At 49.2% G+C, this 287,472-nt stretch overlaps 3 protein-coding genes and 2 long non-coding RNA genes across 6 annotated transcripts; 1 reads left to right on the top strand and 4 right to left on the bottom strand.

Annotated features, from left to right (window-relative positions):
- The first annotated feature begins 68,335 nt into the window (after positions 1-68,335).
- On the top strand, positions 68,336-178,556 carry ANKH (ANKH inorganic pyrophosphate transport regulator). Its single transcript, XM_040977424.1, has 12 exons — positions 68,336-68,747; positions 133,926-134,142; positions 142,885-143,003; positions 144,140-144,223; positions 145,798-145,968; positions 147,551-147,685; positions 149,866-149,958; positions 152,850-152,945; positions 172,943-173,072; positions 175,484-175,607; positions 175,955-176,054; positions 177,183-178,556. The coding sequence occupies exons 1-12, from the start codon at positions 68,652-68,654 to the stop codon at positions 177,294-177,296; spliced, it is 1,479 nt and encodes a 492-aa protein (XP_040833358.1). The 5' UTR covers positions 68,336-68,651; the 3' UTR covers positions 177,297-178,556.
- A 33-nt stretch (positions 178,557-178,589) lies between these two features.
- LOC121154448 lies at positions 178,590-181,914 on the bottom strand. The gene is made up of 3 exons (XR_005883520.1): positions 181,073-181,914; positions 178,780-178,922; positions 178,590-178,690 (listed from the first exon to the last, which is right to left on the bottom strand). It is a non-coding gene; the product is annotated as an uncharacterized LOC121154448 (long non-coding RNA).
- A 350-nt stretch (positions 181,915-182,264) lies between these two features.
- Positions 182,265-220,488, bottom strand: OTULIN (OTU deubiquitinase with linear linkage specificity). 2 transcript variants are annotated; one of them, XM_040977422.1, is made up of 7 exons: positions 220,366-220,488; positions 212,564-212,640; positions 208,811-208,905; positions 205,353-205,496; positions 199,741-199,866; positions 195,702-195,971; positions 182,265-192,038 (listed from the first exon to the last, which is right to left on the bottom strand). In XM_040977422.1, exons 1-7 carry the CDS (start codon positions 220,470-220,472, stop codon positions 191,844-191,846), a joined length of 1,014 nt encoding a protein of 337 aa, XP_040833356.1. In that variant the 5' UTR covers positions 220,473-220,488; the 3' UTR covers positions 182,265-191,843. The 2 variants fall into 2 exon arrangements, with proteins under 2 accessions (XP_040833356.1, XP_040833357.1); XM_040977423.1 differs by lacking the exon at positions 205,353-205,496.
- Positions 220,489-238,489: 18,001 nt separating this feature from the next.
- Positions 238,490-243,061, bottom strand: LOC121154620. The gene is made up of 4 exons (XR_005883568.1): positions 242,121-243,061; positions 239,687-239,880; positions 239,240-239,354; positions 238,490-238,526 (listed from the first exon to the last, which is right to left on the bottom strand). It is a non-coding gene; the product is annotated as an uncharacterized LOC121154620 (long non-coding RNA).
- A 4,496-nt stretch (positions 243,062-247,557) lies between these two features.
- On the bottom strand, positions 247,558-277,925 carry OTULINL (OTU deubiquitinase with linear linkage specificity like). The gene is made up of 8 exons (XM_040977421.1): positions 277,773-277,925; positions 258,010-258,169; positions 257,891-257,922; positions 257,709-257,800; positions 256,840-256,989; positions 254,309-254,437; positions 249,407-249,676; positions 247,558-248,353 (listed from the first exon to the last, which is right to left on the bottom strand). The coding sequence occupies exons 1-8, from the start codon at positions 277,834-277,836 to the stop codon at positions 248,180-248,182; spliced, it is 1,071 nt and encodes a 356-aa protein (XP_040833355.1). The 5' UTR covers positions 277,837-277,925; the 3' UTR covers positions 247,558-248,179.
- Between the last annotated feature and the right edge of the window lie 9,547 nt (positions 277,926-287,472).

Here is a 287,472-nt window from a genome sequence, read left to right as displayed (position 1 = left end):
CTACCAGATATGAAAGTGTCAGAATATAAACTTAACGAATTGTGACCAGAAAGAGACAATACAAGAATAGTGTGCATAAGATAGTATAAGATGGAGGCCCTGGAACAACAGCATAGCGACTAAAAGTCCTCTCCATGAACACACTGGGATCCCATATGGGCACTGGTTCTAATCCCAGCTGCTTCACTTCCCATCCAGCTCCCTGCTTGTGGCCTAGGAAAGCAGTCAAGGTCAGCCCAAAGCCTTGGGACCCTGCACCCAAGTGGGAATCTGGAAGCAATCCCAGTTCCTGGCTTGTGTTCAGCTCAGCTCCAGCCATTACAGACGCTTGGGGAGTGAACCATCAGACAAAAGATCTTCCTCTCTGTCTCTCCTCCTCTCTGTATATCTGTCTTTCCAATAAAAATTAATCTTTTTTTAAAAAATGGTATAAGATTAAATGACATAAGATGGAACAAGATAGTTTACATGGGTTAGGTTAGGATGGATAGAAGAGGAGATAAAAGAATCCACAGGATGGACTGAATGTGTTATAATGGTTGGAAAATACTGATAAGATAGGACAAGACAGCTTAGATAGGATAGGATGTATTGAATGTCTTGGATAGAGTAGAGTGGATATGGGAATAAAACGGATAAGCTAGGACAGGATAGATTGGATAGGATGGAGTGAAAAACATGAGAAGTCGACAGACAGAGGGAAGAGTTGGTCTGTGAGACTTTTAAGTTTGACATACAAATCTGTTTTCACATTTACATTAACACTAACAGCTGTGCTATAGATCACACTATAAGACAGATCTTAGGAGAGGACAAATATCCAGGATTTACAAAGAGCTTCAGAAACTCAATAGCAAAACAAGCAACCCTGTCCCTGTTAAGAAATGGCCTCAAGTAATAAGTAGCCATCTTTTAACAATTCAAATTGCTAATAGATATATGAAAAAATGTGAAGGCCCCCTAGCTACTAGGGAAATGCAAATAAAAACGACATTGAGGTTCCACCTAACTCAGTGAGAATATCCTACATTCAGAAATCTGCTAACAGCATCTGCTGATGCAGGTGCAGGGAAAAAGATACCCTGCCCCAATGTTGGTGGGAGTGTGGACTAGTGCATCCACTCTGTAGAAATTGTTGCATATCTACACCATGGAATACTATATGGGCATTAAAAGGAATGAAATTATATCATTTACAACAAAATGGTTCCAACTGGACACCATCATGCTCAGTGAAATAAGCCAGTCATAAAAGGACAAATACCATATGTCCTTTCTGATATAAGGAAACTTCCATGCAAACTATGAAACAAATAGATATGTAGATGAATAAGTATATACACATATTCTCATAGATGAACCATATGATGGAGACTTGCACATGTGGAAGTGAAGAGATGTTGCAAAAAGCATCTCCATTTCTAAACAAAAAGAGGACTCCTAGTGAGCAGTTAAATACTTACACACTTTGACAATATGATACCAAATTTTCTACCTTTGTCTATACCCTCAATGCCTTAAATGATGCATTTAAGTAGCAAAATAATAAACTTGTTACTGATATTAAAGGACAATACTACTGTGATTAAATGGGGGCAATGTGGAGGCAGAAAGGCAAGGGGAAGGGGGAATCCCTACACTATAAAATTATATCAGCGAAAATAATATCAACACAAATATTGATTAAAAAGACATCTATTTTTAAAACTTTGTAAGGTGATTTGATCATGGGAATGAACCTGCAGCTAATCCCCCAGATGGGCAGTCTTCATCAGGGAAGTTGCTCCTTGTTGGCCCAGCACAGCAGCCCAGTGCTGCTGGTCAGTGTTCATGGAAGGGAGCGTCCCAGCTGAGCTGGGGCTTTGCCAGCTCCTGGAGTCCCTGCCCCAGGGCCTCTCTGGAGTTCTGAGGAGCCAAATACCCCAGAGGCCGGAGACACTGAAACAGACAAGGTATAGACCTAACTTCCAAGACTTCTCAGAAATACTCTGTCTAGACTACCCACTGTCACTTAGCCCACAGAACTACCACCCAGACGTGCCGCCGTGACCCAATTGCCAAAGACCACCCCTGCGCAGGGGAGTGAGCTCCTGGGTTTGCATTTTCAATTTCAAATGACATTTTAAGAAAACACTTAGGTATTACTTTCCAAGAAGATGGTTGCAAGAGGTTCAACACAAACACTCGATTTATGTTTTCCTCCCCAAAGAGATCAAAGGGCTGAGGTAACAGCTCTCTTTCCCACGTGCCTGCTTCCAACCCCGGAGTTCTGCCTGTAGCCACTGGGTGATGGCATGCCTGCCAGCCCACCAGCCTCCCTGCACTTGACAGCTCACTGGAGAAGCACTGGGAAACCTGGGCGAGCTTCTGGTTGGCACAAAACGTGGACAGTGCTCTTTTGTTCAATAAATAAAGTTGATATTTTACTCTTAGAACTCTTTGAAGATAATCTGATTATGAAAATAAAGACAAAAATACTTAAACCTTTCCTTTTCCTCTTCAGGTACAGGGATAGAATTTAGAAGCCTTAAAAAAGAAGTCAATGATCTTACAAAGGACATATGTCCTATTCAGGGGATGCTAAAGCCTCGAGAGGTGTTTAATATGATCATATCACAAAACGTGTGCTATAAAGCCATGTGCTAATGTTTGCAGCCACACAAAGCAAAAGAAGTTCAAAGTAGTTTGCAGTAGACAAATGAGAATTTCTACACTCTCCTCTGACACACCAGAGGAGAGTTTCCTGTGGTCAGTGGTGACAGTCTCACGTGTCAGCAAGGCAAGAGGATAGTACCTTCCTGTTTGATCAACCACCAGTGTGAGTGCCACTAGGAAGGTATTTTATAGCCATGTTTGTTATCTGTAGTCAACTGACTTTGCATGCCATCTTAGCCTAAAGGCTGAGAGCAACACGGTCTGTTGACTGTAAGAAGGGGTTATCCTGGACAGCCTGCTGGGCTCCATGCCACCTGATGAAGGCTAAGAGGAGACCTAAGCAGACTGCAACATTAGCTCTGGCTGGGCGCATTCCACCTCACTCTTCCAGATGGCTCAACCTGTGCCCCTGCGCATACCAGATTTTGCAGCCCAAAAATTATCACTGGTTTCCCTGACCAAACCCTATCTAATTCATCAGTCCACTTGTCACAGATCCTATTAATCTAAAATTATCCAGAAATAAAGGGCCTCATTATACCCAAGCTGCAGTTAATTCCTAACAATGGTCTTATGGACTGTACAACACAGAGCAGCATGTTTTTAAGGATATCTGCTATTACATCCTCAAATTGTTATATAGATGAGTTGGTAAGAATACACATTGTCGTACTATGTGCTGGTCCCAATTCCTACCAAGCATAAAAACACACTTGATGGGTTTTCATTATTGTAAAATGGCTGCCACGTTTCAAGGAGAAAAGGAACATAAATGGAATATGGTTTCTGAAAGTCGACCAAAACCAAGTCATCTAAAATGAGAATGACCTGATGAATGTGTAAATGAAGTTGAAATTGGTTTCAAGCAATTTCCGAAATTACCACCGTCTTTCTGATAATTCCACCTTGCAAACATCCGTGGTTCAGTAATTTCCTGAAGGACTCTGCCATCCCATCTAAGGAATCCTTATCCTAAATTTTTGACACAAACTATCACTGATGAGTCATAATGGCCCTGTCTCCACCAAAGATTACAACTTTTCTTTCTGCCACATTCCTCTTCAGCCAAAATAGACCCCTATGACTGGGCGGTTTTATTTTCTTCTTTTGTAAGAGAGTTTAATACAAGCCTGTCAGGAAAAGAGACAGTAGTGGCAGTTTAATTAAAAGTGGCACCAATTAATGTATTTATAGAGTAGATAGGCAGATGAGGAGGGAGTACTCATACACGAAAAGCTTAAGATCTCACCACGACAGACTGTCGAACGCTGAGTAAGAGAAAATCCCAGAGACCAAACAAGCAGCTGGTGAGGATGTGGCTGCTGCTGTGTAACTCCGCCCTCACCATTCCTACAGCTGAGAGGACACAGCCAAGGTCACGGTCAACAGAACGCCAACTGGCTCGTTCGCTCTCCGTGCTGCTGGTACTGCTGGACTATTGGTCCGTGTAGGCGATAAGGATGGCAGAGCCACTTGGTCCCCCTGGATATTGTAGTAGTGGAAAAGGCAGCTGCTTCTGTCCTGCAGACACTGGCAGGAACGTCATCATGCCTGCATTCGCAGACTGTTAGCTCTCCTTTCTGCCTCTTTCCCTCTATTATAATCTGCACGTCCAGGTGCCTGCCCCTGCCCTGCCACCCATCCTTCCCTACATCAGTGAGGTACCTAGGAAACTTGGAAGAGGTGTTATGGAGCCAAGAAGCTAGTGAAGCATCAGGTAATTTTAAAAGGCTAGGAACATAAAATAGGATTTGAGGCTACAAAGTGGTCATCAGAGGCCGAGGTATCAAAGCAAAGAGAACACCGAGAATTAGTGCAACACTCAGCAGATGTTTCGGAGGTGACAGACAGATTACAAGACTCAGATGGGGACTGGGGTGGAGGGGGGTGGCAGAAGGGAAGTGAGCATTATGGCACAGTGCATTGAGTCATTCTTCGACACCATCATTCCAATCCAAGAGATGATTCAAGCCCCAGCTGCTCTGCTTCTAATCCGAGTCATGCTAACGATCCTGGGAGGGCAGCAGAGGAAGGTCCAGGTCCTTGGCTCCCAGGATGGAGGACAAAGCCAATGGAGGCACTGACCTGGCCTAGCCCTTACTGATTGGGCCATTTTGGGGAATGCACTAGTGTGTGCACGATCCCTCTCTCTCGTTTTCTGCACTCTGCTTTTGTAATAAATATAAACATACACCTTTAAAACACAAATAGAGGTGCCTGGTGCAGGTGCAGCTGCTAGGCGAGGGCTTGGGGGGGGGTGGGTGGAAGCAGCAGGCCAGGCTGGTGCTGGAAGTGCAGGTCGCACCACGCAGGGGCAGCTCCAGGATGAGAAGTATCACAGAGGCTGCCCAGCTCCCTCTCCTTGGTGTGTTCACACGCCCTGGCCACCTCACAAGTAGACCAACACCCAAAGAGGAAAACACCAGCAGAGCCTGATCAACATGAAAACACAAGAGGAAAGTCCAAAAGCACTATGTGATGTGAACATTGAAGATGTGTGCCTAACTGCAGCAGCTCACTGTAGGTGAGAGCTTTGTAAGACCTTCCTGCTTGAGTCACATGATAAACACAACGAATGCACTGAAGAGAATGGAGCTTCACTAACGTCAGAGAAGAAATCGAATAGGAATGAAGTAATTCTGGAATATTTTATGTGTACTAAGGTCTTATGATAATATCTTCTCATCCTGTGTATAGAAAATATGAAATGGCGGGTTGGTGTCATGGCACATCGGGTTAAGCTGCCACCTGCTTTGCCAGTATCTTGCTACAGTAGTATTTATATTCAGTACTTTGTATATGTAGTCATTTACTTAGACATTAAATTGTCAAACATCACTAATACTTCTAAGAACCAATGCATCTTTTGATAGTAAAAAAATCAACATTTCTGATTTTAATTAGCTAAAAAGATAAATTTGACACTGAGTGCAAAGCTATTTCTTTGAATAGTAAATGTCTACAGTGGAATCTGTACTTTGAGAAACATCCGCTGGCTCCTCGGTAAGCATTCTTTTTCACATTGCTTTTGTTTTGATCATCTGAAGTGTTTTTTTCACCTCTTGGTCTTCCACACACCATAGGGAATATGCTACCATCAAAGAGTTATGAGAATTCTCTATGAATAACTGCTTTACAGAGATTGTTGTCTAATTAACATGCATATCCTTATTTCAAAGAAGTAGTAAATTTAAATGCTACAGTGAGGAACCGTTATTTACATCACAAAGGTTTTGTTCACACACACACAAAAAACCCACTAATGTGAATAATGGCCTATGTGAATTTAAGTTTCCCTCAGTTGCGCAAAGCAGTGATTATATCTTGGGATTTAAATATGGGCAAACAAACTACATGACACAAATAGTCAAACAACAAAGGGCACTCCATGGAGTCAAAGTGCTTCAAAGGCTTAGCAGTGTCTTAGAAGTGTTGGGAACAGATTTGTATTATACCAGAAAGAGTCTAGAATGACTGCTTTCATTTCTAAAGTCCAAGGCCTTGGGCCCCTCACCTGCATACACGAGCCAGGAATAATGCCCTGGCTCCCAGCTTTGGATCAGCTCAGCTTCGGCCATTGCAACCATTTGTGGAGTGAACCTGCGGATGGAAGACTTCTTTCTCTGTGTGTCACTCCTTCTCTGTAAAAACATGCCTTCAAACAAAAATAGACTTCTGGTGGGGGGGAAGGAGGAGGAGGATTGGAGATTAAGGGTAGGAGATCCTCTCTAATATGACTCATCAAAATCCTTGCTACAAATGGACTCTGCAGGCCAGTGAGGACAAGGATCAAGAGCAAGGTCCAGGTGAGAAGAGGATTCCGAGGATCCACTTAGCATGAAGTGAGTCTGTCCCAGTTCCATGATTCACACAGAGATATGTCTGCAGAGGCCTTACCTCCTAACTCCTACTAGACAGTGTAAGAATCACACCAAAACATGAAAAGATCACACACACACACACACACAGTGAAACAAAGAAAAACTGCTGTGATGTCTGGGAGCTATGGCACTAACAAGGTCTTGACAGTGCTGGGAGCTGGCCCGGCCTTCACAAGCAAGCCATTTTACAGAATACCAGGCACAGGTAAGATCACCCTGGAACTACCATGTGCTGAGACACACTAGACCTACTCTATCATCACTCTAGAATCAAGTACCTTCTCATGTTGGCTCCTATAGGCAAAGTTTTTATTTACCAATTACAAGTGCAGCCTCACTGCACTCTTTTCTATTCCTATAGATAACATTTATATAGACACAATTATATAATTGTGCCTTCTTCCAGGCAGCAAAGCTCCTTAAACCCTCGCTCTGAAAACAGCAAATCCTATAATAAATCCCCCCTAAGTCCTTCTTAGTGAGCCATTCTGTAGTTCCTATTGTGTACATTCTCCTCATTACAATAAGCAATGAATCCAACTGGTTCAACTTCAAGTGTTTCCTAGTGGCCTTTATAAGTTGCTGACACAGGCCATAGTACTCACTCTACTTTTCCATGTCAAATCCAACATTAACAAACGTAACAGTATTATCAGCACCAAGCTGGAATCATTTCAAGACTAAAACTAAAGATAAGCTTAACATTTCGGGCCAAAATCAAAATACAGCAGGTTAAGTTACATGTGCAACACTACCATCCCATAACAGCACTGGTTTGAGCCCCAGCTGCTACACTTCTGATCAGCTCCCTGCTGATGTGCCTGGGAAGGCAACAGAAGATGGCCCAATTGCTTGGCCCATGCCACATGTAAGAGACCCTGGTAAAGCTGCAGGTTCCAGACTCCAGGCTGGTCAACTCTATCCATTGCGCTCATTTGGGGAATTAATCATAAAATGGAAGATTCATTGTGTGTGTGTGTATGTGTGTGTAAGATTAGCTTAACATTCAAAAATCAATAAGCTGTTATAAGAGTCCAGGACAGCAATCATGGCCCTGCAATAATCAGCACACAATTAAAAAAAATAGTTACGAGGGCTATTTTTGTGATGCCACCTGGTATACCAGCATCCCTTCTAGGTGCCAGTTCAAGTTCTGGCTGCTCTATTTCCAATCCAGTTCCCTGCGAATGTACATAGGAAAGCAGTAGAAGAAAGCCCAACTTCTCAGATGCCTAAACTCATGTGGAAAACTCAAAGCTTTGGCTCCTGGCTTCAGCTTGATCCAGCCCTGGTCATTCAGCAAGTGAACCAGCGAATGCAAAATCTGTCTTGCAAATAAATAAATCTTTTTAAAAAATAGACACATAGGAACCAGGAGACCAACTCTCATAAGATTCCAAATCCCCCAGCACTTTTTTTCTGTTGTTTATAAGGAGAAAAAGATTAAAGTTATCAATATGCTATTTACATAACAAAAATAAGTAAATGCACTATGATCAATAAATGTACAAATTATGTTCTGTAAAACTCAGAACTTACCCCTAATAAAAATGAAGACAAACTTACAACTTCTTTATAAAAAGAAACCTTTCTTTGTTCAAATATTGAGTACCTACAATACCACACAGCAAAATAATGCTAAAACAAAGAGATCTTCCTCCAAGTTGGACAGTAAAACAAGTTTGCCAGTATGATTGCATCTATTCAAACAATAGAAGCTTGAGCCAGTATAGGGGAAGAAGAAAACAATAAACCTGACCAAAAAAAAATCTTAAAAATTCATTGAAAAATTATCTCGTATTCAATGCTATGAAGACATTATTCACAAATATATATCCCAGTAGGGTTTTCTATAAAAATTGTGATCTGATTTATAATTCATGTGGGAATACAGAAACCCAATAATAGTAAAGACAACATAGAAGAATAAAAATTGAGGTTTTTAGATGAGCAGTCATTGAGACTCATGTTAAAGATACAGAAATGAAGAGAGTGGGATGTTCATTCATATATATACCAATAGAACTATGGTACAAAACAGAGCTGCAGAAATTGTCCCTTAAGTTTTGACACAACTGTTCAATGAGGAGAGTATGATCTTTTCAATGAATTGTACTACAGCAACTAGAATCTATATGAACAGAAAAAAAAATTATTAGCTATACTTCATTTCACAGCAGGTGAAGAATTCTTATTTCTAACCTAAATTAAAAGAATATCAGTTCTTTTTTTTTTTTTTTTTTTTTTTGTTACAGACAGAACAGTTTATTTGCCAAGGGACCAGGTGATCAGGGAAGGGAGATGGAAGGGGAAAGCACCTCTGGAGAGAAAGCCGGGAGGTGGGGTGCCTCTCGAAAGAGGGAGAGACACCCAGAATATCGGTTCATTTAGTTAAGCAGCTGTGTGTGACACCAGCACCCCAAGAGCATCAGTTTGAATTCTGGTTGCTCCCCTTACAACCAGATCCCTGCCAAAGTGCCTGGAAGGCAGAAGATGACCCAAGAATTTGGACCTCTGCCACCCATGAAGGAGATTCAGATGGCAGAAGCTGATAGATATTCAAGGCAATAGAAACAAAATGAGCTGGTGTAATCATATAGATTTTAACATAAAAACATTAAAAGAGATGAAGGACTCAGCATTATGATCAAAGGATCCATTTAGCAAGAAGAAATCACCATAATAAATGTATACACACCAAATGCCAGGGCATCTAGCTACACATGAAACAAATATTCTAATACAATGAAAGTGGGAACCTTAACACTCCATTAACATCAACGGACAGACTGACAAGACAGAAGTCCAGCAAGCAAACAGAGCCAATGGATTTAACTGATACCTACAGAATCTTTCATCCTACAGAGAACACACTTTTTTTCATTAGTAAATGGAGCTTTTTCAAGGACTAATAATATTACAGACCCTAATAATCAGGACAAAAATTGGTTTCCTTCCGAGTGGGGAGTTACAGAGTTGGGCTGATGATAATAATCAACTTTTTGGTCTGAATGGCACCCACCACTGGTGTTCACCTTAAAATCTTCTTACATTCCTTCTATTTTTGTTATATTTTAACAATAAGAATATTTAAGCCAAAAGTGTGTATTTACTATTTTATAAAAACAGAAGCCAATATGGAGGAAGCAAAGTTATTCTATCAAAAATATATAGGTGTAGGACTCTGGAAGTAGCTGTTTTTGTCTGGAATTTGAATTGAGAGCCTTGGAAGGCTAAAAGACTATTCAGAAACTCAAATTACTCCCAAGGACATAGACAATGCCCCTGAGCATTGACGTGACCTTTGGTTGATTTATTTCTCACTCAAGTTTTCCCACTCAATTTTCTAAATGCCCTGAAGAAATCTGCATACACAATAAACAAATGGCACTGTTTGTTCCTGGCCCGCTAACGTCCAATGGAGGCCTGGGCAAAGATAATGAAAATCCTAAGCCCAAGGTTCCTTCTCCTCAGTGTATCAGTGCCACCAAAAATACCACAGTGGCCCAGAAATGGAAGCATGCATCCTAACCGTTTTCCTGAGGAGCACCACAAAGACTCATTGTGGTGTTGTGATGAGCAAGGCTGCCAGGGTAAAAATCCCTGAACAGGAAGAAATCGGCCTCACCCTGGATGTTCCAGCACAGTCCAGGCAGATTGCCCTGAAGGAATCGGTTTTTTGCTCATTACTTTTGCATCAATCATGTTCACATGTGGCAGTAAATAAGGAAATAGATCATCCTGATGTGCCTCAGACTAGTTGTTGGTTGTCCATGCTTATCATCCCGCACTGGGTTTGCCCTAAATGTGGGTGTTGGACTGCATGGTCCCTATACCCCTTCATCCTGCAAACAGTCCTGAAACCCTCATGAATCCTTACAGGTGTTTTACATTTTTAGGTTGGATTCGAACTCTATCTTCACTTGATGGGCTCTAAAATGGAACATATCCTGGTGCCTTCCTCCAGGAGGCACATATTAGAGCTTGTCACACATCCCAAAGGACCAGTCAGATGCACTGAAAAGTCGCCACTCTATCCATTCCCTACCAGCAACATCACGTTGTGGGAATCTAAAATTGTGTTCCCTCAGCAAAGCAACTTGCAGCCCATGACTTCTGGTTCTTTGTTTTACTTGTATCACTATCACAGTACACAGAAAAAGAGGGCTTGAATGGAGCACCACACAGCATAACTCTTTCCCTCCATTTCAACAGGAAAAAACTTCTTACTTCTATTTCCTGAATACTTGGACAGGATGTGGTTTCCAATCAGAGGCCTCTGAAACTGTTCTGGACAAAATTCCAAACCTGTATCCAATTAACAGGAAATAGAGACGGAACTCTCCCCATATTCTTCTCCATGTGGGGATGCATTAGCATCCAACCTTAATCCTTCTGAGCATGATATGCCCCAAGTGGTTGGTTGTAAGTTCTCAGTCACTCAGGACCAGGCAATGCCTGCACTCCCATCCCTCACCACACTACCTACCCTTCGCACTTCACAAATCAGTGTTATCAACAACATCTTTGAACTTCTTGAAATAGCCCAAGGATAGACTGCACAGTCATTGGGAGCATAGCTAGTGCCAGACACTGTTCAGAGCACAGGGTATACTCTGGGAAGCAAAAATAGACAACTGTTGACTGCCCAGTAGCGACACTCTCTGACAATCTTGGAAGGTATAGAACAGGCTAAGATCCCTATGACTGAGAATCCTGCATACAATTGCAATACTTTCCAGGGTTTTTTTTAAATCTCATTAATTTGGCATACAGGGGATGGAGAAACAGAACAAATTCCAAGGTTTTTAATAATATCACTTAAGGTTGTTTTTCTATATAGTAATGCCTACCAGATAATATTCAAAAGACACAAATTAAAAGGCTCATTATGTAGCAGAAAAGTAATCCTATGTAAAAAAAAAAAATGAGTGCTCTCAGTTTAACAACTGAGAAAAGCTAATATTTATGAATCTATGTCACCTGCCTAAGTGAGCAAAACATGGGAAATATGGCTGGCGGGAGAAACCTGGGACCTGCAAGAGATTCAAATTTTAAGAAACTAGAGTTCAGACACCAGGCTTGTCAATGAAGAACTCTTCTGGATGCTTGACTTGGGTCAAGCTGTAGGTAAGATTCATTTATTCGCAGGAAGTGCTTTTTCAAAGCTTCTAGGAGAATATAGAGAGAGTGTCGCCTGGCTCCCAGAATCATCAAGAGTCAACTCGAGTGGCAAAGAAAGTCATGGAAGGCTGAAAAAGGCCAGCTGAGGGACACAGGGTTAGGGACAACCAAAGACTAGAACCTTCCCTAGGAAGTGATGACCCATGCCTCTGGGAGGAACTGCACTATCCCAAGAGAATTCCAGAAATGTTTTTAGTCTTTGAACTATAAGGCCCGCTTTGAGGATAAACTCCAAAATCATTAAACTTGTTTAAAGTAAACCCCATGACTTAAGTCATGTATTTCTCCAATAATAAACAGCACAGGATTAAACAGCTTGCAAACAGCCCAAGAACAAATCCTTGTCTTTGATAGGAAGACTTTCTCTGGAGCTGCAAGTCACCTACAGGCCTATGTACCTTGATGTAGTCATTATTTGTATTCACTGGAAATTTTGATTTTTAGAAGAAACAGCTACCTACTCAGACCAAAAAAAAAAATTTTATATTGATATAGATTCAGATACACATTGCATAACATCAAGTAACAGCTATTAGTAAAGGCAGCTTGAGTAGTAAGATACCTAAGTAATTGCCGTTGAGGAAGATTGTTTTGTGATCACTATGTATTTGTTTGTTCATCTGATACATTGCTTTTTATTATAAATTTTATTTTTTAGAATGATTATATAGTGGATCAGGGTGGGAAGGATTAAGGTTTAAGAAAAATCGGGTGTACTCATTGCTTCCAAATTTGCTGTTTTTTCTAGTTGTTTCTGGGGGAAAGGGAGAGACAAAGGGGGAAACCACTCATGACTTTCCACACGTCCCAGTACCCAGGGATGAGGAACTGCCACCTCCTATCAACCCAGAGTCTCCACGCGCACACATTCCGAGGGTTCTGGCCAAGTAGTGTGGATAGTTCTGAAACGTTGTGGATTTCACCGATCTGAGGATGACGCCACCCTCCCAGTGTCCATCGACATCATTCACTGAGATTTTTTGCTGTCATTTGTTTGGGGTAGCAAAGACTGGCCCAGGTGGAAGTCAGAGTGCAAAACCCAACCCAATTCTCTCATATGGCCGGCAGGCCAAGTACTTGGGCCATCACCACTGCCTCCCAGGGTGCTTTGGCAGCAAGCTGCAGGAGGCGGCAGATCCAGGACTTAATCCAAGCACTCCAACATGAGACAGGGATATCCCAGCAGGCAACTTCAGCACTGTGTTGAATACCCACCCTGATTCTAAAATGCAACTTTATATGATTGGCTATAGAACTATAGAGCTTATAAATGCTTGTGTTTGAAATACTGTTTCTCTTCAAGTGTGTCATTTGCACTTGATTAAATACAATGTGTTGTGATTTCCATGAAAAACTGAACACCGACACAGTTCCCTCTCGCATTCACAGGTCAAAGTAGAAACCCCTGAAGACAGTTACCCCTTTCCCGAAATGTGAGCCCCCTCAGTGGTACATACACATAACCAATGTCCAGCTGATCCTGAAATAAACAAAAATGCATTTAAAATTAAACGTCATCATTTTTAACTTAAAGTCTGTTTACTAACGTGGTCTCTTTTTTTTTTTAAGATTTATTTATTTATTGGAAAGTCAGATATACAAGTGAATGCAACAGCCGATGCTATGCCGATCCGAAGCCAGGATCCAGGAACTTCTTCTGGGTCTTCCACCCAGGTGCAGGGTCCCAAGGCTTTGGGCTGTCCCCCACTGCTTTCCCAGGCCACAGGCAGGGAGCTGGATGGGAAGTGGAGCTGCTGGGATTAGAACCAGTGCCCATACGGGATCTCGACGTGTTCAAGGCGAGGACTTTTAGCCGCTAGGCCATGCCGCCGGGCCCAAGTAACATGGTCTTGTCATTCGCTCTCACCTATGGCTTTGTGTCCCGATTTGATGAATGTTCACTGATGAGTAAGGTGAAGAAGCCCTGCTATATTTAACACTACAGATACAAAGAGCTGTCAGGTGGGAGTTTGAAGTCGGGTAATCCTTCAGCTTCTGTCTCTTGGAATTGCTGTTGATCATGCAATTCTCTTGCTCTTGAGACAATGAAGCTATGAGGAAAACTACAAATATAAGAGACATGTCAGACTTTCGGCTTTCCGTTCATCTTATTCACTATTTTTATTAGTTGTGGAAATGTGTTGCATGAAAGTACATCAAATCATCACTCTTTCAAATCCTTCCAAGGTGACCTGCTGAGCCATCATTGAGGCCGAGAAGTAAACCCAGAACAGAAGGTGAGTTGTTCATCTAGATGTGACTTCTTCATTTCTCCAGACACAAAGCATCCAGGTACTGTGTCAGGATATTACACCAGACACTCAGCTTCCCAGTTCCCTCAAGCTTTATACCTTGTGCTCTGTGAGAAATTAATTTTCCACTGATACTAAATATAAAGCTCAATGAAAGAAATATCTTCTACTTTTATCTTCATAATCTCAAAGCATAATGAAAGAATAGCACATAGCAAAGATCTGACTCCTTCATATTAAAAATGAAATTCAACAGCTATCCCCTGAAGTGGAATTTGCAAGAATATTTTTACAGAAGCATGTGACATAGTTGCTGTTCCCACTGGGGAGAAAAGTTAATGACATTAACTACCCTAGTTAGGAGTATTTAGGAGTAATCTCTTGACAAATTCGTATAAACCCAAACTCCTCATTTTGATTTCTCTATAGCACAACGTTCCCAAGGACAGCATTAGAGATCTTTTCAAAAGAACATGTTCCACTCTATAGAAAAAGTTCTTTCCAGGCATTTGGAAGTTAGACTAGAAAGTTCTACAAAAGAAGGAAAGCTATTCAATCTTTCCGGCTAGGAAGCACTGAGCTCGTTTTTCCTATGAATGCCTTCGAGTCATGAGCCTTGGTTCCATTTAGATAACTATTAGTCATGGTTCATGGTTAAATGATTAGCAGATATTTTTCTAGACGGTTTCTGTGCTTTGTCATAGGCATAATGAGTTGCTCTTGCGGCAACATCAAATGTTCATTCAAATATCAAAAAGGACACAAGTCAGTAAGGAGAAAGCCAGAGGCTGAGATGGAGTGACATTTTAAACCAAGCTTAATTATTCAAGGAAACAACTTACAAAAGAGGTAGACTCTTCAAACCAGGAATTCACCAGAAGATGACCTCAGGGAGCAGTGGAAGCCTTGGGTTCCAAACTATTCCCTTCTGAAGACTGAACATACTAGTATGGCTTCAGTCAAAAACACCATCGGCAGCTGCCGGGGCAGGTTGATACAGGAAGACACAAAATGATGTCCTGTTGGCTCCTCCCTCTATGCAAGGACAGACACAGGTGTCTCCTAACCAGTCAGTTGTCCTTCCAAACTGAATGATACTCCCGTCTGGAATAACTACCAACTTCCACAAGTGGCTCCCAGAGTAGAGCCTGTCTATTACCCCGGGGAATTTACCAGAGAAGCTAGTTATTTCCTGTCAAGCTCTTCAGGCTCAGAGTTTTGTGTGGAAGGCATTATCAGGCATAACCAATCCCTGTTTAAATATTTGAGCTGTAACATTCCCCTTGCATGTACAAAAACAACCAACATTTTCCCACATCTTAACTTCCAGTGAAACTCAATCTAACTGAAAAATAGACACCAAGTGCCTGATTTAAATGCATTATGACAATCACTTTGTCTGTACACAGAGAAGATTCAGGCAGTCATTTGAGCTCTGTGTCACTTTCTGCTTCTTACTGTTCCCAAAGAAGCTCTAAGTCTGATGGGGATACAGAACTGATCAAACTCTTACCTCTCTAACCTCTGCCCCGACACTGATGTAACACCAATGTTTCCATCAGGACTTGGCACCCATTGGCAGTTAGTAACAAGAGTGATAGCGATGGAAAGTCATTGAAGTAGAGATTGATTTCCACGTGCTATCTTGAGACTAATGACTTTGATACATTATAGAACATCTTCACAGAAGCTTATTAGATGATACTATCATCTCTATTTCCCCAGCAGAAGCTAAGGCACAAGGAAGCTAAGTGAACCTGCTTCCTCTCACACAGGCTGTGAGAGTGCAGCACTAGGAGGTAAACCTAAGTGGACTAACTCTAGAGTACTCCACTTCGACAGATTTGTTCACTTGAGCAAATCCGCAGGTGAAAAGAAAGAGCAACCGTAGAAAGTTCTTCCTGGAGGTTCCCTAGTTGTGGCCAATATTTTTTACATTAATGAAATCTTGCTCACACTAACACTCAAACATTTTATAGGTGTTATATACATATTTCTGGAAGCTCAAATACAATTCCTTAAAAAAAAAGTCTGCCTTAAAATTTGTACACCAAATTATGGACACATGTCTGTTTGGGGGTGGGTACTCCAGTCAAAATATAGGAATGACTCTCCAGCCTTCCCATGCCTCCCCAGAAAAAATGCATGAAAACAAAGAAACTACGCACTGTGCCAACAGAACAGGAGTTGCAATGTGAGTTTCTTCGTGCTGGTCAAGAGCCTCCTTGGCGACAAGGGTGCCAGGTGGCAGGTGCTTTGCCAGCTCCCTCCAGCAGGCAGCATTGGGAAGTGTGCTCTGCAGTGTCTGAGTGGAGGTTACAGAGCCTCCAGGGGCTCAATTCTGCCTTCCCATCCGCCTTCTTACAGTGGTCTTAATGATGGACTCCCCAGAGAGGCTCTACCTCAAATGGTTAGCCATGGGGACCGCACTTCCCAGAGGACCATGCAATCTCACCCCAGACAAAAGACACTTTGGAAAACTGTCTCTTCCTCCTTTGGATAATAACCTGTGTCTTCCATTCTTGGAATTGTGACCATGAAGTCAATGCATCATCATGAAGATCAAGTAACAATAATAAAGTTCCTGTATGTATATTTATTCTTCAAAAAAAGAGAACTACTTACAATGAGTGAGGGAAACGATCTTTTGTACGTCTAAACATAATTTTAAAAGCTAAAATAATTTTTCCTAAAAGGATTTATCTTATTTTAAAAAGCAAAAGTAAAAGCTCAGTCTGCTTCCTACACGACTGCCAAACTTGCCCTTGCTGCTTTGGCTTCATGTCTGCCCAAGCAGCCGTCGCCTTCACACTCAGATGAAATTGTATAGTCTGTCATTCCTCCTCCTGGGATCTTGCACAAGCATGTGAACTCCACAGGGAAGGATTTTTACCATCTTCATTGACTCATCCCACATTTCCAGAAAAGTCTATGGACAAATGAATATTCATGCAATATTTTAACTTTATAGAGATTATAAAATAATCTTGAAATAATATTTTGCAGTTTCATTCTTAGTATCTTTTTACAAATCTGAGGTTCATAGGCGATTTTCATTACAGAAGTAACTTACCCCAGCCCCACTCACTGGCAGGGGTTACATTTTAAGACCTCACTGCATATCACAAACTCTAGGTCATATCAAACCCCATACATACTACATATGGGGTTTGGTACTACACGATTATGACAAAGTTCACTATGGGTGTTACATTCCCACAATAAAGTTTAATTTAAAAATTAGCCACAGTAAAAGATTAACAACAATAATAATAAAATAGAACAATTATAACTTTATTATGGTATTTTGTTACATGAATGTGTTTTTTTCTCTTTCTTGAAATATCTTATTGTTCTTTCACCTTCTTCTCTTAAAGGAAGCACTTTGCAGCTTCTCCCTGACATATCCAGTCGCCAGCATCACTATTCCTGTGATTAAACAAGTAGAAGGAATGTTTCTTGGACTTAGGCACTGTTTCAGTGTGATTGTCAAATCTGGTAATCCAGACAGCTGCCGACTAGCAGATGAATAACACACACCAACCATGGATACGCTGAACAAAGGGGTGACTGGCATCCCACAGGGCGCCAAGAGGGACAGTGCTAGATTTCGTAGCACTACTCAGGAATTCTTTGTAACTGAAACCACAGAAAGCCAAACAGTAGGTTTTTACTGTTGAGTCAATAGCCGGCTATCCTTATCATTGTTGGCTTTGTGATAGGAATCCCCACACAATCACATATTGTAGTGACCTTTTTACCATGAGGCCCAGCTGAGACCAAGCACGCAACCTTTAAAACATTTACCTGACCTAATTCATGTCTGATTTAAATTATTACCTTCAGCCCTTAGAATAATGAATGATATTTACATGTAATAACTAAATTTTATAATGATCACCAAGAGAATAAAGGTTATCAATGAGATGAAAAGGAGTGAAAGTGTTGCTAACAAGAATTATTCTGCTTGTTCCTGCTAATCCCTGCCAGTGCCTGCCAAATCCTAGCCCCTTCCCTGGCTTTCCAGCCCTGGGAAACAGGGCTGCCTCAAGTGTGGAGTGTGAGGAGGGCACATGAGTGGCCCAGGACACCTGGACCAAGGCCGTCTCCTTGGCCTTGGGTGGACCTCCGTGCACCTGGAAGCTCTCCTGGCCACACGCTAGGTATCCAATTGACACCAAGAGCAGCCATCGCAAGGTGAACCTGACTCATTTCCCTCTTCACCGAAAAGCTGGCTGATAGTTATGAAGAACAAAAATGTATCCTGTTACTATTTTTTTCTAGGACAAAACATCAGCACCAACAATTTAAAAAAAACTCCAAAGGTCCCGATATGTGAGCCACAATGACCAAACAATCAGTTTGTCTAAGACAGGACTCACACCTCCTTTCTTTGCATAATTAATAGTATAGACTTCCTTCCTCAGTCTTTCTAGTTTGGACAATGAGGGACACGATCCCCTAAACTTAAGTGCTGGGGAAGTGACCTGCTGCTTCCTGTGAGCCACTCAGTGTCCTCATGAAGACTCCTGCTGAAGAAAACCATCAACCCATTTATCAAGGATGGGTTACTGGAAGGTGTTATGTCTTTACCCTACCCTATCATCAGAAATGTGCCAAAAGAACTCTCCTTTAAAAGAGTGTTTTATTCATATGACTAATTTCCTTGATATTGGCATGGAATGAGATACAACAGTGCTTTTTAAAAAGTTTTTGTAGAAACAGAATTAAAAGATTGTATTTTTGCAGACTTTAAAAAATCCATCACACCAACAGAAAAGACCAAATCCATGAAATGAAGCCTTTCCCTTCCAAAAGTTTCAAGTCTTTGATATCACTGCTTCTGAAATGTCTTGGATGGTTTACACTAAGCGTCATTTAGTCTCTCATCTAACTCAAGGTCATCATACAAGCCACCTAAGATATCACGCCAAGTAACCGCGTGTGTCCCTAACCCCTTTGCTCTCACCTGCACAGGATGTAGGGCTGCAGCCAGGAGGCCCCAGAGAGGCTGCGAGCAGAGCTAAGAAATGAACTCTTTTTTGCTTTTTTCTGTTATTGGTCACTGTGTGAAGTGATGTAATGATGTCACAGAGGCCAAGGGACACTGAAGAAATGAACATTTAGCTTGCCCATTTACTAAACTCCTTCTCACCGTTTCTACTCCACCATCTCTTGTTGTCCACTATGATTTCTCCAACTGTCAACTGCTGCCATTTCCCTACCCTTGCTCCCAACACTCACACAGTGAATTTGCTATATGTTATAAACTAGAAAGATCCAGAAGTTTCAGGAAAATACCACTCCTACTAAATAAATATATAAGTATACTTATTTACATATTTATATTTGTGTGTATTTTTATTTATGTGAAAATATATTTTACATATTTTACATGTATAAATATATAAATAGATACTAAAGTAACCCTGATTTTAGAAGCAATTCTGCCTGATGAATTCCTGTCAAAAGTAGATCTAGGGAGCAGGTGTTTGTCTAGCATGTAAGCCATGCATTAAGATGCCAGGGCCCCAGCAGGGAGAGCCTGGAGTTGATCCCAGGCTCCGGCTCCTGCTAATAATGTAGACTCTGGGAGGCAGCGATGACAAAGTCAAGGGACTGAGTTCCTGCCACCTATAGGGGTGGTCCTCCTGGTTCCATTGCCACTATAACCCAACCCTGGCTACCGTAGGCAGCCCCGTAGGTATGAGAGAGCTGTCCCTGTCTCTCAACTAAATAAATATTCTAAATATAGGTTTTGTTCACTATTAAACTAAGACACATAGTCTTAAGATAGTATTGTTTTTCTAAGAGGAATAATACAATATTTTCTGTTTTTTATATATATATATATATTTTCTCTACAGCAAGCATGTCCAAAAATCTAACCTCAAAAAAAAAGGAGGGGGGGACATTACTGAGCCACTGGCTTTCTTTGTGACTTGGAATAGACAAAACTTTTCTGCAAAGTTCATTACTTTCAGCAGTGTGGAAGAGCAGTGGTAAAAACAAGCTCCCCCTTCTTTCCGCCGTCTCACCATCGCTATGCAACATTGGACTAGGGTCCCAGGCAGAGCAATCTGGCAAGAGAAAAATGTAAAAGTGTCCAAATTGGAGAGGAAGAAGTAAAACTATATTTATCTGCAGATGGCATGATTCTATATATAGAAAATTCCAAAACCCACCAAAAAAACTACAAAAACTAATAAATTCAATCAAGCTACAAGGTACAAGATGAACACTCAAAAATAAGCTGTGCTTTTATCCATCACCAAAGCACAATCCAGAAAGGAAATGAGAAAGAAAAATTCCACTTAACAATGACATCCCAAAGAATGAGAATTGAGTAATAAAGTTATCTGAGGAGATGAAAGCCTTTGCACTGGAGACTACAAAGCTTTACTGAAATAACTTAAAGATCTAGATAAACAACAAAGTGTTCATTGGAAAGCAGGCTTAACATCATTGCCACAGGCCTGGTGGTGTGGTACAGAGTTAGCAGCTGCCTCTGACGCTAGCTGGCATCCCATATGAATCTGAATCCTAGTTCTCAATCCTCCACTTCCCACCCAGCTCCCTACTAATGTGTCTCAAAGCATTGGAAGACGGCCCAGGAACTTGGTCCCTGCCCCTATGTGAGAAACCTGGATGGAGTATCTGGCTCCTAGCTTCAGCGCTAGCTGTTGCAGCCATTTGGGGAGTGAACTAGCAGATGGAAGATCTGTCTCACCCTCTCTTTGTAACTCTGCCTTTCAAATTAAATCTTCTATAACATTATCATGCCCATATTCTGTAAGGCAGTCTACAGATTAAGTGCTCTTACTGTCAAAATTCCATTTTTGCCTTTTTTGCAAAAATGAAAATCTAGTCCTCAACTCCATTTGGAGTTACAAATGATACATGGGTAACCAAAACAATTTTGGAAGAAAAAAATTAAGTTGGAGAATTTGTACTTTCGGACTTTGAAAAACTATAAAGCTATGGGACTGATATAAAGATACAGATATACACTAATGGAATAAAATTAATAGTGCAGAGGGCCCAGCATGGTGGTGTGGCACACTAATCTTCTACCTGTGGTGACAGCATCAACAGGAGCATTGACTGATGTTCTAACTGCTCCACTTCTGATCCAGTTCCTTGCATGTGGCCTGGGAAAACAATGAAGAGGATGGACCAAAGCTTTTGGGATCCTGTACCCATATGGGGGACCCAAAAGAAGCTCCTAGGTCCCAGCTTTGGTCTGATCCAGCTCTGGCCACAGCAGCCATTTGGGGAATGAGGCAGCAGATGGAAGATCTCCCTCATTCTCTCTCTCCCTCTCTTTCTGGAATTCAGACTTTCAAATAAAATAAATGCATCTTTAAAAAAAATAAGAGGGACCCGCGCAGTGGCCTAGTGCCTAAATCTTTGCTTTGCATGCACCAGAATCCCATATGGGCACCAGTTCATGTCCCGGCTGCTTCACTTCCCATCCAGCTCCCTGCTTGCGGCCTGGGAAAGCAGTCAAGGATGGCCCAAAGCCTTGGGACGCTGCACCTGTGTGGAAGACCTGAAAGAGGCTCCAGGCTACTGACTTTGGATCAGCTCAGTTCTGGCCTTTGAGGCCACCTGGGGAGTGAAATAGTGGATGGAAGATCTTTCTCTCTGACTCTCCTCTCTGTAAATCTTCCTTTCCAATAAAAATAAATAAATCTTTAAAAAAGAGTGTAGAAACAAACTGAAATACCTATAGCACTTGCACTTGGACAAGGATACCAAGAACATCCAATAAGGAAAGATTAGTCTCACAGATCTATGAATTTCTTATAAACAAACATAAAAGAATAAAATTGGGCCCTTATCTCACATGATAGTAAAAATTTAATGCAGGCAAGATAAATGACCTGAATATAAAAGTTAACAATGTTAAACTACTGAAAGAAAATGCAGGAGTGAATCTTTATGACTTCCAATTAGGCAACAGAGACCTGGATTTGACAGCAGAAGCATGAGCAACAAGAGAAAAACAGATACATTGGACTCCACAAACATTTGAAGTTTTTGTGCATCAGAGGATTCTGTTAAGAAAACAGCAGCCCTCAGAATGAAAGAAAGCATTCAAAAGTCATGTATCTGACATGTGATCAGTTTGCAGATTAAAGAAACGAGTGTTCCAACACAACAAAAACGCCAAAAAGCCAGTTTAAAGAGACACAATTTGAATAGAAAATTCCTCCACAGAAGATATTCCAGTGGCCAACAAGTACATAATAGCCATATACTACTTAACACCTACTAAGAGCTATGAGGAAGAGAAGCAAGAGGAAAGAACGGAAGGAACAGAAACAGAGGGAGGGAAGGGAAGGGGAGAAGCAGAGAAGAAAGAGGCAGTGTGAGTAGGATGCTGAAGGAGCAGGAACCCTCCCAGGTAACTATGTGAAGTTAGCATGTTACAGCTACTACGGGAAATGGTTTGAGGTTTTCTCAAAATGCTGAACAGAAAATGTCAATAGGAGCCAGCAATGCTACTCCTCAGGCCGCACCAAGAGGAATAGAAGCTGGGTCCTCAACAAGAACCTGTTCCCCCACGTTCAGAGCAGCGCTACTTGTGATAATCAGAAGGTAGAAATAACTGAATGGATAAACAAACGGCAGTGTTTTCACATAATGAAATACTGTTTAGCCATTAAAAGGGAATGAAGTACTGAGAATCACACAACATAGATGAAGCCTGGAAACATTAGGACTAGAGAAAGAAGCCAGGCACCAAAGGTACATATCATGTAACTGTTTCTATGTGAAATATCAAAATAGGCAGATCTGTAGAGGAAGAAATCAGATAACTTGTTCCCAGGGGATGGAGGAAAAGGACAATGGGGAATGACGATTTCATGGTGCCACTGCACCCACTTGAGGGACCCAGAGCAAGCTCCTGCCCCACGGCTTCAACAGTTCAGCCCCAGCCATTGCAGCCATCTGGGAAGGGAACCAGAGAGTGGAAGATCTCTCCCTCTGCAAATCTACCTTTCAAATAAATAATGTAAATGTTAAAATAACAAAGAGGTAATGATTGTATGGCATTGTGAATGTAATAAATGTCCCTGAATTATGCACTTTAATTCTGACAGTTGGATATCTTATAAATTTCACTTGAGTTTTTACAAAATACATAACTTTGTTGGCAAGTACAACCATATTTCTTAAATCTCAGGGCAATATTTCTAGGCCTCAAACTGTATTAAGTAACAGTCACATCATCCGCCTTTTCAAAAATCCCTTTTGTTGAGGCAGGTTTCGCAGTTCAATGGGCTCATCCACACCCACGTCCCGTACACTGCTGGTCCATCTGAGACACAGCCCAACACACGTGGAAGACCCGGACGGAGTTTCAGGCTGCTGGCCTCCCCCTTGCTCTAGCTCTCAATGTTGCAGGCATTTAGGGAGAGAACTAGCAGGTACAGGCTCGCTCGCTCTCTTTCTCTCCTCTTATTCTTCTCCCTCCCATTCTATAGTTATCATTCTGCCTTTCAAGTAGATGAAAGAAACAAATGTTATTAAAAGGGGAGGAGCATGAATAAGAAGTGTCTATGGGAAAGGGATTTTTTTAAATTTATTTTATGATACTGTTCCAAAAGTGCCGAGATTTCCCAATTTCCCCTATTTTATTACAATATTTTAGTCCTTCCAAAGCAGGCAGAAGTCCATCATTCTGCTAGTTCAGTGTATCCTGACACTGCAAGTATGGAAATCTTAGAAACTCACCTAAACTACAGATTTCTTGTCTTCCTAAAAGCACTCGTTAGCTCAGAGCAGAAGATCCAGCAAAAAGACCTACCTCTACTTCCTAAAGAAGGGCCCCTGCTGGCTTAGCAGGAGCTGATTTGGAAAAAACGCAACTTGTGTAAATGGCCCCCGAGTCCAGAGGACCATTTACTTGAGAACAGATCTCCTGCTGAAGGCTTTGCACACTTGAGTTTTAGAGGACAACTTGGAGCGATTTTCTGCTTGTGTAACAGTAATCAATCATAAAATACTTCTACTTCAATAACTTAAGTGTAAAGTTCAGTGTTATATAAATCCCACACAATGGTGTGCAGCTACTACCACTGTAAGTCTGAGTATTTTGTTGTTTTACATTTTGTACTTGTGTGGAAGCCAGAGTGGCGGAGACGTTCCCAGAGTTTATCATTCCAGAAGCAAACCCACACTCACTAGGAAGCCATGCCTGTGACACCCCCTTCAGCACAGCGCTGCTCACCTGCGGTCCTTCCCTGAAGGCCTCTCTGACTCATCTCCCCTTATCTGCCATTTCCCATCCTGGGGTTTCAGTTACTGAATGCTAAGTGGAAAATTCCAGCAGTAACCAACCCATGAGTTTCACATGGCACTCTGTTCACATGGCAGTGTGATGTGGCCTGTGAATCATTGCTTGTCCAACACAGCCTCCCTGTGTACCCTACCTGCCCGTAAGCAGCTTAACAGCTGCCCGAGTAATCAGGTCCCCTGCCAAGGGACCATCGCAGGGCTTACGAACAGCAGACCTTAATGAACACTGCATTTTTAAAATCCTCCTGTTAGTTATTGTTGTTAATCTCTTACTGTGCCTAATTCATAAGCTAAACTTTATCATAATATGTGCATGTATGGGGAAAAAATATGAGTATTTGGAGGCCTCAAGGCTAGCTGCAGTTGGGGGTTTGACTGGAGTTCTTAGAATAGATTACCCAGACCTGGCTGCATTTTGGACACATCTTAACATCTTACAAATGGAGTCTTTCAACATACCATCTCTGGAGCCTGGCTTTCTTTCCACGAACATTTCCAAGGTTCATGGATGAGGTAGCATGTATCAACACTTCATTCCTTCTTATGACTGAACAGTACACTGTGCAAATGTACCACAACATGTTTCTGCGTTAATCTGCTGGAGAGCATCTGAGCGGTGTGCACCTTTCGGCTGTTGTGACTAGTGCTTGGAACATTTCCTGTACAAGTGCTTGGCTGATGAGCTGTTGACTATTCCCTTGGTTCCACACCTAGGGATGTAGCAATTCTGTGCTTAGCCAACTGAGGAACCGCTGAACTGCTCCCTCAGCACTTACACTGTTTGATATTCCCGCTAGCAATTCGTGAACCTTGCTCTTTTTCTTCTTAAACATTTATTCTATCTTTATTGGAAAGACAAATGTGCAGAGAGGATGAAAGACAGATCTTTTGCCACCGGTTAACTCCCCAAATGGCCACATTGGCTAGAGTTGAGTCACTCCAAATCTAGGAGCCAGGAACTTCTGGATCTTCCACACAGGTACAGAGTCCCAAGACTCTGGGCTGTCCTCTACTGCTTTCCCAGGCCACGAGCAGGGGGCTGGATGGGAAGTGCAGCAGCTGGGACACCAACCAGCACCCATATGGGATCCTGGAGAACGCAGGGTAAAGACTTAAGCCACTAGGTTACCCTGCTGAGACCCCTTATTTTTTTTCCTACTAATTAGACAAGTTGTATACAAGCTACAACATCAAAAAGTGACAACTGTAGGAGATTCTTTGATTCAAGCACCATGTAAAATGGCACAGAATAGCCATTCCAATCTTATTGTGTCCAATTCTCCTCTATCTCAGGTAGATGAATAATGGCTAATTTTACGAAGTCCCAAGTTCATCTGACCAAGAAACACTGGTATCAGCTCATATTGGCACTGGATAATTATTGCCTGCTCCATTTCTGATTCAGCACCCTACTTACTGCCTGGGAAAGCAGCAGAGAAGACCCAAGGCCTTGGGCCCCTACATCCATCCAGAAGAAGCCTCTGCCTCCTGGCTTCAGATGGGTTCAACTCCAGCTGTTGTGACCGTTTGGGGAGTGAACCAGCAAATGGAAGGTCTCTCTACTCTCTACCTCTCCTAACTTTGACTTGCAAGATGCAAGTGAAAAAGTAAAACTTATTTAAAAAATTAAATCATTTGGGTCCATTCAGAATTTGATCTATTTGTAGAGAAATTTAATTCCACCCAAATCCTGATAGAGTTGTCACAATTTGATGAAACCCAGAATTAGAAGTCAATTTTCTTTTCTTGAGGGCCCGCTGGGGGGGGAGGGGGTCATGAAAATGTTGAGAACAGAAGAAGATCAAAGGGGAGCCAGTGTTTCACATGGCTGGAAGTCATCATGACCCAAAGGGGTCAACACAATACTACCAGGAGGGGCTCCCAGGTGGGCAGCGTGAAGCTGGAGACAGCCTGCAACACACAGTCCCCTAAATGGTCTTCAGATGGACAGGATTTCAGGTGGTGAAGGCTGCCAGGAGACACTGGTGACAGGGCAGAGTTCATGCCATGGGCAAATGGACAGCTTCCAGTTTGCCCCTTCCTCCCCTCCAAGTTCTCGGCAGCGCCCCAGCAGAAATCATTGTGATCCCCTGAAACAGCAGCCTCAATTAGAGTCCTCTCTCCTAGTAAGACAGTGTCTGGAAACTTCACCATCAGGTTGACCAAGATGGCACCCACCCCAAAGGACAGGACTGGAATCGGCACTGGCATTCTGAAAGGATGGGTCTCTAAACAAATTTTTAAGTACATCATGGAGTGAGGCTAGTGAAGCAAAAAGGAAACAGCTGGAAGATAGCAGATCGGCAACTACTTGGACCTGACCACAAGACTTTTTCCATCATCAACAAACAAGGGGTTCTGAGGGAAAGGCCGAAAAGTCCTCTTCTCATTCTAGCACTGGGAGTTCCCAAAGGACTGCGTGCCTGCCTACTACTAGGGAGCTTAGTTTGGGGCGGGGGGTGATGGGGAGGAAGGCAGAAGTTCAGAGACAGGGATATGACGAGGTAACAGGCACAGGGTGAGTCAGCCAGCCGGAACACAGCCCACACTCGGCGAGGATGTGTCCGGGGCCGGAGAGCAGTTCTCACACCAAATCTGTCAGCACAACAGCCTGTATGTCACCCTCCTGCCATCCTCAGAGATGACACACAATGAGTAGAAAAACACTGGGAAGGCAAAGCAATGATTAAGCCCTGTAATTACAAAGGGGACTCGACCACTGGCTACAAACCATTAGCTTCACCCGGGCTGCCCTGCCCCCTTGTAAATCAAAACTGTCGACTGTGTGACTGCCATGCTGTGATTTCCACACTGACGCAAAGCGCCAATGCAGCCAAGAGAACCTTGAGCAGACTCTTCGGTGATTCTACTTCTTGCACCAAAGAAAGAAGTTAAAAACATTAAAAAGTCCACCTCATCCATCACACGTTACAAACTATGCCTGTGAATGGAGAGCAGGGTTCCTTGTTAACAGACCTCCGCACCCTCACACCTGCTTTTAAACTTAAGCTTAAGAGTAAAAAATTTTATTAGGTGCTTGCCTTCAATACTCAAATGTTTACCACAGTGGGTGAGTGTTTCATCATTTTTGTTTGCAATGGAAGCCACAGTTAGACATTTAAAGTGAATAGAACAGGCTCCTTCCTGTGGTTAAAATGATAGGAAATGATTTATAAACCGTCATCAGAGCCAGCTTAAACTAAGCAGCATTGACTTTTATTGCATTTGGTTAGCATGCTCTTAAACTCTTGGCAAACTCACATAAAAACTGTAATCTTTATTCATCAAACAATGGGATTCACAACCCCAAAAAGCCAAAACAGTTAAATGAGGATTTTGATATATATAACCTATTTAAAATTTGGACGTAGTTCTGTAACCACGAATTATCTCAGCTAGGTATTGCTGGTTTATAGCTCAAATCCTTTGGGCCTAAGCTAATTGCAAGAGAGACCAAGGAGAGTTTGACAGTGAGAGGCTAATGCTGTTTTACTAACCTTTAAAAATCAAATATGGGCTGCACTTGAATGCAAAATTCTATATGCAATCATCGCAATGAAAGTTTTAATAAAGCCATTATAAAAAAAAACCCTATTGCCTATGAATTTCAAGTCCATTCTTTCCACAATTGATTAATTCAAATAGAAGTCCCTACTTTTTTATCTTGCCCCTTTTAGTACCACCACAGGATCCCATATGGGCGCCGGTTCTAATCCCAGCAGCTCCACTTCCCATCCAGCTCCCTGCCTGTGGCCTGGGAAAGCAGTGGAGGACGGCCCAAAGCCTCGGGACCCTGCACCCACATGGGAGACCCGGAAGAGGCTCCTGGCTTCGGATTGGCTCAGCTCCAGTCGCTGCGGCCGCCTGGGGAGTGAATCATCAGACGGAAGATCTTCCTCTCTGTCTCTCCTCTCTGTATATCCGCCTTTCCAATAAAAATAAAATAAATCTAAAAAATAATAATGATTATGTGGTAAACCAGTAATGAAATTGAATTTGTATCTTACATAATAGAGATATCAAATACTTGTTAATTGTCTCTGTTACTCTACACTACTCACATTAAGCAAGGACTGACGGCCTGAATAGAAAAAGACATGTACAAGTCACTAAAAATAACTGGAGAAAATGTAGATTTATTAGCATGTTAATAGAACATAGTTCCTAAATCTATTTTAAATGTAGAAAATACAAATAAGTTTTCAAATGACTGCAAGAATCAGGAAACAACGAGTTCAAAATTCAAAAATTGATGAATGCATTACGACAACGTGACAGAATACAACAGAACCCTGTTAAAGCATAGGAGTGGAGCCCACAGTGTGGCACACCTGGTTAGCCTTTGTTAGCCTTTGCTCTAATGCCACATCAGAGCACAAGTGCTCCACTTCTGGTACAGCTTCCTGCTAATGTGAGAAGGCAGATGATGGTCCAAGTATGTGGGATCCTGCCACCTACAAGTAAGACCCAGAAAGTTTCTTCAATGTGTTTTTTTTTTTTAACATTTTATTTTTTGAAAGAGTTGCAGAGAAAGAGAAGGATACAACCTTATCTGTCTGCTGGTTCCCTCCCCAAATGACCACAATGGTCAGCTCTATCCCAAGGTCATCTGGGTATGCCATATGAGACCCAAGCACTTGAGCCATCTGTTTTCCCATAGTCTGACTTCCAAAAATAATTTTTAAGGTGAATCACAATGATCATAACTGACTTGGATGATTTGCAGGAGGGGGTTATGAGCACAAAAGAAAATGTGGGGGCAAGCATTTGATGGGGCTCTTAAGACACATCTTAGGACACACCCCTCCCTATCAGAGTACCTGGCTCCAGTCCTAGCTAAACCACTTCCAATCCAACTTCCTGCTAATACACACCACAGGAGGAAGAGAGCAATGAGTGTACTTGGGTCCCTACCACCTGCATGGAGTAACTCAGATGGAGATCAGGGCTCCTGGCTTCAGCTTGGCCCTGTCCTCCCTGGAGGCCCCACCTCCAGACAGATGCCACAGTACCTTGCTGGGTCGTGGAAGTGACAGATGGCTAGAGCAGACACCACTGTCCTGATGTGTCCATAAATCCCTCCTGCAGGTCCCATGTGGGTGGACCCACTCTCCGTGCCCTGAATGTCCACCCTGGACAGAGATAAAGAGGGGAAATACCAGAGTGCTTGCTGGGAACCTACCATCCGCACACCCTGCTGCTGTCTTGCGGTCAGCTGTTGTGGGAACACACTTGGCCTCAGCATTGGGGACACGGGGGCTGTTCATGAGGCACCCCCAGGCCTCTGCCACTACCACCCCAGCACATAAATCCTTTGTTCACTGAGTCACTTTTTCCTGCCTCCCCTCTTCCATCCAGGCACTTATTTCATAAACTTCAGTGACCACCCAACCATTACCACGCTGGGAACTGGAGTTTCACACTGAGGAAACACTGAGGAAGTCATGAATGCCTTTATGCTAGGCGGTACACTGTCGCAGCCCACAGTCTTTCTCATCACAGAGAACCTAGAAATGCTTTCAACACAAGGAGAGTGACACTGGAAGAAAGGCCTCTCTCCATTGGCCTGCATCAAAGCCACGTGTCTGGACTTCACTGTGAGGGTTTGCATCTGGGGTCGTTTTCACCACTGACTCTTGCCCTTGGCACTGGTGAACTCATGTCTTCTTGCCCCAGGCCCAACTGCAGGGGCTCTGGACAATTTCAGGCCAGGCTTGCCCAGCCACCACCTCTGCAGGCTGCTCCTGGCGTGAACGTGCCTTCTTAGGCCCCAAGTCATCTGTGTGTCATCGTTCACTTATAATCACGAGAGCCCTTCTGGCTTACTCTTTTCAGGCCAAAAACCAAGCAAAGAGCTTTGCCTTTTGGGCCGACTTGACTTGCACCGCCGTTCCCCCTTACTGACAGCGTGGTTCCAACAAGCTGAGCTGCATCTCCCAGCCTCTGACCAGTCAGCACCGTCACCAACACCTGTGGCTCACCCAGTGCAAAGCCATTGTTCTCATCTCTGCACGGAAAGGGTTTTCAGAAACTGCAGGGAAAATGCAGATTCTGGAAGAATTGCATAAATTTGAAAAGAAAAATTGTATTTTAAAAAAGTATCTCCCCCCAAAAGCATATTTCACCTATAGAGTTTTCAAAAAAATCCATGGAAATGCAAATTATGAGAAAACTATACATGGTTTTAGAAAAATGTTCACATCAAAATAAACTTCTTTCAACTGCATTTTCCAGAACCTCTTGGATGTCCTCAATCACCTGCCCCAACAGCCCCTTCAGCTGTGCGTGATTATTACTGTTACAAGTAAGGGAACCAGGAGGCAGCCTGTCTCCAGAGCGCCTCTGCCTTGCCGTTGCGTCCACCACAGGCCCCGAGGAAAGCACGGGAGGAGACCTCCAGCGCACCCCGTCCCCCCACCAGCCCAGCTGGAGCCAATTTCCTAGGTCTGAGCCACCCTGCAGAGTGCAGCACGCCCTTGGACATGTACCTGAGGGACACAATGTTGAAGAAGGACTTTATCTTCCACACAAGCACCTGTTGCCACACGTGGGGGCCGTGGAAGATAGAGATTGCCTTTGTGCGTGCCATGTGTAGTCTACTGCTTTGTGGCAGCTCTTCAGGAGTAAGTAAAAATTATCGCTCTCATTATCGGTTTCCCTTCCAGCTCTAAAACCCAATCATTCATTGCCCAGCACCGGCAGGGGACTGCTTGGCTAGAATGTTCCCTACCATTTCCTGTGGTGAAAAGTCCAGTTGCAGGGTGTCACATTGTAGGGACTGCCGGCTATTACCATGAATGATCATCCTGTGGCTAGTGCCAGGGTGTGATGCCCTTGCAGTGGGCAATAACACAACCATGCCTAAATACAAAAATCGGTTTCACCTGGGAAGAATGACAAGGGAACAAGAGCCACCATTGCTGGCTAGAGTTAACCTCACCAAGGTCACTCAGGAAAGCCTAGATGTTTCTCCACAAACCTTGGATGGTGGCTGGTCTCCGCAAAAGCTAGGGACTTTGGAATCTAACAGACCTGGCGTGTTGTGCAGAATCTGCTGCCCATCCCCAGCAGGTGTGTGACCTTGTGCCTATTAACTTTTCTGAGCTCTGCAACAAGAATAATGAAGCCTGCACATGGAAGGAAATGGGGTAAACAAGCTATTACGGTGTCTGGGACGCGGATGGCTTTCCACAAACATTTCTGACTTCAGTTAAAAAGCACAAACCCTTTCACGGGGTCAGTTTCCCAGGCTTCTGTTAATGAACAGATCAGCATTCATGAGACTGTAACAAAGTGTAGAAAGTTCTTCTCTCCGGTACCCTATTAACCAGTCTTTCCACACACCCTCAGTACAATTACAATCATTAGTCATAACCACGACCCCTGAGCCACAGCCGTCGAGTGTGCTCTGAATCATTTGAAACACAGATTGAATTCTGTTTTCCATGGCACTTCTTCAAATGCAGCAAGAGGATTTTTCAAGACACATCTGCCAAACAGATACTCTTTTCTGCTTTTGAAGGCCCAATGAAATATGCCCTTCCCCATTCGCTTTCTTGTTAAGTTCTGATGAGAGTCATTGAGAACCAATATGCCACAAATTAATGCAATTATCTCACTCATGTACCAGCTGAAAAGTGGAAAATACACGAACCTTCAAAGACAGGTGTTTAAAGTTGAGGAGGGGGAAGCCAGGGAGCGCACACACCAGGAGTGTGAGCAAGGGTTGGGTTCCCACTTCACCCAGCTCTACCTGCCAGCCCCCTTCAATGCCTCCCATTGGCTGGGCCTGAAAAGAGAACATAGGACTAAAGGGCTGCTCTCAATGTATCCAGATTTCTGAGGGCAAAACTTGCTGGAAAAGAAAGAATGGAGACAATGGCGGAGACCAGACCCCTCCCAATACCAGGTGACATGGGGGATCGTAAGGGATGGGTAGATCAAGCACAGCAACTGTCCCTGACTTCATGAATTATTCAAATCCCCAACAGATTAAGGCCACAGAGAAATCCTCCACACTAAAATGGTGATGGTTCTTTCAGGAGGAGGTTGCAAGGGCGTCTTACTGAAGGAGCATCCTCTAATGCATGGGGTCCAGGACCTGACATTACGAGTAGGCACCCACACATGCTGTGGCTCAGTTTCTGGGAAAACACAAGCAAACCCTCTTCAGACATTCAGCAGTGGGCCAGGATCTCTCCACTTTCGTGTGTCTGGGTCCTCCATTGAACAAAGGCATCTGTGTTGGGCCCGCAAGCAGGCTCCAGTGACGTACAGCTGGCGGCTCGCCAGAACGTGAACTATCAAAGAAATTTAGGATGAATAAGGCCAAGTTAAGACATTCGTGAGGGGTAGTATATTCCCTCCTCTGCTTTGCAAGCATGTTCTTGAGCTCTTGGTGTCTTCTTTCAACTACACCCTTGCCTTCAGGAGATTTAGCGGGGGGGGGGGGGGGGGGGGGGGGGGCCTTAGATCTGAGCTACCAGGTTGCTTACTCTTACAAGTAACAGTATAAAGTGAAAACTGTCAAATGGCTTTACAAAACATTTATCCCAAAGACTTATTGCCTGTTATAAATGAGACAGGAGTACAGGTTAACAATAAACAAATATAAATGTATCAGTGAGGTAACATTTTGAAAACAGTCTATTAGTAATTTAAATTACATAAACCAAAGAAATCTGTTAACCAGTAATCTTATTGCTTGACAAAGTAAATGAGCTTTTAGCAATGGTTTAAAATCATTTAGATACTTTTACAATCCTATCAGAAAGCTCTGAGACTGGCTGCAGAATCCAGGTACTGCCACAGTGCCAAGGCAACCTGCTTCTGCTGTTGATATGCAAATTATGTGCCCTGTGTTTGCAGCTGAGGATCCAGATACTTGATGAGACAAATGAATAAATTTACTCCATTTAAACTTAACTTACAAAAGCTAGAACATTTTCTGACCAATAAACAGACAGTAACACATGACAATCTTAAACAACTTGTACAAAAAACAAATACTGACACATGTGGGTGCACACGCACACAAATTGGAGACTTAAATTATTCTCAACCAAGTTTGGTAGTAGTAGTGTTCACCAGAAACCAGTAAGTGAAAAGCCGTCAAGTCAACAGTCTTGAACCAAGGCCCTGAGAGAAAAGTCACAGCTAGAAAATCCTGCAAAAATCTGAATTTCAGTCTTCCCAGGAATATAACTATCCTAAGAATACGTAGTGAACAACCAGGTACAACTGTAGAGCTAAATCATTAAAAGCATGCAAACTAAAATTAAAACCTTCACAATTCCATGGACATATACAACATTTCAACACGACAGAATTTCACTCAATTTCGCAATAATCTTAATAGAATCCAATCAACCCTATTTTCTGTCTCCACAACGGGAGATAAATCCATTAGCATTCTTGAGGCCTCGTAAGAATGCCAAAGGAAGCCCTAGAATTTGAAACTTATGAATTCTTGGATGCCTTTTTAGGATGGCTAAAAATATCTGAAACAAGATTTTTTGTTGTTGAAGTTAGCACAACACATTATAGATTAGACTCCGTTATTGACATGAAATTGTCACTCTAATACCTTTAAAACAAATACAAAACCTTTACCAATTCAAAGCAATAAAAAGTTTGATAACTAGCGGAGACAATGAATAGCACATTAACTTAACTTATACCTAGAAATAATTTGATAGTGCATTAGAGTTTAATCCTATGCCAAATTGTTTATGATAAAATTTCACATTCTTTAAAATATCACAAATGAAATTTTAAGAGTTACAAGAGACAAATATCTTCTTTGAATTCTAAATTCCCAAAAGTTGTCATGGATATAGAGATGAAGTCAGCTTGCTAAACATTTGTCACAACAAAAGACCTTCCAAAGTAAAATTTGCAATCCTAGAGAACAAGTTCTGTAAAATCATTCTTTTTCCTTGACTTTTTGTTCTTCATTATTTTATAAAAATGTTTAAAAAGTGGGTGACCAGGCAACAGAAAACTTAGGGTCAGGTAATGGAGGTCTGGAGGAATCAAAAGCGGCCAGCTGACGCCAATAGAAGTCCAGGTTAACAAAATCAGCATCCCAAGAACTGCTATCAGACCAAAGCATTCAGCCCAGCTTCCAACGGGTGGGGTCTCACCTTCCCCCCTTGAAATTCACAATGGGCAGCTTGACACTGCACTTCTAAGACTCTGGAATTCCTATGCCACATACAAGCACACAGCACCCGCGCTAGGAGCTCCACAAAAAGCCAAGCATCCTCTAACACAGAAACCAAACCAAAGCGGAAAAACCTCAAGAGCACAGCCTGGGTCTGCCCGCCTCTGGGCGAAGACTGAACCCGCAAACTGGGGCGAAAAATCTCAGAACCCACCGAGTAGGGTGCAAAATCTCAGCCCACAGCACCATCTTACCTGAGGTCTGGAAGTCCTGAAGTTCTGAAGTGCTGCTGTCCCTGTCGGGGCGCCAGTTCTCATGGTTTTGGCCCTACTACCAGCAGGACCCGAGGTCACCGAGGGTGAGCCGGACGGCGGCCTTGGGCAGCAAAAACCACCCGACACAAGCTGGTGAGGAATGTCCGCTCTATTAACGCACAGGTTACAGGTTTTAAAGGGTAAGCAAGGGGCGGGCAGGAGGGAGCCTTCCGGCAGAAGCCACGCCCACCAGGCGCTGTAATTGGCTGTTTGACGCGCTATCTCCCTAGATCTTCCGGTCACGTCAGAGGTCATGTTCCAGGTGTACTTTGACTTTCTAGCTTTGTTGGAGGTCACGCTCCAGCTGTAGGCCTGAAGGCTGGAGCTCAGGCCATGGGGAAGGTGAGGCTTGAGCCGTGCCCTCCAGGCAGCGCCCTCCAGGCAGAAACCAAACCAAAGAGGTGGGGGGAACCTCAAGAGCCCATTACCCAGTGACGCATCTTCTCCACAAGAGGGGATGTGTGTGTATGTAATTAGTTGCTACCTGAGGGTCTTAAATCCTCCCTGTTGTCAACAGAAATTTTTTTTTAAATCACACTGTGATAAGGATAAGTCACTTTCCATTTACCTAGCACGAATTTTTTAACTTTTTTTCTCCAATCTATTTTTGGGACAGAGAAAGATACAGAGTTTGCTTCTGCGGGTTCACTCTACAAATGACTGCGATGGAGAGTGTTGGGCCAGGACAAAGCCAGGAGCCGGGAACTAAGCCCGGGTCTCCTCGCGGGCTGGCAGGGACCTTGAACTTACTGCCTTCCAAGGTTTGCATTCACAGGAGGCAGTCAGTCACAAGCAGAATCCAAGTCCTGCGGGATGGGATGCGGACAGCTCAAGCATCATTGTAACTGCTTGGCAATTTGCCCAACCCCGGAAAGAATTCTTAAGGCATTTTATTCACTTAACAAGTCATAGCGTGTCTGCTCAAGTACCTGGTCACACCTCACAAAATCATGCATGAAAAATCACTGCCTTGATTAGAAAAGCAGGATGAGACAGGTCAGTGCAAACACTTGTAGCTTGGTCAGCAGAGTCCTCCCCAAAACAGTTATTGGCTCCTGGGGAGAGAACTTGAACAGACCAGATCAGCAGCCAGGCCCGGTGGAGGTTCCCACTGCGCTGTTAAACACGCCCAGAAACAGCAGCCTGACTGTGTTATCCATGCCTCAGTTACCGCAGGGCTGGGGCTGCAGACAGGAGGGGAGCTCAGAACCCATGGGGCCACCACCCTGAAGATGGGCCAGAAGGTAACACAAGCCAACCTCACCCACAGCGTCCTCTCCAAGGGAGGGGAACCCCACGCCCTCATTATAACTCTTAGGACGCAGCCAGGGGCTGCACCTGCTTGCATAGCAGCTGACTTGAAAGTTTTTCCTTTCCTAATCAAGGCTGAAATTCCACTCGCATTATTTATCCTGGCTTCCCTTGCGTATGTGTGTGCGGGTGGAGAGAAGGGGTGAGGAACATCACCTGCGAACCAAAAACTACTTCCGTGTTCTACTGGCATCAGACTCCAGGAAAACAGGGGCTGGAGGCCCAGGCCACAGAGGGTGGGAGATGGAAAGAAAGGCACATATTGCAGCTTGTGTGTGTGACCAAAATGACCACAGCCTGGTCTCTGAGCCCTTGGGGGCCACTAAAGTGACCCCTGCAAGTCAAGGAATGTGAGCCAACAGAGGCAGATGGTCGAATGCTGGCGTTGTCTTGACCACAGTCCTGTGCCTGCTTCCCTGGGCCTGCGTTCAGCTTCCCTCCAGCTGAGTCGCAGACCGGCCCTGCCCTCCCTTCCTAGCAGTTGCTCAGGATCCAGCTGCCTAGCAGGGCTCCTGCAGCTGCCCCTAAACCCTGCCTGTACGCAGTGCATCCACGCGAGGCTGGCAGGAGACCAGGGAGCAGCCAAGTCGCCACCGAGGTGTCTGTCTAGAAAAGGTGCTTTGCTGGGGAGTGGGGGAGGGGTGCTCAGCTGACTCAGAGGGAAGCCTGAGTGGGCCTTATTCACAAGTGTACAAATTGCAGGTGAGCAACTTCAGGTCTAAAAGCCCACGTCACAGCAAAACAGCATCACTGTGAAGCAGCCCACTGCCCTCCACCTGAATGTAGCGTATCCACAGGAGGCATCCTGTAACCCCGCCCACCAGCCTGCAGCAGGGAGCTGATTTCAGGGCTTGCCGCTTGGTATCACTCTTAATTGAAAAGCCTTCAGTGCTTCTCCCAGGCCTCATGTTGGGGAGAAGTCCTGTTGCACAGATCCCCAAGTCCGCGAGAGGCCTCTCCCAGGGCAACCTGAACAAATGGGCTCTTTGTCATCTGCTCCCCTGGACTTTCTGCGACACCCCCGACTCCCGCTGAGTACTAGGGAGCCTGCCTGAGGATGCAACAGGGTCCCCACCCCCTTGGGGTGCTTACTGACTCAGCATGGTGATCACCTCTGAATTCACAAACAAGGTTGCTTTGATGCTAAAGTCAACGACTAGAGTCTGTCCCGTGATTTGCATGTGCTGACTGTAGACATCAGAAAGCCTTACCAAGGCTTGGATTGCTCCATGCCTCTCAGCACTCACACGCTCATCCAATTTTCTGGAATGAAAGGATTAAAGGTGCCTCATCAGCTCCTTGAGTTAAATACATATACTAATCCTGGCTGTCCCACTTCTCCAGTTCTCTGCTTATGGCCTGTGAAGGCAAGAGGATGGCTCTAGTCTTTGGCCCCTGCACCCACACTGGAGACTTGAAAGAAACTCCTAGTTTCTGGCTTCAGATCAGCTCGGCTCCACCTGTTATGGCCATTTGGGGAACCACCAGCAACTGGAACCTCCTCCTAGATCAGGTAATTTTTCTACCTAAAGTAAGTATGGGAATAAGTGTGTCACTTCAATAGAAGCCAAAAGTACAGATTTTTAAATTTTATTTTGAAGGATCATCATCAATAGATAAAATTTTAAAAATAAAAATACATATATGCATTCACATCATAAGCCCATGAATATGCAAGTGGAAAGCCCTAGTGGCTCTGCTGTTTTTCTTGGCTTATGGTTCCCTTGGGTTCTTGTGTCTTACCAGGACAGAACTTCTTGGGGCCTTCGTGTGAACATGTTCTGTGACTCTCTCTCTATAAAGGGATGGCCATGGTCAGTGCCTCTCTCCCAGACTGTTCCTTTTTTTTTTTTTTTCTTACTATTGTGAAGATTAATACTGTGGGTCTACTCAGAAAGGAAATTGGATGAAGTTAGCTTTAAATCCATAAACGTGGGCCAAAGCAGGTTGCCCTTCATACTGTGGAAGGGCCTTGTGCCAGCAGCCTGAACTGGACAGACAAACCAGCCTCCACAAGCACCACGGCATTCTCCAACAGGTGCCCTTGAACTTCAGCAGCACCATCCATTCTCCAGGGTCTTAAACCTGCAGATCTTAGCAGCCTCCTGAACCACACTGCCAGCTACTTTGAATAAATCTCTTTCTACACACACACACACACACACACACACACACACACACACACTGCTCATTCTGTTCCTGTGGAGAGCCCTAATGCAGCCAGGAAAGCTTTTTTTCCTCCATGAAATAACTGCTAATGTTTTATTAGACCCTGGAGCTCTAAAAAGATTAATGGGTTAGGGAAATGATACCAGAAGTCATGGCCTTATAGATCAGTTGCCTGGCAAGTGCAGAGTGTTAGTGTAAAGGGGATGGGAAGCATGGGAAAAGAACAATTATTTATTGCCTTTGGTTGTCAAGCTATCATATTGCTGGATTCAATCATGGGATAATTTTTACATCACAAAACAGTTGCAAGTTTGCGTACCTCCAAGAAAGAAGTCATAGCATGGGTATAAATGGGAGCTTAGTTTTTAAAGAAGTTTTTCCTCCGGCACACCTATAGCCCTCTGCACACACAGGTTTTCTCTGTGTGTTAATTTACCAGAGTGGTGGCCAAAGCTCGTCTGTGACACACTAATGCTGACAGACATTCCATGTGACTCACACTCAAATGCAAACTGAACTCCCATCCCTCTGTGTGCTGAAAGACAAGTTGCAAAAGCATTTCAGCCCACCAGCAACTCTCTAGTCCACAGGTCAAGACCAGTGTCAGTCTTAGCTAAGCTACAACATCAGCACAAATTTCTATGTCCTTTGCTGAAATGCATGCTAGCCTGAGATCTTTTGCAAACACAATTACCAATAACTTCATTCTAACCTTAAGCAAAAACAGCGACCCTTCTTTGCCACAGCTCAGGAGAAAGAGCCCTTTCTTGTTGGGATGGATTATTTCAGGCACTGACATCCGGAGAATAACCAAACAACAAAAATACTTTGAATATCCAGGAAGTTCATCCCATGGGCAGAGGGAGGGAAAATCAAACATTGACTCATCAAATGTTTTTAAGAAAAAAAGATACTGGTTCTGAAAGCTTATTCTACTATGCCAAGCCTTATTCTGACTATACAATTACTAATGTATGTATACCTTATTCTTTCCTCTTAACATACAGCTCTAAAAAAATTCCCTGATACAATTTTATTAAAAGGTGCTAAAATTGTTTTTTTGGTTTATAAATATAAAGGAAGATATACAGAGAGAAGCAGAGACAGAGAAGATCTTCCGTCCGATGATTCACTCCCCAAGAGGCCGCAATGGCCGGAGCTGAGCCAATCTGAAGCCAGGAGAGCTCTTCCAGGTCTCCCACACGAGTGCAGGGTCCCAAGGCTTTGGGCCATCCTTGTCTGCTTTCCCAGGCCACAAGCAGGGAGCTGGATGGGAAGTGGAGCCACCGGGATTAGAACCGGGGCCCATATGGGATGCTGGGTGTTCGAGGCAAGGACTTTAGCCTCTAGGCTATCGCCCCAGGCCCAAGGTGCTAACATTGTACAAGTATTATTTGAACGACAGGAGCAGTGGGGCCAGGCTGGAGAGTATTCAAGCACAAGGTGAAGGCTGTACAAGCTGTCAGGTCACTCTCCCCGGGGGGGACTGCGAGGGACTCAGCAGACTTGTGAGTGGATGAGGTTGAGCCTCTTCAGTCTTGGGATGGAACATTGAGAGGCACTGCTCCCCAGTGAGTATTCCAGGCCTGTCCTGAAGTTAAAAGCTTTCAGACGTGATAGCCCCACAAACCAGTGTGAAGGAGAGCTACCCTGCAAATTACAACAAAGCTTGATCGTCCTTTCTCCAGGTCATGGAACATCACACCATGCCCTCCCAGTGAGGGCGTGCTGCTCCCAGTGCAGTCAGATGCCTCGGTATTTCCAAATCAGCACCAGCCTGGTAAGACTCGGGACACTTTCTTATTACCTCTGTATTATTATCATTATTATTATTATTAATGTTATTGATGGTGCTTACATAGTTGATCAGAGTGGGAAGGACCAGAGGAAAGTGGATGAGACCATTGTTTTCAAAATTTCTTTTTCTTCCTCCTCTACCTGGGAAAAGTGGGGAGACAAGTGGAGAAGCCACACCCAACCTCCCAACCACCACAGCACCCAGAGATGGAGAGCAGCTACCCAATATCAACTCAGGGTCCCCGATGTGAAGCAAGCTCCGAGGGTTCTACTTAAGTGTTTTGGATGGTTCTCAGATGCTGTCCATCTTGCCAATCCACCGATAAGGAAATCCTGCCAAAGTCCATTGGCTGACCTAGTCTGCCTCGGAATCTCATCTGCCCAGATATCGGCTGGCAATGCTTGGCTGGTTTACCTCTGTGTTTTATTAACACAGCAGCAAGGTATGAATATAGTCACTGTAACTCACCAAATAGGAATTTGTCACAATGACAAAATAGTCCTTGACTAGCAGTTTAAAATATTTTTGAAAAATTTTCAGTCTCCAGCTATGAAAGCAACAATATAATGAGAACTATATTATTTCAATTGAGACTCTGATAGGGAAGTAAATGGGTTTGGAAAAGTCCTTAAGGCAAATAACTCTTTTCTGAGCAAAATCACCAGGTCTCAGAGAGAGCTCGGGAGTGGCCTTTCTCATTGAAGAGCTTCTGCTCAGGCAATTGGACAGGTATTCTCCAAAGCATGATGAGAAGTCGCCTGCCTGTTGGTTTCCATTAGCATTTGGTTAACATAATGCAGGACAAATTTAGATTCAAATACCTTGCCCTAAAATCTCACCCTGGAGCAGTTCTAGAATTTGCTATCATCTATGCAGAGGGAAAACCTGCCCATCACCTCTCCAGTGCAGTCCTGGGGAGCTGTCCATGGCTGTCCTGGGGCCAGGTGCACAGTGTAGAGAAGTGATGACGCACATCAAGGCACAATGAGCACTCAGATGATGCTTGTCACTGGAAACGAAGCTGTTTTTGTAGTGCCCAATAAAGCAGGTGGTGATGCAGCCAAGGAGGAAAAGATCAATGATTTTCCGAATAGCCCATGGCAGACAAACATCTTGTTATGTGTCCCTGGCATAGACATCTTAGGTAAAGTATGCACCCAGAAAGGACCACAGCCAAAAGCAACTTAGGGGATGGGTGTCCGTGCAGCAGCTAAGGCACCACTTGGAATGTTCACATCTCCTATCTGTGTGCTGTGCTGGCTGTTCCACTGTTGATCCAGTTTCCTGCTAATGTCCTGGGAAAAGCACTGGGAGGTGGTCCACATTCTTGGGTCCCTGCCACCCACCTGGGAGACCTGGAAGAAGCTCCTGACTCCTGGCCATCTGGGGAGTAGACCAGTGGATGGCAACACTCTCTTCCTCCCTCCTCCCACCCCTCTCCCCTCCTCCCCTTGATTCCCTCTACTCTCTCCCCTTCTCTCTTCCTTTCTCTCTTCCTTTCTCACTCTCTTCCCTTGTACTTCTCTCCCTCTCTCTGTTCCTCTCTGTAATTATGACTCTCAAATACACTAAAAAAAATTTTTTTTAGAAAATACAAGAAATGATTACCTTTAAAAGATCATCTACAATTCATCAGATCCATAAAATGCAACACACACACAAAAAACCCTCAATAGTGTATTGTTTACCAAACAATTTTCCTAGGGCACCCTAAACTCTGTGAATTTCCACTTGACTGATAATAAGGTTCTGTAACACCAATTTGCATGGAAGGTGATAGAGTCAGCTCAGAACTTAATGACAAGGCCGCCCAGGATCCCATACTGTCCCCCAAGGACATGCCACCTGGGGCTCCGTCCACGTCTTCAAGCTGGAGGTAATCCCTCCTTGGCTTGCTGGTCCACGCATGCCAACTCAGCCGGCCCTTCACACAGCCAAGCCCCAGGATTAATATGAAATTGTCCAATGGTTGCAACCCAAGCATCTGATACCTGCATGAATGGTCACACAGCTGAACAGAAAATTAACATCTACACCCCTCCACCTCCCATGAGAGGGGGGAGAAAAGGCCACTGTGCACCCCTGGATTAGTTCAAAACAAGAGCAAGAAATGACAGCTGCCAAGGAAAGACCCCGTTGTTGCATGCTGTTTTCTTCTGTGGATCTCATTTATGTGGCCAGTAATGGCTTCCTTGTCAGCACCTTTTAGCACCTGAGTTTAAACTCTCTAATAAGTTCTTTTTGATGTTTCAGTAAGCAGAAATTTGCTCGAGTGTGTGTGAGCGTGCATGTGGCCTATGTCTATATGAAGGCTAATATGAAGACAAATATAACCGCAGCTCTGAGCTTATGGTCTAGAAGAGGTGCCCACTTCAGGGGTGTCTGCTGTGTTCAAAAATAGGAATGTGGGGTCAAGATGGATAGACACTCCCAGGACATGTGCTAAGGCAGGAGAGAATGAGGAAGATTATTTTAGCAATTAGAGGGGATTTCAGTTTGGGTGAAAGGATGAGATCAGAGAACACTGGGCTTGCGCAGAAGGAAGGCTGGGGAAAGAGAATAGCAACTTCAGAGAAGACTGGACTTAGTTAACGCTCTCCTGTGACAATGAGGATGCCATGCTATGGGCTATCGACCTGGTTTAAGACTTAGCCCCTGTCTGCTGGAGAGCAGACCTGTAACTTCCATGAAAGACTCCAGAAAATAGACTATTCGCCCTGGCTTATTTACATAGAGCTGGATCAAGTCTGGGCGACTGGAGGCCAACAGGGAACCAGTCAGGAGGAATTGCCAGAGAGAAGGAAAAGCAAGGCAGGCCTGGGCCAGGTGGTGGTAGTGGCCCTGGGAACGCCCAGCAGCTGTCTCTCAGGACAAACACACGCCCATGTGATTCCACCAAAATGCAGAAAAGACAGCAGTAACATCCTGACCACAACAGAGGCAGCCAATGTGGGGGCCACCAACCCCAAGCCAGGTCCCCACCCCCAGGGGCTTGGGCCAAATGCCTGGATTGGCCTACACTCTTGGCATGCAGTGTGGGTTCTCTAACATAACACTGAAAGGGCACGACATGCATACACAGAAGAAGACACGAGTTCTTTAGCATCAGCAGGGACCTGGTGTGCGTAGGCCACCAACAAGCTAACCTTTCAGGACCAATGATGGCAGTGAGAGTAACAAGTAAGGATGGCACAGCGGGTGTGTGGCGCAACAGCTCCCGGGCACTTGTCCCTTTCATAGTCGTGATCTCAACCTCTGTGGTTGGAGCTGCCACATTGGGTCTGAGTTCAAGATGTTCTTTTTTTCTTTCCTTTTCTTTTTAGAGACATGTTAATGTGCCTGAGGGTTGGGTGTGTTGCATAACTAATATGTCTATTTACTCTGGGAGCAGTGGTGGAGTTTGGGGGGTTTGTTTCTTTAAGGATGGTTTCTTCTTCATTGAAAAGTTATTCAGTGATGGTGAGGTCAAGGTCAGCAGTCTCAGGCTGGAAGCCTCGTGAAGATATTGTCCTCACTTTCAAATGAGATTGCTGCAAAGCCTCATCAGTAGTAAGTGAAAAAACTCATCCATCTGTCTCACTGCTTCTTCTCTCACAGCAAAAGGAATTTTTTATCCTCTTACAAAGGAGTTGCATGCCAGGACACTTGGCCGCTTCCCTGTCCCAACCAAGCCATCAGCCATATTGTGTGAGCGTGTACATGTTCAGCTTGTTCCTGACAGCGGTAGAAGTCATGCTAAGACTAGAGAGAAAACAGCTGCCCCTTTCCTCATAGAGCTCACAGCCCAGTGGGAGAAGCTCACATCGGACTTGCAGATCAACATGGAGTTACACAGCCTCCCCAGCAAGACCGCAGCTGCTGTGATAATACAAATCAGACCCCTCATTGTCTGGGACTGCAGGGGCAGGCTTTCCTGAAAAAAAAAATGTTTTTAGTTCATCTAAAGAATTCCAGTAAGACTAGGGTGGGATCTGCTGGGCCATGAGTTGCTTCCAGGAGGAAGCCGACTATTCTAGGCAAAGGAAGGGGCACGTGCAAAGGTGCTGAGGCTAGGGGGGGAATGTGCTAAGTTTGGCGCCTAGAAAGGAGGCCTTGAGATGGGGAGAGATTGCATGAAATGAAACAAGACAGCTTGTGGTCCACAGTGAGGATGTGGGGTCTTTGTCCAGAGGGAACTACGACAATTATTATTATTATTATTATTATTATTATTATTATTATTATTATTTTAAAATGTTGGATGTCTAGCAATTTTGTAGCAAGTGGAGTGTGCAAATAAGTCTTGCTTTACATAAGAAAGTTAAAAAGACGTACAGAGGAGTGGGCACTAGGCTAGCCACTGTCTTGCCGTGTCACACATCACAGTGCTTGTGTTGGACTCCCAACTCCAGCTTCCTGCCGATACAATCCCTGGGTTCCTGCCACCTACAGGTGAGACTTGGAATGCATTCCTGGTCCCCAGCTTTGGCTGCAGCCCAGCCCTGGCCATTGAGGAGTAAACTGGCCATGAAGCACACATTCATTTCTTTCTCTCTCTTTTCCCTACCCAAAAAATTTAATAATAATGATTATTCTTAAAAAAAATAATAAATGCATCACTGGGGCTTCATGCCATAGCCTAGTGGCTAAAGTTCTCTTCTTGCATATGTCAGGATCCCATATGGGTGCCAATTCGTGTCGAAGTTGCCCCACTTCTCATCCAGCTCCCTACTTGTGTTCTGGGAAAGCAGTGGAGGACAGCCCAAAGCCTTAGGACCCTGCATCCTTGTGAGAGATCTGGAAGAAGCTTCTTGCTCCTTCCCAGCTTCTGAGTGACTCAACTCTGGCTGATGCAGCCTCTTGGGAAATGAATCAACAGACAGAAGATCTTCCTCTCTGTCTCTCCTCCTCTCTGTATATCTGTCTTTCCAATAAAAATAAATACATCTTTTAAAAATAAATAAATGCAGTATCACAAGATAGAATGCTCTCTCAAAATATTGGGAGTTTATGTATAGAAGCATCCTAGCAATTCATGTGTGGGTTATAATGAATACAAAGGTCTTGCAATAAGTTCCCTGAGAGTGCTTACAAGACAGCGCTGCAGGGGGAATGCTCAGCACAGCTTTTAGACTGTCTGTGAGGCTTGCTTCTTATGGCTTGCTTGGCCTTGAGTCCTGCCTCCACTTCCAGTTCCAGTTTCTTGCTAATGGGCACCCTGAGAGGCAGGGTTCTAGGTCTATGGTACCCATATGGAAGAACATAGATTGAGATCTGAATGCCTGGCTTCAGTCTGACCCAATCCTGGTTGTTGTAGGCATTTGGGGAGTGAGGCAGCGGATAGATCTCTCCATCTCTCTCTGTCTTTCTTAGTTCTAGCTGTACATTTTCTAAGGTTTAAAAAAAAAAGAAGCTAAAATTTTAAAACCTGTTGCTTTTTCATTAGAATAGAGATAGAACATGCAGAAAATTATATATTTATGCATTACCTGAAAGCGTAGTTACAGAGAAAGTGATGCAGACAGAGAGCGAGTTCTTCAGTCCACTGATTCTTTCTGTAAATGGCTGCAACTGGAACTGCAGGAGGACAAAGCCAAGAGCCAGGTCCCCCAGGTGTGGCAAGGACCCCAAGACTTAGGCTGTCCTGTACTGCCTTTCCAGGCACAAGAACAGGAAGCCACGTTGGAGATGGAGTGTCACCTAAACAAGACACCACTATGACAGGGCCTTGCTGCACCCCAACTCTGACCTCTGCAGTCCTCAGTAGGATGAAAATGTGCATTGAACATGAACTTTAGTACATGCTGCATGTGATTTGCTTAGACTATGGTCAGGCCATCGCTTCTCTTGCTGAGCCGTGTTCAGCCTCATCCTTTGTGCCTTCCACGAAATCAGTTTAAGACACTGAAAGTTGTTCCCACTTAGGAAGGATTTTTGCCAGTTAGAGTGTACCCCGAAACTGAATTGCTGCATGCAAGCAGCACAGTTACCTGAGCTGAGTGTGGACAGTCTTGCCCTGTGTGGTCCCTGGCTTCCTGCTACTGTCAGGCAGTGACAACCACAGAACAGCAAGTTGTTCTGCCTCGGTGCAGGAGGAAGGGTGAGCGTGGGGCAGGGAGCCGCAGCGTAGGAGGTGATGTGCAGGAACAAGGCAGGCGTTGAGCCCAGTGCCTGGAAGTGACTGGGGCAGCAGAGGGAGGCGGTTGCTCTGAGCTTCCCACAGGAGCAAATATCAGGGAAATCGCCCACCAAGCCTGTCCTGCCGCCAGAAGCCACTCCCTTCCTGAGGTTTGAACTACCGCTGGGGAAAATCCAAAAGCAAACAGACCCAGAGGAGTAGGAAAAAACAAACTTACAAAAGAGGTGCCTTGAATTTAGGACTTGTAACGTCCAAGGAAAGGACCTTAAAATCGGTGAGTATCCCAGGCACTGTTGATGGGAGAATACGTTGGTTTAGACTTCAGAAAACCAGCTTGACAATGTGCTATAAAATCACCCATACATTGGAAACCTGTAATTCAATTCCTCAAAACGTACTTTTGAAAACAATGAGAAATACACAAAGATCACAGCCTCACTTGTTCCAGTGACCAAAAGTTGAAGAAGGACTTAGAGTAACAATGCAATAAACTTTACTGTGTGCAGAAGATGAACTATTTGACAGCCACTGATAATCCTATCTTTAAAGAACGTTTAACCTCATAAAAAATGAGGTATTAAGTTTTTATAGCATCTTATGTAGCTGCATATACAGCCAAATTTCAATCACACATATGCATACTGTGGCAGACAACGGTGAGAGCAGTTCTATTGGAATGCTACTGACTTGCTTTGGAAAAAATATTTTCTGGATGCACATGCAAATATTTTAATAATGGGGGGAAGTGAAGCCAGCCTAGTGGAACAGTGGATTAAGACAATATCCATCTAAGAGCTAGTCTGCTTCTATTCCAGCATCCAGCTAACGTGCTTGGGAAAAAAGCAAAAGGCAGCCCAAGCACTGGGCCCTTGCCACCCGCCAGAGAGACACACATGATAGTATTCCAGGTTCCAAGTTTAACCTATCCATTCTCTCTCTTTTTTTTTTAATTTTTTGAAAGATTTATTTTATTGGAAAGTCAGATGTACAAAGAGGAGGAGAGACAAAGAGGAAGATCTTCATCCTATGTTTCACTCCCCAAGTGGCCACAACGGCTGGTGCAGAGCCAATCCGAAGCCAAGAGCCAGAAACTTCTTTCTGGGTTTCCCACGTGGGTGCAGGGTCCCAAGGCTTTGGGCCATCCTCAGCTGCTTTCCCAGGCCACAAGCAGGGAGCTGGATGGGAAGTGGAGCTGCTGGATTAGAATTGGCACCCATTTGGGATCCTGGCAATTTCAAGGCAAAGACCTTAACCACTGTGCTATGGCACCCGGGCCCTATCCGTTCTCTCTTACTGATAGCCTCTTAGGTTGCCCCCAGCTATTTTCTCTTAAAATAAAACTACAATGATTTGAGACATTCATAGTGGAGCTGCTGTGGACTAGGTGGGACCTAAAAACATTATTCCAGGCCCTTGCCTCCCACCTATAGAAGTGTTCTAAATACAGATACAAATATGACTTATAAAGTGATAAAATTTAAAAGGTGAAAAAGTCGTATATGGTTCATGCTGAGGAATAAAGTGGAACAGGAAGGGAAAGGTGGTAGAAAGGGAGAAAGGGGAAGGGAGAGAACAGGAGAGACAGAGAGCACTGTGCCAGTACTGTGGGCCGGAGGCAGACGGGGAGCACCCCTCCTCCTCCTGTGGTCCTGCTTCCTAGGGGCTTGGCAAGGGGCATGGCTTCATGGTACCATGCCCAGCCTAGGGGCAGTGCATCCTGCAGAGGGAGTCATTTGACTGACAGATAAATGGATAGGATTGCAAGGGATTGCGTTGATGTTTTCAGCTTCATAAACTTTTTCTCCCTGAATCCTGGTGGTCGCATCCAGCCCGCATGGCCCTCAGCTTGTAGCACAGCTATGCTACCCAGCCCCTCTGTGTGTTCTCCATCTAGTGTCCCACTAGAGGTCAGCAGTCTTGGATTTGGGTCATACCCCACCCCAGCACAATGACCTCATCATTACTTGTTTGTATCTGCAAAGAGCAGATACATCCAAGTTAGGTCATGTTCCCAGAGACTGAGGCTCAGTCTTGAACCTGTCTTCTGGGGAAAGACGATTCAGCCTCACACAGTCTCCATAGATGCAGTGCAATTACTGATATGGCCCCTGGGAAGGGACTCTGTCAATGTAAATCCACGGTGGGAACCTTCTGGATGGCCACCTTCCTTGGTCAGGGCAAATAATGATTGTGGAAGCGAGAAGCCATACTACAACCCTTTGTGTTTTGTGGTGGAGTTAAGCTGCCCATTAGACTGAAGCAAATCAAAATAACTGTGTTAGCGTTGCAATGTGGTCAGGATGTTACTCTTTGTAGTGTTTTGTGAGTGACTTTTGAGTGTGTTATTTACTCCAGAAGGATTTCAGGGTGTGTCTGATTGCTACTCTCCCTCGCTTGCACTGTTGGGCTGTCTCCCTTCCGTCCTGTCTCCACAGTTGCCCATAGGAAGGACTGCGGTCATCTTGTCAAAGCTCCCACAGCCTGAATCCCTCCCACCTTCCAACCCAACACCCACAAGTGACCATCTGTTCTACCAACCCTGAACAATCACATGAAGAAAGCCCTGTGATTTTATTTTAATATTTATTTATTTTTATTGGAATGGCAGATTTACAGAGAGAAGAAGAGACAGAGAAAGAGCTTCTATCTACTGGTTCATTTTTCAAATGATAAGAATGGCCAGAACTGAGCCAACCTGAAGCCAGGAGCCTCTCCTCCAGGTCTCCTATGCAGGTGTAGGGTCCCAAGGACTTGAGCCATCCTCTACTACTTCCCCTACCATAAGCAGCAAGTTGGATGGGAAGTGGAGCAGCCGGAACGCAAACCCATGCCCAAATGGGGTTCCACCACTTGCAGGCAAAGGATTAGCCTGCTGAGCCAAGGCACTGGCCCAGCCCTGTGCTTTTATACTGGGCTGGCTTATTCTCTGCATATCTGTCCTCCCTAATTTTAACTATTGAGATCCTACTTCTGATCGATGACTGTGTCAGTCCTTGCTCTCCCAGCAAGTCAGTAAAAACGTTCATGTAAATGTAGCCTCAGTCCTTGGATCAGTCTTGTACTGAAGATATCTCCCTGGAACAGTCTCCTTTCCAGACAAGAAGCTCTTGTCTCCTTATCATCACTGGAAAATTTATACATGAAAACACCACCAGATGTGATACCTGGCCATTGCTAATTTCACCCATTATCTGGTCCTGGGGAAAGAAAGTCATTATGCAACAGATGTAATAAGCTCTTTCCACAGCTAGCTAGCTCCAGGTGATCTCATTGCATGCAACCTTTCTGATGATGCTAAGGCTTGTTGTCGCGTAAAGGTGGCTTTGTAACTTTTGAGCTACTTAGCAATGAGGGGTGGTTTTATTACCACCACAGTGAATACCCCTGCCTATAAAGTGTGTTGAGAGTTTATTGGGTTCAGTGCTTCATGACTCACCTAAAGGACAATAGACAGGAGGCCAGCCACACACCAAGCCCTTGCTGGGGTCATGGTACATGCTTAACTGTGTGTTTGAGTTTGTGATCTGCCGCCTTTTGCAGGTTTCCCTTTGCAGCTGTGGGTCCCAGCTCCGTTCTGCTGTGTGGGGCTTAGCGTTGTGGGATGTGGGGAGGGAAGGGGTTATAATTTCCTGTATTTCTCATGTCAGTCACTCTGATCACCAGGTAATGATATACACAGTTAGTAAGACTCTGTGTAATGCTGCTGCTCTTCCTGAGTTAGGCAAACTGCAAGAATCCCATCTCATCAGCCACCTCCACCACGTTTCTGGTGGGAGTTTTGGCTTAGTTGCCTTTATTTTGATCGAAGATTTTGCTTTGAAGTAGATCAGCAGTAACTCTCTTGGTCTTTTCGTTCATCACCACTCTTGATGCTCTCATTACTTGAGACTTGCCCTTGGGTGAGCATGATGGTGCCGCCATGCTAAATTCTTTTGTTCCAGAAGCCTAAAATATTGTGCTAGTGGGAAAAACACACACAACACTAGGGTCTTCCTCTCAGCCCTCCCCACCTTATAAGGTACCCATTTGAGAAAAACCGTTTAAAAGGAAAAGCCCTCAACTATTTGCCCCAGTTGAAGAAGTTTTCCTTTTTCCAGCTGTATGGAGTTGCCTTGGCCTGGCAGGAAAGGAATGCTTATGAGCGAGACTTTTTATTGCCATCACCCATAAAGTCATCAGCTAACGGCAGCTGCCAACTTACTCTCAGATATCAGCTCTGCTGCTTGCTATGCTTGTTTTCCAGATAGCAGTCATTTCCAGGCAATGGGATTTCAAAAGGGTCTTTTAAAATGTGGATTCCGACTTGGTATGGTCAGTCTATTTTGCAGAGTAATAATGCTTTAAAAAAATCTATCACCACTCTTTCATTGAAGGATGCAAAGCCCACTTGACTACCAAAACGGAATGGGATGGGCCAGTGTTGTACAACAGGTTAAGCTGCATTTCATATTGGAATTGTTGGTTCAAATCCTGGCTGCTCCACTTGCATTCTAGCATTCTGCTAATGTGACTGTGTAGGTATTTGGGAAGTATCTGGGCCTTTGCCACCAATGTGGGAGGCTCAGATTATGTTCCCAGCTGCTGGCTTCAGCTCAGCCCAGCTCCAACTCCAGCTGTGTGGCATGTGGGAAGAGGACCAGAGGGAGGCAGATCTCTCTCTGTCTCTCCTGTCATTCTGACTTTCAAATGAATAAATAAATCCTTTTAAAAAACAGATACCTAGGACCCAGTGTGGTAGCCTAGTGGCTAAAGTCCTCACCTTGCATCTTCCCAGGATCGCATATGAGCGCCGGTTCATGTCCTACCTGTTCCACTTCCCATCCAGGTCCCTGTCTGTGACATGAGAAAGCAGCAGAAGACAGCCCAAGGTCTTGGGATCGTGCACCCACATGGGAGATCCTGAAGAAGCTCCTGGCTCCTGGCTTCAGATTGGCTCAGCTCTGGCCGTTGCAGCCACATAGACAGTGAATTAGCAAGTGGAAGATTTTTCTGTTTTCCCTTCTCTCTGTAAATCTGCCTTTCCAATTAACATAAATAAATCTTTAAAAACAAAACCCTGAATGGGCATGATCTTACAACTAAGGTAGCCTTTTCATTAAAGCAATTTAATTGTATATTCTTATTTTTCTCATAATAAAGAAATCATGAATGCTTACTCCTCAATCTTTCAATCAAATCTGTGACTTTTGGTCAACATTTTGAAGGCAATAGTCAACATAAATTTCACAATGAGTGTACTTATTCATAGATATTATGTTTTTGTTTTGTTTTGTTTTGTTTTGTTTTAAAGATTTATTTTTATTATTTTTTCATTGGAAAGGCAGATATACAGAGAGGAGAGACAGAGAGGAAGATCTTCCACCCGATGATTCACTCCCCAAGTGAGCGCAACGGGCCGATACTATGCCAATCCGAAGCCAGGAGCCTCTTCCGGGTCTCCCACACGGGTGCAGGTTCCCAAAGCTTTGGGCCGTCCTCAACTGCTTTCCCAGGCCACAGGCAGGGAGCTGGAAGGGAAGCGGGGCTGCCGGGATTAGAACCGGCGCCCATATGGGATCCCGGGGTGCAAGGCGAGGACCTTTAACCACTTGCGCCACCGCTCCGGGCCCTATTCATAGATATTTCAAAGAGAATAGGAAGAGCTCAAAACGGGTGCAGGACACCTGCTCCAAGGCCTCTACTTCCCCACCTGACAAATGGGCAACACTGAGCGAGTCACTTAACCTTGCTGAGCTGCCTTTGCTGTCTACAGAACAAAGAGACAGCAAAACTTGAGATGCTTAGAAGATTCAGTGAGTACTAGCAGAGTCTTTCAACAAATGAGTGACTGATAACTAACACTGTTGCTAGAGCTGGGTTTCTTTGCGATGTTAAGCGGTGTCTGACCCCTAACACAGCACCGAAAGTCTCCATCCACCTCTTCCAAGAGTTCATTCTCTACGTCTTTGATCCACCACCGCCAGACACAGAAAACCAGTGTTAGAACAGGGGCAAATGCTGGAGGCCAAGGTTGATGGTTGTCAGCAGGATTAAGCATCAGGAAAAGAATACAGTGAAAGAGGAGTCAGAACAAAAATCTTAACCAAACAAAATCAATGACTGCCGTTGGTGGAATCATCTCATATTGGGCTTTTTATGCCCAGACCACATTGATTTCCCAGGGACAATCTGTAGTCAGTGTTGACTCCCATTTTGGAAATGCAAAGTCTGTGGCCACTCACAGGGAAATCACCTGGCTTATGCTGCCAGTAACTGGCAGGGCCGATGCCCAGTCAGCTGTGTCTGACCCAGAGCACAGAGTCTTGTCCTGTCCTGGAGGGCTCATACCCCTGCAAGAGGAGGTAGCAAAATAAGCTGACTCTTCATCTCTCCCAGTGTTTCTGTGAATGACTCTGTTGCATTTGTTATGTTTTCTTCAACAGTGGTGTTGGGCACAAAGAGAAAAGCATGAAAGTAGAGTGCAGAGAGAAGACTATACCCTGGGCCTGAGTCCTTAGTGGGAGAAATGTGGGGCTCCCGTGGACAGGTCCTCAGCCCGTGCTTCACAAGTTGTCAGTTGAAACAAAGACATTTGCAGTTATAACTAACAATCTCAAGATCATCCTGGATTCAGGGCCGGCCCTAAAAATGCAATCATTGTGTCTTTCTACAAGAAAGGCTGACAGAGGTTTAGCACAGACACTCCGAGGTGAAGAAGCTCCATGTAGAGGAGGAGGCGGGGCAAGCCTGCAGCTGCCAGGTGCTAGAAGAGATGAGAGGATTATCCCTTGAGGCCATCAGGGAACTTGGCCCTATTCCCATCTGATTCCTCACTTGAGCCTCTAGAATGAAGCCCCAAGGTTCCAAGCCACCCATCGTGGGGAATTTATTATGACAGCCATAGGAAACAATGACATTAAGACACCACCATTTTGTAGCTGTTCACCTATTGGCACCAAACACCTATAAAACTACCCAGCTTTGGATTGGGAAACCCACATTTAAGAATTTTAAGAATATACCCATCAGACACTAAAACAGAAGAGGTCGGTCCCTAGCTACGCTTCCCCCTCAAACAAATAAGAAAGTTAATGCCTTTGCAGTGAATTCGATGTGATTATTTAGGGCTGAGGATTGCTGTTGCTATTTGCACAGTTCCTAATGAGCTGTTCTTCCATGTGCATTCAGCTCACAGGAAGGAAGTGAGGAAGAGCGAGCACAGGGCGCCTGGGTTTCCCCCAGATCCTGCGCTGCCTGAGCTCTCAGAAGCATCACGACCCCTGCTGCATGTCTTGGTATTAACAATTTCATTTTGACTCTTCTCCTCCCCCCTTGCTAAGCAGGGTTTTTTCTTTTTTTTTTTTTTAAATAATCATAAAGTAAAACAAAAGCTAAATAATAAGGCAAGCTTCTCCTGAATCTTCTACAGTAGCCTCCCTCTTGCCTCATTTCCATAATCCCCCAGGAATGGGGCAGGGAGCCTGATGCCTTGGGTTGGACTGCTATTAGCGATGCCTGCACCCCGCACCACCGTGCTGGTTGGGTCCCGGCTACTCTGCCTTCCCTCCAGCTTCCTGCTGATGTGCCCGTGGGGAGGCAACAGGTAATTGTATGGTTACAATATTTACTAGGATTCACACACCAAAGAGATTGAGATGGCTAATAAGCAAGCAGTCTTTATTAGCGGCTCCCCTTGACCCCCACCAAGCGAGGTCCACTGGTCCAAGAAGAGGCAATGGGCCCCTGGGGTTGTGCCCTTTAAGGGTTGTTTGGGGTTGATGTAGGCTCCGGACTGGCAAGTAGGGTGGGGGTGAGGCTTTTGTGAATGAGAAAGTTACTTAAGGTCATAGTGAACTTTGTGGCCGGCTGATTCTGGAAATTGGGAATATTTTCAAATTGCCACACACGAGTGACACCATAGCCTGTCTTTCTGTGCCAGCTACTTTCACATCACATCATTCCCCTGCATTGTTGCAAATAACAGGGTTTCTGTTCTTTTATTTCAGGCTGAATACTATTTAATTGTGCATGTGTGCCATGACCTAGGTGATTCCATCCGGGTCCTGTGTGCTCACATTCCACCTGTCAGCCAGTGACGTCAGAAGCACTGTCTCCAGCTTCCCCTCTGAGCGCCACACAAGTTCATCCACTCAGCTCTCAGAGCTAACAGACCTGATATCTAACAAACATCACAGGGTTGCATGCTCAGCTTTTTCTTTTTTAGGTATTTTTTTTTTGAAAGGTAGATTTCCAGAGAGAAGGAGAGACAAAGAGCTTCCATTTGTTGATTTACTCCCCAAGTGGTCACAATGGCTGGTGCTGAGCCGATCCGAAGCCAGGAGCCAGGACCCTCTTCCAGGTCCCCCACATGAGTGTAGTGTCCCAAACACTTGGGCCATCCTCAACTGCTTTCCCAGGCCACCAGCAGTGAGCTGGATACAGGAAGTAAGACATCCAGGACATGGACTGGTACCCATATGGGATCTGGGCACATGCAAGGCAAGGACTTTAGTCACTAGGCTACTGCACCAGGCCCAGAATGCCCAACCGTCAACTTTCATCCAATCCTGCCCCCACCTTCACGCAGTCAGGAACTGGCCACCCTACTGTGGACTCAAGCCAACAAGTCCAGTGTCATCTGTGATTCCTCTCTTGTCTCTGGCAGCCCGTCTCTGGTGTGCTGAGTTTGGCTGTGCCAGATAACACACACAAGGAGGCTGGTGGGACTAGACAGCCTTCCAGGAGAGCCAAGAAATGCCCTGCATGTGTATTTTGGACAGCTTCAAATCAAATGATGTGTGTTGTGGCTTTCATATATGCCAGACCAAACTTAAACATTTCTGCCTCCAATTACACCATCCAGACTCAGAAAAGTATCCAAATGTTATTTTCCATTCGGAAAACAAACATCAATCTTAATTTTAATGACTACTAAACCTGATTGGAGATTATCCAAATTTAAGATGTGGAATTTTGTGGGGGGAAAGGGTAAACTCTGGGAAATGCAAACCAAATAAACCTGTACTATTTTCATTGGAAACTGAGGCACACGCCTAACATGTCGACAGATTCCATATCTTTTGAACTTTGTGCTAGGTGTTCTGTGTGGACACATCAAGGAGAGGCAAGCACACAAATACATCACTGTAAATTTGCTTTAAAAGCACTTAGGAGGCTGCTTGGGAGCCCTGGCACTTTTCCTCATGTGTTGGCTGTGGCCTCTTGCAGTCAGCGCCCCAGGCCTGACAGGCAGCCAAGGGACCCAAGATAAGGACCCTGCTTGGTAACGTGTGGATGCCTGGTCTGTGCAGACAACCCCGGCAGCAGCCGTTGATGAGGTTAGCATCAAGGTCAAGTGAAATGTTCACCAGTGGCCCCAGAGCCAGGAGGGACAAGGGAAAAAACTAAAGTAGGGATGGAGAGGTCTGGGTCTTCGTCCAGCGCCACCCGAGTCCCCGTCCACCCTGAGGGCACCAGCCTCTTTTGGAGACAAGTTGACTGTGTTCTTAGAGACCGAAGTCACTGACTCAGAGAAACCAGACCCGCTCTGGGGAGAGCGCAGCCCTTCAAAGGCTGTCTGGAACATTATTAGGTGGAGAAGTTCCCCGAAAAAACAAGCCACTGAGCACTTGATCTGCATCCCACGGTAGTCTCCCTGGCAGCAGTGCAGCCACTGCCTCCCGCACAGGTCTGACCACACCTGGGGGCTTTCTGAAGCTCCAGGCTCCACTCAGCCCCAAAGGGCACACCCTGAATTGTCCCGATTCCTGAACCTGTGCTGCTTCTGTCTGCATGCCATCCCACTTCAAGTCAGTCCAGCAATCCCTACCTCAGTCTATTTCAGGGAGTGTACCCCACTCAAACACTGCATCAATATGGTCAAGCCAAAAGAAAAGAGAAGACTCTAGAAGCTAGAAAGACTGACTGTGGAATCGGAGAGAGCCAAATACTGTTTCTATGATCTTTACCTGGGAAGCCAAGCAGTGATGCCTGATGAAAGTCATGGGGAACATCCCTGCATTTCCGTGTGCTGACCGCAAGGCAGTGGGGTCCAGGACTCTGCCCTGCCAGAGCATTCCCTCCCACCCTGCACCCCGCCGCCACACACACACACACACACACACACACACACACACACACACACACACCCCTCAGTGAAAGAGGACACACCTGAATTCAACTTCCCAAGGGACAAAGTGCAATCAGACAGCTGGTCTTTGCCAACATTCCTGTGAATAGCTGGGACATCGGCATAGCACTTCAGATGCCTGAATCCAAGCTGTTTGTTCTCTTGGGCAAAGTCCTCCTTTTCCTGTAAAAGAGAGGATCTGAGTGTAGAATCTTTCTATCAGACACAGTCCCACAGTGTGTGCAAGTGTACCCGGGCTCCAAAGCAACTCCTCATAAGATGAAGAAGGAACAGGTGCACACACACACAGGATTGTCAAGACTCGTACTCAAAAAAGTGACATCTACTTCATTGGCATTTTGATCTTGATTACATGTTCTACAAGTCACATTATATTTACTTAAATGTAAATGTGTTAAAATCAATGTCATATTTTATTTATTTTTTTTTTTTTACTTTCTTTGAGAGGCTGGGAGAGAGCGTTCCCATCTGCTGGTTCTCTACCTAACTGCCTGCAGTGGCCAAGGCTGAGTCAGGTTGAGCCTGGGAGACAGGAACTCAACTGAGGTCTCCCATGTGAGTAGCAGGGACCCAAGTCCTTAAACTTGCTGCCCCCAGGATCAGCCTTAGTGGGATGCTGGGATCAAGAGTTGGCAGTAGGACTCAAAACCAGGCATTATAATACAGATGCAATTGTCCCAAGTGGGAGCCTTAAACATGATGCCAAATGGTTGATCCCACTTTTACCTTCTTAGTAGAGATACTATTTGTAACAGGCTAAATAATTCCATCTAAATATCTATTTCCTAACCCCCCAAATGATCACCTCGTATGGCCAAAGGGTCAATATTATTTATGCAAAAGGAGAAGACTGTCTCTCAACCTTGGTCCAGGACCTCACTGTTGCAAAGAGAGACTGGACATGACCTTGAGTCATCTTCTGTTATGGAAGGAGAGTGCTCATTTGCGGTTGTAGCCGGAATTATTGGGCCTTGATAGGAAGAGGCACCTTTGGAAAATCATACACATGGGGTGATGTGCAAGTGTCACACAGCCAATGATCAGGATGGTATGTGCAAGCTGTTTGTTGAGTTGTCTGCTGAGCTGTCCCTCCCCAGGATTCGCTGCAGACAACATGACCTTCCATCCTCTGACTCATCGGATTGAATCAGGCTGAATGCCTAACCCAAGCTGAGCCACTCAGGGTTCGTTGGTAGAATCGGAGACAGGAGAAGCAAAGAGATGGAATATCTAAGCTCAGCAGCTATGGGATGGATAGCAGAAGGGAGAGAGAAACACACACGCACATACACATACAGAGAGAGAGAGATGCAGACAGAATCCTGATGGTCAGCCTGCTTCCATTTCTTCCTGAAGCTGTTTCTTGGTTTATAAGACATGGCTACAACTTCATGTGTATTGTCATAGTAAATCCCTCTATTGGTTAGCCTCGTCCATTAGTCTATATTATGTTACTATGACAAAATATTTGAGTCTAGGCGACTTATAAAGAAAAGAGATTATTTACTTGGACTCATGATTGTGATCCAAAGTCAAGGACTCACATGAGGCGACAAGCCTTCCTGGCAGGCTGAAGGTGACACGGAACGTCACATGACAAGACACAAGAGAAGCATGCATGTGTCTGCTAGCTTTTTTTTTGTTCACAGAATAAGACATTTAATGTCAATGCAGCTGCATGACAAATCGCAGGCTTAAACAGAGGAGGAGACAGAGGCAAAAGTCAGATGCTGAGATAGATTTCTGGACAAATTAAGCACTTGGAATAGTATGATTGATCGGAAAATCTTTTTGAGATCTAGGACTTTCACTTGACAAGTTTTACCAGCAATTCTTAAAAAAAGAAATGCAACTAGCCTTTCTCCTGTCAAGTTAAGTAAAAAACAAAGCAAGTAAAACAAGATTTCTCTAGCATAAGAGTGTGAGAAAGTTTCTTTTCTATGTATTTTCCCACATATTTTGATGTCTATATTTGAAATTTTAAAATATTATCTTAAGGTTTGACTTTTGCAAATGATGACTCCAATGACTTTTCTTGAATTACAGACCACAATAGCTGCACAAGCAGTCTAAATGAATGTACAGACATAATTTCAGAAGCTCTTGAAAACACATCTCAAGATATAACTTGTGTTATAAAGTTATTTTGAGTTGGTTTATCTTTTTGAATAATGAAGAATACTCGATTTATCTTACACTGAAAGTTTATCCTTTGATAATCCTGGCTCAAATAGATCATAATGTATAAAGCTTCGCAAGTCTTTTCAACAGGCCTTCAATCCAAATAATTTTATGAATACTTATTTTTCACTATATGATTATTAACATGGCAATGTTCTGATCATGAATTATTCCTGCAAAGGGAAATCATCTGTATTAAAAACAAAGTTATAAACATGAATTTTTCAGGACATTCTTGAAAACAGATTTCAACAGCCCTTGTCCCTTCTTCTCTTGTGAGGATATTTTTCCGTGCCTCATAACTGGGCAGGCACTGTCCTGTTGATATTTTCTATTCTGAAAAATAAAAGTAATTTCTTTTCTTTTCTTCTTCTTTTTTTTTTTTTTTTTTGAGATCAAGTTGTGCACTGGCACAGAACCTGTTCAGAATGAGCACCCAGAAAAGTAGAATGCTGGGTCTATTCTTGGTAGCTTCACCCTGTTTTCTTAGTATTTAGCTACTCCCTACCAATCACCACACTGCAAGTGAGGGTTAGTGGGCACTTGGCACTGCAGCTCCAGCCCGACTCTAGGCACTCCAACAGGAAATGCAGAGGTCCTGAACCACCCACTGCCAGGCTGAACGCCCGCCTTTTCCACCTTTTCCATACCCGACAAGTGTTCTATGCCAGCATGAGTTTCAGAGGGCCCAGACCCATTCAAACCACAATGGCTAATGACGTGGATTTCTCTACATTCCACCAAAAGAATTGATTGACACACCTACTCTTAGAGGACTCTTAGCAGTGACTGTAAATGGTGTGACCGGGTGAAAAATGCCATCCTCTGGTGTGGCTGTATGTGCTGTTACTACCAAGCCATGCCCACCCCTGCTGCAGCTGGTGACCTGGATTGCCGCTCCTTGGAGGTGCTGTTGCCCACCATTCCTTCCTTCCGTGTGCCTGTGGCATCAGCCCTGGCTCCCAGCTAGGCCTCGAATTCCCTCTTTTTGAGAGATGACTCACTTGTCTGGGTTTCCTTCGGGAACCTTGTCGGTGCCTCTCCCTTTGTAAGCTGCGGTGTGGGCTACGCCATCTCTATGGCTTTCTGACGTCTTGCTATGTTGTGAGTTCACATCGCTTTCACGATCCACACTTCTCTACTGGTCATTCTCCACGTATTTCCCACTAGATTCATTATGGAATTTCTGAGGTGCAGTCCTCATCTCTAAAACAGCCTTAAGTTTAGTTGCGTGTAAGAAGCATCCCCAGACAGAAGGCAGCTTGGCATAGTGGTTTGGAGCCCAGCTCTCTGTGCCTCAGTTTCTTCTGTAAAATGCAGGCAATGGTGAACAGTCCTCGTGTTGAGTGGTTGTCCCCAGGACTTCAACATAACACATGATGTGCCCAGCTTCCTTCCTGGCACATGGAAAATGTTCAGTGCACCTGGGATAGTGATAACGGCAGCATGGGCTGGGAACAGTTTTACACAACCATCTACCTCTCCCTCCTCCGGTTAGATACTTCATGGGGCTACCTGTGTGCTCAGTGTGCAGCTCCTAGCCCCTTCCCCGCACCTTTCTTAAGGCTCTGAACTCACTCTTCCAGCTTCACATTCTCTCTTAACTCCCCCCCCCCCAGGGTTTTGTATGGTCCCTTCCCTAGAGCGTGGCCGTGGGCCTCACAGAGGGATCAGCCATTTGAAGTGTTACAGCTGATCCTCTGATTACCTGCTCAGCCAAGGATACTACCTGCCTCTCAAGGCTCTTTCAACTTCCCTTTAAATCCACTGTTAAAACCAGAAAACAGTTGCCTTGGGTCCTGTAGAGTGTAGCTTCCACCCCGGGGACCTTATTTTCCCCTGGTCACAGTTACTGTCTGACATGGTGTTTGCTGATTGGATACTGCAGAAGTAGTTCCCCCTCCCCTTGTCTGTGGTTTTGCTTTCTATGGTTTTCCACTTTCCCACAGTCAACCACATTCTGAAAACATGGCACAGCATGATAAAATATCTTGCAAGAACATATTCGCAAACTTTAATTATAGTACATTGTTTTGCTGATTGTATTCTATTGTTAAGTTGTAATTGTCAATCTCTTGCTGCACTTAAATCACAGGTACGCATGCATGTGCTTCTTCATGGGTGTGTATATATGGGAAACAACATGGCATATTCACAGACAGAGTTCATACTGCTGGAGGTTTTAGGAATCTCCTGGGGCACAGCTGCGTGCAGACAGCAATGTGGTCCACACAGTTGGAAGCCCCCCATGTGACCAGAATTGGGATTGTGGAGGCACTTCATGGAGACACAGCTCCCTGGGATCTTCCCCCTGTTCTGTGCCCTCAGTCACAATCCCTGGCCAAAGATGGGCTGCACATGTCAAGCTAGAGTTAAGATGTGCTAGTGTGGAGATGAGTGCAGGTCATGCTTACCTGGGTTAGAACACCAAATTTGTTGCATGTCATTTGTAAGACCTCAGACAATTTGCTTAACCCATGCATTTATGCATCTGTCTATACACACTCACACACAAACACACACACACACACAGAAAGAAATAGTAGCAAATTCACTGGAGTGCTTTGAGAACTATAGGAGTTGATGGCACTGCATCCTAAGGACTTGCTAAATTCATGGGTCATTCTGGTAGCTTTTTTGTAGAATCTTTGGGGTTTCTTATGGAAGTGATCATGTCAATTATGAATAAGAGATCATCTTTTCTTCCCACCAAGTATACCTTTGATTTCATGTATTTGCCTGGCTGCATTGGAGAGGCCCTGTGGCGTGAACAGGTGTGGGGAGAAGGCACATCTTGCGTTATTCCTGGTACAAGAGGGATCAGGTTGTGTTCAATATTGTATTGTATCCAGTACCTTGCGTCATGCCTGGCATAGAGTAGGCAGCCAAAAGAGGTGCTGGATAAGTTATAATCAAGGTCAGCTGATCTCTACAGAGATAAAAATTACATTGCTTTCATGAACACATTGTTTAAACAATGTATTGAATCACAAATGGCATCTAGTAATGAGTAGAGGGATACCACCTTGCAATTAGAAACATTTTCAGGTATAAAAAAGCCTCTACTGGCATACAGGAATTTAGGGATAAGGAATGTATCGATGTGAAGGTGATACTGCATGACTTCTCATCTAATGAGCTGATCCTACTCTAACCTACTTAATAACATTGAAAAAGGAAACCAAACTTGAGTAACAGTAACAGTTCAAGAAATCAGTTTGTCTATCTCTCCTCTGAGATGCAAGCATGAGAAGCAGGACAATTAGATGTCTATATATTGTTAAAACCCTAGAGATACCCAATTGGTATTAACTGTATATATAAACAAAAGTTAATGCACTTGCCACCTCGGAGGTTAGACACAAACACATTTCAAAACATCATTTAGCCCGTGTTGTTGCTTAAGGGTGGAGTTGAAAAGCAAAAGGATACAAAAGAGATATAACTGTAATAGTTCAACCTCGAGGTGTAGCATTGGGGCCAACATTGTAGCCCCACTACTTAAGCTGTAACTTGTAATCCCATATGAGCACTGGCTCCAGTCCTGGCTACTCCACTTTTGATTCAACTCCCTGCCACTGCACCTGCAAAAACAGCAGAAAATGGCCTGGTTACTTGGTCAACTGACGCCCATGTTGGCTCCGGGTTTTGTTGGCGCAGTATTTACAGCCAAATTGGGGATGCACCAACTAATGGAAAACATTTCTATCTCTGTCACTCCGCCTTTCAAAAAATAAAATTTAAAAAGCCCTGAAAAAAGAAACATAACATTTTATCGTAGACAAGATACATACACCAGAAATAGAAATGAATGCACTCCTGTCTCTTCCCAAAGGTAAAAAGGAAAGAGAGGTGATCAGAGGGGGGCTCTGGAACCCTTTACAAAAGGCATTGTGTTTCAAATGAGCTTTTTTTAAAAAAGAACAGACCTTGCACTGGTAGCAAGGGTAGCAATTGAAGTTTTACTGAATATTTTTAATTACAGACATTTTATATTATTCTGCTCACTTAAGTAAAACAGGCAAAGTTCAAGAAAAGAAAAAAGGAGCCTGAGAAACAGCTACAGGCTAACTCGCACCGTGTATTCCTAGACAATTATCAAACCTAAGTTGGCAGAGCCAAGACGAATGACAACTGCAATCACTTACCATTTGTTTTGGACCATAATGAGCCAGATATAAGTCAGAGAATAGCCAACTGCTCAGCTGTGTGCATGACCTTACTTCCAGAATCCTCGAAGTCAACTGTGTGATACAACTTTTTCGTGTGACCATGACTCTAGCCTCAAGTTACGCATGTGTTTTAAGGTTCTCTTTTAACGGCAGGAATGAGTTCACAGAAACACATGCTGTCGTCAGGCCTGGCCTCGGCCTCTCCAAATGTTACATTCCTCGCAGTTATGGAGAGAATTCAATTGGTGAAGATGCAGAAAGCACGCTCCTCTGCTCTGATCGAAGCTGCTTCAAATCTGCTCCTCGGAACAAAGGTGGAAATAAACAAGGGAAAAAAAATCGAACTCGTGTGATATTTGCTTGCCATCCATGATTTTTAAAATGTGTGTCTTTGCTGTGTAGCACATACACGCTTCCCAGGCCAGAGGAGGCAAGGTACATGTCCAGAAGTCTCTCTTCCCCACTCCTGCTCTCTTCCCTGCACAAATAAACATTTCATTGATTTTTGGTGAATCCTGCCAGCATATCTTTTCATAAATATACACAGATCCACATGCACATTCACACCCATATTCATATTTCTCTCCCTTTTTTGTCCCCAAAGTAGCATACCACTTTACAACTTGGTACCCTGCTTTTCTCACTGAAAATAGTCTTCAGTGAGGATGCAGAAAAAATTCTCTTCCTTTTTGCAACGCATTCTGAAGCATCTGTGTGCTGGTCTCTCTGGGACACTTATTAAAGAAGTCATTAAAAGAGAGAGCGATAACTCTTGGCAGAATTTAGCCAGCTAACTCCAGCTCAGCTGCAGAAAATGTCAATTTAGTCATGATGCACTCGCGCCACTCCCCTCCTCCCTCCAACTGCTGGCTTGTGCTGCGAGTACAGACTGGTTTGGATTATTTGCCCAAATGATGACTATGTTTTTGGCCAGGATGACAGAGAGATGGCAAAAATGAAACGTAAAAGGATGGGGGAAGAATGGTCAACTTCTCTTTTTGCTCCCAGGATTGTTAGAAGTCATGACTCCATCAGGAGAACAATGTTTACATGAACACAATTAAAGAGGTGACAATGGTGGCTTCCTCTCATCACACCCCCCCCCCGAGCCATGGGGAACTATTACAGCGGCCTGGACATAGAACTGTAGGAATTGCATTGATATCTAGCCCCCTACTAGTCATGGGGTTCATGACTCTTCTAGAAACTACAAACTAATCTCAGGGACTAAATCTTCCAACAAAACTGTTCTCTAGCTGCTTACACTACATACATGATGCAGAATAACTAAATACAGCCCCTGCAGACTGTGTATGGCATCTTCTTCCAAACGTATTCATGGCTACAGCATCAACCGCCATCATCAGTCCCCTCTAACCAAGGCCAGCGTTCAATGTTCAATGTTCTAGAACAGAAACATCTCAGATCTAATTTTTAAAATTCTAACCTTCTCAGCAAAAGTTCTCTGAGGGTAATTTGTACCTATTTATTTAAGATCAACCCCAGAGGGTCCGCATTCTGGCATAGTGGAATAAGTTGTCACGTGCACTGCTGGCATCCCATATTCCAATTTGTTTCCTGACTGCTCCACTTACCATCTAGCTCCCTGCTAATGCACATAGGAAAGAAGCAAATTATGAACTATGACCCCCGTGTTTGGTCCCTGGCCACACACATGAGATCCCTGAGTGGAGCTCCTGGCTCAGCCTGGCACCGTCCCAACTGCTATGGCTATTTGGGGAGTGAAGCATCCAAAGGAAGTACTCTCTCTCTCATTGTAACTCTGCCTTTCTAAATAAATAAATAAATGAATGGATGAATCTTAGGAAGGCGGGAGTTCAATCCCAGTTTTTTTTATATAGCAGTAAATCAAACATTTTGAAGCTTAAAGTCTATTTTTTTGGATTAACTTATCTTAAAAAAAATTGCTGGTCATTTATAAAATTATTTTGCAAAAAAATAACTTTTCCCATGCCCTAAAATCAATGCTAGCCTATACTCATAACCACATTTTTTATTTTAAATTTATTTTTGTTTAATTGAAAGGCAGAAAGACAGAAATTGAGAGCTCTCTGAGTGAGAGCTTGAGTAAGAAAGAGAGAAATGGATCTCCCTCTGTCGGCGTATACTCAACAGCCGCCACGACCGGGACAGGGCCGAAGCCAGGGGCTAGCTCCCCAGCCGGGTCTGCCACGTGGGTGGCGGGGGCCGCACTCTGTGGGCCAGCCCCGGTTCTTCCCAGAATGCACTACAGCTAGGATGAAGAGCAGGGCCAGGCTCTGTGACATGGCATGCAGGCATCCAATGCTACATGAAATACCTGCCCTTAGGAATATTCTTTAAAACTTTCCTTTTATGCAGTTGTGACAATTGTGTCAAGCAAAAAAAATAAGTTAAAAAAAACGTAATCACCGCGCACATTCCTGCCCACAGGTGTAACTGCTATTACAGGAGAAGCAACTCCTTCTGCGGGTTTGCCCCATACGTATAGGATACACTGCTGAGTATATTTTCAATAAATCTCACAATGACCTTTCACCAAAAACAAAACAGAAAATAAACCTGTATCTCCACAAAGTAACATCATCTGAACTTAATTGCCAAGACTTTGAGGTCTCTCTCTGGCTTTGGGGGTAATTTAGAAAACTTCCTACTTGGTTTCATCACTTGCATTCTGGCTTACCTTTCCAAACCACAGATACTAAGGAGAGAGTGAAAGCTGCCACTTGAGGATGAGTCCTTGACAGAAAAAAAAATAAAATAATTAAATGCCCCATGTTCTTCCATGTTGTCTAGTGTTATTGAAATTCACAGGCCTGCCTGGGACCAGTGTTGGGGTGCAGAAGGTAAGTCCACGTCACTGATGCTGGCATCCTTTGCATCCCAGCTGCTCCATTTCCAATCCAGCTCCCTGCTGTCTGATGCAGGTGGGAAAGCAGTGGGAAAGGACACACGTGCTTGGGCCCATGCCAACTGTGCCAGAGATGGCACGCAATTGCAGGGTCCTGGCCCCAGTTTCAACTCCGAGAATGTGGCCATTTGGGGATGTGAATTAGTGATTGGAAAACGTCCTCCTGTTTCTGTAACTCTTTGAAATCTAAAAGCACTCTTTGATGTAATTAGTGAAAACTCTCCTAAATCACTGAGAGCAAACACATGTTTAGGATAGGACAAGGTTTCATGGATTCAGCAGAATGTGCCCCGGGCTCTTGGAGACCAGGCCATGCATGGGCTTGGGCAGCAGCTGCAGGCAGTGGCCCTTGGCTAGAAGCAGATAAAAGCAATAGGCTGGATGAGGATGGACCTAGAGCGCCATCAACTCCCTATTGGACAAAGGTCAGTGTAATTAGATCATTTTAAGCAAAGAGCCTATGAACACCTGAAATAACAGAACAGATGAGCCACATGGTGATATTTGCTTTGTTTTAGAAAAAAAAAAAAAAACACCTTTCTAACAGACTTGCTTTAAATAATAAAGCTCCCAGCGTGATTGGTTAAACTGCTCCCTGCATCCTATAAGAGAGACAGTTGGGACTCAGCTGCTCTACTTTAACCCAGCTCCCTGCTAATGCCCCTGGAAAAGTTGAAGAAGCTTGCGACCCTGCCACCCACAGGGAAACCTGCACGGAGTTCCGGGCTCTTGGCTCTGGCTCAACTCACTACTGGCTATTGCAGCCATTTAGGGAGTGAACCAGCACACAGAGGATTGTGTGTGTGTGTGTGTGTAACTCTGAATTTCAAATTAACAAATTAAATGAATCCTAAAACAAAAGCAGACTCCCTCTGCAGACTTGAAGCAATGGTCAGCTGTATTGAAACGCATTTCTCAGGAACTAGCTTCCGGGAGTCCCATACCCAAAAACTTCCCGTTTTGCTGGGAAATCTCAAATATTTCTGCTTGATACATGTCACACAATAAATATTTACCAAAATTCCATTTCAATTAGAGTTACGTAAGAGTTGCAAGGTTGGTTAGCTGCCTATCCTAAGACTTTTGCTTCACACGGTTTGGAATATAAAACAGCATTCTAGAAGGGTGTGAGACTTGGAAACTTTTTATACTTCCCAAATAGTTGTGAAACACCTGCACTGGGGCCTCCTGGGGCTCCAGGCCCCTATTAGCTCAAGCTCCATGAAAATGAGGTGAGGAGTTTCTAGGCACAAAGCACTTGACTACTTTTTAAAAAAATGATTTATTTATTGAAAAGGTAGAATTACAGCAAGAGAAGCTTTTCTCCCCCAAGACTGCAGCAGTGTGGCTGAGCTAGGCCCAGGCCAGGAGTCGGGAGCTCCATCAGGATTTCCCACGTGGGCGGCAGGGGGCCAGAACTTGGCCATTTTCTGCTTTTCCAGGCCCGTTAGCCAGGAGCTGGATCACAAAGGGAGCAGCCGGGGCTCCAATCAGCCATCATTGAAACACCAGGACCCAGCTGGCTGTTTCACCAGCTGCACCACACGGCAGGCCCCTAGCACTTCTAGTAATGAATCACTCTCCTTCGTGATATAATCTTTTATTATTATTATTATTAATTACATTGCATTATGTGACCCAGTTTTATAGGTACTGGGATTCCGAAACCCTCCCCAAACCCTCCCCCCATGGTGGATACCTCCACCTTGTTGCATAACCGTAATATAATCTTTTAAGAGCGCATACAATAAGGTAAGATGGGCCATACCAGTTGTCAGGCCCAGCACAAAATATTAACTTAGGGACCCTTGTGTAAACAGAACTCCAAGGGATCAAAACCGAGGTTTTAACCCTAGGAGTCAAACCCCAAGACACCGCGCTGCCCGAGGAGCAGGGGCGAAGGTGTGGGGGGTGCCCAAGCAGCAGGTCTGCAAACCCCCAGCCCGACTCCCTAGTGCGCTGGGTGTGATGGATGCTGACTGTGAAACAGCACCGCTAAGCATTGCCCCCAAGGCACTGGAACACAGTATCAGAACAGAACAGAAAGGGTTTCGCTTTTCTTTATTTAAAAAGATGCGCTTTAGGAGTTTCCTTGCAACACCGGCACGTGGTTAGCAGGGTGCTGGGGCCAGGTCTGAAGGCCGCAGAGGGCTGCCACCCGCGGGGAGCGGCAGGGACCGTCCCGGGCGCCCTCGGCGCTCTCCTGAGGGACGCGGGTCGCCATGGCCCCCTGCAAACCCGGAGCGAGATGCCGCCTCCCGGGAGCAGCTGCGGGCCCTCCGGCCGCCCGGAGCGGCTCCTCCGGCACACCTGGGCCCCCAGCTCTCCACGCAGGCTCCCAGCACGTCCCCGGGCGCCTCCGGGGGCCCGGCCGCCGGCGGAGGGGCCCCCCCAGAGGCCTGGCCAAGCTCCGGGGCCTTCCGCTCCCTGCGCTCGGCGCGCTGACCCAGTCCCCGGGCGCCAGGGCCCGGCCTCGAGGTGGCGCAGCGCCCCAGCCTCCCTCTCCCAGCTCGTGTCCCCGCTGCCCTCGGGCCCCGCGGCCGCGCTTCCCCCGCCGGCCCCAGCCGCCGCCCCTGCCGCGGCGTGGCTCGGCGCGCCGCAGCCCGTGCGCCCCTCGTGGCCGCGCCCCGCGCGCCGGCGCCCCCGCCTCCCGCCCCCCGCGCGCCCGCCCCTGCTTCCCTCCGCGCGGCGGCCGTGGCCGTGGCCGTGGCGGCGGCGGCGGAGGCGCCTCGTGCGCGCGGTTATTTATTTATTTCCGGGCTCCGGAGCGCTTATAATGGAGCCGCTGTCAGCACAGCCTCCTGTCGCTGCCGCCGCCGCCGCCACCGCCGTCCCTCCTCTTTTTTTTCCCGGCAGATCTTTGTTGTGTGGGAGGGCAGCAGGGATGGACTTGAGCTTGCGGATCGCTTGCTAGAGCAGCCGCGCTCGGAGAGGGCGCCTCAGCCGCCAAGAGAGGAGGCCGCCGCCGCCAGCGCCACCGCCGCCGCCCGAGGCCCCCAGCCGGACGCGGCCTCCGCCCGCCCGCGCCCCGCTCGCCCCTCGCCTCCCGCAGAAGTGCCCTCGCGGCGGCAGATGTGTGTGGGGCCAGCCCACGGCGGGGACTATGGTGAAATTCCCGGCGCTCACGCACTACTGGCCCCTGATCCGGTTCCTGGTGCCCCTGGGCATCACCAACATCGCGATCGACTTCGGGGAGCAGGTAAGCTCCGGCCGCGCCCCGCGCCCGCGCCTCCCCGCGCCGGAGAGCCAGAACCCGGCGCGCTCGGCGTGGGCCTGAGACGCCGGGAGCCCCGGGAGCCCCGGGAGCCCCGGGATGGGGCTGAGGGCAGTCACCTGCCCCGAGCGCCTTTTCATCCTGGAGCGGTTGGTGCAGATGGCAGCCTGTCAGGGGTGACTTTCTCCGCACCTCAGCTCCTTTCCAACCCCTTAACACCCCGCATACTTCTCCCTCCTCCTCCCCCTCCCCAGATATCCTCTCTGAGAAATGTTCAAACCCTCGGCTGGTGGGGAAGTTTACCTATAGACGGATTTCAGTGCACGGGAGTATTATGTAATTTATGATTATGTAAACCTCAGGCCCTGAACTCAGAGTTCCCAGTAGCTCAGCTGCTGGGTTTGTCTTTCTCCGGGGTGATGGATGCGTTTGTTATGTTGATAGGGAGCTTCTGCATAATAAAGCCGAGTTAACGTCCTGGGTACTTTTTTTTTTTAATACGTATTTTGCAGCTCGAGGAATTCTTAGGGGTGCACCGCTTATGTCCTGACGAGCCCACCGTCGGTCCTCTCTAGTTTGCGATTTCTTCCTCGCCCCCACACCCGGCCCAGCCCCGGGACCCTGAAGAAGGGGCCGCACGTTTTTTTCCAGGCGTAGCGTTCTTGTCCTTGTTGCCTCTTTCGCGTGTTCTCCGTGTGGCGTCATTGCCAATCCAGCCCTGCAGGCTTTCAGGCGACGGTGGTGGCGCTGGCTGGGGAGGACTGGTACCCTGCGCTTTTGCCTCTGGGGACCTGGCTTGAGGAGGGGGTAAGGCCCCACCCCCCAGCGGGATGCATCTGCGTTTGTAAGGCCCGGGAGAGGATTTGGGGATGGGAAGCTACGTATTTCCTGAAACCCTAAGGCAGATAGATCTACTTTTGCAGATCGGTTCATCTGTTCTGCCCACTACGCGTCCAGGCACTTGGCGTCAAATGCCCTTTTGCATGAGTTTTATGGAGTTGTAGGGCGATGGACACATGCGGGTCCAGGCCACCGTGTGGGCAGGTGCATTCCGCCCCCTGGGAGTGAGTGATGACTCAGGGGTCAGAAATGTCCAGCCCTTAAGGTGGAGAGGAGACCCGAGCGTGCGTCGGCAGACAGCAGCGTCGGCTTCACATGCTTTGGCGATGATTTAGGAGCGCCAAATTAAAAAAGCTACAGCTTTCAAGTCTCTGGCTTATTGAGACCAAAGGGGTAATAAAATCTCTTTGAATATGCCCTAGGAGAGGTTTATTTTGCTAGAACCGTCACAGGTTGTGTGTCCGGGGAAAAGAACTTTTTAAATGGAAATGTAGCTGTAAGCAGGATTCCCCCTGCAAAGCCAGTGGGCTGCACATGTCACACCGTGTAAAGGGATTGCACACGGATGTTCCTGGAGCTGTTAGTGTGTGTGTGTTTGGAGGGGGGTGTTGTTTGGGTGGTAGGAAGTTTTGGTCTACCCACAGCCTCCTGCTGCTCCTAGAATGATGTCTGTTGGGTAGATTTCTCGGTCAGAAAGCCCAGATACCAAGAATTCACTCCAAGAAAGCTTGCGACTCTTAACTGCCACATTTTAGAGCAATCTTGGCGGTGGTAGTCATTGGAGAGGGCGGGATGGAGTTAAACTTTGCACAGGGAGGGGAAAGTGTATGTAGTAGAGCCACTAGCTTTTAGAATGTGAAGGACAGGCGCAGGAGAAAGCAATGGAAATGCACCTGCTACTGTGACAACTAAAATCAGCTGCAGAACCCTGCAGGTTCTCAGAACGCTATCTGCTAACTGTATGTGTGGAATTTACCTGCATTCTTGCACGTGGACTTGGCCTCCATTCACTAAGCGTGGAGTAGGTGCCCAGCGTGGGCTGCATGAAAGGAGAGAAGTAGGGGGTCTGTGGAGCGTGCAGCATTTGCCCAGGGTCACCCCGGTAATAAGATGGCAGAGCCAAGGGAGAGCCCTGGCAGCTTGGGCCTTCACCCGTTCCACTGCCAGCTTCCTCCAGCCGGGCTTGTGTGCTGACATCTGCCAGGAGCTCTCAGACATGTAGACAGAAGCTCTGTTTTTCTGGTTCTCAGCCTGGGTTCAAATTTGCTATTTGCTATCATGTTTTGCATTTTGAAGATGGGGGAGATGTAGGCCTGCCTCGGGAGGAGGGATGCTGGGACCAACAAGTTTCAAGTAAGAGCTGTAGTAGATAACAAAACTAACAGCAGGTCTTATTTTAGCAAATAGAGCTCCTGATGCAGGGGAGAAAAAAATAAGATAAGAAACAGCTGATACCTAAATTATCTGCAACTCTCTTCAGCTTTGTCCTGGCTGCCATACTGACTGCTCAGGAAAGGCTCTGAGGTCGGTTTTCAACAACGTGCTGCAAGTGTCTGCACTGCAAGTGTCTGCACGTGTGGCTGCTTGATAGCCCAAGGCCGACTTGACGGTTGCTCCTGTTTCAAGCTAACTTTGGAAGAAAGGCCCTGATTTCCTTAAGAGCCAAAATTTCCAAAATGTGGGAGAAATGATGAAACTGTTAGCTACTTAAGACTCTGACAGACAAGAAATGCTTTGTGCCCGGTGCCAGCCTGTCCACCCGACCCTTACCCCTTACGAACCTACCCAAGAACAAAGGCAGGAAGGCTAACTGTGGGTGTTCGATGTTCAGTGTGGCAATTCGAAGACCCGAGCTGCTGATCTGAGTGAGGAGGTGTTTCTCTCTAACAGGAGAGTTAAAACATTTCATTAGGAATGTTATAAAGTCTCTAAACCTCCCCATTCCTAATGTTGTAAACCTCTAGTTAGGTTTCCACAGTGTTAGGGAACCAGGGATTAGTAATATCACAAAATGTAAGAAAAAAAAATCCCAGGAAACAAGCTGAGTAAGTGTCCATGTTTACCAAGTGGAGATGCAGAGATGTTGCCTTAGAAGAGGCTGGCCCTGCTGCCTGGCACTGAGAGAACATTCCTTCAGGTCCTTCGCCCGGGCTCGCTGAGCTGGGCACGAGAGCTCCCCGGGCAGAGCTTGCTACCAGCGATCAAAGTGCCCCTGATGTCCCACTTTCCAAGTGCTTAAATATAGAAACGTGAAAGCAGAATTTCCCAGTAAATGTAGGGGAGGCTGCCCCTCCTCCCCACTGCCTGCATACTCCAGTCTATTCTGTATTAATGGAATAAGCTTCCAAAGGATGCTTTTCTACTTCAGAAAGGAATATATGACAATTCGTTAGCATGTGTTTTTAAATAAGTGTCCATGTCAGCACATGTATGCGGTGTGTGTGCATCTAGGAAATGTGCTACAAAACAGGGAAACATTTTTCCCAGATTCCTTAAAATTATTCAAGTGTGATTAGAAACCGTAGCCCTCCATTTGATCAGAGAGCGCACGATGGTTCCTTCTGCCTTGTTAGCCTATTGTTTAAACACTGAAGTTTTTGGTTTGCCTTTTAACATGAAGTTTCCATCGACATCTTTTGTGTCCAAACAGAAGAAGTGCTTTCTCTGACTGCCTCGGGCCTTCTCTCCGGCGTGCTCTGGTGCCCATTTCAGTTGGCCGTTCATGTACAGAAAATGGGTCACGCCTCTCTGCAGTCCATGTTCAGTCAAGGACGCTGTGGCCTCCTTCGTCTAGTTGACACTGCTGTGTCTGGTGGTTCCCCGTCCTGGGTTGCTTAGGTAAGCAGGTTGGGAGCCACAGTGTGTAATCCCGAGGCTGGTTCACTGCTTGTTGGCTTATTAGTGAGGTGGTTTGGTGGCCAGCTTAAACACCACTTGGGCGTAATAGTTCCTTCCAGCATGCATGTCCTTCATCCACCGAGGCAATGACTACATCCTTCCAGTAGCAGAGCAAATTCCTTCCAGGCCATTTTAACATGTATTATGTGATATTGCTCATAGCACATAGCCCTTTTTTTAGTTTTCAGGTTTTCATTTATTTCTTTGAAAGGCAGAATGACAGAAAAGGAGAGAGAGAGAGGAAAGAGTCTTCCAAATGCTGGTTCACTCCCCAAGTGCTCACAACAGCCAGAGCTGGCTCAGGTGGGTGCCAGGAGCCAGGACTTTGACTTGAGCCATCACTGGCTGCCTTCCGGATGCACGGGAGCAGGGAGCTGGACCGGAAGCAGTGGGACTGGATCCTCCAAACTGCGCTGTGGCGTGCCAGTGTCTCAAGCAAGTGGCTTCACCCCAGCGCCTCCCCTTCTAGTTGTACTTTGGTTTCCATGTCTTTTCAGGTTTGAGACGACGAGGTAGGTTATATTGGAGTGAGAAGAGGGTCTGGTTGGAGAATCAGTCCTCTAATAAGCTTGTTAGACCCTGGTATGTGCCTATAGGAAACACATGATGTATCTTGTGCTTTTGAATCTGTCTGATCCTATTATTTCCTGTGAAAACGCACCAGAGAACACACAGCTTTTCTGCAGAATTATCTGGGTCTGAGCTACCCACACAACTGAGTACTTTTGACAGCTGAAGGTTATACCTTTGTAAGAGGGATTTTTTTTAAAAAAAATTATTTGAAAAAGAGTTTTACGCAGAGAGAGGAAGAGAAAGGGAACACATGCATGTTTCCCTTTCCCAAAAGCCTGCACTAGCCAGAGCTGGGCCAGGCTGACGCCAGGAGCCTGGAGCCCCGTCCTGGTCCCCCACGTAGGTGGCCAGGGCCCGAGTGCTTGGACTGCCTGACCCTGCTTTCCCAGGTGCGTTAGCAGGGAGCTGGGTTGGAAATGGAGCATTTAAGATTCAAAGTCTTCCCCACCTAGGACAGTGGTGTTGCAGGCACGTTAGCCCAGCATACCACAGTACCGGCCCCTGAAAATTATTCTTTTTAAATGTAAATCATTGATGTTTCTTCTTTTTCAAACTTTTATTTAATTGAAAAAATTGTAAAGGGTTACTTATTTCTTTGAAAGGCAGAGCTGCTGAAACAGAGATTGATTGCTTCCATTCTCTGGCTCGCTCCTCAAGTGGCCACAAAGGCCAGAGCTGGTACAGACCAAGACCAGGAGCCAACAGCTTCTTCCAGGTGTCCCCTGTCAGTAGCAGGGGCCCAAGGACTTGGGCCATCCTCCACTGGGTTCCCAGGTACATCAGCAGGGGGCCGGACTGGAAGTGGAGCAGCCAGGACTTGAACCGATGCCCATGTGGGATGCTGGTTGTGTTACAACAACAGCTTTTATTCTTTATTAAGTATGGACATGATTGTTGTTGGAAGCCTGACTGGCATCACTTTTTCCTACCTTAATAGTTCATAAACCATCAGTGCAGCATTTTGAGGGGACTTGTGAGTGCTTGCCAGTATGCTGGGCCATCATGTGCCATTCCAGTAGGAACTGACTTATCCTAGTCCTGATTTTTGGTAATGATTTATTTTTATTTTTATTGGAAAGGCAGATTTACAGAGAGAAAGATCTTCCATCCACTGACTCCACCCCAAATGACCACATTGGCAGAAGCTGGGCTGATCCAAAGCCAGTAGTCACGAGCCTCTTCTAGGTCTCCCACATGGGTGCAGGGTCCCAAGGCTTTGGGCTGTCTTCCACTGCTTTCCCAGGCCACAGGAGGGGAACTGGATGGGAAGTGGAACAGCAGGGACAGTAATTGGTGCCCATATAGAATCCCAGTGCTTGTAAGGGGATGATTAGCCAATTGACCCATCATGCCAAGTACCCCCCCATACACTCTCTCTCCCCCCACCCCCAGTCCTGATCTTGCAGAACTACCAGGCATGTGGGCTTCTTGGAACCCATAGCTGCAAGATGGGTTTTAAAAATAATTACCTGTGTGTGTTGCTCTGGCTGCTTGGGACACCCACCTCCCATGCTGACCTGTTGGTTTTGAGTGCCAACATCCTGCTGAGGTGCACCTTGGGATACTGTGGTCATGGCTTAAGTATGTGGGTTCCAACCACCCATCTGGGAGATGTGGACCAGTTACCAATCCTGAACTTGACCTGGTCCAACTGTTGCAGGCAGTTGGGACTCAATCAACAAATGGGACATCTCTGTCTCTCTGCCTCTCAGGTGAAAAGGAATGTGAAAAATTTTTAGGTCACACGTCTGCTTTGATCATTTTTTGCTAACCACTTCCGGCCGCCAGTTTTCTTGGGCAAGGTACCTTCCTAACAAAGTCGGTAATAGGAACACAAATATAACAGAGTCGTTCTACTTTGAGCTTATACTTTCCTACTTTCCGCTTTGAGTCTTCTCTGCACCCCGGAAACTCACCCTCATTAGAATCTAGCAAAAAAGGAGCGCTCACCCTGGAGGCCTCCCCCGGGAGGAGTGGTGTGCTCTGTGGTACTTGTTTCCCTCTGCTGGCTTGTTGATGGCTGGAGAGATCCCAGGGGCAGTGTGGTGAGGCATCCTTGGGAGGAGCAGAGGGAAGCATTGCCCTGTTTGACTCAGCTCTTGCCCTCGAATTGCTTCGATCCTCATTAAGAACACACACGCAACACCTTTGCAATCAGAGCCACACAGCGCAACATCTCCTTGGGCTGCCCCGCGTGAGTGTAAGGAGTGCTGAGGGCTCAGCAGTTGCAGCAGGCGGTGGGAGGGGTGGCCGCACAGGTGGGCCTGAAGCACGTGTCTGGATGTAGTTCTCAGCCGGACACAGTAGCCCCAGCCTCTTGGCAGTGCTCTTTGTCGTCCAAGTGGCGAGGAGGTAGGTAAACCAGCAGGCTCTGTGTCAATCTAGGCTTGTTGATTGGCTAGCCCAGGCTCCCAACTACCACTCCTGGTGCTTACAGTGACAAAGGCAACGCAGGCCACTTGCCCTCACCTGCTGGAAGGCTTGTATGTCACAACCCACTGTTTCTCCTCCAAGAGAGATCTGCAAAACATTTGTGGAAAAATGCAGACTGTGTAAAACCCATGTATGGATTTCAAAAAAATGCATCTACATAATCTTATCTTTGGCTTCCTTTTTTTTTAAAAGATTTATTTTATTTTTATTAGAAAGGCAGATATACAGAGAAGAGAGACAGAGAGGAAGATCTTCCATCCGATGATTCACTCCCCAAGTGAGCACAACGGCCGGTGCTATGCCAATCCGAAGCCAGGAGCCTCTTCCGGGTCTCCCATGTGGGTGCAGGGTCCCAAAGCTTTGGGCCATCCTCCACTGCTTTCCCAGGCCGCAGGCAGGGAGCTGGAAGGGAAGCGGGTCTGCCGGGATTAGAACCGGTGCCCATATGGGATGCTGGGTGTGCAAGGCGAGGACCTTAACCACTGCGCCATCACGCCGGGCCCTGGCTTCCTTTTTTCCAGACTTTTGGAGTACACTGTACAGTTGCCTCTTCATAAACCAAATGCTTGTAAAGTCTGTCCTGGACAGCGAATGTCTTGACACTTCTTTTTTTTTTTTTTTTGTCAGAGCAAAGGAAGTATTTGTTTCTCAGAATAGAATTCTCTAAGCAGCTGCTACCTGGGGTGAACAAATGACACAATGTCGCAGGGACAAACTGGCTTTACTTCAACTTGGAAGAGTACCTTTGACTTTGAGACAGTTGTGGTAACTAGCAAGATTTGTTTGTGTGTACGTATAAAATTTTACCTTCCCCCCACACCTGCCCCATTTTATCCGAAAGGCAGAGAGAGAGAGAGAGATTCTTCCATCCATGAACTCAATTCCCAAATGCTTGCAATAGCCAGGAGCCCAGAATGCAATCTGCATCTCCCGTGCGGGTGTCGTGCATGGACCAATGTGCCTGAGCTGTCACCTGCCACCTCCCTGCCATACTTTAGCACAAAGCCAGATTGGGAGCAGCTGTTGCTTTTAAGCCACCCCTCCAGGATGGCCTGGGTCCTCTGAGGGACTGCAGCACCGCGGTGCCCGCTCACGGGCTGCCTCTTTCGCTTTCTCATGGTATTGCCACAGGGTCAGTTTGGCAAGGGTTTTGGTGACTGGGACGCGATGCCTCTGGGAAGTGAAAATCCTGTTTTTAGTTTAGAGGTCATGGTGGTGAAAGGTTGTTTAGGTTCAGCAAGAGTCGGCAGTCTTCACGCCAGTGTGAGCTGGCATTACTGTTCCCAGGGGTGTGTGTGTGTGTGTGTGTGTGTGTGTGTGTGTATCTGTGTCTGATCCTGCAGCAGGGGAGGCCCTACCCACACACCTTCTGTGTCAGTCTATGCCACGTGCTGAGATACCACTGGCGGTGTGGCCTTGTGATGTGAGGTTGTGAGGAAGTCCCAGGAGCGAGCACCAGTCCGCGGGTCAGACGTGTCGAGTGACTAAGGACATCCAAGTGCACTGAAGTGGCTGGAGAACGGAATGTCTCCGGTGAGTTAGGCTTCTATAGGGGAGCACGCTGAGCCCACAGCAAGGACGGCAGTCACCGGACGATCAGAACCTTCTGAGGCCGACAAGTGGAGATAGTGAATCTCAGAGGCACCAGGGAGGATTTGAGTGTCGAAGCTTGCAGCTTCCGTAGGCCTTGGCTGAGCGCTGTGCTGGGAGAGCTGGGACCCCAGGCTCTTGGCTTCAGCTGTGGTGAGCCCACGGCAGTGTGCCTTTGACAACCCCTGCTCTGCTTCTTGGAGATACACCAATACGTTGGCAAAAGAACTTGAATTCTTAACTGTCATTTTCTAATTTGCCATTGGGCTGTTTTGTGTTTCCTGGACTATTTTTTTTTTCAAGATTGATTTGATTTTTATTTGAATGGGAGAGTTCTACAGAGAGAAGGAGGAAAAGAGATCATCCATCTGCCGGTTCACTCTCCAAATGACCACAGTGGCTGCAGCTGAGCCGATCCGAAGCCAGGAGCCGGGAGTATGCTCCGGATCTCCCATGTGAGTGCAGGGAGCCCAAGGACTTGGGCCATCCTCTGCTGTCTTCCCAGCCACAGTCAGGGAGCTGGATTGGAAATGGAGTAGCCAGGACATGAACCGGTGCCTTTATGGGGTGCCAGTGCTGCAGGCCGAGGATTAGCTGATATGCCACTGTGCCAACACACACATACAGACCATTTTTAAAATAAGAAGTTTGTGTGCCCCAGACAGCTGTTTGCCACATGGTCATGCATTTTAATAGAGAGGAATAGTAGTTATAGAAAAGCCAAAACAGCAGATCAGAAGAAAAAACAAAAATTTTGGTACTTGAGTACTTTCGATTTTGGCAGAGAGTTCGCCATGGCTGGACACAAGACCCACATGATTGGCTCAGCCTAACGTTGTGACAGAGACAGATGTCCACCATGAGAAGACACTTAATCATGGAAGCGGTGGCCTTGACCCCTGCATGGCTCTAGTCAAGGTCAAAGCTGCAGCCTGATGAGGAAGTCTCAGCCTCAGACTTAACATTGCCACCCGACCCCTCCTGGTCTTCCAGAGACCTGCTTTTCTGGGATTCAGGCTTGCGTCACACAAGCAGGCTTCTATTCTGGAATCTGCTGTGCGGCAGGGCGTGCCTCACACCTTGATTCTCCCACGCCGCAGTGTTACACCACCCTGGGCTCACACCTGTTGGGCTGTTTCCTAACGTGGGCAGAGTCTCTGGTGTGGGAGCTGGGTCACTGGCCATGTGTTTACCAGGCCAGTGGACAGGAAAGAGCTTGGGCGTGGTTCCGGGGCCAGGGGAGCTACTCTAGCATCCCTTGTCACACTGCAGAACCCTTTTTGTCTTCCTAAGGTGACTGCTCTGGTGTGCCCCAGACTGCGGGGGCTGGGAAGCCTGTTTCTCTTTCCTTTTCAAAAAGCAAGGTAGGATTTGCTTGTAACAACCTCTACAGGTCTCCAGAGAACAGCGCCCAAGCTTGGACACATGGCCAAGGCACGCCCTCACAGGTGTCCCTCATACCTGTTGGGGAGGGAACGCTCGCTGTCTTCCCAGCCTTTGCCGAAGGCAGCCTCTGTCCCTGTCTACCAGCCTTTATAATTGCACCTGACTCAGTTCAGGTGGTCCTTGAACTGAGTTTGGGACCACTCATAGGTGTTTGGAAAAATTAAAATTGAGAAAGAGCGACAGATAGACAGACTGACATGGGTCTGGGACCCAGATGCTCACCGTCACCTAGCGTCGCAGAAGGGGGCTCGGGAGTCGAGCCAGGCACCGTGTCCTGGCTGCAGGTTTCCCAGGCGTCATCTCAACTGCTGTGCCAAACACCTGACCACCCCTTCGAGTTACAGTGTGGTGTCAGTTATTTCCTGCCGCAAGATATAACTTAAAGTTGAGTGTTTTCTTGGCTTTTAGGCAGATAGGGAGTTCGACTTTCTACATAGAAGAGCTTTTGCCGTGAATCCACGCTATTTGTGGTTTTCAGTTCTTCCAGTACATGTTAAGTTACGTGAACTGCTAATGGTTCTGATGTTCAGGCCTGGTTAAAAATTAGTTTTGTTTAAGAAAGTCATAAAACATGGGATTCATGCATACAACAGACTACTGCTCATCACTCTAAAGAAATGAAATTAGGATGTATGCTACATCACAGCTGAGCCTCGACCACGAAAGGCTAAGTGGAATAAGCCAGAAACAAAAGACAACTTTTTAATGACTCCGTTTATGTGATGTACCTACATGAGTCCAAGCTGTGGCGATGGAGAGTGGACCAGTAGTTACCAGGGGCTGGGCAGAGAGGGGTAGAGCATCGTTGTTCGTCGAGTGTTGTTTCTATTTGGAATGATGATGAAATTCTAGACATGGATAGTGGTGGATGCTTGTACAATAATGTACATTACTTTGTGTCACTGAACAGTACAGTTAAAATTGTTAAATTTATTTTGTCTGGGCTGGTATTAGTTGTGGTCTAGTAGGTTAAGCTTCAGCCTGCATTGCCAGCAGCCCCGTATATATGCTAATCCAAGTCCTGACTGCTTCACTTCTGATCCAGTTTCTTACTGATGTACCTGGGAAAGCAGCAAAAGATGGTCCAAGTGCTGGGGTCCCTCCTGCAACATGGGAGACCCAGAATAAGCCAGCTCTGCCTGTTGCAACCATGTAGGAATTGAATCCGTATACGTGAGCTCTCTGTCCGTCGCGCTCCCACCCCCCTCTCTCTGTAATGCTACCCGTCAAATAAATAAGTCCTAATAATAATTTGTGTTATCCATACTTTATTAAAATCTTAAAAATTAACTTCATTAACTGCTGGGGAATTTTGGGGGAGTTTGAGTCTTTCTTAAAGACTTCATTTATTTGTCTTAGTTATAAATGTAGTTTATTGCATTGTGATAAGAAGGAAAAGTATCAAGAAAAAATAAGGGTGGGCCTTGGCCTGGTGGTTACACTGCCCGGGTTTCGCGTCAGAGTTCTGGGTTTGTTTGTGGCTCAGTCAGTCTCGATTCCAGTGGCTCACCAGTGGAGCCTGCAGAAGTGACAGTGCTGGCTGAAGGAGCAGTTGGGCCCCACCAGCCACATGGGCATTGTCAGTTCTAGACGTTTAGGGACTAAACCAATGGGTGGGCATGTTCTCTGTCTCTCTGTGTCTCCTTGTCTCTTTCTGCTTCTTGAATAAACAAACTTTTAAAAGAAGAAAATAATAATCTACTTTGACTTCTACGTGATGGGCAATTTCCCTGGATTTTAAATATTCATTAAATATGAGCTGATTAATGCTCTTAGCACAGCGTCATGTGAATTTAGTGTCGTTTATTTAATCAGCCCTCTGTGGTTAGATGTTCAGGTTGTTTTTGTCTCGTTGCTATGATGAATATTCTGTGAACGTGTTGCCGCTGAAATCTGCATAGGTACCTGGTCATCCCATTGACTTGATGCTAGAAACCCTGGTTGTGTGTGTTTGATTTTTCAAGGCTTGAGTGCAGAAAGTTGTTGCAGTTTCTGCAGCAGTGACGCAGCCCTCTGCTGTGTCCCTGTCCCCAGCACACAGTTGGGGTTCCCTTCCTTGAGGCTGTGTCCCTGTCCCCAGCACACAGTTGGGGTTCCCTTCCTTGAGGCTGTGTCCCTGTCCCCAGCACACAGTTGGGGTTCCCTTCCTTGAGGCTGTGAGTTCTGCACTGCAGATCTTCATCCTCTCCAGCCACTCTGGGGAGCCCCGGACATGCCTGCGGAGCTCCTTGCCTTGTGGACATTTGGAAAGTTAACCAGTGAGCAGAAGACCTCCGTCTCTCTGGATCTCTCTTGGAAATACATATAAATAACTGAAAAAGGCGGAGGAACTGCTGTGAAGTGTAGGACGGGTGAGGGCAGGTGTAGTGGCCGACGCATAGCGCCTTGTAGGAGAATATCTAGTTTTGACAGCCTTGTAGTGAAATGCAGGCGTAGGGCTATTCAGGAGAAACAGAAGGGGAAATAGTCTTCCCTTTCCTGTTAGGCTGACCCTGCCTTCTCCGTGCCCCATTGGCCATTTATAGTCCTCCGTGGAGAAAAGGGCCTCAAGAGGAGGGAGGGAGGGAAGGGGACAGGGCCTGCTCCTCCAGAGGGACTGAGTTCCCATGGACTGTGCCTTGCTCCTCTGTGGCCGTGGTGCCAGCCAGTCACAGTGTGACACACACAACACCAACTGCTGATGGCCAGGGCCCTGGGTTCGACTCGCATCTCTGCACCTGCTGGTTCTGGGGCTTTGAAACGAGAACCACACGTCTTGGGCTTTGGCTTGCCCAGTGGCCAATGGACTGGAGGGCTGCTGGAGCTGCTTTCAGAGATGTAGACCAAGCAGGCGAATAGAGCGCCTTGAAAGGGTGGAGTAAAAGACGCTGGAACATCGGTACGTGCTGCTCTGCCTGTTCTGTCATCAGGTATTCTCCACCAGCTGCCTTTTCTTGCTTGCTGAATACATGAATATGTGAAACATGAATATGCATGAGTGAATGAATATGCAACACATGCACATTATGGAGATGTCTGGGGCAAGAACCAGCTGGGTTAGGGGCAAGCTGAAGTATGCATGTGCCACACCCTGGAAATGCTTGAGGCTTATGGCTAGTGTGAGCAGGTCAGCCCTCTGGTTTGCTTCTTTCCCATTTTGGACAATGGACATTTAAGATTGTATTTTCTCAGAAGTGATTTCTGGTTTCACTGACTTACTGGGACTTACAAGCTGTGTGCTTTGAAATAAACTATGTTTAATTTTTGTTAATGACAGGCTATTATTTGACGTGGTTTTGTGGAGGCTGTTATAGCTATCCTCAGCTGCTGATCTTTCTCTAATCTGGAGAAACTGTGTGGTTGCTGATACATTGATGGCAAGCTAGAAGTTGTGATTCACTTCCCTGGTGTGTCCATTCCATTGTTCTGGCATCGAAACACACAGGGCTAGAGTCTATTCATGAATTTCTTGATTCAACAAATGTCCATTAGACCCATGAAACGTTTCACAGTACTTGCCACCAAGAGTGCAGATTCCATCCCAGACACAGTGCTTGCCATGGAAGGTGACCATGGCACAAGGACGCATGCAGTTCTTGCCAGGCCAGCAGGCATTTCCCAAGTCCTAGGATCTGGGCTGCGGGAGAGCAGAGTGCTGTTAGCTTAGGGATCTTTTAGGGCCAAGGGAGTTTTCTGTTTCAGCAGACCCCTAATTAGAGAGTGGCATGTCCCTTCTTCAAAGCCAGAGTTCCTGAACGAGGAAGGGAAATGCTTAGCCTAAGTGGAGCAAGGCACAGGAACCAGAGCATAGCAAGCATGTCGCTGTCCTGCAGCGATGGACTTGGTACATGGAGCCGATAATAACATACATGGACTCTGCCTGATGGTCAAAACCCGAAGTTTATTAGTGGCGTCAGAATTTATACACCGAGGGCCATGTGGGATAAGGGAGGAGGTATTGAGCTTATCAACAAAACCCATCAACAGTTTCTATACTTTTGTTTGGAACTCCTTTTGTTTTGTATATTCCACCAAGTGTTCTCATTCACATGCTGTCCACTCAACTGTTCTCATACAAATGATGTCCAATCAGTTGTACAAAAGCTATCCATCCGGTTGTTCTCATACAAATATTATCCCATCAGTTGTAATCCTGTGCATACTGAGGGCAATAATGTCCTTCTACACAGGTAGGAAGTGGCTGGCTGAACAGAGCCCAGACGAGGAAGAGAATCAGGACTGGGCCCTGAGAGCAGTAAGCAGGAGGAGAAAGGGGAGCAGGAGCAGGAGGGGCTTTGTGGGTTCTCAGTAGGGTGCAGCATGCCTGGATTTGCGGATTTGAAAGACCAGTTGGGTTTAAGTGTGACTGGCGAATTAGAAGAAGGAGATTAAGAGCAATTCAGGTAACTAGCAGAGAGAAGGTGGTAGCCTCCACCAGGGTTAGGGTCTGGAGGAGGGCTGAAAGGAAAAAGCTAGAATCACATGGGCTTGGGTGCAGTGGGATGGATGGGTGCCAATGGTGCCCTATGCCTGGAAAGGGCTGGGTGAGCGAAGAGTTCTATGTCAGACAAGTTGATTTGCTGATCGATTTGGGGAAATGTTTTAAGTTGCTTGCCTCTGAGAACACAAAACATGACCAAGCAGGAGGGAGCTGCAAGGAGTGCTTCAGTAGCTGGAGCTGTGTGTGTGTGTACATGTGCACACACACCTACAAATGCGTTCACACCTTCGTGAACGCACACCTTGCGAATGCACACACACCTGCAACGACCTCACTGCATTTTCCATTTGCAGGAGGTTTTCTAGAGTTCATTTCATACCTGAATGCAAAAAGTATGAATATCCAGTTGTTCTCTCACCATAATAAAAATTATTTATTCTAATATAGTCAGCTCTCACCCGTTTGGCGTAATGAAATGGAGAGATGGAAATTTCACAAATGTTTATGAATGCTTGGCAGCGGGACACGTCTAACTCCGGGGGCAGTCCGTTTGCATAGCCATCGCAGCCTGCCGACGGTGGTGCGGTGGGACCAGGTGCCTGGTGACAGCAGAGAGCTGCCATCTGGAATTAATTTGATGAGGCTTCTGGGTTAGCTCGGTCTTTGTGAATATTAAATGTTTGCTGTGTAAACAGCAGCTAGTGGACTAGCCTCACACACTTTCTTTCATGGTCTCATGTTTGATTGTTTTCAGTGTTGTCTGCAGCTTACAGCCTGGTTAGAATTCATAACCGTCATTAGAATGCATTTTTCCCAAGAACTTAATATTATAGATGGTGGTTGGATTCCCAGGCCACCCGCCCATGGTTGTTTCACCATTCATGTTGTTACAATGTTATCTTTTTGCAATCCAGAATAGAAAAAAGCTACAGAGTTAGGACAGCAAGCATTCAGAGGAGCAGGATTACTGGAAATATTCCTTGTCTTGATTCGTGTAGTTTGAAAACCATTGGCTAAGCGAAGGTCTGAGGCTTCAGGAGGGGCTGGGTGCCTGGGGTCTAAGAGATGACATTAGTTAAAACCAGAGTGTTTTCTGCATTCGGTGACTCATCACTCAGGAAATTGATGGATGAAAGCTGTGTGGGAGATGAGCTCCGGGGCAGACTTGGCAAGACTTGGCAGCCAGAAGGAGGGATGCGAAACAGACCCCTGGGTTGGAATTAGGAGTGAGATGGGGAGAGGCTGCATCCACTGCGGGGTGCTGTAGGCCTCCTGTAGCCTGGGCGCCTTGCACCAGCTCCCCGCAGTGGCAGATGGGGTATGGGGTTAAGGGACGGGGACTCTGTCTCCCGGCCTGTACGTAGGGAGCTCCTTTGTGGGGACTGGTGGCCAGGCCTTGATGGAATGCGCTTGCTGCAGGTCTGTGCCGCCAGACCACAGGGAGGGCAGCTCTCAGTGTAGTCGCACCACAAACCATTCTCATTTCTCTCCATTCGAGGATGTTTGTTCTGGTTGTCACTCCCAGTGGCTACCTGCTCTTACCATTCACATTCCCTGCACTGTAATTATTGGGGCCTAATCCATGTTTTATGTGCCTAGCTAATTTCCAGGAGCTTTATCATTTCCATCTCATGTTTCCTATTCCTTAATGAGTCTGTAAGTGACATTCAAATGCTGTTTTTTAAGTGGGCGACTGCTGTGTTTAGATTCTAACCCCAGGAATAAAGTTTTAAAATACCCACCTCTCTCCAGCGATTAGATTTACCTGTATCTCCATCCAGTTAATCTCTTCTTGAGAAATAAGGTACTGAGTGACTGTTTAGCGATGAGATACTGAGATGCTAGGAAACTGGGCATTGAATGAAAATGTAGGCGGTGACAGTATGTTTCTGTAACTGGACCATGTCCATTGTGTGAAGGGGACCTCTAATTAGATGTGTTCTATCTATGCATTATCTGGGAGAACCCATCGTCTTATCTGTGATGTAAGAGAGGTACTTTAGATTAAGGGTTTAGAAAACCCACGCTTGGCCCATTCTTGCTTCTCTTTAGTTTAGCAGAGGTGGGCAGTTTATTCCAGGAGGTAGCAAAACAAACATTGCCCTCCTCCTTGTGTGGCGCCTCCTTCCTGTTTGTAGCACACTTCACAGTTTGAAAACATATTCTCATCCGATGGAGTCACTCCTGTGAAGTCGAAGGACCTTTCAGGGGACCCTACCTAGCACGGAAACGCTGCTGGCCCCGGGGTGCTGTGCTCGGTGCTGGCCATTCGGGGAGCCACGCTTTGCTTCATCGCCAAGAGGCACCTGGAGTGCAGTCCCAGGTCGCAGAGCTGCCATGGGCTCATGGTGCCAGGGGCACGCAGGGCTGCTGGGACAGGATCGCAGCCAGGGGGCCGCCCCCCCCCCCCCCCCCCCCCCCGCTGGCTGTGTCCTCAGCCTCCGCTCCTGCTGTTGTCATAGTGAAGAGGGGGAGTTGTGGGTCCCAGCACAGCCTCAGCAGGCTTCAAGGTCACTTGCAGGCCCTGCTGGAGGTTCTTAGATTGTTGTCTGGCAGCATGCTTGTCCTCCCGTCCACACCCAGAACAGGTGGCTGTGATTTGCTCCTAGCCTGCTCCCAGCTTCCTCCTCCCCCTCCTGTCCCTTCCCTTCCCTCCTGTTCATTGTGCAGATGTCAACCCAGAGGGACTTTCCCCAAATCTAATCTGTAGATGGAAAAAGAGCCCCAGATATGGGCTCCTGAAGCTCCCCTTGGCTGTTCCCATTGCACACTGCGGTGCCCTGCCTGTCAGCACCTCTTCATAAACTGGGGCTTTTTAAAAAGATTTTTTCCCTTCCTAAGACTTTTTAGTTTCAGGTGAAGTTGCTGGGTTTGCCGCCCGAGGGATTGCTTTCTTCTGGGCAGCTGGTTCTGGTGGGGAGAGGGAGTTGTCACCACATTTATCCCAAGCCTGTGAGCGACACCAGGGCTCCCATGTCTCCAGAGCAGGTTCCCGTCTGCCCTCCCTCTTGCTGGGAGCCCTCAGGGCAGTGCTGCCAGTGCCTCCTGGCATCCTTCCGCAGCAGGCAGCAGCAGCAGGAACTTGAGAGGGGCTGGCAGGAGTGAGTGCTTGAAGTGAACAAGTGCAAACCCAGGCCTCGTGCAATACGCCCAAGGTCAGTGCCATACCCCCTGCTGCCATGAGCCAGGGCCTGTTTCCCTCTAACAGGAGGGCTCTAACACCTAGGTGCCCATGGTGTGTGCGGGCATGCAACAGGGAAGCTGGCTGCGCATGTGCGTGCGATCAGAAGGCCTCCCCTTGCGGGCTCTGCTCTGTGCTGAGTCTGGGAGTTGGCAATGGCCTGGACTTGAAGGGTAGGGTTGGCAACTGGTCACATGGATGCCAGTGAGACCAACTACGATGAAAAGCACTGTTCTTACCTTTGCTGAGAAGTCATTTCCTAATGAAAGGAAACCTGTAAGTGTGTGTGTGTGTATATAAAATATATATAATATATGCCATTTATATATAATATGTAATATATAAGTATATATTGTATGTACATATATGTATATGTATTATATATAATATATGTCATTTGTGTGTAATAATTTGACCTGGGGGAACAAAATTGGGGTGACCTCAGTGCAATTGAGGTGATCCTGGGCAGAAGAAAGCTCTGGAAGCTCCCTTGTGGGGAGGCCACTCTTGTGCAGCCCTGGTTGACACCTTCACCCCAGCCCAGAACACCTCGTTGGAAGCCAGCTTCTCTTGAGGATGCCCATCTGTTAGACCAGGAAAGTTGTGACTTCGTGGATGGCAGTATTGTTCGATGGACACATTTGCGTCTCCACCCATGGCAGCGGGACCACCCTGCACATCTGTGGTCAGCGTGGACTAGACCGGAAGTGAACAGCAGCATGTATGCCAGGAGCATTTTGTGCTGTGCTCTGCACCTTGCATCCTGCCAGTGGGCTGTATTTGCAGTGTTTGTGTCATGTGCCTCATGTGTCAGGTGTCATAGCAGGTGGATCCGAGTAGATGCGACTGCAGGAAAATAATCAGCTGGTAGCCAGCCAGCGATACTGGTTATAAGCCGCTCACCCCTAATCTCAAGCAGCATGAGCCACTGTTAAGGCAGCAGCCACTGCACAGAGACAACCTGGAGGGGCAACCCGCATGCAGGTAACATGGCAAAGAGGAAAAGCCCTTTGCCTGAGGGATTCTGACTTTGTTCCACCTCACATGATTCTCCCGAGGGAATGAATAAGGTCAAAAATAGAACACCTCCCTTCCTTCCCACCCAATGGGAAGATGGAAGAGGAGATATATCTGGAGCTGGCCTGCTCTACAAATCCCACCAAGCTAACACCTGATGTCTGATTAGGCCAAGGGAGGAGTCCGGAGACAGAGAGCGAAAGCAAGTGCACTGTGTTATAAACACACAACAATGCTTTGTGATGCTTTGTGATGCTTTGTGAAGGAAAGCCCTCCCTGACTCCCCCGGCCAGGAATCCTGCTGCCTCCTTGTCTGGGATTATTTTCACACGGAGTGTTTCCATGTTGGTGGTTAGATCACTGACTATGTAATCTTGGCAACAGTTTGAGAGTTTTCTGTTGAGCTTTCTGTTAGCATGGTTTGTCCTGTTTGTTAGGCCCTCTTGAAGAACTCAGATCATTCTTCAGATGCGAGGACATTCAGTTTAAAAAAATTTTTAAAAGCAAAACAAAACCCTGAAACCACAAATCATGGGCTCGCCCTAAGACCATCGTGGGCCTTCATGAGCTTCGTACGTGCTGCGGTCCATCTTAATGGCTCGGGCGCCTGAGAGGTCACCGTGCTTGCCTAAGGTCTCCACACGCTGCTGAAGCAGGTGCTGGTGTCCCGTGGTGGGTGGAGGGACCACACACAGCTCCCAGGCCTGAAAGCAGTTTCTTTCCTTTATCTTCCCTCGGGGGTTTTGGTTTTGGTTGAGGTTTTTTTTTTTTTTTTTCTGTCTTTTGTTTTTGCGGGAATGGAGATGGAGGATAAATCAGGATCTTCCAACCGTTTGTCACTTCCTCCTGCATCATCACAGTCCTCTTCCTAATCCTTTCTACGGCTTACTGGAAAGAAAGATAACAATACTAACATGGACGGTGAAAGCTTTTCTTTTTCATAGAGCAGAGATAATGCTTGCTTAAAAATTAAAACTCCTGGGGCAGGTGCTGTGGTATAGCAGATAAAACTACCTGCAATGCCAGCCGCCCATGCCAGTTCACATTCCAGCTGCTCCCTTTCCCATCCAGCTAGTGGCCTGGGAAAGGCAACAGAAGGTGCTCCAGATACTTGGGTCTCTGCCATACCCGTGGGAGACCTAAATGAAACTCCTGGCTCAGCCAGGCAAGGCCTTGGCTACTGTGGCCAGCCGGGGGTTCAACCAGGAGAGCTCTTTCTTCGTCTTCTCCCTTTATGCCTGTGTAACTCTCCCAAATACAGAAATCAATCCGCTTGAAAATATTAAAAATCTTCATTAATATCTATATCACCGTCCTAGTGTCTTAGAATGAGCAGTGGTCATTTGAAAGTATGTCCCCTTCCCCAACGGAGTGGTGGAGGGGAAATCTTAAGGTTAGCAAAGAAACCAGGTTTCTTACATGTGGGCTGAGTAGAGGTAGATTCTGGCTGTGCCTGTCCATGTGCCCTGGCAGCCTGGGCAGCAAGTGGGCTGCTACTCAATTGACACAGCCCTGAGCAGCTGTTAGGGATCTAAAGGCCCTACCAGCAAAGGGCTGGCCCTGCCCGTAGTCAGTTCACAGGAGCATTGAGGACACCTTGACCCAGCAGCCCTCTGGACTGCAAGCCTTTGTTCACCAGCAGCCCTGTGCACTTGTGTCTTGTTTCTGCAGCAGGCAAGTCCTTGAGGAGCATGGGGCAAATCCTGTCTTCCACCATCAGGCATCTCTTGGAGCAGCCAAGGTGACTTTTCTTTCCAAACCAGGAACAGGTGCTGTTAGCCATCTCCATGTTCTCTGTACTGGCCACAGAATCATGTCAGTGTGCCTGCTTTCTCTGCTCCTTTTTCTTGTCTCCGGTGAGGGTGAGTATCTGCCCTTGTCATGCGGCTCTACCTTTCCTGGCGACGGCTGTGCCCTCTCTCTCTCAGAGCGCACACCTGCCATGGATGAAGCGGCCTTCATCATGACACAGTGCAAGGGGAGCCTCTGAGAACCACAGACCTGGGCTGCGTCCCATCCCTGTGTTACACCCCATCTCAAGGTGGTCATATTGGACGGCAGTAAGTCTGTGCTAGGGATAGTGACTGGCTGCTTGGCCATCTGCCATTCAGCTGCCACATATGGACTCATTTAAAAGCAGAGTGTCTAAAAGTCACGTGCATTGATTATTAAACACATCCTGTGGTCTGCTTTTTATCTCTGCTGCATCTTAAGCTGCATCTTGGGAACGCAGTTGTAAATGTGGCTTGTACATCCCCCTCCGTGCGGAGTGGTGGGAATGCTCCTGGCCTGCTTGACTTAGGGACACCTGATCGTCGACGCTGGGGACACAGTCTAAGCTTCTGACATCAGACCTGCTGCCCAGTGCTTAGATGTGCTCCTTGGCAGTGATGTGCCCAAAGCAGCACAGAGGTCAGAGCTTTACCAGCATCTCTTCATTGTGAATAGCCTTCGTAGACATTCTCTGTACCCCTGGCTGCAGGACTGGCCTAGGTATCCAGGAGCCTTCACTCACAGCCAGTTAGCTGCACCCTTGGTCAGCCCTGGCCACTGTGGCAGGACATTAAAGGTAACCCTCAGAGCCCGGTGGGGGAGAGCGAAGGGCAGCCTCTTCTTGGCTCCCTTGGGGGACTAGATGTCAGGGGAACACTGGTCCCATGTTGCTCCTTCAAGGGTGGACCCAGAGTCTCTTGCTAGCAATTCCCTGCCTGGCTGAGTTCTGGTGTAGGCAGCTTGAAAATGCTGTAAGCTTGACAAATATATGGTAAGGGCAAGGGGGTACTTGGATCCCATTAGACCTCCTGTGGTGGCTTGTCCTGGACACACACCCCTAAACACAAGTACACATGCCATGCTGTTTGCCTTAAATGGCCTCCTTGTCTTCTTTCTTATGGACACTGGAAATTCAGAAACAAACAAACCAAACTAGGTTTTCTTCTGCTGAGAGCCAGGCCTTGCAGCATCAGTACAGCGACTTTGGACAAAGGAAGGCGACAGCTCTGGACTCATTTATTCCTCCCAGCTAGACTCTTGCCATACATGCAAATTTAAAAAAGAAGCAAGACAGATGCTTACTTTTTGTCCTTCAGCAAGAGAGGAAAATGGAGGAGTTAATTGGAAAGCACATTTCTGGTAATGCCATTATCTTTCTGGATATTAACTGGTCAGGTAGTTTACTGAAGTCTTCAAAAGTTCCATTGTAGAGATGGGTATGATTTCTTGCTGTTTTCAGGTGTGCTTAGATAGGAACAGCATTGCAGGAAGACGGGGGGGGCGGGGGGGCGGGAAATCTGATAGGTCAGTAAGTCATTTCACCCACCATGGGAAACATTTTTGAGTGAGAAATTGGTACCAACCCTAGAGCTCCGAACTTTCCTGCAGATATTCCAGACTGCTAAGAGATGCTACAATAGTTCTCTGAGACGCAGAGAAACCAAGATCTTGTTTTGTACAAAGCATAAGGAGGGTCTTAGAAGACCCTGAGCAAGCATGAGAAATCCTGAAAGTTTGAGAAAGAATCGCGCCCCAGCCTTGCCAACTGCTTGCCTGCCACTGGCAGAATGTGAGCGAGTGCAGAAGGGTGCATCTTTGAACAGCCACACGTGTCCTGCTGGCCTGGCTTCCACTTACGATTGGAAGTTGTGAAGATTTAAAGCAAGCTGTGAGCCCTGTGACTTCTCCAGATCCTAAGCAGTAAAGTCTAAGTGGCCACAGCTAATGTTTGGTGAAGGGAGAGCAGCTCTGAGGGGCTGGGTGGCTGTGGGTCAGACAAGGGCAGTACCCACCTCTGCTAAGTGCACACCCGATGGCTTCCTCCATCTGGAAGCCACCGAGTCGGGCCAAAGCACGAGACTCCTCCGTGTTGCTAGAAACACCATAGGCCAAAAAGGGTCAGGGAAACTAGGTCGATGGAACCTAAGTGTATTTTCTGAGAGTGAGCCAGCCTCTGTACTCATTGTACAGAGAACAAGTGGACTGTGGGAGCGGTAACATGAGATACCAGCTTTGTGCCAAGACTGCCAGCCCTGGGGGTACTGACAAAGGCTGGGGGAGGGCATTAATGTGATATCTAAGTGTTGTGTCGGGAAGCTAAGGTATGAGGTAGAATGGGGCAGGTCACTGCAGCCCAGCTCGTAACACTGTCCTGCGTTATAGCCAAATTCCTTGTTGGCTCTGTGTCATGAATTTGACTCCAGAGGATACAAGATCTCTCAATTCTTCCCATTGACCCTTTCTTTCTTGCACTTAAGGGAGGAATATGAGCATGTAGTGTCGAATGCAGAAAGGTCTCATTCAGGGTCCTAACATGGCTCGAGCTTAGATTTGCACACCTTCTATACCAGGTGTATGCAAATACCAGTGCCTCAGCTCAGGTAATGTCAAAGTCGGGATGGGTTACTGCAACCCTGACTTTGTCCTTGGTGCTTCCCTTATATAAGGTTTTCTTTAGGGATGGCCCGAAGCCTCCCTCACCTAGATGGAGATCGTAGCAGAAAAACTCACGTTGAACTCGAGGCTCTTCGCTTCTTGCCCGGGCTGTTGGCGTGCTCTGGCCTGTTCACCTCTGCTGCTGCTCCAGGGTGCAATCGTTGCTGCTGCTCAGCCCTGACAGCTGCTCGGAGTCTGGTACGTCCTAGAAAAGGAGAGTCTTACTGGCTCGTTTGTTCGGGAGCTGAATGGCGGAGGAGGGGGGTTGTACTATTGCTGAGCTGTAAGAAATTACCACAGTCAGGAAGCAGTGTCTGGAGATCAGATCAGCCCAGCACGTCTGACTGCACCAGGAGGCCTCTCCTGCCTTGAAGCTCTGACAACAGAACCACAATGGGAACAGAGTATGCCGAGCCCAGGCCATGGTTGGCTACAGCAGGTGTTCTGTCTGGGAACGGTCACACACACTGCCAGGCACTGGTCAGAACATTCCGCTCTGGTGCTCTTGCTGAGAGAAAAGTGGGAGAATGGTAACCATTCTTGGGGGACGCGATTGCTTCTGCCCAGTCCAGGAGCTCTTAACGAATGCAGAAAATGTTTCTGTCTCTGCCTTTCAGACTTAGCCTTGGATAGATCTGTTCCAAATGCAACTCAAGAAATTTAGCTGGGTATTTTTTCAAGATTCTGCACACTGGAGTCATGGGCTTGCCACAGTCCCGGACAGTGAGTTCATTTTAGCTCCCCTGATGTCTTAGGCAGATGAAAACATAGCTGGTTCTTGGAGAAGGCCCTAGAAGAGGTTTTATGTCTCATAGGTCAAACCATACTAGCCCAAACTGAACAACAGGGTCACCCTGGCACTCCATAAAACATTGTCCTCCTGGCTTGAGCTTCCAGGCCAGTCTTGCTGAGTAATGCTAATCAGTCCTGCTCGCTGCCCTTGTCCTTTACATCTGCCATTGAGCCTAGTCTTTGATGTGACTTGCTGCTGCCAGAAACACATCAGTAGCATTTAGGCCCAGCAGGTGCAGAAATGATTGGCAGGGCACAGAGCCAAGTGAGAAACCACACGCTCACCATCCTGCTGCTTTCAGGCGAAGCCAGTGTTGCAGAGAGGACCTTGATGGCTGTTCCCCGTCTCTACCTTGAAGCCAGCCGAGGCGGGGTTTTATGACTTCATAGCTAACCATAGCCGCTACTATATGAGGGCACTTTTAAAAAATAGAAATCAACGGCGAGTTTATTTTAGTGCAGAAAACCTTGAAATCCATCCATGGCTTTATCATTGTGTGTACTTCTCGTTAATTTTGAGAAGATTTTTCCATTGTTTTTCCTTGTGCATTTTAGCTAAACTTTGTAAGATAATTCTTCATCCTTTCCTGTTTTGTATGACCAACTCTATCTAATAATCGTAGAATCTTGGCCGTGCAGTAGCCACAGTTGAAATTCTCAGGCTAGTATCAGATGCAAACTGAAAGATGAAGGACGAAACATCATGTGCATGTTAGCTTGTTACAAAGTGGAGCCACTGTGAATTCTTTCTCTGACGCCACACTTGGAAATCCTACTTTCTCCTTTTCAGCTTTTTTTTCTGAAATACTCTTCATTTATTAGGGAGAGAGTGTGTAGGTGTGTGCTAATGCAAGCTCACACTCATTGTTTCAGCCCCTCACTGCCTGCAGTGACTGAGGCTGGGCCAGAGCTGCAGCTAGGAAATAGTGATACAGTCCTAGGCTCCTCTGAGGTGATGGGAGACTAGTGGCTGGTGCTGGCCATCACTGATGTCCACCAAGGTTCACCCTGGCTGGAGTCAGAGTTGGCAGTGGACACAGGTACCCCTGATGTGGGATGCGCACATCTTAATCACCAGGCTAAACACCCACTCCCTTCGCTTTCCCTTTTCGCCTTCTAGGATCACATCACATGTCTTTAGGTATCCGTGCGTTCTCATTTATTGTTGTGTGTTATGTGTGTATGTGATTGGCAGAGAGACAGAAGTTTTCCATCTGCTGGCTCAGTCTCAAATGACCTTGGTGATTGGGCTGGGCCAGGCTTAAGCCAAATGCAGGAACTTGAAGGTCCCAAGGGCCTAGGCCATCTTCTGCTGCCTCCTAGGCATACTAGCAAGTGCTGGCTACAAAGCAGAGAAGCTGGAACCCAAACTGTGGCCTCTATGGGACGCTTCAGCCTGGTCCCAAACTGGCTACCGTGGCCAGTGGGTAATGAATGAGCCAGTGCAGTATATCTCTGTGTGTCTCTTGTCTGCCTCTGTGTTTAAATAAATAATTAAATCAATCTTTAGCAAAAGGAAGGCAGGCGGGCAGACCAGAAGATACTTCCCTTCACTTGCTGACCATGAGGGAGCGTGGCAGTCCCTGCCTGAGGAGTCCAGATGTGAAATGGATGAAGGCTGGGCTGTGCCTCAACATTGACAAGGCAAGCGCCCTCCTTTCACAGCCTGAAGCTTCTTGGCTTGGCTTGTTTGTTCTTAGAAGAGTCTGTGCTTCAATCACAAAAGGTCAGATGTTGGTATAGTAGTTTTCTGTCTTTGGGTAGATGGGGCTTTGCCAGTTGTGGTATTTTCCCCTCTCTTGGGAACGTTCCTGTGTTTACATTGCTTCCCAGGTCAAAATAAGTAAGTCCAAGGGCCCGCGTACCTGCAGGCATGTGCAGGGCTTCCAACCTAGGGTACAGTATTCCAGTTTTGAGAAGGAAAACTGAAGCACTGAGTGAGTGTTATTAGGACTTGCATTCTGTCTTCTAGTGTGCCTTAGTTTCTTCTAGGAAAAAGAAATCTAGAACTTGGCGTTCTGTCATCTTGGTTTCTGCCTGAAGATAATATGAGTTGGAAGTCTGAACGAAATCCACCCGGCCTTGGAGGGGGCAGGGGAAAGAGAGAAACAGAAAACCCTTTTTTTGTACTTGAGGGAATGAAAGAGCCTCTGAGGGTTTTGTTAGCCTGATAACACCAGATGGCTCCTGCTTGGCCCCGGCGGAGCAGCGGGAAGGCAGGCGCCATTCTTGAAGAAAGCCAAGGAAGGCAGTCGACCAGAATCAAGGGTAGGAGGGGCTTCAGGGTGTAACTTTTTTTTTTTCTTAATTTATTTATTTGAGAGGTACTCAGAGAGAGAGCTCTCCCATCCACTGACTCACTTCCCAAGTGTCCACACTGGTTCAGGTTGGGCTGGGTCGAAGCCAAGTGCCCGAGTCTCAGCTGCTTAACCGTCGCTTGCTGTCTCCCGAGGTCTGCGTGAACGAACAGCTGGACTCGGGAGCCGGAGGTGTGTGTCAGATGAAGGCACTCTGATGTCAGCTCCCCGTGCCTTCAGCACTCGGCCACATGCCGTCACCCCCGAAGGACAAGCTTTAACCTGTTCATATTGTCTTGTCCACTCTCAGATGTTCAGGATTAGAATGAAAGAACATTTCACTTTCCTCTCTAGAAATGAAAACCCCGTTTAATTCTTTTTTGATCTAGCCCTTTGCTTTAAGCCTAGGGACTCGGAGCCAGTGGAGTGTGCCCTGGCCCCACCCCCATGTCTCTCCTTGTCTGTCCTATTCATCATTTTCAGGGTGTTTGCTTGGGTCATTGCTCACACAGCTTGCAGTTCTTTGTGAACGCCTGGGTCCCGAGTGCTCCAGCCCTGGGTGTCCTCTGACCAGGTGCATGGCAGGAGTGATTCCGCTCCTTGACCAACATGTACACAGCGTAGTGGCCAGGAGTGGCCTGGCTGGGTTTTTGTCTAGGCACACCTGCAGTTTGTATGTACTGGCAGAAAAATCCACACTATAGAGCGCCTTTGTCCCGATCATTAACGGATTTACCGAAAAGCTCAACCATTTCTCCACTTTCGTCTGTCAGAAAGCATGCAAGGAGTCATCTTGTTGAAGAAAAAAATCCCTTTGGAACTGAGCAGCATGCTTCCTGGGGTCGGGCTGTTTGCATTGCAGCCGGAACGCCCCTTCAACTCCCTGGTCGCCTGAGCCAGGGCACGGCCCGCAGCAGCTGAGGCTCACGCCCGCGCAGCTGGGCTAATTTCAGCCATCCATCTAGGAAGAGCCAGGTTTGGCAGTCAGACACCTGCAGTTTTCTGGAGTGGGAGCAGACCACCCAAGAGCCCGATTCTCTCAGGAGAGGAAGAGGGGATTGGTGAAGTAGAAAAGCAAACAGGAAAAGTAGCTCGTGGCCAGCAAGAGCATGAACCAGGACCTCACGCACCAGCGCCACACAGTATCACACAGCATCACCCGCCAGCGTGACACGGCGTGACACGGCGTTACATGGCATCAGCTTCTCAACAGGAGAGAGCCCAAGATGCACAGCTGTAAAAATGGTGAACAGTCACTAGTGTCAGACTGGCCCTGGGCACTGCCTGGCAGGCTTTCCCAAGGGTTCTTTTGACACAAGCCAGGTTATTTTAATGATTAACCAGAGGTGCTGGTGCAAAATCCATCTTTTGTAGCACCACTAACCTCTTCTAAGTCTCAGCAGAATTCACAGGATGTATAGAAGCACTTTAACAAGCTTTGTGCAAATCCAGAACTTAAAAACAGAAAACCTGATGAAGATTGTACTGCTATCAAGATTAATATGGACTGTGCCGGTGTCAGAGGTGGTGATGGGTCTGGCTGCAGCCAGTCGTGTTCATGAAGTGAAATGGTGTTTTTCGCTCCTGCTTTGGCAGTGCTGTCTGAGGTCAGAGCATCCGTTTGTCATGAGTAGGGCTGTCTCCCTGAGGGTGCTGACTGCTCGGAGCACTTTGTCTGCTGTGACCTGTGACCTGTGAATCTTCTGGGTAGCCCTGGGAAGGGCTTTCTGTGCCTCTGGCCACGTCCTCCAAATAAGGACATCAAGATGCCAGGGGAGAAGCTCCAGTGTCCCAGATCACATGACAGACCCTTCTGTTTTTAAAGACTCTGGCAATCCTCAGATGAGTCCCCAGTGCACTGGGGCTTTCTGCCTGGTATAGCAGGGTCCCTTTCTCTCTGGAGCCCTGCTCCTTGTTTGCCTTTACTGTCAGCAGCCGTAGTGCACGCTGGGTAGCCCTCATCCTTTCTGGAGGAGGTGAAGCCCCACCCAGTTGGAGGACTGTCAGGCCTGTGGGATCATTTAGTCTGGCCCTGCCCAGACAACCACAGTTGGGACTTGAACGACAATAAATGCAGAGCAGGTGATTTTTTTAAGTTGAGTATCTTGCATGGCCTGTGAATGATGTTGTAAATATCCACCTGACCCTTGGGAGAAAAGTGGTTTCCACACCTGCTCTAGACCATTCATAATCGCCATTTTTAAGATTTTCAATTGACACATGATAATTCTGTAATTTCTAGGAAGGCTCAGCCCTTTGTGGATGCAGGGCCTGCTAGCTGCGTTTTACAGATTGGAAAACTAGCCTTAAAGACATGAGAAATCGCCCAGCATAAAGCAGGGTGAGGCCCGTGTTCTTCACCATTTTGTTAGTTCTGCTTTCCTTGTGAGCGTAGATTTCATATGAAATCATTGTAGTTGACCTCATGTGCCAGGGAGACCAGGGCCTTGCACATGAACACACTGCATGTCCTGTGGAAGCTCTACAGGACTTGTGTTTGGCTTCTGAATTTCTTTGTGCTGCCACCTTGCTGAACAAAGACTTACTATGAGAGAGGGTGGAGGGAGAGCATGGATGGAAGACTGCAGAGCCATGGCAGTTCCTTGGTGTCTCAGTATTCATGTGGTCTGAATAAAGGACTGCTCTGTGCAGGGATGTCGTTAGGCAGCAGGTAGCTTTCTGTTCTGCATGGTGAAGGAAGCTGAGCCAGTCCTACAGGTCCACCCTGCTCCCCCTCAGGCCCAGCAAGGCAGTTGGTTCCCAGGAGGTAGTGTCTTGCTGCTTTGGAAGCCACTGGCAAATGTCAGCATGACCCTGTGAGGCTGTGCAGGCACCTGCTCGATCCTGAATGCTCAGCCTGGTCCTCGGCCCGTGGACTGCAGCCGTGCCACTGGATCCTCTATCTCATGAGTGACCCCAGGTGGGGACAAAGCAGGCAGGAATCTTGTTTTGACCTCTGTTAAAAAGATTGGTGTTTCTGATAGCACAGCAAGACCTCGGGAGCACATGAGGGCTTTCACTCCTCCACTGCCGAGGGCCCCGAGGAGCTCACTGTGGCGTGTGTGACGGAGACCCTTTCCAGCCTGAGCTGGACAGAGCAGCAGTGCCACTGAGTCGCTGTCACTGCACGAGTTGTGCCTGCGCCTCCATTCGGTCTTCAGTCTCTGGTGGAACTTGCGCTATGTGTGTCCGTGCTGTGATTTAAGAGTGGGAAGTGTCCACCATCTGTGGGGACACCTGAAGGTCTTCGCACGAGCGGGAGGGCATTGGGTACCGCCTGAGGAATCCACCTGAGATGGAAGGAGAATAGTCCATGTTGCTGTAGCTTCCCTAGGGGGCAGTTTGGCCAGCAAAACAGCTCTGGGATTGCATCAGGAAGTGAAAAACATTCCAAGCAACAGAAAGCAGCACTCATGCAGTTGAGGCTTGCTGTGTTTTGTCACTGGAAGGAGAAGTGGAAAATGAGTTTTGTGAACTAGACTTCACCTCTGAAGGAAGATTAGCGGGTTCATATCAGTTTCTCAATATCTCCAAAGCCACATTCTTTCCAAAGTTTCCGTGACTTTTGCAGTGCAAGAGTTATTTTTATCTTGTCCTTTGCTTCAGATGTCATTAAGTTTTGTATTCCTGGTAATAGATAAAAGCCTGAGAAGTAGGAAATTGAAGCATAAATAGGAATGAAGGTTAGTTAACCTTTGCTGAAGATGACCAACCCCAGCTACTTCTCAGCACTTTAGAAGAGATCGTTTAGTGCTTGTTTTTAGTGAAGATTGTCTGCTTTAGAAATGTTTGTGTATTCATTTACAAGAGTGGCATCCCTTGGTTCACTGCCCAAATGCCCACAGCAAGCAGGGCTGTGCCAGGCGGGAGGGCAGGAACCAGGACCTCCATCCAGGGCTTCCTTAGGGTGACAGCACTCAGGTATTTGGGCCATCACCTGCTGCCTCCCACGCTGTGATCTGGAAAGAAGCCAGATGGAAAATGGAGCACCAGAACTTGAGCTGCTCTCTGGCATGGAATGCTGGCATTGCAAGTGGTGCGTTGTTCCAGTGTGCCACAACACTGGCCCCAACGTCTGATTTCTTAGTATAATTTTCAGGCTAGAAAAAATTTTTAAAAACTGTATGTGGAAGTTACTGAGCTAAAAATTGCTTGGAAAGGGGCTGTCTGGATGTTTCCCTAAGTAGAGCGGAGGCATTGGTAACATAAATTGTTGAGAAATACCAAAATGAATTGGATATTTCACTGATCAAGGATTTCTGCCCCAAGCCTCACCGTCCACCCCGTCTCCCAGATGTTTTTCATGAGATGTTAGTCTGTCCCTTTTCCTGATCTTTAATAGTTTGGTCAAGAAGAAGATTCCTGCGTGGGAAGTGGTCTGTGGCTTAGTCTGTGCTTTTCCTCTCTTGGCAAGTTCAGTGTGTCATTGGAGGAAAAGACTTGTTTTTAATTTTGAGAAGATCTTACTTGGGCAAATTTCCTCAAGTATGTTCTGGAATATAAAGAAATCAGAGTGGAAATTAGTCCGTGTGATCAAACAGCTTTGGGCAATGCAACTTTGACCAAAGTTAAGATGGATTCCCACTGTGAGGTTTCTTGGGGCCCAGTGGTACTCGGGGCTCTCCTTGGGTCCTTGACTGTGAGCTCACCATGGCATCAATTCCTGTAAACACCTGCCCCGAGAAGGGGGTTTCTGGATACATGGTTGATACAGCCTCACAAAGGTCACAGTTAAGGCACCAACAGACTCAATTGCAGCAAGGGACAGAGATGTGAAGGTCATGGGCAGGTTGGTTTTGTTCAGTGTTTATGGACTTCAGGGAGGCAGTCACAATAATGGCAAACAGTGATGTTTGGCAACTCTTCACTGAAGCAGACCCTGGACAAGCATGAATGCTCGAATTGTTGTTGAAACTTTGGGAGCTAGGAGGATTGGCTATCCTTCCTTTTAGGGTTCTCTTTGTTCTTGGGATGTGGGACTTCCAGGGTCAAAGCCCGACAAGTCCCAGGTAAACCTGCCCTTCATTTGTGGGAGTTTGTGCCAACCTAAACACTGACCTCTGTTGGCCTTCATTGGTTCCTCCATCTGTCTTAGAGGTAAAGACAGGTGGCTCTTTCCTGAAAACTGCGAAGCCGAGATCAGAAGCCACTTGTTGATGATTCTCTGATGTCTGTAGTGTGGGTCACTTGCTGCTGTTGAAAGTCACAGATTCCTGGGTAAACTGATTATTCTGATAGGAGCTAATGACCCAGCCTGAGGCCTGCCTGGGCAGGACAGCTTCCATTCACCCTGAGCATAGCAAGGCCAACTTACAAGGGACTTCCCAAAGTTTATAGAAACAGGGACTTTGAAGATAAGTCTATTTTTGTGCAAAAAAATTTTTAAATCATAAATATGAGGGGTCTTTTAAAGGCTTACAGATGAATATTGTTTCAAAAACAATTGTCTCTGCATCAAAATAAGCTTTTTACTTAGCTCCGTTTTCCTGTGGCTCCTTTGAAGTATCCTTGTATTGTCTCCGGTCCCATCCTAAATCAGAGTGGCACATGTGATGTGCAGTGGGTGTCAGCGCCAGGCCTGGCAGAGGGAGTTCTCCCCATGACGTCAGGGAGCCCTGCAGAGCTGTGCACGGGAGCAGGCGGTTTGCCAAATAGATCCCTTACAAGCATTTGGTGGCTTATTTATAAAGTACTGGGACTTGACACTTTTCTCTTTTAGATCCCAGGGCCTGTATTATTTGTAGAACCTTGACATTTTGCAGCAGAAATGGAATCCTAACCGGGCAGCATGTTCAGCTTTTGATGGTTGTGTTAGAGTCACGTATCCTTCAGTGACGATGGGAGTACGTTGTGAGCACTGCGTCACTAGGGGTCTGGTCCTTGTGCACCCCTGTCACATGAGGATGCTTCAGAAAGCTTAGGGAAGGAGCAGGAGTTTGACTTGGTGGTTAATATACCTGCATTCTGCATCAAAATACTTGGCCTAGTTCCCGATTCCAGCTTCCTACCCATGGGGCTCAAGCACCTGGGAAATGGAGCTGATGGCTCAAGTGGTTGGATCGTACAGTTTGTTCATCAGGTGCATTTTCCGCAAACTTCTTGAAGACTACTTATGGATATGGATCTCAAAATCCATGTTTTGTAGTCAAAGAAAATTATCTTGCAATTTGGTTTCTCCATGAGCGTTTTGAAGTGCACTTACCCAAACTCAGATGTCTGCGGTGTCACTAGGGGACAGTATCTTACGGGACCCCCGCTGTGTGTCCGCTGTGTAACTGATGAAACCTCTCACATGCAGTGCGTGGCTTGGTTTCTGAAAATCTGACCACAGTGAAAGAAGAAAAAGAAACAGACCCCAGACATTCGTGTGTCTGCTTATGCACCCGAGCACTGTATGGAAGCAGTTACAAAGGAAGTAGGCTGAGTTCATGTCCCAGGGTTTTTGGTGTTTTTTTTTTTTTTAAGATTTATTTATTTTTATTGCAGCCAAATATACAGCGAAGGAGAGATAGGGAGGAAAATCTTCCATCCGATGATACATTCCCCAAGCTGCCACAATTATGGGAGCTGAGCCAATCTGAAGCCAGGAGCCCGGAGCCTCTTCTGCATCTCCCACAGGGTAACAAGGCTTTGGGCCATCCCCGACTGCTTTCCCAGGCCACAAGCAGGGAGCTGGATAGGAAGTGGGGCTGCCAGGATTAGCACCAGTGCCCATATGGGATTCCAGCACATTCAAGGCGAGGACTTTAGCTGCTAGACCACAACACTGGGCCCTCACATCCCAGTTTTACCAACTGCTGACCAGGTAGCCTGGTGACTTTTCCCCACCTTCTTTCTCCTCTGTGAAGTGATGCTAAAAAGGTCAACTTCTGACCAGATATGGCAACAGGAGTGTTCGTCCAGTATTAAATAAGTCCACGGAATCTGGTTTTCCCCTCATTGGACTGCAGTTGCAGTCCAGTTCAAAATTGTGCCCCCTGATGACTGGTATGAGGAAGTCATACCTTCAAGGTGTGTATGTTTGACTTGGCCAAGTCCCCTGAGGCTTAACCTTGTACCCCTAATTGCCATTTGCTGCAGAGGGATGCTCTTTAATGTGATAGGCTAGGATTTTCCAAGCCCTAGTCCAAGCCATGAGTTCCATTTACCAGGATTGTTGCTGGAAGGCTTGTGGCTGATGCATTGTTTTGTTTATTTGAAAGTTACAGAGAGAAGAAGAAGACAGAGAGAGCAGTCTTCTATCTGCTGGTTCAGGACTTAAATGTGCACAGCAACTGGGGCTGGGCCAGGCTGAGCCAGGATCCAGGAACTCCATCCTGGTCCCCCCATAGGTGGCAGGGGCCCATATGCTTGGGTCATCTTCCAGGTACTTTAACAGGAAGCCAAGAATCAAATGAACACTCCAGTACAGAATGTTGGTGCTGCAAGCAGTGGTTTAATACCACAGCATGATACCATTGGTCCTACCAAGCTTGTTTTTAGTGTTACACTTCCTTGGGTTATAGCCACACTAATCAGTCATGTCCTGCTTCATCTCTAATTGTGTGACAAAGTTACCACAATTGCTTTTTCTACATAGTAGTGCTTATAGCAGACAATGGCAGCAACAGCCTAGAAACGAGGCAGTATGTTTCACAGTTTGTCTATAATTCATGTGCTTTACCCTGTGCTGGAATAGCTGCCCAGTTAGTATAATCAAGAGTATGCCAACAGCTCTGTTGTCAAACAGATGTATGTCCTACCCTGCCTGGCTTTGTTAGGGGCTACCAAAATTGAATGACCATTTCCAGGGGTAATGTTGTCTCCTGCAGGTCCAGGTTGAAACGAAAGATCATCTGAGAGCAGGAGGACCTTGCTGGAATGTATCACATTGCTGGGCTATCAGCTTTTGGTGAGCTGGTCCCAGTCCTCTGTGGCAGGAAAGAGCAGCTGCGATGGAAGGAGAGATACATAGATGGTCCAGAGAGGGGCTGCTGAGTGCAGGGGCTCCTGAGGTCAGGAGCCAAGGGATGTGATGAGACCCCTGATTCCTTGCTAGCTGCTAAGACCCTGGTCAGCCAAGGAAATAGGGTGTGTTGAAAAAGCTGCTTTGGGAATCCCTTCTTGACACTCAGCCTGGGACTGGTTGCACAGGGTCGTGGTGTCCATGTGCACTTATCTTGAGAAGTCAGTCTGGGCTGGGGGTGGGGCTGTGGTCTGCACCCACACATGGTCCAGCTGACTTTGGCTGTGTTGCTTAGGCAAATTCCTTCCACTCTCTTTCCTGGCTCCCAGGAAAATAAAGGATTAAAAGTGCTAAGATATATGAAAGTGCTTTGAGCAGTGTTTGGCGTGTGGTATATAAGATGTTAGAGTTCTGCCCAAGGAAAGGAAAAAGAAAGGAAGTTGGGTGACTTCGGGAGCATACAGTACTGACTTCTCAGCTACTCAACATGGCAAAAAGTTCTTTCTTTTCTTTATGCAGCAATTCGAGTCACTGAGCTGACCCCTTGGGTGCATCCAGGATCTAGCCGCCTTGTTCAGCCATACTGCATGGCCTCTAAAATCTGTAGATTTTCAGCCTCCCCTGGCAGGTGGAGAAGAGAAGATTTGCACTGGAGTTTTTGAAGGCCAGACTGCTCCCATTTTCCCACATCTCCATAGTACACTGGTTCCACCCTGCCTCATTGCCTCTCCCTACGGCCAGAACTGATCACATGGTTCCACACATAAAGGACAGTGGGAAATGTAGTTTAGCTGTGTGCCCAGGAAGCAGAGAGGACTGTAAATAACCCATAGATAATTGGCTTATGGTGTCACTTAGACGTAAGGATTTTTTTAAATTAACTTTTAAAAATTACTATGAAAATCTCTCTTATTTGGTATACACCTCTCAAATGTCCTTGCAGAAGTTCTGTTGCGTTGTTATTGTTGAACACAATAATAGAAACCAATGTCTACAGAGTTTTGGCTTTGCACCAAAGTGCCAAGCGTGTGATGTGCTTGACTGATCATGCTGGATAAGGTCAGAGTGCTTAATTCCCTCCGCTGCTCACGTGAGGATCTGCCCTGTTTGAAGAACGATGGGCCTGAATTAGAGATGTGGTGCGTGCAAGCAACAGGAGTCACACACACTGGATTACCAAAGTCCCCAGCTCTTTTTCCCCACTCTTCTAGTCCATAACCAGTCCATAACCAGCCACAGTCCAGTCACTCACTCTGTTTTTCATTTCGGGAGATGAAATCCAGACAGGCTGCTGCAGACGCCTAATCCAGCGAGAGGGTTTACACTATCCGATACAGCACCATTAATTTTTTCTGAGTTGGGTGCTTTGTCAAGGAAACCTGCAGTTGAGGTACATGGAAGAACACGCGTCAGTGTGTACACTGTCATTCGGTGTGATTTATCAGCTGTGTTTATTATCAGGTTAGCCGGAATGATGGCTTTAATGAACTGAATGACAATGCCTGTTTTGTTATTCCTTGAAAAAAAATCAATTAGCTCCCTTGCTTGGATAGACAGGTAGCATTTTAATCAGAGGTTATAGCATCATAAAAAAAAGAAATGCAAACACCAATTCCCCACGCACCTGTAGATGGGCAGTAATGAGAGTGGTCCTTGAATTAGGCATTGAGTCTCTTCAGAGATTTGTGTGATCAGTTAAAATGAGGCAGTTCATAAACTGTCTTTACCAGTCCCATGGACTACAGGTCCCTCTGAGCAAGTAAGAAATGTTTGCAAGAGCACGGGAAGTAGAGATTTAAACACAAGTTGGATGGAAGCCGCTGCAGGTGTGGGATGGTCCAGAGCGCACAGATGGGCCATGGTAGTTAGAAGCTCTGGGTGCAGCGGCTGTACTCAAACCCTTTCCACCAAACCACATGGTGCTTGTGTGGTTTGCCCAGTGGCTCACGGCCTCATCTGCCTTTTGAAAATCTCAACCACAGCAACTCAGTGAAGAGTGGGCCGATGACTCCACATCTCCCCCGCAGCTGTGTGTGGTTTGGTTTCCACATTACTTTATGTTGGTGTTGTAAAACCATAAGGAACAATTAGGCAGATCAGCCCTCCTGTCCTTGACTAGCAGCTCATGATCTCACGCCTTGTTCACCTTTAAATCTCAAAGCATTTTCCATAGTGCATTTATGGTGTCTTATCACATCTGTTCATCAGGGTTGTTTCCATTGAGTTGAGAGATAACTGCTCACCTTGTAGGGTGTGTGACTCAAGCCGGGGGCTGCGACCTTTCACAGGCAGGAAATAGAAATATCTGGGGCCTACTCCACGGGCTGTACCAGTGGTCATTTAGGAAGGACCTTGCACTTGGGACCTCGTGCTTGTCAGTTAAGGAGCCTTTTATCTGAGGCATGGCGGCCCCTCAGGTCAGCTGAGTCAGGGCCCTCAAAGCAGGGCTTTCCTTTTTTTTTTTTTCTATTTAAAGACATTATTTCTCGTTTTCTCATCTGAATTTGCTTTTTAAGTATTTTTTTTCATCTTCTTGAAAGGCAGGACAAGGGGAAGGGATCTTTCTTTCATCTGTAGGCTCACATCCCAAATGCCCCCAAAGGCCAACAACAGCCAGGGCTGGGCCAGGCTCACGTGGGAGTCTAGAACTCCATTTGGGTATGCTCTGTGGGCGGCAGGGTCCCAGGCCCCCATTGTTTGCTGCCTTCCAGGATACATCAGCAGGAAGCTGGGACAGGTGCAGAGAGGGAAGGCCTGGAAGCAGCAGGTGGATTGGATCTACGAGTCTCCCAAGTGGCAGGTTTAACTCAGGGACCACATCCCCTGCCACTGCGGCTCGTCTCATCCTGTTTAGTAACTTACCCTGTTTTGGAAATGGTTGTTTGCCTTGATCATGATTAAGTAACACAGCTATTCTCGTGCTTAGTACCATGGTCATAGATCCGCATGCCATTCCTAATTCAAATGCAGCATCATTTTAATATCTAAAATAGCTGTTCTTGTGGGAGGGAAATGCCATGTTGTTATCGCCCTTTTGGCCTCTGGTCCATTTGTGGGAGGTTTTTCTGTGTTTTATGATTTTTAACTTAAAGAAAGAAACAGACTTATTTACTTGAAATACAGAGTTGCAGAAAGAGAAACAGAGAGACCTCTGCTAGCTCCCTGCCCAGAGGGCTGCGGTGGCCAGGGTTAGATCAGGTGGAAGCCAGGAGCCCCATCCAGGTCGCCTACGTGAGTTCAGATGCGCAAATCCTTGGACCATCCTCCACTGCTTTTCTAGGCACATTACAGGGAGCTGGACCTACAGTGAAACAGCTGGAATTTGCTGCCCATATGTGATGCCGGCACTACAGGTGGCAGCTTAACCTATTGTGCCCAAATGCCAGCCTCCAACTGTGGTTTTGATTTCCAAACAAGAGTAAGTTGTATGCAGCCAGTAGGTCATTTCTAGGCAAGATATGCTAGACTTTTTGTTTATTTTTGACAGTCAGATATACGGAAAGAAATCCAGCTTCATCACTTTAAAATTCTTCCTTGTTCACATTTTATCAGAACCAACTTTTTTTCTCTCTTCCAAGAAAGGATGGTCCTGCTGGAAACAGATGGTTGCAGGCTATGTGTCTGTGGAGGCGACACATGGCAGAGATGCTTAGGGTCTGTGGGCCAGGTGTCTGCGGCTTGGGCAGGCTCTTGCTCAGGGTGAGGTATTCTTGCGCACCGCCCACTTGTTCCGTGGGTTCTGTCTGCTCTCTGTTTATCTGGTCAGCAGCGCCGCAGGAAGTCAGGAATGTCTAAATGTGGGGCTGGCTCCATAGGCGGCAGCGGCCGTGACCCTGAGAGTCGCTGGTGAGTTCTGATTGCCGCTCTGCTAGAAAACGCCCACGCCTCCTCGCAGTCCTCCAATGACCCCATTGTTGGAGGCTCGCCCACTCAAAGTCCATGCCACGATGCATTCTCACCATAAACATGGAAGTTGTTCATTTTCTTAGCTAATCTTTCCTGAGATAAACAGGACACCTCATCTTTCAAAATTACTTTCGTTTTTTCTTTGTTAAAAAAAAAAAGATTTTATTTTTTGGAAGGGCAGAATTACAAAGTGGATGACAGAGAGAGAGCTTCCACCTGCTAACTCACTTCCCAGATGACCATAATAGAGAGGGCCATACCATCCTGGAACTTCATCTGAGTCTCCCTCGCGTGTGGCAGGGTCCCAAGCACCTGAACCATCTTCCATTGCTCTCCCAGGGACATCAGTGGAGTGCTGGATTGAACGTAGAACAGCTGAGGCTCGAACTTGTGCTGATGTGGGATGCTGGAGGTGCAGGTGGTAGTTTAACCTGGAATACCACAGCACTTGGCCGCACTTTTGCTTTTTAATTTTTGTTCTTTCCAGTGTTCTAGCAGCTTGAGACGTTGTCACTCAAATGAACCATACTTCAAGGCATTTACGAACCATAAAGTAAATGGATAAGATGATTTTCTTATAATATAGGCCAAAAACAAAATATTGTAGCTCCTGCTTGCTGACACCCCAGGCAGCTGTGACCAGTCATCCCTTAGTCTGTACTTTGCCTTTGCAATGAATCTGGTCAATGTCAAGTGAGCTACTGAATGTCAGGTTTTACTTGGTATTGTGAAATTAGCTAATAATGTGCTTGATATCACCCAACCCAGATAATCTCAGGTTAATTACAACATGGCATTTCATAGTAGGTACTTAGGGTACAAGAAAAGGACAAAAGTGATTTTCATGTATTTGTTGGATCTAAAGATTTGTGGTCATGAAATTCTCATTAGAAAAAATTTTATTTTTTATATTATTTACTACTTCACCAGGTTGCATGCCCAAAAGGGACCACTGATTAGGTGGGGAGGGTCGAGGCATGGGATGAAGATGGGTAAGACAAATGCTTCCAATTTTCCTTTTCTTTTTTCTCCTGTATTGGGCGGTGGGGTAGGAGGGAGGGGAGGCTGCTCCCAGCTGCCCAGCTTCTGCATAGTTCTTGCTATCGCGGCCAGGATTGCTGAGGGATGTGTGCTGTCACAAAAGGCAGCTACCTTTTACTCTCAGTAAAAAGACGATACCCAGAGCTGACGCCATATCCAAGCAGATGGACCCACGGCAGGTCACTGTGAGTTTGCTGGGTGCTATTTCTGAAGTGTGAAATATTCATTCTGTTCAGATGGCTTGGAAAAACAGCTTCTTCCAAGGAAGCAAGTCACGGAGTCCTATCCAACAGCAATTCAACTGGAGCCACGTGCATCATCCTAAGCATTCCAGGCACCCATTAAAAAGTAAAAATAAGCAGGGAAAATTAGATAGAGCGCTCTATTTTACTTAGCTCAGTATATCAAAAACACCATCGTTTTGACATGTAATCAAAGTAAAGTGATTGCAGAAATACTTTTCTTTTTAGCGTGTAAAAGGTCTGGACGATCTCACTTGTGTTTATGCTGACGGCACATGTTGGGTCAGTTAAGGCACTTTGCAAGTGCTTGATAGCCGAGCGTGGCCAGGGGTTGCTGTGCTGGCCAGTACAGGTTTGCTGTCTTCGTGAAGTCAGTCCCCTGATGGTTTGCAGCTTCAGGTAGGTCCAGAAGGAGCACGCCGACTGTTCAATCACAGAAGACCACGGGTTGGCTCTTGAAAAGAGAACTATTGACACCAACTTTCTGGAAAAACTTAACTTTATATTTCTGTTTGCACAGGCCAAGTGCTGTTCCATAGCAGGCTGATGATTATTTTCATAGTGAAAAAAAAAAAAACACACAGTGATTTAATGTTAGTCATTTCCTAAAGGAAATGAAACATCCACACCAAAGACCTTTAATGTAAAGGATTTGTTTGTTTCCACTCATTTATCCAGGTCTACTATTGCCATAGCCGCAGGGATGGGACACAGAAGAAATTAAAGACCCAGTTAGAATTGCATTGCTTTCTTTAGTTGCTGGATTGCTTTTCAGCTCAAGCCTGCTATTATTGCATTGGGCATTTCCTCCTGAAACGATGTAAGTGTTGCTTGGTGAATGTGCTCGGGTTTGGTTTGGTTTGGTTTGGCTTGGGGAAAGATGGCACATTGATGCCATTACAGATGCTTGGAAAGTCCTTGTGGAGAGTATAAACCAGAATGACCCAGCACTGGTCAGTGTGAACTCATAACACGACAGGTCATGGAATCGCCATCTACTCTGATTTTCCTCCCTCAGTGCCTTTCTGGGATATGGGCAGTTTGATGTCATTGCATTTTCCAAGTAAGTGCTGGAACTGTAATTCTAAGTGGGGTGATCGCATAGTCCGTTCCCTGGCTGGTTGGAAGGGTTGTTACCCACCGGATGGCCCTCTTTGTGAAGAAGCGATGGCCTGTGAGTTTATTACCGTCGCTGAGGAAGATTTTCCTAGATGATTGCGCTCAAGGGGTTAGGAATAGCAGTGTGCACTCAGAATTAACTGGAATGTATCTACTGAAGCACAAATCGATCCCCTGTGAGACTTTAGGGCCCTCCTAAAACCTTCAAGTGCCTTTGAAGCTTCATAGCTTAGATTTTTTTTATAGGTGGAAATTGACAAAGATTCTCTCCTCCAGGAAAGTTTTAGTTTAACCCTTCTGAGCCCTTTGCTTGACCATTGCTTTCCATATCGGTGCGCCGCTGGCTGGCCCTAGCAAACATCCTGCTTAATGTGTTCAGTGAGACTGTCCCCCAACCTCAGTATCTGATCACTATGTGATCGCATTGTCTGTCCCCCCCACTGGGATGCTAGGCCTTGGACTGCCTCCTCCAAGCTTCCCAGTTCCTCTTGGAGTTTTCCATCCACGATTCCTTCCAGCTGCAAGTATCAGAGTAGCTTCTCCCTTCCAAGATTCAACTGCATAGAAAGCTCAAGCATTTAAACTTTAGGATTTTATGGTAGAATGATCCATGGCAAGTTCTTAAGTCATGTGTTTTAGTTTCTTGAATGGGATGACTTAAGAACTTGGAAGGGAGAAGCTACTCTGATACTTGCAAAAATGGTAAGACTTCATGGAGACTTGCAGTGGGGACAAGGCTGACTGCAAGATTAGAATGAGAACAAGCACGACTCTGAGCATGGGGCAAGTAGGGATTCACTGCCAATGAGCAGCTGGAAGGAATCGTGGTTAGAAGGTTATGGAAATCTGAATGCAGAGAGCAGAAGTGCTATGAGACAGCCTACAAACTGCACCTAGCTATGGCTGCTGGAAATACTGCTCCTTGAGCACTCGTGTTTGCATTTTAATAATCAATTAATAGCAAATTAGAAAAAACAACACAGAGCATCTCCAACCCTCTGCGTTTCCCTCCACATGATTGTAGCATGCAGGTCTGAAGCCAGAGGCCAGAAACACCATTTTGGTCTCCCACATGGACAACAGCATGCCGAGTGCTTGAGCCGTCTTCCTCCTGCCTTTCTAGGCGCATTAGGAGGAAGCGTGGGCCATGTGACTGGTTTATTGCCCAGAACCCTTGATCTTTATGCTGAGAGAGGCTGGCTCCAGCCAGGCAAAATTCAGAATTGTGTCTGAAGCATGCACAGCTTCTTCCTTGTCTTTATTCTTTCTCCAATACGGTAACAGCTGTTTATGGGACTTCAGCATGGCGAGGAATCTACAGACAAGTGCAGCTACAAGATGTCCACAGATTCTGGACAGATACTGCACCCTTTGACCCACAGCACATGAGCATCCCTGGGCTTGGGGTCTGGGAGGCCTTGGGACCAATCAGAGGGATGGATGGCTGTATTTGATGCCCATTATCTGCTAGCACTTCTGGGTCCTGGGCACTGTGATCACTCTGTGTGTCCTTCCTCTTGTGGTCCCATCTCTGGAGGAACTTTACATTCTTTATGGTTGTCTGGAATATTCTTGACCTTAGTTATTGTAGGTAAAGAATGCTCCTCAGGAGAGGTTGTTGACCTGTGTGTCATCTGTGAGAACTAGCCTGGGCATGAGAGGCAAAGGCCTGGCACAGTACCAGCTGTAAGGGTCCCCCCCCGGGGATGCTTGCCCACATCGCTATCTTTGTGCTTTTATGTTGATCAGTGGGAGAAAGTCAATGATGAAATAGCTGAGACTGTGAATGATGCACAGTTTGCAGGCAGTAGCTGGGTTCTTGTAGCCACACGCATGTTATGTGTACAGAATACACATGCCCTCACACAGGCGAGCTTCAGCATGGGCGCCTGCTCATTGGTGGATTTATGCAGAAGGAAACACTGCCTTCCATCCCAGCAGCATGGGTGTTCATTTTTCGCACACCAGAGAACAGTTCAGCCTAGGAGTCTTAGAGTGTCTCAAAGGCGTCAGCCCCGAGCCTGCGACAGCCCAGGAGATGAGCTTAGAGGGGAAGATGCTGCAAGTGTGAAACAGCCTTCCCTTACCCTCCTAGGAAGCCACAGACCTGGGAGGTGGTGTGCATGGTTTTGGTAGAATCACAAGAGTTCTGCGGAGGGCCTCAGAAGGACATGGTGAGATGCGGTGTGGAAGCGTGCCCTGCGGAAGGCAGAGCGCCTCACCTGAGAAGGGCCAGCACTCTGCTATCCGCTCCCGGTATGGTGCTTAGCCTGGGGAAGGCAGAATAGTCTTGTTTACAGAACACTAGTGCTCTCAGTTTAGGGTCCCCTGCAGCCTGGTGGAGAGTAAAGGAGTAAGTTTGTATTTAAAGAGCTGAAGGTAGGAGTAAAAACTGGATTAGGCAACTGACTAAGTGACCTCACTAACCTTAGGAGATATTGCAGGCTCAGAGTATGTAACAGGCAGATGGATTAATCATTAAACGGTTCAAGCCAAGGTGCATCCTTAAGATCAAGTCAAGGAAAGCCATTGATGGCAACTGTTGAGCTATGACACCCGTAGCAATAAAAATAAAAGAGTCTGTCCTAATCAGTGCACCCTGAAGTCCATTCACTTATGTTGTTTAGATATTGATATTGGCTAGAAGCTAAGCAGGTACTTGATTGTTAGCACAACACACACACACACACCTGGTAGATTTCCAGTGAAGAATGCAAACTGAAATGACTCACTTTAAAGCCACATGATAGAAGCAAAGGTCGTGATGTCCCCAAGAGACTGAACACAGTCTCTGTAAACAGCCTTGGGAAAGGCATGCTTGATTCCACTGAGCCAGCGGAAGGCTGCCTCAGGGCCCTTGGCCTTCAGGCAGGTGGAAAGTGAGAGGAACTGGTCCTGACCAGGAGAATAGAAGCAGCCAGTGGGCTATGCAGGGCTGGCAAGAAGAGATTGCCACGAGACTGGGCAGGCAAGTGTGGCAAGGAGCTGGGGGCATGTGGCGCTAATCACCCGAGGGTGGGAGGTTTACATGGTAGGCAGTGGGAGTCTCACATAGGTATTGGAAAGAAAAGTGGCTCAGTAGTGGTCGTGTTTTAAGTCGGTGAGACAGTGTAAAGAAACCACTGGGGAGCAAAGACATTAGAACTAGAGGGGATATGTTAGAATCGAAGAGTCGGAATGCCAGCTGCCATGAGAAATGGCCGGGTTAGGGGCCCACAGAGAATCCGAGCAGGACAGCCACCATGCTGCACAACAGCACCCGGCTTCTCCCCTTTCACCTGGGCCAGTTCCAGAATGACATGCAACATTGTGATCAGATTCAGATGACAAAGCCAAGGACACTTTTCATGCATATTTTAAAATATTTATTTCTTCATTTGAAAGATGAGGAGACAAAGAATGAGGTCTTCCATCCACTGGTTCGCGTCGCATATAGCCGTTACAGCCAGGGCTGGGCCATGCAAAAGCCAGGAGCCAGAAGCTCCTCCTGGGCTCCCATGTGGGTGAAGGGCCCTACGGTTTCAAGCCATCCTTGGCTGCTTTCCCAGGCCATTATCAGGGAGCTGGATCAGAAGTAGAGTGGCTGGGACTTGAACTGGTACCCATATGGGATGCCAAGGCTACAGGCATTGGCTTGAGCCACTACACCACAATGCCAGGCCCCTGTTCACACATTTTAATTCTGTTTTTTAGTGACTCTTCTGGACATTCTGGCCCCAAATAACTCTTTAGGAGGTACCCGACTGCAACATTTCCCCAGGAAACCCAGGTGACGGTTTCTGTCATAAACCTACATTGTGTTTTTGCAGAAATCTGTGCTGTTACCTGTGGATCTTTTTTTGACACTGTTATCATCCACTGTATAAACTTACATGCTCTGAAAAATGGGTTATGCTAATCTGTTCCTATTCAGTCCCATAAAAACAGGAGCTGAGAGATCACACTGCAGCAAAATACAACACTCCTCTTGTTCTGTGACTGCAGGCGTCACTTCTTTCAGACTGTCTGTAATTTATTGCATGTCTGTGTCTAGAGAGTGCTCATCCCTTAAAGGAAGTGACTGTACCTTACTCAACATTTGTCCCTAATGTTAAAGAGAAAATGACCTGGCACTTATTAAATATGTAAGTAAATATATATTAAATTTATAAATAGGGACAAAATCACTCCTTTTTTCCCTATTTACACAGACACTTGCCTTTCGGATTGGAGGGCCTGGGTTCTATGCCCAGCTCCACCCCTGACCGCAGCTTCCTGTTAATGCCGACCCCAGGAGGCAACGGGGATGACTTAAGGGCTCAGGTGCCTGCCATTCATGCAGGCATTTGGGGAGTGGACCAGGGTACAGGAGCTCTCTCTGTGTTCATCTCTGCCTCTCAAATGTACAACATAATAATAAAAGCAAGTTTCAATGGTAAGGAAGATTTTATTCAAGAATGTGCCTTGTCAAGATTATCTCAATAGCTGGGAAAGAAGAGAAAGAATGGGCTCAATTCCGAGCCGGGGGAATAGGGATTTACAACAGCAGGCTGGGTGAGCCACTCTGTAGTGACGGGCGTGGCCAGGGCAGGGGATTCTTGCTAAACCAACCTAGCAGGATTACTGTAGCTGCAGGGCTCAGGCATGAGGGCTGGGGATAAGGTCCTGGGGCAGCTATCAAGGTGGAAGAATTCTTGCTACAACTGGACTAAGCAGGTTGCAGGCAGGGGCCAGGGTCAACAGGGCAGAGAGAACCCTGATGAGAGATTGGCCAAGGAGAAGCTCTGTCCTCCACAGGCCCCAGAACCGTGTGTTTGGTTGCACACAGCGGGGAAGCTGTGGGGAGCCGGGTTCCTGGGTAAGCGTGCTCTTGGAGGCCCACCCGTGGTCAGTCCAGAGCAAGGGGGGCCGGCAGTCACAGGGGGTCTGCAGTCACAGACAAGGGGCCCTCGGTGAACCAGGCGGCCAGAACCTCAGCAGGAAGAGCGTCCCGTCAGAAACTGGCCCCAGTTTGACCATTGGGTTTGTTTATTTTTTGGTTTTTAGAATGTAAATTCAGGGTTTTGGTTTTTGGATATATTTTTTATTTTATTATTTTTGAAAGGTGAAGAAGCAGAGAGAGAGCGAGAGCCTGCCATTTACTGGTTCACTCCCCCCTTCCCCCAATATTCGTAATAGAAGCAACAGCCTCAGGTTTAAAGAATTGAAAGCATCCCAGAGAAAGCACGAGAATATCATGGAGTGAGCCAGGAAGAGGTGCTCTTTGCTCGACTCCGACTTGAAAACGGGCTGGTGGCGAGCCGCGGCACTACCATTGATTGGTCTGAAGGCCTTCTGATCCTGAAGGATAAAGAGGAGAAGAAATTGAATTAGGATAGATCATATTGAGTGTAGGCTCTTTAGGAAAAAGTCAATGAGCTACCCCCACCCCGGGGCCAGGCCACCATGGCGGACTTGGTTGTTTGGCTTGGAAAAGGATTAATAGCACTGAGGAATTTGTTTCGCAGAAAACAGGAACTCAAAAGAAGATGATAAAATTTCCCCGTGAGTCAGCCTCTAGGGATTCCGACCTGAGATTTCATCTGGCACAGAAGTGGGTTAGAGTGTGAGGCAGCTAACAGCTCAGTGGATTGAACATGGACATTGCAGCACTCTTTCTGTGGCTGTTTCATCACACAGGGTTAATTGTTTGCGTGCATTCGGGACAGTGTGTAACGCAATGAGAATGCCCTGCAGCTCACACCCACCAGGCTGCTGAAGAGGAGCCATAGCAAACGGGGGCTTTTATGATCTGGAGCCAGCCGGCCAGCCTCCCATGGCCAGCGTGCAGTTGTACGCAGAGTGCAATTGCACGCAGAGCCTTCATCTGGAAGTTAGCAGCCAGTGACAGCACCATAGAGGCATGTCCCAGTGCCCACTGGGGCTGTGTGGCTCCCTTCTTTGTCAGCTTCCCTGTCTCCAGTGCTATCAGCCCCGAGTTTGTTTTTACCTAGATAAAAGTGGCTGGGCTTGTTGCACCAGCAGAACCAAGGGTTTGGAAAGCCTAGTGACTGTTCTGTTAGCAGATGCGGCAAGGGTGTGGAGCGCACACAGCGTGAGCTCACTGGGGCCACGGGCCTCTTATTTTCGAAGTTAATCATTCTCAGGCCTTCATGATTGCAATTGCATCTTGTCTCCTCCTGCCTTTAGACAGATTCAGAAGCCAGTGGTGGCCCCCGGCACCCAGGCAGCCAGCTTGCCGGGCACTCACACAAACCGAGAGTGCATACCAGGCCCCCATCTGCGGCTTGAATCCAGCCAGCATCCAGAAATGGACTTGCTGCATAGACTCCTTTGTGAGCCTAATCTCGGTTTCAGATCTTAATCCGCAGTTTTGGCCCCGGGAACTCGGCACCACCTCCAGGTCACACAGGGACCAGGCTGACTCAGAGGAAGAATCCCAGCTACTGCGTCATCAGCCCACTGCCCAGGCAGCCACGCTTGCCTGGGGAGATTTTCGTTCAGGGGGTCCCTGAATGTGGCCTGGAAGATCTGCGCCATGCAGAGAGATATGGATTGGACCTTTGTGGTCACACTCCCTCACGCATTTCTTGCTTCTAGAGAGGTGCCATTACATCCCAGGAACGGTCTGTGTCAAGAGGAAATTGAGAATGAGGGGCGGGGGGACAGCAGAGTTTCCTGCTGTGATGGTCATTCATAGCTCATGGAAGCCCTCAGACACCTCCCCGTGCAGGTGCCACTCTCCTGGGGTGGGGAGCAGGTGTGGGACACAGGACTGGCTTCCTACAGACCTGTGCTCTGTAAAAGATAACCCTGGAACGGGTGCACATGAAGACTTGCATACACAAGCAGAGTGGGTTTGAATAGGTCTCCTTTGCTCAGGACCAGTTCAGGATGGACGCCCGAGATAGCGGTGCTCATGGATTCCTGTGTCCCTTAAGCTCTCATGATTTGTTGCGTGACCCAACAGCATGATGACAAATCACATGGGACAGCTGCACACCTGTCACCCAGTGGCTGTGGCCCTTGCTGGTAGCTGGCTTAATGGCTGGTTAGGAAGAAGACGCAAGAAGCATTTATCACATGAAATTTAAAAAAAAAATCATAAAAGGCTTAATGAGATTATTTTTTTTTTTTTAAAGATTTATTTTTATTATTTTTTATTGGAAAGGCGGATATACAGAGAGGAGAGACAGAGAGGAAGATCTTCCGTCCGATGATTCACTCCCCAAGTGAGCGCAACGGCCCGATGCTATGCCGGTCCGAAGCCAGGAGCCTCTTCCGGGTCTCCCACGCGGGTGCAGGGTCCCAAAGCTTTGGGCCGTCCTCGACTGCTTTCCCAGGCCACAGGCAGGGAGCTGGAAGGGAAGCGGGGCTGCCGGGATTAGAACCGGCGCCCATATGGGATCCCGGGCGTGCTAGGCGAGGACTTAACCACTTGCGCCACCGCGCCGGGCCCGAGATTATTTTTTAAGTCACAGCTATCTTATCTGAATGTGTGATGTGCAACATTGCTCCAGATATAGGGCGTTGATGGGGTTTCTAAACTAGAAGGTGTTCCTCACGTGGAGGGGTCTCCAGCGGAAAGGCTCCGTGCACAGTGCTGCCTCCCGCAGGTCCCTTTACCAGGTGTCACTTCAGGCACTCGCCAGGTCTGGGCACGAGGTCACAGGAGGACAGTTGGAGCTGCTGGTGTCTCAGGATACGTCCTATCTTGACGCCCGTCGGCAGGGCCTCCAGCAGCAGCACACGGGCCCTCGTGTGTGCCCTAGGAGCAGGGTTCTGTGTGGGAGCCTCTGGTGCTGCTAACCTCGTGGAGATTCATGCAGACACTGTAGTGTGAAAGCTGGAGACAGCGTGAGTTATCTCAGTGTCTAATGCTTTCCTTAAAAAAAATTAATTGTACTTGAAAGATTGATGTTCTGTGCATTGATTTCCCCTAGTTCCCACAGCAGCCAGGCAAAGCCTGGGCATGAAACACAACCCCCATCTCCCAAACAGATGCGGGGGTCAGAACCAGGACTTGATTCAACACCTGGTGTCTGTCGGGGAGGGCTGGGGTGCCAGGATGGAAGGCGGAGTGTGGACCAGGACTCCAACCCGGGCACTCCGGCATTACCGCTGCACCAAACGCCTGCCTTTAAAGCTTTTTAAAAATGTACATAGCACTTGTCAATATCTGCAAGCAACAGTGTTCCTTGGAGCAAACCTTTGTAAAAACAGCATTAGATTGTCCATTACCAAACCTGGAGTATTTCAGGATAAACACTGCTCATCACCAGATCAGGCGTTAGGCGGGACTTGGAAGCAGGGGGGTTTGTTTTCAAGGAGTTAATAGACAATGTGAGGACTTCAAGGTCGGAAGGCATCCAGTAGGATTCTATGTAAAGATGAGAGAAAAATGAAATGATTTGGTAAGTGAGTTGCTAGCCCTGTAATTCTGTCAGATATTCTGAGATGCATACATCAAATTATACTCACAAAGCACAGATATAAATTTCTCTGTAAAAATATTACTTCAAAATCACAGCATTTTTTTCCAGCTGACCATCCAGAAAGAAAATGTATCCAAAATAATTGTAGCTATAAATGGCATTCCATAATAAGGCATCTCATTGCAAAGGAATAATTAGCCATCCCACTCTCTGGGTTCCTCGCAGGATATTTGCTGTTTTACATTTGGGGCCGTGCAATCCTTTTGTGACTGATCTGTGTCATTCTTTTTTGAAAAGCATGGTTAGCTTCAATTAACCAGCATTTTCCTTTTTTTTTTTTTTCAAATTCTGCTGATCAATTTCAAAGCTAGAATTTATTTTCCCTTAAAATGAGCTCAAGAACTCCCATCAACAATTACAGGAATTTCTCCAGTTTAAGGAAAAAAACTGCATCTGTTTGTTTTTCAAATGCAGAAAATACTGCTAAACAGTGTGAACAACAATGTCCAGCGGGCCACAGCTCAGTCTTCTACCGTTGCTGAAAGGAGTGTGTTCTTCTGTGCTCTTGTTGCCGGCGATGGTTTCAGGTTAGGGCTGAAGCTCCAAGTCAGCCACCACAGTTTGCTTTGCTGTTAGCATGGCACAGAGCAAATGGGCTGGGTTTCTGTGCCCTGCCAGCTCCAGGAAAGAGCAGCTGCTTGCCCCCGTGTGTCCTGGGTGAGACGTGGAGGATCAGAGCACACTGAATCAGACTTGGGCAGGCACGGCCCTTTCAGGCCGGTGGCACACGCTGCTTGTGCGTTCCACCTGCACGTTGCATCGCTTCCAAAAGGCCAGCGGAAGAAGATAGGGGAGTATACCTGCCCAAGCACTAAGGAAATTCTGTCCATTTCTGGTACTTGTGTGGAAACAAAGGCTGTGTGCATTTCTTGGAAGTCCTAGAACAGGACAACCCTATATGTAACTCACACAGAATTCCAAGAAAAGAAAACCAGTCACTTCCAAGCCTCAGCTTGCAAACTTAGTCTGCCAGAAAGCAAGTTGATTATATAGTAACCAGAGTCATAACCTCTCATTTGCTTATTTTGCCTGTCACCTTCATGGGAAATAGATTTGTAGCGTAGCACTGATCTTAGGAGACCAGCTTTCAGTTACAGCACATTTCCAAATTTAGAGCAGTTAGTAAACTGGGGACATTTGTCTTTAGACTGTGACCTAACAGGGAGCGGAAGCACTGTCCATGAAAGAAGATTGTTAAGTCATTCGGGTGAGAAAGAAGATGAGGGAGAGAATGGGCCTTCATGATTCAGAGTCTCCCAAAGCCACCTGAGTCTGCAGGTGTTTGGAGTTGACGTTCACGGTCATGACTGCTCTGCAAGCCCTGTTCCTGCTTTCTGTGTGTTCCGGGGCAACTGTACCCTGATCTAGCTGCAGGATACCATTGCAACTTGAGCAAATCAGCTTTTTCCAGCACTCTGTCATGGCCAAAATAAGTGTGCTTTGAATATAGCTTCTGCAGCGGCAGGACAGCTGACCTTCCCAGCACGCCACAAGGCTTTCCTTCCGGAGCTGGCAGGACTTCCTGCCATCTGCACACCGGGTGTCTGCTCCCGAGGGCACAGGACCGTGCAGTCGCCCTCACTCTGTCTACATCACACGAGAGTTGGTTCTCCCCAGTATAAACAGATCCTAGTGATATTTCTGTTTGTCCCCACAGAAGTTTGCATCAGATAAGTGTTGGCTGAGCAAACACATTTGCTTTGCAGGCCAGAATGGATCACTGACTAGCATTACTTCTCCTACTTAGAGGCAACATTTTTGCCCCTGTGGGCGGTCAACCCATTCATTGTCCAACAGTCAGGAACACAGAAGTGCAATGATAGCAGATGCAGAGGGAGAGGGTATCTGCTGCAGAGAACAAGTGGGCAGGACCTGCTCCTTCCAAGGCCAGCCTGCTGGACGGGACACCACACGCAGTGTTGCCCTGAGTGCAGGCAAACTGCAAAAGCAAACACTTGGGGTGGGCCGTCTCCAGGACTGGAGAAGCTGAGGCGAAGGCGGGGCCGCAGTCCTGGGAAGTGGAGCAGCCGTTCTGGTCTCCGGCTGCTGGGGCCCTGCTGCCTACTGTGCCACCTCATCATATGTGTGTCTGGTTATCCACCTCTTACCACTTACCCCATTGCACCTCTGGGGAACTGTCCTGCTAGGAGACTGAAGGTTCCCCTGCAGTTCCTAACCTGCTGCCATTCTGCTTGGGCACAACCCCTGTAAATTAGGAGTTGCCATCCCTGGGCAAAGCCCCCAGGGGCACGGAAGTCAGGGCTTTGGTGGCGCACAACATAAAAGGCCCCTGTGGCACTGGTGTGGGCTCAGTGACAGCGGTGCCTGCTGGTCTGGTTTGCAGCATCTCACTCTAACGCCCAGCTCTCTAGTGCCTTGTTCACTGCAGCCCAACACCTCACATGGACCCCAAACTCCCCTGCCTGGTACCCCAGAACCCTCCTCTGGAAACCTGACTTAAGCTCCCTCTATTCTGCAGTGTTGCCCTGAATGCAGGCCAGGCTACACTGAGTCCCCCTGCAGCCCACTCAAGCCCCCGCCCTCATGTGAGGTGAGAGGAACTGTTTCCTGGGCCTTCACTGCTCCCTCCCAGGGCCTGGGTTAGCAAGCAGCTGCGGTCAGGAACTGAATCGGGAGTCAAACACAGGCACTCCGCTGGGAGATGTACGCATGCTAACTGCTAGGTCAACCACCTGCCCAGAAAGTGCTCCTTGGCTGCAGGCAGGGCCCAGTGCGGCACAGAGGGGCTAGGCCTCCCAGTGCCAGGAGGAGCTGGGAGGGCCCGTGGCAGAGGGGTTCCAATCTGGTGAGGTGTCTGGGAGAGCTGCATTTGGATATGGAAAACCAGTGTTTTGCATTGCCTTCCAGAACTGTCAGACGGATAATAAATGTCGGGTTTGCCTGGCTTCTAATTGGGTGACTGAATTGATTCAAAACCAATTTCATTCTTTTTTAAAAGCAAAGGAGCCATGTTTATTTAAAAAAAGGAAAATTAGGAAAATTGAGTCTACATGTTTACAGTTTGTGTGTATGTGGAAACCACACATGAGGGACCCAAGTTCCCCCATTGCCGTCCCCCTCCTTCTTACTGTCAGCAGCTGGGGTCAACGTGGTGACTTCTATCTAGAAGGTTCTGCTCAGGCATTTGTCCCTGGGTAAGGGACCTGCACATCCCCTCTAGGCACCCTAAGAGGCTCTGTTGATTGTGACCCAAATGATCCAGGGAGGACATTTTTGGCCGGACTGTCCACATACAAGGACTAGTTTAAAAAGGAAGTAAATACCAGAAGATTTTCGGATTTGCCAGAGGCTCTTGGAGCTAATACCCCATCTGGCCTGAACTAAAACCCCACCCTGAAGGCCCACGGCAGCCCTGGCATCATTGGTTTCCGGTTTAGGGCTCACAGCTCCAAACTGTTACATCTCCCCTGCTCTTACTTGGGACGGTGGGTAGGGGGCAGTAGAAAGTTGGAGTTTTGCCTTTGTTGGTGTATCATCTCAAATACCCCTAAAACAGTCCCCCGGGACAAGGACTGGGGTATGGGTCCCTGTTTCACTGCCGGCACTGAAGTTCAAGTCGATAGCGTTGCGTGTCCCAGATCGCACTGCCAGCAAGTGGGGAACTCAGATATGAACTTGATGACTGGACACTTTCCAGCTGACGCAGCTGGACTTACAAGCGATAGTCCCATTTGTGCCATCAAAGTATCTTTAAGACGTTGGACCGACTGTTCTTCCCTGTGAAATCCCATCTCCCTGTCGTTTACAAGAGCTGAGAGTCGCTGCCTCGCTTGGCTTTGTAGGAGGATGAGCTGCAGCGTGGTCACACGTGAGGCCATGGCCAGCACAGACCTGAGCACATACAGGTCCGTGCGCAGCCCTTCCGTCCCTCTGGGATGAGCAGGGAGCTGACCTTCACTTCCACGCTTCCCTCAAAACATCTTTTGCGGAAAGTTAAGACCCAAACCAGTGACTAAGTAATGTGAGCGTCATTCCAGATCTATTTTAAGGTTCCATCCCTTTTCAAAATTTACAGCCAAAGTCAACACATAACTTTGTTTGTCTAATCTTTGTGTGGTTTGCATTGCAGGTAGATTATTTTTCAAAGTTAGGGCTTCCTGTTTTTTCCCTGGTCGATGTTTTCTTCTTTGAATTTTACATCAGCCAAATAGCTGTGCAACGTGGTCATGTGGGACTGGCCGTCAGTCCCAGGAATGATTGAGAGAATTAAAACCTAGATGGGTGATAGAGGACTGACCCCGGCCTCGAGGTCAAGGTGCTGGTTAAGATGGGTTCAGGTGCCAGCTCTGTTCCCAATTCCAGCTTCCTATTGTACGCCCTGATGCATAGCAGGTGCTCGCTCCTTGCCACTCCCATGGGAGACCCAGATTGAGTTCCTGTCTCCATGCTTCAGCTCCCCCAGCTTTCACCATTGAGGATGTCTAGGGAGTGAACCAGCCAACCAGGATGTGTGTTGGCTCTCTCTCCCTCCCTTCTTCTCTCTGCCTCTCAAATAATTGCTTAGAAATATTAGGTGATAAAACAGCTTGCCATAGTTTCTCTATTTTTCTCTCCACATGTAATAAAGTAACTATCAAGCTGTAGTTTCAGAAAGACAAGGGTTAGGGTGTTAACACAATGTAACATGAGAAATATCCTATTGCATGTTGGTGAATTGTAAGGTTCAGGAAATCTTTATTTCAAGCAGGCCCAACTAGATTGCCCATCATAGATTTCACATAGTGAGAAAATCTACATACAACTCAAAGTCCAGAATTATCATGTATTTATCCCCAGAGTGTAACTTTAAAATTGTGAAATTTAACAGAACACCCCAGGAGCAAAATTGGAAGACATGCTTATGGCTGTGGTGTGTTGCTCGGAGAGACTGCCGAGTCAGAGCCCCCAGACATCTTGGCAGGGGTTGAGATGGACTCGGCCCCCTCACTGCCGCTGCTGGGGAAACACAGCGAGGCTTCAGGGGGCCGAACCGGAGCTACACATGCTCCAGTGGTGCTGCATTTGCTTTCAAAGACATTCAGTTCAGCCAGAGACCAAGATCTGATAAGACAAATCCAGCACTGATGTTGGAACAGTTCTTGCATCCGTAAGCAGATACAGTGGTACACAATACCGAATGTAGTCCAGGAGAGCTGCGCCTGGGGCGTCCCGACACACCAGCGTTACAGCTCTTTGCACACTCCATGCACCTTTGCTTTGAAGCTCCCTTTTCCACTCCCTCTCTCTTTTTAAAATTTATTTATTTGTAAGATAGAGTTACAAAGAAAGAGGGAGAAACAGACAGAGAGAGGTCTTCTGACTGCCGGTTCATTTCCAAAGGGCCACAATGACCAGGGTTTGGTCAAACCAGAACCAGGAAGCCACGGTGGCAGGGCCAGAGTGCTTGTTCAGTTCCTCTGCTTTCCCAAGCACATTAGCAGAGAGCTGGATCAGAAGTGGCGCATCCAGGATTCGAACCAGCAGCGTTCAGAAGGAAGGCTTATGTCGCAGGTGGCAGCTTAACTCTCATACCAGGACACTGGCCTCTTCCCACTCATTTTTTTTAATGTGCCTTTAATTATCATAGAACGAGTGAGAGAATCTTCTATCCACTTGTTTACTGCCCACATGCCCGCATCAGCCAGGGCTGGGCCTGGCCAAAGCCAGGAGCCAAGAACCCAGTTGAGGTCCTATATGGGTAGTAGCAGGGGCCCGGCTACTTGAGCCATTGCTGCTGCCGCCCCAGCAGCCATTGCTGCTGGAGTTCAGGGTCAGAACTGGGAATTGAACCTGGTACTCCCATAAGGGGGCTAGCTGTCCTCACTGCTCAGCCAGATGTCTACCCATCCGCTCTCTTTGCTCAGAATTATCCCATGCGACTTCCTCAGCCTTCCTTCTGTCTTCTCACCCCCTTTTTGCCATCCTCAGCTGCTTGCATCCCATACTACTCATTGTTAAGCAAAAGTAGCTGGTCCTTACCCAATTAATAAGGCGGTAAATATTGAGTAGAAGGCCTCCATCCTTTTTCAGGTGAATGATATATGTAAGGACCTGCACCCTGGCCAGTTACAATCAGCCTGCTTGGCAACATGCTGTCACCCACCCACCTATCTGAGGCAGTCACAGCATGAGCTCCCATCCTGTGCACTGTCAGGACAAAACACAGCACCAATCACTCCACGTTCCCCAGTGTGTCTGAAGGCATGAAGGAGTTCTCAGAAGACAAAATGAGGTCGGGGGGCTTAGCCTGGGCAGAGGCTGCATCCTGAAATGAGCAGCTTGCTTTTGGTCCCAGAGGGAGAGAAGAAGGTAGGGGAAGGTGTGCCTCAGCTGGATTAGGACACAACTCAGCCGGGGGTTCCAGGGGCAGCGGGCTCACTGGACTGCCAACTTGGTAGGATGCCCTGTGCCCTACTCAGGCTGCATTCAAATTGTCTCATTTAATTATAGACAAATCCCAATTTAGATGCCCAAGTCGCAAAACAGCTGAAACCAGCAGCAGTAGCAAGAAGGCAAGTTGAACACAGGGAAGATTCCTTTTACCCCAGACCCCAGAGGTCTGGGTCCTCGCTGGGACAGTGCACATGTCTTCTGGTCTTGTGTTCAAGACTGTCAGACACCGCAGAAGGGCAGGAAGGGCTCTGCTGGGAGATGGGTGCACCTGCATGTTGGTGGCCTCTGACCTCTGCTGTATGCGAGTGATGGGGTGGGAGGAATCATTGAGCCTTGTACCCCAGCACGTTAAGCATCTCCTGTATTCTTTGTGCCTGTTCATCTTTAATTTTTGAACTAATAAAAGTAAGATCTACTCCTTGGAATCAGTAAAACAAGACGAGTGTCTGTGAAATTAACAATTTTTCTCTTCTGGCCCCCGGTAATCCGACCTCAGCTTGAATAATCGACGGTGATTGCCATTCAAACCTCACTCTCCAGCTGGCTCAAGAGAGCTGCTGGTCTTCCTTTCTTACTTTCTCAGAGTTAGAGCACGTGTTATGTGTGAAAGTGCAGTTGCCTAAGTGTAACGTTTTCGGAGGAGCTTCTCTCCAGCCTAGCGCCTGGAGCTCTGTCTCGTGCCTGCAGTGGTAGTGTTCTCCCTTGTACACGGCCTGTAGGACTACATCTCTCTTGTGTTGGTGGATCCATGCATTGGTGCCAGCTGTCTGCCACTACCAAGCTTTCAGTTAACATCATTTAAAAAAAAAGATTTATTTATTTTTTTATTGGAAAGTCAGAGAGGAGAAGAGACAGAGAGGAAGATCTTCCATCCACTGATTTCACTCCCCAAGTGACCACAATGGCTGGTACTGTGCCGATCTTAGGCCAGGAGTCTGGAGTCTCTTCTGGGTCTCCCACAGATGCAGGGTCCCAAGGCTTTGGGCCGTCCTCCACTGCTTTCCCAGGCCACAAGCAGGGAGCTGGATGAGAAGTGGGGCCGGCAGGATACAAACCGGCGTCCATACGGAATTCTGGTGCATGCAAGGTGATGACCTTAGCCGCTAATCAATCATGCCAGGCCCCAGTGAGCATCTTTGTAACAGCTGTATTTCTTAGGGTGATTGTTGGTTGAGGATGCTGGGAGGGGTGAAGACCTCAGAACAGTGTCTGCCTCAGTGATGGCGGCCGCAGAGACACTGAGTCAGTGCCATCGCTCCATGCTCACGACATACCAGGAGGCCCAAACACGAGATAACATCGCTTTGTATATACAAGCATTCAGAAACGTGCCTGGCAGCCACCAGGTGACAGCCAGTGTGGCCGTTGAGTCAGAAAGAGGAGTAGGAATTCTAAGCTGCTGAGACATGCACAGCCAAGGCCAAGGTGCTAGAGGAGTCCAGAACAAAGTCATCACCATGAAGGAGGGCTCAAGTGTGGAGGGGGTCGTGGAGTTAGGCGTTGCTTCCAGATTGGTTGTGGAGTTGGGTTTCAGTATAAAGGCATGATGAGTTCAGTATGAAAGTGAACATCATCTTGAAGTACTAACTTCAGATACCATTTGAGAACCATGAATCTTTCTAAATATTACAGAAAATACAGGCGTTTTGTGAGAGTAAAGATGTAAGCCCAGGGTAGGGAGTGTGTGAGGGTTTGGAAATGTCATGGGAATCTTTAGATTATAAAGGACTTTAGAATGTTTATGGTAACACAAGGATGCTCCTGAAAGTTTGTAGAAAATGAAATGAATGAAAACATAGGTCTATTTCAAACCCCAAAATTTTAAATCCATGCCCATGAGGACTCTTGAAAAAATCTGTAGAAGGCATATGTTATGGAAAGGTTATGTGTGGATCTCAAACATTTTTACACCAAAATAAGCATGGTATTTCCATTCTTTCATGAAGGTACTTCTGGAAGTACCTTTGTGCTTTCCTTGTCAATCCTTCTATCCACACGGGGTGAAGCCAAGTGCTAACGGGCTGTTCAAATGAAGGAGTGGGAGGATTTGGGAGGTCTCGGACCCTGAATACCATCCATTAGCGATGCGACATTTTCCAAGGAGAAGGTGCTCCATGCGTGAGTCTGCAGAAACCAGCAGGAGTGAACAGACTCCACCACACCCTGCTCGCAATCCGTCTCCATCTACAGAAACTTGTGCAGGTGTGGGAAGGGACAGCAGCGCCTTGCCATGTCTCGGCTTGCCCAGGGTTGCCTCTGGGCTCTCAGGAAACACTAAATATGGACAATGCCACTCTGGGGAGACGCTCCAGCTTGCCCAGAGCCCCACCTTCACCTCCTAGCCGCTCACCCTAAACCACAGCTTCATGTGTGGGTGTCCAGTTCTCTGCCACAAGTTCAGCTAAACAGAGCGAGGCTGTCTCACCAAGGGCAGTATAGATCCCCAAGAAAATAAAATACAGCTGGAAAACAACCGGAAAGACAAATGATCTCACTCCACCCAAACCACTTCTTAAAATCCAGACAAACGGAACAGTAGCAGTGGAAAATTACAGGAACCCAGACAGTTTGGGAGGATTGAAATACAAAATGGCTGGCTGGTCCTCCCCCACCCCCCCAGGTAGCTGTGGCCAGGTGTGCACTTCCAAGGGTCGCACCCTTCTGAAAATGGGCATATTCTGAAGATGTGGAGGCGCAGCAAGATGCTGCCAGGTGTGGATCACTTGCTGCGAGGGTTGGTGGACCTCTTGTTGTAATTGCCGTCAGAGCACCATTGAAGAGGAATTGTCGTTTAGCCAAAGGAGCAGGTAACAGTTTGAGCTGTTTCCTAGCAAAACAAAATTGACACCTACCCTTAGGTCTGCGTGGCTCTAATCCGGGCTGAGGTCAGTGAAGGAAGTAGCCGTCTTACTCAAAGTGGAAAGAATGGGAGGAGGGGCTGCATATTTCTTGTGATGTTCTCTTGCAATTTTAAGGGATGATACACATTTCCAGCTCAGTTCTTTTCTGTAGAATGTTAAAAGCCACTTCCAGGATCATTTCTCACTGTGTGATTAGGAATGTCAATGTCAAGATCAGGGCCCCTCGGCACTTCGCCAGGTGTGCCACCTGCCTCCCTGGGCTGCCTGGTTGCCCGACAAGCACCTGCCGTCTAGCATCTGGAGATGCCTGCCCTATGGCCATCCCAGGCACACTCAGCTCTTGGCAGGGTTCTTTCAGCTCCACCAGGATCTAATCAGAGGGTATTCCTCTCCTTTGTATGGAACCTTCTGATTTTCTTCTTACCACAGCAACTTCTGTTCCAGGATTTGACTCCAAGAAAGAACAGAGGAAATGAAAAAAAGAGTTAGTAAAAGAAAATTCTTCGATTAGGTTTTACACTTAAGACACTAATCGCATGGCCCCAAAACATTCTTTTGTATCTGCATCCACAGCAAAGCAGCTAGTTGGGTGCCCGCTGTGACCAGCACCAGTACCAACAGCAGGGAAAGGCCCTGCCTGTTAATTGAGAAAATGTCAGGATTACCAAGGGCTCTACAGTGCCACTGTCACCATGCTGCCTATCTCAACTACACAGCTTCTGCCAAGAATTGGGCTTTTCATTCAGAAAACTAAATTTACAGTTGGAGAGGTTTGTTTGCGAAGAATATAACTTACTTATCTCCATGAACGCAGCTGCCCTTGTATTGAGTTTCAAGCTTGGTGCCAAGTAGATAATGGGGAGACTGATGACAAAAGGACCCAGCCCTGCCCCCAGTGAATTAGCAGACTCTGAGGGGTGGCCAAATAAACAGGCAGCTTCCCACGTGTGGCCTAGTGCATGATTCCAGAGAGCCAGGTCCTTGCTAGGTGCTGCAAAATGCAGACTGGGGAGTTGAGAGAGAGCTGTGATGGGAATAGGAAACCGGAAGTGGGTTCCTTCGAAAATGGAGGACTTGGGAAGGTGCAGGTGGTGAGAGGAAGGCCCTGGTCAGACTGCAGACATCAGACAGGAGGGCAAGGGAGCTGACTTGGATGGGGATCCCGCAAAGACAGAAGGGGGCCAGCCCAGGACTGGCCCTGACCAGGAAGGCTGCCCCACTGCAGCAGGAGAGAGGAGCTGAGGCAGGTAGAAACTGAGCTTTGCTGTCTCAGCGAGGCAAGTAACCAGAAATCTCATTTTTGCTTCATGGATGGTCTTCCATGCGAGGTAAGGAGAAGTTGCCTGCTCAGAAGGAACAGGCATCTAGGAAACTGAGCATAAGCACTGGGAAAGACTGGGCAGCCCTGAGCCCTGCTGGGGTCACAGAGCAGGAGGCGGGGGGCAGCCGGCTGTGGTGCTGTGGAATCAGTTCAAGCAGCTCCCAGAGCCAAGGGAAGCATCTACATCGTTGAGCTGAGTGTTGGGGAGGGCGTGGTTACTGTGATGACGTTGAGCTGTAGGCTAGACTCAGGAGGAAGGGAAGACAAGGCCTGGAGAGCAGAAGCTGAGAAGCATCAGAGAGAGAACAGTGCAGAGCTGGTGAGACAGGAGATGGTCGGGGTGGAATTCCATGGCCATTCAGCAGGTGGCATCTGGGCAGTGGAAGCAGCCAGAGCTCAGGCCATTGCCGGGGAAGGCATCAAAAAACAGCTTGTCGGTGCTGACTTGGAGCTATCCCAGCTCCCCCAGATCCCAAGAGGTGCGATGGGAGATTCTGAACCACATGGCCGCATGTCCAGTGAAAGACCAGTGGACCAGAAGGGACTTAACTTTTATCAGGAATTCCAAGTAGCGTCTTGAGGAGCAAACGAGGTTAGAGGGGAATATGGGTAGGTGGAGTGAGTGTCAGACAAGGGCGCATTCACAATAGAACATGGCTGGAGCAGCTGGATGGGTGGGCTGGAACACCTGGCACAGAGGGCCCTGCCAACATCCAGCCTTGCTTGGGCTCGGCCTGCTCTGCAGACCCCTGCGGCAGCTGCCTGCAGAGACGGACAGGAGCAGCCACCTGTGGAGGTTGGAGGACAGTGGAGGCACCGGGTGTTGCCATTGAGCAGCATCTCTAGCCTCCTTCCTACAGCCTTAGCTCTGTGGGCAAGCCATAGGGAGGAGGGGTGGCATCCTTATCCAGCAGGAGCCCTGGAGGAGCCAGCCTGCCTTGTCGCTCTGTCCCTGGGCTGCTCCTTGGTTTAGTTTCTATGCTGAGTGCTCCAGATGATCTGCCTATCTGTGCCTTTTTAGGTCTCCCTCCCTCCCCCGTTAGAGGAAAGAACACTGCCTGGGCTTGGGCCCAAGGACTATGCCTCCTCCTCGATGGGCAGGCAATGGTTGATCTTGTGAGCACCAAGCATTCGGCAGGGCTCGGGGTGAGTTGGTGCCCGGGGCCTTGCTGAGTCGCCACAGAGTTTGGTCTCTGGGTCCCACTGAGGACCTGTGGGTTCCTGAGCTGCTGCTTAATCCTCAGGAGGCCCAGGCATACCTGTGGGATTAGATAACCACTTCCCTGGAGGCTGTCCTTTCCATACCCTGTGGTTTTGAGATTTTAGTATAAGGGGGGGAATCAAGTATAAGAATCACGAGCCTGGCCAATACCGACAGACACAGCACGTGTGTGCTCCCTCGTGGCTTGCTGAAGACACAGTTATTTGTGTTTATTATGTTATTATTTGATAAGAGTGTGCTCCCATCCCACCCCTCAGTGCCTGAGCTGGGAACTCCATCTGGGTCTGCATGCACCTGAGCCATCACCTTCTGTCTGCCCCAAGGCCCACACTAGCAGGAAGCTGGAGTCTGAATCCAGACCTAGAGGCAGGACCGGAGCCCATGCACTCCTCTGTGGCATGCAGGCACCCCAAGTGGGATGCGTGCTCCTAAGAACTGCCTACAGATCCATGTTGAGCTCAGCTGCCCTGCATGGCTGTGCTCAACCTAAGAAGGCTAATGGAGATATGGTGCTAAGCAAAGCAGGCAGAAACCCCTGCCGAAAGGGCCTTCCTTGGTGCCTGGATGCTACCTGCCTACATCCCTGCCCAGAGCAAACCATTGAGTTATTTCAGGGAGAATAAGTACCTTGGCCAAGGCCTCTCAGCACTTAAGTGATAGTAACAGATTCCAGCTCAAACTTGCAAGCCTCTGAATCCAGCGCTCTCCACTCAAATGACCATAATTGTCAGGCTAAATGAGACTTTCTCACTCCATCTCGCTGACAGAGCTGTCATTACCTGTATCCTCCTTCCTTCCCACCTGCTGCTGCCCGGGAGTTAGGACTCACATCCAGCAACGGAGCTGGAAGATGGAACGCTTAGCCAGGGCTGATGTCTTTCTAACACACGTACATGTCTGTGATATTATCATAATGTATATAAAGCTTTCCCAAGGAAATACACAAACAACCTCGTCCTGTATTATTCAGTCCTGCACGAGCTTTTGAATCAGACATTCAGCAATGTATATCATTTCATCTTTAATGCACACTTCCACAATAGAAGCCAGTATAAACTTCATCCTTAATGGATTTGAGGAGGGTTGGAAAGAAAAAACAAGCCATACATGTCTGTGTCGGCATGGAGATTAGGGGCTGACCTCAGTTAAACTCTAGAAGAAAAACTGTGTGTGGATCTTTGTGTGTTGTCATTTAATGAGCAAGGGTTTTCCAGCACAGTCAGCGAGTTTTGGGATATGGCCTAAGGGCCAGCTCCCCTGGAGACTACTGCCCACTGCCAGGCACTGCTACCACAAAGATCTCTGGATAATGAGTGGTACACAAATGGATGCAGGGAGCTCCTAGCAGCTGGGGACGCTGCACTGCCCGCTCTTGGGGACCTAAATGGGTCATCAGCCATGTCCACTTCCAAAGTCCACAGTGAGTTTGGCACATGATCAAAGGCTAGGTTGTTTTTTTTTTTTTTAAGATTTATTTTTATTATTTTTTCATTGGAAAGGCGGATATACAGAGAGGAGAGACAGAGAGGAAGATCTTCCGTCCGATGATTCACTCCCCAAGTGAGCGCAACGGGCCGATACTATGCCGATCCGAAGCCAGGAGCCTCTTCCGGGTCTCCCACGTGGGTGCAGGTTCCCAAAGCTTTGGGCTGTCCTCGACTGCTTTCCCAGGCCACAGGCAGGGAGCTGGAAGGGAAGCGGGGCTGCCGGGATTAGAACCGGTGCCCATATGGGATCCCGGGCGTGCAAGGCGAGGCAAAAGCTAGGTTTTGATAAATAGCAAGAGACAGACCTCTGAGCACAGGATTTGTCATCAGGAGCTTCTCGGTTTTTCTTTCATTTAAGAGCATAATAGAGGTGCAGCACGGTAGCCTTGCATGCAGCGGGATCCATATGGGTGGCAGTTCTAATCCTGGCTGCTCTACTTCCCATCCAGCTCCCTGCCTGTGGCCTGGGAAGGCAGTGGAGGGTGGCCCAAAACCTTAGGACCCTGCAGCCACATGTGAGACCCAGAAAAGGCTCCTGGTTCCTGGCTTTGGACTGGCTCAGCTCTGGCCGTTCACTTGGGAAGTGAGCCAGTGGACAGAAGATCTTTGTATCTCCTCCTCTCTATATCTCTGCCTTTCAATAAAAATAAATAAACCCTACTAAAAAAAAAAAAAAAAAGAAGGTGTAATAGATGTTCCATCGAGGCGTCATGGCAGGCGTGCTCTGCAGAAGCTAAGATTTTAGGGAAAATTTCAAGTTATTGGGAAAAAGAAGGGAGGAAGAGAAATACAAGATTGGAAATATCAGAAATTAGCTTCTATTATAGCAGCTCAGAATAATGATAATGAATTCCTACAGATCTTAAACATTTTATTTTAAATTTTTCTTTAAAAAAAATGAACTTTGCTTATTCAAAAGACAGAGAGCAAGAGATGAATCGTCCATCAGCTGGTTCTCCCCCAAATAGCATGGAGACCCAAGCCAGGAGCCCAGAACTCCGTGCTGGTCTCCTGTGTGGCTGGCAGGTTCCCACGCTGTGCAAGCATCTTCTGCAGGCTTTCTAGGGGCATCTCTAGGGAGCCAAATTTGAAGCAAAGCAGTTGGTAGTCACTCTGGAGCTCTGGTGTGGGATGCTGGCCTCAACACTAGCCCCTCTTAAGTCACTTGTACACACTGATGTTTTCTTGTAAACATTTCCCCCTAATTCTTCCTGGCAAAGAATTTTCAATTCTCTAAGCTTCCATTCTGTCATCTTTGGCTTCCTTGAAGACCTTGGGTTTTACTAAGCAGTTCTGCCTGTACTTATGCAGACTCTTATTTTTACAATCCAAAGCTTAGATGGGTCTCTAAACAAAGGATCACCTCAAGACATAAAGTATAAAAGTCCTTCCTTCATAAATCTTGTGGCACTCCCTTCCTCCTGCCCCCTGCATTTCAGCATCTCTGCGATCAGATGCACTTTGCCATCAATGGCATCCAATTATAGTTGGAAATTTCTTTTTCTGAATTAGTGACATATAAATTAAAAATGTGCCTTACACTTGATAGAAGTCTTAGACTCAAGGAAATACAATAGATTGGGTTTGTCGTTTGTCGTGTAGCATGGGCCTTATGTGTTGTTTGTGAGTGTGTGAAGGTTAGTTCTTGAATTTGTTCATTGTCGTCAGCCTTTCTTTTGAGCACCTGTTGTCTCACTTTGTGTTGCACATCTTAGCGTCTTACAGCCTGGTACCCAGGCTGTGACTGTAATCCTGCATGTGTCAACAAAATTATCCACAGCTATTTGATTGACAGAAATAGGAATTAGGAAAAAAAAATTTATGTTAAATGTAGATTTTATATAGAAAGAAAGAGAGAGAGAGATCTTCCATTTACTACATTCCCCAACATGTCCACAATGGCCAAAACTGAAATGATCCGAAGCCGGGAGCCAGTTTTTTCCAGGTCCCCCTCGTAGGTGTGCAATCCTAAGAACTTGGTCCATCCTCTGCTGCTTTCCAATCCCATTAATGAGCTGGACTGGAAGTGGAACAGCCGGGACATGAGCCACGTGGGGTGCTGGCACTGCAGAGTGGAGAATTAGCTCACTGTGCCACCACGCCTTCCTTGTTTCTTTGAGTTGAAGTGGCAGATTGAGTCTCTGGGATTTATGAATGGGCGTCTGTCTCCCTTAGGTGAGTGACACATGACAATGACTTGGCATATTTTTGTGAAATATGACTACAGTGTGGATTCATGTCATCCTACATTTGTCAAAACCTGCAGAATATACAACAGTGAGAGGCAGCCCTAATGAAAAGCGTGGGCTTGGGCTGGAGTGAGTGTTCTGTGTCCGTGTGGTTCTTGGGTTGCAGTGAATTGGCCTGTCTGGCGTGGGATGTTGACAGTGGCTGTGGCTGGATGTGGGGGGCAGACGCCTCCCATCATTTCGTCTCCGTTTTACTGTGAAGCTACAACTGCTCTAACGAAGTCTGTGTTCACTGTGTATCTCCATGGAAAGCCGACTTGCCCACTCAGCTGCCCGAGTCTCAGGGTGCAGGAGATGTTCTAGAGAGTTCTGAACATGTACCCCTGCTCTGTGTGCTGTAACTTGCCTCTTTGGTGAGAGAGTGTGGAGATGTTATCCTGCCAGGGTCTCTGATGGATGGTGTTGAAAGCAGGCAGAATGTTCTGGAAATGCATCTTCCTGAGCATGCACTGTGCAGAAGCTCTGTGTTTAACCTGATGGTGTCAGAAATGTATGTCAAGTTACTTACCCATTGATGCAATAATAAAGTCCTTCCATGTCATCTTTCATAGCTTATAACTCACTCTGTGCAGGAGAGATTATACCAAACCAGGCACAGTATTTAAGGTTATACACACACACACACAAAGAGAGTCATCACCCACCCCAAGATAAAGTGGATGACTCATTTCTAGGATAACTGTTGCATCCTAGAACATTAGATTCAGTGTGCAAACTAAATATTATGTGTGTGTTATTAAATCAATTAACTTTAAACCAAAACCTCTTAGGTTTGTTTTTGATATTAACAGAAAATGCTTGCTGTGTTGTTTTCTGTCATTCTGACCTCAATGAACAGGTGTCTCCCCTCCCCACCCCAACGTTACTCCAGGGGAAGCTCACACTTGTGCCTTGCTCAGGAACCAGGGCTGCGGAGTTGCCTCCGGGAGCCTGACTGCCAGGGCGGAGGGGCCATTTCTGACGGGTGCGTCATCTTCTCCCCTTGCAGGCTTTGAACCGTGGCATCGCCGCCGTCAAAGAGGATGCTGTGGAGATGCTGGCCAGCTACGGGCTGGCCTATTCCCTGATGAAGTTCTTCACGGGGCCCATGAGTGACTTCAAAAACGTGGGCCTGGTGTTTGTGAACAGCAAGCGGGACCGGACCAAGGCAGTCCTGTGCATGGTGGTGGCGGGCGCCATTGCCGCCGTGTTCCACACGCTGATAGGTAAGGCCGCACTCAATGCCTGTTCCATTCCACTGACGGAAATACTGCTGGGTTCTTGGGGGAGGTTTGTGCAAAGTGGAATTGAAAGGTTAAGTTTACTTCAGGGCAAGCGTGCTTTTGAAATCCATGTTTAGGAAAAGTCTTAAGATAAAATAGATAATGTAGCTTGGAAAAACTAAGTGTCCTTTGCAGAAATGTGCACCAAAATTAATCCATGATCTTTGAAATCCTTGAAATATCCTCGGGTTTACTGGAATAGAGGACTTGTCCAAGAGTTATCAAATACCACTCAGGAAAATTTCATCAGGGGTAGAAGGAATGCAATTTCTGTGCCCAGCTCAAGAACATAAAATGCAGGGTTTTTCTGGAAGGCTGCAGTTTCATGTCTCCCAGGCCCAAGAGCAGAAAGGTGTTGCTTTTATTCAGAATCAGTGATACCGCTGCTCTCCTTCAGGTCAGCGAAACATCATGTGCTTTTGCTAGAGACACACGTACATTATTTATTGCACAATCTTATGCACTGCTTTTTAAACATTTATTTACTTGCAACAGAGAGACAAACTTCCTATCCACAGGTTTACTCCACAGACACCTGCAACAGCCTGCCCAAAGGGGAAGCTTGCAGCGAGAAACTCAGTGCAGGCCTTCATGTAGGTGATAGGAACTTTTCCGCCTACACCATCACCTGTGACCCCTCAGGGTGTGCGTTAACCAGAGCTGCAATCAGGAGCAGCTAAGTACTCCCACAGGAGAGGCAAGTGCATTCATCTGTAAGTGGAATGCCCACCTCTTAAATCTTAAGATCAAGGGGCTGGCTTTGTGGTGTAGGAGCCATGTGGGAGCCGTTTTGTGTCCCAGCTGTTCCACTTTCCAACCCAACAACCTGCTGATGGCCTAGGAATAGCAGTGGGTGATAAACACAGTGTGGGCTCCTGCCACACACGGGAGACCTGGCTGAAGCCCCAGGTCCTGGCTTTAGCCATAGTCTGGCCGTGGTAGTCCTCTGTGGAGTGATCCAGTGGTTGGGAGGCCTCTCTCTCTGTCTCGGACTTTCAAATACATCTTTTAAAAGATAAAATAGGATAATTATCATTTAGAAGTAATGCTTATCAGCAGCAAGAACCAGTGGTGTGATTTTGTTCGTGAAAGTTAATTTGTGCTAGGCCTTCATCATGCCAACTTACTCAAAAAACTGGAACCGCCTTGGCCTCCCCTGTTCGCTTGCAGCCAGCAAGCTGTGTCCTTATAGGAAGAGGCCTGCAGCTGAACCAAGACCCAGAAAAGCACATTCCATCCAGGCTGAGCCTCAATCTACCTCTGCTGTCCCCCAGGCCCTGGGTTTCCAAACCTCTAGCTTGAAAACAACTTTGCTTACCTGGCATTAACAATTGAGTGGCACATCCATTGAAGCCTGTTGCATAACACACTCTGAATGACCCTGAATCAAGCCCATTGTATACCTTACAACTGTTGCCAGTGGGGAATAAAGCAGGCAGAAGATGAACAGAAATCATGCACGACGCTCCCTGTGGCAGCCAGTGTTTGCTCACTTAATTGTCTATCTGCAAGCAAATAGGATGAGGCCTTTGTGGTTTCCCTCTGCTTGCTGCAGACAATTCTGTGCTAAGAACAACCTGGAAGGGAGCAGGACCACACAGGCAGCTGCAGTGTTGGCGTGAGCTGCCTGAGTGATGCAGCATCAGGTGGCCATGTCCCGAACGCCCATTCTGGCCCATCTGGGCCATTTCCAAAGATGGTGGAGTGATTGAGAATTCCATACTTCTTTTTTTTTTTTTTCATAGTTAAATTCATTCCCTGTTGCAATTACTCTTTTGACATGAACTACCAAACAAATCTAACATTCTCTATTTTGGCCACAGCTGAATGAAGTTTTGGGGCTAATAGACTTCTAGAGTCCATGCCCGTGGGAGAGAAGGGCAAGGCTTCCTGTGCTGTGCAACTCCGGGTGGGGGAACCATGCGGTCACTGAAGGGAATCCAGCCTCCGCTCCTGAATTCCATCTCTCCTTTGCAGTCTTAAAGTAGAATCACAATCCAAGACCTAGATCCAAAAAGATCCCACATCCAGATCCATTAATAACTGCCTTGATAGCAGTAGGTATGTTTATGGCCTCCAGTTCTTAATTCTTGCATTAAACACATGTTTTCTTCTGATGCCAAGAAAAAAACTTACCAGTTTCTATATTCTTTTATTCAGGCAAAACTAATTTCCTTAAACATTTTCCTGTGCTTCAGTTCTATCAATTCTGTCACAGTAGACATGATTTTTTATTTATTTATTCCAAAGGCAGAAAGGGAGGGAGGGAGAGGCAAAGAAAAAGAGTTGAGAGATTTTCCATCTGCCGATTCAACTCCTCAAATAGCTGCAGCAGCCAGGTCTGGGCCAGGCTGAAGCCAGGAGCCAGGAACTCCATCCTGGTCTCTGACATGGGTGGCAAAGGCCCAAACATTGGCCATTTTCTTCTGCCTTCCCAGGAACATTAGTAGGAAGCTTGATCGGTAGCAGAGGATAAGGGGCTCAAAGCAGGTACTCATCTATGAGGTTCAAGCATCCCAAATAGCGTCCTCATTGCTGTGCCAATCGCCTGCCCTGGTTCATTCTTGATGAAAGGTCAAGAACAGAGGGGAGGTAGGTACTGAAGGCTCAGTGGCTCCTTAAGTAGGCGGGACTGACTGGTACCCAGGGCAGTTGTTGGGAGAAGGCTGGCAGAAGCTATTCTCAGCCCATGAGAGGTTGTGAGAGATGGCGCAGGTTAGCCAAGGTCAGCGTACACAGAAGGAGAGAGCAGAGAGAGAGCCAGAAGGAGGGAGGGGAGTCAGGAGAGTGAGCAGTGGTGCAGGGTGAGTCCTAGCACAGCCGGGGTCCCCTGGAGATGCTTGGACACAAGCGGGCCTTGCTTGTGACACCTCAAGGACAGCCCAGTTGATTCAGGCAGATGTATTGCATGTATGGTTCACATAGCTTTAACTGGGGATGTTCCACAGATTCTGCTTATTTGCTTCTTGAGAACTTCATGGTGTCTTAAAAAATTGTTTCCTACTTAGGAACGTTGTCTGTGCTTTATAACTGCATTGTCTGCTTGGCTGTGACTGATGGGTGCCTTTAGTGTCGCATGAGGCTTCCAGGCACTAGTGCAATCCTGGTCCCTGGAGTATTCTATTCCCCCTTTAGGTTTGTCCCCAGACTGAACCTCAGCACCACATACTTTACAGTATTTACAATCTACTGATCCCTGGACAGTTGTCCCTGAAAAGCAATCTCAGATATGACCATCTCCAGCTGTGAAAAATCAACTTGCAGACAGAGCTCCTTCCGCCTACACTATGCCCTCACTGTACACCTGCCAGCAGGTCGCAGCAAGACATGGAAGCAGGCTCAGGTCAGCAGCATCTGCTGTGATGAGTTACCAGGAGAGCCTTCTCCCTGCATTGGCTGTAGCCAATACATTCCTTTTTCTTGTATTTCTTTTCTGCTGTTTTCTGCACCCTGGTGGTAAGTGAGGCATTCTCCCCTCCTTGAGACTTTAAGACCTGGGCTTGGATTTCCAAGGACAGGCTGCCATGGACTCCACAGGCACTCCCCAAGGAATGTAGGGAAAGATGCTTCCAGAAAATGCACTGCAGCGTCCCCATCCTCCCAAACCTCTTGCCATGTGTTGGATTGACAGTTTGAAGGCTGGAAGAAACAGAGACTGGCACCTCCATCATTGCCCCTTACGTGCACACCCGTAGGTGCCTCTAGACCCCAGAATCACAGGAGCCAGAGGAGTCTTCCTTGGCACTGATTGAGCAGCTACCAGTAGGTGTCCCTTTCAAGCTTACTTTCAGCCATGACTTCTGAACTCATCCACAAGATCCACAAAAACCTGAGAACATACAGTTTTGCCAGCCTGTAGGCCTCACAGAGCAGGTGTTCTTTTATACCTGGCTTTTGCTTTTGCCCTTTCTTTCTTCTTTGCTTCCTCGCTTCCTTCCTTCCAATGGAGTCTGTGAAAGGGAAAAACTTGCTGGCCTTGCATTTGGGTCTTCGCCCTTCTGGAAGTTGGCATCACCCGCCCCCGCTGGTTCACAGAGACACAGCCAGTGTTGCTGTGGCTTTGGGCTTTATGGACATGTTGATCTTCAGCAGGGATTGTGAGTCCGCGCTCACGTTCTGGAGAAGCCCACAAAGGTGGCGGGACTCAGGGCACACAACATTGGCAGCTGCCTCTGCTGCTCCAGTCGTTTTGACATTGTGTCCATGTGCCAGTCTTTTAAAAGTTTTCCGTTATTCATGTGTTGTGAAAGAGCTCAGTAAAGGGTGAGTGGATGCAACTTGACATAATTTATCCCAACAAGGGTGGTGGGAATGAATAGCCGTTTCAGGATGGTTTCACAATATCTTATGTAAAATAAAAACCACAGTGGTACTTAGTGGCTCAAAACATAAGCATTTAACTTGGTTCACCAGATTGTGGGTCAGTGGGGTGGTTCTTTGGGATTTGGCGATGTTTGTGGTTCTGTGGTCAGTTGAGGGTCAGAGCCTGCTGGCCAAGGATGGCCTGTGTGTGAATGGGGGGCTTCCCATGCTGACGGCAGGCCGGCCCCACAGCCTCTGCCGGGCAGCTTAGATCCCCAGATAGTCTCTTGTTTGACCGGGCTCCAAGAGAGAGGTAGAGAAGACACGTCAACCTTTTGAGGCCAAGAACCATTCATTTGGTGGCGCATCCACTTGATGGACATGGACCACTGATGGTTGTTTATGCCACTGTGGTGCGCCCATCTCCTAAAACCCAGCGTAGAATTTTCCACTCTTGCCATCCTGTTGGTGCTCAGAAAGTTTGGATCTTGTTACATTCTGGATTTTGAGTTTGTAAACTAGGGATGCTGCACCTGTACATGGTACACCCAAGGCTAAATGCTGAAATTCAGCCATGACTGAAACAGGTGCCTGGCAACAGTGAGACACAGCTCAGGGCTCTGTGTTTGGATGTGCGGAGAAGGGACAAGGCCGTGACCTCCCATTTCCGTCACTCAGGTTACCCATGGCTGTATGACTTCTCTCCCAGGCCTCATCAATGCCTGCACCTTGCACTCCCATGCCATGTACACCAGCATTGCCCCATCTCGTGTAGGCAGCAGTCCCCATCACAGCTGACCTCACTGGCCCGGGTGCCTGATACCCACAGCACACACAGCATATGTTTGCTGGCATGATTTACCCATGGGCTGCCTGGCATGCAAGACACAAGCTCTCTTGTGAGAGAATGCATCAGAAAAGCAGAGAAAATGGATAGCCTAACTACCTTTTCTGAGACACTGCTGCGCTGAGGGAGTTTGAATTTGCCTCTTAGAAACTCAAGTCCCGTTCCTGAGACGAGGTGGGGAGGGCTCTTCCTTGTCCTCATGGGAGCTGTGACTAACGGTCTTCTCTGGTTTTACAGCCAGCTTGAGTACCAGCTGCATGAACAGGTTTGAGAGCCACTGGCCCACAAGGCGCTCTTCAGCCTGGCTGGCCGAGGCCGACGAGCCACAGGTTATGACGGCCTTTGCTGCCACACGTTGTTTGGGCAGGATCACAGCTGTGTCCCTGGACACTTGTCATGTCCATGTCCTTGTGCTGTCCCAGCAGCATCAAACCTGTGTGCGTTGCACCTGTTCAGTCTCATTAACTTCTATGTGATAAGAGTTCTGCTCTCCAGGAGGAATAAAGCCATTTCAGAACAGTATTCCTAAAGCAGTTTCTGTAAGTTGAAGAAGTTGAAGGTTACTACGTGTTGCCAAGGCAGCTAGCCTGGTAATTACAGACTGCGTGCAAAAGACATCAAACAAATTGCCCCCAGCCAACAGCTCTGGCTGGAAACAGCTCAGGGCCACTGGAGGAGGGAGTTAGGGAGCAGGGAGAGATTGAGTGAGAGCAGTGGCTGCAAGTTTTCCTACACAGCTTCAAGTGGAAAACAACATTGGCACTTGATAATCTGGCTTCTCTACCAGGTGGGGCAGGAGTCAAAGAAGTAGGAAGATTGGGGAAAAGCACATCTTTGCTTGGCTCGCACATCTTTCCTGTAGTTGCTGCAAGAGAAGAGAAAAATGAATAGAAGGGAAAGGAAATGTATCTCACCTTCTCATTAATCATTTCTTCACGGTGACAACTCTCCAAATCCCTTCTCCAATTGTGAAATGTACAATATGTTTTTGTTAACTGCTGTCCCCTGTGGTGCGAGAGAACCAGATCTTACTTCTCTTACCTATCGCACTGTATGCAAAACATCACCTTGCACCCCACAGGTATGTACAATTATTACATCAATTTAAAAAAAGAAAAAAGCTCACCACACATAGCATACCACAAACAAGGGTCTCTGCCACACCCCTGCCCCTTGGCTGTCAGAGCAAGTGGGAGCCCTCAGCAATGCTGCTGGCCCTTGGGGGACAACAGGGGTTTCTGTGGAAGCCTTGGTTCTGGCACTCTGGTTAGAATCTCCTGCTCAGCAGGTGACCTTCCAGGGAGGGGCAGCCGACTCCTCCAGGTCCCTAAATTCCCGAGCAACAGGTGCAAACCGCACACCCTGCTGGCATCGCCCAAATGCACGCATCAGGCCACTCCTCCCCGCCAGGCCAGACTCTATCAAGGGGCTGATTCCAGCTGCCTGTGTTAGAAGCCGTTCTCGGGTCACCTAGCAGCACGACAGCCCTCCAAGACGGACACAGGAGACGATTGCCTGGTTGTGCGGACATCACAGAACACACTCGATGAGCTAAGGACACAGTTTATAACTGTCCCATAACCTGGACATTTTCAACAGCGGAAATGCGGCTCCTCGGGCCACACACGGAGCTGTCAGCAGGCTGGCTTTCTGCTGAGGCTGTGAGGGAGGGTCTTCCCAGACCCCTCCTGTCATTGCTACAGCTTTGTACTCCCCAGCTTGGAGAGGCTTTGCCAGGATGTTTGCCACCTTCTTGCCTGGTCTCCCTGGGTAAAGTGCCCTTTAAAGAAGGACGCCAGGCATTGGCATTGGAGCTAACCTGCTCCTCTGTGACCTCAGCTTATCTAATAATATCTGCGCTGATTCTGCCAGGGAAGGTCCCGCCCTGAGGCCCGGGGTTAGGCTGTCAGTGTCTGGAGTGTAACAGGACATAGTTCGGCCCATAGCACTGCTGTTCAGGGTCCCCCGTCTCTCGGCAGTTCTGTGGTCCCCCGGGTTTGACCCTGTCACCGAGGCCACTCATCCTGGCCAGGGTGTTCCAGCATGTGAGCTATTCATAGCCAGCCCCATGCTCTCACACTTGGCCTCATGTTGCATGTTCACCCAGCCTTCACCCGCCCTGGCCACCCTTCCCAAGGACTGTGGCCTCTGCACGGCCAAGCCACCCCTGGCAGGTCTCTGCACAGTGAGCGTTGGGTGACTGGATGAAAACAAACACGCAGATCCACAGCAGCAAGGCTCAGCCCTGCCCGTGGGCACGATCAGGTGGCATCTCATTCAGCTTCGTGTGTGTCCCGGCGCTTGTCTTTGCTGCAAACCCAGCTGGCACATTTCTGCCCAGGCTTTTCCCACGTGGGAGATGGAGTTCCAGGTTCCTGACTTTGGCCCACACTAGCCAGTCTCTCTCTCTCTCTCTCTCTTCCTTTCTCTCTCTTTCTCTTTCTCTCCCTCTGTTTCTATATCTGTGCCTTTCAAAGTAACACAAATCTTAAAAAGCCAAACAAATAGCCGCCTACATGCCATGCCTTGACAGAGCTATACCTGAAGTTGCCATTGCAGGACCAGCAAGAGTGGAAAGGCACTTCAGTGAAAAGGTGTAGTAATATTGTAGCATTTTCTTTTAATAAATGCTTAAGAAAATGTGTACACTTCTAGCTTCAGGTCTACCCACCAAGCATTCTTCTCTTCTATCAAAATAAAACAAAACAATGGAAACCACCCAAATACACAATATAGGAAATTGAATAAGTTGATTTTTTTTAAAGATTTATTTATTTAGTACAAAGTCAGATATACAGAGAGGAGAGACAGAGAGGAAGATCTTCTGTCCGATGGTTCACTCCCCAGGCAGCCGCAACGGCTGGAGCTGAGCCAATCTGAAGCCAGGAGCCTCTTCCGGGTCTCCCACGCAGGTGCAGGGTCCCAAAGCTTTGGGCCATCCTCGACTGCTTTCCCGGGCCACAAGCAGGGAGCTGGATGGGAAGTGGGGCTGCCGGGATTAGAACCAGTGCCCATATGGGATCCCGGGTGTGCAAGGCAAGGACCTTATCCACTGCATCATCGCGCTGGGCTTGAATAAGTTGATATTAAGTTGCCAGAGGAATTCAGTTCACTGAAGAGAATTAAGTGAATGCAAATGCAGAAGCGTGTCATGGGAAGAGTCTGATATTCAAGGGTATTTCAACAATTATATGAAAAATGGAATTAAAGATTTATTTCATTGTAAAAATCCATGCACGGTTTCTCCCTTTCCTTCATTTTGCATGAATTTGTTCAAGATCTCTTCTGTAAAATAATCTCATTTTCTTGTGAAAATATCTGCATGAAACAGCCAGGTTCTTGGAAGCCTCGGCGTCAGCCCAGCTCTCCTCTAGGGAAAGGGGAAGATTTTGCATGCATCTTCCTTTAATTGCATTGCCACATTTTCCAGTCTTTGTTTGATAAACAGATATTACACTTTTAATTGACCTCAAATTTTTGAGGTTAAAAGAACGTCTTTTTCTAAAAACTGCCCTGCATGTGTTTGACCCTCCCAGCTTACAGCGACCTGGGCTACTACATCATCAACAAGCTACACCATGTGGACGAGTCCGTGGGGAGCAAGACGAGGAGGGCCTTCCTGTACCTCGCCGCCTTCCCCTTCATGGATGCCATGGTGAGTGTGGGCGGATGGGTGTCCTTGCCAGCTGTGGGCAGGTGCATGTCACACCGTGTACCATCTAATCCCTGTCACATGGCCAAGTGAGTGATACCAAGAGCGTTGACTTCCTTGGCTCACTGATCTTGGGGACTCTTTATCTGGCAAAGCTGAAACTCTGTTCTCATTAAACAGGAACTTCGGGAGACCCCTCCCCAGCCTCAGAAAGCCACCATTCTACTCTAACTCTCAGTCTATTTTAGATACCATCTGTGGAAAGCTGGACTCCCTAACATTGCCGGTCCCAGGGATTCTGGATAGGGCTCGTTTACCTGCCCCCTCCCCGCCCAGAAGATCCCAGTAAACAAGGAGCAAGTATAAGGAGCAAGTTGCATGTACCCACTCCCACCTGCTCCCTCCCCCCCCCCCACATACAGAGTAACTGAAGGCCGTGCAGCTCTCATCCAGATGGCTCGCAGACAACAAAACCCACGAGGCACTATAACAAATGCTAACTATTGCACTCTGCATCTCTCATACCCGTGGAACCAATGAGGGGGGCCAGGCAGCTGCTGTGTCATCTTGACATGGGCCTGGGGATCAGATCGAGCTTGTCTGAGCTCAGATAAAATACAGTATCTGTGTCAACCCAGCCACATTAAAGACACCATCAGATGTTCCATGCACCTGCTGCCCCTGGGTTCTTCATCACCAACTGTCATAAGAGCATCCATCTCTTCACTGCCCTCGTGGACCCAAAGCCTCAGAAGGGATGCTACCCCAGCATGAAGACAGGAAGTGGTAGAGCTGTCACTGGCCCATGCAGCCCTGCTGAGACTCAGTGACCCTGCCCCAGCAGGAGCCCTGGCTGCGCCTTTGTGGCCAAAATTGCTGCTTCTAGCCGTCCACACAGTTCCAAGACAAGGAGGCTGTCACCTGAGGTCCGTCCCACGTGCCAGGCACACTACCCGTCTGCAGGTGCCTGCAGTCACTCACTGCACTTTCAGCTCCTGCCTGGATCTGGTCTACAGTTAGAGTCATTACCCACCAGTGCTGCCAAGGCTGCGGTGGTGATTCTGCCCCCAGGGCCGCCCAGTGCAGCCTACCAAGGGGTAACTAGCCCATCTCATGCCTGATCCTTTCCTCTCTGGCAGGCATGGACTCATGCTGGCATTCTCCTCAAACACAAATACAGCTTCCTGGTGGGATGTGCCTCAATCTCTGACGTCATAGCTCAGGTGAGTTGATCGGCATGTCATTCGGAGCTGGGTGGCTGGGTACACAGCGCCCCCATGGGACAGACCCCACCGTGCCTCATTTGCATGGAGCAGCACCCTCGGTGTGCCACCTGCCTGCAGCACTGTTACACCAACTGCTGCCTTCGCAAAGACTTGCTGCCTGAATGTGAAATGCAAGCGGCCTGCGGCCAAAGCCGTGTCATCTTTCTAGGCACCAACAGTGCTTTCAGCTCCGAGTGTGGGCCTCTTTTTGAAGTGTGTGCAATACATGTGAAATGACCACACGGTCATGGCTGGACCATTCTGGGATAATTGTAGGGTCGCTGTGTGCTCGGTGATGCCCTCCATGTGTCTGACAGCGCGTGTACTCTGCCCCTTGCTGCCGGGGCACACTGGGAGTGTTGGAGGATGCCCACGGTAGCCACTGTCGGGGTGGCTCAGGTAGCCCCCACACAGATCTTCTCCCACGCTGGAGATGACCCTGGCAATCAGCTGGCCTGTCTTCTGTGGTCTGATTGGAAGGCCTGCATCCCCCAGTCTGCGGTTCAGTTTGCTGATGTCTGGCCCCAGTTTTCTGTACCTTACTCTTTCAAGGGAGCCACACGAAACACTCATTGTAATCTAGGAATCAGACTGTGTTCTACAATAGGAGACTAGAGAAAATGCCTGCTTGGAGGAGCGGCTGGCAGGGATCTAGAAGCTTCCTTCCACAGTTGCAGTTCTGTCCCATGAGCGATTCCATGCATGCCCCACGCCTAAGGACACATAACCCTTTCAGAATGCTCCCTTCGTGAAACAACTTCCTGTTGAGGTGTTAGTGCTTTCCTAATGACAAGAATGAAACCCCTGTGGCAGGCACTGGACACAGCTGGCAGGACACCCGCAACCCATCTGGGAGCTCATGGGTTCAAGTCCCAGCTTGGTTACAGACCCGATCTTCCTGCCACCACACAGCCTCAAGGGCAACAGGTGGTGGCACAAGCATGAGTCCCTGCCACCTGCCTGGGGAGCCTGCCTTACATCCCAGCCTGCTGCCTTAGCCCAACCCAGCCCTGGCTGCTGAGGGCATGCAGGGGTACACCAAAGAAGAGAGATGCCACATTCTCCCCCGCTCTCTCTTTCTGCCTTTAAAATGACAAAGGAGTTTTACGAAGTTTCTGAAAATGAACCAAATAAATTACATTTACTGCATGGATCCCTGTTAAGGGTCATTTAAATTAATTCCTCTCTGTGCCCATGAACACCAGCTGACAGAATTCTCCGGTGTTTTTGTTAGTCTTCGTGTGCTATTATTAGAGTTTTCTAACTTTGAGAATCCTCTGAGAGATGAACCCAACTGCCCCACTCATTCTAATCACTCAATTTGAAATCAAGGAAACACCTCTTGACTCAAGCCTCGGCTCCAGCAACTCGCTGAGCATTTGTCGATGCGTGTGTTACTGGAAAAGGAAAAATAAATATATTTAAAAAATCTTTAACTGCCCAAGATAAATATAGTGGGCATCTCAACGGAGAAGACAACTTGCCCGCCATTGCCTCTTCCCTCTGACCGCTCCTGCTTTGCCACCCACCAGGTTGTTTTTGTGGCCATTCTGCTGCACAGCCACCTGGAGTGCCGGGAGCCGCTGCTCATCCCCATCCTCTCCTTGTACATGGGCGCGCTGGTGCGCTGTACCACCCTGTGCCTCGGCTACTACCGGAACATCCACGACATCATCCCAGACAGGAGCGGACCAGAGCTCGGGGTATGTCCTCGCCGCGCGACGGCTGTCTGTGTGCATCTCTGCATAGAAGGACTTTGCCTTCCTCCTTGAAATAAGCCCGTAGGGGAAGGCTGAGCTCCGTGGTGTCAGGTCCAGAGGGCAGGGTCCCCAGGGAAAGGCTGCCGTAGGGGAGCAGTGTCACGGCAGGCCAGGGAGCAGCTGAGACGTCCACGGCCCCTCTTGCTCCATATTCTGCCTTATTCTCAGCAGAGGCGTGAGCAGCCGTGGTGCCTTTGCATTCCCATCTTCTAATTGTCCTCTTCACAGCCAGACCAAGGCTTCATGGTGTCTTCACTGGCCCGACACAGCGGCTTACTCAGATTCCTTCTGGACACATTAGGGGCCACAGGGCAGCGTGAAAGGTTGTGGGCTGTGCCCTCGCGAGCCTGGCATCCCGTTTGACAGAGAAGCCTGGTAGGCACAGAAGCAGCAGTTAGATGTGAACCCAAGGTGGGCTCGCGCTGCCGTGGGAAGCGAGAGGAGGGGTGCAGCATGGTTTCCGGGCGCCTCCGTGGAGGGCCAGGGTTTGCCCTGTGCTTTGAGTGTTGAGTGAGCGGGAAGCATTGGGCGCTTTGCCTTGCAGCCCTGTGAGCATCCTAAGTGCACACAGCACCTGGCTCACCTGCTTGCTGATCTGCCAGCCTGCCAGATGGGAGGCAGACCTGAGTCATCCTTCCTCGCCTTCGTGTCTCCATGTCCTCAGCTCCATCCCCCGGCCCCTGCCCCTCTGACCGCACAGTACTTTGGTCACATCAAGCTTGATGACTCCTGTCCTTCACTGAAGGTCAGACCACCTAGTTATTTCCACCGCTAGGCGACCATGTTAAATGGGTCTTGACAATAACACCCTGGCTGTTACTGTTCAGCCACAGCGAAGGGAACAGATCGCAGTGGCTGAGACAGTCCCATGATGTAACCTCTTCTCTCGGATACTCTTGCTGGCAAAGCCACAGTGAGCGGAGAGAGCCGGGCTTGCAGGACGTCACCCACGTTAGCTGCAGAACCTCAGGAAGCTGCTTCTCCTTGCCCATGCTTTCATTTCATACAAGCTTCAGGACGGTTTATGTGGCATCAGTAAGAGCTTTTCAAGAACCTTATACAGGGCTGAATAATTAGGTCCACTTATGGGAGCTGACTGATTCCAAAATAACTTATAGTAATTTTTCCATTATTATTTCTAAGAGGTGCCTCCTTCTGACATGGCTTCTAGCCAGTCCATTTGATGAATACACAAAGACTAGCTTCAAACCAGTCTCCCAGGCCACCGAGTCTGGCTTTACCTCGGTTGGTGGTTTCCTGTGTGGGAAATCGTGGCGGGATCTGTCAGGCTCCCCCGTGTGTTTTGGTTTTCCTGCAGTTTGCCGACCATCTGAGTTCATTTCTAATAAGCCTGTACATTTCATTTGGATTGCACCTGGCTTTTTTCTTTGGAGACGTTTCCTTCCATCACTGCTGAGTGAGTTAACTCATGAGTGACATACCAACGGAAAGCCTTGGTTCCGAACTGCGTTTCCCGTTTTCCCTCTGTGGCTTCATCAACTCATGCCTCCATTCCTCAATGCAGGGGGATGCGACGATCAGAAAGATGCTGAGCTTCTGGTGGCCCTTGGCCTTGATTCTGGCCACCCAGAGGATTAGCAGGCCTATCGTCAACCTCTTCGTCTCGCGGGATCTCGGGGGCAGTTCTGCAGCCACGGAGGTAGGGACCTGCGAGGCTTGAGGTGCCTTGGTGGGGAGGGGACGGGGCAGGGATCAGATTCATCCCCAGTTCAGCTCGCCGTGAAGCCGTGGAAACCTCTCGGGAGCCTGGAGTCAGGGGGCAGCTCCTCCTGTGATGGTGGGGGGAACACCTAGCTGCTGCCTCTTACTCACTGTGTGAAGAATAAGGCACAGCAAAGGTAAAGACCCAGCAGCGGCTGGGAGCGGGGCTGGGTGGGATCCAGGCTTCCTCCCTTCCACCAGCGGCCAGTCCATTTCCCATGAAGCCAGAGCACGATCCCGTCCCTGTAGTTGCAGGGGAGTAGGAGACGGGCCTTGTGGTGGCAGAAGTGACAGTGCCCGGGGAGGGGGACAGGCCGATGACGCTGTTTTGCCCGTCTTCCCCCTCCCGATCGTCATCCCCCCCGCATGTCCCCTCTAGCCCAGTGCCACTGTCTGTGCCCTGCCATGGCCCACCCTGTTCCTGCAGTCACTTGCACCCCACGGCCTCCAGCCAGCCGACAGCTGACACTGGCTGGCTCAGCTGTTCCCTTGCTTGAGTCAGAGCAAATCGATGACTTCAGCTGGGTCCCATCCCACTGCCTACTGGGGAAGTCATTCAGTCCCTGGCACTGTGGATCCCCCCTGCGTCCTGGGGGCCACTCGTTTGGGCCTCCTGGTGATGTTGTTTTTGCAAAGGAGCCACCTGGAGCCCAGGGCTGTGCTGACAGGCGTCTTCTGCCAGGCCCTTCTTGCCAAGTTCCAGGCCCTGAGAAGCAGCGCAGAAGAGCCGGGAAGGAAAAGCCACACACCACAGCAGACTGCCTTCCTTGCTTCCATGGGCCTGGACTTGTGGAGTTTTGTTTTTAAGATTTCTTTTTATTTGTAAGGCAGATATATAGAGAGGAGGGGGGACAGAGAAAAAAGATCTTTTATCTGCTGGTTCGCTCCCCAAATGGCTGCAATGGCTGGAGCTGAGCTGTTCTGAAGCCAGTGGGTCTGCACTTGGAGTCTCCCTTGAGGGGGCAGGGTCCCAAGGCTTTGGGCCGTCCTCTACTGCTTTCCCAGGCCACAAGCAGGGAGCTGGATGGGAAGTGGAGCAGCTGGGATATGAACCAGCAACCATATAGGATCCCAGCACTTGCAGGGAGAAGATTAGCCAACTGAGCTAATACACTGGGCCCTGAACTTGATTTTGAGTCATGAATGCCATTTTGAGTGGCTTCTATGGCACAGTGGCTTTTTCACTTGAATGAAGTCCCCTCGTCTAAGTTACTCAGTGCAAGAACTCCATTTTGCATTGAAAAAAATTGAGAACAAATGATATTAGCCTTTTCTCGATTGCCCACTGAGGAATGAAGGGAGAGTCGTGGGGGGCAGAGCTGACCCCTGCTGAGGGTATACTCATAGGCCAGCACTCCTGGACAGTTTTCTGATGCCCCAATGTGATCACTGTCACAGTCACACTGGGGCATCCAAAATGCAGGTCCCGAGAGGGCCACACCTGCTTCATGACAAGGTGAGAGTTTGGATCCAGATCCGTCTCCTCCAGTGCCCTGCCAGGCCGTGCCACACCGCAATTCCTTCATGCATCTGGGGACTTAACCCACGTTCCTGCCATCTGGGCATTGCTGCTGTGTCCATTGAAATGCGGAAAGCCCTCCCTTGTTCACCAGCTGCTTGGTGTCAACCCATGCCTGGTGTGGATGTTTGCATTCATTTTTCTTCCTTTGCATTCATGATAGAAACTTCTTAGCACAGAAACACGCCAGCAGAGGAGGCAGAGCAGCAGGTGGCTTCCCAGCATGGACACTCGGGAGGCAGGGGGTACACGCTGGGGGCCAAAGGGGAAAAGACTCCTGGTCCCACGGTGAGACTAGAGGGTTACATCTGGCTGCATGAAAAGAATGATGGTTCTGGGATCTGGCAGTGTGGGGTGCAGCCTTGGTCTCCCCAGCTAGTGCCCCAGTCCTGTTTCTGGTTGAGTCCACATGCTCTAGGTCTTGTAGCCACTCTCCAGGCTCGCTTGATCCACTCTTGGGGTGTCCAGCTAGCTGCTGTCCTGCAGCTAGCCGGTGCTTGTCACCTGTTGTGGCAGGATCTGCCCCGTGACAGGTGCTTGGCAGGGACTGATGACCTTGTTGAAGCCCACAGTGACCCTGCTGGCCCTTCCTCTTGCAGGCGGTGGCGATTTTGACAGCCACATACCCTGTGGGGCACATGCCGTACGGCTGGCTGACGGAGATCCGCGCTGTCTACCCAGCTTTCGACAAGGTGAGGCCCGCGCACGCGACGTTGCATGCCCACTTTTGCCATGTGATGGACAGAGGGCTCCGAGTAGGGTGGGTTTGATGTTTCTGCATCCTGCTCCCCTCTAACACGGCTAACATGGCCATGGCTGGCGGGAGGAGGGTTGTAACTGCGGAACGTTTTCCTCCCAAAACAGCAGAGGCAGATCTCGGCTGCCTTTGCTCTGCCGCCGTCATGCTTTGAGCGTTGAGGTTTCCATGGTCACTTGTAGCTGATGCCTGTGGAGACACTACTTGCTGGCAAAAGGGGAAATAAATTCTTAGGACGGATGAACATGTCAGGTTTTGTTTCTGCTGTAAATAGGCAGATCAGAAAGGCTAGAAGGGGCTCTGAGCCTCCCTAGTGCTGGACTTCCTGCGGCCCCCAAACTAGCTCCCTGGGGGTGCAGGCAGCTACACACGTGAGGCCAAACCACAGGCTGCCAGCCCTCCCTGCATTGCACGGTCACGTGCTTTGGAGAGTCCTCTGTTGATGGGCTTCGGGGAGGAGGTCAGGCCCCCAGAGGGTGAGGGTACAGAGCCTGTTGATGGGCTTCAGGGAGGAGGTCAGGTCCCAGAGGGTGAGGGTACAGAGGAAGCTTCTTACCCTCCACCTCGACCTTGTACTTGACCCAGGGGATCCCCCACCTCCCGCTGACAAATCTTTGGGACAAGCTGCTGATGGGAGAGCACCCGCTCCATAGACCTCTCTCCACACTAGTGCCTGCTTATACAAAACGTGCACATTCGCACACACACATGCACACACCTGCCCACCCTGGAGGTCCTCCCCGTGCTCAGCCGCTAGGCTCCTCTCCAGATCCCCTCCGCCTGCCTCTTCAGTGACCCGCACACTCGCCCAGGAGGTGTAGCTCAGCTTTGCACACACAACCTCATGTGAGGTGGGCTGGCCCACCTGTCTCAGAACTGTGCAGGTGGACTCGTGCACCCTCCAGCAGACACAGGGGAAGCAGAACTTCTCCCAAAGCATGCCCCAGACCCCTGGCACACCAGCCTCTGGCACAGACACATGTCCCTTGTAGGGGACTTGACCCCACGGGCACACGTCCCTCGCAGGAGAAGTAGACGCTTTGCGTTTGAGTGAGCCCAGCTCAGTCTGTGGGTAGAAGTCTCTGTCTTCATTTCAAGGAACACACATGTCCTCACCGATCCTAGAAAACCAGAGGGCATTGGGACCTCCTGGTTGCACAGCTGTTCTGCGAGAGTTTCTGACAAAGCTAGATTGGAGGAGCAGGTGCTGAAGGGTCAGACCGACCCAGCTGAGACAGTCCCAGGTGAACTTGCTTTGGGCCAGTAATAAAGCTTAACAATACAGCGTGTATTGGTTTCAGCAGGAGCCGCCAAGAAAAGCGTGGTTTCATTTCTAATCTCAGAGAACAGGAGCCGTGCAAAACGTTCCTTTAGCAAGCCCACCTCTAGATACTCAAAACCCTACTGAAAGCCCACCCACTGTTTGCAGACACCCCAGGGGGCCGTCGCAAGCACTGTGTGTGCAGCTTGCTCCCGGTATCGCAGCCGCAGCTGGCTGCGTCAGCCATTGATGTCCTCAGCCCTTTAGGGTGTTCTGGGGCTGAGAGACTGAAAGGCTCCCTCGCGCTTTCGGGGGCTTCAGCTGCCCACAGGGAGAGTGGTTCCACACGTGCGGCTTCTCCACTGCCGGGCTGCCTGCAGGGGCGTGTTTGTGAGCAAGCGAGCAGTGACGTGTCATGCTGATCCAAGCCTCGAGGGCCTGTGCAGCTGCACGTGGCATTTTACAGACGACACTGGCGCTGCTGCCGTTCCTTGGGACATTGAGGCAAGGTCGCCTGACTCCTTCCAGCCCCATCCTGCCCGTCCCCTCCCAGCAGGGCCCCACCGTCACAGCACGGGGACAGTGTGGGAGGAGTTCTTGCGTGGGCACTGTGGCTGATGCTTGGCCGCAATGGCAGGGGCTTTTCAGAAAAGCAGCTAAGTTCTAGAGGTGAGAATTTATGAAGGGCCTGGGCCAGGGGCAGCCACCAGGGGAAGGGCTTTGCAAGGTCGCATTGGCCCCCAGCTCCAGGCAGGGCCCACACCCATCCCAGGTGGGGCCTGGCGGGAGCTGCAGTGGTACCAGCTGTGGAGGATTTGTTTGTGATCCTTTTGCCTGAGGTTCAGGGTCTGGTTCTCTGCTGGTGGTTAAGGAGGAGGAGGAGTCGGGAGAGGTGAGATGCATTCTCGGGGGTGGGGCTAGGGTGGGGGATGAGCCAGCCCCCTGCAGCATCTGGGTCTGCTCCATGAGGCTGGCAAACCAAGCCAGGGCACGGCCTCCCAGGGAGCGTGCGTCACAGGACACAGCACCTGTCGCATGGGAACCGTGGGAAAGAAGGCGGGGACCAGTGACAGCCTGGCGGGCAAAGGTCGGGAGGCTGTGGGATGGGGGAGGAACAGGGGCTGTGATTAGGGCGGAACAAAGCACAGGTGTGAGGGGCAGGGCAGGAGGCCCGGGGCGGACGGGATACAGACACAGCAAGGCAGGAAGAGGCGTGTGGGCTCAGGTAGGCCTCGAATCCCCTGTGGGGTGGAAGCCCTTCTGGTAGGGAGGTGAGCTGGGAGGTCACCCAGCAGAGCCCTGCATTTCAGGAGAGGCATCGGCTGGCTGGGCACAGTGTGCACTAGGGCCAGGTCTGGGAGAGGTGGCTGGCCCAGCGCCACATGGAGAGGGCAGCCTCAGTCCCCACTGCTCCCTGGGGAACATTCAAGTGCTGGAACCCAGCAGCTCTCTGAGCGAGACTCGGACTAAACAGGCTGCCCTGTGCCATCCCCGGGGTGTGGGCGGTTTGGCCCAGGACCAGCCAGAGCCCAGCCGTCCTCACCACTCTGCTCTACTTTCCCCAGAACAACCCGAGCAACAAGCTCGCCAACACGAGCACCACGGTCACCGCCAGCCACATCAAGAAGTTCACGTTCGTGTGCATGGCCTTATCGCTGACGGTAAGCAGGGCGCCACTGGCTTCCGCGCTCCCCTCGCTCGCCGTCTGTAAACGCGGACATCCCCACATTCCAGGGAGAAATCTGGCTTCCAGCATGTGGGGTCCGGTTAGTTAGCCACCTCTTCAAAATGCCTTCTTCCCGACCTGGAAGTGCGTGTTACCAAGGAGGCCGCGGGCTCTCAGAACGCAAGGTGGGCGTCTGGCATTCCTGGGGCCTCGTGAAATGCCACACTGGGCCTTCAATTGACATAGCATTCTTGTCTCACTAGAAAATGTCCAGTCTCCCCACTCCCCTTTTTCTGAAAAACCATTTATTTATTTTCTTTGAAAAGTCAGATATACAGAGAGGAGGAGAGGCAGAGGGGAAGATCTTCTGTCTGCTGACTCACTCCCCGACTGGCCACAACGGCCAGAGAGCTGAGCCAGTCTGAAGCCAGGAGCTTCTTCCGGGTCTCCCACATGGGTGCAGGGTCCCAAGGCTCTGGGCCTTCCCTGACTGCACCCCCAACCCCTGCATGCCAGAAGCAGGGAGCTGGATGGGAAGCAGGCCCTGTTTGGGATCCCGATGCATACAAGGTGAGGACCTCAGCCACTTGGCTACTACCGTGCCCAGCCCCTTTTTTAAACCCCCAGGATCAATTTTGTAACCCTGTCCTTTCCCTAAGTGTTATTGGTGTTATTTCCATTTCTTTGGTTTAAAAAAAAAATGCTTTCTACTTATATTAGGCTGATAGGGCCTGCTCCCTGTGCACCTGCAATACCTACTTAAGGAGTCCCTCTCAGTCCCAGGCCCTGTGTGTCCCCAGAGGACAGTGTCAACAGCAGGGATCTCACTGTGCCATGGGCAGGGCCGTCAGTGTCCATGGGTACAGCCTCCTGCCTTTGTCAGACTCGGCGGGAATCCATGTGTACATGTGCTTGCTCTAGAACCCGGAGGATGTGGTGTGCAGTACGGAGTTCTTCAGAACATTCCTTGGCAGTGGCAGGAGCTGGGGGTGAGGGCTGGGTACGGAAGAGCGGGGCTGCCGGTCTCAGCCCAGTGCTCCTTGCCAGTTGTCATGGCTGCTGTTTCCAGGGAGTGGCGTTGAACCCTTGCACGAAGAGGTGCTCTGTTATATCCAGAATGGCCTGGGTGTGTGTGAAGGTCTGCATCCCTAACTCTTAAGGCATTGAGTCATGCTGATATTAGGAACATGGTAACCATTGTCCTTCTGGTCGTCATCCCAAGAGCCATTAGCTTGATGTGTCCTGTTAGTGTACCTGAAGTGACATGGATTGAACGTTGTTGTTGTTCAAAACAAGTAGCTTCCTGGCTGACCCATTGCTCCACACTGGAGCAGAGTGTAACACAGGCAACAGGGAAATAAACAGGTGTCCCCAGCATTGCCGCCCAGTCCCCACCCACACCACCCCTCCTGCGGGTCACTCCCTCGGGAGCCAGGGAGGAATTGCTGCCAGTGCAGGCTGCTCACCCCAGAGGACCCCACACCCCTGTCAGCAAGAACTTGACTCTCCAGTGTGTCCCATTTTTTTCCATAGTTCCCTAAAATATTAGCAAAACACAAAATATTAGCAACACACCCAGAGGAGTGTGTTAGGAAAAAAAGCAGAGAGGTTTCCATTCCGGGCACAGACTTCAGCTTCTGGAGCCTGGGCGAGGGCACTGAAAGTTGCCAGTGGAGCGAGCTGGGCGCCAGGCGCTGTGACCAAGGCCTACGCGCACGGATGACAGCTCCCGGTGCCCCCTGATCCTGGAACTCCCTGCTCCTGGTGCCCCATGCTCCCAGCACTCCCTGCCCCTGGCACCCCGTGCTCTGGTGCTCTGTGCTCCCAGCACTCCATGCTCCCAGTGCTCCCTGCTGCTGGCACTCCACGCTCTGGTGCTCCCTGTTCCTGGCTGGGCCAGCCCAAGCTAAGCCGCCTCTGGCTTTGTGTGCTGTGTAAACTTTTCCGCACCCAGCTCCAGTCGCATTTCACCAGCCTAGGTACAAGGGCCTTGCCTCTGTCTGCTTTCTCACGAAAGATCACCTGTGCCTCGAACAATGTTGTGCAGCAAGTTTATTGGGATCTGGAGAAATGCTGACATGTGAGCTGTTGAGTTTTGAGGTTTCCTGTGGTGTTGTTTGAGGATTAGAGCAGCCGTGCACCGCTGTGGGTATCTCAGGGCAGACTCACACCTGAGCACAGGCACCTGGCGAAGAGGTGGCCAAAGCCTACTGATTCTCAGAGAAAACTCAGGCGGCCGGTTCAAGCACCACTAACAGCAAGTGGGCTTCAGGCATTGAAATTGAAAGATAGTGTTTATTTGGATAAAAAAAAAAAAAAAAAACATTTGGAAAGCCATGCACAGGAGTCTCCTTAGGAACTTCATGGAAAAATGAAGACGACTCCATGTGGATTTTAGAATCTGATGGGTTTGTTTCGCACCCAAACTTGACTTGTCACTGTAGTGAGCTGCCATGCCCACCTGGGACAAGCTAGAGCCCAGCCTCCAGGGTGACTCTCCAGGTCTGGCCTCCAAAAGGTGTCGGCCCTGGACTGGGCTGGAAGCTGACAGTGGCTCCTTACCAGGAAAAGCCTTTGTCATTGAATTTGCCACTCTTTGAGTACACCACATGCTCTGCCCCTTTGCTAGAGGAAGTGTCATTCAGAGACACGTGGCAAAGCGAGGTTTTGCTGGATTGAATTTCAAACATCATTAGAATGGGCACACACTTCCTGACGTCACTTGTCCTCCATCCTGTTCAGCCATTGCTGAACATCTCCAACCAGGGTCTGCGCAGTAGCTGTCGGTCATCGCCGGGACCCAGTGTCCTGCCAGGCGCAGAGAAGGAAACAGGGAATGGGTGCCATCTGCTCGTAACTGGTAACTGAAGGTGAGGGCAGCAGCGCCCTGGGGAACAACTGCTTTCTTGTGTTCCACTGGCCCCAGTTTGAGAGCTCCTCGCAGGTGCTTTGTGCTCAGGGTGGTCGCAGACCCTGCCGGGCACAGGCCATGTGCATTCTGGCAGGTGGTTCCGTGTACTGCGCAAGTGCTCTGGGTGACCTGGCCGCTTCCTGGCACCTTTCCTGGTGCTTGGCTCTTCCTGGGAAGCTGGCTGTCGCCGGAGCCTGCTCCGCGAGCCAGTGATGCTCACTTACATGGGAAGTTTGGACTGGCCAGGATGAAACTCCATCTCCGCCAGCACAATGCGCCCATTCTTCAAGGACCTGGCGTTGTGGGTTCGGCGTCTGCCTTTGCATGTGAAAAATGGAAGTGTCACTTTGGGTGGTTACTAAGAGCCAAGTGTCATCCACGTGCTGCAATGACCTGCTTCTCTATTCCCTAGGAAAGAGTTTTTCACTTAAATTTAGAGTCTGTATTTCACTCCAAAAGTTGGTTCTGCTCTCATACTATTAAAAGGTATTTGAAGAGGAGACTGAGCAAATACACGCATTTCCATCTGCTCATCCATGCTACAGCAGCAGGGCTGGGTCAGGCCAAGGGCAGGAGCCCAGCTAGCCATCGGGGGACCCCATCTAGCCATTGGGGGACCCCAGCCCTTGGACCATCTGCTGCTGCTTCTCCAGGCCATTAGCAAGGAGCTGGATCAGAGAAGGAGCAGCTGGGCCGTGAACCTGTGCTCAAATGGGATGTCAGCATTGAAGACTGCGTCTTAACCCACAGCGCCACAGTGCCAGCCCCTGCTCTCCTCCTCTGACCCAAACGTTTTTAGAACAGTCACTCTTTCAAGGGCAACAGCCAGTGCCTGCCAGCTCAGCTCTACTGGCAGAGTTAAGCCAGGAGCGCAGGGCGGAGGGTGGGGGGGAGGGACTTTTTCTGTCCCTGGGAGCATCGGCAGCTGCTCATTATCTCCTTATCTTCTCATGCGAGTTCAGGGCGGGCTGGGGTGTTGCAGGCTGAGGAGGCCTGGCCTTCATTGATCCAGAAGATGAACTTCAAAATGGGAGAACTGTTGTGTTGAAAGTCGTCAGGCGGCAGCACGGGTCTGGGGCGCAGGGTTAGCAAGGTGGCTGGAGAAAGAGAAATGGAGCCTGCGGGAAGCTGTGTGGACAGCAGAGTCGGCGGGCGCACTCGTGCGTGGGGCCATGCTGGCATGACTACACAGCTGGCACCAAGTGGCAGCACAGTGAGGGAGCCAGTGCTTGGGAGCAGGCAGTCCCCGCAAGCGGCCACATGGCACTGCGTCTCCCCCGGTGCTGTGGCCGCTGAGGCTGGCAGGTGTGGCTGGGAGGGCGGTCCTGGCTACTCTCTCTTCTGGTGGACCTTCTGGGCCAGTGAGTTCAGTTGCAGCAGGTGCAGGCAGCGCTGAAGCCTACAGAAACAGCCACATGTAAATACCACTGTAGGCCTGTGTTGTGTGTGACCTGTTGGCCTGGCCTGTGGGTTTGTGGGAAGCAAGAAGCACTCACTAGGCCCCTGCATGTCTTCCTCCAGGTGGGGAAGGTGTGTCCGTAAAGGGTGGCATGTCCCTCCAACTCCCACCCCAGTCCTGGGTACCATGGGATTCAGTGACAGCCAGCACATCTAGCAGGTGAATTTATCAAATTTGCTGATTGATCCAAAATAAATGTTTTTTTAAAAAAAAGCTCATTGTGAAGTGCCTAGCAGATCACGTGATGAGGCAGGGGCATCCTCAGAGCGGAGTTCACCTTCCTGGGCTCCCCGCCGCCTGAGCCTAGGGGCATTGGTGCCAAGAGGCGGGCGGGGAAGGATCCAGGCAGGGCCCAGGCTTAGCTGCAGCCGAGACCTTGCCAGGCCTCCGTGTTCGACAGGCAGCCGTCCGGGCAGAGCTCTGCCAAGCGGAGCCAGCAGGGTCACTTGTCTTCCTCCCGCACCACTTGCCCACACCGAACCGTCCTCCGCAGCCCCCGCTGCCTGCGCCCTGCAGAGGCGGAGGAGGCACGAGGCCTGCATGTCAGGGAGATGGACAAGATGAAGGTCACCGGGCCGGTGGTCAGGATCATGCTGAGAGAGAGGAGGTTTAAGAAGGGGCCAAAAGGCAGCAGGGGAAGTGCAGAGGCTGAGTGTGGCCCCGCGGGGCAGCCCTCTCGCCTCTCTCCTCCCAGCGCGGACTGCTGCAGCGGCAAGCGCTTGCATTACAGCCTGGTTTTTGTTGTTGCTCTTTTGTTTTTGTCCATTTTATTTATTTTTAGAGATTTATTTATTTATTGGAAAGTCAGATATACAGAGAGGAGGAGAGACAGAGAGGATGATCTTCCGTCCATTGATTCACTCCCCAAGTGAGTGCAACAGCGGATGCTAGGATCCAGGAACTTCTTCCGGGTCTCCCACATGGGTGCAGGGTCCCAAGGCTTTGGGCCGTCCTCGACTGCCTTCCCAGGCCACAAGCAGGGAGCTGGATGGGAAGTGAAGCTGCCGGGATTAGAACCAGCGCCCGTATGGGATCCCGGCGCATTCAAGGCGAGGACTTTAGCCGCTAGGCCACGCTGCCGGGCCCTGTTTTTGTCCATTTTAAAGTTTCTTTTGTTGTTGTTTTTTAACTTCACCTCCCATCCACTGGTTTCTTGCCACTACACGCCTACAATAGCAGGCTGAACTGGGATGGAGCCCAGAGCTCAACAGGCCTATATCCCACGTGGGCTGGCACTTGAGCCAGCTGTCTCCCAGGGATGTGTTAACAGGAAGCTGGAAGTGGAGGCAGAGCTGGGATTCGAACCCAGGCACTCCAGGGTGGGGGTCCCCAAGCAGCATCCTCTGTGTCTGGGACCTGCCCCCGAGGCCTTAAGAATTCAGTAAATTCCACAGATTGTTGGTCGGCCCAGTCAGCTACTCCACGGTTGAATTTTGGTGAACTGGGCATTTTAAAGACCCTCCCCTTTCTTTGCACACTCACATCCAGATTGTTCCAAGCCACCCCACAGCTGATCCCCACCTGTCACCTCAGGCTGACCACCCTAGCTTCACCAACTGAAGGCTGCTTGGTGTGATGGTGGCGGGGGTGGGGAGGATGGGCCGTGAGTCACTCGCAGAACATGCCGCCTGCCGGGGCACCATCCAATTCCACTGCCCATTGCAGTAAGAGGCGCCTGAGGTCAGTGGTCTTGGCATTGTTCAACTCTGGTGCTTAAAAAAAAAGAGAGCAGGAGTCTTTTTTAAAAATGTCTTAATTTTTATTTAAAGAGCAGATTTACAGAGAGAGAAAGAGAGGCAGATCTTCCATCTGCTAGTACACTCCCCAAGTGGCCACAGTGACCAAAACTGAGCTGATCCGAAGCCAGGCCTGCAGCTTCTTCCAGGTCGGCTACTTGGGTGTAGGGTCCCAAGGCCTTGGGCCATACTGTACTGCTTTCCCAGGCCACACGCAGGGAGCTGAATGGGAAGTGGAACAGCCAAGACATGAACTGGTGTCCATATGGGATGCTTGCACGACATGCAGAGCCTTAGCGTGCTACACAACCACACCAGACCCTAACAAGTTTGAGTCCGACTCCTGAGCCTTGCTTTTTAAAGTCGGTGGATGGGATCCAGCACAGTAGCCTAGCGGCTAAAGTCTCTGCCTTGCATACATCAAGATCCCATATGGGTACCAGTTCTAATACCAGCAACCCTGTTTCCCATCCAGCTCCCTGCTTGTGGCCTGGGAAAGCAGTCAAGGACAACCCAAAGCCTTGACATGCTGTACCTACATGGGAAACCCAAAGAGGCTCCTGGTTCCTGGCTTCAGATTGCCTCAGCTCCAGCTGTTGCAGTCACTTCAGGAGTGAATCAATGGACACAAGATCTTCCTCTCTGTCTCTCCTCCTCTATGAATATCTGACTTTCCAATAAAGCCCAGTGGATGGGAAAGGGAGGCCATGAACAATCCAGAAGCTTCTACTAGCATTTAAGGGTTGAGTTGTGTCCACCAGAAAATGCCTGAGTTGACGCTCTGACCTCCAGAGTGTTGACACATGCGGAGAGGGTTGAGACAAGGTCAGGAGGGTGAGTGAGGTGCCCAGTGTTATCAGAGGGCAGACCTTCCGCCGGGGAGATCATGCTGTGACATCTCACTTCTGTCCCCATGGCCCCTCCCTGCTGCCCACCGCAGCCACAACCCTGGGTCTCGGGGACACAGTGGCTTGCTGTGGTCCCCACAGGCTAGTGTGTGGAGCTGGGTGTCAGCTGCCCCCGCAGTCAGACACGAGGAAGTTGATCAGCACTTTAGGCCCATGGCTTGGTTTCCCTGACATTTGGCCGAGTCCTCCGTCCATGCAAGCAGGGCGTTTGCTTGGAGCTCCCTCCGTGTCCGTAAGTGCATCTTGGCCGCTGGAGTTTTGGGAGGCGTAGAGGCTGTGGGCTCGTGGCTGTTGATAGGACACGTGCAGGTGACTGCTGCTTGCTGTTACTCTGCAGTCCCAGGGCCTCTCGGCTGACTCCTGGCCGCACCCAGGACTAGCCCATGCCCCTGTTGGGCCTGCAAAGCTGAAATCGTCCTGCAGTACTCGGGGAGGCATGGCAGCTGCTGGCGTTCCACCCAGTGGCATCTGTTCCCCACTACTCACACACCAGTTGTCCCAAAACTTTTTTCTGTCTCCCTATTTTTCCCCACTTGCAAGTTCTAGTTCACTTTTAGCTGCCAACCTCACAGCACCACAGACTGGGTGAGTTTTAACAGGAAGATGTTTGCTTTGGCACATGGGCCACATCTGGCAATGCCTGCTTGCCAGCACTGACCCAGGGCAGTGGCTGGCATGACAGGGTGAGAGGCAGGGTATACATGTGTGTGTCCTCTGGACTCCCCTGGTTTATTCACCTTATTTGAAAGGCATTTACTTGGAGAGAAGAGACCAAGATCCACTGGCTCACTCCCCAAAATGGTCATAACCTCTAGAGCTGGACATGTCCAAAGCCAGGAACCAGGAGCTTCTTTTGGGTCTCCCATGGGTGCAGGGGCCCAAGGCCTTGGGACAGTCTTTGTTTTTCCAGGCCACTAGTAGGGAGCCGGCTCAGAAGTGGTGCAACTGGAACTCCAACTGGCACCCACACGAAATGCCAGTGCTTACAGGCAGAGGTTTAACTGGCTATGCCACTGCGCCAGGCCCCATCCCTCTTCTTTCAGAACCACAGGGATGCAGTCACAGAGCTCCAGTCTGCTGACCCTGTCTGATTCGCCTAAGCCCTGCACAGCACTTCGACAAGGACCTTTCCGGAGTACAGGTGGAGGAAAGGGCCGTGTGTCGTGCTGTGGTGCCCTTGGCTGTCCCCTCTGTGTCTGTCGCAAGGCCAGGGACAGACGCAGAGGAATTTTCCTGAAATTGAAGACAGGACTCCAGAGTGTGTCAGTGTGGACCCTGGGGTTATAGAGTCAAGGTTCAGATCCCGGCTGCATGGCTCCCCTCGGTGGGTGGCTTTGAGACTGTCACTTATAAATGGGAGCTTCATGGGCTGGCACTGTGGTCTAGCAGGTTGAGTTCCCACCTGGGGAGCCACCATTCCACATGGGTACCAGCTCACGTCCCGGCTGCTCCACTTCCAGTCCAGCTCCCCTGGGGGAGCAGCAGAGGATCGCCCAGGTGCTTGGGCCCCTGCTCCCTCATGGGAGACTGGATGAAGCTCCTGGCTTCAGCCTGGCCTAGTGCTGCCCGTTGAGGCTATTTGGGGGAGTGAACCAAAAGCTAGGAGAGCTTTCATGCTCTCCCCCACTCTCACTTTGGCTGTGGCTGAGCTCCATCTCCCTAACTCTATCTTTTAAATAAACAGATGCATCTTTTGTTAAAAAAAAAAAAAAAAACTTGTGGGCCTGTTTCCCCATGTGGAGACGAGAGGACGTGCCCACCTTGTAAGAGCTGTGGAAGTTGCACTTGGCGAGTGCTAGCTGTGGGCACTAGTGCTAGCTGTGGGCAGTGCACGGGGGTCAGCCGAGAGCCGTGGCTCTGTGTGTTGAAGCAAATGGCTGTTGGTGTATTTGACGCCAAAGAATATCGGGAACTAGAAAGGCAGTTCATGGAAGTAGATGTAAAAGGCAAATGTATTTACTATAAAAAAAAGCCGCCTGGAGCACAAGCACCAGTTTTTTCCATACTGCACGTTTTCTGTGAGGTTTTTGAAGGCTCCTTTGTAACTTTCTCAATCTCTGTGCGTGTTTTTCCTTTTGCTCTTTGGAGACAGTCCATCCTGTGACGGGCAGATGCTGTCAGACTCCTCGTTCACAAACAGGAGGCACGCCCATCACTCTTGCCCATTTGGAGCCACCCAGCTCCAAGCACGGACCGCACTTGAGACCTCTCACTGAGGACGGTGCCAGACACCCCACTCCCGCACCTGCCGTGGGCACAGAGAGTGGAGAGTTGGCATGCGTGCATCCCTGCTGGGGCTGAGCCTCCCACAGAACACTGGGATGTGCTGGTGAGGCCAGGGTAGGGCTGGCTGCTGGGTCTGTGTGTGTGCAATCATCAGAGCGGAAGGAACACCACATGTAGCTGGACCCTGGTGCCACGTTAGGGCCGCCTCAGGACCCCTGCCTCGCCCCTGTCCCTGCGAACTCACGACCTGGGCTCCCAGGGGCCCGCACCTGTCCCGCACCAGTACAGACTCGGGTCTTGTCCCGCTGGTCTGTGGGATGGAGAAGCCCTGGCAGGGACCAGCTGGCAATGCCTGGGGGTTCTGTGCTTATGGCCACCGTTGGGAGGAACCACGTGTAGTGTGCAGCTAGTGTGTGAGCCCCGTTGCGTGCCAGGCACCTAGCCAGCTGTGGGAAGATCACGTGGCCTCTTCCTGAAGTGGAGATCAGGCAGCACAGCCTGGGAAATGTGTTGCAACTCACAGCAGAATTACCACGTTGGTTCCCCAAACCCTGGCCCTAATTTGCATCGCGTGCAGCCTTCTGTGCAGCGTCAGCAGTGATGCAGAGCTCACGCGAAGCTTGGGGGAGGATGTGTTTGGGTCTTAAGTGAGGCGCTGGTGCATCTGGGGAGCTTGGTGGCTAAGGGCTTCCTTGAGCCCATCCCCTGTGGATGCTGTGGTCAGGGAGGGAAGGTGTGGGTGGCCCTTGCACGGCCTACTGTTGTGGCAACAGGTGTTTTAGGGAGCTGCTACTTTGAACAGGACATTCCAGGGGACTGTTAGTGGGGACCTGATCAGCATGGAGCCAGCTGCCCTGCACTGCCCATGCAGGGCCAGACCCCACTCCCAACACCCCCTACCCCAGGACTGTTTGTCAAGCATGCAAACATAGCACCTGCTGGCCAGGGGTCCCCAGGTGAAAGCAGGGTTTGATGATCTCTGGAGCCAAGAGGCTGGAGGAAGGCTGTGGTGTTCCCACCCTGTCATCTGTGACAAGCCATTGCTTCTTTGTCCTTTGGCATTGCGTCTGCTCACAGAACCTAGAGCACAAACTCCGAGCGAGTCCGAGGGAATTTGGCTGCATCTTGCTGCACCGGGATTGCCCGGCTCCGACGTGCAGCTAAGGGCTATGTGGGCTTGGTAGTTAGCCATGAGGCACAGCAAGCAGGTCACGGGAAGCCCAGGGACACCCAGTCGCCCGGGTGTGTGGGGCAGCCAAGGACTGGCCTCCTCTGCCATCGGATCTTGGCTGCCGGCTGGCCTCTGGGCTCCTGGCGTGCCCCCAGCATCCTTCTCCTTCAGTGGCAGCCAGGAGCACCCTCAGCTCGTGTTGCATCCACTCTCCCGCTAAAAGAGAATGTTACATAGACCAGTGACAGTCACAGCAAGCTCTAATTACAGTAAGAGGCAAGGCAACCGACAGTCCGGGACCGACACCGCTTACCAGAGGGCAGCCCCGAACAGCACATTACAGAGTTTTGATGGGGCGGTTGACAATGGCTTGCGTAGTGTGGCAGTAGTGGAGGCGCTGCGAGCTCCCTGCCTGTCTCAGCTGGGCAGCCTATGCCCATCCTCCCTCCAGTCCAGCAGTCCAGACAACCAGACTCAGGCCTTGGCAACATCTATGAGATAACCGGACTTGAACCTGAATCCCTGGGAACTGGGCACCGTTCATGCTGAAGGTCACAGAGGCTCGGCTGCGAGCCTGCAGTCTCATACAGTTCCTTAGCCACGCAGGCAAAGCAGGAGTTAGAAAAGTGAGAAGTATTAGTTAGCAATGAGCCGTGTTTGCTCCATTTTGATTTCAATTCTACACTGGGATGTCAGTGGTCATTGGTGGGGTCGGGGGGGTGCTGCCCCCTGCCTTCCAGCTCACCCTACTCCTCCTTTGTAGAGGCGTCAGGATCAAGGGGCACAATGTGGGGTGTATCCCAGTCTGGCGGTTCCCTGTGCCATCTCTCCTAACGGGGAGCTTCGGCACTTGCTCCCTGCAGTGTGCAGGCTCTGGCTCCCTCCTCCTCCTCTTTCCCAGGCGTGGTGCCCAGGCCTTGGTTCACCCTGCCTGTGGGCAGCCAGCCTGATCCATGATCCACCGAGAAATGACAGAAGCCTTCAACGGATGAGCCCCTTGTCCAGCCCCTTCACCCAGAGCACCCTTCCAGCCTGGCCTGTAGCACTGGCCACGCACCCAGCCATCCTGAGCCCTGCACACGCACACCCAGCAGCCTCCCGGGCCCATAGTTGCCCCAACCCTTCTCTGTGCTCTGCCCTCGGCTGCTGCTGCTGCCCCCGGGATGTATTCCACGTGGCAGTGCCTCCCAGCACCAGGTCTGTGAGCTGCTTTAGCACCTGCCTGTCAGGCTCCAGCGGAGTGGCAGCCCTTGCCTGCCAGGAACTCTGCTAGAAAGGGCAGAGGGGGCCAGGGCGCTCTGCTGAGTCATCGCACCCCCTCGGCCCTGGGGAACCATGGCGCCCTCTGACGCCCAGGCGGCCCAGCTGCTGGCCTCTCCTGGCTCTGTTTGTTCTGGAGAGCTCTCCAGCTGTCTGGACGAAGCTCTGAAGGGCAGGCTTCCCTGTTTCACAATTTCTGCCGTCTATCAGAGAGGTTACGGCCGCCTGGGCTGCTCTGTGTCAGGGTCAGGCCCCCAGGGAGCCAGGCTGCGCCTGCCTGGGCCAGCTACAGAGTAGAGACTCACTCCCCGTCTGCACAGGGCCCACCTCAGTCCCAGAGGCCCTGCGTGGACTGCCTCTGGCCAGAGACCAGCGGTGGGAAGCAGGCCCACTGAGGAGCACGCTCCTCCCCCAACCCCTTCCCATAAGACATAAGGTGAAGACACTGGGTGTGCGCCACCTCTTGGTCACAGGCATCAAAACCTCACGCCGCAGAGAGACCAGCCCAGAAGGGAAGGACCCAGAAAATCCCTGTGCTGGGACCTTGTCTGGGACACTGTGGGTCTGCCCTGCCAGGGGCAGCTAGCCTTGAGATGGGGAGACAGACCCCTCCTGTGGCCCTGCCCTGAGTCTGTGTTTGCACACACAGGCTCAAGGTCCCTAACGATGTATTTATAGCTCTCCTAATCCCTCTCCAGCCCCGGCCACCTGCTCCAGCCCTGACTTCTGATCAGTTCGCCCAGGCCCTGCTGGAAGACAGGGAGAGGCCGAGTCTGCCCTCCACCCCACTTCCCCCTGAGGCCGGCGTCCCCAGCAAGGATACTTTTAGGTACTGCAAAGGCCAGGCTCTGGCCAGTGCAGGCCCACCTGAGCCCCGAGTCACTTAGAGGTGTCTCTGCAAGCAGCCAAAGCCCAGCCCATTGAATCAAAACCAGTTGGCACCCTTGCTTCACTTTCCAAGTTCAAGTTCAGTGCGTGAGCATGACCCCACCTCACCTTCCTGTTGCCCGGCTTACCCACAAGCCCGTGCCATCCTGGGCAGCTGCTTAAGGCCTTGTTGCAGCCGTGGCAGCACACTGCCACCACGTCCTGCACAAAAGGCAGACTGTTGGGCCTGTTTCTGCCAGGGGCGGTGGGCCGGGCACCAGGAGGTGGAGACTGTTGCTCATTGTCCCATTATCTAGCAGAAGAAAATGACTCTCTTGTGCACAGGGCACAGCTGGAGGAGGAAAAGGTAAACCGTGCCGAGTTCTCGGCTGCCGCTTGGCCGGAACAGGCCAGCACTTGAGACGCCCTGGAGTTAAGGCGAGAGCAAGGCTGGTGGGTCGGCAGTGCCCTCAGCCAGCGAGTGACCTGGGGGGAGTCGCACAGTTCCTGTGAGGCCCTGTCAGCAGAGTAGGCAGTCTCCGAAGGGGACACTGTGGGCAGCTCAGGGCATCTGAGAGACAGCGTGGCAGGCTGCGCTCCGTTCCCTGAGCACCTGCCTTCCCTCTCCTCTCCAGAAGCATCCGGGAGCCCGCGTTTGCTCTCTTGACTTAGCCTCCATTGCAGATTTGGGGGGCTGATGGGGTTTTGTGGAGGAGAGGGTTGGTGGGTGGGGCAGGGGGGTGCAGGAGAGAGGACACCAGTGAACAGGTCCTCCCAACTCTAGCTAAGCCTCCTTCGTAAGATGCCAGTGCATTGGTTCACACGAGTGACCTGCAGACCCTTGGCAAGTGGGCAGCGGCTGTGCTGCTGGGAGCAGGTTCCAGGGATGGTTGAGCATCTTAACTGTCCATCGTGCACAGATAGGGGGGCTCCCACAGTCGTGCTGCCATCCCACCATCCATCCACAGAGCGTGTCATCCTGCACTGAGGCTGTGCACCCTTCCCCCTCACCCCTGGACCCCTCTCTGTGGCCACTGGCAGGCTGCAGGCTGAGTGTTAGCAGACAAGGGAAAGACTGAGCAGGAGCTGGGCTGTGGACTTTCTGAACGCTTTTGGCTGACAACAGCAAAGAAACTGCAGATACAAGGCAAGACTGGACTTGGACCCACAGCGCCCTCTGCAGGCTCTGTGCCCGGCACCCGTGCTGTAGGAAGTCCCTGCTGTCTCTTGGAGACCACATGGTATGCCTTAAATAATTTGAGTTAAAGCAGCAGGCAGGGCTTTCCTGAAGTCTGTGTGAATTTGAACATTTCATTAAACCTTGGTGACAGCAGGGCCAAGTTGGCTTTTATATTCTTTGTAAAAAATCTAATTACAGAGCTACCTCTGAAAATACTTTTCTTTAACCATCAGTATATAAGTTGCACTGACCCCATATAGAAGTATTTAAAACAGATCTAGCAGGATGCCTTTTAAAAAAAGTTTTTGGAAAAGTACAATGAGAAGATGTTATTTCTGGTACAAAAAAATATTTTTAGGATTAATTCAAAAGGCAGAGCAACAGATTTCCCATCTGCTGGTTTGCTCTGCAGGAGCTCACGGCTGCCGGGGCTGGGCCAAGCCACAGCCAGGGTCCCAAGAGGCAGCCACGCACGGTGACAGCCACTTCCTGCCGGCGCCCCCACAGGCTTGCTCCCTGCCATGCCACCCAGTGCTAATCCCCAGACACTGGGCTCCGTGGCTGCTGTCCGCATCATGTCTGCTTCAGGCCTTTCCACCCTTGCAAAAGGACAGATTTCTTTCTATTCCAAGTTTGGAATCCTCCCGATTCCAAGAGTCAGGAGTGATGGCATGCAGTCATCCCACTGGGGGGTGATGACTCCTCATGCCCTGGTGTCACATCTGACCTCTGGCACCCAGCCCTTGTGACAGCTGGCAAGGACACGAGAAGCTGTGGTGAGGGGAGGCTGGCTATACACCACTGCCTGTCCCCTGCTCCTCTCCTGCAGGCTGCCCTGGGACCCTCGTGTACCCCTGCCCTGGGTATCACCTGCATCATTCCTGTTCCCTGACTCAGCGTACACACAGGCGCACAGTCAAGACCCACAGGGGTCTGCTGCCCCCAACCCTGCACCTGCTGAGGCTCCAGGAACTGGTGCCCTCCCTGCCTGTGTACAGCCAACAGGACTGGACACTAACCTTCAGAAGCTTGGGGCTGCAACAGGCGCTGCCACAAAGGCACACGTGTCTCTGTGCTCCCTGCCGCCCTCCTGGCTTTGCCCCTCTGCCACCACAGGTGTGCCAAATCAGTGTGCCACCTCCACATGGAGGGACATGGGACACAGCTCCCCAAGGCACTGCCTGTCAGCTGCCTCCAAAAGCTGTACATTTTCTGTGAAGACATCCCCAGAGGCCTTTGTAGTCAAAACTGTTTTCCTAATTTCACACACACAAAAAATACATTTTTAAGTGGAAACCATGAAGCAAATCAAAGGCAAAAGAGTGAACTCCTGCTCCCAGCCCCCGCACGTGGCTCCCCGGTAACATTGAACTTCAGCCTCTGGCCACCCTGCACAGGAGTCCCTGCAGACACTGGTGGGTGCCCAGCACTGTGCCTGGCACAGAGCCCTTGGCGGGATGTGCCCCTCACAGCAGCCCTAGTGTCATGCTATGAAAGCAGAAGCCAGTGGCTGAAACAGCTGGCCTGCCAGCCCTCCTGCTGAATTCAGTATTGTTGAAGGTTAACCATGGCTTGCCCTAGGGGTACTTGGACCCAATTAAGCATCTAATGAGCCCTTCTAAGTAAAAGGTCCAAATTAAAGCAATGTACGGGGACAGTGGTTTTAATTGAAAACAGCCACATGTGGTTTATTTTTGACTCTAAGCATACAGGATAACCGTCTCACTGGCTGCTAAGCGGAGTGTTTGGGTAACGGGGACTGGTTCTGTGAGACTCCCCAAGCAGGGGCATCCTCTTATGGGAACAAAATGAGAACCAGAGAGCAGAGGGAGTGAGCTGGGATCTATGGCAGAGGCAGACATCGGCTTCTTCAAATGCCAGTGTCAGGCCTGTGGGAACAAGACGTGAACTGTCCCGGGAGCAGCTCAGGGTCCACTGTGCCCCTGGGGAAGCAGCCCTTCCGTGCTTCTCATCACCACTGACCTGGTCTGGGCCATCGTTGCCCCTGGGCAGTGTCTGCTCTGTCGCTGCCCTTCCTTATTTTTTGGCACTGCCGATGCTCCAGGCTCCTCATCACCTCATTTCCCCTTGGGAACCTGTGTGCTGAAACTCTGTCATAGCCTAGTTCATTGCTAGTCAAATGGAGGAACAGACGACAGTGTCCCGAGGGTAGAACCATCAAAAACAGGTAAAGCCTGGTTGGTGGGGGAGAGGCGGGGCAGATATGAACTCACTTGTTGATTCACCTAACCAAGGAACTCTGATCTGGGCGCATGCGCAGCCAGGACACTGCATCTTAAGGCTATGGATTAGGAAGGCACGGCCTGATGGTGGGTGGTTTCTAAAGGCAGGCTAATACAACTCTAGAAAACAGGAGCACGAGGGCAGAATGAAGGACCGAGAGTGTGTGCCTGCCACAAGCAGATGCTGGAGTACAAATAAGCATCTCCAGGGTCAGAAGTGGGTATTTCATGGACATCAGAGGACCATGACATGTCAATGAGGGTCCAGGGGGTCTCCTCTCTCCTTCGCAATAAAGCAAGAGTGAGCTTCAGATGTACAGAGGACAGAGGTGGCACAGAGAGCCCCTGTGTGTGTCGCCAGCGCTCGCCCTCACCTTGCTTAACCATGGGACATTTGTCATGCTTGGGGAGCCCACACTGGGGCCTGACCATGAACCAGCTCCGCCGTTTATTTGGGTTTTGCTGGTGTTTTTCCGCAGGGCCCTTTTCAGTTCCAGGCTCCTGTCCAGGAGACCGCACTGTGTTTAGTCATCGTGTTTGCTTGGCAGCCTCTGGGCCGGGGCAGCCTCGCAGGCAGCCCTTGTTTGGGGAGTGAGGGGGGCCCTGGTTGGTACAGCTATGCTTGCAGCTTGCCTCTTGGGGGAGACTGGGCTTGTGGATTCTGTGGGGGAGGACCACAGGTGGGCAGTGCTGTTCCCATGTTAGGTGTGGGAGCTGTAGATGTGACAGTGCTGCTGGCCTTGACCCTGGCCGCCTGGCCAAGGTAGTGTGTGGTGGGGTTCTCCACGCTGTTGCTTTTCTTGTTTCTGTACTATTCTCTTGACAGGGAGGCGACAGTGATCAGCCCAGGCTGGAGCACAAGATGGGGCCCTCCCACCTCAACAGGGGGTGTCTAACTAGTTACTCGGCATTGTCCCCAGCAGGGGTGGGGACTGGCCAGCCCACAGATCATATAAAGCCCATGAAATCATGTGGTCTGGCCCTGCCAAGGCAACCACAGGCGGAACTCCAAATTCAGTTAATCTATGAAAAGCTAATTTCTAAGTTGCTAATTTCATAAAGCCCATGGGTAATGTAAATATCCAAGTGGGGATCCATGTTGTGGCACAACAAGTTAAGCTGTGCCAACACTGCTGATTTCAAGCCCAGCTGTTCCACTTGCAATTCCACTCTTAGAAAGGCAGCAGATGGCCCCAGGGCTAGCCCCCCAGGTACCCACATGGGAGACCTGGAATCAGCACCTGGATGTGGCCCTGCCCAGTCCCAGCTGTTGTGGCCATTTGGGGAGTGAACCCTTTCTCTTGAACTCTTCCTTTCAAATAAATAAATTTTAAAATAATGTTTCCGAGTGGCCCTTGGCAGAAACAAGGTTGCCCAGCCCTGTTCTGCTGGCCATTTGTCCCTTCTCCCCTATTGTTCGTTAAGCCAGTGTGGACTCGTGGATGGTCTTAAATGTGGGTTAGCGTGAAGACCAAGTGACTGATCTCAAACTGCCCCAACCTTGGGACCCTTCTGCTGGGCTCTTGTGCCTCTTGGGCACGACCCAGCATGGGAGGGGGGCTGTTTGTTTTGTTCTGTGTACTTCTTTGGCACTCCCAGTACCCAAAGCTGGTTTCTTAGGAGTTAGAATGAGCTGTCTCTCCAAGGCTCCATGTTCCTGGGGAGAATAAATGCAACAGTAGCCACGCGAGCTCCCGTGGGTCACTCTGCCTGGAAGGCCACTTCCTTAAGGGGATGGCCCGGCAGCACACTCGGTCGCGGGAACTAGGCGCCGCAGCCTCTTGGGAACATGTATTCCTTGTCAGTAGTTCAACAGGTTTATGTTCAGGCTTGGAAAAGTCAATGTTATTAGACTCTGCAAGTATTTGTCATGGACACCTGGGAGGGCATGCTCCCGGACAAAACTGCTGCGGATGACCTCGGCAGGACACCCTTCCAGAAATGTTCCTTGTTGGACTGGCTTGCAGAGCGTCCTGTTGGCCAAAACAGTAACTGCGGTCTCGCACCCGGGCCAGGCCTCGGTGCCGTGTGGAGAGGAAGCCGAGCTGCAGGGATGGCTTGGAACCAGCGCCATCCCTGCCTCACAGTTTGTGTTCCCCTTTCTGGATGATACAAGACGTGGTCTTTGGAGAGCTTGCTGGAAGGCAGCATTAGCATACTGGAAGCAGATATGTTAGGGAAGCAAGAGGGAGGCGGCTTCTGTAGGCCCAGCGTTCCCTCCTCCAGCCCTCGTCCATACCTAGCACATGCACTTACAGGGTCTCTAGAAGACACATCTAGACACATCTAGTGGTGTTGGGCAGAAAATTCTGGAACCTTCCCAGCATGAGTGGCCCAGTGGAGGGACACATAGGATGTGCCTGGCAGGGAAATGAAAACAGGGCAGTAACTGCTCCATCATACCCTGGATGTTTCCAAGTGGAATTGGAGATGCACTCCCGTTAAGCTCCTGTTAAAGACCCACCAAACCTGACATTGTGGCTGTACTCCAGGTCCCCAGAGCGCGTGCTGGCCAGATGAGCTGTGGTGCTGTGACACACTCTGATGCTGTTGGCTAACTGCACTCCCTCCTCTAGGGTTAGCTGATCACAGCCCACAGGGCAGTGCAGTGACCTGCAGGTGAACGCAACCCACTCAGAGAGGCCACAGGGAGGCTGTGCCAAGCACCCGAGCCATCACCACTGCCTCCTAGAGTGTACTGGCAAGAAGCTGGCTCAAAGTGGGCAGGCAGATCACACCGGTACTCTGAGATGCAGGCATGTGTGCCAACAGCAGCTTAACCTACACCACTCTAGGTGCCTTCCTGGGGTCTCCCTGGGGTCCCCCTTCCCTTTTTTTCTAGTACTTTCCTGTTTGTTCCCCTATGACTCCCTTGCTTTCACAGCACACTCCCAATGCTATCATCAAGAAGGGTGTATAACAGGTGAATTGTCTGAGACTGTATGGAAAATGTGTTTCCTAACAACACTGTTGCCTGCTGGTAGGGTTGGAATTCTGGATGGAAGGTGTTTGCCTGCAGGCTCGCCACGCCATGTCTGCCAGCTCTCGGCTGCGGAGGGGCTGCAGCTGGAAGCACTTGTCATTTGTAGCCCTGGCACTGCCCAGAGGATGGCGTGCCTGGGGGCTCCTGCCCCGCCCACCGTGCCACTTGCACAAGCCTGACCTCCCAGGCCTGAAACACCTGCCATTCACCTCTGGGAACTGCCAGTCTCTTCTTGCAGAGTCCTACAGTTTAGGCGTCTGATAACTTAAGATCCATCTTCTTGGACTTCATTCACCTTCCTGCTCTGCCTCTGAGGTGGCCCTGCCTGGCTTTAGCTTACCTGTAAGCTCCTGACTTTGCCACTTCCGTCACTATCTTTCTAATCACAGGGAGTTGCTCCTTGTGGCCAGAGGCGGGTCAGTGATTTGAGGTCTCCCCTCCTGGGTTCACCAGACTCCCCAGAGAACACGCATGGCTCGACAGCCCACTCGGCTGCCCTCCTGTATTCTGGGAGCCTGACAGCCTTCCCTTCATGCCCATCAGCTGGAGTGTAACTGCCCAGTTGGCGCCTGTACCCTCACTGACCTGTCATGTGGGGAGACAGCCTCCTCCAGCCCTTGCCGTTACCCTGCTCCCTGAGTGGTAGGGGGGCAGGCAAAGGGCCCACAGTCCCATCAGCCTTGGTTTGGTGGCTGGTATATCAGTTGGTTTTGTACTTGCCTAACCGCTTTTCCAATTCCCAGTTGCATTGCTGCTGCTGTCTTCACCTTACGAAGTTTACAGGCTAATGCACCATGACACTGCCAGTGCTTGCGGTGCTTACGACACTCCCATCCCAGGCACCTGTTCAGCTGTCACCCACTGTTGCGAGTGCCACATTTGCCCTACTTTAGTCCCTGTGAGGCAGATGTGGCAAACAGACCCGAGCCTCTGCCAGGGGCAACCGGCCTACTAGGCAAGCCCACTGCCTCCCGTCCCTCCACAGCCACAGGTCAGGCTCCTTTGTGCCGTGGTCTGACTACTGGCCTCGCTGTCTTCTCTCCCCCAGCTCTGTTTTGTGATGTTCTGGACGCCCAATGTGTCCGAGAAGATCCTGATAGACATCATCGGGGTGGACTTCGCCTTCGCTGAGCTCTGTGTGGTTCCCCTGCGGATCTTCTCCTTTTTCCCCGTTCCAGGTGAGCACCCCCAGGGACCCTTAGGCCCCAGGCCACAGTGAAGCCGCCAAGGCTAACATAAAATCGCAGGGACATTCATTAGACAATAGGTGGAAAGTTCAAGGAATGAATCAAACTAGCATAACTTTTAAAAAGAGAGAGATCCTCTGTGTGCCAGTTAACTTCTCAGATGGTTGCAACAGCCAGGCCTAGACCAGGAAGGAGCCGGGGGCCCAAACACTACAGCCGTTGTCGGCTGCTTTCCCAAGCTATTAGCAAGAAGCTGGCTCGGAAACGGAGCAGCTCAGAGTTGAACCAGTGTTCACATGATGCTGGTGGCACGATGCTTGCCCCGTGATCTGGTTTTTAAAAGGGCAGTGCTTGTAAACCCAGTAAAAAAGCAGACCCTCTTGATTGTGGAGGCATCAGAAGTGTCCACCGAAAAGCCAAGTGTGTAGTATGTTAACATGAGAGACAGAGCCTGGACAGCTGGTCTGGGCCCGAGGCCAGAGCTGGAGCATCTATGCAGGTGTCTTCTGGGGTGGCAGAAACCCAGTCCCTGAGCCATCGTGGCTGGCTCCCAAGGTCTGCATTAGAATGAAGCTAGAGAAGAGGCAGACATCTTAACTGAAATATATCCAGGGCTGTGCATCCTGGGTAGCATGTTACTTCTAAAGAAAAATTTAAAAATAGCTACCATCCAAATCTTTAAAAAAGAAAACTAGCTGACCCAGTATAGGGTTGTCTTCATCTTTTTGTTGTTACTACAAAGATACCTGAGGTGGGGCTAGTGCAGTGGTGTAGCACCCTAATTTTCCACCTGTCGTGCCAGCATCCCATGTGGATGCCGGTTCTGGTACCACCTGCCTGCTTGTGGCCTGGGAAAGCAGTGGAGGACGCTCCAGTGCGTGGGCCCCTGCACCCACCTAGGAGATCTGGAAGAAGCTTCCAGCTTTCACCTAACTCAGCTCTGGCCTTTGTGGCCATATGGGGAGTAAGCCAGTGAATGGAAGATCTGACTTTTACTTTATAAAGAAAAGCCACGGGTATTTTTAGACTTTAAAAAGCTGGTTTGATTTAGTTCATGGTCTGGTCTGAAATTGAAAGCCCCCACCTAGCAGGCTCCCTGCTGGCTGAGTCCCCACACAGAATGAGCAAGAGCCAAGAAAGGGCATCCGAGTGTGTCCCCTGGTCGTGCTGCTGTGCAGCCACCAGGATTCTACCATGGGGTATCCACTCCCCCCAAAGCCCAGTCTCTAACCACCTAGCAAATGAAGCTGCCACAGATTTTAAGAAAGCATTTTAATTGAGATAATAAGCCCCATCCAGTTCTCACCCTACTGCTGTAATGGTCAGGTCTGAGCCAAGCTAGGGGCAGGGGACTCTTCGGGAGTGGCAGGAAGCCAGTGACTGGGGTCTTCACAATACTTTCCAGGAGAGCCAGGTGCTTCACTGGTGTCAACTTTCAACTTAACAGAACTGCAGGTTGCACTGTAATTAACCATATCAGAGTATGCAAGAATGAGGTAGTTCTGGATTACATGAAAAAGGTGTGAACAGTTCATTAGTACATGACCATAGGGCGTATGTGTGTATGTATATTCTATAACATGTGCTTCTGCCACTGTTTCCTGACGCTTCAAGTGACTTGCCAAGCTGGGAACCAGGGCTGTGCACACTCTCCTTTCTGCACCTCAAGCCTTAACTGGGAAGATGGACCCCACAAAAGCCTCAGGGGTTGGCAAATCGGCCGTGGAGCGCACAGCACATTCCTGGAGACCAGCTGGGGGCATTGCCACCTGCATGCAGAGGCCATAGTGCTGGGCAGGGGCTGGGTGAGGCGAGGCCATCTGCCAGAGTGACCAGAGGAGGGGCTGAAGCTGGGAGTGCGGGTCATCCGCATGCCCTCAGCTCCGTCTGTCCTTTGCTGCAAGGAGGGGTAGAGCAGATCAGCATACTCCGGCAAGCCACACTCTGTCCTATGGCCACAACCAACAGGGTGTCACTGCGCTTAGAAGGAAGTGAGCCTCAGAAAAATGCCACTTCCACCCACGAGGTGAGTTTCCAATCCCGGCCTAGGAACGTGCTGCCCCACTGGAGCAGCATGCACACCTCTTCCCGGCCGGGCTGAGCCCTGCCCCTCCTGCAGCTCCCTCAGCTGGACAGGGAAGGGTGGGGAGAGAAACCCAGTTGATATGCGTGCAGCAGGGTCCAACAGGGAGTGGAGGACCATCGCAGCCCCATCGTTTCCTTCAACCTGGGGAAGACAGCTTCCAGTCCCAGCTTTTCTGTTACCAGTGTGGCTGCTATTCCCTGCAGCCTGTCTTGAAAGGACAGATAATCAAAGTTTGGGAACTGTCTATGCCACGAGTGGCCACACCTGCCTGCGGTCTGGGCCAAGGGACAGGCTGACACATGTGCTCCCCCCGCAGTCACCGTGAGGGCCCATCTCACCGGCTGGCTCATGACCCTGAAGAAAACCTTCGTGCTGGCCCCCAGCTCCGTGCTGCGGATCATCGTGCTCATCACCAGCCTCGTGGTCCTGCCCTACTTAGGGTAAGCAGGCGCTGTGGGCCAAGGCCCACCACACAAGCAGGTGTCTGCCTGCCTGCCTCCCACTGGGGGGCAGACCTGCTCCGCGAAGCACAGCGAGGCTGGAGACAAAAGAGGGCGGAGGACTGTTCAGCCCAGTCTCCCGGAGGAGAGTGGACATGCTGGGAGTCCCACTGAACGAGGCGGGGGAGGAGCTGCCCCTGTGCGGGTGCCAGAGTCCAGGTCTCCCCAGCCCATGCAGAGGGATGGCTGGCCAAGGCAGGCGGCAAGTGCCCCATGCCTCAGGTCTGGATTGGAGCAGCATCGCTGAGCTTTAACGCTCATGTTACCTTCATGCTGTCCTCCCCCAGGGTACATGGAGCCACCCTGGGCGTGGGCTCCCTGCTGGCAGGATTCGTGGGAGAATCTACCATGGTGGCCATCGCAGCATGCTACGTCTATCGGAAGCAGGTGAGGACTCCCAAGCCCGGCAGTCAGCACAGAGCTGGGCTGCCTTCCATAACCAGCATGGGCCCCCTGGTTGGTTATCATGTGGCCGCTCCTTACACTGGCTTGGTTTCGGAAGGCAGTGCCTCAGGACAGACGAGCAAGGACACATCCAGTTACACGTCCTGGTGGGAGCTATAGGAAGGTAACTTAGCAACTGTAGTTTTGAGCCGGTAGCAAAGCTCTGGAAAAGTGATCTACCCACCCCACCCTGGCAACCGAATTCCTCCCCAAAGAAGCATACTAGAGAATGACCTGGCTGGAAAAGGAGCAATCCTGCCCCATGCTGGCCAACTCAGCACCCAGTTTGACCTCAGCTGTGAGCATGCAGTTAGCGCATGACCCACAGGTGTCACTTTTCTACACTATATGGCAGCAGGAACCCTGTGGTGTTTCATTCATTCAGCAGAAAAAGAACAAGAGTGAATGCAGACAGAGGTGGAGGGAGCTCCAGGACCCAGCCTGAGGAGTTGGGCACCCCAGGAGACAGGATCTGGAGGACGGCAAGGGGGCATAGGGGCGAGAGTGGGGCCAGCACACTGGTGGCAAGTCAAAAGCAGCAGGCGGAGAGACAGCCCTTTGGCCCTAAAGGAGAGGGGCGTGCGTGTCGACTTCAGAAAACCAGTTAAGATAGGTGGACTTCACATGACTGTGTGCTTGGGAAACAGACACCAGACAGCAACACGAGTGAGGCCACACTCATGGGAGCTCGTGGAAGCAGGAAGCCAGGGACAGAGCTGAGGACGGCCCGAACTTGGTGCTGAAGACCAGCTCTGGGGCGAGCCCTGCAGCGGCTGAGAGGCACTGGCTACAAGGTCAGACACCATGCAGGGACACACCCAGGAACTTCAGGAGGGAACGACGGTGAGACTGGGGCTCCTCCAGAGGGAAACAGGGCAAGAAAAAGGTTTAGTGGCCTCCGATTCCAAGCTGAGCGTCCCCTGTGCCAGGTACACAGCAGGTACATGAATAACCAGACTGAAGGGAAGGTGCAAAACCAAGGTGAACTGAGATATGAGCCTGTGGTGGGGCTCCCCCAACACACACCCCGACTCACGGCTTCTCCCCTCAATGCTGTGTCCTCTGATCTAGAAAAAGAAGATGGAGAATGAGTCGGCCGCTGAAGGTGAAGACTCCGCCATGACAGACATGCCACCAACGGAGGAGGTGACAGACGTGGTAGAGATGAGAGAGGAGAACGAATAAGGCCTAGGGTGTGCTGGGCTACGGCAGGGACAGCTGGGTGACACTTCCGTGTCCTCTCCCCCACAGCGGACCTCGGGCTTTGCTTTGTTCTGGACGTAATGGAAAAGGCCTTGAGCTAAAGGTCTCACCGTCCATTCTCTAGCATACTGGGTATGTTGCCATTGACGCGAGGACCTAAGGAATGGTCTCCAGTGTCACGCCACCAAGGCCGTGGATGCCACGCCTCTGCTTCACACAAACCCAAGAGTCACAGCTGCCTCTTGGCTCAAGCTGTCTCCTCCTGGCTCGGACAATCTCCACTTGGAACCAAAGGACCATGGCTGTGCCATCGCCTGCTGGGCATTGCTGCCTAGCAGGCCAGACTCTTGTCCCTCTTCGCCCCTCTGAAGAATCAGCAAGTTCCAATTCGGCTTCCTTGCCTTGCTTCCCAGCCACATGGTCGCACAGAGTTGCACCCTGGGGTCATGCACGGTCTACTGCACACTTGCACGACCCAGGCAGGTGGGCTGCCTGCAGCCACCACTCGCACCGAGGGACAGACTGACCTTGTATGCCCACATGTGGCGTCACTTTCTGCAGCAAAGTAAGATGCCACTGGAACGGCGGCCTGACAGCACGTCCGTACCCCCTTGGCAGCGTCCTGGCTCCGAGCGGGCTGCCAGCACTCACGCTGTGCCACGCCGTGTAGGTAGGCAAGCTAACCTTCTAGAACTGTCTGACGCGCATCTCTGAGTTGCGGCATCCTCCCGCATGACTTCCCTGCCTTCCTCAAGTGAGGGGGGAGCCTTCCCACTTCATGTGTGTTTTTACAGTGACCATGAAGCTTTAAAGTCATAATCTAGCATTCTAATGCCAGGCTGCTGTATTGTTAACTGCTGACGTAGGCGCACGACCAGGCTCTGCCGGTCAGAGTCCCGAGGGTGCGGGCCAGGCCATTCCTCGCGCACCCCACGGGAAAGCAAGACATTTTCTAAACGCTCGACTGTCACTATGTGATACTCCCTCAAACGACGCATTTGAAATCCATTTAGTGCAGTCTATTTTTCTAAGTTTTGGAAAGCGGGTTTTTTTTTTTCCTTTGAAAAGAAATTATGGACACAGTTCACTAAAATTCTTGATTTAGTCAAAATTCCTAGACTGAAAGAACCTACACAAAAATATTTTAAAGATATAAATATATGCTGTATATGTTATGTAATTTATTTTAGGCTATAATACATTTCCTATTTTCGCATTTTCAATAAAATGTCTCTAATACAATCCGGGGACTTCTTCCGTCCTCGCCGTACCTGCAGCTGAGGCGCTGTGCGTCAGTGAGCACCGCAGGGTGACTTGGGCCAGGGTCACGAGTGTCCGGGCTGGGAGATGACCAATCGTTCTCATTCATGGTAAACCTGGAAAGAAATGGGTCCGCGAGTATAGACAGACTGGGCAGGAGGGCCAGAGGGAAAGCCAGCGTGCCGTGTGTGCAGTGCTGACTCACCACAGTCTCCCAGGAAGGATGAACGCAGGCCGTGGCTGTCAGAGGGTCCTGGCTCCGTGCGCCCCTCAGGGACAGGTCCTCCTGTGCCTCCTCAGGCTCTGCCTTCAGCTGTGTGAGTGCTCCACATTAGGATGCACGGTTCTCTAAGATGCAGGCAGGAGACAGTTACAATGTGTCAGCCTTTTTAAAGTACAGGACTAGAGAAGTCAACAGCCTGAACTGGGCCTACCTGTGCCAAAGGCGGTCATCCCCTTGCATCCCTGGCTTCCCCAGCATGAGCTGGGGGCTTGGCAAGGAGTCACCCATGGAAGGCTGCTTCCCTGACACGCTGAGCTACTCCATATTGCTTTACAATACGGTGGGTGGGCCCAGTGAGCCTCCAGTGCCACAGCTCTTGACACCTCTCTCTGCACACCTTCCCATGACAACCTTGGGAGGGACGGAGGCCCAGGAGGGAGGCAGGCCCCAGGGGTTCCTGACAGGGGTGGCGGGGCAGTGCAGGTGGACACTGCTCGCAGCCTTTTCTGGACCTCAGGATGGACCCATGCAAGTCTCCCCTCCACTGTCTTCGAGGAAGTAGTGAAGAAAGCAGTCCCCCACCTCTAGCTGCTTCCCATCTGGGGATGGAAGGCTTGGAGGAAGTAATCTTTGCACCTTTGGTTTCTAAAAACGTCAAAGACATAGCAGCTCTCTGGAATTTTCTTCTCCCTCCTCCTAACCAAAGTGGGAGGGTTCATGTATCAAAACAGGAAGCATTTATGCTGTTATATCACCCAGTGAACTCTTCCATTTAAAAATCTTGCTACCACAGAGCACCTCTAGGCGGACTCCTCCATGGTGAGGATGGAGTCTTCCTCACTGTGGGCAGCCCAGCCCAGGGGGAGAGGTCCTCCACGTCCAAGTCCTGCCCTCTCTTGTTGGGTAACCCACAGTACCATACAGCACGTGGGAGGGCTGTGGAGCGCAGCTGCCACACCCCTGCGCCTCGATCAGTGCCTAAGCTGCTGCTGCAGCCCACGCTGCACAGCCTGTTTTTATAAAAAGCACCTGAACCGTAGAAAAACTGGTTTTTGAGCAATGTGTTTGGTAAACACTGGAGAGACTCCTCCACGCTGTGTTTATTTTCAATATCTATTTCTGTCGTTTGGAGCAGCAAAACATCACGTGCTCTGTCAGCTGGCCTAACCACACATACAGCAGGATGTGGCGGGAACCCGAGGAAGCAGTGAGAGCAGCCCCGCCACCTGGCCTTTGAAAGGTTGGGTGTCCGACAGAGGAAGGTGTTAACAGGTGGCCTGCTCACTGTCCTCAGAAGGGAAAAGCAGGGACCAGACAGCCCCTGTCAGGAGTTTGGGACAGGGGGCCACTGAGCAACCGCAGCCCCTAGCAGCATCCACGCCAAGCCTCCGGAGCCCTTGAGAGCCAAGGCCCAGGATCAGGCCAAGATCTTCAAGATCAAGGCCTTAGAGCCACGATCTTCACATAGTTTGGTGATCTCTTTTCTTTCTTTTGCAAGCAACCAGGGTCCCTAAACAACCGCAAAACATACATGCACTTCCACAGACAGCTGTCCGCTACACATGCAGTCAAGCAAGCATCTTTCATATGGTGTGGAAATGTGTTTTTAAGTTAGCGTGCCTAACTCCAAGTGCACTTTGCTAATTAGGCTTTGTATCAGCTTCCTCCACAGGCCGATTCAAACCAAAGTTCACAAGGAGCAGGGAACCCCACCCCAATCTCTCCAGAAGTATACACAGGTTTCCTCACATTAAAGGAGGGGGAGAGGGGACCCATTCCACATGGCTGCACCCATTCACTAGCCGAAATCCCAAGACATGGTGTTCATTATGACCCAAAGACTTAGAGGCCTGCGGCCCCCACGCTCTAAGCAGGGGCAGGGACTGCTGGCTCAGGGTCTAGGAAACAGCCAAGTGGGCTCTGGGTTCCTGCTTCATGGGACCATGAACTTGCAGGGCCAGGCCTGAATGAGCCAGTCCCTGAAGGCACATGATGTACATCACGAGCCATCCCTCACAGCATGGGCCACACACCCAGGGCAGTGTGGGGTCACCAGGCCCATTCCCACTCCTAGACAGGATCGCCTGTCCATTCACTGAGTGGCACAGGGCAGGGCCACTGCCTCACGCTGCTCTGATCAAGGAGCCCAACCATCCTAGAGCCTTAGAAACCGGAGAGCAGCACCCACCCCACGGCAGCCTGCTCCTTCAGGAAGAGCTCCCACACTGCACCCCAAGTCCCACCCCACGGCAGCCTAACCCTTCCCAACTCACACCTTCAGCCTGCCTTGCTCTTCTTCGGTCCAGTGAGAGGCTTATACCATCCTTGCTATGGCTCTGTCCTGATCGAACATTCTATGTATGATCCAGGCTGCAGAGCACACAGGAGCCTGTGAAGGAAAAATAAAATTACCTCATTCTTTGTTTCAAATCTGTACCTCAGTGTGGTATGTATTTTTTTTTAAACCAACTTAGTCTCCTGGGAGTCACTCTCCCACCTGTGTTGTGGCTGTCAGCTACAGGATTTATAATTCCACATCACAAGCTGTGGGTGTCATTGAAACTGTCAAAACCAATCCCACTGAAATACCTGTCACTTTCAATGAAGACTGACAGCAGAGGTCGGTACAAAATCTATGCTGTATTTTAAACCAGAGCGATCTTGTGTATTTACTAGCTGTAAGCTTTGTGTTGTTCAGAGCATTTACATATGCTTTTGTTTTGGGGGCATCTGGGCGGGACTTGTACTCAAACACTGTCACACGGGTTCAATACTCTAACTTCACTTCAAGTACAGCTGATGGGCAGCTGGTGCACAGTTCGATCACTGCAGTTCCTTGATTTTCTTACTCTAACCACTAGTCTGTTTCCTGGCCAGTCACTTGCTGTCCAAATCCTCAGTACAGTTTCCGTTTTTCTCCCAGAGTCACTGGGATATTACACGTTGTCCCCTGCCGTGGAAGATGAAACCCCCGCGTGCCAGGATACTTCCCTATACCTCCTGCCTCCTTATCTAACACCCCGCTTCTTCAGGGCATTCTGTGTGCTCCGACTTCTCATCACCCCAGTAACCCTACAAGCACTGCCCGGAGCTCCTCCACCTTCCTTCTGAACCAGCAAGCGTCAGGAGGCCCAAGGAGAGCTGAGCCTGTGTCCACCAGCCCATGCCACACAGCCTCCATCTGCACCCGTCTTTGGGGACAATGCCTTGCTGTTTCCTCACAGGGAGAAGGCTGAAGAAAAGATCACAGGCCCGAAGTCTATGCAGTCTTTTACCAGGCACCCCTCGTGGGGCAAATGCGACACATCCTGCTGGCTTTGTCTGGGATGCCCATCTCCTTCCTGCCTGCCTCGGGTCTGTCCTGGAGTTGAAGGCCCACTCTGGGTCAGTGTCCGTCCCGCTCACTGCCTCGGATTCTGAGAAGTTGACATATGGCCTGTAGTATCAGTCCCTTTTCCATTACTGTACCAAAAAGCTGAAGCTGCATACTCTGCACTACAGTTAAATCCAAGAGGTGTAGTTAGCTCACAGCTTGGAGTTGCTTCAGCCTATGGTAAGGCCCCCTGCCCTTGGGCTGTGGCACAGCATGGTGGATGGCATCAAGAGAACACCTGGTGAGATGGGACTTCAGGGAGTGGGCAGGGGCACGCCTCACACCTCTCCCCCATCTAGAACTCAATCACTCCACAGGACTGACATTAACACCTCAGCTTCCCCTGCCAAAGGCGCCACCACACTGAGCACCAAGCCGCCACAGCACAAACCTTCACAGGAGACACTCCGATCCTAACCAGCCCACAGTGCCCATCTCCCTCCAAGCTGCAACGTGACGACGGCCAGCTGCAAAGCCCCGAGCCTCATGCGCTGACCCGTGGCAGGAAGGGCGTGACACCGCCACGAGGGACACTCAGCACCCCTCCCACATTGTCCCTCAAAGAATCTCTCCAGGGAACCAACTGTTGGCACCCCCATGCCAGTGGGGTCCAGTTCAGCCTGGTCATGCCACTTTGTGCTGTCTCCCCTCCATGCCCTCCGCAGCCCCTCAGACCATCATGGAGAGCTTCTGCAGCAGGAACATCACGCCCTCTATGTGTCCCTTCTGGATACTGCTGAAGGCCAGGCCAGAATAAAAGGCAGGCTGCCATCAATGTGGAGTTCTAACTCTGTCCCCCAAGAAGCCCTGGGTTTCTGACTAGACAACACAGGCTGGTGAACGCCATGCTGGTTTTACAGGCCAATGATACTCTCAATGCTCAGCAGTGATGCGCTGGGAGCGATGGGCCCTGGCTCTGCCCGCTGGGGCCGCCAGGCCAGCCTCCTACCCTGAGGAGCAGGATGTCTCTGCTAACGCCTGCAGCAGCAAGATGTACAGAAAGGGCTCAGGGGCAGCTCAAGAAGACAGAGGGGCCAAGTCGCCCTGGAAGCACTCTGACCTGTCCTCCTAAGAGAGAAAAAGGACAAGCGCTTATATGAAACAAAAGGCTGACCTTAGCTTGGGTTCAGAAGCCTTTGAATCCAAAGACTGAAATAGAACTAACAAATGTAATCCTTATGTGCAGAGTCTGCACTATACCCTAGGCCCAGCCCCCTCCCACCTGCTCTCATCCTCAAGGCCTGCCAAGGGCCCAGGGTTAAAATGTGCTTCCTCCCCCATTTGTCCTGCCCTGGCCCCCATCTGACAGCCTTTCTGCAGGATACCACAGCCTTCCCCTTCCCTGCCATCACTCCGCTGTGCTCTTCAAAGCCACCCCCTCTGAAAGGGCATCTAAAAGGTCCTCAGGTCCAGCCCCTTTCACCTTGGTTGGGAATCTAGTTCTACCTGCTCCCCGTTTCCTGTTCAAGTACATGTACTGACTCGTTAGTCTGGCTTCATAGCAGCATGTCCTCCGTAACTCCTCAGAGTTCTCGCAGGAGCTGTGGCCTGGAGCCCACACACTCTGCACACTTCCTCCCCCAGCTGGCCTCACTCCTGCACCCTTTAGCCCCCGCAGCACAGCTCCTCACTGATTACCCCAGGTCTGGATGCTGCCCAAGCTCCCAGGCCCCAAGGATCCCTGCGAGCATAATCTTCACCTGTGCTCGGCAGCCTGGTCAGCCCCCTGGCATGTGCAGCAGAGAGATGGGTCCAGAACAGCCTGATGGGCCTTCCTCTCTGGGCACTGGCTAGCTGCAAGGCCGGTCCAGCACACCCACAGCTGTGCACTAGGCTATGTCTGAGCCACGCACGCCACACAAGAGCCTGGCCAACAAGAAGCAGCAATGTAAAACTGACTCAGGCTGTGCCCTGCCACCAGTTCCAGAGGTCACAGCTTCTTGATCACCCAATAACAAGGGCCAACGGTAGACATTTCAAGGGTAGAAAACTCCACCAAGTCCCACTCGGGGGAAGGGATCGGTATGTGCATGGATGTGTCACTGGTGGGAGATGGGCAGGTCCTCTGACAATGGCCACCTGAGAGCACTCCTCAGTAGACACCCGGAAAGCCTGAAAGGGACCTGGGCTGACTCACCTCCTAAGTCAGACTGAAGGACAGGATGCTGCAGCGGCTGGTACTTCCTGGCCTGACCCAGCAGGGGGCGCGTGATCTTTCCACGAGCTGGCCTGGGGCTGTCTTCAGCATGTGCAGCACAACGAAGGGAGTGAACAGGGCTTGGCAGAAAGCAGCCAGAGGGAGCACTGCTAAGGTGGTGGGTCCGAGTGTGACAGCCCATCGGGGGCACTGAGGAGAGCCCCTGAATGGGGGATAAGAGGTGTGGGCCCCCCAAAAGGTTCCCTGAAAGAATCTATGGGTGAAGACCAGAACTGAGCCACAGCCAGACCCAGGAAGGGGGAGCTCCCTGTTCCCTCCTCCGACTCCACCCATGGAGGGACGGCCAGCAGTTAGCAATGAGTGGAATTTGCCAGCTTCTGAACTAGAAGGGCCTGTGGCAGTGAGGATGAGCACAAGTTCTAGTGCCGCAGAGTGGCTCGGTCAAGTGCCCAAGGGTAGAGGAGTTGCCTGGACACAGTTCCTTGTGGCTGCCTCCCTGGAGTTGGGCTTTGCAGTTGACTGGTCACAGATGCACAATGACTCTGTAACAGTCATCTGGAAGGACAGCAGCTGAGCCCCAGCCAGTGTGGCTTCACGTCCCCAGGAGGGGACGCACGCCTGGCCCGGAGCCAGCAAGCTGGTCCCTCCCTGCTCTCCTGACCATGCTCCAGTCCTCAGACGCCTGCACACCAGCAGCGCCCTCAGCCCTCGTGTCCTCAGCAGCCGCCTCACCACTGAACGTGGCCAAGCCCTCTGAGAACTGAACTAAGCCAGGCCAGCTCTCGTTATCTGGATCCAACGGGCACCCGTGTGACACTGTAGCACCACGATGCTGCCAGTTGGGCCCAGAAGGCTGCAGTGCCGTCACTGGAGAGCAGCTGGAGGCCTGAGGCTTCCCTCCGAGGCACACACGTAGGAGTGCTGTCAAAGCAGCTACTGCGCCCCTGGCTGAATCCAACACCTAGGACTGCTCCTGTCTGCGACCTGCTGCAGGACCTCTGCCATCACATGTCCCCTCGCTCTGGAACCCCATGTGTGGCAGCCCTAATAAAGCTCTTTTGCTTTCTAGAAGAATCCTTCTCCAGTCTCTCGAGTCCTCAACTTTGGGATCATACCTACTCGGCCAACATTCAGAGTGCCCAGCAGATGCCCAAGTGCTCCTTGGTCTGTGAGCCCTTCCTGAGCTCCTACCCTGTCAGAATACCTTCTTCAAAATATACAACCAAAGACAGTGAGAAGATGCAACTGACAAACAAATGGCTCCCAGAAAGCGAGCCACCTACAAATCATTAGTACTAATGAAAACATGCTTAAATTTAGTCAAGGAAACACACACACACACACACACACACACACACAGCCTGATGCTGGCAAAGGCCTAAGGAAATCGCACTCACACCCTGCAGTGGGAATGCACAACAGTGGCATTACTGTAGAGGGCAATTTGGCAACATGTTTCAAGTACACACTCAATTGAGGGAGGAAGACACAGCCCAAAGGCATGTGCAGGAAGGGCAACTCAGAGGAACAACATGGAAGAGGCCCAGGTTTACAGCAAGACGGCTGAGAACATTAAGTATCCTCTCAGACAGGCAATGTAGCTGGCGTTCTCCACAATCTGGTGGTTATTAACATCTTCCTAAGGAGTTCCAGAACACCCCAACCTGCAACTGTTTTCTTCTCTACTTCCCAGGGTTGCAGGAGGATGAAACACCATCCTGAGTTGATCAGAACTCTGAGAAACAAGTGGGAGGAAATGGGTATTTGTACTTAACACCAAAAAGACAGCGAAGGCAGGCTGCTGCAGCTTGCCCTGGGGTGGCTGTTCTGCTTGCCCAGTGCCAACCCAGCAGCATGCTCTGCTGACTGCCCCTCCGTGGCTGGCTCACACTCCTATCTCCAAGACACCTCTGGAATGCCTATCCTCTCCATCTTTAACTTCTCCACCTGACCGATGCACAACCCATGTGAAGTGGTTCTTAGGACAGGCAGTCTAAAGTTCTTAAAGAACTCAGTCTGCACACAAGACTGAGGGGGATGGCACCTGCAGTCCCAGGGCATCATCCCTCTAAGTGTGTGCCGGGCTGGCACCTCACCTGGTCTGCTCCATCTCTAGCGCCAGACTAAGCAGGGTGGAGATGAAGACACTGTGACACATTCACCCTGTTAGCAGACAGTGGCACCACTGCTGAACCCAGACCCAAGAAAAATCGGGCGCTACTTCTGCTGGAGCACTGTCCTCAGGCTGGATACATGTGTCACTTCATCTCTAGTTCTTCAAATCCCTCTGACATCTCCCAAATCCCTCACTTACTTCTCCACTTTCAGGGGCAAGGGTGACATCGTGGGCCTGTCTCAGGGTACGGGAAATTGAAAGCCTGACTCTTCAAAGTCAGGCCTTTAACCACAGCAACACAGGCAAGCCTCTGGATTTTATCTGCTGAGTTTATTTTTTAGATATTTTCACATCTCAGTCTCTGACAGTGAAGATTAGAGTCAATGAGTGACAGAGAAAATTCCTCCCCAAGACCCAAGCCTCTGGTCACGTTTGCAAGTGGAATCCCAGGCCCCAAGCGGCCCTGGGGCTCGGGGCCATGTTTTCCAGAGCCGGTGACATTCTGACATCCTTCTCCACAACCTAACAGTGTAAAGAGAAGAGACAGCACTGAACAAGCCAACGGGAGCCCTGCCAGGATCCCTGCCAGCCACCCGGTCACCTCCCTCCGTGGCAGATGTCCCTGGCAGGAAAAATACCACTGTTACATCAAGAGCACAGGTCCAAAAATCGGGCTGTTCTCTTCTCCGAATTCACAATCCAGCAAGTTTGCAGCTGCTAAAATGCAGGTAGCAATATCAAAATACTTTGTGTAAACATCTTTGAACACGAGAACATTCGTTTTGGCTTTGTTCCCCACTGAAACACTCAGAGCTAACATCACCATGCACGACTGTGTTTCCTCCAGGGGGCACAATATTTTTAGCACCATTTACATGAACTCAGATCAAGGCATTTTTCAATACATAAATGAAAACTATTAAGTATTAAAAAGCTCAGAATTGAGCTCAAGTATTGTGGTTACTGAGAAAACATCTGCCAAGACTATGGCTACCTCAAGATCTGTGTCTCCTTCCTTGTAATTGACCTATGGTTTGACAAGTCCATTCCTTACCCAAACTTACAGCCAAGAGCCGACTAGAATAAACTTCAGTCAGTACCCTCCTCTGTTAATGCTACGGAACGCTCTTCATGCACATTCAAGATGCTTTAGTCTACGGGATTTTCAGACAAGCAGCAGACTTACATCATACATGGACTTAAAACAGTGGGCATGTTCCCAAACTGAGTGGCTGCTTATGCATTTGAATTATATAAACCAACCCATTCCACCAAATCCGCAATAGTAATTTTTCATTTACTATGAAAGTAAATATAATTGCATGGATCAGCTCACCTCCACCACTGCAGAGCATGTAAAGCCAGATATACTCAAGACTGTAAACCACACATACTCACATACACTCTTTCCAGCCTTGCTGCTGAGGGCCAGGAAGATCCAGGCTGGCAGGCACATCTGAACCAGCTCAGCTCTGGGCCAGCCACAGCTCTTGGGTGTCACACTGAAGTTCAAGGACAGAGACCAACTCACAGCCAAGCACCAGCCACCTGGTCCCCTCTTCCTCCTCAGGAGAGATCGCAAGCCATGTTTTCCAGAACGGTTCCTCATTAAGCATTTCACTTCTGTTAAGCAGAAAAATGTATTAAGTCTCAGCAAACAGGAATTTGCAGGGTATACCTACTTAGGTTTTTATTCTTTTATAACTGAAGCATGAGAGATCTAGGAGGTATAAATGGTACTTGATAAACTTGTATCTGAAATCAGTTCTTCATCTTTCAGTTTACTACCTTCTTACAGTCCCTTAGACCCTTTTCACTGCACCTGACGTGGCTGGAAGGGCTGAGGAGTGAGCCTTCGACCTTGCTTTAGAAAAATTACTTGACACTAGGGCCTATTTTTGCTAAAATATTTGAGGAATCCATTCATTTCATTTTCCAGATTTACTTAACATGCTGAAGACTTTAAATGTTTTTCCGCAGTCACATATCTTAAAGGTATTTATTTTTATGCATACCTATAATTAAGATTACCTGATGGGTTTGTTTATTCCTCTTTAAAAAAAAAAGCAAGCTTTTGGCTTTCAACAGGATATACCTGCAAAGTATTGCTTAAGAAAAAGAGGTAAGAAAACCAACAGTACCTTGTCCTGTGAAGACACAGGAGGTGAGGGTAGGTACCATGCACCTGTACGCTGGGATGCTAGCAGTGCTGGATCACCAAGCAACACCACAGCCTAGTCACTACCTGTAAGACCTTAAATAAACCATGACTAGTCTTAGGGTAAAAGTCCTGGGGCGCAGGGAGAGCACACGAGAAGCACAGGACCAGGCAATCACACCTACACTGTTTCTCCTAACAGAGAAACTGTCAACACAAGAGACCCCACCTCACAGCTAAAATCGGGGGGTACCGAAGGCCATGTCCATCTTCTTGCTCAAAGAAAAGTCTCATCATACACGGACTTAGTACAAAAGGGCACCTTGAAAAGATTATGGAAAAACTAAATCAAAATGTTTATACTGCCAGTTTTTTCCATTTTATGTATTTTGCATCAACTTTTTTTTTGAAGACCCCTTATTTACAGCATAATAAAAGTGTCTGTTACTTTTTTTAATGAATAATCCTGTTCTGTGCATATAGAACATTTTCACAGTGCTGTGTCTGAAGAGGAAGTGCAAACACTTGAGATCTGGTAAGCTGGGCATCGTATGTTGGCTTCTGGTCCTAATGGCATCACGAGCATCTGTGTACACGGTGGAAACCAACCGATGCCAGGGACGGACAGCAACTCAGGAGGCAAGGAGCAGAACCTGAAGAAGCAATGTTAACTCTATGCAACATGACCCAGGCCGTTGTTCCAGTGTAACTGTACTTGGCATGAGAGCAAAGGCAGAAAAAGTCATGCCGTTTAAGGCCAACAGGATTTTTCGGCTAAACTCACAGAGTCCAGAACCTCTGCTCTCTTGCCATGGGCTCCGCGATGGGAAGCAAACACAGTGCAGTTCCTTCAGCAGTCCCTTCACCCCAACACAGGCACGGAACCTCTGGCTGGCCTGCGGGTCATATCAGGCCTGCCAAACCTTGGTCTGGCCCCACCAAGGCAACTGAAGAGGAGACTACAATCCAGTAATCTACAGATTACTTTTTAACCTGATAATATACATGGTCTGTGAATCATGTTATAAATATTCAAATGGCCCTTGGCAGGAAAAAGGTTCCCCTGTGCTGTTCTAGAAAACTGTAGTTGAGAGCTCTCTCCAAGTGGATTAGCCTCCTGACCAAAAGCTGCTCACGTCTGAGAGTGAGAAATGGAGCTAACACTCGGGGTAACTGCAACTGTAGGTTGCCATGAAAAGCCTTTCTCAAGAGAGCCCATCACCTCCACTTCCTCTAGTGCTGCACCTTGGGACGCTCTGCTTCTCATGCTACGACCCCACCAAACCTGAACCACTGTCTGACAGCAGCAGCTGGCAAGACCTTGGCAGAGAAAGCAACATAAAACAGACACATTCTTGTGGACTTTTATCAAGATGGTATTGAAAACCACATTTCTGCACACAAACAGCTGTATCAATCAGGCAAAAAAAATAAATTGCCCAGAAATCCAGTTCAAATTCTCTTAGAACAGTTAAAATGCATAGTGACAGATGTTCACTGCAATGCAGTAGCCAATATGAACCAACAGATTGCAGGGACCCAGAAAGCACAGAGTTCTAGGGTCCAGAGCCAAAGCGTTCAAGGTGTGTGTCAACAACGCTCAGGTATGAGCGGTAAGCATCCCCTGATGCGCAGCTCCCAACACTAGAGAGATACACAGAAGCCAAAAAGGAATCCTCGCCACTTGAATGTGGCTTCCTGGCACCTCCTTGCCTAGGCACTGCCCATCTCCCTGTGGAAGACACTTACAGGTCATCACACACAGAGTCAGAGTGGAGTCCAGCCTTCCCTTCAACAAACATCTGGCAAAATGCGGTCAACACCATCGATGAGGTCATGGAAAAAACACTGAAGTAACAGTCTAGACAGTCTTGTGCATCTAAAGTTTTCTTAACTATGACTTAATTTTCAATTACAAATAAAACAAATTTTTTCAAAGGCTTGTTCCTCTCACAATAGATTAGAGAGCTTATAAATTAACTTAAACCAAATAAAGATTTTAATTGTAAAGTAACTGTGGTACTCCAGGAAAATACTACTTGACAAACGTAAACCAATGCAGGTGCTGCTGAGCCGTGCGAGCAATCCTTCCGGTTCCTGTGAACAACCGCCATGGTGCAGGCCTCTAGGGGACCATGTGGGCCCCAAAGCAGAGCCTGTTGAGCAGGCCTCTGCCCTCACCAGCCAGTCGCCGCCCAGGCGGCCCCTGGCCCGTGGCCTCCCTCAGCTTTTCCAAGTCAAGCCAAGTGCAGATGGAGCCGGGCCTTGCCTTCACACTCAGGTTTACCAGCTGCTGCTGCTCAAACTTTGTCAAGGAAAAAAAATCTCAAGATGGGTTACTGTCAGGCATCCCCTGCTGCCAGATCAGCTGAGATTAACAATAAATGCACCTGAAACACACAAAGTTGGCACAGGGAGCCCCACCTGTACACTTTGTTCAGGGACGGAAGCCACTTGGCCTTGGTATTGCCTCTGAACCCACAGGAGGTGAAAATCCCCATCCTCCTCAGAAAAGCACCAAGTCTACAGAGAACAGCTGGCCCCGTGAGCACAGCACTGCTGCAAGCAGCGCACATCCACACCGACAGGCACTACCTACCGCTCACTCTCAGGTGCACGGGGGACAGACACCTGTCACACTGACCCGCTGTGCCAAGTTCCACGTTCCATCACCACACGCTCCCACGCTCTTCCAGCCCTCACGTGACTCCCTTGTGCACATAATCCTCAATCTTCACAATCTGTTTAAAGTGACCTTAAAATGTAAACTCAAGCAACTCCTCTTTCAAAAACGGGACTTTCAGAGAATGTTATGACTGTGTCCCTAACAGATCCACCAGAATTGTACCACTTAAGCTGACTGTACAGCTGTGGAACTAGACACCCATGACCACCAAAACATAAAACAAAGTATGTCTTTAAAAAGAAAATTAAAAGCATTTCACTATTACAGTTTTGATTTGAGACATAAGAAATTTGTTCCTCTCCAAAGTGAGTCTCCTCTGATATAAAGGTACTTGCCCCATTAGGAAGATGCTGTTTGCACCTTCCAGCAGGTGTGTGCGGACAGACCCACCCTGACCCCAAAACATACTGCATCCCACACAAGGGCAAAGTCTGCAGAGGAGCCCGGCCGGCACAGCCACCAAGGGCCCAGTGTCCCCAGCCTGTCCCTGAGGTCCCAGCAGGGGACTGCGTGGACAGCTCCGCCAGTCCAGGCAGTGCAGGTGCAGGGCAGCGGTCACAGACTCGTCTCCTCACACACTCGGACGGGGACATTGTAGTGCCGATCATCCTCGGTCAGGAGGGTCACCGCCGGCCAATCCGGAGGCGGGTCCGTGGGATAGACGGTGATGAACTCCTCCGTGTTGTACTTGGAGAGCCGGTACACCTGGATGGTGTGCTGAACAGCATAGGCAAGAAGGAACATCTCCACCTGGGAAGACAAGAGAAGCCAGCTTAGGACCAGGCCCTCTAGCCAGTGTCCCTCACACAGCACATACCAAGAACCAAGCCCTAACCTTTTACTCTGCTCGGGGATGCTCCCACCCTCTGCCACCAAGAAGGAATGCCATGCCTGTAAAGGGACTTTACCCTACCTAAGGGTGTGGAGAAATTTAATTCAAAGGTCAGTTTATGCCTGGCACGATAGTGCAATGGTTAAAGTCCTCGTCTTAAACGCTCTGGGATCCCATATAGGCGCCGGTTCTAATCCCGGTAGCCCTGCTTCCCATCCAGCTCCCTGCCTGTGGCCTGTGAAAGCAGTCGAGGACAGCCCAAAGCTTTGGGACCCTGCACCCACGTGGGAGACCCGGAAGAAGCTCCTGGCTCCTTGCTTTGGACTGGTTCAGCTCCAGCCATTCTGGTCACTTAGGGAGCGAACCATTGGACAGATCTTCCTCTCTGTCTCTCCTCCTCTCTGTATATTTGTCTTTCAAATAAAAATAAACCTTTAAAAAAAGTTAATGGAAAACATGTCTTAGGAATAAACTTAAAGAAATTAAAAAAAAAATTTTTTTTGCAACAAACCAAACCTCTTTTAATTCTATTTTTTCATGAAATTTCTGAAGTAACCTCCTGTGTCGAGATATAAAGAACTCCTACAACTCAATAACAAAAATCCACCAGTTGAGGCTGGCATGTTGACTTAACAGGCTGATCCTCCACCTTGCAGTGCCAGCATCCGTACGGGCACATGTTCTAGTACCGACTGCTCCACTCCCAATCCAGCTCCCTGCTCACGGCCTGGGAAAGAACTGGAGGACAGCTTAAGTCCTTGGGATTTTGTATCCATGTAAGAGATGCAGGAAGAAGCTCCTCGCTCCCAGCTTCATACAAGAATACTTCTGACAACTGTCGTCAATTGGAGAGTGAACCAGCAGACAGAAGCTCTGTCTCTCCTCCTCTCTGTAGATTTCTCTTTCAAATAAAAATAAATCAATCTTGGGGAAAAAAAATAACCAGTTAAAAAAAATTTGGCCAAATTATTTGAAAAGGCATTTCTTCAGAGAAGATATGCAATGTGCAAGTAAGCATGTGAGTGGAAATCCAAAACATCAGGCTCCATAGAAAAATAAGAGACGGGGCGCTTCTGCAGAGCAAAGGCTAAGCCGTGAGTCAGAGTGAGCACATCCCACGATCCCGGGAGCGCCAGCCCTGCCAACGCACCTGGGAGAGCATCGCAAGGTGTCTCGAGTGCCTTCGACCTCTGCCACCCACCTCGCTTCTGGTTTCGGCGTGGTCGAGCCACAGCTGAGCCATTTAGGGAATGAACCAGTAGACAGAGGATCTCTGTCTCTCCCTCTGCCTTTCAAGTTAGTCTTTAAAAAAAAATGTATTTATTTTTATTGCAAAGTCAGATATACAGAGAGGAGAGACAGAGGATGATCTGTCTGTTGGTTCAGTCCCCACGTGTCCACAATGGCTGGAGCTGCACTGATCTGAAGCCAGGAGCCAGGAACTTCCTCCAGGTCTCCCACGCAGGTGCAGGATCCTAGGGCTTTGGGCTGTCCTCGACTGCTTTCCCAGGCTGCAAGAAGGAAGCTGGATGTAATTGAGGCTACTGGGATTAGAACTGGCACTTATATGGGCCCTGTCATGTTCAAGGTGAGAACTTTAGCCGCTAGGCCACAGCACCGAGCCCTCAAGTCAGTCTTTAAAAAAAAAAAAAACAACTCCACAGGGAAGCTACCAATTCAGACCTGCGAGAGCGGTTACAAAAACTGATGGGTGACAATGATGAGTGGTCGCTTAACAGGCACAGGGCTTTCTTTCTAGGATGCTGAAAATGATCTGGGACTTCATGCCAGCAGTGCTCACACAACACTACGAACATGCTAAATGCCAATCAGTTGTACATATCAGTTTTTTTTTCCAATGTGAACTTCAACTCAATTAAAATAAAAGTTGTTACGCAGTGCTTGTGTAGAAGGGGAGAAATGGACTTGGACCTTGGGCTCCCCAGTGGGAGGCATTAAGGTGGTGTAACTGCTGTGAAAGGGACTGACAGCTCCTCCAAATGCTAACAAACCACCGGAGGCCCAGCAGGCCCACTCCTGGGCAGACGCAGGTAACTGAAAATGACGTGCACCCTGAACAATGGTACATAAATCCTCACAGCGTAGCTATTCATGAGAATTAAGATGGGAAAACAAGCTAAACATCCAAATTGAAGAGTGGGTGAATCAAATGCTGCCTATAAATGCAATGGTATTTCGTCAATAAAAAGGAATGAAGTACCGATCTATGGCTCAATAGGGGTTTATACTGAATGGGAGAAGCCAGGAAAAAGGACTACAGGATAAGGGCTGCACCTCTAAGAAACCAGAATAGACCACTCTAGAGAGACAACAGGTGATGACTGCTTCCGGCTGGGGAGGAAGTGGGAATGAGAAAAGGTTTCTTCTGTGTATGGTACAGCGGTCTAACATCACACTGGAGGGACAGTCTAAAGGGCGAACAGCATGGTACACAAGTTGTAATTGAAAAAGCTGCATGTTATCTTTGTGGGGTTTCCTTAGATTTAACTATGCACCTGAAAGTCAGAGACAGAGAAAGAGGAGGAAAGATCTTTCAGCCGATGGTTCACTCCCCAGGTGGCTGTGACAGCCAAGACTGACTAAGCCAGGCAGAAATCAAAGGCTCATCTAAGTCTCCTAACTGGGTGGCAGTGGCTCAAGGATTTGGACTACCTTCTGCTGCCTTTCTAAGCCAAAGCAAGGAGCTGGATCAGAGTACAGCACAGGATCAGCAAGGAGCTGGATCAGAGACTGCACCAGGATCACCAAGCAGCTGGATCAGAGTACAGCACAGGATCACCAAGGAGCTGGATCAGAGTACAGCATGGGATCACCAGGGAGCTGGATCAGAGACTGCACCAGGATCACCAAGGAGCTAGATCAGAGTACAGCACAGGATCACCAAGGAGCTGGATCAGAGTACAGCACCAGGATCACCAAGGAGCTGGATCAGAGTACAGCACGGGATCACCAAGGAGCTGGATCAGAGTACAGCACGGGCTCACCAAGGAGCTGGATCAGAGTACAGCACGGGATCACCAAGGAGCTAGATCAGAGTACAGCACAGGATCAGCAAGGAGCTGGAACAGAGTACAGCACAGGATCACCAAGGAGCTGGATCAGAGTACAGCACGGGATCACCAAGGAGCTGGATCAGAGTACAGCACGGGATCACCAAGGAGCTGGATCAGAGTACAGCGCCAGGCTCGCCAAGCTGAAAGAGCTGATGGCATTCACCAGCCTGCAAAAGCAAGCCCCGGCTGATGGCAGTGGTGCTTATAAAACACACACACAATTCTTTGGCATCCCCTACTTGAAATGGTGAAAATTTAATCCCCTCCCCTAGAAAATGGAATGGATAACTTGACTCACAAAATGTGATCTACGTCACAGCATCTGCCTAGATCAGGTCATAAAATGCATTGTGGTCTCCCCTGCTCTCTGCTTAGCTTACTCTGATGACTCCAACCTCACAAAACCCAGAACCACAGCTACTCAATTCAGTGGCTCCAGAACTACTTCCCTACAATAGTGAAGTCATGACTGAAGGCTAAAGCTCTTTCCCCACAGACTTCACTCACCTGTTCAAGGCCACCAGTGTGTCCCACCTGGTTCAGGTGGTTCCTCAGCAGTTGTCCAGGGTCATTTGATGTGTCCCGGGCAAACAGAAGCACAGAGAAAAATGGTACCTCTTTTCCCCTCTCTTTGTCATCGTACAGTTCAATGGCTCTGTTTAGCATCAGGAATTTGACAGCTTCATACAGGCTGTACTCCTCCTCCTCATTTGTGAACAGCTCATCACATGCTTTCTGCCTTGCTTCACAAGTTCTCATTTCAGCCAAGCCTGCCCACTGCAATAAAAAAAATTACACAACAGTTAAAATGCTTACTCTCAACCTCCCTGGTATCTTCCACAGTATGAGCACAATTATTTTCTTTTTTTTTTTTTTAAGATTTATTTTTATTTTTATTAGAAAGGCAGATATACAGAGAGGAGAGACAGAGAGGAAGATCTTCCGTCCGATGATTCACTCCCCAAGTGAGCGCAACGGCCGATGCTATGGTGATCCGAAGCCAGGAGCCTCTTCCGGGTCTCCCACGTGGGTGCAGGGCCCCAAAGCTTTGGGCCGTCCTCGACTGCTTTCCCGGGCCACAGGCAGGGAGCTGGAAGGGAAGCGGGGCTGCCGGGATAAGAACCGGCACCCATATGGGATCCTGGGCGTGCAAGGCGAGGACCTTAACCACTACGCCATCGCGCTGGGCCCCACAATTATTTTCAAAAGGAGGCTCCCAGGTACTGGTGTGCAGCAGAGCAGGTCAGCACCAGCATCGTATTACCGCTCCCTGCAAATACACCAGGGAAAGCAGCAAAGATGGCCCCAGTACTTGGGCCCCTGTCACCATGTGGGAGACATGGATGGAGTTCTTGGCTCTTGGCTCCAGCCTACTCTGGACCTGGATGTTGCTGCCTTTTAAGGAGTGAACGAGAGAACAGAAGATCTCTGTTGCTTTGCCTTCAAATAAATAAGGCTGAAAAGAAAGTAGGCGACCAAGGGTCACAATGCTCACAGCATCCAAGTTTCCAGCTCAAACAATGGTACTTTTCAGATCCCAGGAACTCCTCACTCAGCTTTTCCCCCCAACTACTGTGACACAGAAGTACAGAGCAATAAGGCAAAGCACTGAGGCTATGCAATGGAAATGTCAACTGCCAGGGTTTCCAGGCAAGGCAGACGCCAACGATCAGAGATGCTCGTCATGATGTGAGGCCTGTGTGAGGGTGTATACAGGGCCAGGAGGAATGCACCTGACCCACTTTTCAAGGGCTTATCAGAGCAGCTTCCACTCACACAAAGCCACACCTCCACCGCAGAAGACAATGATGGCAGATGATGTGTCTCCTGTCAGTCTACCAAGTTTTCCCCCTCTAACCTTTTAAAAATACACAGTAAGCATCAAAAGAACAATTCTATTCAGGAAACTATGACTCCTGATTTAAGAATGAAGTCGATGTGTGTCAGGCCTGCAGCTGACATAAAATCCTCTCAGTGAGGAAACCCTGTAAAACAGACGTGTTCTAAGCCACAGTGGACTAGAACCAGAGGTGCTAGCACTAACACCAACCCTTGTGAACAACCAACACACTAAGCCTCTTAAAACAGCAGGTTTTAAATTCAGGAGTAAATTCTAATGGCAATGAGTTAAGAGAACTCTGTCCAACATTTGGGCTAAAATCTGGAATACGCTCTATCTTCCCAGCAGACAGCTGGCTGTCAAGAGCAAGACTACAGACATAGGCAGGTTAGACGGCCTTGGGCCTCACCACGGAGCACAGGGGCTCCCCAAGGCTCAGGCAGCTCACATGCAGCTCGGCCGTAGCTTCCTCAACCGTAAGATGGGGATGAGAGCAGCAACACTTGTAGTCGTGTGAGTAAAACAACTTTTAGGGGAGCCTGGCATAAAACAACTATTATTAATCCTGGCTCAGAATATCAAAAACTAATTTTGAGGCCTGCAAGTTAAGCTGCAGACCAGCATGCCATCCGGGCACTTGTTTGAATCCTGGCTTGTCCACTTCCAGGAAAGCAGTGGAAGACGGGCTGAGTGCATGGGCCCAGGTTGTTGCAGCCATTTGAGCAGTAAACCCAGGGAATGGAAGATTTCAACTCTTTCAAATGAACAAATCTACTTAAAAATAATAATTTTAATGTAATTGTGAACCGGCATCACTTACGCTATTTTTTTCCCCAAAAAATGAGAGTCTATTTGTGGTAGAGATGCCTAGTAGTGCAAAAGTGACAATTCCATAGGCCTCCAAAAAGATGGCAAGGAAGCCATGACCTGGGGCAAAGCTGAAGGGCTCTCCTTCAACCCCTTGCCAGCTTGCACTGTCTACACCTGAGCCTCCAGGTCTCAAGTGCCATGTTCCACTCAAAAGTTACTTAATCTGAATGGAAACAGAATTTTCCTTCCTTCTCTCTCTCCTCCATTTCTTCATAATGGAAGACAATTTTTCTTCTTAACTACTGGACTTTTACAGTGTACTTCACAGTAACCATTTCTTAGCTTTTTAAGTAGAAACTAGGTTCCAGGATGTCAGGGACCCCAGTTCATCCTTGTCCACGTGCCTGTTACATGACAGGCACTGGCTGCAAAGGACAGTCTTTCACAAAGTCTAAGGTTCCAGAGGAGCTACATAGGGCACACCCCGACATGGAGCACACCCCAGAGCAGTCCAGCACCTGGAGGGAGCACATGCTGGGAAGGGCCTTCCTTGCACACCTCCCTCTTGCACTGACGAAGCCTGGAACCATGGACAGGCCCTCAACGTGGGGTTCCTCACTAAAGAGGGTGCCAGGCTGCTCAGAGCAAGGAAGCCAGAGGTCAGTGTAGACCAGCGTAAAAGGAAGACATCTGATCCAAAGCAAAAGTGGAAAGCCACAGAAAGGTAGAATGTCAACATCAAATTGAGAGGAATGTACACATCAAGTTCTCCCTGCAAATCTGTCAAGGAGACTCATACAACAGCTTTCAGAACACAAGTTACTGAATCTTCTCATTGGAAAATCATCAGGAAAGAAAATAAGCCCATCTAACAGTTTTAAATTTTAAGAAAATGTTTTGAGAATTTAGCAAATTAGTGGCACTCATAATACTAATCTGAAGAAACATTGGGGTGGACATTTGCATAGTTATTAAGTCACAGCTTGGGACGCCCCTCGTCTGCAGCAGAGTGCCCTGATTCAATTCCTGGCTACTGCACTCCTGGCTCCAGCTCTGTGCTAATGCGCACCCTGGGGGTGGGCAGCAAGTGATAGCTCATGTACCAGTATTCCTACTGACTGCATCTGGAGCGCTGGGAGCTTGGCTTCGACATGAACCAGCCCTGGCTACTGCAGTCATCTGAGGGATGAACCAGCAGGTACAAGAACTGGCTGTTTGTTTCTCTGCCTTTCAAATAAGACAAAGAAAAATAAAATTTTTGAATGCACTTTTATTCCTGAAGCTTATGACTTGGAAAAAGGCTACATTTAGCAAGGCTAAACATTTCACTGGCTGATAAAATACTTCACAGCCTCAACTCAGAGTACAAAATACTAATACTGGGCCCGGCGCGGTGGCGCAGTGGTTAAGGTCCTCGCCTTGCACGCCCGGGATCCCATATGGGCGCCGGTTCTAATCCCGGCAGCCCCGCTTCCCTTCCAGCTCCCTGCTTGTGGCCTGGGAAAGCAGTCGAGGACGGCCCAAGGCTTTGGGACCCTGCACCCACGTGGGAGACCCGGAAGAGGCTCCTGGCTTCGGATCACCATAGCATCGGCCCGTTGCGCTCACTTGGGGAGTGAATCATCGGATGGAAGATCTTCCTCTCTGTCTCTCCTCTCTGTATATCTGCCTTTCCAATGAAAAAATAATAAAAATAAATCTTTAAAAAAAAAAAAAAAATACTAATACTTCTCCATCCAAGACCTCACCAGAACAGCTTATGTCCATTTAAAATTATTTCGTCTAAAAATGAACCCAAAGCACTTGACAACGAGTTGTGTCAAGACAGAAGTGGATGCTGAGGCCGCCAGTGGCAGCAGCCTCACCCTCCTTGGACAGGGAGCCCCGGGTCCGCACCTTCTTCCTCAGCAAAGCGAGAGACGCTGTGATTCTGCCAGCCAGGTCCTCGCTGTTCCCATCAAACTGCAGTCCAAGTTTCCACTGCTTGATCCAGCTGTATTTACTTATGAGTTTTTCTGGTAACTAGGACATCAAGAAACAGACAAAGAGGTGTTAACATTGTAAGAAATCCATGTCACACAAACCAAGCTGCAAATAGGAAGCAGATAAAGCCCGATTTGGTTCCCAGAATAAATTGCTGCAAATCTGGCATGTGGGTTCAGGATGGAGGTCCCAAATCTAGAACTAAGAAGGGCTACTCTGCAATGGGCTGCCAGAGGGGAACAGGGCTTGTGGTTCCCACAGGCACAGGCTAGCCTGCAGAAAGCCAACCACAGCCAAGGAGGTCCCACACAACTCAGGAAAGGCTAGGGCAGTGTCCCCACCTTCACACACGCCACCCGCCAGCTACGGGCTCGCTGGCCCCCAGCCCACGCCCTTCCTAGTGTGCTTCCAGGCATCGAAGACAATTCTGAGTGAGGTGTAACTACACAAAAGGACTTTGTCAAAGAATACTAACATATACTCTGTTTTTTGGTCCAAGTTAGTTGCCTAATAAATACAGTAAAACTTTACAGAATTACAGCTGAACTACACTATAGGACCAAGCTCTGCCTGCTTCACCCAGCTGAACTCTAGGCTCCTGGTTCCCTTCCCTGCCCATCGCCTGCTGTCCCTCTAATGATTAGGATTATCTGGAGTGTGAAAGGCAAGCTGAAACATAGCTGATGGATGACAGCACTCAGGTTAAGACTGTCCAACAGTCCTGGGTGTTTCCAGAGGAAAATCATGCAATTATAGGCATGTCACTTCATTGCCATTACATTCAGCAAGGAAATTCACCTCCAAGTGAAATGATCATTAAAGAATAATTAACTGAGCATGGTAGGGAGAACTTGAACCTAACAGTTATAACATAGCTTCCAATGAAGCTATTTGGAAACTAAGTCTCAAAAGACCCTTTCACATATGGTCAGTCTGGTTGCACCTTCATAATCTATAGCAATCCTGTGAAATTCAGGTGGTTTCATCTCCACAAAAACAGAACCACAGTAGGGATAGAACTTTCTCTTCAGCGCTCCCACTGAGTGAGGGGACCCACACCAGTCAGGGGGAGGTTGGGTCTCTGCCTCTTGTCAGGACAGCTGCACCAGCTCAGCTCTGTGCCCGCAGCACCTATGTTTTGGCAACATGTGGGCAGCTCTGCTGCAAGACTCTTACTGCACTCTCTGATTATCACCAGAACCCAGCATGCCCCCCGGTGGCGGCCAGCTGGCATTACAACTGGGCACAAAAGCACAAGGGAACAGAAGACAGCTATGCAGAAGTAGGCCTGGAGAGGAGGAAGAGGGAAGCCCAGGAGGCAGGCCAAGCACCGCATGACACACACAGTATCTCAAACACAGGCTCAGCCAGCTCAGCGACCCAGGCTCTCCCACAGCTCTGACTGCACAGCAGGAAGCAATGCACGTCCACTTGCTGGCCCTGCTCATGCCAACCACTGCTGGGGTTCATGACTGAGCTCAGGGCTGCTTGCTTCTGGCAGACAGGGAGAACCAGGAGAAACGCCTCAGAAGCAGGCGTAAGAACAACCATCAGGAAACAACACTCATCCCCCCAAATGAGCAGGACTCTAAATGCTTCCAGGGCGTCAGAATGCATGTGAATGGCCACTCTTGTCAACTAAATTCAGGCACTGGACTTCTGTTAGGATAAAGGAAATTTAAGAAGCAATGGTTGCAAACATTTAGGAATACAGTAACTAGCTTAAGTATCGTTTCCTTTGTGACTCAACTAAAACAACCTGTTTTCTAGCACCCGCCTGTAACTGCTGACATCAGAAAAGCAGGTCATGGCCTCACTCACTCAGAAGGCTTGGGCCCGCCATCTCATGCTGCCTACACCGTCAGAGGCCGTGGGCACAGAGACACTCTGGGGAACGCACAAAGTATTAGATCCCTGCTCCACAGGTCAGCTCCCAAGAACTGAGGTGAGGCCAGGAGCAGGCACTTTGACTGCTGGGGCCTGGCATGGTACCCTAGCAGTTAAAGTCCTCACCTTACAAGTGATAGGATCCCATATGGACACTGGTTCTAATCCCAGCCAGCCCACTTCCCATCCAGCTCCTTGCCTGTGGCCTGGAAAAGCAGTCAAGGACAGCCCAAAGCCTTGGGACCCTGCACCTGCATGAGAGATCCAGAAGAGGCTCTGGGCTCCTGGCTTCAGATCGGTGCAGCTCCAGCCATTGTAGTCACTTGGTATGTAAAGCAATGGATGGAAGATCTTCCTCTCTGTCTCACCTCTTCTCTGTGTATCTGACTTTCCAATAAAAATTTTAAAATCTTAAAACAAAAACCACTGCTATCAAGTCCATGTGTCACACTGGAGCACCTGGGCCCAGCACCAGACTCCACTTGCACTAATAGATCCTGGAGGTAGCACAGGGCCTGTCTAAGCTCAGCTCGTGCACCCCCTCAGAGGCCTGGCTTCTGTGCCTGGCCCCCAGCTTCAGCCCAGGCCAAAGGTAGCCATCATGGTCATCTAGGAGCAAGCCAGAGGGTCAAAGCCTTCTCAGTACTCTATCTTAACATCCAGCACAGAGACTGGAACCTGTACAGGAACAGAAACAACACCCGAAACCAAGGCAGGATGACAGGTGAGGGGAGAGGCTGGAGCGCCGTAAGCCACAGAAAGGCAGAGAGCGAGGACAGGCCAGCGGACAGGACCACGTCCAGCATCTCTGACTAGCCCTCCTGCTTCCTGTCAGTGCCCTCACACAAGATGACATGTTAGGACGAAGATGGCAAAACACCAAAGAGCAACTAGCTGCAGATGGAAAAAGTTCCAGGTCAAAGTTCCACGCTGACGTCTGGCAGTGCACACTGCAACACACACTTGCTCACTTGAAGGTCCCTTGTCAGAGGGGACTTTGTAAGGCAATCGCTGGAGGAGGGTTCTCTGAGTAAGACAGGAATAGCAAGGCGTCTACAGAGAGCCCAAGGGACAACTGCAACGAAGTTAAAAACAGTGAAGGACTGGAGTTGGGATATAGCGAGTTAAGCTGCCAATTCTCATGCCCACATCCCCTATCCAAGTACCAGCTTGAATCCCAGCTCCTCCACTTCTGATCCAGCTTCCTGCCGATGCACCTGAGGAGGTAGTGGACATGAACCAAATACCTTGGCCGTGCCGACCACGTGGGAGAGCAATGGGCTCCCTGCTCCTGGCTTTGACCTGGCCTAGCCCGGACTAGTGTGGTCATCTGGGGAGTAAATCAACAGATGGAAAACCTTCCTCTCCCTCTCCTTCCAATTCTGCGTTTAGTAAGAAAATTTGAATGACCATCTAGTTAAGCACAGACTCACTGCGAACCCTCTGCTTCCTCCACTGGCACTTCAACACTACAAAGCTGATGGTCAACCGGTCACCTGTCATGGCACCGAAGCCAAACAGCACAACAAACTGTCAAACGTTCACACTGCTACACTGCTAGGAGCTGGAGCATCAAAAGACCGAGCAAAGAACAAAGTCACCTCTTCAGCTAACATCAAGCAGACCCTCAGTGCTAACGGGAAAGGTAAATCCTAACTCCGGACAGGTTCAGTGTTCTCCGTGACGCAGGCCTCCTGCCATGCAGTAACTGTTCAATGAGAAACAGCACTCTGACCAACTAGTCTGTGCTCCTAAGACACAAACGCAATGGCCCATGGAAAAGGGAAGAAATCAGAAAGGCAGACACTAGAGCATTTCAGTTCTATTTTCACATCACCCAAATTAGGTCAGGAAAACCACCTGACAGGTCCCTCAGTCCCACATACAGCACTGACTGAGCTGACCCTAAGACCCAGCACAACCACTGAGCTCCAGCCGCTTTTAATACAATCCCAAGAGGAGGCAGTCTCACTGTCTTCAGTGTGAATTGTGTATGCTTAACGAACAACATATATACATATCTGCATTTCCTATAAATAATGCAAAGTCAAATTCAACATCAAGTAAATCCAGATATCTAAATAGCCCCTTAAAGTTAAGGTCTCAAAGAAAACAGCCCAAAATTCTCACAGAATTTATGTCCCACCTATGACCTACGCTGTGGTGTCAGAGCCTTCACTGCCACTTTCGCTAGCAGCCTTTCACAGGTGCGCCTTGGCCGCTGAGCAACAGTGCTGCAAACTGTCTCGCCGAGTGATGTCTCCTCTCAGAGCAGCACGGTAACACTGAAAACTGTGGAGAGGACATACATCTTTGCTTCCAAGAGAAAGCTTCTTCCCATGACACTCAGCTGACGGTGTATACAGGTGATCTGCACTGCTTGATAAGTGGTCGTGGGACAGGCACAAACCTTCACCTGCCACTCATGGCTTTATCCTGTGCCGCCAGGTGGCCCTTTATGCGCTAACAGATGTCTAACTAGCTTAACCAGCAACAACTTTCCTCCAAGTCTCTATTCTGGCCAAACAGCCCAGCTCCTTTCACCGCCCCCAGAAAGAAACCAGCCCCGCAGCCATCTGCCTCTGGTACCAGCGGGCCCAGCTGCAGGTGGGCAGTCATTAGGTGACTCCAGCAAGTTTGCCTTTTAAACACAGCAGGTCTTCACTAACACTTCAACGCTCACAGCTGCTTGCAAGCAATTAGACTCCAACTTCTTCCCCCCTTTAGAGACTGCTGCTAGGCAGCTCTTCTACAGCTAGCATTCCTGGGTTTGTTCGGAGCAAATAATTTTAAATTCTTTCTTTTTCTCTTTTTAAAAAATATTTGTTTGAAAGGTAAAGTTACAGAGAGAAGGGTAGAGAGATTTCCCATCCAGTGATTCACTCAAATGGCCAAACCCGCCAGGGCTGGGTGAGGTGGAAGGCAGGAGCTTCACCTAGGACTCCGACCATCTTCCACATCTTCGTTAGCAGGGAGCTGGATCCGAAGTGGAATGGCCACGACATGAACTGACACCTCTAGGGGATGCCTGTGTCCCACCCAGTGTACCACAAGGCCCACTGCAGGACTTGAGATTTCCTTCCAGCTCGTGTCACACTGTCTGTTCTAAGCCATCACTCCTGCCCACCCACATCCTTCAGAATGTGCTTCAGCCAACCTGGCAAGTGACATTATCTATGTCCGTACAAGAACACGTGACTTTCTTGTCCATCTCTACCATGTGGTATATATGCAAAAGCAGAGGACTGGGCCTGGACACAATCCCTGGCCCTCGCCTCTCCAGGAAGACTCCACATGCCATCAATCCTCTCTTGCTGGTCAGTGTGTAACAGTTCTATGGATTGCAGCTAGAACCAAAAGTATGTAAAATGCTACGATTCAATTCTCAAATAGTAAAACAGCCCACAGCAAGCATCAGAACTGAAGCCGAACTGTTCTTAAGTGCTTTCTACAAAAGCTCAGTATGTGTTAATACAGCTGAATTTTTCAAGTTAGTTTCATCATCCTGTCCTTGAAGACACACTGTCACTTCTGGTCATTTTCCCATGTGCATCATCCCCCCATGCTGGCACAAAGGGGCAGTCCTCTCACAAACACGAGTTGAGGCCGTGTGGACCCCAACCTGCGCAGCAGCGTACCAGTGTGAGCTCGGGGTCCTGCAGCCAGCGGGGCAGCTCCACCAGCTGGCTCATTGCCTGGAACAGCGTGGCCCTCAGAGCGCAGTAGTTATCTCCACGGACTCTCCGGATGGAGGTGAATTTCTGAGAAACCTCCTCGTAGCCCTGGGAAAAAGTACCAAAGAATGAAATGTTTGTGGCAGACAGCAGGGACCATTCTTTCTAGGACAGGGTGGCCCCAGATTGCTGGAAAGACGGAAGCAAGACGGGCTGAACTATTTCCCCTGTTCTGAAGTAAACGAAGTTAAATTTAGTATTGTACAGTCCAAGTACTTATTCACCTGACACACAAGATCATAGCAAATTTTAAAGAACTAGAATTTTAACGCATAAAACCTGGAGTCTCCAAAGTCCTGGAGCCTTGAAGTGTTTCATCTGTTTAAACTAATACTAAATTTTTAAATAGACAGGAAAAACAGATGTTTTAACTTTTATCTTTAAAAATAAAAATTATGTTTTCAAGGGTATCTATAAAAAAGTCTGCAGGATGTAAGATGTCTGGGTAACCACGGAGAAGCAAACGAGGGCAGAGCTCTGCACTTCTCCCATCCACTGGTTTCCTCCCCAGAGACCCCCGAACAGCCACAGCAGGGCCCCACTGGCTGGGAGCACCATCCAGGCCTCCCTCAAGCTACTGCCACTGCCTCCCAGGAATCATGCTGGCAGGAACCAAGACCAGCACTGAGAGAGCACGCAGGCACCTTCACCTAGTGCAGCACCCACTCCTGTCAGACTTTTTTTTTTAAGTAGACTGAAGGGTCCGGCATGAGAGCCTAGCGGCTAAAGTCCTTACCTTGCACATGCCGGAATCCCATATGGGTGCCAGTTTTAATCCCAGCGGCACTGCTTCTCTCCCAGCTCCCTGCTTCTGGCCTAGGAAAGCGGTTAAGGATGGCACAGGGACTTGGGACCCTGTACCCATGTGGGAGACCCAGAAGCAGCTTAACTCTGGCCATTGTTGCCACTTGGGGAATGAATCAATGGACAGATCTTCCTTTCTGTCACTCCTCCTCTTTGTTTATTTTTCAATAAAAATAAATAAATCTTTTTAAAAAGTAGACTGAGGCATCAATCGTGCAATCTAGAAATAAAACAAGGAAAATGCCCAGTGATACATCTAGTCATTCAGAAATAGCCATTCAAATGGACCAGTTTGAGGTACACCCTAAAAGGGACACCATTCAATTGTGGTGACTTGGTCTACAGGCATGTGTGATGGACAAGCCCCCAGTCCATTCAGCCCTGTCATGTGCTCCTAAAACATACTTTCTGTGTTGTACAAAACAGTAATTTTTTCATGCAGTGGGCCTAACACACACCACCTCATCCTGTCTAAGTATTAATTAATGATGCGCAAGGTTCACGTCACAGGATAACACCCTCAGTGAATATGAAAGCACCTCTCTCTGTGGTCAGTGTTGTGGCACAGCGGGTAAAGCAGCGACTTGTGAAGTCAGCACCCGTGTGGATGTCAATTCAAGTCCCTGCTCTACACTTCTAACCCAGCTCCTTGCTTAGGGTCTGGGAAAAACAACAGAAGATGCCTCAAGTGTTTGGGCCTCTGTCAGCAGGTGGGAGAGATGACTCCAGGCTGGCCCAGCCCTCGTCACTGTGACCATGTGGGGAGAGAACAAGCAGAAGGAAGGGCTCTCACATACACACACTTTTTTAAAAAGTAAAAAGCATGTACTTCTTTCCAATAGAAGTTTAGGCGATGATTGCTTACACAGTAGTATAACCACCACAACAAGTAAGGATCCATCCAGCAGCCTCTTCCTGTCCATGGACCCTAAACATACAAGAAACGCTCATAATGGCAATCCATCACTCACTCATGCTATTCCAAAGATGAATCAACCCATCTAACATTGAGTTCAAATTGAAGCACACCTAAAGAGTATTCAAAACAAAAACAGAAAACCAGGTGAATAAGGACCCCGCAGAAGAGGACTGCTGTCCCAGGCGTGTGCTACACTCCTGCCAGATGCTGAGACCTCCTTACACCATCAGCAGAACTGGCCTCTTCATGGAACTAAAACTCACAAAGGAGTTATTTTCACCAAAAAGGAATGACTGGATAACTCTGACATATTCAACCATAATCTTTAAAACATCAGTTACTAGAAGAGACTCTTTGAAGAGACTGAGGTCATTAAGCTGTAAGTGACAACGAATTTCTGCGGAGGATGAGGTGATACAGTTTAACCATCCAGCTTTCTGGCTCATTAGCTGGCCGCAGGGCCGCAAGTCCAAAGCTTACGAGGCGTCGATAGCACATTAAGCAGACAGCCTCACAAGCACTGTTCACCTCTGCAGGAACTGAGCGCCAGGTGCCTGCGTACTCTACCAAAGGCCGCGACCAGAGTCAACATGCCAGCCCTACAAAGGACGGGGTCCACACTCGCTCTCAGACAACTGCATCTGGGTTAGGTCAGCTCAAGAGCACCTGGAGTGGGCCTGGGGGAGCACGAGGACGGCCCAGAGCCTCAGGATCCTGCTCCTGCATGGGTGACTGGGAGCAGGCGCCCGGCTTCTCTCTACATTTAAAAGTTGAAAGAAAAAAAATCCAAGTATTTGAGAATTTAAAATCCTAAATAAGAAAAACTCCAGCAATTTTTTCTATCAAAATTTTTTTTGCTTTCAAATTTATAATATAAATAATCCAAAAAAGAAAGAAGAGTGAAAGATACAACCCAGATGTAACGAAACAGTGAACATTTTAGATAGAAACCGCCATTTTTGTAGCTTAAAAACCAACAGTAGCAATTCCACATGGCACAGCTATTAGCAGGAAGAGCCCAGAGCATCTACTGCCAGAGAGCAGGCCCAGCAGACCGCAGCATCTGAGCCGAGCACTCTATGGGCCCACACAGTGACGCCACGTCACGGGAGGTCCCAACGTCTCCTGGCCACCCACACAAGGGACTGGGAGGCCACAGCTCCTGGGTACAGGCGAAGTGACGGAGCCAATGTGAGACCCCTGGGCCCTGGCACACCAGAGGGCTCTACGCCCCGGCACTGGAGAACACGTACCCAAACCTGGGTGGCCAGGAGGGCAGAGGGAGGGAATTAAGCAGCACCACCCCTGAGGGTCCACACCACCAGACCAGGAAAGCTTTCTCAAATGACCACAAAAGGATGACTAGTGGCTGGTCCAACGATGAACAGCACAGTTATTTATGGATTCACACACAAAAAAATACCAAATAACTGATGCTGATTCTATATTAATATTGTGACTCTAAAGAAGTACCTTATCTTCAGGGTCTGTTTCCTCATCTCTAAAATTAGAGCACCAGTATTGACACAGGCTGCTAGTAGTTGTAAGCAATGTCTAAAAATACAAAGTGGCATATTTCACAACTGACGACAGACACTTGAAGGACCTGGAGAACTGTATGTACGCCTTTATGTTATACCTTTCTCATACACGTCGCTTTCTGCGTATGTCCCCGCCATTCTTTTTTGCAATAGTCCATGATATCCATTTCAGGAGCCACACTTAATCTGGGTTCTGTTAACAAAACAAAAACAAAATTATCAACAAAGCACAACCAGTTAACAATACTGTTCCACTCACAGGTCACTCTTGACTCTTCACTGTCTCACCTTATTTCAAATGATCCAGATTGCACACGGCCTCCTGGATTAGAACAGCACCTCCCCAGCAGACAACCACATGGGCTCTCCCTGCATCCCTCCCACGGAAGCCAGCAAGGGAGCTCCACCTAAAAGAGACAGCCATCACTCTGGGCCTGGAGCGCGCCAGGGGCTCTCCGCTGCACTTGGCATTACATCCGCGTTCTTACTACCTGCAGGCCTGGGACTGTGCCTGCCCCTTCTGCCTCACTGCCTACCACTGCCTGTACTGCCTGCTCCTGCCCTCAGCCCCCCCGCACACCCAGCAGGGCCGCCCCCTCCCTGCACACAGGCCTCTGCTGCAGGGCTGCCTAGTGGCTCTGTACCCTAAACTCACTCACTCTCTCTCTCTCTCTCTCTCCTAGTGCTGAGCAGCACTCAGCATCCCTCCTTTTCCCAGGTGAGCTCCCCTGAGGGCAGGTTTGTTTCTTATCTGTGTCCTCAGCACCGGGAGCTGCACTTACAAGAGCCGGTGAATATTTATCTAACCTTAATAAAGGTGGACAAAGCCTGGGGCTGACACTATGGCACACCAAATAAAATCAGAAGCAGCAATGCCAGTATCCCGGTTACTTCACTTCCAATCCAGTTCCCTGCTGGATGTCTGGGAAAGCAGCAGCAGAGGACCCAAGTGCCTGGGTCCTGCCACCCACATGGGGAACCCAGAAGCAACTCCAGCCTTCTGCAGACATTTGGGGAGTAAACCAGTGACTGAAGACCTCTATGTCTCTCCCTCTCTATAAAGTTGCCCTTCAAATAAACCTTAAAACAAACAAAAAAGAATGCAAAAGTCTGAACTATGAGCAAATACCTCTCAATCTATACTTTTACATAATTACACAAAGAAAATAAAACCTGTCACAACAAAAAATTACATTAAATGGTCAGAATTTATATCCTGCCCCAATTCCAAAATATTCCAGATTGTCAATAATAAACTAGAAACAGTTCTCCAATTTTTTGATCCATCTGGCTCCAACAACGCATCCCTAAGACTAAAAATGCAGTTCAATGCCAAATGAATGTTAGAATTTTTAAAAATAACTTTTAGATTTTCTTGTGTAAAGTGCAAGCTTGGGGTTTCACTTGGTGCTAGATGTGCTTGCATGGACATGCCTGTTAGGGTGTATGTTTCAGGAAGATGATGAGGCAGGCCTTCACGCCCATCCGGACTTCTTTAAATTACTGAAGACACAGATGTCAGCAATGATTTTAAGATATAAATACAGAAGTGCCTTATAATACATTTACTCCTGTGGAAGTTGCACATTAAACACAATTGTTCTACTCAACAAATATTCACTGAGTGTGCAGGTGGTGTCAGGCATTGAGTGGGGCTCTGGCACGTGGAGAAGGGACTGTGTCCTGAAGGAGCTCCGAGACCACAGAGAAGGAAAGATGACAGGCACGCGGATCAGCGGCAAGAAGCTGCTCAAAGAGAGGAGGCCACAAACACTTCCTAGAGTCTATAAAAATCCAATTGTTCTTTACGTAAACCACAGGACCTGCTTTTTAAAAATCTCATGCTCAATCTTTTTATTTAAAAAAATCAACTTTTAAATAAAAGGGAAAATACCACACATCCAGATAAGACACAGTTGCCCCGGAAGATCAAGGCAGGAGGTGCGTACACCAGTGGCCCACGGCCAATCAGCACAGCAACTTCCTCTCAAGTCCCAGGACATCTCCTCACTGCTCCTCAGAGGGATGTCCTTTCCACTCCGTTCCCCAAAGCCGGAAGACTCACAGATCAACACAGCCAACACACACTGGCCCCATGTGCCCAGCAGGCAGTGTGAAGGGACTGCCTGGAGAGCACACTTCCACTCGGGAAGGACTCTCCAGAAGGAAAGTCCCCGCTCCTCTCTCCCGGAGCACTTACACATGCCAAACAAACCCTGACCTTCTGTGGGCACGATAGGCCCACGACCACAGAAGTGGGCTGGGGAGCCCAGGGCCTCCGAGAGGCCGAGCCTGGGTCCCGGCCAGGTGCTGAAGCAGACATCTCCGCAGGGCAGTGAGGGCTGGGAAGACCCCTGCACAGCACATCAAACCCCCCATCCACTGGAGTTCAAAGGGCAACAACAGCTGCAACAGGCCCCACCCTCGGATCCGGCCAAGAGCTACAGGCTCAGGACAAGGCACTGCCTGACCTCAAGCAGCCCAGGACAGTCCCTGTCACTGCAAACTATCAAGATCAAAGAACATTCCCCAAACAAGAAAAACTGAAAGCCAGAAGGAACCAGGAGCGGAAATGATCCAGATGTTGGCTCCTAACACAGATAACAGAGACACATCCGATCCTCGGAAGGTGGGCAGAAAGCCCCTCGGAAGCTGGCCTGTTGGGCAAAGAGTACACTGGCACAAAGAACCCAGACGCTTCTGTGAGAGGGCAGATGGGAAAGTGGCCTTCGAGCCACAGGTTGTCAGAATCGTTCAAGTTCACCATGCATAGGCACTATGTAAGTTAACACAATCCAATGAAAGGAAGCAGGTCAACAGGGCTGAGGAGCCACAGTGCGCTGATCCCTGGGCTTGGCGCAGAGTGAGAAAAAGTCCCTCGGCAGTAAAACAAAACAAACAAACAAAAAGAAAACCACCAGCTGACTCCACACTTTCTCCTTATGAAAATGTCAAGTAGCCATGGCAGGAGTCCTGGGACATCCGCTGAGGTTTTCAAGCAGCCTGAAAGAGCATGGCCCAAGCACAGGAGGCCCAGACACAGGGAAAGGTGCAGCATCTCCTCCAGAAGACTCAGCAGGACCACTAAAAGCACCACTGCGTACCAGTTAATTCTGATGACAGCCATGGTAATACTTCTGTTGATTATGAAAGAAGAATTCAAGTCTCAGAAAACAGCTGGCAGAACATACGCAGCACTGAGAATGACAGAAAATGACATCGATGGTATACCCCAACTGGAGGATCCCCACTGGCCTGTACAGGAGGCATGCCAGGAGGAAGGACACGGCTCCAGAGCAGCCGGCGCTCCCTGGCCTTGAGGTCCATAGAGATATGGCCACAAGTCACGCCTCAACAGCAGTGGGACCCGGCTGCAGGGAGAAGCCTGGACGTGACATCACAGTTGACAAGGATAGGGGCGAGGCCTCCTGTGCTCATCCTTTCTTGGTGGTCCAGCAGGTTCACTTGGCCATCTGCACACCATGACATCCAAACCAGCTGTTAGGCATCTTGATCTGAAGTGAAAAATGCACTCCAAATCTGAACTCTTCCTTTAAGATTACAGGAGAACCAAGGAACAACAGAGGGCGATTTTTAAGAGATTCAACAGTCCTCATGGTGCAGAAATGTGAATGTGAAGAATGAAGGATACCCACATCAAAACCCACAAAGCTCAGGAAACCATCTTCACTAAACACACGTAAGCAAATCATCAACGTGCATGAGAAATACATGTGAAAATATTCCCTAGGAAGTGTACGTTGGTATTTTATGAAAACAGATGTAACAATTTAACTGCATTTTCTACTATAAACGTAAGAACTCTATAAATAAAACAGTTCCAAACATACCTGATGCCCCTTTTTCATGTATAAGCAATTCTCTCTCCTTTTCTATTTCATCTGCGGCACGGTACATGTCCTCCTCGCTGAAATCACACCAAAGCAGACATTTTCAAACACTCATTACACTGACATTTTCTGTCACATCACAATATGCAACTGCCCACAAAATGTGTAAGACAGTTTAACCCTTTTCACACCACATGATGACCACCTGACACAACATGGGTCGTGTATATTGAATGCAGTTTCTCTCACGCACTCCCTTCCAGTTCAGAAAGTTCTGCTTTAAAGAGACAATATACATTTGTGGGCCTGCTACCTGGCTCCAGGTATCTAGAGTTAGCACACATCTTATCAGTGAAGCTTCCAAAATGATTATCAATGTTCAAGATCAGAGTGCAAACAAAAATACTGATATTGCAAAGTAAGCCAACTGCCAGCCTTTGTCATAAGTCAATCTGACAACAGGTGCTCTAAAACCAAGGACACAGCATCCCCAAGCTAAAACCTCAAGGTCCATCCTGCTCCCTGAGCCCCCCCAGTCTATCAGCCCACCGCATTCTGGCACGCACTGCCACTGTACCACATACCCTGTTTTTACTATTGACTTGCCACTTCTGGAAGTCTGACAGTTCCTGAAATCGTTCCCAGTTTCGTCAGTCAACTATTAAGAGCCTAATATGCACTAGAAATGAAAGGAAATCCCATTAAGAGTAAGGCAAAGAGGAAGAACTGGAGTCCTGGTTTGAGTATGCCTCTTTTCCTCTCAAAATTCACCCCAAAATGACAATGAAAGAAAGCAATTGCTCAAGCTTGGTTACAAAAGTCCAAATGGAAAGCAAACAAAATTATAAACACTGCAGGGTAATTACCAACAGCACACCAGGCAAGCCAGCAAAATCCCAGAGTGGCTCAGGCACGGGGAGCCCCAAGTCCTTCAGAGGACCCAGCACACGCCAAGCTGCAAGCAAGCAGACCGGCTCCCTCAAGGAGAAATCCGGCCCCCCACACCCACACTAAGACTCAAGGCTCCAGACACAAAGGAACAGCTCCTCTTGCCGGCGCCAGATTTTTAAAAAATAGGAATTAAGTGACTGAGATATTCCCACCCACTTCGCTTAGCACCCTCAGCTCTTAGCACATGGTATAGCCAAGTTGCAGAGGAAGGGCTCAGAGAAGTCAGTGGGGTATCCAGCCTGCTTCCTCTGAATCCTTCAATGGTTCCTAAAGCCAAGGGGACTCAAGGTCAACTCTGGCCCCACCAGCTCTCCATCCTGGACTCAGTCACTCCCCTGCACACCTACTTCGTCTGCTCAAACACCTGATCAGATCATCCTGTGCTTTGATTCAGGCACTGCCTTGTCTTGAACGACTCTCGGGCTGTCCCCTGCCTCAACACATCCCACGCAAGCGCAGGGGAGCCTACGGCAGGTTGCGGGGGTCACAGTGGAAATGCAGCAGCGGGGCTGTCATCAGGGCCTCCCCACATTATCCTCCTTGGGAACTACAGACAGTCATTATCAGGGGCATGATGTGTCTTGGTGTATCAATTTAATAACCTATTTTAAAAACACAGTAAGCACTCATCGCAAAGGACTACTGTTGGAAATAGACACATGTAAAGTAGTTAGCACTCAAAAACTATTAATCCTCATTCTGTACAAAGTGGTGCCAAATGTTAATAAAAAAAAAAAAATTCCCAGGGATCTTTCTTATTCCTTTTGCCCTTTTAAAATAGAGGATAGTTGAAATGGCTCACACAAAATGGCAATAGCAGGTAAGCTGGGGCCAGTGCTTGCCCAGCAGCTAAGCTGCTCCTGAGGTGGCTGCACGCTGGCTCTGCTCTGGTTAGAACATTCTGGTAATGCACACCCCGGGTGGGCAGCAGGTGTAGCAAATGGCCATGTCACCACGGGAGAGCCAGACTCACCTCCCAGGCAGATTCACCTCCCAGGCCCAGCAGCTGCAGGCCACTGGAGAGCTGAACCACAAAATAGGAGTTGTCTCTGCCTCTAAAATGTTTAAAATTTTTAAAGCAAAATTTATGTTGGTGCAAAAATATTTTGAAGTGTATTCATGCAACAGGTCTTAAAGGTTCAGGAAAAGCACATTAGGAAAAACTTAACGACTTCACAACGCTCCTGCACTAAAGCCAATGATCTAACGCCGCCTCCATTAACTCTTTGAAGTGTACCCGTATACTCAAACACCTGCATGAGAGCAAGACCGAGTGTATGCGCACTCACAGGAGATCGTGTTAACGCTGTGGAGATAGGGAGAAGGTACTTTCCATGGCTCTGACTCCACGAAGATCTCAAGCACAAGGCGTGACGTCACCCATGGAAACATGCCAGAATTAAAAGCAGACAAACTTGATTCGCTATAATGAAACGCCAAAGACTCAAAATAAAAAGTGACCAAATAGGATCAATCTTCTGCTAACAGATGTCCTCTTCGGGGACGCTTCCTACCTCATCAAAGCACACATTCTAATCCATGGAAGTCATTGAGCAAGTCACTCTCAAAATACCCCCTTGGACGAGCCACTTCCCCAATCTTGGCTTCAATTTTCTCTTCTTCAGAGCACCACAGGCCAAGAACTCTGATCTGCATAGTTGGTCTGTAGGTTCTTCTTTCTAACAGCATACAAATACACTGGTTATTGACACCTGCACCTTGGGGCAGGCTGGGATTGATCAGGTCACCCAAGCCCCACACCCAGCAACCAGGATCTCACAGTAGACCTTGGAAACCTGCAGGCACCCCGGGGTGCAAATGCACTCATTGCTTTCTGGGTTTCCTTTTTCTCTCCCTCCTCTCCCTTCCAGTTTTTTGAAAGGGGCTTCAAGCAGTGGCTAGCCTTCATACCCTTTTGGCTCCACTTGCATACTCTTCTTGATCCAATAACCAAAGGGTAATCACGACACCAAGGCTGAGGAAACTGAAAAATGATCAGGAGAGGTACACAGATCACACAGGTCAACAGGATGGGAGCAAGAAGCAACAAACAGGAGAAAACAGAATGAAACACCAAGCGAACCCAGAAGCAGAAAGACTATCAGAAATAAACAGCAGTGATTGGGGGTACAGCAACGCAGCCAAGCAGAAGCGGGGAAGCAGCCCAGAATCAAACCAGCTGAATCACAACTCAACTGCACCAAAACCCCACTGAAGAACAGTGTGCTAACTTTCACGGCCACACAGCTCACGGATATGACCCCAAACCCGCCCCACTCAGAGAGCAGTTAAGCTGCGCAGTGAAGCAAGCTCCATCAGCCAGAGAGGAAGAGCGGTAACAGGTGAGTGACAGCCACCATTCCATATGAAAGGACTTCATGGAAAATGGAACTTCAAGCACAGTTTGGTGCAAAAGATTTTTGTAATCTATGAACGGTTTTTCCACAATCCACATTTTTTATGTCTTATAAAAAAAAATTCACCAAAACACTTTTAGGCACCAAAATAAACTCATACTTTTTAAATTTCATTTTTCCAAGCATTTTTTAAAGTGTCCTGCTATTGCTATAATCAAGTAGAGAAGGAAAAAAGCGCTTCACTCAATAAACTTTGGCTTTCAATTTTACTACTAGGCTGAGAATATTAATAAATTATCCTTAAAGCTGGCTATAAGAAATAGGGATAAATTCTCTGAACTTTTGTAATGGGAAGACACAGAAGCCACTAAGGAAAAGGGATGTACCAGGGTAACGCCACCACTGTGTGACAGTGCAGACCCAGCCCCTCGGGGGCGCTGGACAGGGCGGAGGGGACAGTGTAGACAGAGGGGACAGTGCAGACCCAGCCCCTCGGCGGTGCTGGACAGGGCGGAGGGCACAGTGCAGAGAGGGGACAGGCGAGCTGGGGCGGGAGGTGTCCACAGCAAGAGATCTTCTAGAACACAGCTAAACAGTGCTAAAGAGAAGTGGAGTCTTGAATAACTTCATTTCCTCTTAATTACACTGTTTAGTTAAACTTTAACACCCAAATGCTAATCAGTTCCTAGTTAGAGAAGCCTTAGTTTGGCCCCAGGACACTGTTTTTCAGTGTGTAGTTTCAAGTTCCCATTCCATAGTGTTTATCTGGTTTCGCTTAAGCAAGATATGCAACCGCATCATCTTCAAATTAAGGCAATACACCCAATTGAGCAAACTCTATGACCCTGCATACTGAGACATGACCAACTTACTGCGTTCAAAGACCTGCACACCACCTTCAAAAATTTATTTTTACAATGTCCTATATCAAAATAAGATTATGCTATTCCTCATAGCAAGTTATGTTGAAAACTGAATTTAGTGCAGTGTAAGACTTTTTGGTTAGGCTAATTTCTGACTGTTCATTCAGGTAAATCTGAGGGGGGCAGGGGTTAACTCTCATCTTGAAAGTTAACAAGATGTCACTGAATCATTCTGCACCCAGTTCTCCAACTCAGCATCCAGCCCTCTACACTGGAGCTCCAGTCACGCCTGCCTGGCCCATCCTAGGAGACCAAGGGCCCAGGTAGTGCTAGGGACACCACCACAACACAGCAAGGGCAGAGACCCCCTCACCTCAACGATCTCCCCCATTGCTCAGCAGCCACAGAGGAGGGTGAACACATGAAATGCAGGAAAGTACCTGCACCCCAGCCAGCAGTCCACTCCTCTTTCCCCAGTGACTCCCTGCCAGAGACAGTTGGGGAATAGGCAGTCACCCTCAAGCCTGAAGGCCTGAGTCTTACCACACCCAAACTCTGGACCCTGAGGCCAGCACTTATCAAGGTCAGGATCAAGGCAGGAGATGCTTCCGTTTCCCCCATGGACACACCTCATCCCTTACCCATGCCCAGAAGCTTCTGAAGGAGGCACAGGGCAGAAAACATGCAATACGGAAGTAGACCTAGCAAAACCCACAAGTAGCAGTTTAGTACATTTTTGCTGTTTCTGGCCCACTGAAGAATGCAGAGCTCTTACCAGAACCCTGCCAAAAAACATAAACACACATAAGGTTTGCTTTCAATATCAGAGTGGTTTAGACAGTCCCTCCCTACACACAGCCAGCCCAGAGACCCCAGGCACAAACTGTGCATCTCCAGGCAAAGCCATCACGGCCAGCGGGTCGCCTCTCCTCTCCATCCCTACACATTCCTGGCCTGGCCACGAGCACTTCCCAGGACCACCTCAGTCCCCCAAGAGGACAAGGCACAGACAAGAGCCCAGCGCTGGGGGCGGGATACGCAGGAGACAGAACAAGAAAGCTCCAGAAAGGTAACCAATCTGTCTGATGGGAGATGTGTCCGGACTGGGGCCAAGCTGTCTTTGGACTTATCCTTCAAGTGTGCCTGGCTGTCAAACGAGCTGACTGAAGGGGCGGGGAGGGGAGACCACAGCGAGGTTAGCAAGTGGCTTCTCCACGCCACTTGTTTTCCCACGTCTCTCCCTGGTGAAATGGCAGAGGAATCAGAACAGCCGATTCTGCTACATTAGACACCTGAGTATTTCAGAATCCCATCCCAAACTGCTAATTCAGCTGCAAAAGTTATGGTTTGTATTCATAAGTATTGCCTGCTGAGGGGGAAAAAAGACCCTAGGATATCACAAAATATTCAGTTTTTTTTTTTTTTTTTTTTTTTTTGTTTCATGCTTCTAGCTGCAAACACTACTCAATTAAAACTGGGTAGAAAGACCTTGGTTCCAGGGACCTATCCGCTCCTCCCCCGCACAAAAAAAAAAAGAAAAATCTAAAGGGAGCATATTATCACGCTGTAGGAACTGACATGCATACACCATATTACTACATCGCAAACTAAGCAATGTCTATATGATACATGCAATATTGTTTCTCTAACCGTGAGAAAACATCACAAACAGCCCCGGAACTCATACTTTCTGCTGATTCAGGAAGAAGGAAGTGGGCCAGGATGCCCCCATTGAAGACCCGACGTGCAACGCTGACATCTGAGCATGCTTCTCCCCTTCCGCGGCCCATCTAAGACTCAGCAGACAGGGAAGGAGCACGCAGGGAGGACAGCCCTCAAGCTTGCTCTCACCAGCGACGCCCGCGCCCTGGCCCAAGCGGTCCCAGGAAGGAGGGAACCCCTGCAGCCCCGGGGAACCTAGATCCAGCACTCCCTTCCTCCCCACGTCAGCAGGGGACTCAGGGCGGCCCAAATAGGATCTTAAAAAGGCACTTTTCAACACAAACTGGATGGAATTTGACATTCCTTTTTCTCACTGAATTTTTTTCACTCCCCCTTCCCAGAATTCTATTTAATGCAATATATATTCATATTGAAACTTACCACGGAAAAGTACTGGAAAATCTTATTACAACTATTAGTAAAAATGTATCCAAATAAGCTAAATTATATTGGATAATCTTTAAAAATCACCTTAAGAATGCTATATATACTTTAGACATAGGATTTACTTCAATTCTCCTATTGTGGAGTTTTACCGATGTTAACTACTAAGAAATATTGCTCTCAGACAGAAATGGGGTTTGTTACATGACAAACTCTCTGAACTGCATTCCTTGTCCTAAGTATCGGGAGAAGTCTCTCATTAACGTTACTTTTAGGTTATCCGCTAATAAGTCTCAGTTCTCCAAAGTGCTGAACGCAAAAACAAAGAAAGCACCTCAGCTGCAGAGGACTGGAGACCCTTCCCACAGTGACCCCTCTCCCTTCTTTAGAGCCGGGCATCTCTTCCGCCAGGCTCTCCTCAGGTGCTAGCCCGGAACCACCTGCTCCGCTGTAGGTGAGTGGCCACCGCCATGCAGGGCACCTCCCCGGGGACACACACAGCACTGGCCCCTAACTCGTGCTTCTGGCCGGAGGGTTCCTCTCACTGGGGCACAGCAGGTGGGGGCGGTCCCCGCCAGGGAAGGCAAAGGAAGCTACGCAGCAGCCCCACTTCACCTTCTCCCGAGCCAAGAGGTGCGTGGACAGCACGCCGGGTCCAGGCAGCTCACACCTGGGCTGCTTCCGGGCGTTCAAACGAACAAGATCAATCAGGTGCCACTACTCAAAAACCAGGCTGCTTCATGCAAAAGCCAGATGCTTTCTGCTACAGAAGATCCGCCAACTCTAAGCTGGAGCTCAGGGGACGCTGGCCGTTAAGAAACACACCACCTCCTCAGGTCTCCCTGGGCTCCACCTGGCCAGCGTCACTCCTTAGGTGACCTGCCCTGGCTCTGCGTGGCAGGAACGTGAAACACCCCACACCAAAATCCACCCAAATCTCCGGGGGCGGGGCGGGCGCGGAGGCTGTCACCCCTTCAGTGAGTAACGCCAAAGCCGGCTACAGAGCAGCACGCAAACGCGTTATCCAAACGCCAGAGCTACACAAGACTCCTTTACGGGAAAACCAAGGGGGCGGGCGCTAAGTTTTAGGATGCATTTAAACACGTTTTACAGTTTAACTTCCCAGTCCACGAAGCTCCGCTGTCAAACGGGTCGTGAACTGAATTCTAGAATCCCACAGGCACTGGGGCGCGCCCGTTCCTCCTCGCCGGTTCACCTGCGCCCCCCTTCACCGCACAAGGCCGGGCCGGGACCGGGGCTCGGGGTCCCTGGCCGCTCCGCCGTCCCCCGCGCCGGGCCGGAGAAGGGGAAGGAGCCAGGCGGGAAGGGAGGCGGCGACGAGCCCCCGTTAGTCCGGCAGGCTCCGCCGGGGTCTGGAGACACACCGACGGCCAGCAGAGAGGGGGGCACTCGGCACGGGGCGCACAGTCTCCTCCCACGGTCCCTCCTCGGCGAGCCGGGCACCGAGCCGAAGCCCAGCCCCGGACCGGGCCCGCGCCCGCCGCCCCCGGTCCCGCACACTCACTGCTCGGCCGGGCACCGCGCCGCCGCCTTCCCGCCCTCCCGCGCCGCGCTCTCGGCGCAGCTAGCGCCCGGCCACGCGCCGGGCTGCGGCATGCCGTCCCGACTCATGCGGCCCGCCGAGCCCAGGCCCCCGCAGTCCCGGAGCTCGCAGTGCCCGTCGCCGTCCGGCTGCCCCGACGGCCTCGGAGGGCCCGCAGGACGCTTCCGCACGCGTCACGGCGCCCCGCCCCGCGGCCTTTGAACCGTCCCGAGGGGGCGGGGAAGCCCGCGACGCGGCGCGTGCGCGGAGGAGAGCCGAGCGGCCCGGGTCGGGAAAAAGGTCCCGCGGGACGGCGACTGCGCATGCCCCATCGCCGGACTGCGCGGACGGCGGTGGATGGAGGCCACGGGCGGCACCTGGCGGCGGAGGGCCGGCCTTCGGTGTGAAGGGCGCTGACGCCCCACCCCGGCCTTCCCCAGGTGAAAGTTCTGACCCGCCCGCCCCGGCCGGCTGCCTTTCGCCGCAGCTGCGGTGTGAGGCTCGGCGCCTCAGGGCCGCCCCAGCCCGGAGCGCGGGACCCGAGTTTGCACGAATGCAGTACCAGCCTGCATCGTGGACGCAGAAGCAGGAGTGGTGTTGAAACCACATCATGAAAACCAGGTTGAGCTGACCCAGGGAGCAAGTGCTTCATTCTCACTTTTCCAAAGATATTTACGTATTTGCAAGACATAGAGATACACCTTCCATCTGTAGGTTCACTTTCAAAATGTCCCTTAATAGCTCGACCTGGGCCATGCTGAAACCAGGAGCCAGGAACCCCAGGCTGGTCTCCTACCTGAGTGGCAAAGACCCAAGGACTTGAACCATCTTCAGCTTCTTTGCCAGGCGCGTTGGCAAGCTGCTGGACGGAAAGTGGAACAGCAGCGATTCAAATCAGTATGGGACCACAGCAGACAAGCAGGGGCTTAGCCCCGCTGTCCCACAGCGCTGGCCCCAAAGACATCATCTTAAAACAGAGAAGGCAAGGCAAGGAGAACAGATTGTGAGGGTGTAACGGAAAAGCTGACTCAGGAGTGTTTGTGGGGCCCTGGCCGTGATGGCTCAATTCTTGGCTAAGTCCTCGCCTTGCATGCGCCAGGATCCCATATGGACACTAGTTCATATCCCAACTGCTCTGCTTCCCATCCAGCTCCCTGCTTGTGGCCTGGGAAAGCAGCGGAGGATGGGCCAAAGCCTTGGGACTCCGCCTGTGTGGGAGACCCAGAAGAGACTCCTGGCTCCTGGTCTTGGACCTGCTCAGCTCCAGCCATTGCAGCCACTTGAGGAGTGAACCAGCGGGTGGAAGATCTTTGTCTCTTCTCTCTATAGTTTTCCTTTCCAATAAAAAAATAATTTTTTTTAAATCTCCTTGCTAAAAAATGCAGAGCCTGTGTGATAGTCTGTTTCATATCAGTGAGATTCTGGTCAATCGAATAGTGCCCCCCCCCCCAGTTCATACTCATCTGGCCTGCCCTCCCCCATATTGCCTTATTTGGAAACAGGGCCTTTGCAAATATCAGGATGGGATCAATGGTGTGGCACAGTGCACTAAGCTGTGATTTGCCAGGCCAGCATCCCCTGCCAAGTGCTGGTTCAAGTCCTGGCTGCTCTACTTCTCAGCCAGCTCCTTGCTAATGTGTCTAAGAAGGCAGCAGATGGCCCTAACACACGGCCCTGCCGCCCACACAGGAGCCCAGGAGCAGTTCCTGGCTTCCAGCTTCGACCTTGGCCTGTTGCAGGCATCCGGGCACAGAACTAGCATACATCTCTCCCTCTGCCTTCCAAATGTGTAATATCTTTTAGTCTGATGACTGGTGTCCATATAGGGACACACTGATTAAGGACAGAAAGGGGACGGGCTTGGTGTGAGCACAAGAGGAGACCGGGCTGGTGTCGCTGCAGCACGGGGAACACTGAAAGCCACAGAGAGCCCAGGATCAGCAAGGACTGCTCCAGTCATCAGCAAACCGGCTCGGCCAGCACTCGGAGCCGTCAGGGCGTGACAGATACGGCTAAGCTGTCCACCCGGTTTGTTGAAGTATCCAGAGACTTGGGGAGCCTGCATATTACGGCAGATGCGTCACACGACACCTGCTGTCCCAGGTGGTCCCCACGTTGGCGGAGATGAGGAGGTGGAAGCTTCAAGATGCTAGGTCACCACGGTGCTGACCTCTGACGGGATTAATGTAGTTCTCCCCAGTCGCTGACTGGTCCTCAGAGTTTGTCCTGCTTAGCAGGTGGTTACCATGCGACCTCTCCCTCCTGCCTATCACCTTTGCATCATGCCAGCTGCCTCACTGCAGTCCAATCAACGCTTTATTCTGTGCTCCCAATCTCCAGAGCTAAGGGCTCTAAAGCCTCTTTGTGAAGGACCCAGCCTCCGGGTTTTGTGATAGCAGTAGAAAATGGACTACTACACCTCTCAGTAGATCCACCAGATCTTCAACGTATTCTGTGGTTCCTTCCTCCTTTCCAGAAGAAATAATTAAAACTCATGTTCAACAGATGGCAAAATCCCTACGCGGACTCCCTGACCTTAGTGAACATTAGCATGGTAGAAGAGGCAAAGTAGGCCTCTAGAACTGCTTCCACCTTTACAATCATCAGCAAAAGCTACTTGCCACGCCCTTCGAGGGCCTGCAAAGGCGAGTGCTCCTGTCGAAGCACCTGGAAGTTGCAGCTGACAGCATTCACACCACCCATCTCAAAGAGGGACAGAGTGAACTTCCACCCACTTGCTCACACCACAAATGGCCACAACCGCCAGGAGCCAGGAATGCCCTCCAGGCCTTCCACAGGACTGCAGGGTTCCACCATCCATGCCTTCCCAGATGTATTAGCTGGATCAGAAGCCGAGCAGCCAGGATGTGCGGCAGCACTGTTACAGGATGCTGGTGTTGTGATTGGGGCTTAACCCCCTGCACCACAACGCCAGCTGCCCCTCCCCCATCCCTGCTCAACTCACCCGCTCAGGCACTGAACACAGTGGAGTCTCCTAAATATGTGCTGATAACTGATGGTGGCTCCTTTGCTTGAGAAAATCAACACATCCATACCAGATATGGAGCCATTGATCTGGCAAATGCTTTTCCACTCCACCTACCGAGGGAAAGACCCACCAGAAGGAATTTACTGTCTACTGGCATGACTGGCAGTACCCCCTCTTGTCCTGCCACAGGGAGACTTTAGTTTTTTAGCCTCACTCCCCTTTCCCTTCCACAGAATCTGCAGAATTCCACTGTGCTACATTGATGCTAATGTGCTGATGAAGCACTTTCAGCAGGCGGTAGGAATACCTAGACACACTGATATTTGCGTGTCACAGACCATAAAATCTGACCACACTTAACAGGTCTTCCGCCTTGGTGAATTTTCTAGGTGTGTTGTGGTGTAAGACATAGAAAAGTATTACTTCTTTTTTTAAAAAAGGTTACTTTATTTGTAAGGCAGAGTTACAGCTCTTCCATCTGCTGGCTCCATCTGCAGTAGCTGGGCTGGACAAGGCCCAAGCCAGGAGCTTCACACAGGTCTTCAGTGCGCGTGCAGGGGCCCAAACACGGGCCATCTGCCACTGCTCTTCCAGATGCGTTAGCAGGGCGCTGAATCAGAACTGGAGCAGCTTAGTCTCAAATAGGTACCAGCAGACAGCAATTTAACCTTACTTCTGAGCTGAAAAGTTAGCTGTTCTCTGGTCCCTCAAAACAAGCAAAAAAGGGGGTGGAGGCATCGTGTAATACCTCGTGGGAGAAGCAAAGGCTTTATGACCAGCTCAGACTGTTGTACAACGTGTTCTGGCATGTAGGCCAGGCAGTCTGGCATAGTGAGCAGCACCTGATGTAGCCATGGCCGTGGCTGTGGCTGTGGCTGACTCAGAGGCTGTTTCACCTTTAGCAGGCACCTTTCCAGTACAGCTGAATCACAGTACAACCCCGAGGGTCACAGAGCGAAGTCCTGGCATCGCTATGTGTAACCAATCTCCTTTTCCAGAAAGAGCCCTTGCAGTACCCCTGGACCACCAACAGCAGAGACTCAACAAGTGATCGTGGGCCACCATATGACCATGCAGCCTGAGCTTAACAGTGTGTCAGGTTATAATGTATTCCTGATATGCTGTGATAAACATGGCACTGCACCTCTGCAGCCTCCCTCCCAGGGGCACAAACCTGATCTCTTTGGACAAACCAGCAGGTAGCTCCATCAAATGGGGCATCTTGACCAACACTCCTCAGTGGTCCAGCTCAACAGCAATGCACTATCTGAAACCACTCGAGCTCCGAGGGACCCAAAGGGACCAGAAGGCAAATATAATTGTGGTCATCTGGACAGAATTCTAGAATGGAAAAAGCACAGTGGGTTAAACACAAGAAATCTGAGTAATACAGCAATGTGGGCCCATCGGTGTTACAGTGTGCTGCACGGACACACAGCGGTAGAGGCTCAGAGCAGGGGCGGCCTACACACAAACTTTGCACTGTCTTCTCATTTTCCTGTGACTCTAAAACCATCTGAAAAAATAAAGTGTATTCTTTCAAAAATCAAAAATCTAACTTGGGTCACATTTCATAGGTGTTAAAAAGCAAGACACTGCAAAGCTATGAAGAATGGCTACTCATATGTTGTTCTTTATTTTACACTTTATATTTTTAAAACTGCATTTAAATGTTAATGTTTCATCCTTTTAAATGACCCTTGTGTGTGTTTTCTATTGTATATGTAACACACACAGAGCAATTGAAACTGCATTGTGAGTTCTTAAGATCTGCTTAGTGGAGATAAACCAAATGTGTTATTACTGACGTTACAAAACTAAGTTATCAGAGAGCTGTGTTAAATGGGCAAATCAAAAATAGAGTTTTCTTGGAGGCAGTCATGAGAAGAAAGCCCATGGACTGTGACATGATTAAAGCAATTTATTGGTATTTTGTTAGGAAGAATAAATAATGACACTTGAGACTATAAGCTTAGGGGACACTATGTGATGCAGTGGCTAACAGCCCGCTGGGATACCTGCCTACCACACAGAGTGCCCAGGCTGAGTCCTGGTGCCGCTCCCCATGCCAGCTTCCCTGCTAATGGCCGCCCTGGGAAAGAAGGCCTAATGGTGCATGTCCTTGGGCCCTTGTCCGAGGCCGGAATTCCCAGCTTCAGTCCTAACCCAATGCCTACTGGAGCACCAGCATGTAGGAGGTATCTCTCCCCGTCCCTGCCTCAAGTTAATACATCTTTTTCAAAACAAAGATGAGCTTAGATAAAACCCATTATAATAACATGGCTAAAACAATTCAGTTTCCAATTTCCTCCTAGAATCAAATATTGGATATCATTAAATAACTGAAGGTGGGTGATACAATGTCACAATAATTTGTACCTTCTTGGTAACTTACACTTGGAATCAAAGCATCTGTTTCGGTGGTCTTGCCCAAAACAATTACCTGATAAAAGATTCAAGTTCCTTCATGTTGAACACTTCAGCCCTTACTGTAGAAACAGTGCTGAGCTGGATACAACAGCGTTTTAATTCTCTTTAAGGAACTCAGGACATGTCAAACATGTTGTCTTGCGTTCCCAACACCACACACCTAGGTTATAGCTCAGTCAAAATACTCTATATTTTTATCCCATGGAACTCCCCCATGCCACAACAATGAAAAAATATATTTCAAATGTATTCTGTAAATCAATTTCTAAAGTATTCTCAGGAAAGGTACTTTTTCATTTATTAATTCTACTTTCACAAGTTCGTGAAGTGTGCCCAAGCTTAGAAGGAAGTGTTGGTTTCACTTAGTAACTAACTGTTCTAGGAATACCCGAGTGTGAATTCATGAATTCAAGAGACTCCTGTGCCTCTGATCAGGGAACACCCGTTATTTAAAAACAGAACAACTCAGGCCGGCTGGGCAAGGGAGGCTGGGGATGGATCACCATGTTTTTGTAGTTGCCTTTGAAGTCCTGAGACTGAAAGAAATGTATAGGGGAAAGATTTATTACCTAATGGAAAAAATATCTTAATAGTAGTATCAGTTTACCTTGGAAACCCCCTAAAACTTTCCCCTCAAGAGTTTTTATTGGGAGATGTATGGGTCATAATGAAATTTATTTTATTATGAAAATGAAACCATCCTGTACATAATGAGAGAGAATGATGCTATTATAATTCACAAATTCAGAGTGCTGGAAGATATTAGCTAAACAGAATTTCATCCTAAAAGCATTGTCTAGGCAGATGATAATTTATTTTGGGTGCTTGTACAATGGAATTTTAAGCTATTCGTGCCTTAGTATCTGCCAACTCTCCAAATTCATGGGGACTGAATTTGAACATAGAGGGACATTATCAAGGTCAAACAAGGTCATAGTGTGGTCCTAACACAACGCAAATGTCTGACTAGAAACTGAAACATCATCTGCTAACTTACCATCACCTAACTGAGACAATGCATGTGGTTGACGGCGTAGGCGCTTTTTCTGTGGCAGCCTACCCCTCAGTGCTCTGTTAGGGCAACCCCAGTGGATTAAGACACGATCACCCAGGACTTCTGACAATTTCCTTTCAAGGCAAGCACGCGAGCTCCTTTGGAAAGCAGGCCCACCACTCCTACTGCAAACTGAGTCTTAGAAGGAACTAGGAAGGCGAATTGTAGATGCTTCCTAAGAAAAGAAAGGGAAGGAAGAGAGCCTAGTCACTAAATCAGCTACCTCATCGGGGGCTTGAGGTTCTGTGGATGCTTCCCACACAATCCAGTCTCCATTGCAGAGGGAAGGGTGGCACGCTACGAGTACCAAGCCCTGCCTGCCAGCTGAGCCACATCCCCACTTTTCCTCTCGGGCATCCAGAGTGTACCTGCAGGATCCAACGCAAACGCCACTAGTTGTATGTGTCTGTGGACGTTTGAAACGTAGCTCGTCAGAATTCAGATTTGCTGTTTGTGTGAAATACATGCAAGATTTCGAGGTCTTGGTGCCAAAGAAAAGTATTTCCTTCAATTTCTGTCCTCAACAGCGGCTGTTTGGAATATTCTGAGCAGCATGTCGAGAGGGATGTACTGCACGGTGAGCACCCACACGCTAACCAAGCCCGGAGCACTCGGTTCATCTCTCACTGGCTTTCCCCAGGCCAGCAGCAAGGAGCAGATCTGAGCAGTCAGGACACAAACTGGCCCCAATATGGGATGTTGGCTTCACAGGCTGTGGCTTTAATCACTTTGCCACAATGCCAGATCCCCGTGTCAACTTTTGAATGCAAAAACAGCTTCACAGTATTTTGGAGCTCTGGGAGATGAGAAGATGAACAAAGATATTCAGATGACTGCTTCAGACGGCAGCTGCTCACAGGGCTTGGTGTATCAGGTGTGGCACCAACGGGGCACAACACAAGGCCACATTCAGTCACTGGCTCTGCCATGCCACTGCAGCCCCTATGCCAGAGAAGGCAGCCCAAGAGTCTGTGGGCAAGTCCGTGTCATCAGTGCAGAGTGACATGTAGGTAAGAGGTCATCTCCATGAGACACATCGGGGTTAGAGCTGCTGTCTGCTACCCTGCCACTCTTGCCCCCACACGAGTGCTTGCTAACTCAGCCACTGAGGAGTAGGCTGTGCTTGCTTTGCATGTCTGCCTCAGCAAGGCGGAGCTAACTAGTGAGCAGGCCGGCTGGAAGCCCCTCGGCAGAGCAGGTATCATCGTCTTGGTCAGCTCGGGCTGCCTGAGCACCACATTCTTAACTGGATGGCTTCAAGAACAGCAACACATTTATTTTCTTTCTTAAAAAAAATATTTTGCGGCCTGGCGTGGTGGCCCAGCGGCTAAAGACCTCACCCTGCACCCACCGGGATCCCATATGGGTGCTGGTTCTAATCCCAGTGGCCCCACTTCCCATCCAGCTCCCTGCCTGTGGCCTGGGAAAGCAATCCAGGACAGCCCAAAGCCTTGGGACCCTGCACCCACGTGGAAGACCTGGAGGAAGTTCCTGGTTCCTGGCTTCGGATCGGCTCAGCACTAGCTGTTGTGGTCACTTGGGGAAGATCTTCGGATGGAAGATCTTCCTCTCTGTCTCTCCTCCTCTCTGTATATCTGCCTTTCCAATAAAAAAAAATTAAAATAAATCTTTAAAAACTATTTTCTTTTTAATATTGCTTACACAGATGAATGGGATGCCAGCCCATGTGGACCTCTGATTAAGGTGAAGAGGGTTGAGGTGGTGGGACAAATGTCTTAGGGTTTTATTTTTCTCCTGTGTCTGCAGGGGAGGAGGGGGAAGAGGCTGCTTCTTGCTGTCAAACTGCATCAGGACCCAGAACTGGGGGACGGCCATCAGAAGAGACCTTGGAGACCCTGATGTGGGGAAGAGTGTTCCAAGGGTGCATCTGGGCATACTGTCTACTCCACAGGCACAAGCCACTGGGGAGGCCCCGTCCTGATACATGCAGTCCAAGGGCAGAGCATATCTCTCGTGGTTGTTTTTTTTTCCTGTGGCTGGGGCTACAGTCCAATGGTCTACTTGGGGAGTCCCCCAAGAAATCCCTCCTAGGGTGACCTCAGACTTGACTCTTGCGTGCACCAGCCAGTGCAGGGTCAGGTTTGTTCTGTCACCTGCACTAGCCAACGCACATACCGGCAGATGCAGCTGCCTGGTCAGTTCCCCACCAGCCCCATCTTTCACACAAATGGGTGCTGGGCTTCGTCCAGCCAATCCACCCAAGTCCAGCCCTCATACACACCGGTAGATGCTGTGGCCTAGTTGGAGTGACCCAAATAACCTCCATCAGGCCCATGCCCAGCCTGTCTTTCACATGCCAGCATTTGCTGGGCCCTAGTCTGGTCAAGCCCACATCTCATTTGGCTCTCACACATACCCATGGGTGCTGCTGCTTAGCTCAGCCCAACCCATCCCCAGTTCTGGCCTACACGTATGCCAATGGGTTCTGCTGCTTTGTCCAGCCTGGCCCACCCCCAGCCCTGGTTTTTGTGCTCACCAGGGGGAGCTTCAGCCTAGCAAGGGAGCGCTCACAGTTCCTCTACCAGACCTATACCCCGCCCCAATCTTGCACTTGCCAGGTGGTACTGTGGTCCAGCTTGACATGACTTAGGACCTAGTCCCAACATTCATCAGAGGGTGCTGCAACCTAGTCTAGCTAGCCTATACCCATTTTGGCTCCTACATGCTCCAGCAGGAATGGCAGCCTAGCCCAGCCTGGCCTGTCCCCAGGCCCAACCCACATGCCAGCTGATGGGTGCTGTAGCCTTGCCCAGCCCAGTCCACCCCCAGCCCTAACACTCACCAATGGAAGCTGCCGCCTAGAAGGGGAGCCCTAGGATTCCCCTACCATACCCACTGTCAGCCCTGGATCTTGCCCCTGCCCACAAGCACTTCAAGCCTGCCCCCAGTCTTGGTACTTGCCAGCAGATGCTGCAGCCTTGCCCAGCGAGGTCCACCCCGAGCCCTGGCTCTCGCACTCACCAGTGGGAGCTACAGCCTATCACAGGAGTCAACACATTCATCTTCACAGTTGTTGAAGATGGGAGTCCAGGATGAGGGTTCCAACACACTCGGGCCCTGCCAAGGACTCTGAGCTTGCAGATGTCACATCTTCACTGTGTGACCATGTGGCCTTCGTCTGACCTCTCCTTCATGCAAGAAGGCGTGGTAAAAATGAGCCCCCGAGTCTCCTCTAAGAACAGTAATTCTACTGGATCCAACCTTACTTTTTTTTTAAGGTTTTTTTTTTGTTTTGTTTTCAGAAAGTCAGATATGTAGAAAGGAGAGACAGAGAGGAAAATTTTCCATTCACTGATTCACTCCCCAAGTGGCTGCAATGGCTGGAACTGCACCAATCCGAAGTCAGGAGCCCAGAGCTTCTTCCAAGTCTCCCACACGGGTGCAGGGTCCCAAGGCTTTGGGCTGTCCTGGATTTCCCAGGCCACAAGCAGGGAGCTGGATGGGAAGCAGGACTGCCGGGATTAGAACCAGTGGCCATACAAGATCCCAGTGCGTGCAAGGTGAGGACTTTAGCCGCTAGTCTATCACACCAGGCCCCCACCCCTACTCTTATGACCTCGTTCAACCTTAATTAATTTCCCACAGAGGTCTTGTCTCCAAATACATTCACATTGAGGATTAGGGATTCAGCATATACATTTTGGGGAGGGGAACACAAATACTCATAACATTTGTTAATCTTGATGTATGGATTCCTAGCCAGTTGGGTAGTACAGTGTTCCTTAATAAATTTTTGTTGAATGTTTATTGTAGATTCCTTGTTGGTATTAAAACAGGCACGTGGTATAGCAGCAGCAGACCAGCTGTGTGACCCTGGGCTGAGCCTGAACATTGTCAGATGTAAAGTGTGCACAGTAAATCCCAGCTTCCAGGTCTGTTGTCAGCACCAGCATGTTGAGGCCCATGTGGCTCCCTGGTTCATTTGATGTCATATGTCAATGTGTTAAGACAGTAGAAAAGGCAAACCCACTGCATGAAGGTGGGGCATTTGGGACGTGATGGCGTTGGAGCCCATGCTGGCCAGCAGGAGAAGCCAATGGGTAAGCCTGCTCCCAGCCTCACTCCTCTTCCAGGCTCACCAACCACGTGATCCTTCCTCGGCACGCACTCCGCCATCCACCACCAGAAGCAGGCATCAGAGCCGCAGTGCCACACGCTGTCGGACTGAACCCCCGAGACAGAGTTCCCCTCGCTGGGTGCTTCTGTGTGACTCATAGGAAGGACGTGAGTCAAGGTTCTGGAACAGTGCTTGGGGACTGAAGGCATCTTTCACACACCGCCGCAGTCAGTTCACACCCCAGTTCCTCAGACACACCTGCCACCAACCTGCGCTCTTCTTACTCTACAAGGTGATCCGAGGCCTTACGGCGAGCATGAATCCTTACTTCACTAGGTCATTAGTTATGCTTTTCCTAACAAAGAAACTCATCAAATTGGTCTGATCCACAGAGTAGTCAAGAGACCAGGCTAATAAATACACTTCCTCGGGACTGGTGAGGTGGCCTAGTGGTTAAGGTGCTTGCCTTACACACAACAGGATCCCATATGGGCACCTGTTCACGTCCCAGAGGCTCCACTTCCCATCCAGCACCCTGCTTGTGGCCTGGGAAAGCAGTGAGGACGGCCCAAAGCCTTGGGACCCTGCACCTGCGTGGCAGACCTGGAAGAGGCTCAAGGCTCTTGGCTTCGGGTCAGCTCAGCTCCGGCTGTTGCAGCTGCTTGGGGAGTGAATCACAGAGGATGTTCCTCTCTGTCTCTCCTCCTCTCGTATATCTGCCTTTCCAATAAAGATAAATAAATTTTAAAAAGATATATAGCTCCTTGGATAAGATATTAAATATTGGGTGTTTCATAGCTATTCTGTATGCCTATTCAACTACTCAACTGCCTTAAATAATTTCTCAGCTTTGTGAACAAGTCTCATCATGGGCACTAGGTGCCGGGGCCAGTGCTGGCTTAGCTCAGTAGGTCTTTAACTCCACATTTGCAGACCGAACATTTTTGGCAGAGCGTGAGGTGCAGAAAACTTGAGGGGCCATCATTTCCTCTGCAGGAAGGGTGTTCTGGGAGCTTTCTGCAGGATTGACCTCCTACTGAGCATGCAGGACAGGGCTCTCGGGGTCACCTGCAGTTCCCACGGTGCAGTCGGGAGGCAAGTTAGGCCCAGTGCTGCCTCTTACAGCTGGCATTCTTGGGGGGAGAACATTGCCTGCATCACGTGTGTCCACTAGATTGCTGGGAGGGGCAAATGAATCTGTGTACGTCTTTAAAAAAAAAAAAAAAAAAACCTCAGGGTTCGTTCTTCCTCTTGCATGGCCAAGCTGTGGCCTTCCTGCTGCCCTCCAGGGGGCACTCTCACTCCTCCCAGTCACTACATTCACTACAGCGTTCACCCGACGAGGTGAAATAGTCCCAAGTGGCCTGCACACCCGCAGTTTCAGCCTCTCTCTCCGACTCAGTGCAACAACCATGCACCCTAGACCCCATCATCACAGCCTAGATCCCGTCATCACAGCCTAGACCCCATCATCACAGCCTAGACCCCGCCATCACACCACAGACCCCGCCATCACAGCCCAGATCAGCAGCAGTAGCAACAGCAGGGGAGCCAGCCCCTGAATGTCAACTCCACGCCCCACTCCCTGTCAGGTCATCTCTCCCACGTGCTCACACACAGCATTATGACTTCTGGCTCCTTCTCTCTTTCTCAATCCCCTTTCCACACACAGCCCTCTCCTTCTCTGCTGCTTGCAATAACCAGCTATTGTCTCATCAAGCCCTACCTCTCCTGTAGCCCCAGCACCACGGCTGCCTTGGTCCCACCCTGGGCACTAGAGGGGATGAAGGGCAGTGAGGTACAAAGCACGGGCAGAGAATCCAATGGCTGCTGTGCCCACAGACAGTTCTGCCTTCTGTACAGGCTATTAGCCGTACTGAGCTCCAGCCTTGGGAACACAGTGGGGTTAGAATGTCTATTCACAGGAGAATTAAGAGAGGGAACAAGTAAGACATCTTTTTTAAAAATTCATTTACTTACTTGAAAGGCAGGGATGGAGAGGAGGGAGGGAGAAAAAGAGAGACACATTCTTTACTGCTGGTTCACTCAGCAAATGCCTGCAACAGCCTGGATCGGGCAGGCAAAGCCAGGAACCAGGTTCCATCCTGGTGCCTCACATGGGCAGAAAGGGCCCAAGCACTTGACTGTCCTTCAGGGCCCTCCAAGGGCAATAGGAGGAAGCTGCATGGGAAGCAAAGCAGCCAGGATTCCAGCTGGCATTCCATCCATTAGCCCTGAAGTGGTAGCTCAACACGCTGTGCCACAACACTGTCCCAGTGAAAAGACCTTTCTATGTTTATTCTTTCCATCATCCACAAATGTGAGCTGTTCCCCAGGGACCCAGAGGTGTAGCCAGATGAATAGTGAGAATGCTAATAGTTTCTGAGTGTACTCTGCTTATAAAATAGGGAACTAGGACTCAGGATTATTGCAATGACAGTTAGGAAAGAAAGTAGGGGACAAGCAGGTGTCCCTACCCTGACATGACCACCACAGTGCAAGAAGATGGTGAGGGCCAGGAAGGGGAGGCTGGGCTGGCCACATCTTTAAGAAAATGGGCAGGCAGAGCAGTAGAACTGAGTGCATTCCACTCAAGAGTCTAGGCAGCCATATAAGCCGAGGGAACCAACATGGAACCCTTGGGCATCCGTTAGCAGGGACATGGATGGAAATGCCAGTGTTGTAAGTCACTGGCTCCCCCACACAGCTGCACAGCACAACTCCTCCACAAGACCCTTCTCCACTCTGTTACACTGACGGGAAAGTGGGGACTTGAAGCAGGCCAGTGGGCTTCAGCGGCCATGCTCTTACCATTCCCCACTCCCTTCCCTCCAAACTCCCAGTTAGAGAAGCTAGGCTTCCCTGCAGTTCCTCGTATTGCTGTTCGAGTGTAAATTCAGCTGGCCTTCACCTTCCGTGGGTCTGCTCTCGGTGCACTCCCTCCCCCAGCTCCTGCACTGTGTATGGGGACTTTGTCACCCACTGTCCCCCTCCGGTGTAACTGGGAGCTTGCTGTGACCCAGAGGCTCCGTACCCTTCAGGTGCAAACTCCCGGCTTCTCTCCCCCCGATCCCATGGCCTTCAAGGTCACCCACCCTCCTTCCACCCACATTCTGGGGTTTCATATCACCCCCCTTTTTCCCCTTCCCACCCTCCAGGCTTTTCAAGTCCTTCAATCTATAAATCACACCTCTTCTGCCATCAGCTTCTAGCTATCATCCTCCTACGACAGAAATTTCCAAGCAACAGTGTCTCAACTCTTCCCTAGGTAATGATGAAATTTTATTAATTTGTGGGTAAACGGGGAAACAAATGAGAATAGCATGGAGAGATATTCATTAAACTAAAATAATTTGCTGTTTTTCTTTGTTCAGTCATGCAGCCTTATAAAAATGTTTAAATATTTCTCAAGTTGCATTTCACAAGTATGAAGACTTTGCATGAGAATCAAAGAACCTTTCAGGACCAACACTGTGGTGCAGTGTGTTAAGCTGCCACCAGCTGTGCCAGCACATCCCCCTTGGCAATGGTTCAAATCTGGGATGCTTCCACTTGCAATCCAGCCCGCTGTGTGTGCCTGGGGCTGTCCTGGGGCCTCTCTCCCCCAGGCATGGTGCAGACAGATTGCAAAGCACCTGGCTTCAGCCCGGCCCAGCCCTGGCTCTTGTGGTCACTCAGGAGAGTGAATCAGTGCATGGAAGATCTTATTCTCTCTCCTGCTCTATGACTGTCTGTTTTGTTTGTTAAAAAAAAAATACTACCCTTTCATTATGTTTAGTCCAGAAGAGCCAGGGCGCATCACCGTGCATTCTGACATATTTTGGTCTCAAGAACATTTCTTGTTTGTACCCCTAGAAACTACTGAGGGCCTGTAGCACCTCTCCCTTCCGGATCCCGATGCTCTGGCGTGCGTCTGGGGCTCTAACCCACACACACTGTCCGCCGCAGACTGGCCGGGCCCTCCCAGTGACCACAGAGCTCCCTGACAGCAAGCACACAGGCCACACACAGCCCATCCGAGCCTCCTCCGCCCCCCTGCTCCTTCTGTGGCCTCTCACAGAACCCTTCGGGCCCCAAGACAACAGGCTCTTGCCCTAATCAAAACCAGGGACCAGCCAATGCTGGGACAACTCGAACCTCCTGCAATTACTCAAACCAGCAACCCTACACTCTGGCTCACCTATCAACTCCCACCCACCTTTCCCAGGACTTCTTCCCTCCTGGCCAGCCCTTGTGCTGCCCTGGGTCCCTGCAGGGCAAAGGAGGCCTCTCAGTCCTCTGGGAACCGTCAGGAGCAAGGCCTCCTTCCAGCATAGTCAAGTCCTGACTCTGGCGAGACTCCAGGGAGCTCTTGTCATTGTAGTCCCGAGTATTGATATTTAGTGCACTGAGTAATTTTTTAAAAAAGAAATTGAAAGGCCATATGCAGGGTACTTTAAAAAAATCATAAACCCATTGGCATAAATGAAAACTTAAAAAACAATAATAGTAGCACTGTCTCCAATTTTGCAAACCTTACCAATTGGCTTAATTGAATGACAATGGGTTCTCCTGCCAGCTTTGGTTTTCACACAGCAACAGCGCCACCCTCTGGAAACAACACAGCTGAGTGTGAAAAAGGTGAACACATCTACCAGTAGGTTCTGACCCCACACATCCACTGAAAGGTCCCCATGTCCTGAGAAAGCGAACTGGACTATCTTGGATAAGCTTTTCAGCTCCTGAAATCTGCACCCTAATTTGCACCCTTGTTTATGTCCTTGAATTACAAATGTGCACTCTCTTTTAAGGCCTTCAGCTAGGGTAGGTCCTCTACAAAACAGTGAGTTTTATTTGCTCTGTGAATTGGAAAGCCAGGACAATGAGGCAAGAAGAGAGATGAAGCAAAATGATGCCATGTGCTGCTAGGCAACAAAGAACGGCAGGTCATGGAGCCAGAGGTGTGGCTGTTACATGAGCTTTTCCATAACGGGTGCAAGAGGTAATAGTTCTCAGACTATTCCATGGGGATCCCAGCTCCTATTTCATACTGGTCAGAGGTCACCCCACAGTGCACTAATTCCCCTCCCTTTCTGGATGGTGTCAGCAACGCCTGCAGGCGGGGGCTGTGGAGGCCACAGCATGGCCTCTCACCCAGGGCTCCAATGGAGGCGTGATGTCAGCCTTCCGCCAGAATGCCCAGCTCTGCCAGGGAGGACTGTCTGGGCATCTGGGGGTGTGATTCCTTGGGAAGGAAGGAAGCAGTCAGAGAGTGTCTGACGCAGGAATTTTGCACATCAGTACAAGAACCAGAACTACTTTTACTCCACCTCAGTCCAGAGGTAGCTCTCCTACTGAGGCAAGATCTCCTGTGAAAAACAAAACCTAGGGAGGAAGGTATATTTTAATAATCATAAACTCAATAAATGTATTTTAATTTTGGTTCAGCAGCATATAATTACTGAAGGACATAATACATCCAACTTGAACTCTAATAATTTAATCCTGGCCTACAACAACTACTATGCTTGACACTTGCTGGGTTCCATCCCCGGCTCTGGCTCCCGACTCCAGCCTCCTGGTCACGGACTGACCAGAGAGCAGCAGGGATGGCCTTAGGAACTGGACCGCTGGCACACACAGGGAGAGCCTGGCCTGAGCCCCGGCTGCTCGCTCTAGCCGGGCTCAGCCCTCACTCCCACTGTAGGCCTCTGGCAGACAGGGAAGCTCTCTGCCTCTCAGGAAAGCAAGTGAATAACATTTTCAGGAAATGAAATTCAGATCTTAATTTGTATTAGGTATCTGTTTTTAAAAAAATAAATCTACATAGAACTACTTGTATAGGTTATTCATAAACTCTATTATTATGACTTTAAAATAAACTAAAGCAAAGGACATATAAGACTATAAATTTAGTTGAAGTTTGTTATTTTTAACTTTCTTTTTAATACAGTTTACATAGAGAGGAATGCCAGCCCATGAGGACCTCTGATTAAGGTGGAGAGGGTTGAGGTATGGAGAAAGGGGTGGGACAAATGTCTCAGGTTTTGTTTTATTTTCCTGTGTCTGCAGGGGAGGAAAGGGAAGGGACTGCTTCCTGCTGTCAAACTGCATCAGGACCCAGAACTGGGGGACGGCCATCAGAAGACGCCCTGGAGACCCTGATGTGAGGAAGAGTGTTCCGAGGGTGTTACCCGAGGGGCTTTGATAGTTCTGAGACACTGTCAGGTACAGTGGTTCCACTTGACCTGGTCTGCCCTCAGTCCTGGCCTTTGCATGCACTGGCAGGTGATACACCTGGCCTAGTCTGGCCTTCTTCTAGCTCCAGTTCCTGCAAGTTCCACGGTCCAGCCTGGCTTGGCCCATCACCACCATAGTTCTCCATGTAAAACAATGGATATTGCAGTCCCACAGAAGCAAGCCCACAATTCCCCCCACAGAATCTGCCCCAGATCCAGTTCTCTCACGTTCTGGTGGGTGCTGCAGCCACCATGACGTGGCCTCCCCGCTGTTCCAACACTAGCAGACAGGTACTATGGCCTGGCCCAGTCAGGCAGGCACTCCAGTCCCAGCTTTTGCATACACCAATGGGCAGCAGGCAATGCTATTTAGTCCGTTCCAGGTCTCCTATGTGGGCAGGTTCCTTGACCTGACCCAGCCATGCTCTACAGTTCCCCCTCTAACCCACTCTTAGCTCCCTCACCTACCTGTGAGTCCAATGGTCCAGTCTGTGGAAGACCCCAGAAGTCATTCTTCCCCTACCAAACATGCCCTCAGCCACTCCCACTCAAGATTTATTTATTTTTATTGGAAAGCTAGATATATAGAGGAGGAGAGACAGAGACAAAGATTTCCATCCATTGATTCACTCCCCAAGTGACCGCACTGGCAAGAGCTGAGCCAATCCAAAGCTAGGAGCCAGGAGCTGTTCAGGGTCTCCCACATGGGTGCAGGGACCCAAGGCTTTGGGCCATCCTCAACTGCTTTCCCAGGCCACAAGCAGGGGGCTGATGGGAAGCAGGGCTGCTGGGACTAGAACCAGTGCCAATATGGGATCCCAGAGCATGCAAGGCGAGGACTTTAACCACTACGCTATCGTGCCGGGCCCATCCACTCCCACTCAAATATGTCCCTAGACACCCTTCCTCAAGCCATCTGCAGCCCCCAAGGCTGGAGGCTGGGTGGCATGTCCCAGCCTGGCATTACCAGGCTTCCTCGCATATCTTTAAAAAATAAAAACAGGACAGGTAACTACGCTGGCACACTGGTATAGTTAATGCAAATCTGACATTAACCAGGCCCAGCGTGCCTGTCAGCTCTTGGCTGCTTTTCTTCCAGCGATGTAACACTTGCCTAGGCAGCCCAGGCAGTTGTCCACAGCAAATCTCAAATGTAATCCAAAACAATGAACATTGTAACACTTGTACTTCTGTACAAAACTTCACTAGAGTCCACTGTTATGTGCTTTTAAAAGGATTTAATGGTATGAATTTAACGGTATAAATTATGAATTTATGAGAAATGCATGTTATGAAATACTATGTTTCATTTTTCTTATCAAAGTAAGTTCACTTACCTTCTAATTCCATTTTCCACGAACTGTTGAGGTATTCCTATAATTACATAAAGCTGTTATGTTGAAAATAAAATACTTCAAATTCTTTAAAAATTAATATTTGAAAAAATAATTTTATATTGTTAGCTTTGTCACTGGCAATCGAAGTGCAGGAGGGACAGCCATGCTCTGACTTAACTGCGGCAGGTCTGGTTCAGCACCGCGGACAGATCCCCGGAGCCTGCATTCCTTTCAGGAAAGCAAGTCCCCAGATCTGCCAGATCCGCAAGTTACCCAGGAGTGACTTTTCTATCACATTTTTACTTCATTTGTACTTCGTATAAGCATCTTCAAAGATCTATCGCAGCAGGTGATTAGCCCATCCATTTAGCAAATTATGTGGAAAAATTCTCAGAAAAACTCACTTGCCTCTGTTAGTGTCATTTCTTTATCTAAAACTTGTGATTACCTATGGGTGACAAACTGAGACCAAATTTGTGAAAACACTTGCATTCGTGAAAGTTGTGTTTATTACTGAATTCTTGATCAAGTCATCCCACTGTGCCATTGAGAAATTTATTCTGGAAATGCAGACTATTCTGTGACACTAAAAGTCTACGCAAGTGTGCTGAATAACCTGGGCTTAAGAGTACCTCAGTTAGAAGCCATCATGGAAATGAAGTATGTGTGCATTCTGACTGGGGAGCAGAGCGAGGTGGGCAAGATGCTCTACAAAGCCTAGCTGAACAGGTGCACCCCCATTTCACTGACCTCCATCATCAGATGGTTCGTACACAGCGACCGGGACCAAACTTGGCTTCAACCTTAGAGTGACTAGCACAGGATGCTTCCCTCTGGTGCTTTCCCAAAAACCAGATGCTGCCTCCTGAGGAAAAACAAACCATAAAAACAGTTCATCTGATTTAAAGGGAATAGTATGACAGGCATGAGTTTGACCCCCGATTTCATTATTGCCTTTTCTCTGGCTTCAGAATGTTGGGAAATTGCTCAGGATGTGCTTCCATGACAGCAATAAATGGCGGCATCCAGAACTTTTCTCCTGGAGGAGAGAAGCTACAGAGAGGAGCTGCCACCACTGGGAAGCCAGGAGAAGGAGCCCAAGGCCAGGCATTGCCAAAGTCCAAGGGTTTCCATCCCCACCCCACAACACCACCCTGCCCATTCCTTCAGGAATGATTATTTCCACTCCCAGCCTACCTGACCGGGAGCCATTCTTCTGCAGTGCTTAGAATGTCAGCAGTCTACTTGGGGTCTGGAATGACTTCCCAATCTTGGTGACAAAGTCTGGCTTACCCTTCAGCTCATGTTACATCATTAACATTTATTGCCTGTTCAACAGCTCTTTTCCAGTTTCCTATTTATGCATTTTATTTCTCATTGGTTTGAGGGTCCTATCAGGAAATAATTAACACACATTATGAAAACTTGAAATTTGTAAAATTCATCTAGCACTCAAAAATATTCCATCAACAAAACACCACTACGTCAACTCCCCTCAGACTTTTTTTTTAAGTTTTGTTTGGGTTGGTGTTGTGGCATTGTGGGCCATGCCTCTACCTAGAGCATTGGTGTCCCACATGGGCGCCAGTTTGTGTTCCGGTTGTTCCATTTCCATTCCAGCTTCTTGCCTGTGGTCTAGGAGGGCAGTGGAGGTTGGCTCAGGGTCTTGGAAGACCTGGAGGAGGCTCCTGGATCCTAGCTTTGGATCATCTCAGCTTCAGCCATTGCTGTCATTTGAAGAGTGAACTAATGAATGGAGGATCTCTAGCTCTGTTAAAAATAATTCTGCCTTCCAAGTAGAAATAAATAAACCTTAAAAACCATTTTTTTTGTTTGAATGGCTGATTGACAGTGAAAGGAGAAACTGGGGCAGCGCCAGACTGCAGCTTCTTTGGGGTCTCCCATGTGTGCAGAGGCCCAAGGATGTGGACCGTACTCTGCTGCTTTCTCAGGAACAACACTAGAGAGGTGATCAGGAGTGGGGCAGTCAAGACACAGCAGCCAGGAGGCCAGCACTACCAGCCTGGGCTGAACCTGCGGTCCACAACCCCACCCCATCACACCCTAAGCTCTCAAACGTAAATGATAACATGTCTATGATGTTGTGGACTTGGGACCATAAATTCAGTTGCCACACAGTTATCACATTCCCGCCCCCATGGTCAAGGGAGTGCTCCCTCCCATGGAAGCTTAGCAGCCTTGACAATCTGGGGTTGAGCAGAACCCACATACTTCATGGCATTTCTTTCTTTCTTTTTTTTTTTAAGATTCATTTATTTTTATTACAAAGTCAGATATACAGAGAGGAGGAGAGAGGAAGATCTTCTGTTCGATGATTCACTCCCCAAGTGACCGCAATAGCCAGTGCTGCGCCAATCCGAAGCCGGGAACCAGGAACCTCTTCCTCTAAGTCTCCCCATGCGGGTGCAGGGTCCCAAGGCTTTCCCAGGCCACAAGCAGGGAGCTGGATGGAAGTGGAGCTACCAGGATTAGAACCGGCACCCATATGGGATCCCGGCGCGTTCAAGGCGAGGACTTTAGCCACTAGACCACGCCGCTGGGCCCACTTCATGGAATTTCTAACAAGACTGACCTAGACTCAGGCAACATTTCCTTCCCATCATTAACACCAAAGCTCAAGCTCATCAGCATCTGTCGCTCACAACACAGACACAGGACTGGAATTCAAGTGTTTGGTCAAAGCTCTTCTAAGTGCAGAGAGAGACAGAGAACCTCCATCCACTGGCTCACTCCCCAGACGCAACAGCCAGGGCCAGGCCAGGCTGAAGCTCAGGGGTCAAGAGCTTCCTGCCTTGCACTGGTACACCAGTGTTACCTGCAGTGGCTTACCCTCCCAGGTCCCCAGCAAAAAGTTGTACAACCCATCAAAATGAAAATGAAATACTTCAACCAAGCTCTTTTTTTGTTTGTTTAATTCTCTTGACTGAACTTCCCAAGAAGCATCACAAATAAGCCAGTAACCTTCGCTGCTGGCGCCAAATGATTTCAGAAGTGATCCGACACCAGAGCTCTGACTAGGGGAGCCAGGAGACTTCTGTCCACAAATGTGATTTTCAGACATACAGGTGCTCTCCCAGGATGCCAGCACCAGGGACACCTGACCTCGACACGTGACAACCACTCACCCAGCACCTGTGCTCACTGGCTCTGAGCTGCTCTTCCCATGGGGCTTGGGGCTCCTCAGACAATCCCAGCAGCCCCAAGGGCCGAGCTGCAGCCCACCCGAGTGTTCGCTGGCATCAAAATGGAATCTGAAGGAAGTGAATGGCTGCATTACTTGTCAATTGAGTAAAAATATACTTTTAAAACCCCCCAAGTGAATAACTATAAAGTATACCAAAATGCAAACAATAGCGTTTATAAGGTAAACAATATTCAACTATGATAAGCAACCCTATAGACAGTTAAAATGTTAGGATCCTGAAAATATGCATTTATCTTACTTATGTTACACTAACTAGTCTTGATAAGCAGTGTGAAACACATTTTAATAAAAATAATTATACCATATTAAGAACTTGTCAGGAGAAAACCTGATGCTTTCTAGATGCCCTTTTATTCATATTCCGATGGATTTCCACACATTAATTATCAATTAAAGACCACTTACCTTCTTCGATGTGGACGTCCCACCATTTTAGAATATTTTAAATGGTTAGGTTCTTTTTTCTTCCCGACCCAGCTTGGATGGTATTGTTTCTTTTATCTCACTAAAAAGAAAATGAACTGCGAACACTCACACACACTTCCATTTGAAGTCCATTTGCAGGAGTACTGGGAAAACGAGCACAAACAATCCTTGATCCGGACGGCCAGCCCACACTGACCGGCGCCACTCGCCAGCAGTTGTCCCAGCCTATAAGGGATTTTGACTGCCCCGTGGGCGGAGGCATCTTTGCTTCAAGACCATGAAGATTTGCACGCAAGAAATATGGATTACCAGGATGGCTCTGACTTAACGGTTTCTTGGAACTTTTCAGACGAGTGACTAGAAGTCACGAGGCACCCATATCATGCCCCACTCAAGCGATGGGGTAAAACAGGAGTTGCTGGCTCTGTCGGATCACCTAGGCCTCCTTTCACATAGAACTTGACTTCCAAGCAAAGAGCAATACTCATATTCAAAGGGTGTGAAATCAACGCAGATAGGCAGCTAGCTCCAATGAAACCAGTCTTGGAGAAGTTCTGAGGATGGGTGGTGGTAATGACTGCACAGTATCAGTGAGAGGATGCTGAACTGTACACTTACCCAGGGTTAAAATGATAATCTGTATTAGGTGTGTCATAATAATAAAAACATCAGTCTTGTACTAACAGTCACACACCCCCTCAGTATGAACGCATCTGGTCAAAATGTGAGACATGCAATCTACAATCAGAGGGTGAGGGGATTAGGACTTCCTTTTTGCTCTATCCCTTTGAGATCTACTAGATATTTAGCCTTTCCAATAAATATAGATTTTTGGAAATGCAGGCTTACATTCTATTAAGCACCCCATACTGATTTAGCACACCTTCTCAGCTTACTGCTCATGCACCGGCAAGGCAGCAGCAGAGGACCCGAATGAGAGCCCAAGGTGGAGCTGCTGGCCCCAGCCTTGCTCTGACCCCCAGCCTTGCTCTGACCCCCAGCCTTGCTCTGACCCCCAGCCTTGCTCTGACCCCCAGCCTTGCTCTGACCCCAGCCTTGCTATTACCCTCAGCCTTGCTCTGGCCCCAGCCTTGCTCTCGCCCCCAGCCTTGCTCTCGCCCAGACTTGGTGACTGCAACCATTGGGTGGGTGAGCCAGAAGACAGATCCCCTCTGCTTTTCAAATAAACATTTTTTAAAAAAATATACTTCCACGTCAATATCTCCAAACTACTGCTGGCATTTAAATTTACTAATTTGTATGATTTTCTCCTGACTTCTGAGTCATGTTCATTACACAATTACATAAAGTAAAAACAAGCCCTCCCAGTAACTTCTCCCTCGACCCCCTGTCCAGACGCCTCCCCAAACATAAAGCTATTTCAACGTCCCTTTGGTTGGTTGGTTGGTTGGTTAATATACTGTAATGTTTTTAGAACTTGGTCTTAATTTTTTAAAGATCTCTGGCAATCAGCTCATGTCTACCAGTGAGTGACTGCATAAATGTGGTATGTATCAAGCAAAAAAAGAATGAATTTCTGTCTTTTACAACAAACTAGAAACCATTCTGCATGGTGATATAAGCCAGTCCTAAAAAGGACAAATATGGTTACCCTGCTCTGTTATAACTAATACAAAGTGTCATAAATAGCAGCTAAATTAACATTTTGAGACTTGACTATTTACAGTCTTCAACCAAAATCTTGAGGAACAGTAAATTTTTTTGTACTTGCTATCTGTTAATCTCTTTATCTAACAGAATGGCAAGTCTATGATGGTAAAGTGAATTGAAAGTATGCCAATGGTCCCGGCACGATAGCATAATGGTTAAAGTCCTCGCCTTGAACGCACCAGGATCCCATATGGGCGTCAGTTCTAATCTCAGCAGCCCCGCTTCCCATCCAGCTCCCTGCTTGTGGCCTGGGAAAGCAGTCCAGGACGGTTCAAAGCCTTGGGACCCTGCACCCACATGGGAGACTGGGAAAGAAGTTCCTGGTTCCCAGCTTCAGATCGGCGCAGCACTGGCCGTTGCAGCCACTTGAGGAGTGAATCACTGGATGGAAGATCTTCCTCTCTGTCTCTCCTCCTCCCTGTATATCTGCCTTTCCAATAAAATAAATCTTTAAACATATAATATATATATATAAAAATAAAATAAAGTATGCCATTGTAAGATTTTTTAATAAAGGAAGAAAGAGAAGGGGGGGACATGGGCAGGCTGGGAAGATTCACTGTGCTAAACCCGCATTGTGAAACATGGAATCTATATACCTTCTACAAACAAAATAATTCTTCAAACAGATTTCCTGTTCCACACCTCCCTCTCCTCCACCACACAAGATAAACACACAGGGCAGACTGATGTAACAAGCCAGCCAGGCCTGATGACAAAGTTTTTCTTTCACTCCTGGCTTGATACGGAAATAATTACATTGAGTAAAGGGATCCAGGTAATTAGGTAAACACACGAACAGCCCAACAACTGGAGCCAAAGTCCAGAGAGCAAGTCTGAACTCCAGTCGCTGCAGCGTGGGGCCGAGCAGGCAAGGGCAGCAGCAACGCACAACTCCAGCTGAACTCACCCGGAGCAGCTGCAGAGGCGTTACAACATCCCTGGATCTGAGGTCAGTGGGCACTCCCGGACACGTGGCACCGGCAACGACCATCAGCACTGCAAGCTCCGGCCTTCCGCCTGAGCCCTGGCCATTACAGCCATGCGTCACGTGAGCCAGTAGGTGGAGGCATGCTCCTTCAAATAAATCTTTAAACATTTTTAAACTGCATATACCAAAGCATTTCAAACATTTTTAAGTCATGCATTTGAATGGCCAGAGCAGCACAGTTCTGGGCCAGGCCAAAGCCAGAGACTTCCTCACGGTCTCCCTTGTGGGTGTAGGAACCCAAGCACGTGCGATCTTCTGCTGCTTTCCCAGGTGTACTGGCAGGGAGCTGGACTGCAAATGTAGGACACGAACCTGCCTTCCGTACTGCCATCAGATGGTGGCATTGCCCACAATGCCACAATAGGGCCCCTCACACTTTTACTTGTTGTAGGCCCAATATAAACTTGTAGAAAAATGAAACACCTTGTTAACTAAGTATTCCTTATTTTTATCATTCCTATTTTAACATTTTTTAAATTTTATTTTCAATATTATTTGCATGGTTGAGAGGGGTACGTACCCATGTAGGCCCAAGTATTCCTTTAAAAAGCAAAAAGTTCTATTTATTTGGAAAGCTGAATTACAGAGACACAGAGGGACAGAGATCTCCATCTGCTGGCTCACTCCCCAGTCGGCCTCAGTGCTGGGGCTGGGCCAGGCCGAAGCCAGCAGCCAGCAGCCAGAGCTTCCTCCAGGTCTCATACATGTGCACTGGAAGCCAAGCAGCTGGACCCTCCTCGACTTCCTTCCCAGATGCAGGGAGCTGGATGGGAAGTGGAGCAGCTAAGACTTGAACCAGAGCCCTAGGAGACACTGCCACTGCAAGCAGCAGCTTAACTCACTATTCCAACAAACCAGCCCCAGGAAATCACCCCTTAGAAAGGATGTATTGGACCAAAGTCATGGGCAGCAGGCTGGGTTAAGAACAAAGATGCTGGCATTCCAGGTTGGAGCACTTGTTCAGGTCGCAGCTCACCACCTGCAATTCAGGTTATTAATAACGTATCTGAGAAGGAAGTAGACACCTCAGGTACTTGTGCCCAGTCCCCTGCGTGGGACAAGGACGGAGCTCCTGGCTCCTGCTTGATCCAAACCAGGCTACTGTGGCCATGTAGGGGAGTGAATCAGCTGATGGAAGGCTCTCTCTAGCCCCACCCCTCCGCCCCGTCACTCCACCTTTGAAATAGATACTTTTCAAATAAAAGGATTGTGACCCTAAAGTGGCACGTGATTAAAAAATTTTTTAAATTTTACTTACTGAAATTCAAAATGCTAGCAAAGCAAATCTCTAAAATACAGATTGCCGGTGTCAACTAGAAAAGTATTTCCAAAACAGAGGTGAAAACCGAGTCAGCCTGAGACTGTTTCCCATTGCTGCTGAAGTACGTGATACAAACTCGGCAACTTCAGCACAGCCACGTGACCTCAGGCTCCCAGGAGCCCACATCGGAGTGCGGCCGAGCTGTGCCCCTCTGGGGGGCAAGTGGCCGCCAAGCGATTCCTCTGCCTGTTTTAGCTGCTGCTTCCTTCACGATTTGAGAAGGAGAGAATCTTCCATCTGCTGGCTCACCACACGGCCACTACAGCCAGAGCTGGGCCGGTCTCATGATGGGGGCCTTGAGTCCTCATCTGCTGCTTTCCCAGGTCACCAGCAAGGAGCTGGATGGGAAGTGGAGCAGCTGGGACACAAACTGGTGCCCACACGGGATGCCAGCATCGCAGGTAGATTAGCGTGCTATGCTGCTGCCATCGCCCCTCTTCTAGCTTTATAACATGTCATCCCTTGTTCTGTCCTGAAAGCCAGAAATGGTGCTTTTCCCTCTGACTGTTCTGTATTTCACACTTCCCTCTTTTTTATTTAAAAAAAGAAATATTGGGCCCGGCGCGGTGACGCCTTGCACGCCCGGGATCCCATATGGGCGCCAGTTCTATCCCGGCAGCCCTGCTTCCCTTCCAGCTCCCTGCCTGTGGCCCGGGAAAACAGCAGAGGACGGCCCAAGGCCTTGGGACCCTGCACCCGCGTGGGAGACCCGGAAGAGTCTCCTGGCTTCAGATCAGCATGGTATCGGCCGTTGCGCTCACTTGGGGAGTGAATCATCGGATGGAAGATCTTCCTCTCTGTATATCCAGCCTTTCCAATAAAAAAAAATAAAAAAATAAATCTTTAAAAAATAAAAAAGAAATATTTATTTTTATTGGAAAATCAGATGAACAGAGAGAAGGAGATACAGAGAGAAAGCTTGTCCATCCACCAGTTCACTCCCCAGGTGGCCACAACAGCTGGAGCTGAGTCAGTCTGAAGCCAGGAGCTTCTTTCGGATCTCCCACATGGGTGCAGGGTCCCAGGCTTTGGGCCATCCTGGACTAATTTCCTAGGCAGGGAGCCAGATGGGAAGTAGGGCAGCTAGGATATGAACCGGCACCCATATGGGATCCTGGTTCATGCAAAGTGAGGATTTAGCCACTAGGCTACCACACCAGGCCCCTGACCTTTTGGTCGTCACACCTGATGACAGTGGGACCTCCTTCCAAGAATGCAGAAGCAGCTTCCGCTTCAAGGTTTGACCTGCAGCCTGAATTGTCCTTGCAATTTCATCCAACACAGTAGCCAGGTCTGAACTAGGATGTAGACATCTAGCTGAGGGACATTCTGGCTACTTCAATGAAATTCCACATATTACACGCACAAATAAAAACATGACAATTTAACATTTTTTTGACAGTTCGTAACTGTCATTCGCTTGCCTTGGTCTATAAAATTTATTTATCAAAATAGAACATATTAAGCTCATCAGATAAAACAGCAACACTACTGTAGAAATCAAACTATACAGCGTCGGGAAGTAATGACTACTTGTGTGCCTAGGTGAATGTATGCAGACGAACCTCCGCACGTGGGCATGTGTGCCTACGTAAACACGTATTCTTAAGTATACAAACATATACACAGCTTGACCAAGTGATTCTAGATATTAATATATAACAAATATCCTGGGAAAGTAATGCTCATGAAATAAAGTCATATTTATGATCACTCAAGGTCAGCTCGAGATTTCTTCATACACAACAGAAAGGTTCAAGACACTCCTCCTTTCAAGGCGAGCGGCTATTCTTCACTTGCTTTCTTTTGCCTTCTTTAATCCTGTCCTTATCCATCCTGAACTCCCGTGTGCCCTCAAAGGCTTGCCTTCGGGGGAAACGACCAACCCCAAGGTCAAACCACAAACCACACGTGTCGGGGATGGCTGCTGGACAAAGCCACACGAGCTGCGACCCCAGGGGGAGTCCGGGACGCCTGCAGCCGCTGCAACACCAGCTGAGGTTTCTGGGCGACACGCCCCTTGCCAGCGGGCCCTCTGTCACGGCCGAGGCTGACTTAGAAGACAGGAATGTCATAGTGATGGTCGTTCTCAGTGAGCAGGGCCATCTCGGGCCACTCCCGGCGAGACTCCTCTGGGTAGCAGACTGTGAAGTCTCTGGAGTTGAACTTGAACAGTCTGAATACTTTTATCTTGACTTCAAGGGCGTATGCAAGTATAAACATGTCGATCTGGGGATGAGACAAGAGGAGGTCACAGGCTGACACGCTTACATTCCTGGCTCGCACAGCGGGGGCGGGGCTCGTTCTTTCACTGCTGATTAAATAATCCACCTGTTCACATACCACCCCCCAGAGGGCACTGAGTGGGCAGCTGGGAAAAAATGTCCATTATGTGCCAGGCAGGGACGAGCGTAGGAACACCTCCTCAGACTAAAGCCAAAAATGTCCAGGAAAAGGCAATTTGGAAAAAACTGAAAATGACAGAGGAAGGAATGCTGACAATCCATGCCACACAGCTTCCGCCCAGGGTCTGTCATCTTCAATGATTCTATAAAAACGTCAGATCCTCGTGTCCTTCCACACAAGCAAACCCAAACACAACTGCGCTCCTCCAGGAGGCTCGGGGGTCTCGGCACTTCCGCAATGCTGTCCACAACCGAGACCTGGATGCTTTCCCATTTTCAAACTGGAGTTTTTCCTGGCTAATCTCTTACCAGGAAAACCTGTTCCCGTTTGCAAAGCAGCCTGAGTGTCAGATGGACTCCAGGGTCGGTGTACTCCAGCCACAAGTTGGAGCAGAGGGGCTGCCCGCTTGCCTTCCGTTCAGGGCAACTAAGGCCAGAACTTCCTCAGGGTAGCTGGGGTTTTTTTTTTTCACATTTTTTTTCCTTTTAAAAACTGGTTTATTATTATCATTATTTATTAATTTGAGAGGCAAAGAGAGGTAGCTCCTACTGGTTCACTCCTCAAGTGCCCAAAAAGACCCTGAGGTAAGTAAAGGCCAAAGCCAAGAGCTGGGAACCCAGCCCAGGCCTCCCGTACCGTCCCCAGCTGCACGCGCTGTCACCACAACCTGCCAGGGTTGAGCTAAGCAACAAGCTCAAACCAGGAACAAGCCAGGCTTGGAACCCGGGTCCTCCCACAGGGGATACAGTCTCTTCATCAGACACCTGCCCCTGCACCTGCAGCTGGTTTTGTCGCTACCGCAGGAAGCACCCTATGAGTTCCAGTGCTGCTGCGTCATCCTTAGTCAAGAGTGCAAGGTTCTTCCACCCCATTTACCTGCTCTAGTCCGCACGTGTCACCGACAGAATTGAGGTGATTCATCATGAAGCTCAAGGGGTCAGCGGACGTCTCCCTGGAGAAGAGCAGCCCGAAGAGGCCAGGGACAGCGTTGCCAGCCTTCATCTGCTCATACACCTCAGTGACTTGGTACAGCATGATGAACTTGACGGCTTCGTACAGCCTGTACTCCAGGATGGCATCAGAGAAAAGGACATTGCACATACTTCCTCGCTTGTGAAAATCTTTAATTCCACTAAATTCAGTCCACTGAAAGCAGATGCAGAAAGGAAATGAAGGTGGATACAGGTAAAAACACACATTATTGGGCCCGGCGCGGTGGCACAGTGGTTAAAATCCTCGCCTTGCATGCCTGGGATCCCATATGGGCACCGGTTCTAATCCCAGCAGCCCTGCTTCCCTTCCAGCTCCCTGCCTGTGGCCCAGGAAAGCAGCAGAAGACGGCCCAAAGCCTTGGGACCCTGCACCCGCATGGGAGACCCGGAAGAAGTTCCTGGCTTTGGATTGGCATAGCTTCGGCCCGTTGCGCTCACTTGGGGAGTGACTCATCGGACAGAAGATCTTCCTCTCTGTCTCTCCTCTCTGTATATCTGGCCTTTCCAATACAAAAATAATAAAAATAAATCTTTAAAAAAAAAACACACATTATTTCACAACATTTAAAAGATTTGTGGATTAAGCCAAGGATGAGTAAAGGAGAGAATTTAAACTCTTCTCATTATATCAGTTAGTACTGACTTTTTAAAAATCACAAGTATGGGAGCAGAGGGGCCTGGCTAGCTCCAGCTCTGAGCTCCCAGGCAGTAGGGCTCAGGCCAGGTGGCCCATGGACTTCACCCAGCACCTTTTGTACCGTGGCCACCGGTTTTGGGAGCTAGAGGAATGAATGCATGGACTTTTGGGTTTAGACTGAGATAGCAGCCCTAGAGGGATAGCAGAGCTGGGATAGTTAGTTTTGACCAATGCTGAATACCACTCTCTGGGGCACACCAAAGCTAGGGCTGGGGGCCTACCTGGCAGGGCTAGATCACAGTGCTCACCAACAAGAGTCGAAACTGGGGACAGGTAATGCTAGGCTGGCCCATGGCACTAAGCAGTACTCAAGAGAACCATGTCTTGGGGCAGTCTGTGGGGATGTGTGGGTCCATCCCTTGATCTGCAATTTCTACTGGTTTGCTTGGAGCTGGGAGTGATCACGGGCTGAGCTAGGTGTGACCATGAGGCCACCAACACTTATGGGTACTGGGGGTTGGGTCCAGGCTGGCTTAGTCCAGGCTGCAGCACTCACAGACACACCCAAGAACATAGTGTGGAGAGGGCTGGGCCACAACATCCACTACTCATACATATGCAGGACGGAGAGGGTTGCCTATGACCAGTAAGGGCCTAGCACCCGCAGGCATGGGTGAGCTATGGGTCTGGGAGGGGTCTGTGGGGGAACTAGGGCCACTGCTCCTGCTTGTGAGCATGTGACTCAGGCCTGGGTATTGGTCAGACCAGGTAGGGTAGTTCTACATGTCTGCGTGTTATGTGTGCCGTGGTTTTGGAAGGGAGCTGACCGGGCAGGCCCAAGCCAACCTTAGCTCACCAGTAAGTGCAAGAGCCAGGTTGCAATGTGGGGCATGCCTGCTAGGCTTTCACACCTGCTGGTTTCCACGAGTCATGGGTGAGAGCGAACTGGGCATGGCCAGGTTACAGCACTCATCAGCGAGAACTGGGATTGGGCACAGGCCAGACCAGGCCAGACTGCAGCATCTGATAGCAAAGGTCAAGATGGGATGGGCTATGCAAAACTGGGTCACAGCAACCACCGGCATGCACAGTAGCTGGGGCCGAGAATAGGCTGGATGGGGAACTGAGGGAACGCCCCAGCTAGGTTGTTGTTCCCACTGGTGAACGCAAAAGCACAGTGGAGGTGGTGGTCTGGCCTGGACATGCTGTAGTCTCCCTCGGCATGGGTGTGGATGGGCTCTGGGGCGTGCCAGACTGGGCTAGACTCCAGCATCCACTGGTGCTCTTGAGAGCCAGAGTGGATGTAGGACAGGTTGGACTAGGTTTCCACTCCCACTAGGCCACATGAGAGCTGCATCAGGGCATGGACTGGGTGTGGCTGGGATGGGCTGTAGCACCCAAGAGTAAGAACTGGATTAGGTAGGGGTCAGTTGGGCAAGGCTACTGTTCCTGCCAGGACAGGAGGTGGACTAAGTCAGCCCAGACCAAGGACCCATTGGTGCGCATAAGATCTGCCACTGAGAGAAGACCCAATAGAAGAGCTTAGGGAACTCCTTTGTCAGGACACAGTCCCTGCAGGCGAGCACAAGAACCAAAGCAAGGCACAGCCCAGAGCAGACCAGGTTACAGTACCTGCCGGCAAATGTGTGGCTCAGGTATGGGAGCAGGCTAGGCTGGACTAATTCATAACACCTGCTGGCAGATCTGAGAATCGGGATGTGGTACAGGATGAGCTGGGTCTGGCCACATCACCAGCCAGTTCACATTAGGACTGGGACTACGAGCTAACTGCACCAGGTTGGGCAGCAGCTCCAACCAAGGCAAGCTGGAATGGGGGCAGCCCGGGCCAGGCCAGGATATAGCACCCACTGGTAAATGTCAAGGTCAGACACGCTACACCAAGACTGAGCCACAGCACCCACCGGCACATGTGAGACTAAGATAGGAGTGTTGAGCCTGGTAGGGGAGCAGTAGGGACTCGGATGCTGGGTCACCACTCGTGCTGGTGAGCGTAACAACTGGAACTGAGATCAGGCTGGGTAGGGCTACAACACCTGTTGGCCTACAAGTGAACTAGGTTAGGGTGAGAGCCAGGCTAGGGTAGCTGATTGTACCCACTGGTATAGGCATGAGCCAGAATAAGGACAGGCGTGGTTTCTCCTGCTTTGCCGCAGAATCAGCTGACAAGTGCTGGGACTGGGAGCAAGGCCTGTGAAGCTAGACCGCAAAACCACCCAGAGAATGAGAGGTTTGGGGCAGAGAGTGGGTCTAGTGGAGGGGCTGTAGGCTCCTCTCCGATGGGCTGCAACTCTCACTGACACACATGAGAACCAAGACTGAGGGTGGGCCTGGCTGGAGGGGTGGTAGCACCCGCTGGCATGAGTGTGTGCTGGAGAGTGGAAGCGGCTGGGTGGAGTTAGGCGTCAATGCCCAATGATGTACACAAGATCTCAATGGGATGTGGGGAAGGCCAGACCAATCCACTGCACATGCTGGCAGGCACAGGAACCAGAGCTGGGGGTCACTCTGACTGGGCTGCAGCTTCCCCTGTAATATGTGAGGACTGAGCGTGTGCTGAGCAGGGCTGTGCCACAGAATCCATTGGTGTGTTGAGAATGAAGGGGAGAACAAACTGATCAACTACCCCAGTGAAGCTTGACAGCAAGAATTTGGATTAATGAAGACTCGGAGGTGGACTATGACAGCCAATTGAACTTGGAAGAATTCCCTCATCCGTTAAGCAGTGATATCAGCAGCATCTCAAGAGCTACTGAAACCACATGAGCGGAACCCTCAGAACGCTCCACAATGGGGAACTTGGGATGACATCAGGTGGCGGTTCCCCAACCCCCAGGGTGATGTGGCAGCTGGGAGACTAGGTGTGGCTTCTCTTCTTGTATTCTCCCTCTCCCCCATATACAGGAAGAAGAGAATGTATAAATAAGGTTCTCACCCACACCCCCTGATCCTCGACCCTTCCCACCCTGATCATCAATAATGAAAAATTTAAAAAATAAAAATAAAATTACAAGTATGTAGCAACTCTTCAAATGTTTGTGTCCTTTCCCCCTAAAATTATTGGGCTGAAACCCCAATCCCAAAGTGATGGCGTTAGGAATGAGGGGTCTTGGAGAAGTAATGAGGTCCTGACGGTGGAGCCCTTTTCAGTGTCACTGTTGCCCTTATAAAGTGGAGCCTAGAGAGGTGGCTGGCTCTTCCTGCCATGTAAAGACACAGAAAGAAGGCAGCTGTCTGGAAACTGGGAAGATGGCCTCACTGAAATCCCTGCCAGGGCACTGTGAGACTGGCAACCTCATAGCCAGGAAAGATAAACTACCGCTCAAGTTGCCCAGCTCATATTATTACAGTAGCCTGAGCTACCCAGCATTATATATTAACTTTTAGACTAACAGACCAGTTTAAATAAAATACCTTTTTTTAAAAAGCACAACAAACTAGATAAAGCATTAAGCAAATTCTATTTCTAAAATGGCTTAGGACATTTGGGTTTTGCAAGAGCTAGTCCAATAAACAGTGCTGGCGTTCTTCAATACCCACTACACACAGGCAGAGCTGAGAGCATTCTCTATATGTAAACTCACAAAGGCACTCAGGAACTGTACAGAACACATCCTTTTCACCCTTCTCTTTTACATGTGAAACACCCACAGCTCAGCAAAAGCAAGAGGTGCCCAGGAAACCCCGGCAGTGGAGGGTGGGCTCGGGGCCCTTCCAGTCACCAAAGCCGTGTCACCATTAACAGGCCACAAGAGCCCTCAAGTTAATCATCCCACCTGTGCCAACCTCAAGTGATCAACAGGACAGGCTACATTCCACAAGGGCATTTCTGAGAGCTGTCTGTGACTTACACGACAGTTTTCTGGGGTAAACAATGATACCTTGACTGCTGGGGTTTCCTGACCAGTCCGTGGAAATTTCCAGATGCTGCAAAGGGCTGAACGACCATGCAGAGCAACAAGTGCGCATTCGTTATTGCAAGGACAAGGACAAGGAAACTGGCAGCTGCAGAAGCAGCACTTCTGCTTATGCTTCTCTGAACAGCCACAGGCCGGACATCAGACGAAACTGGCGAGAGCTGGCATGAACGCTTTTATTCCTAGTCTTGTCTTTTTTCACCTGTAGACTCACCTGAGTTTTCAGTAACTCCACACATTTGCGTAATTTCCCAAACACATTTGAACCTGTATATTTCTCAGGACCAAAACTGTACTGCTGAATCCAATTGCAACCTTGTGAAAACAGCAGTTTTTCAGGAAGCTTAAAGAGGAAATAGATACCAAATGATCAGTATCTCAACATTTATTGCATTCAACTTGAAATGTGTCACAGTACCAAATCTTATCTCACTTAAGAAGACTGTAATAACAAGTTAAAAAGCATATACTCATTTTCTAAATTTGTGAACTAAATTAAGTGATAAAATCTCAATACAGGATTATGTTCATAAAAACATTCTTTTTGGTTAAAATACCTACCCAACTCCCTACATGCATTCTTTTAGAATTTTTTAAAGCAGTGTCAACGGTGTCCATTACTTGAGCGTTCACTCGGCAGCCCCAGCCCAGCCATCACTCACCAACTGGACAGATGTCCCCCCAGTACTGCTGCTGTGCCGTCTTACTTCGCCTTCAGTGCACACTAACCACAATGCTGTCCACTTTACAGGGTCTTTGTTAGGATTAAGTAAGACAAGAGTGGATGGATGGATGCAGGAACAGAATGTATTCCATGGTGTACAATCCACTTTCATACCCTATTTAGCTTATTGAATCCAGAGCCTCCCTTGTAAGCCTGTCCACAAAACTGACAGGATGTGTCTGCAGATCCCACACCTCATACAGTTCTTGCATCCAGAACACACCATGAGCACTCCACTCTCGTAACAGGACAATAAACAATTTTCTAAATGAGCAAAGATTTGAACAGCAGCTTCTTCTAGAGGATAAACTGCACAATAAACAAACATGTGAAAGTATGTTCAGCATCATCACTCACTAGGGCAGTGTACACCCAACACAAACAAGTGGAAAAGCCTGACTGCGGAGCAAGTGCAGCCTGCGCACCTTGCTGGGGAGCACACGGAGTGGCTGAACCACCTCGGCCAATGGTTTGGCAGTTTCTTACAAACATACACCTGCCAGGCCTAGCCTTATGGCCTAGTAGGTAAGGTTGTCACCTGCAACACTGGCATCCCATATGGACATTGTTCAAGAACTGGCTGCCTCACTTCCAATCAGCTCTCTGTTAACCTGCCTGAACGAGCGGTGGAAAATAGCCTGAGTGTTTCAGTGTTTGGATCCTTGCACCCACACGGGGGATCTGAAAGAACCTTCAGACCCTGGCTTTGACCTGGTCCAGCTCCAGCCGCTGAGGCCATTGGGGAGTGAACCAGCAACTGGATGATATAGTCCTCTGCCTCTTCCTCTCGCTGTGTAAAATTCTTTCAAGTAAATAAACACAGCTTTAAAAATGAGTGAATAAAAACACACACCTGCCACACAACCAGGCATTCTCCCCATTGGTATTTACCTGACAGAAATGAAAATGAATGTTCATACAAAATTCTACACAAGATTTATAACAGCTTCATTCAGAGTTAGCAAATCACTCAACAACAACAAACATGGATAAGCTACCAATGCATGGACAGCATGGGGGAACTGGAAATGCTTTATGTTAAGTGAAAGAGGCCAGGCTCCCAAGGCCACAGGGATGGATATTTAGCGGAGTGGTTACGTTTCTGCTTAGGAAGCCTGCATTCCATATCAAGGTGTCTGCTTTGACTTCCTGGCTTCTAGTTCAGGTTCCTATAGAGGCACACTCTGGGAGTCAACAGGAGGTGGTTCAGTTACTTGGGTCCCCACCAACTCATGTGGAAACACCAGACTGAGTTCCAGATTCCTGGTGCCTAATGCAGGCATCTGGGAAGTGAACTAGCAGATGGGAGATTTCTCTCCAACTGGTTCTCTGCCTCCATTTCTATTTTTCAAATAAAATGAAAATGAAAATCTTATTGGAGGCTTGGAGAAGGAGTATAGGCATTATAAACTCATATCAGAGGCTTTCTATGGCAGTGGTTACACATCATACGCATTTGTTAAAATTCCTGTAACTGCTGAATTGAGATTTGGGGCAAGTATTTCGTGCAGTGATTCCAATGCCTGCATCCCATATTGGAGTGCCTGGCTTCAATGCCTGGCTCCTGACTCCAGCTTCCTGCTAATGCACAGTCTGGAAGGCAACAGAGATGATCCAACTGACATTCACTCGGCAAATATGAACTGAGTGCCTGGCCCCTGGCTTCAGGCCGAGCCGGTGGCCACTGCAAGCATTTAGGGAGTGGACCAAGGGGTGGGAATGCTTGCATGCTCGCTCACCCACTCTCTCTGCCTCTCAAATAAAAATGTTTTTAAAAAGCTGAACTTCACCAGACCACTTTACATTCAAAAGCTAGATAACCCTCATGAAGAGATGAGCGTACTACAAACAGCACAGGCCTATCTTCCTCACTTCTCTTGCAAAATGACCTGAGGGAGAGAAGACTGAGTGAAATGGCGTCAATCTCAGGAGCCCAGTACAAAGCTGCCCAGCGGAGATCAGGAGCTTCGGAGCCCCGAAGGTCCCGGCACGACAGCCCCCTCTCTGGGGCGAAGACATACCTTAATGATGTCTTTCTCTTTCATCCAGGATGGCAAGGACAGGCCCTGGCTGAATATCTGGAACAGCACTGACCTCAGAGCGCTGTAGTTATCCCTCTTCACTTGTCTCACACATTTAATATGATGCCTCCAAAGGAGCTCCTCATAGGCCTGCGAGCACAGAAAGACAAGCTGCTGGTGAACTCGACCAGACGAGAGAAGAAAGGAGGTTCAGCAGACACCTCGGAAATGTGCCTGTGGTCAGCCATTCCTCCCAACTAAAGTAGACAACCGAAACAAAGCAACTTGTGACCACGACTGCAGGTGATTTTGAAGTGACTCTCTCACACACAGGGGCTGTCACACTCTGTTAGATGTGAACTCCTGGACAGCCCGGGCCAGGGCCGACCACTGGGGGCTAATGAGCAATACGAGCTCAGCACAGTGAAAACACTACACGCTGTCAAGACCTGCTAAGGAGAACGTTAAGCAGAGTCCTCCCTTCTTATTGGCCTTTACAAGGAACAAGACCTGACAGCACTGCTGGGAATATTTATCAAGGCCGGTTCAATGCAAAATTTCTCAAAATCTTCAAACTGTTTACACCAGGGTGCCCAATCTCATCCAAGAACCATCTCCAATGCGCTCACAGGTGTGTGAAGGGCCTGGCAGGTGGGAACCAGGTTTCCTGACTCAGACCCTGGAGGCCCACTCCCCGGGAGAGAGGCCCAAGTCAGCGCCAGCAGCATCAGCATAGGAACTGAAAGTCACAATGTTGCTGCTCACGTTCCATTTGGTCCCGGCTGATGTCTGGACTCAGAGACGTGGAGTGGAATATTCCCCGATTTTGACAGAGAATTCCGTATACTCCATAACCTCTACAGACACACCTTCCTCATCAGCTTGGCACGGGGCGTCTCTCCTTTCCATTCTCTTGCACAATAACTGAGCAAGTCAACTTCAGCCTCCACGCTGAGGTTTCCTGAACCAAATACAAAATTAGCAGGCAGTTAACGTTGAACCCTCTCTGCACCTTACAAAAATACAGAAACAAAAGGCTGAAAATATTTACTTTTGAATTTTCTCTGCAGATATCCAATCCACCTGAAGGACAAAGGGAACAATACTGTCAAAGCTCTGCCTTAAGCAGCGAGGGCATTTTGGAAATCTAAACACTGCACAATGACTCACCACTTGAGCCGGTACCCTAGGTGCAAATGGAGCCTCCGGAAATAGCACAGCGTCGCCGCCAGAAAGGACACGGCCAGGGTCACAGAGCCCCTCGCTATCCTCCACGCAACATGCAAGGCTTGGTTTGTAACTAGTGTCCACAGATGAACTTGATCACTGCCTACAAAAATGGAAAAAAAAAAATCACAGTTACATCAAGTCTGCTTTAAGGGGCAACAACAAATAAACATGGTAAGTTTGTCTGCGAAGTGGCTATTACTGACTTACATATTTTTTTAAGTATTCAAAGATTCCATCCAAACATTAAACATAAATATCTACTTCTTCCATGACTGTTGCCATATCTTGGTTCTACAAAATCAAAGCAGGGCAATGAACATAAAGATTATGAGTTGGAAAGCTGCGTCTACAATTTTACCGGACTGCGTGCTTGCGGCACTCTGCTTCCCAGAACCCTGAATTTTCTTGCTGTAAAGTCAGCATAAAAATCTTGACCTGCTACAGAACAACAAAATACAACATTTCAGCACGAGCACAGTGCCTGGAGCACACTGGCTTCTGGCTGAGTGTCGGTCAGGTCCACAGGCAGCAGCCCTGTGTACTCCACAGGCGTCCAGCCAGGTGGCAGGTGGATGGAGACGGCTTCCAGCACGGACTGCAGGCTGCTGCCGTGTATCTGTCTCAAGGCCACGAGATACAGCAGGACTTTGGTAACAGAATGAATGAGTCAAACAGCAGTCACACAGACGTCATTTCCAGCAAGTGGACCACTTAGAAGAAGTCATGAGAAGGACCTAGCCCTGCTGTGTGTAACACACATGTTGCTGGTTGACAAGCTCACACACTGCGCCTGCATTCCTGCTCTGTGCTTGGTAGATTCCCAATACTACACTTGAGCATGCTAAAATACTGACGTACAAATGAGCAAGAAGACTTCTGAACAAGGGCCAAGCCTCCTGGGGTTCGTTGCAAAATAATTTCCTTCACGGAGCAGGATCCAGTAAAATTCCAGTGATTAGCTATAGGAAAAATCTCATCAATGTGGAACCTACCACGTTAGCGACTTTGATGATCTGTGTTTGTGAAATACATCCGCACCCTCAATAAAGAACTTTCCAGAAAATAAAGAAAAACTTATTAGTAAATGAAATAAATTTACAATTACACAAAGGAACATTTCTAAAAACACATGCTTATCTATTCAGAACAAATTATTACCTACGCAAATCATGATATATTTTCTCCCACAAAGAAATTTTGTAGGAACTTTTTTAAAATGCAAACCTTTGCTGCCTTACCTCTATAATTCAGATCTTTATTAAACCAGATTTACTTCACAGATTTGAAAGTGATGATACGCAGATACTTTGAGTAAATACTTAAATTCATACTAAAAGAATGTTGCAACATAATTTTCTTTATTGTAAGTACAAAATATTACTTTAACAATTGAATATTAGACATGATTTTGCAATTTTTGCTATAGAAAAGCTAGATATCGCTCCATATCAGTATATAATGATGCTATTCTTTTCTATGAAAGCTTAATACGTCAGTTCATACCATGTCACACGATGTCTTGGCCCTACATATAGAAAAACAAATCCAACTACTGCCCACTGCTCACTTTAACAAGTGGTGTCGGGGATTATGGAGTCAGGGTAGCTTTTTTAAAGGATGTTCCAACATGAAATCCTGAATCAAAATATTTCCAGACGTGACAGGTGTTACCAAAATGCTTCCCAAAACAACTGCCAACTCACACCACCGCCACACCTACGAGCGCACCACCTCCCTGCTAGGCCCACAGCCAGCTAGGATTCTCGCTTTCGGTAGCCTTGCCTTGGCTGCCCGGCTCAGCAGCCTGACTCTCCTGTCTGAACTAGCTGGCCACTGTCCTGCCTCCTGGAAGGGTCTTCGGAGAGCACCTGCTGTTTCTCACCTGTTTCTGGCTGTGGAGGGATGGCTGGGGGGGGGGATGGCTGGAGGGGGATGGCTGTGGAGGGATGGCTGGAGGGGGATGGCTGGAGGGGGTGGCTGTGGAGGGTTGGCTGGGGGAGGGGACACGCACTCATCTGTCACAGACTCCAGGGAGATCCCTGCACCAGAGCCAGCACTACCAAGCATAAGGAGTGCCAGTCCCTCCCTAAAGCCCCACTGCTGAGAGAGAGAGAGCTCTCAATACACAATCTCCCGCCAACACACACACACACACACAATCCCTAAGATCAAACTCCACCTACAGTCCAAGAAACAGTGATATAATCAACCCAGAGGAAAAACCCTAGCATACAAGCCAGCATTCCTGCCCTCCCTCTTATCCAACACACCCACATATTTTGGTTCAATAATTCACTCCAAGAAGGGCCAGGCAAGCCGGCATTGTGGCACAGTAGGTTCAGCTGCTGCCTGCAATACAGATTCCAAGTCGGGGCACCTGCGTGAGCCCTAGTTGCTCTGCTTCCTAATTTTCCCCTTGCTCACGTGCTGGGAAGGCAGCAGCAGATGACCAAGTACACGGGCCCATCTCATGCAGGAGATCAGGTTGGAGCGCTTGGCTTCCGGTTTCGGCTTTGTTCACTCCCAATCAGCATGGTCACTTGGGGAGTGAACCAGCAGATGGGACATCTTTGTAACTCAGCCTTTCAAATAAATAGAGCAAGATGAAGAAGAAGCTGAAGCTGATGACAACGACGACAAAGAGGAAGATGAAGGTCTACGGAGCATAATCGCGGGGTATCAGTGGGAGGGGACTTGGTGGGACTCATGACGTCATGTACAAGGTGGCCCGGACCATGCACGAGTGATGAGATCCCTACAGGCTGCTCCCCAGTAACACCATCAGACACAGGCTGCCGAGCCAAACGAGAGGCACAGTGGTTTCTAGGGCTTCACTGATTTCAGGCATCACTACAACATGAGCTTCTGCTCTGTGTCAGCCCAGTGCCAAGGGCTTTACTCCAGGCGCCAGACCTCGCAGCATGCAGCCAGGCCCCCAGGTGAAGTGACTTCACCTTCCGAAACTTCCCTACGACAGCGTGTGACACTGTGGTGTGCAGCAGGTGCCTAATGCATGCTGCTGCCCATCATCATCACACGGCGAACAGGAGGCATGGCAGCACCCACCTCTCTGAGTTCTCCTGAGGCCTGCAGCAACTGTGGGGAGAGCACTGAGCAGGGTCTGACACACCCCAAGCCAACAATTCACACTCCAATCACCACCTGACTTTGCAGAGTAGAAACCTATGATGGGGAAAGGGATTAAAAAAATCACTCAATGGGACTTGCTAAGTAGCAGAGTTCGAGTTAAGAGACACGAGGCAGGTGCAGCTGGAAGTCACCTACCTGACCTCTTGGCCACCCTGGCTCTCAATCATGGAGCCAAGCAAACCTTCAAGTAACTGTTATTAGAGCAACAGAACATCTTTACAAACACATTTTAAAGCAGTTTTTCTCCTACCTAGGCCAATAACTGGATTACAGCTCAAAATTGACAGAGAAGAAAACACAGCAACGAGGCATCTTACAGAAGAGTATCACAATGAGAGGTCTGACAACCTGCTAAACCAGAGCAGGAACAGGGCACGCCAGGTTCACAGCCCTGGGCACCACTGCCAAGGAGGTCAGCCATCTCCGTCTCCTGGGCCCAGGAGAGGCACCTGCATTAGGGGAGCCTGGTGCTGGCGGGTCGGGACTTGGAGGAAGAGAGCTGCAGTTGTTCCTTGCAATTTTAAAAAAAGGAGAGTGTGAGTGGGGGCAAACTCCAGCAAAAAAAAAAAAAAAAAAAAGTACCGCTGGGGAATGACAGATTTGATCTTATCTTGCCAGCCAAGACACAAAAAGTAAAATTATCTTCCTTTATTTATTTTGTAAAGACTTACTTATTTTTACTGGAAAAGTACGTTTACAGAGAGGCGAGACAGATCTTCCATCTGCTGCTTCATTCCCCAAGTGGCTGCAACAGTTGAAGCTGACCTGATCTGAAGCCAGGAGTCAGGAGCCAACTGCTTCTTTGGAGTCTTCCATGCAGGTGCGGGGTCCCAAGGCTTTGGGTCATCCTTTACTGCCTGCTCAGGCCACAAGTAGGGAGCTGAAAGGGAAGTGGAGCAGCCGAGACAAATCGGTGCCCATATAGGATCCCACTGCATGCAAGGTGAGGATTTAGCCATTAGGCTACTGCACCATGCCCAATTCTCTTCCTTTAAAAAAAAATATTTTCAGAGCTGGCCTAATTGCACAGCACACTAATCCTCAGCCTTTGGCACCAGCATCCCATTTGGGCGCCGGTTAATGCCCCAGCTGCTCCACTGACGATCCAGATTTCTGCTTATAGCTTGGGTAAAGCAGAGGATGGCCCAAGTTCTTGGGCCTCTGCCACCACATGGGAGACCCAGAAGCTCCTGGCTCCTGGCTTCAGATCAGCTCTGCTCTGGCAGTTGTGGCCGTTTGAAGAGTGAACCAGTGGATGGAAGACCTCTATCTTTTGTTCTCTCTGAAATCTGACTTTCAAATAAAAATCAATCTTTAAAAATATATACTTTATTTTATATGAAGAGAAGAAACAGAATGCACTTGCATCCATCTGCTGGTTCCCTCTCCAAGTGGCTGCAACAGCCGGGGTGAGGCCAGGCTTCGCAAAGACATCCAGGCACTGCAGCCCGCGTCTGCTGCCTCCCAGGTGCACTGGCCAGAGGCTAGATCAGAGCGGAGCAGCTAGGACTGGAAACAGGCACTCTAACACAAGGCCATCTCTAACAGTGGTGGGCACCACTGAGCCACATGGCCTCCCCTTGAATGCTTTAATCCTCTAGACTGAACCAGTAGGCAGAGCTGAAACAGGACTACAACACGACCCACTTCTATCTCACTGGAAAGTGCATTGTTTGGACTAGGCTTCTTCATTCATGCCCCCAACCATCAAAATCACAGCAGGCTGAGACTCCCACCAACATAAGCAGAAGTCACGCCGTGGTAATTAGCACGTCCTTGAGGTCTTAAGAGGCTTAGCATCTCATAAAAGCAAAGGCTTGACTATTTGAACGTAACAGCCAATCAGTGAGCACTCAAAATACACGTACGGCAAACCACACCACCAAGCAAAACGACAAAAAAAAACGTGGAGGGCACTAGTTTTTTTGGTTTTGTTTTTGGTTTTTTTCTGTAGTACAAATCTACCTAGCTTTTCTTTTTCCATTCTCTACAATACACACAAGCTGAAAAAAAATTCAAACACTGAAACAGGAAACCAGAAAAAGGAAAAAAACCAAAAGCTTGAAAACAAAACAAAAAGGGAATGAAAGAATCAGAAACAAGGTGGTGCTGGCAGCAGCTCTAGCCCAGCACATGAGGCTTCCAGCAGCCTGGGCAGCCCTGGCCTCCGGAAGACGGCAGCGTCTGCTCTGTGCCATCACCTGCATGCTGTGCCAGGCCTCAGGATGGCGAACTCTCCACCTTGCTTCCTCATAAGCTTGCGACACAGCTGCAGCTCCATCCACTGGGTCTCCCAGGCCCAGCCAGTATCAGGGCACCTTTCTTCTGCACACGCGAGTGCTTTCAGCTGCATGTGGCAGAGAGGGGCTAATCAAGGGCTACAGGGAGGGCTTATCTCCAACCTGGGCTGGAGAGATAGAAAAGGCAATTTTATCGACATGTTTAAGGTAGCAGAGCAAATGAATAGCAAAGTCACCTTGTTAGAAATAACAGCACTACCTTTCATAAACAGCAGGTATTTCCAGCTATCACGATTAGAAAAATATGCTAGATCTCTGAAACAGCGAGGTCAAAGACTTGCACTTTGGGCATCAATTCTGCTCAAATGAGAAACGAAGGTCCACTTAGTGAAGCACTATCGCATCTACAAGATCACTGTCAATGAGGAAGAGAAGCCCCAGTGGCCGAGTGTTCATCTAGTGGGTTGTGACCAGCAAGACATCCAAGTGCAGCCTGTCATGCAACTCCCCAGCTGGGAGCACAGACAGCAGGGTTGGGCACGCTCACCCCAAGCTGGGAGCACAGACAGCAGGGTTGGACACGCTCACCCCAAGCTGGGAGCACAGACAGCAGGGTTGGACACGTTCACCCCAAGCTCCCGCTAAACTGAAAGCACCCATACCACAGGAAACTGGCAGACACAGAGGACCGTGTGTGTGCGGTTTTAAAAACATCACAGGTCACAGCTTGCTTTCATTTTACTGGGTACACCTCACAGGAGCATTAAACAAAAACTACCATTTTAAATTTTCTAATTGCATGTGAGGTGGTTTTTTTTAAGGAATTATTTTATTTGAAAGCAGAATTACAGGGAGAGAGGGAGAGTCGGATCTTCCGCCCACTGGTTCACTTCACAGACGGTTCTAGCAACCAGGGATAGGTCTGGCTGAAGCCAGGAGCCTGGAGCTCCACACAGACACCCCATGTGGGAGAGAGAGGCCCAAACACTTGGCCATCTTCTGCTGTCTTCCCCAGGAACATTAGCAGGGATATGGATCAGAACAGGAGCAGACAGCACACAAACTGGTGCTCCAAAAGGATGCCAGCACCACAGGCAGCAGTCTAACCCAAAACACTGGCCTCATTTGCGAGACTTTTAAGAAAAAATTCATTAGGCTGCCAAAGCACAAGGCTGGAGGTGGGAAAGACGACTCCAAAAGAGCAAGCTATGACTCCTCTGTAGCATCTCAGAATGCCAGGTTGTCAAATCCACCCTGAAGCCCCGCTGACCCGGTGGGTACAACAAGCAAAGGCCTGGCTTCACTCTGCCATTGTCTAGATGCAGAACCTTGCACACATCACTTAGCCTGGCTGATCCCAAGATGAGAACTCAAGGGTCAACACGTGGGGTCACACAGAGCTGGAGCAAAATGAAGGGAGAAAGCCCTCCCCCTCCCCCAACACGGACCACCTAGCTCTGTCCTTGAGAGGCCTCGCCCCACTGCACCCTGTCTCTCACTCAACTAGTGCTGCCCTTCCTTCTGACTGGGAGCTGCCTCACCCCTCTGGAGTCGTCTCCTCTTCTACAGTGTTTCCGGGTACACACACACACACATCACGGTTCTATGAACACAGCTTATGCTGCCCCCGTGGGCCAGGCCCTGGGCATAAGCTGATGCCACCCTTTGGAAGGCAGCAGGCTGAGTTCTCTTGGCAAGGACTCACACATGTCTTGTTTGTGGGAATGGAACACCATGGAGTCCACACGCCAGGGGCAAAGCAGATGGCTCAACCAGAGAGATGCAAGGTGGGCCTGCAACCGAGAGCAGGCTGGGGAGCCTTCCTCAGGCATGAGGCTGAGCTCAAGCAGGGGAGGGCCCACAGCTCTGAGGCAGGGCACAGGAGGGGAGCCCAGAAAGCTGGCCTAGAGGCTGTGTCAGCCAGGCCTGGGGGTCCAGAGGGAGATGCTGATGTTCCCCTGAAGGGCAGGCAGAGGCCCTGCTGGGTTTTCGGGAAAAGGTGGCTGACACAATCAGGTCTCTGATGGCAGCTTGAACTGTTCTTGCTGGGGGTCATGAAGCTCCACAGGAGAACCTTCCAGCTCCTCCAGCCTCGGCCAGGCTCTGAGCCACAGCCTGTTCTCTGGCCCAAAGCCAACAGTCCCAGGTGGAACAGACCCTTCCTGGGCTTGCTCTTGACCCTGTTCACGCTGCGTCCATGTGTTTTTGTCTCTTCTCTCCACAAGCTTGCACACACCTTGATGCTGAATGTGGCATCTCAATTCTCCACGAATCTGGTCATGTGTTGAGCTGGCAGACATGCTTTATGTCTGAGCTGAATAAACTAAGGCTCAGAGAAAACAAGAAGTCACTGGAACTTGAACACTATGCTTTGACTTAGGTGAGAGCCTGCAGATCCAACATAATGGCCTTTCCTCACTCTCCCGAGAAGGCAATCAGCCACTGCAGACTTTGCAGTTCTATCACCTTCTAGGTTAGTCACACCCCCCCGTTTCCTCCGCCACTCCCCACGTGACACGGATGGGGGACTCTGAGCATTCTGCCCAGCCTTCTCTGAGCTCACTCGCATTTCGAGTGAGGCCCCGGATGGGAACACAGCACCGTGATTGTGCCACCACCAGGACAGAAGTCAATGAGGTGACTATCTTCTTTTGTTCTCAATCAGGAGTCACAAGTTTTCTGTAAAGACTCAGGAAGTCTCAGCCAGCCACGTGATCTGTCTTCAGCGATTCCACTCCACCCTCACAGAGGAACAGTCAGCACCAGCGATTCACGACAGGCTGTGGCCCATTGCGGACACTGAAATCCGAGTTGCATCCAATTTTCGCACACTGGGAAACAGTATTTTTCTCGTGATTTTTCCCCCAACCACTTAAAAACTTATTCAGGTCACAGTCATATAAAAATCAACAGCAGGGGGTGGGCATGGGAACAGCAGTTCAAGCACTGCTTGGGACACCTCCATCTGGACTGAAGTGCATCAGATCCACACGGCAGTTACTCAGCTTGGGATCCAGCTTCCTGCCAAAGCGCACCCGGGAAAGGCCCAAAACAATGGCTGGGGTGCTTGGGTCATGGACACCCAGCAGGATGACCCAGATGGAGGTGATTCAGGCTCTCGGCTTCACACTAGTCCAGCCCTGGTGAGTGCAGGCATGTGGGGTGTAAGCCAAGGAATGGAAGATCTGTCACTCTGCCTCTCAGATAAATGCCACCAGTTATGACCCGGGGGCTGTGGTTTGCCAAGCCCTATTCCACATGACACACTGAAATCAATGCAGCCTGGGACTGTATTAGCATTACACAACTGCAAACAAATGGAAGCCAAGAAGACACGGGCTCCATTCACCTCCTGTCAACTTCAAGCCCTGTGGGTCCGTTTGGGGCAAGCACCTCACTCCCAGAGGAGACAGGGAGCCGGAGCTCCTAGCCCACTGTCCCCAAGGATCCAGGGAGAGGGGCTTTCCTGCCAGTCAGCCCTTCCCATGCTGTTGCTTCTGCCTTATTCCTGAGGGTGAGTCCCACACGGTTGCTGGCAAGTCTAGAGGCAGGACCCAGGCCTGCTGGCTGACCTCCTTCCCTCCTTGTCTTTCTTTGGGACAGAGGCCTGGTATTGGAGCGGTGAGTTCAGTTCGGGTAAAAGCTAGGCAAGCCCATCTGGCCACGCAACTTAGGAAGATTTTCTCAGTCACTGATGTTTGACAGGTTTCCTGGACCTCTTACTCCCTGCTAGGCCTACTTTATCAGTTCAGCACAGGAGAAGGGTAGAGCAGATGACATGGGCAGGGCCTGGCCTTCAGCCTGTGGGACATGAGGACCCTGCTGTGGCTGCTGTGCCATGGGGGCTCACTCAACGCTCGGCCCTCTAATGGGAGGCCGTCTCCATGTGAACACAGATCATGCATGAATGGCATCGTGCAAGATGCCTACCAGCCACACCTCCACTTTTGTTCTGTGGCAATTTTCCCACTAATCAGAATCACTTGGGTGCTGTTACTGACGAGTCCTAAACCTTCTCATTGGTTTGCCTTCTCCAATTTCTGCTTTCTACTTGGGGGCTGGGGTGAGGGAAACGAGCTGTGTTTAAAAATGCACACATCAATTCCCACTTAAAACATTTTTCACAGCTTTTCTTGTCAGAAAAATCCACACCTTGGCAACAACTGATGTGAGCAAGTATGAGAAAGCTATGAAGGATGTGCCCTCCTGGCCAGAAGCCCAGGAGCAGGTGCTTCTGCAGCCACGACTGCCTGCAGTGCCAGTCAGCACCCAAGACATGCTGACTGCAAACTGCCCAGCTGCACCCCGAGGCCAAGGGGACACACATGGACACCTGGCCTCTTTCATAGAGGACACAGCTACCTTCACACAGACCAGCAGATATGTTCTTCCAAGAAACCAACGACTTCCACAACAAACTTGCCAACCACCACAGCGTGCAGGCAGCAGCAGCAACATCCATACCACACAGATTCCCAGGCCGCCCCGTGCTGTCTGCACATGGATGTCGCCAAGGCACTGCTTGGGCCACAGAACCTTCTTGGCCTCACCAACGGAATGTCTCATGGGCTGGGGCCCAGGCCAGGTGTCTGCCTTTAAGTTCCTAGGTGATTCCAAGTTAAGATACACAACTACGTAGGAAGGGCTTCCCCCATCTCTGCCCTTCCTGGGATCTCAACTGTCTCACCAGATGTCGGCTCATTTCCCAAGTTACCTATCATGAGGAGAAGTCATGCCAGGCCATCTCGCTGGCTAGAGGACGGGCTACTTCTGCTCGCAGCTGCTGCATGTCCAGGACTGGGAGCTAATTAAGCAGCCTTTCTGAAATGGCCTCTGGGGAGGGTGGCCCCTCGTTCTGGTTTGCCTGAGACTCTCCTAGTTTCAGCACTGAAAACGTTGTACCTGGGCTACCCTGACATGGGAGCAGCCAGATGGGCCTCTCGTGCCCCACTCCTCTTGTGACCTGACCCAACACCTCCTCCTTCCCTCCTCTTGTTCCAAGATGACTGCCAGCTAACTCCTCCAAAAGCCCACTCCTGTTGTCTGTTATTCCTTCAGTCTAGAACATTCCCCTCTCTCATGGCCTAGTTCGTGTCACTTATTTTCCAATTCTCTGCTTAAATGTCACTTCTCTGAAGGGTTCCCATCCCAAATTCCCCTCTCGAGATTGAGCAAGTCCCAGGATTTTCATACTCGTCTTGCACGGCACATGGTGTCCTCTCGCCAGCACTTGTCACAGTTTACATAATCATGTTTGGGTCTGATTAGTGTGTCTCCCTAGGTAGACAGTAAACAGCTGAAGGGCTGCCTCTGTTTTCTCTCTGTTCCCTCGAAGCCTACGCTCACAGGAGATGGCCAAGGAACATCTAACTGAATGCATGCAGGCAAGATCCAGACCATGCGCCTCGATGGCAGAGCCTGCAGACTCCACTGAAGGTTTGTTCTCTCCTCCTTCCAGAGGCGGACACCTGCCCTGTAGCTAGACACATGCTCCTTAGATGAAGGGCTGCTCCACACTCTCCCAGGGCAGGAGGCAGATATGTGTGTACAAATCTTGGCCAAGAAAGGGAAGTGCAACCTTCAGAAAGATCCATCAAGAGAGGTGAATCCGGGCCTTTGCGCCTCCCTACCAGCTAGAATGTAAGCGTGACCAATCCTCCAGCAGTCATTTTGGGCCAAAATGTCTCTGTGGTTACGGAAAAGCACAGTGGAGGAGCAACAGGGAAGGCTGGGCCCAGATCCATGGAGCCCTGTCCAGCCCAGCTTTGCAGAGGATCCCTCAGAGCTTTGAGTTTAAGAACACAAACATATTCACTTGGGGACTGTTGTATTATTTCATGGTGCAGCCTTAACTCAAGCAGCAGCCAGCCTATTGGGCGCCCCTTCTTAAGAACCAGGTTCCTGGGCCCAGCGCGGTGGCGCAAGTGGTTAAGGTCCTCGCCTTGCACACTCGGGATCCCATGTGGGCGCCGGTTCTAATCCCGGCAGCCCCGCTTCCCTTCCAGCTCCCTGCCTGTGGCCAGGGAAAGCAGTCGAGGACGGCCCAAAGCTTTGGGACCCTGCACCCGCGCTTTGGGACCCTGCACCCGCGCTTTGGGACCCTGCACCCGCGCTTTGGGACCCTGCACCCGCGTAGGAGACCCGGAAGAGGCTCCTGGCTTCGGATCGGCATAGCGGCCGTTGCGCTCACTTGGGGAGTGAATCATTGGACGGAAGATCTTCCTCTCTGTCTCTCCTCTCTGTATATCCTCCTTTCCAATAAAAAAAATAATAAAAAAATAAATCTTAAAAAAAAAAAGAACCAGGTTCCTATGTTGGAACTCCCCTCTGATTTTTAACACACACATTAGAAACACTGAAGCATCCATGTATTTTCTCTTCCCTTAACTACATCACGCAATTACAAAGCAGGAAGCGAGACTACAAGGTGGTCACTTCACAGGATGGCTTCAAGGTGGTGGCACAGGATGGAAACTCAGGGACCTGGTTGTACACAGCCAAGCTGCTCTGGGCCTCAGCTTCCTGCCCGACACAGGGAGAGGCCAGGCCGCAGACTACCACTTCCCCCTTCTCCACGGCCTCCTAACAGCAATTCTGGACACAAAGTCACCAGGAGACACAAAGCATACAATTCAAAAAAAGAAAAAAACAGATTTCAGGATTTTGGGTCAGATTTATTTATTTTTATTGGAAGTCAGATTTACAGAGTAGAAGAGACAGAAAGATCTTCTGTCTGCTGAATGCAACAACTGGAGCTGAACTGATCTGAAGCCAGGAGCCCAGAGCTTCTTCTGAGTCTCCCATGTGGGTGCAGGGTCCCAGAAAGCTTTGTGTTGTCCTCCACTGCTTTTCCAGGCCATAAGCAGGGAGCTGATGGGAAGTGGAGCAACTGGAATGTGCACTAATGTCCATATGGGATCCTGGCACATGCAAGGTTGAGGATTTAATTGCTAGGCTACTCTCACTGGATCCAAATTTCAGGCAGTTCTGAAATCACTGAGGTTCAACTAAACTCAAAACATCACACAAAGCCTGCCGCCCAGGAAAGATGCCCTAAGCTTGCGGAGAAGTCACGCAAGATCCTGACAAATACCAGCAGACCTCCTGGTCCTCGCGGTGCAGTGAACCAAGCCACCTGAAAGCACCCGTGTCCCCATGAAGCGACCAGCTTCTCTGTAAAACAGAGCAAGAGCAAAGGTGAAAGGAAGGAGAGGGGAGGAGGGCAAGGGAGGAAGGGATGGGAGGACTGGGGGAGGGTCAGGGAGGACTGGGGGAGGGTCAGGGAGGAAGGTAAAGGAGGAGGGGGAGGGGAGGAAAGGAAGGGAGGAGGGGAAGAGGGCAGGGAGGAAGAGAGGAAAGGAAGGTAAAGGAGGAGGGCAGGGGAGGAGGACTAGGGAGAAGGGATGGGAGGAGGACTGGGGGAGGGGATGGGAGGAGGACTGGGGGAGGGGATGGGAGGAGGACTGGGAGAGGGGTTGGGAGGAGGACTGGGGGAGGGGATGGGAGGAGGACTGGGAGAGGGGTTGGGAGGAGGACTGGGGGAGGGGATGGGAGGAGGACTGGGGGAGGGGATGGGAGAAGGACTAGGAGGAAGGGAATGGGAGGAAGACTGGGGGAGGGGTTGGGAGGAGGACTGGGGGAGGGGATGGGAGGAGGACTGGGGGAGGGGATGGGAGAAGGACTAGGAGGAAGGGAATGGGAGGAAGACTGGGGGAGGGGATGGGAGGAGGACTAGGGGAGCGGATGGGAGGAGGACTAGGGAGGGAGGGGATGGGAGGAGGACTGGGGGAGGGGATGGGAGAAGGACTAGGAGGAAGGGAATGGGAGGAAGACTGGGGGAGGGGATGGGAGGAGGACTGGGGGAGCGGATGGGAGGAGGACTAGGGAGGGAGGGGATGGGAGGAGGACTGGGGGAGGGGATGGGAGGAGGACTGGCAGAGGGGTTGGGAGGAGGACTGGGGGAGGGGATGGGAGGAGGACTGGGGGAGGGGTTGGGAGGAGGACTGGGGGAGGGGATGGGAGGAGGACTAGGGGAGGGGATGGGAGGAGGACTGGGGGAGGGGATGGGAGGAGGACTGGGGGAGGGGATGGGAGGAGGACTAGGAGGAAGGGAATGGGAGGAAGACTGGGGGAGGGGATGGGAGGAGGACTGGGGAAGGGGATGGGAGGAGGACTGGGGGAGGGGATGGGAGGAGGACTGGGGGAGGGGATGGGAGGAGGACTGGGGGAGGGGTTGGGAGGAGGACTGGGGGAGGGGATGGGAGGAGGACTGGGGGAGGGGTTGGGAGGAGGACTGGGGGAGGGGTTGGGAGGAGGACTAGGAGGGAGGGGAAGAGGGAAAACTGTATCTTCACATTTCAGAATGAGAATGAATCAATGACATGAGCGTTGAAGACACTGAAATATTATGACAATCAGCTAATTACCAAAAACCAAGTTTAGCAATTATTTCAAGAGCAAATCAGGCGAACACAACTGATTCAGTTAAGGCCTAGTTCCCACGATTTTCCTTTCCAGATTGCAGAGGAAGGTTTATCAGGTTTGCAGGTTTATCAGCCATCAGACTGAAGGATTCTGCATGTCAACTAGCCACCTGCTGGCCATGTTTCAAGTTGAGAAGCCAACCTAATCCTCAACTACAAACTGTACACTTCGGTTCATTTGTAAATGCGAAGTAACATGACAAGCAGCTGATCTTATCACTGCACTGCACATCTAGACGCTGGCTGATGCCACGGAGCCTCCCCACTGACACCGGCTCGCCATTCCTCCCACTTCCCCTTTCCTGCCAGTTATGCTGCCCACCCCCAACTCCTACTTCTCAGCCTGTCCAAGTGGCATATTTAGAAGTCACAGAATTCTGAGATTTTTACAGAGTTCCTAGGCAAGGCGAGGCCCTCCTGGCACAGGTCTGAAGAGACACCCCAGAGGTGGCAGATGAGCCCTAGGGAGGGATGATCTGACAACCAGGCCAGAAGGGATTCACTTTTCTCTCTCCCCTTTGGAGGTGGAATGAATTGGAGTATTCTATGCCTGGGCTTACAGGGCAGACACCAGGTGTTCAAGGCACCACCTCCAATGAGCGCCCCCGTCAGCTCCACTGCCCACCCCAGCCTTCCAGGAACTGATCTGCAGTTACAGATAGTGTAGGAAGTACCTCTTTTCTTGTGAGTTAACTCTTGACATTTAGTGAGATTCCATCTCTCTTTGAACGGGGGGGAGGACTCTTGAGAAAGGCACTACCAATCACTTGATTACTTCCTCTGCTAGAAGACTCACCCTAACAGTCCTTAACTATCAGGAGGAGAAAAAGCTAACAAAGTAAGATACCACAGGATTCGCCATCTAACAATTCCACAGACTCAACCTCATAACTACAGAGTCAAACCAAAGGAAAGGATCCACTATTCGATTCTCAGCTCAGAGACTCACCAAGCACAGCATTTTATGTACTGCAGTCTCTGGGACTTCTGTTTCCTACCCAGGAATACCAGCAATAGTGCTGACAACAGTCCTTTGTCTCCCAGAAACGAACATCCACATATCATCTCTATATTTAAGTGGGATGCCACCTAGTCATTCTGGCTCCAACTAAATGTGTCTTGAACAATAGGTAATTGGAAAAATGAGAATACATGCAAATCTTTCCTCTTGATTTACCACGAATCTTCTGTTAAGTACAAATCAGTTTGTCTACAGCCTCAATGTCTTGCTAAGTGACTGAACCTTTATCAGAGAACTCTCATGGACAAGAGAGAAAGGAAAGATTTCCTAGCCAGACACACTGCTCCAGTAACATCTCCAAAGCTGGGAAGCCTTTGTCAGGCACACAGGGAGCCACAACTGCATGAAGTCCCAGTTCAGCACTGCCAAGCTCTTCAAGGCCTCTGCTCTGCACCCCAGATGTGGGCAGCAGTTAGCTTCAGCCACAGCAACAATAAAAAAAATGATAAACCAACTTTATATTACTTAGCTGTGATAAGGTGAAATAAAGGGTGTGCGCTCAGGTCAAAGCTAGAAACTGTTTCCAGATGGACTAACAGATAGATGGTTATGAGTTGAGCCCATACTAGCCTGGGAATCCTGGTCACCAATTACTTAAAACCTTGAGCAGATTCCGTAACTACTGTGAGCCCGATGGAGCAACGGCTGCAAAGGTCATCCAAGGCCAGGGTCAGTGTATGTCCAGTCCCCACAAGGGAACATCAGTGTCTGCATTTATACCCCCAGAAAGGCATCATCCCCCTTAAATGGCCCAGGAAGCGCCTGCCAGAGGAAGTCACGTCCATGCTGGGACGAGAGCCACATCAAAGATTATTCTCAAGATAAGAGTTGTACAAGAAGGATTTTCCACTTAAAGGCAGCCATTTAGTACACTGCTTAAGACGGCGGCATAGAACACCTGCATCCCAGTCAGTGTCTAGAGGTGAGTTCTGGCTTTACTTTCGATTTCAGCTTCAAGTTCCAGGCTCTTTGCCCCGCCCTGGCTGTTCTGGGATTTGGGGAGTGAATCAGCAGATGGAAGACTCTCTCTGTCTCTCTTCCAAAATAAGCAAAGTGATTTTTTTTTCTATATAGAGAAAGGACTTTTGGTACTTGATCATCTTACAGAAATTAAGCCTAGCAGAACAGTGGGGCCCAACTGGTGGCCAAATCATATAAATTACAGACCACCTGGGTTTTGCATGCCATTGTGTATTAATTGCAGTGAGTTTCCCCCCTTAAACCCTTATTTGTTTTAAAATCAGGAAAACAGTTCTTTCTGAGGTTACAGCGAGCACACAGATACCCTCAGCTACTCACTGCGGTTCCCTCTGGCACACACAGCCCCATCAGGGTCCCCTCTATGCTTGCCCGGTTCCCTTCAGCACACACCACCCACTGTCAAGGCCCCCTCTATGCTCGCCCGGTTCCCTTCAGCACACACAGCCCCATCAGAGTCCCCTCTATGCTCGCCCGGTTCCCTCTGGCACACACTGCCCCATCAGGGTCCCCTCTATGCTCGCCCGGTTCCCTCTGGTACACACAGCCCCATCAGGGTCCCCTCTATGCTCGCCCGATTCCCTTTGGCACACACAGCCCCATCAGGGTCCCCTCTATGCTCACCCGGTTCCCTCTGGCACACATGGCCCCATCAGGGTCCCCTCTATGCTCGCCCGGTTCCCTCTGGCACACACTGCCCACTGTAAGGGTCCCCTCTAGTCGTTTCAGCTCTTCAGGAGCAAGAAACCCTGAGGCAAATGTTCTAGAATAAGCTCACAATTCCCAGAACAACTCTGAGCAGGCCACGTTGAAGAGGATGCGCATGGGTCTAACCCATTGCTTCTCATGTCCAACCAACCTCCCAGTCCTCATTCCTTCCCATTTGCTTACTCCTTCTGAGAATGCCTAAATGCTCACCACGTAAATCCATGTGCCTGCCTAATGATTACCTCTGACCAGTCAATGTGAACAAACAAGAAACTGCTTATGGAGTATCAGAAACATCTGTATCAAACATAAAATCAGTCCCTTTGAATGGCTTTGGAATAAGCCATTCATGATATAGAGAAACATATATCATTAAGTTTATCTGTTCTTGTCTACTTGAACAACAGCATGAAAAACAGAGAGACCTTCTACCTGCTGGTTCATTCCCCAAATGCCCACAACAGACTATGACTGGGCCAAGTTGTAGCTGGGAGCCAAGAACTCAAGTCCAGTGTCCCAGAGGGTGACAGGGCCCTAGTGCCTGAGCCAAGCACTGTCCATCTTCCAGAGCTGGCATGAACAGGGGGCTGGAGAGGATGCGGACGTGAAACTCAACCCCAGCTGCACCTTCGTCGGCTGTACCGTGTCTGCCCCCAGAATACATCATTCCATTAACAGAAAAGACTGCATGGAGGTGGGACACATTGTGCAGGATGATTCAGTTCTTTAAAACAGGAAAAATGACCTCAGACTACAAGGCCAGAAAGCAGCCGTGAGGAGCGGGCCTTCAGGGCAGCAGGGAAGACCAGGCACCCAGCGTAGGACCTGGGCTGGACGCCGGGCTGTGGTCCCGACTCCAGCTTTCCACCAGGCAGCTCACAGGGCAGTGGCCAAGCTGGATTTCCAGCCCTGATTGGTCACCTTCCCAGCTCTGCTCACTGCAGGTGTTCATGGATTCTCTCTCTCTCCCCCTCCCTCCCTCTCAAATAAATAAATACTAGCTATTCCTACTAAAATTTTCACTTAGTATTAGGCTCTCCCTTGGCCACCTCCACCTTGCCTACAAACACCCAATCTTACTTAGTATAAAACAAAATCTTAGTAGTATAAAACAAAGTCGAGGTATGCCAAGATTAGCTAGAACAGGGGCCCTAGTCCACACTGCGCATGCCTGTCTTCTAACACAACCCTTTCGGAACATTCAGGAATCCTGTAGCTCAGTTGGAAACTGAGCTTACTGTAATTGCCAGAAACGCGTCTCTTCACCATGGGTAAATGTTACCACTCAGCAAAGCCAGATGGAGGTGCTGGCAAGAGCTGCAGCCTGGCCGGAGCTGAGTGGGACCACTCGTGACCCTGACACTGGCCCAAGGCAAGGGGATCCAGAACAAGTGTGCAACACAGACACAGCCCTCAAATACAGAGGTTCACCCAAACTGTGACAACTGTGGGCTTATCCAACAGGCGGAGTAAGGGACAGTGTCGGCTCTGGGCTTGGGGACCCAACTCTTCCCCATGCGGCATTCGGTTCTAAGAGTTTCTCCTCAGTAATACCATGCATAGTCATTCAAATATTCTCAGCATCCAACCATAAAAATGACTCCCAACACTCTTCTCCTGCCTGTTCTGCGAGTTTTCTTCTGTTGTCTCTCTTATTATTCAGTTAAGAGGTATGTATTTCTGTTATCTCGAAAGTTAATCTTGGTCTCTCTTACCAAAACAGTGATATACTCAAAAAAATCCCATCCTCATGTGGGCAACCGACTTTAAACATGCTTTTTATTGTGTGTTTGTTTGCCAAACTAACTGGCAAGGAAGAGAGAGGAGGCCGCAAGTCCTGCATAAAGTTTTCCACCATCTGATTCTTGAGTCGCATTCTTCCCTGGCTGCACGCCCACTGCAGACCCCACATGCAAGAATTCCCTGTGTGGGCTTCCACACGGGCACACCCCGAACTTGGTGCAGAGGAAGGAAAAACTCCTGACTACCAGGTGACGCTCAGAGTAGGCACTTTCGTGCCTCCCAAACCAGTTTTCTCCAGCTGTGCCCCAGCGTTTACTTCCAACTTTCTCTACCAAAGGCAAGCAGGGAGAAGGGCAGAAAATAACATAATGTCCAAATGAATACACCCACGGGAAACATTTGGCTCATTCTACAAGAAACCAACCGGAGGGGAAGTTTTTTGTTTGTTTTTTGTTTTGTTTTTCTTCTTTTAAAAAAAGTTTATCCTCCCAACTTCTGACAGTGGGAGGCAGGGAAATCTCAGCGCTGTAGCCTGGGAGGACCCCCAGTTTACTGATGGAGAACCCAGTCCCGAGTAGCTGCGACTCGCACCTCCACACTCTGGGGTAGGATGACTAGGTCTCCATCCTGACTGCCAGAACCAGGCTCTGACACCCAAGTTCTGCCCTTGTGAATTAAAAGCTCCTGGTGAGAGCCCCAACAACAATTAGCGTGCAAGCACTGCACCTGCCAACTACCATCAGCGCTGTAGTACCTGAAACCCAAAGAGAGAGAGACAGTGAGTGAGTGAGTGAGTGAGTGAGTGAGTGAGTGAGTGTGTGTGTGTGTGTGTGTGTGTGTGTGTACACAGCAAATCCCCAAAACCTGCTGGTGGGCTCAGGCCAGAGGAGCGGTGGTCCTCCAGCCGCCTTCTTTGCAGCTGGGACTCCAGGGCACAGGTGAAGGGTGCGGAGGAAGCCAGCCTTCACCAGGTGCGGGGGGAGGGAGCAAGCCAGGGTGCGAAGACACCGCACAGCCACCTGATGCCACGCCACTGCGCTGCTTTGTCGTCAGCCAACTCGGTGGGGGTTACTTTCCCCCACCCCCAAACCAGAAGTCTCTTCGTAATTCAGCAACAAAGGTGTGGGCCACATCCTCCCGCCGGCAGAGCGCCACACGCGGCAAGTTCCCTCCGACGATCGCCTTCTCCCAAGGGCCCAGCACCGGCGGGTCCACGCGCCGCCCAGGGCCACCCCGTGCGGCTCCGAAATGACCCCCGCGCCCACTCAGCACCCCTCTTCGCGACGGCGCCCCTCGTCCAGCAGGGCCGCTCAGAACCCGCGCCCACGCCCGCCCCGGTGCCCGAGGCCGCCCGCGCCCCCCGGCCCGCCCGGCGCCCACCTGCGGCAGGCGAGCGGGGCCGCTCCGGCTCCCGCGCCCGCAGGGAACTCCTCGGCCCCGTCATGCCTGCGGCGCGCTGCGGACGGGCGCCCAGCCTCGGCCCCGGCTCTGTCCGACGGCGGCGCTTGCCCGCCGGCTGTGCCCGCCGGCGCCCGGCTCGCTTCCCCACAGCCGGCGGGCGTGCGGCCGGGCGGGGCGCGAGGGCCGGGGGCGGGCTCGGGCGCAGACGGACGCGCCGGGCAGCCAATCGGCGCCCACGGCGGGGCCGGGCCGAAGGGGCGGGCGGAGCCTTGCGTGCCGTCGGGGTCGCCGCCGCGGGCGGGCTGGGTGGCGCGTGGGCGTCGAGGGCTCGGGCGGAAGCTGCTGGTGGGCGGGTGGGCGTGCGGGCGAGGGCTCCTGAGGAAACATCCTGCGAATGCCTCCTGGGCGGGCCTGCGGTCTCTTTGGTGGACGTCTGATGAAGTGCGACTCCTGAGGGTGCGCTGACGGGGCGGAGGCCCGCGGCTCTTCCTCCTGGGCGTGATGCCCTGTCCCCTCCTCACCCTCCGCCTGGGGCCCCGGCGCTGAGGGGGCAGCAGTCGACCCCCGGGCCGGGTCCTCTAGGTTGGACACAGTTTCTGATCTTTTCCCTGCGTCAGCTTACTCAGAAGTGGCAGTGTACCTTAGGAATGTGTGCATGATTGACATAACTAATCCTCGCTCTAAAAAAATGATTTGGCAAAAGGAAAAGTAGAGGGGTGCAAAGCAGTAAGACCTTAAGCAGCTCAGGCGAAGCAGAGGTTCGCAGTAAGATGTTCCCCCCCCCCACCCCCCCGCATCCTCGGTCCGGAGGACATTTTTCTTCAGACAAAAACTGATGAACACTTCCTCTCTCTCCCGATGTACACGTTCCCAAAGACAGAACAGGCTCGCGTGTGAAATGTCCTGGCACCTTTTGAAAGCGAAACTTCCTTAACGAGAGAAAGATGTGGAGAACAGCCTGGAATGTTCGGAGGCTGCGGTTTGCCGCGAAGCAGTGTCTGCAAGAAACGGAATCGCTTCTCTCCCTTTTCTGAGCAGGACAGAGGGTTTAGGGGATCGTGGTCTCTGGCGACTCGCAGGAGAGCCCAGCGTGAGGGCCACAGCGGCCAAGGAAGGGGCCTGGCACCGTGGGCCGTGCCTGGCATGCCTGCTGCAGGTTTGAGTTCAGGGACTGTTGTCCTGCCCAGCTGGCTGACCAGGCAAGTCAGTTCTAGGACAAAGTTTGAACCTAGGGCTGACCTCTCAGCCGCTCTCCTTCTATAACCCGTGATTCACAGAAGATAATAAAAATGTTTCCAAACTCCACTGCATGTTTTGGGAAAAAAAATCCCCTTCGTCCAAATCAGATATTTCACACGGAGGGGTTGTGTTCTGCGGCCGTAAACCCCGCTTGCGTGTATGGAGCCGTGGTACTCAAGCCTCAAATGACGGTGCCTGATCAAACTTAAGTTTATGAGCAGTGACCAGTACAGACTGTCTATTCTAGAAACCGAAAATTCCAGGATTCATTTATTGCACTATAATAAAATTAAGTCCTTGAACCACAAAACAAATCAGGCAGTTCCTGCCCCCTCCTCCCACAGCATATTTATGCACACAGCTGTTAGAACTTGGCCTTAAACCCTTTCAATTAATCCACACTTAAGATCCTATGCTTAGCTGTAATGTTCATTGTTACTCCAAGCCTAAGTAAGCTGCTGCTTAGTGTGGAACTTTAAAAGACCCAAGCCTGCAACTGGGACTTGCTGCTCATCTGCATTCTGGCCCCCATGGCCTTGCACACGTTTTTTACACCTTTCTCCATATGCCTCAGTTTCGTCGCCCATAAAATGGGGCTTATAAGAGGCTCTAACCTCATGGTAAACTGGGGGGAGGGCTTATTGGGAATTAAATGATTAAAGATGTGCAAACCTTAAAATACTGTTTGGTATGTAATATATAAATGTTGGTCAAATAAAGGGCATGCATGTGAGTAGAGACTTCCCGTTGGCTTTCCGGACCTCGTGTGTGATTTACAACATTGCTTAACAATTAGGAGATCATTGACTCAAAAATGTTGAGTTCACGTATTGGGAACTCACAGAGTTCCATTTGCTGTTTACTTTTCCAAATGCCTGTAACAGCCAGGGCTGGGCTGCAGCCAAGGCCGGGAGCCAGGAGCCAGGAGCTGGATTTCCTAAGCAGGCGGCAAAGACTCCAGCCCTGGAGCCATCACTGCAACCGCCCGGGATACACACGACAGGAAGCTGGAGTTAGGAGCCGAGCCGGCTTCAGAGCCAGGCGCTCTGCTCTGGGGTGTGGCCATCCCAGCGCGCATCTTAATCTCTGGGCTGTATACTCACACTCCTGGTATTCTCAAAAATACTTTTGTCCTGAACTAGGTGTCCTGCACGGACTCCGGGGCATCTGTAGGACCCAGCTCAGGCTTGAAAAACCTGTGAAGAGATAAATGGAGAGGGTCTAGAATAGAGTGAGCTGCAGCTCAGAGAAGCCCTCTGGACTAACAGGCTCATCTGGATTGGTGATGTCAACCTACGTCAGAGCAGCCAGCAGCTGAGCCCCGGGTCCAGAAAGCCCCTGATGTGACTGAAGCTGACAGAACGTCCAGGGCTGCTCTGCGTCATTGCGGGGAGAGTAGTGCTGTGGTCCAAACCAGGAAAGCAAGCTGTTCAATAGATTCTAGTATTACCAGTATTTAATTACAGTTTTATTTTTGTTTTGTTTTCATAAAACCATTTGAACTCTGCACAATGGAAGGGAAACATCCAGAACCCTTTGAAGAAGACATTGCCAAATGCATTTTCCATGACTGTGTCAAGCCCGCTTCATTTTACACCAGGGTCATACACTCAGTCATATCCGGTCAGCCTCAGACAAGGCCAAGTTGACAGTGGGTCCGAGCGCCTTGAAACCCACTACACCTAGTTTGGGCAAGAATGACAGACTTTCAATGACCCATCCTCCTCTAACGGGGAATTTGCAAAGGGAGCTGATGGATCAGTTGCTGCAATTTGCAAACCATGAATGCGGTCTCGCACATGGAATGTGCTTGCTGGACGAGACCTTGACTGTGCGTGAGTGAAGACGATGATCTGGCTTGCTGCTACAATCCCTGAAATCTCCCAGCCGCCACTCAGGTCCAACCGTCCTTACCCAAATTCCTTGTCTCTTACTGTGCGTGTTGAAAACTCAAATACACATAGCATAAATTGACCACTCCAACTATTTTTAAGTGTGCAGTTCAACAGCATTAAATACACTCATATTATTTGTGCAGCCATCACCGACCATCTGACTCTAGAACCTTCTCATCTTGCCAGATGTAAAACTCCATGTCCGTTCAATCCAGTCCCTGGCAACCAGCACTCTACTTTCAGTCTCATGAGTTTTACTGTCTTAGGCACCTTCTCAGTGCCTCATGAGCAGATCAGTGCCACCGTCACATCACCCTGCCTTACTTTCTGCCCAGGAATGACACCCCAGGAAGGCCCTGAGCAGATGCCAGCCCCTTGATCTTGAACTTTACAGCCTCCAGCACCGTACAATTTTCATTCTTCAGAAATTATCCAACCTCAGGTATTCTGCAATAGCAGCTAAAAGCTGCTACAATACATTGTAAAATGTGTTTTGAATTGTGTTGTTGATAAAATTATTGCAAGAACATATATTGAATGTGTAACATAATCAGTCAACTCTGACAATGCTATCCTATTAGTCATGTATATTTACGTATTTACAAGCCCCAGGTCATTTGGAAAAGCCGTTGTTGGCAGGGAGCACCGAGACTTTAAACACCAGTTAGCGTGATAAAGATCAGCCCAGGGTCAGCATGAGGAACTGAAAGATGAGTGGGTGGTGTGTGTGGAGAAGAATTTCATGATTTTGTATAGATCTAGACAAGAACTTTGTGTTTCCTTTAACTTTTTTCTTTTAGTTTTGAGCAGATTGGATGGCTCTGTTCCTTCCCCATCCTTGCCAGGCCACTGCACCGGCAGGTAGCACAGCCCTCTCCTCGCTCCTCACCTTGACCTTGACTTGGGGCTTTTATTTTAAAGATTTATCTATTTTTTTTTATTAGAAAGGCGGATATACAGAGAGGAGGGACAGAGAGGAAGATCTTCCGTCTGATGATTCACTCCCCAAGTGAGCACAACGGCCGGTGCTATGCCGATCCGAAGCCAGGAGCCAGGAACTTTTTCCGGGTCTCCCTTGCGGGTGCAGGGTCCCAAAGCTTTGGGCCATCCGACTGCCTTCCCAGGCCACAGGCAGGGAGCTGGAAGGGAAGTGGGGCTGCCGGGATAGAACCGGCGCCCATATGGGATTCCAGGCATGAAAGGCGAGGAACTTAACCACTTGCGCCACCGCGCCACCGCACCGGGTCCAACTTGGGGCTTTGCACTGCCAGCTTGACTCCCCTTGGTCTCTGTGGATTCTGCTTGACCTGCTGTTCCTCTTCAAGAAACAACTGTACTCCAGCAAGCTGAGTGCCCACACTGCCTCTGTACCTCCCAGGTGTGTCTAGTGTTCCCTCTGCTCCCAGGACCTGGTCCTTCTCTCACCACTCTTGACTGCCAGCCTCCAGAGCGAGAGGACAAAGACTTCAGTCTGTCCCCTGAATCCAGAAGAATGAGCAGTGAGTCCCTGCGGAGCACGGGGATTAGGCCTCCCTGCCAGCTCGCTGCCCACTTTCCTTTCCTTCCTGAGCAGACTCCGACTCAGATGTCCCTGTGGACAAAGTCACCTTCCAGGGACAGTGTCCCCTCTCATGCCTAGCAAGCTATGGGCAGCAGGACCCTCACCGTGTAAAGTGCACAAAGGACAAAGACAGTTTTGTAAACTGAGCAGGTAGAACTGCATGCAGAGCTGCCACTTGAAAACTGGCCAGATGCTTGACCAGGGCTGAAGTCCCAGGAGCCACAGCATCCTTCTGATGTGTATAGCAGCCTTTGTGGCTTTGCTGCCTCCACCCCACCTGGTTTTTCAGTCCGTCCAGGAGTGGGAGAGAGAACCATGTTGTTCCCCTTTCTCTTATTTCTGAGAACCCCTGGAACTGGCAATACTTTCAATAGTTGATTGCTTTTCTGGCCTAAGATGGCGGAGGAGAAGAGGGGCTCATGGAGACCTCTAGTTCCCAATGTCCATTATTGCAAGACAATGGGAAATCAGTTATCGTCATCTGTAGAAAAAATAGGATTACTGAATGGTTGCTCCCCATCTAAGGCAACAATTACCATTCCAAGATGAACATTTCCTCAAACAGCTTGCCTTAAACACTTGTGTGTGTGGCAGGGTGGGGCTCATTTAAATGGGTAATACAATCTGTTGAATGGTGTTGACTGTGGTCTGAATGTTGGTGTTCTCTGAAATTTCCTAAGCTGAATCTTAACCTCCACTGCAGTAGAATGAAAAGATGGGGCCATTCTCAAGTGCTGGGTCAAATGGGGTTCAGCTTTGTTAAAAGCCTGTTGGCTCTTTCTGCTCTTTCTGCCATGTGATAGCCAACAATGAGACGCCATCTACAAAGCAGAGAGCTCTGAGCAGACCTGGTCTGTGACATCTTCCCAGTGGATGCCTCAGCCTCGAGTGCTGGGAATATCTGCCACATGCAACCTTCCCAGCAGGAAAGACAAAATTCTTCCTGAAAGCCTCCAGAAGATGACTGCTTGAATGGTGTCATATGACTACCCCACAGCACAGGGGCAGCTGGGATAGCACAGTTGAGTGTGGTCCACCTCTGTGATGGTGGTAGTGAGGGGGAGACGGAGGCCCAGAAATGTTATGGAGCTGGCATGGCATTCATGTGACGCTCAGCAAAATCTCCGTCAGGCAAAGCTATTTCATGAATCCCACCAGTAGGATGGGCATGCATGGCAGCACACACTTGATCCACCTTGGTCACTGAGCTAGTCCAGCTCCTGATACACTGCAAGGTTCTGTAAACATTTATAGAATGAATGGATGAGTGAGTCAATGAACTCTTGGAGGTGAAATGTTGGAAATGACCAGATCACAGTCTACTCTTCCCATACAATGCACTAGCCTAAAGAATCCCTTGGTTCACTTACTCACCTGCCACCCGGAGAGTTGGCTTGACACTGTGCCATGTGCCAAGTGCCCACAGACGCAGCGCTACCGGCTATCCATGCCCAAAGGCAAAGCCCTGCTGAGAACTCCCTGCTCATGGACCTCTTCCCTGGCAGGTGAGAGAAGCGCTGTCCCTGGCCCCTTGCCAGCTGCGGGTAAAGATATGGAGTGGTTATGTAGAGCCAGAAGCCATGAGCTGGATGAAAATGAGGATAAAGGGGAGAGGAGACACGCAGACATTCACCCATTGTGTCCCTGGTCCCAGACAACACGCTGGATCCACAGAATCACCCACACTGCCCTGGGGAGGACAAGAAGGCACACGTGACAAATATAGAGTTCTTTGGAAATGTCACAGGTGAATGAGGTAAAAAAATTTTACTATCACAAGTTTAAGTTGGTGGGGAGTGGTGACCAGTGGCAGACCTCCTGAGTGCGTTAGTCATCCTTTCTACCCTAAAATGACCACCAACTATTTGTTAAAGGACACACACACACAAAATTTAAAAAACACCAGTAGGTCAAAAGTACAACAAACTTTTTGAGAAAGTAGTAGGAGGAGAAGAGGTAACTGAAATAGCAGAAAAAGAAAGTTTATTCCATAAGGAGAAAAACCAACAAGAAGAAAAGCTAATAATTACATTTTTAATGTTCATTAGATGCTCATTACTTTCCTAGCACTTTAGTGTCTCATTTCATTTTGATGCTGTGGGTAAGATTATGATCCCCCTTTCACAGAGAAAGCAGGAGGTAAACGGGTTTTGCTTTGGACTGGATCAGAGAACAGGGAAGACGTTTTAGAAATTAAGTAAGCCACAGAATGTGTTCAGCAACAGCTGGCCCATCCATAACAAGCTTGATCAATGCTAAGTGTTGTTTGGGGTCATCTTCTTTCTGGTCCCACTTATCTTCCCTTACTACTCTGCGATCTTTACCAAGGGCCAAGTCAGAGCACTGTTCACAACACAAGCTCCTCTCAGCAGGTGGGTAAGATCTTAGAGCTCAGATTGTATCACACAGTTGAGCCTAGATCTTTGCTTGTATGCAGGCTGATGTGAAGAAGGGTCTGGTCACTTGGCAACTACTTAGCACATACAAGTAAGTGTGGAAGCCTGGTGCCCCATGCCCTTCTACTGCCCCATGCCCTTCTACTGCCTTGGTTCATGCCTCTAAAGTGCTACAGGCCAGCCCCCTCCTTTTCAAAGAATAGTCCTCATCCCAGCTCCATAAGAGGACGCCAGTGACAGAGGGCATTGGGCCCCCCACCTCTTCCTGTCAGAAGGGCTACACAGAGCCAACCAGAGCCTCCCTGAGGGTGAGGTATGGACATTAGGACAAGTGAGTCGATCTTGGCCAAGATTGCATTGGCCAAAATACCAAACACATCTCACCGCGCAAAGTGTGATGCCAGGTAGCCGCAGGCAACCAAGAGAGCAGAGGAACTCACTGACCCCACTGAGTGTGGGCACAGGAAGTCAGGATAGAGTAGCTGCACTGCAGGCCAAGCCAGCAATCAGCCTGGACTGCCACAGCGTTCTGGAAGAGAGGTCTCCAGGAAGCAAAAAATACCTGGAGCTGGTCATTTATGGGCCTTAGCAACATAATGTGCTGGGTACCCAGCAGAGCTGATGGGGCTTTTGGAACCAAATTTAAGTGTGGTCCATAGGAAACTGAGCAAGGGAACAGAATAAAACATGGACTCCAGGAAGAGCAGGCAGTTATCCAAGAAGAGAAATGTAGCATGAAATGTTGCCTCTTGGCTCAGCCACCAGCTGCATACAAAAGTTAGAACAAATATGCCATATATTATACCAGGAGGTTTGGGAAGGGAAATGCGGGCGGCAGACTAACAGAGGCATCTCTTCATCTGCTGCCACAGGAAGCCAAAGACAGTGTCGAAGGCGACAGTGACTAGTCAAGGCATACTGCTTAGAGATCTGAAAAGAAGCAACACAAGAATTAGGATGAACCTGCATCCTCCAAGGAGATGAGCCCTAGAGCTGACGCTCTCCCGGGCACTGTTGGGCAGGGAGGGAGCAGCATCGGACCTTCTGACACACACAGTTATTTTGAATATGACCGCACCCTGGGTGGCTGGCTACGTCCTAAGTTGGTGGCATGAACTTGAACTTTCTGTGAATGTGTTTGTGTCAGGTCAGGATCCCATGTTGCAGCCCTTTTAGACTTTGAGTCACCTGTGTACTGTGAGGCTGTTGTCCTGGCACTTGACCGTCTACTGCTGCAAAGAAACACACTCACAGAAAGTTGTCATCAGTTTTGCGGTTTTAGCTGAAATGTAGAAAAGCATGTGCATCCAGACATGAGGGTCCAGTTGTTTGTAAGCTATAAACAGGTAGCGTTTATGTAGGGTTGTTTTTCAGGCTTCCTCGGATCGGGAGTGGTGGGGAAGGAGAGTGAATGTCAGCCAGGCAAGTAGTCCTTTTGTGCTGGCCAGCATTTCTGAAATGATCATCTACAGAAATATCAGCAAAAATCTGCACACAGACTGGGCTGGCAGGGAGAATGAGCCAGCCTTGGACACCTGACCCTACTGTATCACCTGGGAGCCACGGGCACCTGACCTTGCAGCATCACCATCGCCATCGGTCTGGCATCCCTCCCAGGACTACAGATGACTCCTCCGCACAGTAAGATGCAATGATGAGCCTCCATAACTAAATCTGTGTTTGGTTGTTGGCCAGAAGTTACAGAAGTATCGGGTAATGAAGGAGAGTATCTTAGGCAAGTTTTACTAAGCTCGCATATGACATGCGTGCACAACTTGGTTCCCATAATAAAAGCTGTCCTGTGTTCATCTTCCAGGGAAGGATGTTCCTCCTGAAAAGGTCAGGGTTCCAGAGCCTGGTGCTGGCTGCCCTCGCCAGGAACCCAGGACGTTGGGAGAGTGGTGTGTGTTTTCTTCAACCTTTGGGATGAGGGAAAAAAATCATGGCTCAAGCATCAGTGCCAGATGTCCAATTTCCAAAAGTTAGAAATCAAAGAGGCAATAAAATATTTATTACCTATGGTTATGAGAAGAATAGAAGAACCCAGGCAGCCAGCAGGACTGAGGGCTGTGCAGGCCCAGCCAACAAGATTTTGTTTGGCTGTTTTGCCTTTTTGGGATGTTTTCCTTACTTTCCATATTATCCACATGAGCTATCAAAAACTAAATATAAGTCCAATATTCTTGGCTGCTGTATGTTTCAGGCAGTCCAGCACTGCCTGTCATAAATTCACTCTACCAGCATCTTCTGCATCCTAACAGGCTACGCAGGAAAACGGCCTCAGTGTGATGGAGAGTCTGAAGATGAAGGCAGGCACATTTGGCCCTTTTTTCCTCTGATTGTCTCAGTGGATCTGGGTGTCAAAGACAGCTGGGCACCATACACGCTTTCCTGCCAGTGAGCAACTGGAACAGCTGGGGGCCCCAGAGGCCTTCAGGCACCCAGGGGCTGTCCATGGATTTTGTACATGTTGGGGAGCTTGTCAGCTTCAGCAGCCCACGGGTTTTCTGCCTGCTCAGTTGAGTTACACACTCCCCAAAAGGCAGCGTTGTTGGCTCCAGTCTGGTTATTGCAAATTGATGAAATAT

Source organism: Ochotona curzoniae, unplaced genomic scaffold, assembly GCF_017591425.1.
Source record: "Ochotona curzoniae isolate NIBS_2020 unplaced genomic scaffold, NIBS_Ocur_1.0 contig_2754, whole genome shotgun sequence".
Classification (NCBI taxonomy): Eukaryota; Metazoa; Chordata; class Mammalia; order Lagomorpha; family Ochotonidae; genus Ochotona; species Ochotona curzoniae.
This window is presented reverse-complemented; position numbering and strand designations above follow the sequence as displayed.

Bases quoted from the DNA above. Each gene is read 5' to 3' on its own strand.
- ANKH (XM_040977424.1), top strand. From the start codon at position 68,652: ATGGTGAAATTCCCGGCGCTCACGCACTACTGGCCCCTGATCCGGTTC. The intron at 134,143-142,884 runs GTAAGGCCGCAC...TGACCCTCCCAG, and splicing joins CGTGTTCCACACGCTGATAG to CTTACAGCGACCTGGGCTAC. The intron at 144,224-145,797 runs GTGAGTTGATCG...GCCACCCACCAG, and splicing joins TCTCTGACGTCATAGCTCAG to GTTGTTTTTGTGGCCATTCT.
- OTULINL (XM_040977421.1), bottom strand. From the start codon at position 277,836: ATGACGGGGCCGAGGAGTTCCCTGCGGGCGCGGGAGCCGGAGCGGCCC. The intron at 257,923-258,009 runs GTGAGTCATTGT...TTTGTCCTTCAG, and splicing joins CTAGGGTACCGGCTCAAGTG to GTGGATTGGATATCTGCAGA. The intron at 254,438-256,839 runs GTATGTCTTCGC...TTCCTCTTTAAG, and splicing joins AAGAGAAAGACATCATTAAG to CTTCCTGAAAAACTGCTGTT.
- OTULIN (XM_040977422.1), bottom strand. From the start codon at position 220,472: ATGAGTCGGGACGGCATGCCGCAGCCCGGCGCGTGGCCGGGCGCTAGC. The intron at 212,641-220,365 runs GTGAGTGTGCGG...GTGTGATTTCAG, and splicing joins GCGCGGTGCCCGGCCGAGCA to CGAGGAGGACATGTACCGTG. The intron at 192,039-195,701 runs GTGAGTGAAGTC...TTGTCTTCCCAG, and splicing joins ACACTGGTGGCCTTGAACAG to GTGGAGATGTTCCTTCTTGC.